Genomic DNA, 288,358 nt, shown 5'->3' with positions numbered 1-288,358 from the left:
TCTGGAGGCCACCAAATAATATCACTTCCAACTGTCTTACTCACCTCACTCCTAATAGTCAGATTCTGGTCCTCCAGTGTCCTGCAGCCTATAAAGGTGGGGCCTCAATAAAGAGCATGGCTTAGGAGAAATGGCACGATAGTGAGAAGGAAGAGACAAATTCTGGGACTAGCTCTGCCCCGACTATATCTATGGCCTCAGTTTCTCTGAACTCTCAAATGCAAGGGTTGGAACTCAAAAATCCAAGCATATGAGTCAGCCAGGGCACTAACTGTTAAAGCTACCTGACCACACGCTAGATGTGAAGCTTGGTAGCTTATTTGGTAAAACCAGGTTGGCTTACAAAGTCATGCTCCCAGGAAATAATTGTTCACCCAGAATAATGTCCCTAAGAGCCACCAAAAATAATTCTAAACGTCTGTAATTCTGCTCTTGAATCACAGTATCCTGCTTCTCCATTACCACCAATTAGATGTTTTATTGTAATTTTCACTCAACATTCATGAAGAAAAGAGGTACTGACCTGAATGCATGTGCTCCTTCAAAAAAGTACTCCCTGCCCCTTTGAAAACTTTGAAAACCCACACATGCCATGGGGTCATAGAATGGGATGTTCATGACTGCTGCCCCACACCTAGGAAAGAGGCAAGTTGGTGGAACAGCACATTCGAGATTCATTACTGTCAGTTCAGTTGAAATTCCATGTATCAGCACTCAGATTAGGTTGTTTACATATCAATTACCGTAAGAGGGGAAGGCAGGCATTCTTCAGGTGCCTGTACAGTTGATGCATGAGTAATAGAGAAGCCCACACCACATATGGTACACAAGATGAGCTTTTTATCTGGGCATCCTTGAGGACACCAAGGTGAGGCACAAATTATTCTTGGAGGTAGGGCAAGCACTAGTGAACACAGGGCTAATGGAACTCTTTGTGGGACAATCTCATGTTAGTTAAGCCCAGCAAAGAATCCAATCTCCGTTCTTCCCTCGTCATAAACTCAACGTGACCTGTAGGATTAAGGTAATGATTTGCTCCAAGAAACTCTGAAACTTTCACAGCTCTGTTCTGAGGGACTTGGAATTTTCCTTCTTTAGACTGGGATCTTGGTCTTTCCTCTAAGTTATGGCACCTATGTCTAATGAGTCTTTAGATTAGTTAGCTTTTAATAATACAAAGCTACCTTCTTACCTGACATAATCTTGGCTTACCAACATGGAAGTAGGTGTATTAGTAGCCCAAGGTTTATTCTCTGAACATAGTGAGATTTTTTTTTAATTTTTATTTACTTTTGAAAGAGAGACAGAGCACAAGTGGTAGAGGAACAGAGAGAGAGGTAGACACAAAATGTGAAGCAGGCTCCAGGCTCTGAGCTGTCAGCACAGAGCCCATTGGCCTCGAACCCACGAACTGCAAGCTCATGACCTAAACTGAAGTCAGATATGCAACTGACTGAGCCACCCAGGAACCCCTGAACTTAATGAGATTTTATTGGGCATTTAAGCCTGTAAACAGTTCTGACCTAGGTTTCATCCACATTTGGAGATTATCAGTCCTTTTTTAACAGATTCTGGTTATGTGCCCGGGTTTAAGAGGAAGCCATCTTATTGCTAGCTGTTGGCTCTCTAGCCTCTCTCTGAATGTCTTTCCATCTGCTCTGCATTCTGTCTAGTCCCTCTTGAACATTCATTCTTTCATTCAGTAAACAATCACTGAGCACTTACTAGGGGTCGTGCATTCTGCGTGGCACGGAAAAATTTCTGGTGGCCACGACTTCTGCTGCTGCTTCGTCCCTCACCTCAAACTTGACAGTTAGCAGTTCAACCTTTACCTCCTTTAGTATTTTTATTATGTTAATAATACATTCTCGGGGCGCCTGGGTGGCGCAGTCGGTTAAGCGTCCGACTTCAGCCAGGTCACGATCTCGCGGTCCGTGAGTTCAAGCCCCGCGTCAGGCTCTGGGCTGATGGCTCAGAGCCTGGAGCCTGCTTCCGATTCTGTGTCTCCCTCTCTCTCTGCCCCTCCCCCGTTCATGCTCTGTCTCTCTCTGTTCCGAAAATAAATAAACGTTGAAAAAAAAAAATTTATAATACATTCTCACTGCAAAATAGGAAATACAGATGGGAAGAAAAAATAAAGACAATTGGTGTTTGAAATCATTTGATCATGACTTGTTCTCTCCAGATAAACAGATATCATAATACCACATACAATATAAAAGGGCCAATACACTTTTGTGTGTTTAACGTTGTATTTGAAAATAATTATAAACTCACAGAAAGTTGCAGAAATTTACCCTTCACACAATTTCCTCCTATCAGCATCTTACGTAACTATGGTGTGCTATCAATACCAGGAAATTGCACTCATTTGTGCATGTGCGTGTGTGTGTGCGCGTGTGTGTAGTTCTATGCAGTTTTATCACATGCAGATTCATATAACCATCAGGGAACCACCTCATGCTGCTTTACAGTTGCATCACCCTTGTCTCTAATCCCTGGCTACCATGAACATTTTCTACATAGCCATAATTTTGCCCTTTTGAGACTATTACAGAAATGGAATCATGCAGTATATGACCTATTGAGACTGGCTTTTTAAACTTGGCATATGCCCTTGAGAGCCTCTATTTGTTGCATGTATCAATAGTTCATCCCTTTCCATTGTTGAGTAGTAGTCTATGTTATGGATATACCACAGTTTGTTTAACAATTTAAGGACGGTGGGTTGTTTCTGATTTAAGCTATTACAAATAAAGCTTCTATGAACATTTGTAGACATGTTTTTGTTTGGTCATAAGTTTTTATTCCTCTGGAATAAATGCCTGAGAGCAGTTGCTAGTTAGTACAATAAATGCATTTCTAGTTTGATAAGAAATTGCCAAACTATTTTCCAGAATGGCTGTATTAGAAATCCGGTTTCTCCACATCCTCACCAGCATTTGGTATTGGCACTATTTTTATTTTAGCTCATCCAAGCAAAGGCATTTCTAATAGCAATAGTATCTCAGAAAGCTTGGAGATGAACACAATGAAATTTAACTTTCTTACTCCTTTTTTTTTTTTTGAAAAAAAGACTAATAATCTTCACTTCGAATATGCAAAGTTTTATCCAGTAATGTTTATATCAGATTCTATATCATTAAATATTTCTTTAGCTTTTCTTACTTGAAAAAAAATAATAGAAGAGCTCAGTCTGGCATTGGCAATCAATTCACTCATGTGTCACATTGTAAAAACATTAATTGAAGATATTTTGACAAGGGTCCAGGGTTTATGGGTGAATACTAGAATATCAGGGAGCAGGATTGGGTTCTTCATCAGTAGGATATCCCTATGTCTCATTTTGCTTACGGCAGTCCTGATTTATGCTCGTTGTGCACTATATCATGTGGTTTAGCTTTTTTCCCTAGATTTTTCATTCCTTAAAGAGATATAATTAGCTGCATTCAAATAATCTGGGGTAGATCCAAGAGGCCCCCACACTTCATATTTCCAGCTTCTGTCAGGCCATATCTCACAGTATGTGAGATGCATGTTCAGTGAACAGAGTTCTCACTGAAACCCCTGGTTGTATCTCAAAGACCACTAGTGACACTCTGTCTCTCTTCTCCTGATCTTTTCCATGTGAAACGTAACTAACACCTCCCTTGAAGGATGTACACAGGGCACTGATTGATATAACAAAGGGAACTGAGACAAAAGTAACCAAGGACTTCTAACTCTTTCAGATCCTAGGGATGGCAGGAGAAGTTTTTCGAAGTCGTTGCCCTGCTTGCCACTTGCCAGTGGTGCTACGGCCAATGTCAGAGCCAGAGAGATGGTGGGATCAACAATGAGTAACATGAAACACAGGGACACACGACTGTAACTGTGTGTGAGAGAGTCTAGAAATTAAAGTTTTAACATGGTGGTTTTGTCATTTATTGTAAATCTGCAACTATTTATTTTGATAACATGTATTTATACTGCAATAAATCCTTTTGGCAGCAATGAACTCAATAGGAGTAAATTTAATAAAAAAAATAAGTACTAAAAGTCTGAGAAAGTTGTTCATGAACATGTTTTTCAGACAAAACGTTTGCTGACATTTATCATTCTTCACAGAGATCATAGTGATATCGCTGATGAGATGCCAGCCAAAACACTAAATCTGCTAAGGAAACAGTACCAATGCTTAATTGTTATATTTTTTTAAGTTTATTTATTTTGAGAGAGAGAGAGAGAAAGTGTGAGCAGGGGAGGGGCAGAGAGAGAGGGAGAGAGAGACAATCTCAAGCAGACTCTGCACCGTCAGCATGTCAGGCTTGAACTCACAAACCGCAAGATCATGACCTGAGCCCAAACCAAGAGTCAGACTCTTAACCAACTGAGCCACCCAGGCACCCTGGTTAATCGTTATTTTAAGAAGAATGTGCTGGAAGAAAAGTTTACTACTAAAGCTTCAGGAGATGCTTTTACACATCACTCTGTGAAGCATGACTTTTTGTTTAAATCAAATGACTGTTCTTCTAAACGTGTTTGGATATATTTTGTATTCCAAGTTTTCTTGTGTACATAGAGAAAGTAAAACAAGAGATGTTATGTGTTGTCCCCATGAACAGAATCATAGTTAGGTGCCACCAGTTTTATATTAGTGTCCTCACTTACATCAAATAAGACATCTTTTTTTTTTTTTCAACGTTTATTTACTTTTGGGACAGAGAGAGACAGAGCATGAACGGGGGAGGGGCAGAGAGAGAGGGAGACACAGAATCCGAAGCAGGCTCCAGGCTCTGAGCCATCAGCCCAGAGCCTGACGCGGAGCTCGAACTCACGGACCGCGAGATCGTGACCTGGCTGAAGTCGGACGCTTAACCGACTGCGCCACCCAGGCGCCCCAAGACATCTTTTTTTTAATGTTTAATTTAATTATTTTGAGAGAGAGTGAGAGAGAGCACACAAGCAGGGGAAGGGGCAGAGAGTGAGAAGAGAAAGAATTCCAAGCAGGCTCAGTGCTGTCAGCACAGAGCCCAACACGAGGCTTTATATCCCGAACCGTGAGATCATGACCTGAGCCAAAATCAAGAGTCGGATACTTAACCCACTGAGCTACTCAGGCGCCCCAAGAAATCTTTTAATTGTAATATTGGTTCAGTATTTTTCATCCAATTCATGGAATCAGAGTAAAGCTTTTAGATTTTAATTCTTCCACACCTGATATTACTGCGAATGCTATTGAAAATTCCATTTAAAAGTTTGAAACTAACTGAGAACAAACTGAGGGTTGATGGGGGGTGGGAGGGAGGGGAGGGGAGGTGATGGGCATTGAAGAGGGCATCTTTTGGGATGAGCACTGGGTGTTTCATGGAAACCAATTTGACGATAAATTTCATATATTTAAAAAAAATGATTACCGAAAAAAAAAAGTTTGAAACTAAAACTAAAATTATTTTTATGATGGTAATAACACAATGGACACTTGAACAACACAGGTATGGGGCACTGACACTCTCCACAGAGTGTTACTTAACTACTAACGGCCTACTGTTGAACAGAAGCTTTATTGATAACATAAATTCAATTAACATATATTGTGTATGTTATATGTATTATATACTGTGTTCTTTCAATAAAGTAAGCTAGAGAAAAGAAAGTGTTATTAAAAATATCATAAGGAAGGGGCGCCTGGGTGGCGCAGTCGGTTAGGCGTCCGACTTCAGCCAGGTCACGATCTCGCGGTCCGTGGGTTTGAGCCCCGCATCAGGCTCTGGGCTGATGGCTCAGAGCCTGGAGCCTGTTTCCGATTCTGCATCTCCCTCTCTCTCTGCCCCTCCCCCGTTCATGCTCTGTCTCTCTCTGTCCCAAAAATGAATAAACGTTGAAAAAAAAATTTTTTTTTAAATATCATAAGGAAGAGAAAATACATTCATAGTACTGTACTATAAAAAAAAATCTGTGTATAAATGGACCTGCACAGTTCAAGCCAATGTTCTCCAAGGGACAACTGTACAAGTTTTGGTGGGGCAGAACATCATGGTAAAAAACAGTGTTCTCCAGTAATCGAGCAGAAATGTACTATGAATTATGATAGTGTTTATATATCTTATAGCCATATTGAAACAAACTGATTCTATCAATTCTAACAAATTAGATTCTACCAATTGAAAAAGAAGCTACAATTAACAAAATGGACAAATATGATTACCTATTCATAACTTTGCTGAACTACCACAAAAAGCTGATGTTGAACACTCTAAATTATGTCAGCATGGTACTACATGCATTCTTTCTTTTCTGTCTGATATTTACAAGATTTCAGAAATGCTGAAGCCTCTGAAGAAATATTTTCTGTATCAACCTATATCCCCGTCAATGACATTGAACATTTTTATAAGCAATTTTCTAAATTTGGGTTGCATTTTATTAAAAATTAGTTGGAAATATTTAATCAGAGTATTTATTGAATGGAATGCCAAATATTTCAGCTTCTGAAGTGTAATGAAATCATATTTATTGAAAACCAAAGCTTATCAATGCAAAGATTTTGAAATGTATTGTTATATAAGCAAGAGAGAAAATGAACAATTTAGGAGAGTTTAAATGATTCTCTGATATGATTTCAAATTCTATCATTGTGGTTGGGAATATTTCATTTTGTACGAAGCATCTTTTCATAAAATTCCTGTTTTTATCAGGATAAATTTATATACTGTACCAGGATGGAAAGAAATTTGAGAACATCTATAGTTTTAGAACACCTAAACTTGGCAAAACATTCAAAAGAGTCATAAATAGAGAAAACTTTATTCAGTGGGCTTTGGTTTGTAAAATTATTTGTTGAAATAGTTACTTTAGAGACAAAAAGATGGTCCATATGAAAATATTTGAGTTGAAATATTCAACTGGATATTTCAGTTGAGAACAAATAAAAAATTAATTTGAAAAATATTTCATTTAGCAAAATTTACTCTGAGCTTAACAAGTGCCTCAGCATTGGTACAGTGAGTATTTTCTCAGACAAAAGTCAATTAAAGGTGTTAACAGTTTTAAAGTTTATTAATTTTAAGATGCAATCTTTAAGATGATTGTAATTATATGTAAAACTTTAAGACCATGTTGAACAAAATATATTCATCAGAAAAATACCAACGGCAGAATATTAGACAGAATATTATGAAACTGATTAAAGCACATTAACATATACCAAGAATATGTCATTTTTAGAGTTCAGATAATAGATATAAATAATTAAATTTTTTATGTATGATGATACCTTTCTTCTTTCATTCTGTAGAAATAATTTCATTTTTAAAAATCGTTTGTGAACAGACTTTATAGATCTGCCATTCTAATAAAATTAACATGTAGGTCAATACATACACACTTTTAAAAATATGTAATTATTTTTAGTACCCCTGTCATTCTTAAGTGTCTAGATTTGAAAAAACAAGACAAAGTGTCAAGATTTAAATGATGAATTATGTGATCACTCTTTCCATAAAGAGGCATTTTCAGACTGATAGTTATTGCAAAAAGTGGACTACAGATCATTTGGTGGCTCAGTTAGATCAGAGTTAGGTGATCCTAAGATGAGGTAATGGACGGACTACAAAACACTGACTACACCAACAATGGACAAAATGCCTCCAACGATGTCCACCAAGTGTTCAAGGGTTCCTCCGGCCTTGTGGAGAAAGAATGAAACTCAGTTTAAAAAGTGGCTCTGGCAGCCCCCAGAGAATGCTATATTTCTCACCATACACAGAGCATAAGGGGATCAGAGATGATCTTCAGTTCTATGAAGAGTTGAAGAAAAGGATCTCAAATAGTCCTTAAACCCATGAAGCCCAGGAGGGAAGGAGAGGCACAGCAGAAACTTCTTCCATGATACCCCTCATGCTTTACATGACAATCTCACTTCAATAGTCCAAACTGTTGCGTTCTAGTGGAGCCGCTGAAAGATTTATACCAGGCTGCACCCCACTGAGATAGTCTTGGCACATTGTGGGGCTAGTTTGTAATTTCACACAAACTTTCCAGGTTTAAAGAGCAGCAGGCATAGTAGAAAGAATATAAATGTTGAAGTTAGATACCATTTCACCAGCTGTGTTGTCTTGAGCATCGGAAGTCCTTATCTGTACAATGAGAACGATAATAATAATACCTTATATGTAAGAGAATAATTTGCAGCAGAGAGGAGGATTTGCTATTTAAAACACAACTATTCCTACTTCCATCCCAGGGAAGGAAACAATTTTCTCTTAGGAGTAGTTCAAGTTTTTGCCCAGCAAAGTATTTTGATGGGAGCCTCAAACTCTGTCCCTGAGCGTGGGCCATGGTTTGGAAAGATATCAGAGGAAAAAGGGGGAATTATAGAGAGGCTAAATTTCAGATACAAACAGCAATTTATGGGAACTATTTAATCTTAATTTCTCTTCTATGAGCTGCCGTGGTCCCCAGCCCCACCCCTCTCCTGCTATTACTCTAGGCACTTTAGCAAATGTGTGGTCCATGTGACTGCCTTGTAAGAGTTGTGTTTTGGGAGATTCTAGAACAGGACCACCTTTGTGGGTATGTCACCTGTACAGTTGCATCGCACTCCAAGCTTAGAAAGGCCCTAGGCTTGCTTTAATGCTCTCTTGTTGCCAACTTGAAATTTTAACTATTTTTGGCCAAGGGGCTCCAAATTATGTAGGTAGCCTGTTCTGTTCCAGAAAGAGGATCTATGTCTTTGTTGGGGCCTATGGGTCTGTGGGGCAGATAAAGGAAGAGCTCCAAAAGGCCAGAATGAGAATTCAGTAGGCACGCTAAATCAGAGCTAACAATGACCACAAGAATCTATCCCAATCTTGGTAACAGCATTGGATTTCCACGGACTATTAGGACATTCAATCCAATTTTATAAATTTCAAAAGTAGGCAAGTCCAATGTTTTCTATATTACATTAGCAACTATATATATATATATATATATATATATATATATATAGAGAGAGAGAGAGAGAGAGAGAGAGAGAGAGAGAATATTATATTAATATATGTTATGTTATATTAATATATTTTTATTATATATAATTATATAAATTAGCAATATATAGTATATATATTAGCAATATTTTATCCAACATGGCTGTTCTATGGTTATGCTCAATAAATGGCTGGTATTATGGTCATTTTAGGGTCACACTTATAGCAGTAATGAGAAAGTGTGAAAGTATGAATATAATGCCTGCATGTGTGCACACATGTGTTTGGGTGCCCCTCTAATACCAGGATTTCCAGGGCCAGACCTACAATGAAAAGAAAGTGTTATAGGAAAGTAGAAGGGTACAGGCAGTGAAAGTAATACTACTCTAAGTGTTTACAGAGAAATGTTTAAAAAAAATTTTTAATGTTTATTTTATTTCTGAGAGAGAGAGAGAGAGAGAGAGAGAGAGACAGAGAGAGAGAGAGAGTGTGTGAGCAGGGAAGGGGCAGAGAGAAAGGGAGATACAGAATCCAAAGCAGACTCCAGGCTCTGAGCTGTCAGCACAGAGCCCAATGTGGGGCTCGAACCCACAAACTATGAGATCATGACCTGAGCTGAAGTTGGATGCTTAACTGACTGAGCCATCCAGGCACCACTGGAGAAATGTTTTAACACAAATAGTAGAGCTATGGCCCAGCCTTACTGCAAACATCATGATTGGGGCATTTTTCCTCTGAGGACACTAGGGAACAGAAAGAACTCAGTTTATTCCAACATAGGAGAGGCTGAGTCTTTCCCTTGGATCTTTGGCTCTTATCAATATTCTTATCCTGAAACACCTTTGCTTTTCCATTTGAGGTTGAAGAAAGTCCTGCTAATAGACTCAGCTTTCTTTACTCCCTAATATCCTCTGGAAAGGAACAATTCAACGTCCAGGATGACTACATGGAAAGACATTAATGTCAAAGTTGTCCAATAAGGGAAAACCTTAAACTCTTGAAACAGGGACCTTTAACTTTGGGATATGATTCAATGATGTACACAGACAACATAGGACATTTGCTTGAGCATTAATCTATGTTATACAGTCCTGAATGCATGCCAGTGGATGCTCACTAGCCTTGTTCCAGTTCTTATCCAGAAGGAGAATGTAGAATATAACATGACCTTCAGTGCCCCACATCCTTGAGTGTCGGTGGGACCTGTAACTTGCTTCTAACCAACAGAATGTGTCAAAGGTGATGGGACATCACTCCCATGATGATATTACACAGTAAAGATGAAGAGCTTTTTTTTTTTTTTTCAGATGTAGTTAAGGTCTACAATCAGTTGGCTTTAAATTAATCAAAAGGCAGTGATCCTGGGTGGACCTGATTTAAGTTGGTGAGTCCTTTAAAAGAGGCTATAGTTCAGAGGTGTTGACTTTGAAGAAGCAAGCTGCTGTAGATTCTATGGTTGCAAGAAAATGAATCCTGCCCACAATGACAGAAGTTGGACGAGGACCCCAAGCCTCAGGTGAGATCATACCCCCAGATGGCACCTTAATTTCAGCTTTGTGGGACTGTGAGCAAAGAAGCCAGCTAAGCAGGACCCAGATTCCTGACTCATGGAATTGTGAGATCATAAATGTATGCCATTTTAAGTCACTATGTTTCTGGTAATCTGCAACACAACAATAGAAACTTAATAGAGAAGAGTACAAAATTAGGAGTGAGGGCCAAATAGGAAACCCAACCTACCAAGGAAATCATGAGCTAGATGATAATTAAAGCTAACTAGAAATGTTCAGCCACTAAGAAGCCCAGCATGGGACTGCCTGCTTGACAGGGAAACAGAAGTGAGAAAGGCAGGAATAGATTTCTTTTCAGATCTGAAATAAATACCACCACTCATCTGATTATCATCTGAAGTGCATCCATAATCATAGTTAGTTTGCTATTTAAGTCCGATTTCTTTTTGCAGAGTGAAGGGAAAACAGAAACATAATCTCAAGGTTATTGATTATGTTCAAAAGTGTTTATGTGCAGCAGTCAGCAACTCTGGCTCCTTTGCAATGTCTTTGAAAGACAATAGTATTTAGACCCTACTGCACTCCCATCCAACTCTCTAATCAGCTAGAAAATCTGAAGATACTCTTTCAGAGAGTTAAAGAGAGCAGTGTGGGAGTCCTGGGATCACTGAAAAGCACTACGTGGTCACTGATTTGCTAACATTCTGATGCTCAGCGGGAACTAGAATGAAGAGAAGGGGAGAGAATCGGGCTCCACTCATGTGTGGAAACCTGGAGAAACCTTTAGTCATGTTTAACATTGGAGCTCCCAGGCTAAAGGAAATATATGAATATATATGAAAGAGTTTACCTAAAGCAGGTTGCCTTCTTTATGCCTTAGTTCTTGAAAAGCTGTGAATCAATTTTGTCATCAGTTGAATCTCATTTTAAATGCATCAAGGAGCTCAGTATTTGGAGGAACTCTACAGTAAATCAAAGTAAAGTAAATTAGCTTTTTGTAGAGTATACTTAGGCAACACCAAGGCTTCTGTTGTATTGATATGAATTTTTATATATCAAGCCTTTTTACAGTGGAGAACTGGGTCACCAAACGCTACGCACAAATGTTTCGTTTTTGCGAAGCGCGGTGCCCACAGAGGCCTCTGCTAATGTGGAACGGTCCCAGATGGGCTTTGTTGGAAGACAGCAATATGAACACGGTTTGATCTAGAAAAGAGAAGGCTGGAAAAGAGAAGGCTGATGGGCCATTTAAAAGTCATGTGCACCAGGAGGGCCATGGATGCCAGAGGCCTCTAGGTGGGATACGAACAAACCTCTAAATGAGGATGTTAAGGAAAGAAAGCTCAGGTCTTAGGAGACCGTGTCTTACATTTTGCTGTCTGATTCCAAGGGTTCAAGTCCTGGAACCTCAGGGCACTTGCTGTGTCCCCCGGGGGTAGTAGCACTTCTGCCATCTCTTGCCTTTAAAATGGAAATTTTAAAAAATCCCAACTTCATAAGGCCACTGCTAGGATTAAATGCAAGAACGCAACAAAGTACAGGGTGCTTTTTAAGTTTTTAATCAGTGTTAGCTGCTTCTGTTTGGAGTGATAGAGGTTCCAATTATTAAAAACATTGAGTAAACCTGAAAAAAAAAAAAAAAAGATAGTGCTGAAGGAAATAAACACGTCATAGGAAAAAATGCTAGTTTCTCCAGCAGGAGAATGCCTCGGGCATTTTCAGTTCAATGACGATGTACTATTTCCAATCATTATCTCATTTAGAATTACAATGAAGAATGTTGGGAATAATTAACCCCATTCTATAGTCCCAGGAGCCTGTCATTGCAGGTAGGAAGGATTAGGTACCAGCTCTGTCAGTCTTGGCACATGAGCGTCTTTCCCCCAGTGATACGGATGTCATCCAGCCTCTTTTCTGGCAGGTTCAGTAAACTCCCCACCCGCTGCATAGTGGCAAGGATGATGTCTTGCATTTGCCTCATGCTTGATAACACTTTATAGTTACAGAATAGCAGCAGCTCTCGAAAACACCCAGCCCTTTGAAAAGCTTAGAGATGACAACAGCAACGAGTCAGGGTCCCTTTAGAGCCCAGTGTGGTAAACCCTCTCTCCGAAGGAGCTGCCAGCCTAGAAGCCCTTTCTCTCCTTTGTTAGGAATTCCAGTCACAAAAACCTACAATAAAATGCTGCAGGCGCATCAATAAAGGATATAATGAAATCAAATGAGTCTTGTTCCTTACATTTACATGCAAAGTATATCAAAGGAGCATCCAGTTCGTCCCTGAGACCAACACAATGGATTCTTTGTGTGGGAGGAGAGAAGATATATGAAGCTGAATTAGGAAGCAATTCCAATTAAAAGGGCTGTGTTTAAAGCTCCAAAGACAATGCAGCCTTTGCTAGACAGTTAGCTATTAGGAGTGTCTGGCTGCTGAGGTGGTTTTATGGTAATTGGACGAGGGCTGGGTGGAAGGGAGCACAGTAATACTACCACCGGGTCCCAGCTCCTGGTCACACTGCCTCCCTCCCAACCCACTCCTGTGGGACCCCAAGGATGATAATACCTGCCTACCCGGGGCCGTTAGGAGGATTAAGAGAAATAAGGCATATGAACCACTTTGGGCAGTGCCAGGCACTTGCTAAGCACTCCGCCAATGTTTGCTACTTTTGTGAGGATTTCCTCGGCAAGGCCCCGCAGGGAGCTGGCCCAGGCCAGAATCACCCAGAGGACTAGTGAATGGGACGCTGGAAGGGCTGGCCCTCGGAGGCCACGTGCTACGTGAAGGGAAAGTTGTCCCTTGGAACAAAGCCCTCTTGAAGTCAGTACTTTCTTTCCTAGAGATATGGAGTGCTTTGTGCCAATATTGGATACCTGGGACGCGTACCGTTTGAATTGGCGTCCCTGTTTCCGACACCTTTTGCATATTTTATAGCTTCAGGATCAGAGATTGGGTAGACGGCACCTCAAATTATTCCCCGCGGCAGGTTGTGTGCAATTTTTTTTCCAGATTCTTCATTAATCTTAAATGGGATCCACCTTTTTGAAAGTGAGCACACGGGCTGCCTTATGCCACCTGTTTGTAGCTGAAACACAAGAGCATATTGGTCTGTGTGGAAAATTACATTTTTTCTTGCAATTCTTTAGATTTTATTTTTGAAAAAAAAAAAGCCCAACATGTATCTTATTTTTTAAAACTATATAAAACCCCCAGAAATCCAGGGCCCCTGTCCTGGGCAGTGTCAATATCCCCTAGAGTGGGGGCAGGACTCCAAGATTAAGGTAAGGGTGGATGTGGGGGAAAAGGACACAGTTTCTCTCGGGCTGGGCTGGAGGGAGACAGGAAACAATGTCTTCCTTGAATCCAAAGGAAAAGTATACATTGTCAGACACCCTTTCCTGGGCTCACGGCTGCCCTCTCTCTCACATGGTCACAGCCTGATACAGCCTGAAAGGTCTAGGAGGTAGGTCTGAGCCCAGAGCCTGGTCAGCATAGCATTCCTGCCCCTGAGATGACAGGATGATGGCCAGCTGGCAAGGGAGGACTCGCGGAGGCTGAGCCGGCCCCTGGAATCCACTTTGAAGACAATCAGGTGATTCAGCATTTGGCTATCTCCCCCTTGCTGGTTCAAGTCTATAGGTACCAGAAATTCTCAGTTTTGTAAACTTAATGTCATTCTTCATCTACCGTGTTAACAGGGTAATAATTTCAACTGGGGACATGGGTCGGAGGAAGGCTGAAGCATAAACTGAACCCTGGTGAAACTGTGGAACACAAGAGAAATTCAAAATCAAAAGAAACCACTGAAGACTGTGACAGACACGAGGTGCCTGAGGACCCTCACGTGCACTGGGAATAAGGGAGAGAATAGCACAGTCCCCACTACAATTAGTCACTCTACGAAGCAGAGGATACGTACCTGGATGCTCATTTCAAATATGGGTTTTATTATCATGAAGACGTAAATGGGCCTAAATCACAGCATCTCTCACGTGAGAAAGCCCTGAGGAATAACAGCATGAAGCTGTCACTTGTGCAGTGACATTTTAAAACCAGTTAGGAGGAAGGAAGAGGAATAGGCAAGGGGAGCCTACAAAAGGGGCTTTATTGCCATTTGTAATCTTGGATTTCTTTAAGAAAAAGGACCTAACGCAAGTATGGCAACGTGCTAGATGTCTGTTATATTTAGGTGATGAGTCACAGGTATCTGCTGTGTTTCTCTCTGCCCTTGGCTGTATGTTGAAAAGTCTTTCAAAATATTTTTAGATAATCGTGTAGATTTTGAAGGAAAGGCAACAGGGTTTTTGGCAACCAACAAGGGAGGAGTCTTTGCGAAAAACAGCACAATAAAAAGCAAATAGAGTAGATGAGAAGTAGTTGCCAGCTTCCTTTGAGGTAGCTTTTCAGAAGGACTCTGGACCCAGCAGTTCGTGTAAAGGGAAAACCTTTCCCTTTGATGCGGCCAAATGTGTTTTAAGTTAAAGGAGCAGAAGCCCTGGGACTGTGGCCTGTAGGAAGGGAAGCCGCCCCTGAACTCACCAGTGGCAGCCCCTGGCTTCTCTTCCCGGCTGCAGCGAGGTAAGGAAATATCATTCGCAGTAAGCGAACAAATAGGCGGTCACACCAAACAATTGGTTTAGACAAAATGGTGATGAAATGGCAAGTAACTTGGAAAACCCTCTTTTCCGAAAACATCGGCGGGTATAACAAGAAAACATGGTCGGGATACAAATTCAGAATTGGATTGTTACGTTTCTTCACGAGCAAAGAAGAAAAACGACACATCAGGACAAAGCAGAAAAACCCAGACAGAGTGAACGAATGAATTCGGCGTTCCCCCTCACCACGACAGTGCCTCCCAGAGCCGGCTTATTCAGCAAATGTTGCCCAGGGCACCACACACGTCATCCTCTGGTGTCAGGCCAGACTCTAATCACTTTCCCTGCTCAGAAGAAGGCTGCTTCTGAGTACTGATTGTGGGGAACCTCAAGCTGGTTGAGACCTTCATTTCCTTGTGATGAAAATTTCAGGGAATAAGTGGCAGAAAAAGAATAACATCAACAACGAACCTTGTTCACAAAACAGCCCTCTGACCAGTACTTCTCTGATACAGCAAAAGAGACTTTTTTTTCCTCTAAATGTTTATTTATTTTGAGAGAGAGAGAGAGAGAGAGAGAGAGAGAATTCCAAGCAGGCTCAGCACTGTCACTGACACAGGGCTTGATCCCATGAACTGTGAGATCAAGACCTGAGCTGAAATCAGGAGTCGGATACTCAACTGACTGGGCCACCCTGACACCCCCAAAAGAGACCATCTGAAATTAGATTTTCTCCCCCAAATTGACCTGAGGAAGATACAGTTAAGGAAAACTTCCTCTGACGAGCCCTGCACACCCTGTCAGTTCTTAGCATCTTCTCCATAGTCGTGGCCCTGGTAGAGATTGTGAACCGGTGGAAAATAAAACTGTTGCTCTTTGAACCCACAATCATATATTAACCTAATTTTCAACACACCGTGACTCTGAGAAGGGAACACAAATTGTGGAAGCCAAACCTGATGTACGTGTTTTCAGACAATAGAGACTAAATGTGACTCATCTCTCCAAAATTATCAAAGAGACCCACAGGAAGTGTTTTTGTTATTTTTTTCTAAGTAATTTAAGAGCTTATTTAAAACAAACACGGAGGTTTCTTAGGATGCTTTGGGTTGCAAGTAACAGAAGTAACTTTAGTAAATGAATACACACAACAAGGATGTTTATGATACGGGGAGTCTCCCAGACCTGAAAGGCAAGAATATAGGAGACCTCAGGAGGGACTAACATCAGGGAATCTTCTCCTTTCCTGTCTCTGAGTAAGGCTCATTCTTCCTAGAAGAAGGCTTTCTTTGCTATTCAGTCCTCATGATAAATAAGAAATGGCCATCAATATCTTTCAAGTTCACACACTTTAAAATACCGGTCATCAGGGGTGCTTGGGTGGCTCCAGTGGTTAAGCATCCAACTTCAGCTTAGGTTATCATCTCTCACTTCATGAGTTTGAGCCCCGCGTCGGGCTCTGTGCTGACCACTCAGAGTTCCTCTCTCTCTCTCTCACTCTCTCTCTCGCTCTCTTTCTCTCTCTCTCGAAAATAAATAAAGATTTAAAATTTTTAAAGAAAACAGCCATCCAATTACTGGCTAGCCCCTTACTCTCCCTCTTACACACAATCAACTATTGTCTTGGGTTCTCTCACTCATTTCCAAATGCATAGTTTGGGGATGCACACTGGTACAGCTTAAATCAGGTGTCTGTGGCAGTCACACAGAGGCCAAGAGAGATGCCAGCAGTGTCCGGAGAAGAGGAATGTGGCAAACTACATTCACTACACAAATGGTAACGGAGCAGAATGCCTTCACGCAAAAATATTTATGGAATACTTCCTCTGTGCCTGACACTCTTCTAGGTTCTGGGGATATAAGAGTGAACAAAAAAAAGACTAAGCTCTTACTCTTGGAAAGCTTCAATTCCATTGTGGGGAGAACGGTAAGCAAATAATCAATAAAGAGCTAATGTATCAGATGGCTAATAAGTACAATAAATGGTTGTAATAGCGTTCTGGTAAATGTTAAATAACCAGCTTCCTGGAAGGTAATGGATTATTTCTGTAGTGTGACTACTTCCACCATGGTCAACTACCAATGTGATGTCACTGAACTTGTATTTGGAAAGAAACATGCAGTGGCATCCCATTGCAGAGTAGCGTCACCACACAGGTAGATAAAAGAGACACAACCTCTAGGGTATAGACAAGAGTAAAATGTAATAAAATAACCAGGAAGTGATGCGTTTTGAGGATTTATTACCTTTTTAAAATATAATCCATTTCATTGTAAGTTGAATAATTTTTAACGATGGCTTTGTTTAATACCTGGCTCACAAGATTCCCGAGAATTGAATAATGAGCTCTCACGAGCCAGTGAGAGCCAGATCTGAGTCACTACTGGTGGTGAAGAAAATAAAAGCAGGTGGAGGGTGGGTGTTCCAGTTATCCATTTCTGCGCGACAAACCACCTCAAGACTTAGTGGTTTGGAATAAGAACTATTCTACTGCATCTCGCAATTTTGGGGGCCAGACATTTCGGCAGGGCTCAGAAATTAGGGCAGTCCTTCTAATCAGTAACATCAACTGGCAACTGGTGTAGTCTTCAGGGTTCAGGATGGCTTTGTTCATGTGTCTGGTGTCCTGGTGGGGATGACTAGAAGGCTGGGCTCGGCTGGAACCGTGGACTGGAGGACCTGCAGAGGGCCACTTCAGCTTGGGTTCTCAAATAATAAAACCCAGGACAAACTGCTCAAAGAGGCAGGAAGTAGAAGCTTCCAATCCCTTAAGGCCTGGGCCTGGAAACTGTCCCGGCACCACATCTGCCTCTTCTATTGCTCAAAGCAACCACAGAAGCTGTCTTTAAGTGGACAGAGACCCGGTCTCTCAACAGGAGGAGCATCAAAGACTTTGTGGCCATCTTGAATCCACCACAGACAGAGAATGGTGGTGGTAAAGGAACTGTACTATTTAAAATATGATGGTTGGGGAAAAGCTTTTCCACTAACATAATTTTTTTCCCCTGAAAACTGAAGGCAGTGAGAAGTGGACCATGCGAAGAGATAAAATATGCTTGCAATTTTTGAGTCCAGCTTTTGGGAGCCAGTTCAGACTAAACCCTCAGACCCGACTCCGCTCTAAGGATGTCTGGATGGAAAAGTTTGAGAAACACCAGTTGGCCCAACTCCTTCATTCCCCAGGTGAAGGACACTGAAGCCCAGAGAACTCAAGCTCTTGCTCCCAGGCACCAAGCAAGGCCATGCTAGGTGATAGCACAGCACGACTTGAATGCAGCTCCTCTACCCAGATCTCCTATTTAGAGGTCCAGTGCTTTTCTACTAGGTTTTTATCCAAGGGGTACAGGTGTGCTGTTTCGAAGGGACACATGCACCCTAATGTTCATAGCAGCACTATCTGCAATAGCCAAAGTATGGAAAGAGTCCAAATGTCCATCGATGGATGAATAAAGAAGATGTGGTGTATACACACACACACACACACACACACACACACACACACACACATTGGAGTATTACTCGGCAATCAAAAAGAACAAAATCTTGCCATTTGCAACTACGTGGTTGGAACTAGAGGGTATTATGCTAAGCGAAATTAGTCAAAGACAAATATCATATGACTTCACTCATATGAGGACTTTAAGACACAGAACAGATGAACATAAGGGAAGGGAAGCAAAAATAATATAAAAACAGGGAGGGGACAAAACAGAAGAGACTCTTAAATATGGAGAACGAACAGAGTTACCAGCAGGGTAGTGGGAAGGGGGATAGGCTAAATGGGTAAAGGGCATTAAGGAATCTACCCCTGAAATCATTGTTGCACTGTAACTAACTAACTTGGATGTAAACTAAATAAATAAAAATTAAATTAAAAAAAAAACACAAAAGTCCAGTGCTTTTCAAAAATAATATAGGGGCGCCTGGGTGGCGCAGTCGGTTAAGCGTCCGACTTCAGCCAGGTCACGATCTCGCGGTCCGTGAGTTCGAGCCCCGCGTCAGGCTCTGGGCTGATGGCTCAGAGCCTGGAGCCTGTTTCCGATTCTGTGTCTCCCTCTCTCTCTGCCTCTCCCCCGTTCATGCTCTGTCTCTCTCTGTCCCAAAAATAAATAAACGTTGAAAAAAAAAATTAAAAATATATATATATATAAAAACAGGGAGGGGGACAAAACATAAAAGATTCTTAAATATAGAGAACAAACAGAGGATTGCTGGAGGGTCTATGGGAGGGGGGGATGGGCTAAATGGGTAAGGGGCATTAAGGAATCTACTCCTGAAATCATTGTTGCACCATATGCTAACTAACTTGGATGTAAATTAAACAATAAATAAACTTAAAAAAAAAAAAGAATAGAAGTATAGAGAGACCAACAAAGCTCAAATTATAAAAAAATAAATAATAAAAAAACAAAAGTCTAGTGCTTTTTAGAAAAAATAAATAAAGTAATAAATAAAAAAAAAATAGAAGTCCAGCACCTTTTTCTTATTATTACAAAACTCTTTCTAAAATCCGTGTTATCACATGATTTAGCATTTGATACTTTCTATCTTAAACGACACATGTTTTATATCATCAATTAGAATGTAAACTCCTCAAGGAGACTTACTTTCACAATTCTCTGGGGCCACTGTGTATCATCATGCAGTCTGTACTCTGAACGACTCAGACCGGCTTGGAGAGGGGTTGAATGGGACCCTGCACTTGAGCTGAGAGGTTGTGTGCTGTGGGGAGGGCTGCATTGTCCCAGAAGAACCGGCATCTTTTCTTCAGCGCCTGCAAAGAAGAGACAAGCAGTAGCCCTGTACTTCTCTTACAAAGTGCACGTTGCATAATATAGTGCTAGGTACACAGGAAAGGGTGGAGGGGTTGGAGGGAGGGGGTGGAAGGGCGGTGGGAATGATGTCCAGATTCTTCCAAAAGCATCCTTACGGGCATGCTTTGATTATCTATTGCTGTGTAACAAATGATCCCGAACCTAGTAGGATAAAACAGCCATTTCATTGTGTTCACAGATTCTGTAGGTCAGGAATTTGGATGGGCATAGGAAGGACGATGTCTCGTACCTCAGCTAAAAAAACATTTGGGGGCTGGAATTATCTAGAAACTTCCATACTCCCACGGCTGGTGCCCAGGCTAAAATGACTCAAAGGCTAGCCTCTGCTGGGACTGTCAACAAGAGCACACTCGTGTGGCCTCTCTGGGTAACTTATGTTTCCCACAGCATGACAGCAGCTCAGAGGGACGTCACCTCAGGAGGATGTCCAGAGAGCACGCCTTCTGAGAGAGCCACGTAGAAGTTGCATGGCTTTCTCGGACCAACCTCAGAAGATGCAAGGCGTCACCTCCACAACATGCTATTGGCTACGAGCAAGGCACTGTGGCCAGCTTAGATTTAAGGGCAGGGTAATGAGACTCTGCCTCTTGACAGTAACATTGCAGACGAGCACGTGGGATGAGAGAGGATGTGGCTATCTTTGGCGTATGCTGCCTGCCAAGGGACTCATCTCTTCGATAACCCAGTACCACAACAGAGATGAAGCAGTGAGCCTCTCGAATGTCCCCATGATGCTCTTGGTGAAGGGCCATCTGGGGCAGGGTGCAGGGGTACTGCTTTCTGAGCACCTGAGTCCCCATAAGCCCCCGTCTTTAAGGCTTGGTCAGGATGAGCTCAGCACAGGAGAGGCCGGCAGCTGCTCAAACGCACCAGCTGTTTCTCACCCTTGCACTTGGTGGTGTTGCCATCAGGAAATTCTACAGACGGGCCTGACAACTTGAGGGTTTGCCTCTTTTTCACCTTGTGGGCCACCAACTAACTGTCAAAGTTACCAGGTTCATGCCAGAGCCAGATGTTCTTAACAGATGTGCAAAGAAAGCGGTTCCCTTCTTACATCTTTTTAAGTTGTCTGATGCTATAAGATGCCTTTTTAGCCTAATTCAGGGTTGGACACCCCTGGCAAAGCAACTGTGGCCATTTCCTCTATTTTAGTACACATGAAATAACCAGCCGTGACCTCAAGACCTTTTCTTCTTAACTAATTGGGTGGCCTTCTGCAGCTGGACTATGTGGCAACCAAGGAAGTTTCAAATTAAAGATATACACACATATATAATATTATATATATACTTATATTTATATATAATTTCCTAAGTTCTGAAATGTATTCCTCCCATCCCAGCCCATGCCACTATCCCTCTCCATTAACGTAAGACTTACTAATTTGACACAAGTAAGAAAGCAAAGAGACATCACCATACATAATCGCAAGTACATTACAGTGACCTCATTCTATTTCTACCCCATCCACTCTACCTGGACCTCCTGCCCAGAGGATGGGGGAAAGCATAGTAGAGCTACAGAGTGTCACCAAATAGTAAATACCAAGTCTACTCTTTCCTCCCCACTCCCCGCCCTTTCTGCTGACCTGGAATTTCTCCAGCTGTGCTGTCTATGAAATGAGCTGTCACCACATCCGATCAGGAGAAGTGGGATGGAGCTTTGCACACTCGCAAAAGAAACCCTCCTGCTGAGCATTGGATTCCTTTCCTCTATCAGGAAAGCTAGACGCACACAAACAAACTACTCTTATTATTCAACTTCAACATAAAAGGTCACCGTTTCAAGCCTGCATTTAGCTCAGCCGCCCAATAACATCTGTTAAAACGAGGACGCGCTCTCACACATTCCCATTTCAACCCCCCGGCCACCAAGATGACTGTGTCTATCCAAGGTTGCAAAGAGGTGAGACTGAAATCAAGTATGTTTAGGAAAAGAAATACTTCTGAAAGGACATGGCGGTTGCAATCAAATATCTGAAAGGAATGAGACCTTCTCCACAGCTTGGAAAAGCTTGTGCAGCACACGGTGTCACGAGAGGTCTATGTGAAGAGCTGACGGAAGACACACAGCTCTCAGTGGCTCTGACTGGGCCTGTAGCAAGGAGAGTGTGCGTGGGCCTTAGGAGCTGGTTGGAAATAAAGCATGGGAGTAACTCGGTTTTGTGACTGACACAGAAACTGCTTTCCTTGGCAACAAGGCAACCCCTGAGTATCAATGCATCCCTCCCACCCCCTAGCCTAAAAAGATGCACAAGGCAGCAAGCCAAGGCTCTGGGCCCTTCTGACCTGGCAAGTTCTCCAGGGCTGGTGAATCCACTGAAGTTCCCATCCATTAAATCCATTAGGGACAAAGGGGCGCCTGGGTGGCGCAGTCGGTTAAGCGTCCGACTTCAGCCAGGTCACGATCTCGCGGTCCGTGGGTTCGAGCCCCGCGTCAGGCTCTGGGCTGATGTCTCAGAGCCTGGAGCCTGTTTCCGATTCTGTGTCTCCCTCTCTCTCTGCCCCTCCCCCGTTCATGCTCTGTCTCTCTCTGTCTCAAAAATAAATAAACGTTGAAAAAAAAATTTTTTTTTAAAAATCCATTAGGGACAGAGGCACAGAGCAGCCAAATCTGCTTGTATCTGTGACCATGTGTCATGGCTAATTTTACGTGTCAACTTGGTTAGATCATGGTACTCAGTCTAATACTGGTCTGGAGGTTGGCTGTGAAGAAATGTTTTAGATATGATTAACATGGAAATCAGCAAACTTTTTTTAAGTTTTTCAGGTCAATTCCAGTTCACATACAGTGTCATATCAGTTTCAGGTGCACGATATAGTGATTCGACACTTCCATACATCAGCCAGAGCTCATCATGACAAGTGCACTCCTTAATCCAGATCCCCTATTTAACCCATTCCCCCCACCCCCTCCCCTCTGGTAAGCATCAGAGATTGTTCTCTATAATTAAGACTCTGTTTCTCTCTCCTCTCTCTCTCTCTCTCTCTCTCTCTCACACACACACACACACACAAACATACACACACAATTTTCCCCTTTGCTTGTTTCTTTTCTTAAATTCCACGTATGAGTGAAATCATATGGCATTTGCCTTTCTCTGACTTATTTAGTAAATTAGCAAACTTTGAGTAAAGCAGACTACCCCCCCCCCCATAATATGGGTGGGCCTCATCCAATTTAGTTGAAATCCTGAAGAGAAAAGACTGAGGTCCCCCAAGGGCAATAATCCTCATATATTTAAAGTATATAATTTCATCAGGGTGCCATATGTACTGTATTCGTTGTCTATTGCTGCATAACAAGTTACCATAAACTTAGTGGCTCACGGCACACATTTAGCACCTCACAATTTCTGTGAGCCAAGAGTCCAGGCACACGGTTTAACAGGGGCCTCCGCTCAGGGTCTCACAAAGTTTCAGTCAACATGTCTTCTGGGCTGCATTCTCATCCAGTGCCCAATTGAAGAAGAAAACACCGTCAAGCTCATTGAAGTTGTTGGCAGAATTTACTACTTTGTGGACGTATGACTGAAGGCTCCAGGACACCCTCAGGTCCCAGAGCCACTCAGTTCTCAGAGGCCATCCTTATTTCCTTACCACCTGGGCTTCTCCAACATGACCACTTCATCAAGCATGCAAGGAAAGTCTCTAAATTCAGTCTGCTAAGAGGGAGTGGTAAATAAGGTAATTACAGGAGTGACAACCAATCACTTTCGGTAATATATTGGTTGGAAGCACGTCACAGTTCCTGCCCATACTCAAGCATCCCTGCCCATACACAAAGGAATGAACACAGGGAGGAGAGGTCATCGGGTCACCTCAGATTTCGTTTGCCGCATGTATACACCATCACTAAAATCAAGATTAAAAAATTTTTAATCACCGCCCCCCACCCCTGCCAAATTTCCCTGGGCTCCTTGGCAATCCATCTCTCCCTCTAAAGCAACCACTGACCTATTTTTCATCACTGTAGATTAGTTCTTTAGAATTTTATATAAATAAAGTCAGACAGAATATATTCTTTTTGTCTGGCTTCTTTCAGCATAATTATTTTGAGATGCAACCAGGTTGCTCTATGTATCAATTGTTCATTTATTTCCATTGCTGAGCAGCATTCCATTGTAGGGATGTGTCACAGTTTGTTATCTGCTCATCTGTTGGGGGACATTTGGGTTTGCTCCAGTTTTTGAATATTACAAATAAAGCTGCTATGAATATTCATGTGCCAGTTGTTGTGGGGACATAGGATTTCATTTCTCAAGTAAATGCCTAGGAGTGGAATGTCTGCCTCCTACAGTAGGTGAATGTTTAACTTTTAAAGAAGCTATCAAAGTGGTTGTATCATTTTACATTCCCACCAGTAGGGTATGGGAACTCTATGTCTTTACTAGGTTTGTATAATCAGTCTTTATAATTTTAACAAATCTAATAGTATGTCATTATGGTTTTAATTTGCATTTCCCTGATGACTAATGATGTTGAGCATTTTTCCACAAGTTTATTAGCCATTCTGGTATCTTCTTTTGTGAACTGTCTGTTCAATTCTTTTGCCAGTTTTTACTTTTTTTAAAGTTTATTTAGCTATTTTGAGAGAGAGAGAGAGAGAGAGAGAGAGAGAGAGAGAACATGCACAGGGAAGGGGCTGAGAGAGACAGAACCCCAAGCTGGCCCCATACTCCACACTGAACTGGTCGTGGGGCTCAACTCCACAACCCGAGATGGTAACCTCAGCTGAAATCAAGTCAGAAACCCAACCAAATGAGCCACTCAGGCACCCCCCTTTGTAATTTTTATTTATTTTTTAAAAATGTTTATTTTTGAGAGAGTGCGCAAGCAGGAGAGGGGCAGAAAGAGAGGGGGTAAGAGGATCCAAAGCTGGCCCTGCGCTGACAACAGAGATCCTGAGGTGGGGCTCGAACTCACTAGCCACGAGATCGTGACCTGAGCTGAGGTCAGACGTTTAACAGACTGAGCCACCCAGGTGCCCCCTTTTGCCATTTTTAAATTGGATTTTGTATTATTGAGCTATAATGATTCTTTGTGTATATTGAGTAGAAGTACTTTGTACATGTGTTACAATATCCAAGATGGCTCTTTACCATGTCATGTCTGCTAATACTGGACAATCCAAGATGGCTTCTTCACTCACATGTCTGGAACCCAAGCTGGGAAGGCTGAAATAGCTAGGACTGGACAGGCACCTCTCTCTTCATGCCCTCTCCACTATGGCTCCCTTAGGTTTCCTCACAGTATGGTGATTTCAGAGTGGCTGGACATTTGATGTTGTGGTTGTCACCTAGAGGGAATGTTCTAGGAGACCAAGGCATGAGCTACAAGGCTTCTTGTGATGTAGCCTTGAAAGTCCAAGAACACTTCTGCTGCTGCATTCTGTTGGTCAAAGTTCAAAGTTAAGAGGATTAGACATCACCTCTCAATAGGGTATGTAACAAAGAATTTGTGGCAATAGAATCTCCCACACGTGGTATAATTAGAGATCTCTACATTAGTGTAAGCTGACAGCTTATCCTCAATTGCTCAGGTAAACTCACTGAAATCATTAAATAACACCTAATAACAAAACTGGTAGTTTCCCAAATGTTTGTATATATTTTATCTTAGGATATCCTCAGAAGAATCTTTTGAGTTAGGCAGGTATCCATTATTCTCTCCATCTTAATGAAGTTGATGAAACCAGTGATATTGATGGCTTGGTCAAGAGAAAAAAAATCAAACCTAGAATCCAAGATCTTTGGCTTCTAGTGCAGTATTTTCTCCGCTATGCCACGCTGTTTCTGCATAGGTACACATATTCTCTAATTGAACAAGTCCCTTCTTTCCTAGGAATACAAGGTTTGTGGCGGCCTCTAGTTACTAATGAATTATTTATTAACATATTTTCAGGTAGGAGGAGCTATCTATTTAAATAATTAGGTACTATTCAGTTAACTCATTTAAGAACCAAATGTTCTCTACTTGTAAGGAATGAGAATGCGTGAGGTGATTTAAAATTGCACCTCTGCTCAATGGCATTATTATACAGGTGATTAAAATATAAAGAAGTCAAAGTTTTATTTACTGACACAAAAAGAAACAATAGTCCACTGTAAGTGGGAAAAGCAAGTTGCAGAGCAGTTAAGTATGTGAATACATACACACACACACACACACACACACACACACAAACACACAGTTACACATACACACACATACATTTGTTAGTATGTGCACAAAAATATCATCTGGGCGTTTATACAACTGCTAATAGTGTATCTAAGAGATTCTGGACTATTTGAGTTTGGGTATACATTATTCTTGAAATAACCATAAAAAATATTTTTAAAATACACAATCCTTTGAGAAATATAATTATCAGATTTGATGCATCTTCACAACTTTCCTACTGCTGAGTAGGTATACGTATAAACAAATGAACAAATAAACAAATAAAACTTTAGATGGTATTATATTAAGGCAGAAATTCTACATTTGTTGATTCATTCCCCAAACAGAAGTCACTGTAAAAGTATCTTTTCAGTATCCAGCATTGGGAAATGTGTTTTTATTGTATTGTATTGTATTGTATTTATTTAATTTTTAACGTTTATTTTTGAGGGACAGACACAGAGCATGCGTGGCGGAGGGGCAGAGAGAGGGGGAGACAGAATCCAAAGCAGGCTCCAGGCTTTGAGCTGTCGGCACAGAGCCCGATGCAGGGCTCAAACTCACAAACTGCGAGATCATGACCTGAGCCAAAGCTGGACGCTTAACTGACTGAGCCACCCAGGGATTCCTGGGAAATGTGTTTTTAAACAAAACAGTGCAAAAGTATTCTTTTTTAAAACTTTATTTTAGAGAGAGAGCACACACAAGTAGGGGAGAGGGGCAGAGAGGAGGAGAGAGAGAGGGAAAGAGAAACTTAGGCAGGCTCTATGCTCAGTGTAGAACCCCATATGAAGCCACAATGCTGGGATCACGATCCGAGCTGAAATCAAGAGTTGCTCACTTAACTGACTGAGCCATCCAGGTGCCCCAGAATATTCTTTGAGCTAAACATAATTGGCTTCCGGGAACTCACTGGTTTAGAACTCAAAAGAGAAGTAATTCTTTCCAAACCAACAAGTGATCGTTTTTTGCAGATCTCAAAAGGCAAGTAAACAATGAAGGAAAAAGTAAATCAACTCAGTTATATATACACCTGCACATATATTAAATCTCACCTACAAAGAAAGCATTAAATTATTTAGAAATTCTGGGGCGCCTGGGTGGATCAGTCGGTTAAGCATCCAACTCAGTTTTGGCTCAGGTCATGATCTCACAGTTTATGGGTTTGAGCCCCACATCGGGCTCTGTGCTGACAGCACAGAGCCTACCTGGAATTCCCTCTCTCCCTCTCTCTCTCTGTCTCTCAAAATAGGTAAACTTAAAATAAATAAAATAAAATACAATAAATTCTTTAGAAATTCCAAATCAAAATGTGGCTCCTCCTGAATTGGTCAGAGGAGGATGTAGGGGATTGGATTGGATTGGACGTGGGGGATTGGCAAAGTTATGAGAGTAAAATGGAGGTAAAACTTCTTTTTTGTGTGTCTTCAATTTGGGAACAGGGTAGAAGTCCAGAGCAAAAGGCCCGGGTCTACACAGAAATGCCATCTGTGGGACAGGTGGTCCAGATCAGAGCATTCTGGATCAAGCCAGAAGGGGTGTTATCCAAATTGGTTGGAACATGAATGGCCAGGGCTGAGAACTAGAATCATTGCGTGCAGATGCCAAACATGAACCTGGTAAGAAGGACAGAAGGCCAATGATAATGATGGCATCTGCCATGTTTTGAGTGCTGGCCATGCTGGACCCTTTTCATATTTTATCTCACTCAGAGTCCACAATCTCCCTGCAAATAAGATACCATACCTCTTCCGGATGACAACACAGCCTCAGAAGGGTTATATGGCACACCTAAAGCCACAATGCTAGTAAATGACACTCAAAATTCAAGCCCAAATCCTTCTCAACACAAAATCCATGAGTTTTCTGGCATGCCAACCTACAGAAACCTAAAGGATTCAACAGAAATAGTAAAGTCAGGCACCCTGAGACTCAAGAGAGGAGAGCCAACGTGCCAGATCAATCAGGTATACCTGTTCTGGACCTCCCCTATCAACAAGGCTATGCTGGGCATGTCCCTTTCATGTAATATTTGGTGCATGCTGCAAGGTGGGTGTGATGTCTTCACAGAGTCATGGGGCAGAGAATTAAAATAAACAGGATGAAGGGTGCCTGGGTGGCTCAGTTGGTTAAGTGTCTGGCTCTTGATTTCAGCTCAGACCTTGATCTCTACTTTAAAAGAAAAAAATGGGGGCGCCTGGGTGGCTTGGTCGGTTAAGCATCCGACTTCGGCTCAGGTCATGATCTCACGGTCCGTGAGTTCAAGCCCCGCATCGGGCTCTGTGCTGACCGCTCAGAGCCTGGAGCCTGTTTCAGATTCTGTGTCTCCCTCTCTCTCTGCCCCATCCCCACTCATGCTGTCTCTCTCTGTCTCAAAAATAAATAAACGTTAAAAAAAATTTTTTTTAGATAAAAGAAAATAAAAGAAAAAAATGAACTTGACGGTGTTTCAAAGGCAGCCAGACCAGCTCTGCCAAGCATCAGGTTTGATGAAAAGAGAGAGAAGCGGAAGAGAGTGCCAGAGTCAGTGACTGACAAAACAAGCATTCGTCACAGGCTCTGTCTGGATGCTTGTGGAAGTCCCTTTCCTAGGAGAGGATCACTCAGAAAGATGTGATGAGAACCCCTTGAACTTGACCAAGGAGGCAAACCAAGTGAGAAGTGCATTTCGAGAAGAAACTCAGTAGCCCATCAAGTACAAAAGAAAGGGTAAGCTTGAGGAGCACTGAGATTAAGCCTGGGGTTTGCCATGAGGACAACACAGATGATCTTTGACAGGACAGATCAGGGCCTCTGTGGGTATAAAACAAATTACAGTGACCCGAGGCCTGAGTGGAAAGTACTGAAAGAAATGTTTGACTTTGTCCAGAAGCATGGTGACAAGAGTATACGGTAAGCAAGTCGGAGGCAGGGGACTGGTTTTGAATTAGAGAAATTGCAAAGGGAGTTATAGATGAGGGAGAAGGTGGGAGGAGATTCAAAGATGTAAGACAGAGGAGTGTATTGATTAGTGGAGCGTGGTCCCAGAAGAGTGGGGTGGGTTGAGTTTCTGTACATGGAAAGAATCTTTCCTTAAAGGGGAGAGAGGAGAAAAGTAAGAATGATGACAAAGCAGACATTTGAAGGGGGTTGTAGGCATTTCTTAATGGTGGTTAATGGATTCAGGTTTGTTTGTTTTTTTAACTACGCTAATAGCATGAAGGATAGACAATGCAGCAAGAGAAAGGTACACAATAGTAGACATGAGTTCAAGTTTCTAGCTTTGCCCCCTACCAGCTCTGTGACCTTGAACAAAATTTCTGAGCTTTGCTTATCCTCAAATTGGGATGATTATCCAAGTCCTGCCTCCACGAGTGCACTGGAGCCAGTTGGCATCAACTATCCCAAGCCAATATATTTTTTAAATTTTTTTAATGTTTATTGATTTTTGTGAGAGAGAGAGAAAGAGAGAGAGAGAGGGAGAGAGGGAGCATGAGCAGCAGAGGGGCAGAGAAAGAGGGAGACACAGAATCTGAAGCAGGCTCCAGGCTCCAAGCTGTCAGCACAGACCTGATGCAGGCCTCGAACTCACGAACTGTGGGATCATGACCTGGGCCAAAGTCGGACGCTTAACCGACGGAGCCACCCAGGTGCCGCCCCCCCCCCCCCCCCCCCCGCCCAAGCCAATATTTATTTCTAATTATTTAGAAATTCAGAGTGGTTAAGTCATTGGTGGTTTAAAATTGGATGTGGTGGTGCTCAGGTCATGATCTCAGGGCTCTTGGGTTCGAGACCTGCATCGGGCTCTGTGCTGGCAGCTCAGAGCCTGGAACCTGCTTTGGATTCTGTGTCTCCATCTCTCTCTGCCCCTCCCCTGCTCATGTCCTTCCTCTCTCTCTCTCTCTCTCTCTCTCTCAAAAATAAATAAACACTAAAAAAAAAAAATTTAAATTGGATGTGGTGGGAGCTTTTACACCATGGAAACAGGCAAAATGTGACAAAGCAGGGCTTCCCTCTCCTTTCCCAAGGTTACCACCACACCACTGCCTGCTTCACTGACAAGATACTGTCAGGCTAAAATGAGAGACTGGTTGTGAAAACCCTTTGCAAATAACCAAGCCCTAAATAATGTTTTTATCATTAATATTAACAAGTGTAACTTGTTGCAACGTAAGTTTTCATACATACTAATTAGAGTTTTATTTTCTGACTCCCCCCTCCACCCACCTACCCTACCACCATTCCCAGCAGACTTTAGTATTTCCTTGTCTTGGCAAGTTTTACAGAGCAGAAAGCAAAGATCCTTGAAAGCAACTGCTCTTCCAGTTTCATTAAAGGACCGTACTTGCCAAAAGAGATCCTATTAAGTAGGGAGGAAAATGGAAACATCAAAAGGCTTCAAGGGGAGATTCAGAAGAAGACGTTCCCAATGGACCGGGAAGGGGAGAGGTCTGTGAATTCTATAGAAAGAAGGGCCCAGGCCTGGCTACCTCCCAGCCCCTTGGGAGGCACGAGTCCTTAGGAGATGGCTGTAGAGTGTAGGTTTTTGTAGAAAATCCACCCCCAGTGTGTGTGTGTGTGTGTGTGTGTGTGTGTGTGTGTGTGTGTGTTGTGTTTCTTAGACTCACCTAAATATCCAGCCACACAAGACCACAGTCAGCCACACGTGGTTTCAATATATAAGACGGGAAATCCTGCCAGCCGGGGGGCAGCGGTGTTCCTTTCCCCTGGGAGTAGTCCCTGCAGCCGTCCACATGGCCATCACAGCTCTTTCCCCCAGTTTCCCAGGGTTCCAGAGCAAGAGAATGGGACCACACGAGGGGCATGTGGGATCCTCCCTAGCTGGTGACCCCCGTACCCCATAGGAGACAATATCTCTTGTAATAACTCCATGGGCACAGCTGCCAGGGTCCCCTCCAGGGACTTGTCCAGTTTCAAGACTCTCTGCTCTCAATTAAGCCCAAAGCTATGGCTTCCTCTGAAGTATCCAGTTCTCCCAGTCTAGAGACCATTTACCACGAAGGGTCATTTTTGCCAAAGTTACTATACCCAGTAATAACACAGCTGACACAGTGTTTCTGTCAGGTTTCCAAGAGAAACAGAAAGTTAACAGAAAGTAAAATTCTTGAGTAGAAAGGGATACAATCTTTTAAAACCTTTTATCCACAGTGGGCCCGAGAAGGCAGGACCCCAGACACAGGGACTCCTGGCCTCATCAAAGATGCCCAGGTCCCAAGCATGGCTCAGAAGCAGAGACCCTGAACATAAAACATAAAGGGCATCCTGCTGGTGAACAAACAGAAGTCTTGTCTCCCAGTCCCTGCCTGTTCCACTGACTGCTAACTCAAACCTCACAAAAATTATAGTGAAAAAAAATCTCCTTACCCTCTCTATATACCTCAGGTTACAACTGCAGTAAGAATGTATTCATATCACCCTTGAGAGTGAGTCAGTTAACATTTGCAGGGCAGGCAAAAGATGAGAGATATATTAAGAGCAGAACAGGCGTGCACTGGGGGCTGCTCCGTCAGTAATCGCTAACCATTGTTTGCAAAGTATTATCTGTCCACTCCCGGTACATACAACCTCCGTGTTATAAGGGAATTGTAATCCCAAACTATCTTGTCACTGAAAACACTCCTTTTCAAGACACGGCATTATGCTGAATTGTCCTCTTAAAGGATTAATGAGACTCTCGTAATTTGAAATAACTGAAGGCAAGAGCCACTTTTAATATGTATTAGGTAAAGGATTTTCTTTCTTTTTAGAAAAAAATATTTCAATTATAGAAGTCACACATTAGTGTAGACTCAATACAAAGAAAAATTCTGGGGTGCTTGGGTGGCTCAGTCAGGTAAGCATCTGACTTCGGTCCAGGTCAGGATCTCACGGTTTGTGGGTTCGAGCCCCGTGTTGGGCTTTGTGCTGGTGCATATGCATGTTCTTTCTCTCAAAAATAAACATTAAAAAAAATAAGGAAAACTCAAACAATACATTTAAAGTAAAAGTCTCCCTGGCTCCCTACTCACTTAACTTCTCTCCTTGGAGGTGACCAGCGTATCAATTTGTGGTACACCCTTCTGTCCCCTTTACGCTACATTAATAATGCCTTCAAGTACTCCCTTTGGCTCTCGTAAAGTCATTATAGTGTACGTTATAGTCCATTCAGGCGACTATAACAAAGTACCATAGACTGGGGTGGCTTAAACCACAGAAATTTATTTCTCACAGTTCTGGAGGCTAGAAGTTCAAGATCAAGGTGCCAGCAAGGTCGAGTTCTGGTGAGGGCCCTCTTCCAGGTTATGTTCTCACATGACCTTCCATGGGGCGAGTATATACAGAGAGAGAGAGAGAGAGAGAGAGAGAGAGAGAGCATGAGAGAGAGGTCTCTTGTCACCTCCTTTTTCTATAAGGGCTCTAATCCCATCATGAGGGCCCCATCTCATAGCCTAATCTAACCCTAAATACCTCACCTTTTCCTAATACCATCCTTTTGCGGATTAGGATTTCAACATATGAATTTGGGGGGATGGGATACAAACATGCAGTCCAAAAGAGTGTGCATTCCATATTCCCTTAGAAACCAGCAGATACACAGAGAACCGTCTGGAAAGTTTATCATTCCCACTCCTACCATGTGAGGACACAAGGAGATGTTTGCAACCAGGAGAGGGCCCTCAGCTGACTGTGCTGGCACCCTGATCTTGGGCTTGCAGCCTCCAGAACTATAAGGAATAAATTTCTGCTGTTTATTAAAAAAAAAAAAAGGTATCGGGAAATGTTAATAGCTTCAAAATTAGCTACACACCAAGAACTTGATACTTTCCCCTTAACAGGAGGTGTCTACAGTCTAAGCAAGGAACACCACCCAGTAGCTTCACTCTATAAACATTCTTAGCATCCCTGAGCAGTTCCAGCAGCCCCCGGCCCCTCCTGTGACAAGTCTGGAGAGAGCTGGCATTTCCAAGTGGTGCAGTTCAAGCTCCAGAGCGTGCAGAACAATGTATTCAGCTGAGTAGCCACGGCCACACCACTCCTCCACCGCCTGCTCCCCGCCTGAAGTTTCCATTACCCACCAGGCTTTGATCTGGTAAACAAATCTGATTCCAATCACGTGGCAGAGGGTTGCCTTCTCTCACTCTCCTCTCTGTGCTTGGGAGAGTTCAACAATTAACAAATAGAAAGTGTTCTGTGACAGTTCATTATTTTGTACCTGATTTGGGGAGACTGAAAAATGGCCCTTTCAAACAATCTCTTTGGCCAATTTCCTTCCTTCCCTTCCCCCCAGAACCTAAATCCTGGGATTCCCCATAGGGGTTTTATAGAAACCAGACCATCTGGAATAGTCTGCTGACAGAAAGTCAGTAATTGATGCCAGCCGGAGAAAGCACAACTTCTGCAACGGCTTTAATTCCAGAAAAGTCTTGCCTCTCTTGCAGCGCTCACCATAGCCAGGCCTTGCCTCATACGGCTGTGTAGCCTCAGCACCTAAACCAAATCTCCAGAATTTGGTGCCCAATAGCTGTTTGTCAGACTGAATTAATTGCATTGAAGTCACTTGATCTCTCTGGATCTCACTCACCAATGGGAATAATCATACTTACTTCACAGTGTGGTTGTAAATATTGCTATTTGATCATATTGTTTGGCTCCCCACCACCCCCCCCCCAATCTGTTTGGTTTCCTGGTCCATAAAAGATAAATAGAGTATAGTTTTTTGAAGTGAAGTGTCAGAGAGGTTTTGACTTCACTAGATGGGTGCTATGGAGGGTTACGTCATCTCTTTGAGTTCCAGTTTCTTCATCTGTAGAATTCGGGAAATGATGTCTATATTAGAGGGTTATTGTGAATGCTACATGAGAAGACCTGGAAAGCTCAGGGTACAGGCATTGTACATAGTAAGCATTCCATAAATGCAATTATTATGTGCATAGTCTGTACATTCCAGGCATGTGACTAAAACTCAGTAAACGGTCGGTGAGCAAATAAACGAATGAGTGAACACAGCGGTATCAGTTACGAATATGCTTGGTTGCATGTGATAGACGCCCTACTACACGGCAACTAAACCCAATGGATGGCTCTTCCTCTCACGTAATAAGAAGTCTGGATGTAGGCAACCCAGGGCTGAAACAATTGTTCAAGGAAGTCACTGGGGACCCAGGCCCCTTCTTAGCATGCGGTTCTCATCCTCAGATTTGCAAGATGCTCTACATCTGTGTTCCATTCAGGAAGAGGGAGGGAAAGGCTTTAGTTGCCTCCTCGGTAAAATGGGAATGGGCTGGCTCTCTTTCCACTGAACAGTTCTGTGACTCAGCAGGCAACTCAGGGTCAAATAAGCACCACTCGTCTGAGATAATATGCCTTTTGTGGATAGATTGTGTGTCCCAGAAATCAGTCATGTGGGTCTCAGTTCCACTCACACCTATTGCTCAAAGTGATAATTCTGAAAATATTTGGCAACATGAAGAAACATTTACAAAAATGTTAAGTGAAGAATGGGAGGAGAATTACTAAATTCTACTCCTGAAACCAATATTACACTATATGTTAACGAACTAGAATTTAAATAAAAATTTGAAGGAAAAAAAGGCAGAAAGTGGAAGACTGTTAACAGTACATGCTGGCATAGGAAGTTTTCCCTAAGATATATATGTGAATAAAAGGAAGCCACAGGCAACACTTGCAGATGATCTCATTTAAAAAAAAAAATTTATAGGGGCGCCTGGGTGGCTCAGTCGGTTAAACGTCCGACTTCGGCTCAGGTCATGATCTCATGGTTCGTGGGTTCGAGCCCTGTGTCGGGCTCTGTGCTGACAGCTCAGAGCCTGGAGCCTGCTTCAGATTCTGTGTCTCCCTCTCTCTGACCCTCCCCTGTTCATGCTCTGTCTCTCTCTGTCTCAAAAATAAAATAAACGTCAAAAAATAAAAATAAAAAATAAAAAAAATAAAAAAATTTATAAAAAAATTGAGGTGCCTGGGTGGCTCAGTCGGTTAAGCATCCGACTTCGGCTCAGGTCATGATCTCATGGTTCATGGGTTCAAGCCCCGCATCGGTCTCTGGGTTGGCAGCTTGAGAGCCTGAAGCCAGCTTGGATTCCGTGTCTCCCTTTCTCTTTGTTCCCCCCCAACTCATGCTCTGTCTCCCTCGGTCTCTCAAAAGTAAATGAATGTTAAAAAATAAAATAAAATAAAAATTAAAAATAAAATAAATTTAAAACTTTATAATAAAACAAAAAACTGGTTGGAATGAGTTTTACTCCCCAAATCAGGTAAAAATCAGGAGACTTTTACTGTTAGCACCACTACACTTCTATTTTTTTTTTTTTTTTACTTCTAATAGCATGTATATGTTCATATATTAGTTATCCGATAAAATTAGTCTATGTTAGGGGCCCATGGGCGGCTCAGTCGGTTAAGCTTCTGATTTCAGCTCATGTCATGATCTCACACTCTGTGAGTTTGAGCCTCACATCGGGCTCTGTGCTGACAGCTCAGAGCCTGGAGCCTGCTTCAGATTCTGTATCTCCCTCTCTTTCTGTCCCTCTCCCACTCATACTCTGTCTCTCTCTCTCTCTAAAAAATAAATAAACATAAAATTTTTTTTAATCAGTCTACGTTAATTATTATACCTATGGTATAATGTAATCACATAAAATTATGTATGTACACAGTAAAACTCGGAAAGGACTCTAGACAAATGAAAACAGTAGATGTTTCAGGCTTGTAAAATTATAGAAAAATTCCTTATTTGTGTTAATATTATGCCGCATGTGTAATAAATATTATTTCCTCCCACAAGTTGTTCACATGAGGCACAGGTAGATTTTTATAACAATCCAAGGGGGGCATTTTTTAAAAGGTACCCATGGCTTTTGCTGATTAAGAGATTAGACCAGTGCAGAGCCTCAGTTGGGACCAGTTTGGCAGAGACTATCTGCAATGGTGAAACCAAATTATTTTAGCTGACCTTGGTGATGAAAGCTCTCTCTAGTTTTGCTTTTTGTTTGTTTGTTTTTTCTTTTACCTCCAGCACCAAGAACGAAAAAACAAAGGACAAGAACTAGAATGATCAGTACTTCTCTCTCCCTGAGATCCTGACCATATGCCGCTCAGGGTGTTCTATGCTTAAATAGCATAGCTAGGCCGATCATCACTTGACAGGTGAGGAGGCTGGCCTAGGGAGGGCAGGGCCCCCCAGACCAGTTACTTAGCACGGCCCTGCCACACTGCCACATGATTTCCAAATGGGTGGACATTACCTGGATCATTAACCTTGACTCCCATATAAACCCAGCCACACTCAAAGAAGCTCAAAGCAATTTTGGGGAAGATTCCAAGTTGGACGCAGAAATGTTGGTCAGGAGGTCCCTGGGGGAACACGAGGTCCCTGCTGGAACAATTAGCAACCACTTACTGACTCATTAAGTGCCAAACACTGGGCTATCCAGTTTATATGCATGATCATCCTCTCTGTGACCTTGCAAAGTAGATATTACACACACACACACACACACACACACTCTTCATTTTACAGAAAGTCTCAATGACTTATTGTTCAAGACCACATAGCCCATCAAATAAGAGAGCTGAAATTCAAAACCACCAACTTTGATGATTCCAAAATCTGTACTTTTAACCTGTGTTCAGTATTTTTCACATACATTTCCATTTGACAGTTTTGGTCCTTTGGAACAGAGAAATGCAGATTTGGGGAGCATTTCTTTCATGTTGGGAGAAAAAGACAAAAGTTCTCTCAACACTCTGAATGCTGCAAACAGATTCCATAGAAAAGTAACCAGGCTTAATTCTACCCAAATGTGCACAACATGGCCTTTAGGCAGTTGGGTGTGTTTTCCCCCCTCCCCCCAAGCAATTTATCACCCAAGCCACAGTAGCCTGTAATGTATGGCTTTAATATATTACCAAGGGAAAATGTTCTAATGATTTAGTGGGGTACACATCATTGGTATTATGAGGCAGCATTAATCAAAGTATGGAGTTGGCTTCTGAAAACCATTAGGTAAATCCCAAGCTCTATGCTTAATGTATTCACCTTGGACCACAGTCTGGAAGGAATGAAAAGATCTCATTGCTTTGCTTTCAAGTGCCCTCCCATTAGTAAAACTAATGTTTCCGTGTGTGTGTGTGTGTGTGTGTGTACATATTACTTAAAAATTTTAAAGTGCATTTTAAGATGAACAACTGTTAAAAGGTCTCTTTACCATGTGTCTCTCTGAAGGAAGAAAGGCCAGTCCCCTAGTTGTACCTTCTGAGGGGGAAGGCTTGCCCTGGATTTCTAGCTTAATGGCCAACCACAAGAACTAGAATATAAAACCAGAAATCATTCATTTTTTTGCACTTTTTTTCATTAAGGTAGAATTTACATATAGGAAAATTCATTTTTTTAGTGAACACTTCTGTGTGTTTTGACAAACACATACAAAATTGTGTAATAACCATTACTACAGTGAAGATATAGAACAGTACCATTAGCATCCAAAATTCCTTCACACCTTTTTTGTCTTTTTTTTAGATTAAAAAATTTTTTTAATTTTTAAAAAGTAAAATAATTCTGACTTTCAGGGACATTGAGATGAATAGATTGTTTTACTTCTTAGGAAAATGTACTAAAGTAATGTTATTATCCATATTTGAATAATGAAATTTTCAATCTTTAGCAATGGCCAGTAGTAATTGAGCCAAAAAAGTTTTTTCTCCTTATAGCAGGAGACTACATTCACTCTCACAGAGAGTATGTTAGGTGAAGGACTGGAGTCCTTTACATTGTTAATTTTGCTTGTGCTGAGAACTATTAGGAAATATGGGTTTTTTTTCTTTTTTTATGTTTATTTATTTACTCTTTTTATTTTTCATTTTTCCAACATAATACTTAATTTTAGTTTTTTCAATTTACATCCAAATTAGTTAGCATCTAGTGCAACAATGACTTCAGGAGTAGATTCCTTAATGCCCCTTACCCATTTAGCCCATCCCCCCTCCCACAACCCCTCCCATAACCCTCAATTTGTTCTCCATATTTATGAGTCTCTTATGCTTTGTCCCCCTCCCTGTTTTTATATTATTTTTGTTTCCCTTCCCTTATGTGCATCTGTTTTGTTTCTTAAAGTCCTCAAATGAGTGAAGTCATATGATCTTTGTCTTTCTCTGACTGACTAATTTCACTTAGCATAGTACCCTCCAGTTCCATCCATGTAGTTGCAAATGGCAAGATTTCATTCTTTTTGATTGCCGAGTAATACTCCATTGTGTGTGTGTGTGTGTGTGTGTGTGTGTGTGTGTGTGTGTGTATACATACCACATCTTCTTTATCCATTCATCCATCAATGGACATTTGGGCTCTTTCCATACTTTGGCTACCGTTGATAGTGCTGCTAGAAAACATTGGGGTGCATGTGCCCCTTCGAAACAGCATAACTGTATCCCTTGGATAAATGCCTAGTAGTGCAATTGCTGGGTCATAGGGTAGTTCTATTTTTAGTTTTTTGAGGAACCTCCATACTGTTTCCCACAGTGGTTGCACCAGCTTGCATTCCCACCAATAATGCAAAAGAGATCCTCTTTCTCTGCATCCTTGCCAACATCTGTTGTTGCCTGAGTTGTTAATGTTAGCCATTCTGACAGGTGTGAGGTGGTATCTCATTGTGGTTTTGATTTGTATTTCCCTGATGATGAGTGATGTGGAGCATTTTTTCATGTGTCGTTGGCCATCTGGATGTCTTCTTTGGAGTAGTGTCTATTCATATCTTTTGCCCATTTCTTCACTGGATTCATTGCTTTTTGGGTGTTGAGTTTGATAAGTTCTTTATAGATTTTGGATACTAACCCTTTATCTGATATGTCATGTGCAAATATCTTCTCCCATTCTGTTGGTTGCCTTTTAGTTTTGCTGATTGTTTCCTTCACTGTGCAGAAGGTTTTTATTTTGTTGAGGTCCCAGTAGTTCATTTTCACTTTTGTTTCCCTTGCCTCTGGAGACATCTTGAGTAAGAAGTTACTGTGGCCAAGATCAAAGAGGTTTTTGCCTGCTTTCTCCTCAAGGATTTTGATGGCTTCCTGTCTTACATTGAGGTCTTTCATCCACTTTGAGTTTATTTTTGTGTATGGTGTAAGAGAGTGGTCCAGGTTCATTCTTCTGCATGTCGCTGTCTAGTTTTCCCAGTACCACTTGCTGAAGAGACTGTCTTTATTCCATTAGATATTCTTTCCTGCTTGTCAAAGATTAGTTGGCCATACGTTTGTGGGTCCACTTCTGGGTTCTCTAGTCTGTTCCATTGATCTGAGTGTCTGTTCTTGTGCCAGTACCATACTGTCTTGATGATTACAGCTTTGTAGTATAGCTTGAAGTCTGGGATTGTGATGCCTCCTGCTTTGGTTTTCTTTTTCAAGATTGCTTTGGCTATTTGGGTCTTTTTCTTGTTCCATACAAATTTTAGGATTATTTATTCTAACTGTGAAGAATGCTGGTGTTATTTTGATAGGGATTGCATTGAATAGGTAGATTGCTCTGGGTAGTATTGACATTTTAACAATATTTGTTCTTCCTATCCAGGAGCATGGAATCTTTTTCCATTTTTTTTTTTTTTGTGTGTCTTCTTCAATTTCTTTCATAAGCTTTCTATAGTTTTCAGTGTATAGATTTTTCACCTCTTTGGTTAGATTTATTCCTAGGTATTTTATGGTTTTTTGTGCAACTGTAAATGGAATCGATTCCTTGATTTCTCTTTCTGTCGTTTCATTGTTGGTGTATAGGAATGCAACAGATTTCTGTGCATTGATTTTATATCCTGCAACTTTGCTGAATTCATGAATCAGTTCTAGCAGTTTTTTGGTGGAATCTTTTGGGTTTTCCATATAGAGTATCATGTCATCTGTGAAGAGTGAAAGTTTGACCTCCTCCTGGCCAATCTGGATGCTTTTTATTTCTTTGTGTTGTCTGATTGCAGAGGCTAAGAGTTCCAATACTATGTTGAATAACAGTGGTGACAGTGGACATCCCTGTCTTGTTCCTGACCTTAGGGGGAAAGCTCTCAGTTTTTCCCCATTGAGGATGATATTAGTGGTGGATCATTCATATATGGTTTTTATGATCTCGAGGTATGCTCCTTCTATCCCTACTTTCTTGAGCGTTTTTATCAAGAAGGGATGCTGTATTTTGTGAAATGCTTTCTCTGCATCTATGGAGAGGATCATATGGTTCTTGTCCTTTCTTTTATTGATGTGATGAATCACGTTAATTGTTTTGCAGATATTGAACCAGCCCTGCATCCCGGGTATAAATCCCACGTGGTCGTGGTGAATATTTTTTTTAAGGTATTGTTGGATCCAGTTGGGTAGTATCTTGTTGAGGATTTTTGCATCCATGTTCATCAGGGAAATTGGTCAATAGTTCTCCTTTTTAGTGGGGTCTCTGTCTGGTTTTGGAACCAAGGTAATTCTGGCTTCATAGAAAGAGTTTGGAAGTTTTCCTTCCATTTCTATTTTTTGGAACAGCCTCAAGAGAATAGGTGTTAACTCTTCCTTAAATGTTTGGTAGAATTTCCCTGGAAAGCCATCTGGCCCTGGACTCTTGTTTTTTGGGAGAAATCATTCACTTTTTTTTTTTTTTTAATTTTTTTTTCAACGTTTATTTATTTTGAGACAGAGAGAGACACAGCATGAACGGGGGAGGGGCAGAGAGAGAGGGAGACACAGAATTGGAAACAGGCTCCAGGCTCTGAGCCATCAGCCCAGAGCCCGACGCGGGGCTCGAACTCCCGGACCGCGAGATCCTGACCTGGCTGAAGTCGGACGCTTAACCGACTGCGCCACCCAGGGGCCCCAATCATTCACTTTTTAAAAATAGTTTGACATCACTTGTTAGAGGGATAGTTTATGAATACAAAGCTGCTGAAAAGCAAACTGTGATGAAGGAAGTTGCAGAATGGGGACCCATGGACACCAGATTGAGAACACGACTGAGGGCGCATGCTCTGTTTCTTCTCTGTGACACTGTCTCCTTGTTGACTATCCTGTTACACACACACACATACACACAGTCTGGTTTTTCTGGAATGGAGAGAGCAGCCTGGCAAGAGTTGTCAGTGCTGAAAAGAAAGAGAAGAGGCCCCAGTATAAAGACCAAACGCTGGCACTCATTGTCTAAATTTTCTTTTTTCAAACGTACCACCCGGCTCTGGTCCAATGTAAGAATGCATTTCTTTGCAACTTGAAATACGCTCTTACTAGCAAAAATTGACCAAGCAAAATACAAAAGATGTTTCCGAGAGCTGAGCTCCCACTTCTAGATTTGCTCAGGGAACTTCCCTATGCTAAGGAAGACAAGAAGCAGTATCTTCAGAGCTCAAAGGGCCAGTATTTCCCGGCTTCTTTCATGCTGCTGAGTGCCTACGTGTACTCAAGCAAGCCATCGCACCCTGTGCCCTGGGACAGATATGACGTGGCGAGTGGGTGGCCGAGCACGGGGAGTTGTTGATGATAAAGACAGTGGACAATATCCTTTCCAAGGAAATGCCTTTCAAAGGTGAAGAAAAAAGCAAGAAAAGAAGTCAAATGTGATGGTAGGCCTGGGCAGCATTTAAATCTGAGAGATAAAGGTCCCTGCGCTCTTGAAGCTAAGTGGATGAGCAGACATTAATCAGATAAAAACATAAATAAAATGTTAATTGTCAGATAGCCTGCAGCCTCTGTACTAATCACCATTTCCTTCAAAAGACTCCCTAGACTGCATTGGGAAATGACGCTTCTCCAGAGCTTTGCAGAGTTTTGTTAGTCTCTTTCCTCCTCCTGCACAAACACCCTTATCTTTATTTACAATTTATTTTACTAGTTTACATTCTTCAAGACCAGATGCTCCACCTGACCTGAGATAAGCTCTACTCACCAGGAGAGTGTCGCTATTACGGACCGATTGCCTTGTCGTGTGCGAAGGAAATCTACTTCATAAACAGATTAGTAGCTGGATAATTTAGAATTTAACACATCATTAAAAAAAAAACTACCAGTGATCTCAGAAAGTGTCGGTGCATGTTCACGTGAGACTTTATTAACATGGCATTGTGCCTACCATCAACAGCTCTACACGCCATGTCCCTTCTACTGTATAAAAACAGTCCTATTAATTTGACTTCTACACTCCTACCCACAGGTGAGGAAACATACCTGCATCCTGGACAAAGCAACATTTGACATACAGTCTGTGAAACTTGAAGAATCTGCATATTTCCCTTTCATTTTCATGTGCACTACATTCTCTAATGACATTTTCAGCTGCTCTAGAAATCATTTACGTGATGGTTTATTTACCCAAATGCACTTCAGGAGCAGACAATATCTATGTCAGACAGGGGAAGAGGCATGTCGAACATCTTCTTTTACAAAGCCATTTCCCAATTCTCTCTGGTTTGTTGATTGAGCAGAATTGACTTGTAGGTGGTAAATCAAAAAAAAAAAACACACACCTATATTCTTTACAAAAAAATCTTTTTTAATGTTTATTTACTTTTGAGAGAGTGAGAGAGAGTGCACGTGTGTGAGCGGGGGAGGGGCAGAGAGGGAGGGAGACAAGATCTGATCAGACTCTGCACTGACAGCAGAGAGTCTGATGCAGGGGCTCCAACTCACTGTGAGATCATGACCTGAGCTCAAGTTGGGCGCTTAACCAACTGAGCCACCAGGCGCCCCAGAGAAAAACGTATATTGTTGTTGGAAGCCCCATACGAGCCCACTGAGGCTACTAGTTTCTTGCCCCCCTGGATAAAATCTTAAGTGGGCCCATAGGCTTATCCACTCACTCTTTGATAATAACTAATATAATCACATTGTTACTTCATATATTCTCATGAATTCTTAGATGGTAGTAAAATCGTGAGGAATATAGGCAGGCCCCGCAGCTATCCACTCAGTCCTAGTTAAGAAAATTCCTCTGATCACTTACAATCACAAAGAAATCACAAAAAGGGAAATGCTCCGTCTTACCTTGAGAATTCTGAGCTGCACTGAAAGTCGAAACCTCTCCCCTCCCAGAGATCACAGCTCTGCAGTAGGAAGACCTATAGTGGGAAGATTCTTCTGTTTCTTTGTTTCTGTTTCTACCCTCCCCAGTTCACTAGCTTCCCCTGCTAGAAAGGTTGGAAGGTGGGGAGACTAAGAGGAAAGAAGCATAAAAGATCTTACTTGACTGACACCAGTCTCACCTGGTGCTCCTTAAATTGGGTGAAAGGTTAAAGCTGACCACCCTGCTTGTGATGTGTTTCTGGGTTCTTCAGAGCTTGCAGCGGCAACATTAGACTATAACTCTCTTAACGTATGACATGCATTTCCTGCTGGCTGGTTGTTTTATTTCTTCCCTCAGCCCCAGGGAATTTAGTGTCCAGCCCCCGCTGGAAGTCACGTCACCCCTCTAGGTAGCCCTCTTGGGGGGATGTAAAATGTTTTCAGCAGGGCTCTCTCCCACACTACCCACCTCTGATCCAAGGAAGAACACTCACAGATCCTTGCACCTTCCCCTCCCCCTCAGTGGCTTGTATAGGGAGCTCCCAACTTCGAGTATAGGACAGTTGCTCTCCCTCTCTCTCCTCTGCTGCCTCAGGGTAAATGCCATGACCTCTCACCTTGAGATTCCTAAGACAGCAGTTCTCTGGGCTCCCCCAAACTCCCAGGGCACAACAAGCTCTCCAACTGGTCTCCTTGAAGCTTTTTGCATTGGGTTGGACCCACGAAACTACCACCATCCCAAAACAATCCTAAGAAGTTCTCCTGAATAGCCGGCATCAGCCTTTTACAATAATGAGATAGGTGTTGGGCTCTAGGTGATCATTACCCTTTCTGCAGGTGCTCTGTTAGTCGGGTAGCACCTCACTTTAGAATGGAGGCATACTTACCGCCCGATATCTAGCCTTAGACTGGGAGAGTTCTTTTTATCTACTTGATACAGAAGGACTGATTCTCTCCACAGTTAGCAACTCAGCCCTCCTAGACGTTGTCAGTGTAGCTGCCATACCAAACCTGAGTCCCAGAATGCCTCATTACACTGCCTGCACCCTGTGTGTTGAGTGTTGGGAACCATGTAGACCAAAGGGAACCATGATAAAATCACAGCATAACCCAGTTTCTTCGGGAACAAGACTCACTTTCTTGGCCTTTCTCAAACAGACTTCAAAAGATACCCATGGATTGTCTTGAGGGGTTGACAAACCAACGTTCACACAGGCAGAGCCCTATCCACGGGGCTCACCCCTGAAACAGACACACAAAGAGGCTACCCTGCTCTCCTCTCTTAGGCTTCCTCCAGCCAGTTTAATGACTTTTATTTTGGTAGAACTGCTCTATACCAATTAAAAGTCCCAGCCAATGTCCTGGGCCAATTTTGGTCACTGCGCACCAGTCATTAGAGTCTAACTTTTATGGAAAGAAGACCTCTGAGGCCAGGTGAGCTTTAATTGCACCTCTTTTGTTAGTTCAGAGCTTCATGTTATGCCAAGAGAGCATTAGCCTCATACCTTGTTTATACTAGAGAAGAATGAATGGAACAGAATTGCTCCTTTCCCCCCATTGCTAAATAACCTTTTCTTAATAGGTCAAAGCCAACTTCTTATAAAACCTTAACAATGAAACATCACGCTTGAAAGAAAGTCTCAGGTTCTTGGCACTGAGCACTGCCAACGCTTCACGGTTGGATTTTCCCCTCTCAGCTAGCTGTTCCCCTTCCAGCAGGAATGCTTTCTGGTTTTTATAGCCAAACGGGATGAGAGGAGCAAAAGAGCAAGAGGCATTCACATAGTCGTGTTCCATTAAACTTCTCTTAACACGCGCTTACTTACAGAATACCGTTGTGTATACATTTCGGATTTCAGTCCTCTAACGCAGGCCTGCTCGCAAGAAAGAGCAGATTAAAGAACCGATGTCTCTACGGGGAAGAGAAATAACATGTCAATTGTGTTTATTTGTTGGGTTACATGATTTATGCTTTCTCATGTGAAGATGGAACAGAGGGAAGAGGACACGTGACATTGTTTAGATAATCCCCAAAGAAAGTTGGAGTTCCTCCTTCAGGAAAAGGGTTGCCTTTCCCTTAACATATAAATGGTACTGACAGCTCATGGGGAAGAGAAAGATTTCTTATGTTCTAAGAAATGAATTCAAGATGCACCTAATTTCGTCTCCAGAGCGAAGGATATTTAGCATTCTAAGGGAGAAAGAAAAAAAAAATGGGGGCGGGGAGAAATTCAGGAAGAATCCCATAAAAACAGGGAATTTAGGGACCCTTTTGTGAAGCTTTATGTTCATATAGATGTGAAAGGGATCAATGTAATTTGAGTTTAAAGTATATGTTGAAACGTCTTTAGTTGCCCCAAGCACATTTCAGCCTCGCTTTGCTTCTCTTCCTAATTAACCCTCTGTCCTATCTGGGTGATTAAGTCAAATAAAACAATAATGCTGTGTGAAAACTTTAGAAAACTCTGACATGGAAAAGTAAATATGGTGATAAAGTTTCTAAATAGATATTCTTTTTTACCTAGCTGTTCTTTTTTTTTTTTTTTTTTAATGCTTATTTATCTTTGAGAGAGAAAGAGAGAGAGAAAGGAACACAAAGTATCCCAAGCAGGCTCTGCACTGTCAATGCAGAGCCCTACACGGGGCTCAAACCCATGAACTGTGAGATCATGACCTGAGCCGAAACCAAGAGTTGGATGCTCAACCAACTGAGCCACCCAGGTGCCCTTCGTCTTCAATTGGGAAAACAGGTGGCCAAGAAGTGCCAATTCGAGCTCTGCTTGTGTAATCCATGATTTCACAAGGCTCCAAATTGGTGCATATGATTATTATGAAAAAGTACCAAAAACCTTTTGTGTATTAAAGGACTACGGTCTTGGGCTAGGTGTTACATTTATTTTTTCCTTAAAATCATCATCGCTGCTTTGCAGGAAGCTGCATTCTAAGAGAGAAGATCCAGATGTGAATGTGTAGCAAGAAAAGGAGAACCAACCCAAAACAAAACTATGCTTTACTGACTGTGCGTCAGAAGAGAAACATCACAACCTGTACATGCACTTCTCATCACTGATTAGTGTTACTGCAACAACGCATGCAGTGAAAGTGAAGATACAGCTATGTACCTCCCAGAAACCTATTGGGGGACAACTTACGCCATGTTAGCACTTAGAGGATGGGAACCACATCCTGTTGTCCCCATAGAAACCCTCCTGTGGATGGTCTCCCTGTTCTAAACCAAAGTCCTCGAAAGCAATCACAGAATGAGGCTATCAATTCATGGTGAAACACACGTCCCTTTTCTTATTGGAAGTTTAAAGTCCCTGAGCCTTGACGTGCATTCATCTCACAAGCAAGAGCTTTGTTTACAACACTTAATAGCAAAGGGGTCTTAGGTTAATGCCAAGAACCAGATTATTACCTCTTAAAAACTTATCCTCCCAAAGGAGAAAGACTCTTATTAGGAGGGGAAGATTTCAAAGTTGCTTTAGAACTGTACCTCTGGGTGTTATTTTTCAGGCATCATAAAGCATTTGGATTCAGCTGCTTTTTGATCCAAGTAAAACACTTCTAAAGATAAGTGAGGTTTGCTTCCTCAGTTAAAGATATCTTTAAGTGACAGATGCCGGATAATAAAAGGCCTTTTTCAGGAGCACATAAACTGGAACAAGGACAAACAAATTTCAAGACTGTTGAGAGATTGAGAAACCTAACAGGACACCTCACATTTAACACATTCTCAACGGACTTCAGACTTCCTGGCGGTTCCTGAACTATTTCCCATGAAGCAAGGCATCATATATCAGTGTCAAAACACACTCTGGCTGATACTTTCCATAGCACTAGGACAAGTCCTCAATAATGCAGGATACATGAGAACCAGCTTGCGGAAGAGGAGGCAAGTTTCACTTGTGTGAGTGATCTCACCGTTACCAGTTGTGCATATGCATTCATTCACTCGTTCATTCAAGAAGCATTTTCAGGTCTCTGTCCTGTGGTAATGGTTCCCAATCCTGGCTAACCATCACAATCACTTGGGCTCTTCCACCAGCTATCGATTCGGTAAGCGTGGCGGAGGCCTGTGCATGGTAGTTTTTAAGTGGTCCAAAGCCAGAATTAGAACGACTCTTTGAGTATTTTAGGATATCATTGGTGAGAGAGGGAGTGAGAGTGCAGTGGGAGATCATCTTTTTTCTCCAAATTCTCGCTAGGGCCAGTGGTGGAAAGATCGATGACAGAGGAAAGAGAAGGAAGGAGAAGGCTAAAAAAGGAATGTGTGGCTACCCTTCCCTCACCACTTTACTGAGGCTCCTATTCCAGCTTCCAGTAATGTTAAAGTATCTCGTAACAGACTAACTCTCTGGCCAGTGACAATTATAAAATCTGGCCAAAATACAAAAAGCAATCATTGGAAGGCACTGAAGAGTGATCACCAGCAGGCAGGAGCTGGAGAACATTCGTACCTTGAAAGAAAGAAAACACACTTGTTGAGATCCGTATTTACCTGGCCACTTCCCAGTGCCCATGACCATGGAGGATACACTCAAGCAAAAGGGGCAGTCTGGCTGGGCTTGAAAGTCAGAATCAGAGTTCAGGGCTCTCAGAAAGGCTGAAAATTGAGCAGCAAAGATTTCCATAAAGAAGGGAATAGATGTGGAGGAGATGTGAAGAGCCTCGACATTTGCATACAAATTCTCAAACCCTTAGCTGATCCTTGAAGTGCACATGTGCTGGGTGAAAATCTAAGAACACAGTGGAAAGCAACAGCTGGAAGCCTGAAGGAGCTGGGTTGAGATGTCAACAGTTGCCTGATCCTGGGAAGACAGTTTAGGATTCATGCACCTCCAACTTAGAGGCGCTTGGTAAACAATTTGAGCATTCCACTGAAAACCTCAAAGGGTCATAGCTTAAGAATAAAGACCGCATCCAAAGGTTAAGGGCTATGCTTATGAACGCTAACCCTATCAAGATTCAAAGAGATCCTTATGGACTCGTGCCTAAATTGCCCAAGACTTACTCAAAACTGAAGAGATCTCAGGTTCAACCCCTTTTTGATTTTTTGTTTGTTTGTTTTAGAACATGGGCTACTTCTACTTGTATCAGTCCTTGCAATGCTCACATTGCTAAGAAATAAACCTAATGGAAAATGATTTGAGACTCAGATCAGTCAATACAATTATGATTCTTAAATGTATGATATTCCTACAAAATACGATCTTGTCCTCCATGAGTAAATATTTGATGGCAGAGGATATATAGGTAGCCTTCTTTAGTAACCAGAAGTTAAGGAGAATTGGTACTTGCTTGCTTCATATACAAAAATCATGGGACCTGAGGACATATAGAATTATACTCATGTTTTTCTCAGTGTCCAAAACCAAATAAGTGATCTTAATTTGAGTTTTCCATGAGAATCCACTCTAATACATCAGGTAGATATTAATTGCTGTGTTCTCCTAATCTAAGTGGTTCACAGGATAGGATGACTTCAAATATCTCTTACTACAACAGGCAGAAAAGGGACATAAAATATCTAGAGAAAAGTTACAACTGGGCATAATTTTGACTTAAATAATTGGAAAATTGTAACTACATAATTGACACGATAACTACAAAATTTGAAACTAAATAATTTTGGTCATGAACTGTTCATAGGTAGACACTCCCTGTCTTCCAAAATAAAAAATACTCCCTTATATTCAAGACTCCAACTCAAAGACAACTGAGAGTATTTTCAGGATTACCCTTAGAAGAGCTTACCAAGACACGAGTTCAGAAGCATTCCCACAGGATGCTAAGGTAGAACTCTATACTTCGCATATCCCTAACTGTGACCCTTCCTCTCCGGTTGTTCAGGAAAGACAAGACTGCCTGATGGGGAGTGTTAATTGGGCAGAGGTTCACATCAGAAGTTTATTCCCTATCTGAACAAATCTGTTGATCTGGTAGCTACAATATACCCATCCTGTATGGGTATACAATATACCCATATGGGGGCAGCAGTGACTAACTGACCAAAGCTTCTACACTAGGCTGATTAATGCTGACTTCTACACAAACTCCACATTCCACCTGCCAAGCAATCCCGATACTTCTAGGCAATACTCAGGTTTTCTCTGTCAGCTAATTATGTCATACTGACTATGAAATCCTTCTATTACCCACTTTGCACACCTCAATTTAACACCATTCACATTTTAATCCCACCACTTACTACCCCTTCTAGATGAAAAGGAAACCATGACTTTTAATGGTACCTTCAGCACAAAGAATGCCTAGGTCCTATTAAAGCTAAACACATGCCTATTACCCAGAAATATACCCAAAAGAAATTAGTGCATCTGTCCACCAAAATAAATATACAATAATATTCAGAGCAGCTTTGTTCATAGCAAAGAGTAGCAACAACCCAGATGTCCATCAACAGTAGAATGAATAAATAGACTGAGGAATATTTATACAATGGAATGCCACATGGCAATAAAAAATTAAACTATTGATACATGCAAAAACATGTATGGATCTCACAGACATTATATTTCACACAAGAAGCCAATAAGAAATTAGTATATACTATATGATTCCACTTACATTCAAAAATAAGCAGAACTAACTGATGGTGATAAAAGTCAGAATGGTGGGGGGCATCTGGGTGGCTCAGCTGGTTAAGCGTCCGACTCTTGATTTCAGCGCAGGTCATGATCTCACGGTTCGTGAGTTCGAGGCCCTACGCTGAGAACACGGAGCCTGCTTGGGATTCTCTCCCTCTCTCTCTGCCCCTCCCCTGCTCACACTTGCTTGCTCTCTCAAAATAAATAAATAAACATTTTTTTTTTTTTTTAAGTCAGAATGGTGGTTACCTCTGGATGAGGAGGGGTGTGTTTTGACTGGGAAGGGGCAGGCAGAAAGGAACCTTCTGAGGTGCTAGGAAATGTTCTGTCTATGCAGAGGTATACATACACACATGAAAACTAAATGAGCTCTCACTACTAGTACTTTTCTGTATAAATTATATACTTTGGCAAAAAGTAAGAACTATACACACAGAATGGCCAGGTCAAATCCTAATCCTGATTTAGTACTATTTGTAGACGGCTCTTATCTTAAAAATGACAAAGGCATTTCCTGTGCAAGATATGCTGTCACCACTGAACATGCAGCTACCAAAGCTGCTCCCTTGCTTAATGTTCCATCCGCCCAAGTAGATGAACTAACTACTACAACTTGACTTTGCACTCTGGCAAAAGAAGAAATGGTAAACATTAAACATAGAGTAAATATGAATTTTGAATCACTCATAGCTTTGGAAGGTTATGGAAACAAGGTGTACTTATTTTTACTCCTTAAGGTACCTTGATCAAAAATGGTAAAGATATTAACGATTCATTACATCTATGCAATATTTAAAAAAATACATCGTTAGGGTAGACACAGCAACATATTATCCCAGAAACTAAGGAACACCCTTATTAATTCATGTGCTAAACGAGCAGCTTTTATTATCCCAACTATACTTTCCACTAAAGTTGGAAAGAAAATTGGCTCATTTTAGACAGGCTATAAGTGACTCATAACAATCAACCCAACCTTTTCTGCAAAGCAATATTGGCAATTACAAGGACATATTCTCCATAAAGATAGGTTCTGGCAATCTCCAAACAGCTGCTCAGGAGGACCACGACCCATCTATGGAGGCTAATTAAATTGCCCCATGATTGTTTGCATAATGAGAGAATCTAATGAAGTTCCACAGTAAATACCTAACAAAATACGTTCTTCAAAATTTCACCAGGAATTGGCAGAATCATGTCTTACCTATAACTAATATAACCCAGGTAAGCCTGAAAAGGCAAAACAAAATACAGAAACTCCTCAAGACCCTGTGAGCATTATCAATGGATTTTATACAACTACCCAGTTTTCAGGCAATAAATATATATCATCAATAGTCTGTACATTTTCAGGATGAATAAAACCCGTTCCTTGAAAAGCTACTGATATTACAGAAGGGAAATAATCCTAGACTTTGTGTTCTGAACACAGGGAATTCCTACTCTCCTTTCCAGTGGGTGAGGAACTCATTTCACTGTAACAGTAATACAGGAATTCTGCAGGATTTCTCTCCTAACACACAAACTTTACTCTCCATTCACCAATGATAGAAAGAACAAATGAGATACTGAAGCTAAAACTTGCCTCAATCTGGAATTGACTAGCTACTGACTATGGGATAAATCTGACCTACATACTGTTTTCATATGGTCCGTGAGCAAAAAATAAAAAATAAAATAAAAAAAATAAAAGTTTTTGCATGTTTTAAAAGTTTCTTTAAAAAAAAAAAAACAAAGAAGAGGGGCGCCTGGGTGGCTCAGTGGGTTAAGCATCTATCTGACTTCGGCTCGGGTCACGATCTCCCGGTTTGTGGGTTAGAGCCCCGTGTCAGGCTCTGTGCTGCCAGCTCAGAGCCTGGAGCCTGCTTCAGATTCTGTGTCTCCCTCTCTCTTTGCCCCTCCCCTCGCACTCTCTTTCTCTCTCTCTCAAAATAAATAAACATTAAAAAAAATTAAAAGCAAAGAAGAAAAAAGAACATGTGACAGCAACCACATGTGGCCTGCAAAGCCTATATGATGTTAACTAACCTGGCCCATTACTGAGAAAACTTGCTGACACCAGTTCTAAACTATCAAAAATTCTTAATCTGGCTTAGCCTAATGTTCTGTCACTAGTGTTAATGGCCACACAATCATCTCCCCGGGACAAGATGCCCTAAGCGATTGAGAACTCCACCCGTTACTGTCTTTTGTTGCAGGCAGACTTAGCTAAATATTGTCAGCAGCTTATCTGGAATATCATCGTATCCTCAACATGTACAAGCCACCTTTTTGAAAGAGACATCACCTAAATCTTTATATAACTTCTAGCACAGTGGCCAGGTCTGCTAGAAAAGACATCAGTGTGCATTAAATTGCAAAAATGGCCACAAATTCTTCCCACATGTATGCTCCTTTATCTGTGACTGTGCAGATCTTCCTAGGGAGAGAGAGAGACAGACAGAGAGACAGAGTCTATTTCTCTACTCTCTGAGTCTGGGCTTGGACATGTGACTTGCTTGGCCAACAGGGCATTAACACCATGATGTAAGCAGAGGCTTGCAAACTGCTTGCATATCAGAACTCACCCTCTCTTGCTGCTCTTAGGAACCCTCACACCAACACCGTGTGAACGAGCTCAGGCTAGCCTGCTATATGATGAGACACATGGCCCAGATACCTGCGTTGCCTTGCCAACGGCCAGCGACCACCGGGCATGAGAGTGAGGCCATCAACTACTAACAGAGTGTAAATGCATGTGTGCGACCTGACAGCATCAAAAGGAGCAGGGCCAATCTGTCCCCACTGAGCTCAACCAAATTGCTCATCCGCAGAGTTATGAATATATAAATGGTTGCTTTAAGCCACCTGGTTTTGGGGTGGTTTGTTTTGCAAACACAGTGATGCAGATGCAAAAATGCTTTAGAACACTACCAGAAGGAGGCGTTTTAGGCCCTATTGACAACAGTTGGAACAGTCCACTCAGGGGTTAATATGTCATAATGAAAATGAACTTCCAGGGGCGCCTGGGTGGCTCAGTCGTTTAAGCGTCCGACTTCAGCTCAGGTCATGATCTCACAGTCTGTGGGTTCGAACCCCGCATCAGGCTCTGTGCTGACAGCTCAGAGCCTGGAGCCTGTTTCAGATTCTGTGTCTCCCTCTCTCTCTCTCTCTGACTCTTCCCCGTTCATGTTCTGTCTCTCTCTGTCTCAAAAATAAATAAACATGAAAAAAAAATTAAAAAAAAGAAAGAAAGAAAATGAACTTCCAACTCAGACCAACGGACTTCCACTCCCATGAGTGACTGCAAGTTGAGGCTAACGGGAAAAACTTCCCAAGGCAGATGGCTTCAAGGCACAAACAGCTTACGTGAGACCTTCAGATCAAGGAGATGACTTTGGAAGTGCCAAGTCCACCCACGACAATGAAACAAAAACAGAACTTTTTTTTTTATGCCCAATTAAAGTGACTGACTTCCTTGTAAGATTGTTAATGTGTAACTATGGGCTACTGCTTTCCTTTTCTATATTCTCTATAACTCTGCTTTTCTTCATTTCCTTTACCTTGTTTCTGAGAATGATCAAACCACGGCCTCCTCTGCTAAACTGACCTCTTACTGAACCTGTTACCCACTTTGAACTCCAGAGGTCACTCAAATCATGGGAACACCTCTGCTTTAATGCTGGCAAACAACCCCACCAAGGATAAGATCTGAACATCATCTCTATACTTTAGAACATACAGCAAATATTTCCAGACCCAGACACTCAGGCTGGTTGCTCTATAGAATTACACACAGCCAATATTTTATCCAAAGAGCAAAATCAATCAGCTCTTCAAATAATCCTGGGTGTCTATGGCACTTTCAGGACCCATGCAACTGTTGGAGAAAATGACCAAAGGAAATAAAAATACACAGCAAGCTTACCGAGAAATTCCACACAACAACAGTAGAAATACCTCCTATATTACAACTTACATACTTACTCTTAAGGTAACACCTTGTGAAACATAGAAAGGAAAAATGCCCTTGTTCAGAAAAAGTATGCTACAAAGTGTCGACTGAAAGAGTTACCACTGTCATCATAATTCAGGGGAAAAGACATACACTTTCAACTCTATGTATAGATCATATCAATTATGTAGCCCCAGGCCTGCTCTTTATCTGTGACTTCTGTGTACACTGTTCTTGGGATTTCTCACTGGCTACTACGAAGTTTTAAATCCTGTTTAGTCCCGACCATCTGGGTCTTTTCAGAGGTCTCAAAGGAGTGACCTTCCAGAAGTTAGAGGAGTTTGAAGGGATTTTACCTTGGTTAGGGCTCCCTGAATTCGAGAGATGCATCAGGGACTTATCCTTCACAATGGCTGAAATTAAAAATGAGACCATACACATCACAGAGACCCAGGAAAAGAGCTTTGATTTGCTTGCTCCCTTGGCAATTAATGGACCATTACACAGTTTTACAATATTTATTGGCCTCACAAGGGGGGACATCTGCACTCTGGCCATATTTCCTATTGTTTCTAGGTAAACACTTCAGGACAAGAAAAAAAATGTCTTTAGAAAAGACAGACACATGCTGATTATTCTCAAAGGTTTGACAGTCTGAGACTTGGAATCTATTCTCCCGGCATGGGTGAGGTCACATGAAAAAAACTGGCCTTCTGAACTTTTCTACAACTATAATGATGGGATTTCTCACAATAATAATCCTGTTTGTCTTTCTCCAATGCATTTTCAAGATAGTCTTTAAGAGGGCAACCGAAGTGTGATGACTAGATGATGATTCTATATTAGAAGAATCTAGAAGGTTGTGTTCAACCTTCATACCCTAGGATGACAAATCCTTATATGGCTGCCCAGCCTGGTCCATAAGTATTGTTACCACACTGCATGCCCAATGCTCTTCATAGTTAATTTTTGTTAAACAGCACACATAGGAACATATGGTAGAAAGCAGTATTTCCGTGGGATTTCTCAGCAATATCACAGAAATACTAAGGATTCGGTTCCCACTATTGTTCAAGTTACTCATCTATTAGGAAATACCAGAACATCAGGGCAACTTTTTAAAAGATAAAAATGTTTCAACAGCAGAATTATTCTTGGATTAGGGATGGTAATCCACCATGAACTATTTCATTAATTTGATAGAAAAACATTTTGAGTTTTTCATAGAAAAGCCATAAAACTGACCTAAATACATGTTTAGCATTTAAAAAGCAAAATTAAAAGACCAGGACTAGGCAAGTGATAAGAAATACACTGAGCTAATCATCTTTTGAAAATCAAAACATTTATGTACGATTCTAATAGTGCGCACAAAAAGCAAATTTATTTTAGGATGTATACCAAGGGAACATTTTGAATGCCTGCTATCCTGGTGTTAAGGCACGTAAGCCCAGCAATATTCACAGCCTTGATCTTGACAGAGTCTGCCTCTTAGTAGCATGTCTCCTGAAACGTTCATTCTAGAAGTTGGAAATTATAAAGTGAAGTTTTTCAAAGCTTAGAACATCAAAAATGCCATTTAATTTACTTTACACACATAGGTTATTCCAAAAGGTTTGAGGTGGTGGGAGAGGAATATACAGAGTAACACTAGCCAGAAATAATCCCATTAAAAAAAAATACTGATGAGCAGACACGAAACTTGAACTTTTTTACTTGAAAAGTTCACGTAAACAAGGAATGGAATAAATAAAAGATTATACCTCTACCCTAAAGTTTAGAAAAGCCGAGTTTCCTACAGTTAGAGGGGGAAAACTACCAACACCTTTAAAAAATGCTTTTGCTAAAATTCAAAAACATCCTTCTCAAAAAGAAGCTGTAAAAACCAGAAACCGGGGGGTAATGTTTAAAATTAAGTAGTGTTCACCCTATCCAGAGATTTGTAGATGAATATCAAATATGAATTATGATCCAGAGAACAGCATTTTTCTTCTATTTGTTTAATGGGAACCATTACAAGCAGAACTGTCCAAAAGGTTATTCCAAAGAAAAATAGGTTCTAAAGTGAAACCTAAAAAGCATTTCGGTAACCAAATATCTGAGAGAAGCTTGAGGACCTGACATAAGAAACGTGTGCGGGGGTGCCCCGGTGGCTCAGTCGGTTGAGCATCCGACTTCGGCTCAGGTCATGATCTCGCAGTTCGTGAGTTCGAGCCCTGCATCAGGCTGGAGCCTGGAGCCTGCTTCAGATTCTGTGTCTCCCTCCCTCTCTCTCTCTGCCCCATCCCCACTCATGCTCTGTCTCTCTCTGTCTTAAAAATAAATAAAAAATTAAAAAAAAAAAAAACGTATGCAGAAGGCTGACCCATTTCCATGCGTTCTTGCAGCTTCTGTCTTCATTGAGAAGAAATCCTCCAACTCTTCCTAAATTCCCCAGGCAGTGGACCCTACTAGAAGATTAAGGAATTCTTTATTGCTCTTGAGTGGTTCTTAACCTTGAATATACATTTTAATCACCTGGGAAGGTCTTTTTTATTTTTGAATACCAATGCCCAGGCCCTATCCCAGATCAATGAGATCAGAATCCTTGAGAACACAACGCAGGCATTTTTAAAGCTCCCAGAGGCTCTAATGTGCAGCCAGGGCTGAGACCCACTAAGTAACCTACAAAAATGCTGAGGAAAGTCAAGGATGACCATGCTTACCATGTGTTTGACCTTCAGTTGTGAAAGAAAAAAAAATGTTCAGGGAGACGAGTTTTCTTTTTTGCTAATCCTAGGCAACCCCTCTCATTGAGCTTACCCTCTAGTGCAAGATGCTTAAATTCCTCCAGATAATGACACCTGCCATGACTGAGCTCTTATCTGGTGCCAGGCACTGTGCTGAGCACCACTCCCAACATTATCGATAATCCCCATTATCCTGCAACACAAGTATTAAGCCCATTTACCCGGGCAGCCATGAAGAAGGGGCTAAGGTGCCCCTATCATAGAGCATGAAGAAAGCAGAACTGGGACCTATGTATTTCAAAGTTACCCTTTTGCTTTCTTTTAATTTTATAGATTTGTGCTTTGAAAGGTAATCTAATCACATTTCACAGGTTTAAAAAGTAGAAAGGTTTATAAGGTATATAAGAAGTAAACCTCACTCATAATTTTTTCCTGTCACAACTGAAGTTCAAATACACAGAGGCTTCAGTCATCCTCAACTCCATCAATGAGCTTATCACCCAGCTACCCAATCCCTCTCCCTGGAGACAAACAGCAGTTTCTCATGTATTCTTCCAAGGATATTTAATGCATACATAAGCAAATATATGTATGTGAGTTTATGTGTGTGTACACACCATCTATTTGGATTCTTCCCCACCCCATTTTGAACGACACGGTTTTTTTTCATTTTAACAATATTTCTCAGAGACAAATTCCACATCGACACATAAACGTTTTACGATTCTTTTTTGTACTACATAGTATTCCATTGTATAGATTTGCCATCACTTTTTTAGTTAGGCTCTTATTGATAGGCATTAGATTGCTGCCAATTATTTTTGGTTATTAAAAAATTGGTATGAACAGCCTTGAGTAACATCATTTCATAATTAGAGATAATTATACCCACAGAATAAATTCTTAGATGTCAAGTCATGCTCTTTCCACTATTCCATGCTGCCTCAGGATTCTAAGAAATAACTCAGACTCACAATGATTCATATTTTAAATTACTTTATTTAAAAATTTTACCGAAGTACCCACATTATGCTTTTTACTTTAACAAAAAATTAGAAATCATTTTTCAGAATATGCTCAAAAACCAAAATAGTCGGAGACATGGTTTTACGCCAGAGAAAAATGACTTCAAAACCAGTGGCACAAGTATTATGCTGGTTCTCACTTCCCTTTCAGAAGGTATCTTCTCCTGAGGACTCCGTGTCCCCCTGGACGTTGCTAACGCTCAGAGACTGAGAGCAGTCCTCCGGCTTCACCGCGGGCAGCGTCACAGACATCTTGGCAGGTGACGTCTGTGAAGTGAAAAGTGGGACTGTTTTACCACCTGTAAAAAAGGAGAAACTCATTCAGCTAAATAAGCATGTCCTGAGCATTTATGTGTTTTAAACTTTCTTAAATAATACGGGGGGATCAAAACAAGGATTGCATATGAGGTCATTTCTTTTCTCAAGGAGCTCAGAACTTGTCCGAAATGAACCACACCTTCCTTCTTTCCGCTCCCACCCCTAGACAATTATAGACAACATTTTAAAAGTATGTTACAATCTCAACTTTTATGCCCTCCCCCGCAACATTCATATGGTGAAATTTTAATGCCTGACGTGACTACACTATAGTCATAGTATTAGGAGGTGGGGGCTTGGGAGGTACTTAGGTCATGAGGGTGCAGTCCTCACAAATGGGATTTATAAAAGAGAGCCTGTTAGCCCCTTCCACCATGAGAAGGCAATCACTATGAACCAGGAAGAGGCGACTTGATTTTGGACCCCTGGCCTCCAGAACCGTGAGAAATAAAATTTCTGTTGTTTATAAGCCACCTGGTTGGTAGTGTTTTGTTATGGCAGCCAGAGTGGACTAAGACAGTACCCAAATGCCAAAAGTTGTGGTACACATGACAGATGCCAGGCAAGACCAAGTAGGGTGAGAGCCTAGACCTACCCTCTTACTGACTGAGTAACCTTGGCAAAATGTTTCAGCACTCAGAATTTCAGTTCTCCTATGTTAATAGTACCGACCTTGCAGCGTGTAATGAGGATAGAATAGTCTCAGTAAAGAGCTTGACAACAGAGCTCGGCACTTAGTAAGTGCTCAAAAACTAAGAGTTACCAGCACCACTGGACGGTACTATTTAATACAGTACTATCACTACTATTACCATCAAGTAAACAGCGAAGCCGAATTCAAAAACACACTGGAACAGCCCTAAAATAAGGGTTTGCTATTAAAGTTACAAAAAGAACGTGATTTTTTTTTTAAAGCCATGACGTGAACCATCTGAAAACCATCTGAAGTCAAAGGTTTCCAAGGCACTTCACTCTTTTTCCTACTCCTAAAAAATGGACACTCAACTCATGTCATTAATGCTCATTTCTGAGGGTCTAAGAGTGCTGTGCTATTAGCTAACAGAACTGATAGAAGGAAAGCAACGTCAAAAGAAAAAATAATAAAGTGATCATTCAAATATCATTGACATTTGACTTTGGAAAGCATTTTTCCTTGTAAAATAGACTTTTCTTCATTATCTCTACATTTAGCCAAATACAGAAAAAAGCTTCCACCCCGTGGATTGAGACTAGTGGGAGGCAATATAGAAGCTAGCTGGTGGCAGAGGAGACCCAGTCGGGGATGAAGAATTCATTAGTATGTTAAAAAAAAAAAAATCCAGATTTGACTGTAAATGTCGTCTGCCTATACCCTAATTCACTTCTTTACGTTTAAAGCACACTGCCTAAGAATATGAAGAATGCCAACTTGGTATTATTTAAGACCACAAAGATCCTCGTTTCAAATTTTATGGTCTTACAATATATACCTAAGAATAATAAGTGTCTTAAAAACAAATTATCTTTAACAATCTTAGAGAAATCTGTGAGTCAAGAGTCGTAGTCATTTTTCTAAAGCTCCTTTATATTTTTCAAGTAGTTTTCACAGTAGTAAAGTGGATTCTCTGTTACATTTTTATAGGGACCACAGTAAAAGTAGACAGTTCTGGAGATTTCAATGATGACTCAATCACAGCTGTCCGAGAAAATTGGAATACTTGTAAAAGCCAAATTCCTTTCATTTTAGGAAGTCTTATAAAGGCTTTTAATATTATACCATTCCTTTTTGTTACTTGTGTCGAATTCATTTTTTTTTTTTAATAAAAGAAGGTAAGGAAATAAGATTTGGCATCATTATAGCAACATCATAAACTGTAATACCATAGTATAATCTTTTAAGAAGAAAACAATTTTGATGTCAACTTAAATAGAATAAATTTTTACATAAGAAAAGACTTTTTGAAATGTAGCTTTGTCGGGATATGATAAAAACTAAAATTAAGACACAATAAGAACCGCTTTTGAAAAAGATCAAAAGGGGCACCTGGGTGGCTCAACTGGTTGATCGTCTGACTCTTGGTTTTGGCTCAGGTCATGATCCCAAGGTCATGGAATTGAGCCCTGTGTCGGCCTCCACATTCAGTGTGCACAAAACCAAGAGAAGTATCTAAAATCAGAGCTTACTTCCTCAATAAAGTAAAAACTAACATAGAGCATAACTAAAGCCAAAAACAAAATTAATTTTCAGCCCAATGTTCAATGTTATCTTCCCCCAATTAGTCAGAAAAAATCCATTCCTTTAGTTGCTTGCATACCTGTCAAAAACCAAACTGATACCAGATATTCGTCTTTTCTCTGTTATCTGATGTCACAAAACTGCTTTATATGTACCTTTATTTTCTATTATGTGCAGTAAATTACTGATTAAATTGCTCAATGATGTAACAAGAGCTATAACTATTTTTTTTCAGATCTTGAAGAAATTTACAAGTCTCAGAGAACATATTAAATTTGCAGCCACTACAAAGTTATGCTATTTTTCGTAGTTAATGCCTCATATTTACACAGCAATTCAAAATTTTACAAAGATCTTGTTCCCATCATCTTCTCTCATCCTGACAGTAATTCTGAGAGACAGACAAGGCGACTGACGCCCAGAGACATTAAAGTGGGTTTTTTCAAACCATATTCTCACTAGCTAAACATCTCTACTAACCTATTGTATGTGTGGAGCTGAGATGGCGCTGAGATATTCACAGATGAAAAAGAAATAGTTGTCATCCTCAAGAAGCTCATAACCTAGGAGTGGTGACAGACATATATAGTGATACTTAGTTTAAATGAAGTCAAAGTAGCAGTTGAAGTAGGATTTAAAAGAAAAAGGAAAAGAGAACAAAATTAAGTCCATGTAAAGTTAGCATGTTAAAGGAACTCTGTTCTGCTGTCCAAGTATTGATGGGATTGGAGGAATGGTGAGAGAGGAAGGCTGTAAAGGAAGGTCAGGGTCAAGTTCTGTAAATGATGATGAGTCACAAAAGATTCTGAACAGAGAAGTAAGATGACCAGATGCAGTTTAGAAAAGAGAATTCCAACAGCTGCGTGGAAAATAAGGAGGGAGGAGAGAGATCTATGGAAATAGTCCATGTAAAAACTGACAATACTTGCCAGTGGAAAGAGGTATTTTGGAGAGAGACTCAGAACTAATAAAGAATTGAGTATGGCTCTGAAATTACAGGGTTAGTTGACTAAGGCAGGCAGTAAGAAGAACACAAACAAGCTTGAGGCTACGGTGGTATACAGAGGTGTGGAGATACTGGGATTAGTTATATACCTGACGAGTGTGGATGCCTATAAGATGTATGAATGGACTTTTCCAGCAGGCAACTGGAATCAAAGGTGCCAAAGACTGTAAGGCAGTTTTAGAGACAGAATTAGCAGTCATCTACATAGAAAAAATAACTAGAGTAATGAGAACAGTAATCACCTAGGAGAGAAAATAGAGAAGGGAAATGAAGACAAAACTATAAGGAAGGACAAAGAAAGGTGAAAGAAGAGAAAATAAAGAAAAACAAACGGGAATGTCAGAGAGATAAGTAGAAAGAGACCCAAGAATGAAGAGTCACACAAAGTAACAGATGGTTTTCAAAAAAAAAAGTCTACTATAATTCATCTAATTAATTCATAACTGGCAACGTTGAGGTAACTCATCGCTTTTTGTCCTGTATCAAGTATCTTCATTACCCAAAATATATAACTTTTAAAGGTGGTTAAAATAAATCCCATTGATGTAATATGCAATGGGAGGGGCAGGCAAGGAGAGGAGCAGTGATGACATTTCAAGCTTTCAAGTCCCTTTATGATAGGTCAAGTCTGGGGTCCAAATGAGATCTACTGTCCAGTCACTTGGGAACTGTCCCATCCAAATTGTCAGTGTGAGGCTTCTGGAATAGGGCAGAGCTGGGCTCATCCATCTATCCAGTCAACACCGACTATGTGCCAGGCACCATTCCAGATTCTGGAGATTCAGCAGTGAAGAAAACAAAAGCTCCGATCTCACTGCCACCACCTTCCAGCTGAGTGTAGGGCAAATGACAAACAAGTAAGGAAATAAACATAGAACATGTCAGGAGGTGATAAGTGCTATAAAGAAAAATAGGTGATGGCTAAGAGGGGTAGTGAGTGATAACAGACTCTGGGAAAGTTATGTAACTTCTGCAAACCCTAGTTTCCTCATCTTTTAAAGATAAGAGTACCTTTTTCAGGAGTGGGGGGTTTATGAGGATTAAATGAGATAATGCACACGCAGTGTTCTGTATAGTGCTGGCACATAGAAAGCACTCAAAATGGATTAGCTCTTACTTTTACATAACTGGAAACAACTATCCCAAGAGGTAATGGCCCTCAGGATGGACTGAAAAAGGCAATCTGCTTTAGAGGGGATTACAAATGTTTCAGTGAAATGCACTAAGAAAAAAACCCCATAGCTCCAGAAGGCCTCCAAATAGTTATGCTATTTCAACTCTAGTAATTGTGTGTTAGTCAATGAGTTGAGTCAATAAAATGCACCATTTTATCTAAAGTGTTTGTAAATGTGCATTTTGGAAAGACTTTTTGAAGTGTTCATTTACACAGGTTAAACAGTCATTTTGAACTTTAAAAGAGAACTTTTAGACGGGGAGCATTTTTAAAAATCACTTTGATGACTGTTACCAGGCAAAAGCAGTAACCTTCATATCCAGTTATGGTCCTCACAGAATTCAATTTTTTTTTAAAAGAAAAAAGACATCATATCTTAATAAATCATCATTAAATCAAACATAAATTTTCTACCTATATTAAATGTAGTTTGATGCTTTTAAAGTTTGACTTTAAAAATTTCCACAGCCATGTCGTTACTCTATGACGTAATTGTTTCAACAGCTGTTTTCAGAGTTTTTTTTTTAAAGAGACTACTCCTTGATTCCATGTACGTCATTTAACTTGGCATATATTTAAGCTGGGATACCATTGAGTCAGACGGTGTATTTGAAGCTTCCTTAAGACATATTTTAATATATCTTTTAGATGTTTGAAATTCAGTTATTTTTGCTTTAATAATATTTAAAATTCATAAAGAAATTTTGTTTGATATTGGAGTTCTAAGACTAAGGAACAGAAAAGTTAAAACTAATTTATTCTAAGTAATACAAGTAATAATACAGGATTTTTTAAAGTTATTTATTTATTTTGAGAGAGAGAGAGTGTGTGTGTGAGCACAAGTGGGGGAGGAACAGAGAGAGAGAGAGAGAGAGAATCCCAAATAGGCTCTGCACTGTTAGCGCAGATCCAGACGCAGGGTTCGAACTCATGAACCGTTGAGATCGTGACCTGAGCTGAAATCAAGAGTCAGACGCTCAACTGACTGAGCCACCCAGGCACCCCAATAATATACAATTTTTAATGCCCACTTAAGATTTTGCCTATGAAGTTGTGTTTCATGTGCAGAAGAAATTTTTGCCTATATGTTGTATGTATATTTCTAAAAATATGCCTAACGCTGTAAAAGCTTTTTGGGTTTAGATAATGCATTTCATCAGCAGGTTTCAGATTCTGACTCTAATCCTCAAACATTTGGCAATCCATTATTCTATCTGTGTCACTTGCAAACTGAGAGGAATCCAAACAAAGCATTCTCTCCTAACACATGAGACAAGCAGAGAAAGAAGGAAAAGTTTCTTTAACAGCTTTATAGAAGAAGAGTATAGCATCTCAAACTCTTCATTCAGATTAAGTAACACACAAGGCACAAGTGATATATACGAATCTGTGGCATTCTTCTGTGATATGATGAATAGATAGCTGAATGACTTTAAATTGTTTGGATTTGGGTTTTTCCACATGAAAACAAAGATTGGTTTCTTATAAACTACAAATTTAAAAGTAAAATTAAAAAGGAAACAAATGTAATCGTCTTTAATCCATGTACATAAAGGATCTTAAGCATGGATGAATGACCGGGATCTGCGAATGCCCTGAAAAATTATGAAGTTATTTTCACACAAGTACAGTTTGGGAGGGAAACAGATGGTCATAGCTTTCAGTGCTCTAAAGGGATCGGTGCCCCGCAAATATTTAAGAACCACCGACTTAAAGGATATTCCAGCCCCATGTGCAAGTGAATCACATTCTTTGAGCTGTTTTTCCAGCACTAGTGGTGAAATACAGGAATTCCTGTCCTGTTAATTGTGGATGCCTATTCTCTCTGAAGATAATTTGGTAATTTGCACTTACCAAACTGCACTGTAATTATTTAGGAGTCTGTCACTTGCTCTGAGTAATATACCCCTTAAGAGCATGGACTGGGACTTCTAGTCTTTGCTGTCTGACTAGGACAGTAGGTACACAGTAAGTATCTGTGGCCTTATCAACTCAATCGTTATTTGCTTGTGGGTCTGTTCCTGTTGAACATGTGCTTCAGCAGGACAGTGACTTTGTCTTATTTACCTCTGCATTCTACAAAGCTTTAGCATAATGGTAAGCAAACAGCGGGCCTTGCAATGATTGCTGAACCAAACTGATCGGCTTCCACCTCAGCAGTCTGTGGTTTCTCCGTAACAGCTTGCTTACATTCACAGCGACCAGATCCTGTCTTTAAAATCAGCCCTGAGTTCCAGCAATGCAGTTGCTTCCCAGCTGTCTGTGAAAATGTTACAGTATTTCAGCTGTATTTTATTGAGCTCTTGAAGCATTTTTCCTGTCCACCCTGGGCTCATCTACTCTCACTTTAATTCCTTGTTTAAGCAGCTGCTAAACTATCCTGCTGTATTCAATTCTCCTCACATACTTACCCCGGCTCTACAGATTTTGCAGCACCATAGCTTCAGTGCTTGAGAACAAATACTATGAGTCTATATGAAGAAGGTGCCTGGTCATTTGATGTGAAGTACAGTAGGTGATATTTTATTTACCTGTGCTTTCCAGAATTAGTCCCTGTTCAACACTTCTTGTCTTACTTTCATGTTTAAACGGGTGATTTAAAATGCTGCCCTCGTCTCATTCCAAAATCTGTTCTAGACATAGAAATCCTATTGCATGTTTTACGTTTACTATTGCTTCTGTTTTTAAAATGAATTGACAAATGCTTATTTTGAAATGTATAATTTAGGATACAGATAAAGCAGTTCCTATAGGAAGAATAAATGTATTGGCACCTGTAAAAACAACTCCAATTCTTTTTCCTCTAAAAAGCAATAGTTAATGTGAAAGGTTTGTTTCTTCTTATGCCAGGTTCCAGCTGCTTCACTTTGTTTAAAACTGACTTCAAAGTTTAAACACTGTCCTGTCCCAACAAATAACCTCCCCCAGATGGAATTATCTTGAGTACTATCCTTAGTGCTCTGAATACCACACCTGCAGCCTTTTAATTCAACATTTTATAAACTTTCCAAAGGGAAATGAAACATTTTTTTCTGTCCCCTAACTTATGCTTTTTGCAGGGTTGAGTTTAGCACAGGGAGTTCTATTACCGGGGGTGAGTTTACAGATATTTGAGAAGAATCTAAAAAGGTGTAATTAGTATCTCAACTGTGCTGATTATTATGAAAGAAAGCATAAGAAAATGGAAAATCTGAAGAGCTCCAAGTTCAACAACTTTTAATGTAAAAATCTTACCTGTAAATACGGATGCGAGGTACAGATTGGGCTCAATTTGTGTCTGATCCGTATCACCTGATGAAGCTACATTGAAATTTTTTTCATAAGAAAATCCATTAGGCCCAGAAATAACTATGATTCCTTCCTATTCACTAAAAAGAACACAAACTACATGCACTCCCACAGTTACTCTCATAAAACCAGGTAAATAGAAGCCTGATCTAATGGCCTTAATATAAAAAAGGAAGTTAAACAGTTGAATTTTAATCATTACCAATAAAAAAAAAAAAACCCACTTTACCTAATGATTATCTCTATGCATCAAAAACGAGGGAAAGGGGGAAACAAAGAATCATTAGAGAATTTGCAATTTGTATTAACTAAGAGAAACTCATGGACCATTTCTTCCAAGGTTAAAAGTTTTTGCAGATTCTCTTACTTAGGGATTTAATGGTTACAAAAAGAAGTTTAGACTCTCCCTTCACCTGGGCCAGTCTGGGGCATCCTGCCCAACACCATCTATGTGAAGCAGCCAGTAATGTTGTCAGAGAACACAGAAGAGCAATACACTGTTACACCAAAGCCGAATTTTAATATCAAAATGAATATCAAAATGAAGTAGGCTGGGGAAAAACTATGGCTAGGGAATTATGAAGTCAACTTAAATAACTGAAGAAAGAAAGCGGTAGCACATGTGGTTCTCTAGCCCACAAGGCACCCTGGGCACCAAGGGCTTGTGCCCTTGTTAATGGCATGCTGTGAACCTGTGCTCTGCAACACAGTCAATCAATAACCATCAATATTCGTTATTTCAAACAAATCTTTAGGGCAGAATGATTTGGAAAAAAATTGAAAGATGGTATAATCAGTATTTTCTGGTTTTCTCTAAAAATAAGCATCTCTCAAGTTTCCTTTACTTCACAAAAATTTCAGTGGATTTGGAAGAAGATATTTAAATGAACATTATTTTAAGCAATGCATCATTGATTAAAGCAAGCAATAGATTCTCACTGGTGACAAACATTCATGTTAGCTATTGTAATCATCCTGTTGGAAATCTAAAAATTAAGTATGTCAAAAAATTAAATGTAATACAGATGAATGAAGAAAAAAGGCTTACAAAGAATGGTTTTAGAAGAAAATATAGTTTGGGGCGCCTGGGTGGCGCAGTCGGTTAAGCGTCCGACTTCAGCCAGGTCACGATCTCGCGGTCCGTGAGTTCGAGCCCCACGTCAGGCTCTGGGCTGATGGCTCAGAGCCTGGAGCCTGTTTCCGATTCTGTGTCTCCCTCTCTCTCTGCCCCTCCCCTTTCATGCTCTGTCTCTCTCTGTCCCAAAAATGAATAAACGTTGAAAAAAAAAATTAAAAAAAAAAAAGAAAATATAGTTTTATGAAGGTAAGATTGTGGGCAAATACAAGTTATCTGTTATATTGACAATCTGCAAATAGACCAAAATTAAACATCCAACTCTGATATTGTTTTAAAATAATCTTTACATGTATGAAAAGTGCTTATTATGATGTTACTATATAAACACTGTCTATTTTCACTTCCTACTCTGCCTCTAAGTTTCTGAAAAAGAGCGAGAGGTTACTGCTTGGCCCCTTTACAGCTACCTTTCCGATTTTACACAGCACCTATAGTACAAAGGCGGCCACAATGGTACCAATCAGTCCCACCTCAGAGGCCCCTTCCGTTGAAGAACCACTTTGTGTGTGTGTGTGTGTGTGTGTGTGTGTGTGTGTGTGTGTGTGTGTTTGTGTGTGTAGCAAGTAAAATTAAGTGGCAGCCTGCTCTGAAGTGATTGCTTCAAGGCCCAGAATTTAAACTTCTCTATTGTGTTATAGTAAGAAAAAGCGACGTCATCCCCTTTTATACCAAACAGAGCTGGGTAGAAACTAAGAAAAGAAAAAGGAAATCTACTATAGGTCTAGCTAGGATTCCATTAAAAATTTTTTTTTTATGTGTCCATCATTATTATAGGAGGTGTTGTAAAAACCACAAGGAAGAGTAAGACAGTCTTAATCCTCTTTAACCATAAAGACAAAACTACAGAGTTGACAGTAGTGAGCAAATCTTCCAATTAATGCTCCTGTTCTACCTCAAGTATAAGGGATTTTAAAGACTAACAATTAATTGAGCTCTCTGCCTGTTAACATCATACCACTTCTAGCTGTTAATGTTTCCATTCTGTAACTCGAATTCTTCTTCTATTCTTGGTAACTTCTCTTTGCCTCTTCTTGTTCTAGTGCCTTCTTTTTTTATTCTCTTTAAGAAAGTGCTATATATTGTACCTGGCTGGCTTTGGAGAAAGGAGCTGTGAAACCTCTTCTAAACAGCGATTTTCAACAGGATTGGGGTAGGGAGAAGGGAAAATCTGAATTGCTTTTGGGGCTTTTTCTAACAAGGTCTCCCTTCCATTCTGATAGGTCCACCCTCCAAAGGAGGTGTTCTCCCTCAATGGGACTTGCCGCTGCAATGAAACACCTCGGAATTCTTAACAACCTAAATGTGAATTTTATACACTGCATAGTCTTTGCAATAAAAAGGAGCATATTTTCTAATATTCAGATTCTTTGCTTAACAAAAACATTTTCCTGAAACTTACAAAAACAACAGCTTATTTCTGCTTTATTAAAACAATGAATTTTAACTCAAAAAAGAATAACTGTTTCATTACTCCAAACCAAAGCATACTTAAGTCATTTCTTTATATCCAACAAAGCAGCGTTAGTAAAAACATACAAATGGAAATAATATGCTAAATCTGTTATTATTTTTAAGATGTGCCTTCAGTAAGTCATTTCATAGGCTGAAGTGATTTACTGCAATGCTGGGATTTTCATAAAAGAAAAGAAAAAATAAATGGTTTGCCTCCATTATTCTTCCTTATTTTCCCTAAGATGCCTAATTCAGTCCTTTATGTATAGTTGTTCAAGAAATAGCCAGCCGACCAATGTTTCTGAAACCTTTATATCATATGGATATACTACTCTGTGATCTTTTAGAAGTCATTTTCTGGAGAAAAAAAACGCCCATTTTATTCTATTCAGTCTACACTGTAGTATGAAAGATAAAAAAAAAAAAAAGTTGCAAGTAACTGACAAGCAGACATGATATTCGAGAGTCAGCTGTAAGCCAGTAGCTAAGAGCACAAACCTGGAAGCTAAACTGCCTGAATGCAAATCACCGTACCAATGGGGGCTAGCTGTGACCCCTGGGAGAAATACCACCACTTGGTGGGATATTACCATTTTGTGCTTCAATTTCTTCTTCTATCTCATGGGTTTCTTATGATCATTAACACAGATTATAGATGTAAATAACAGAGCAGTGCCGACATTTATTACTCAACAAATGGTAGTTTTATTACTTTGTGGCTTGTGATTATTTCGAAATAGTTTTGGACAGGCAGATTTTTGTTAAAGAAAAAGCAACTTTGCTGCTTATATATTACAGCAGTAGAGCTGCAAGGGATCCCCGAGATCGTCTTATCCTTGCTAAGATGGTAATCAAGATTCAGAAAGATTAACTGACAAATCAAGGTGACATATTGGTAAGAGGGACTGAGCCCAAAGCAAAACAGTTCTTTCATCACCTCCCAACTTTTTCATACTCTTCTACTAGGCTATGTCTTCAGATATTGAGACCTGTCAGAACAATCAGAAATTCTCTCTTCTACTTTTAAGAAAATTACCAAGGAAGGAAACATAGTATAATGTTTTAAGATTTAAGAGCACAGCCTTTGCTTTCAGAGTTGGACTGCATTTGATTCCCAGTTCTGTCATATATTAGCTATGTGTTCTAGGGCAAAATATGTCAAGTCTCCGAGCCTCAGGTTCCTCAGATACATAATGAGAATAGTATGATCTACCTAACCGGGTTGATGATGGCTCTTAGCAGAGTACCTCACATACAGGAAGTATACACAGGTGGTACCTACTATGTGTGGTTGATATTATAAATGTAAACAAAACTCTGCCCAAAGTGGGAGACAGTCTTGATTTCTATAATAATTTCTCCTAACAGTAAAAAAATAAAATAAAATAAAATAAAATAAAATAAAATAAAATAAAATAAAAAAGCCACTATCTCAGTATCAGAGTCATCTATTGTCATCTGTCCCTTTAACAAGTAGCTACCTTATAATTCACACTTGCTGGGTGAGGGGGTTCACTGAAAAGGTGAGTATTGTGCCTTGCAGGTGAGGATTCAAACACACTGTATACCCTGGCCAACGTGATTTAAAACTGCTTCCCAAACTTGTTGTCTCTTACACTTCCTCACCCTACTGCTCAAAAGTGAAGAAACATAACACTCATTGGTATTTAAGTCAAAGGCTGAGAAGGGAAATTTTCCAAATATTTGATCTACAAATTTCTATGGAACTTAGCAGTGGATAAAGCTAAATAAAAACTTGAGTCACAAATAACCTAAGCATATAATTTATCCTTTTTCCTTTACTGCAAAAGACAAATGTGTTAACCTTTATCTAAATGTTTAAAGATATCATGACATCAAAACAAGTGATCTGAAATGGAACCCAAGGCTGGGAAAGCAGGGACACTGCTGAAAAAGCTTTAAATGAGGACACACACTGGTTACTAGGCTATGGTAGCACTTGTATACTATGCTTCTCCCAAACACTCACCTTAGTTCAATACTTCAGCTTTTTATCTAAATGGGCACTCAAAATCTTGTAGCTACATGGTGCCCACTTGAAAGGAGGCCACATTGTTATATTTCTTTTCTTTCTTTTTATTACATGTTATTGTATTTCACAAGGTGGTATTTAAAAGGATAGCAACCTGGGCTTTACAATGTTTGTACTCTTGTATTTACAATTTTTTTTATTATTGGCTTGAAAGTTTATCTTTTGGTTTTTAATACTATCTTTAGTAAGAATCACCACTACAGTAATATTTAAATCTATACATTATTATTTTAGATTATGATTTTAAATAAATTCTCTATGGATTATTTAAGAAAACTGCATGGCACTATATGGCTGTTAAGGATATAAAGTTGAAGGCGTCAAATAATAAATTTTTTAGCCCACAAAGCAAGAGTTTTTAAATGGGTGCCATCCAGAATATGAAACAAAAGCTAATAAGGAGAAATCTAAAATGAATAATGTTTAGAATACCTGGATGTTGTATACCAATTTGAGTTCACTGGGGAAAAAAGGGACCATTATTAGAGTAGTTAAAAAAATATAAAAAGAAATTAACACCTTTTAAACAAATAATCTGGCCAGATTAAGTTACTCATTGGCCGCCTATCTAACATGTATACCATTCTCTCCAATAATAGCATTTTAGAAATCATATCTTGGCAGCGTACAAGCTTATAGTCAACTGCCAAGGAGGTGACTGGTAATTTAAAAAATAGATGACCTACCTACCTGAATGCAGACCAAGCTTTATTTGAATGACATACATTTAATTATTAAAGCTCACTAAAAACCATTTAAGTACTTGCATGTATTGCTGTGTGGTGTTATGACAGAGTTCCTACCTTTTAGGGGCAGGAATGTCTAGAGGAACATTCCAGCATTAAAATTTGGTTGAGAACTGAGAGTTAGAGTAGACAATTTTATCTACGGTGCACTTCCTGTTGGTTGAATAGCCTGTGACACAGCTACTAAAACAAATTCCTGTCAGATAATTCTTTATAAAAGCATGCCGTAATGGTTTGAAAACAAAAAGAATCTTAAAAATTACAATAGGCTTGCCTCGTGAAAGAAGCCATACATTCTGTGTGATTTCATTTATTTACAGTAGAAAAATAAGAGAACTAGTCACAGGACGGTGGTTATCCTCGAGGGGTGGAGGCTGTAACAAAGGCAACATGAGGGGGCTGTGGGGGGGGGGGGGTGCTGGCGATGTTCTGTTTCCCCGAGCTGGGTATGGATTACACAAGTGAGCTTCGTTTTGGGAAATTCTTTCAGCTGTACACTCATGATATGTGTATTTCTCTGTGTATATACTATACTTCTCTTGAAATTGAAAAAACAAAACAAAACCCAGTAGATTAGTTTCAGCAATTGAAAGGTGATTGCTTCACAGTTTTGAACTGTTTTCCAACAATTGGAACAGCCAAATAACTAATTTTACCAGCCGTTAACACCAAGTGAATAGTTGCTAACTCACAGGCCATACTGCTAATGACCAAGACAAATTCCTTTCTGTTTCTTTTCTTAAAACCTTGAAATACCAGGGAGCTGAAATTATTCAGAAGCGGAAGGTGAATTTTGTTGTTGTTGTTGCTGTAGTTGGACTCCACAGGACTTACTACTTACGGGATACTTGATGCTCTGTGACAATTAGCTACTCAATGTATTTGAAATCATAAACTAATATCATTTTACCTAATCTTGAAAGCATTTCTAAAACATTAATACCTTCTGTAAAAGTCATTTAATTCTTTTTTGGTGCAAAAGAGTTTTGCTGTTACACTTTATGAAGCAATGTGACATCAGAGCTACATTTAAACACAACTCTTGGGGCGCCTGGGTGGCTCAGTCAGTTAAGCGTCTGACTTCGGCTCAGGTCATGATCTCGCGGTCCGTGAGTTCAAGCCTCGCATCGGGCTCTGTGCTGACAGCTCAGAGCCTGGAGCCTGTTTCCGATTCTGTGTCTCCCTCTCTCTCTGTCCCTCCCCCGTTCATGCTCTGTCTCTCTCTGTCTCAAAAATAAATAAGTAACATTTATAAAAAAAATTTAAAAATAAAGAAATAAAAAAAACTCAACTCTTATTCAACAATAACTCGTACAACTTTAATGACACACAGCCACAGATTGTTACAAAAGGTCACTGTTGTCCCATTCTTGTAAGTGACATCTGATGGTTAACAAAACTGGAGGCAAAGTAACTCCCTAACAGTTGCTAAGTACTTTGAACCCAAGTGCTTCTACAGTTTGCATACAGAACATCTATTTTCTGAGATGGAGATCCTTCCTAAATATGAAAACTTCTCCAGGGGCGCCTGGGTGCCTCAGTCGGTTGAGCGGCCAACTTCGGCTCAGGTCATGATCTTGCGGTCTGTGAGTTCGAGCCCCGCGTAGGGCTCTGTGCTGACAGCTCAGAGCCTGGAGCCTGTTTCAGATTCTGCGTCTCCCTCTCTCTGACCCTCCCCCGTTCATGCTCTGTCTCTCTCTGTCTCAAAAATAAATAAACGTTAAAAAAATTAAAAAAAAAAAACTTCTCCATATTACAGCCTGTGACGATCACTAAAATGACACCGTATTATCTGTGTAGCTTTTAAAAAAAAATTTTTTTTTTCAACGTTTATTTATTTTTGGGGCAGAGAGAGAGACAGAGCATGAACGGGGGAGGGGCAGAGAGAGAGGGAGACACAGAATCAGAAACAGGCTCCAGGCTCTGAGCTGTCAGCACAGAGCCCGATGCGGGGCTCGAACTCCCGGACCGCGAGATCGTGACCTGGCTGAAGTCGGACGCTTAACCGACTGCGCCACCCAGGCGCCCCTCTCTGTAGCTTTTATAGTAGATTTTGCCATATCTAGCCATTCCTAACTAAATTTGGAAACAAAAATTAAATGTGACACGGTGACCAGTTTACTTCCCCAAGGCCAGGCCGGGTACCTTTTGAAAAAGAGTGAAAGAATGAAAAATGAGCTTTCAAATCCAGGAAGCCACTAGAAAATAAAAACACCACCATTCCAGATCCTAAAATTAGAGCTTTAAGGACTTTCTGTTGACTAGTAAGTTTTTGGGGGGAGGAAGTGGGGGGGGGGAGGGTGGACTCCTGCTCACTGTACACACGACACCGATGGGAATAAGGGCCAGTCCAAGTTCTACGTTACCATCACTCTGGGTAATAGCTCCAAGCTGCAAGGCACAGCTGTATAGGCCCTGCCAGCAAGGCCATCGCAGCCGTGCTTTGATAGCGTGGGGCCCTGAAGTGTCAGGATATAGAGAAGGCAGCAGTTGTTGGCTGTGAAAACAGTCTGATACAAACCAGATGGGAACTTACTAGATGGGCAACACAAAGGAAAACAATTGGCTCATTCAACAAAGTCAGGCCCCTGCCCCAGAGAATTCACAGAAGACAATAACAGTCACCCAGAGTTGATGCAAACAAGAAACAGCCATGTGGTTACAGTTTAAAGAATTGTTTTTCCTCAGACTAAACAAAGTTTTGATTTCTAATTCTTGTATTCATTAATTGTAGTTTGGTGAACGAGCCTTTCTGTCAAAGACAAATATTTCATTTATATAATATATACTTTTGTGACACCAAGAGAAATACATGGGGACATAGAAACTAATTTTGTGCTGTTTCCTACAAAGTGTTATGAACATAGGCTAAGCTCTTTCAAGAAAGAGGAAAACCTAGAGAGTGACTGCTCATGCTGATGCAGCGATTAGAAAATACCCAACGTAGTATTTCCATGACTTCCTAAGTCTGATTTGTTTTGATGTAGGCAGAATGACACAAAAGGCAATAATCACAAGGTTCTCAGAAGTACATTTCTACCTAAATAATTTTTTCTGACTTCATTACATGGGAAGTATTATGGCAATTATATTCACGGGGAAAAAGAGCCAGCATTCTCCCTAACCTGACTGTGTGAATCTCCTCACACTAAAAAGTGCCAGTTGACAAGTACAACCGAGAGTAACAATTAGATTTTAGGGCACCTTTTTGGCAATGACATTTCACTTAAAGACTTCTATGTGTTGCACAACAGAGTAATTTGTTCTGGTATTTGAAAACATAGTATATAGCATTCTAGCTTAAAATAATTCACGGCTGCATCCTCCCCCCTCCCCCCCCCCCCACTGGAAATCCCAGCACAACTTGGGCCTCTGCATTTACCACTAATCACAAAATACACCCAAGAAAGCCTTCTACCTGTAATCATCATTCTTTGGTGATGGATAGGAGCCTATCGAGGAAGCTGAAAATAACAGTATTTTCATGCACATGTTTGAACATATCTTATAATGAAGTAATCCTGTTCTGTTTTGTACATTTATAACAAAAAATAATGAGGTTTCACAGAATTGTGAAAATTAATGTTGCACCTGAGACACAGCTCACATTTCCAATTTACGTGGGCTGTATTTCCAGACTTTTCACTAACTCTTCCTGCCCTAAAAGCGAGGTCGAACACTTAGAGATAACTTTCCTGTTGCATGAGATCTTTCATCCCTGGCAAGGTAATTCTGAAGTAGACCAGAGAAACAGAAGTGGGGTAACAACTCGGGTGTGTGGAGGCTGATGCTGTCGCAAGCATTTCCAGCCATATGCATTTCCCCTTGCTCTCTGCTGCATACACATTCACACCTTTTTTTTTTTTTTAAGGTCTAAATTAGTGTGTGGCAATGTGCTGGATAACTGACCATTTTGACTAAATTTACTCATCAAATCCAAGAAATCGGTCTCTGCTTATATTACAACCTGAATTCCCCTGCAAAAAGCAGGAAAGGAAAAACTAAAAAGGGTTATTTATTGAAGTGTTACATAGAGGGAATTAAGAATAAATGTGTCAGTTCTGCTAAAACTTTATTAAAATTTTTCTCAGCACATGGAATCAACTCTCTCACATAATGATTAACAGAGGCAGTTTGTCTTGGGCTTATCAGTAAATGTATTTGTTAGACCCTGGGTTAACTTATGAAAAAAAAATAGGTTGTGACCATTTCTATTATTAGGCATACTGATAATTATTTTCACACTTCTTCAGAATCTGCCCATTTCTACCTTAATGGGATGATTATATATATAAAGATATCAGCATAATGAATTGGCATAAATTTTCTAAGAAAAAAACAAGTAATTACATTTAATAAGTTTTACTTCATAAATAGATCTTGATATGATTTCAGAGAGTAAGACAAGGGCCAAATCATGCAGGGTCTTTTAGGTCAAAGTGAGCAGTCTGGACTTTATTCTGATGCAAAAAGAAGTCTTTGGAGGTTTCTAAGCTGGGAGTCATGTGATCTGACTCATATTTTTAAAAGATCACTCTTGCTTTGAGTGGATAATAGACAAGAGGGGAGCAAAAATGTATACAGGAGAGAACAGTTGAGAAATTTCTCAAGATAATACTAAGGTTGAAAAATGTTATGCTTAAAAAATCAACTGCACACCTGCAGAAGGCAGCAAACTTAGCTTGATATCAAGTCACTGAAAAAAACTCTTGGTTTTATTGGAACACTGGAAACCACAGTATTGAGCAACAGTATTTAATAACGTCTGTAAACATTGAGATAATCTAAGAGAAGTGAGGTTAACCTCTCCGAACCTCTGCTTTCCCAACTGTATAATAAAAGTAACAACAATAATAAGAAAAACATCTGTACATATTCACAAGTTTGCTGTGAGAATGAGAGCTACGCTACATGAGACTTCTTTGTCATCTGTAAAGCACCTGACAAATGTTGGTTTCATTGTTGTGTGTTTGGGGAAGAAACAGATCTACCATACTTGGTGATGACTGGGTTCTGTCCCAGCAAAACTTTACACAAGATATACTGACGGGAGTATGGTCAAATTAGTAAGGAGCTTGGGAACAATATTATATAAGGAAGAGTAAAAGGAACATAACACACAGACTTTGGATTATGATTGCTGCCATCAAAAACTTGAAACACTGTCCCACTGAAAGACCTAACACCCAACAGGACAAAACTAGAACCAATAGTGAGAAGTTATGGAGAGGTGAATGTTAACACAGAAAGAATAATTAGTGCTTTCCAGCTGTAAAATGTATAGCAAACTAGCATGTTCCCTATACTGTGGGGTGATCATCTGTTTGGTCTAATTTCCCTTTTGCTGGCTCCCTCTCATTTCTCTCTTTAAATCTTGAAAGTGTCGGGATCTTAAACCTGGGATGCTTCTCTTCCCTTTCCGTACTCAGTCCTTAGGTCATCTCCTCCATACCCACAGCTTTAAATAGTGTCCACACAATCAACTCTCAGATTTACAACCCCAGTCCCAACCTCTTCCCTGAGCTCAAATAACAAACTGCCAACCCGATTCTTCACTTGGAGATTTATTAGGCTTCTCAAACTTCACATGCCCTATGCAGAATGACTGGTTTTCACCTCAGTCTTCCCAGTAAATGACACCATCATTCACCCGGTAACTTTTGGAAACTTAGGAGTAATTAATCCTTGCCTGTGCTATCTACTACACTACACATCTGATCCACTTTAATAAATAATTTTTGAAATGAACTCATTCTTCAGTAATTCTATCAGGTATACCATCAATATATAGAGCCGGAACGTGACCACTGTGACACCCCCACCGGGGCCCAAGCCACTACCATCTCTCATCTTGATTACCGCAAGTCTTCCGGTTGGTCTCCCTGTTCCCAGTACTGTCTTCCTATAGTGTGTTTTCCAGCTAGCTGCCAGGGTGATGTATTTAAAAATATAAATTAGAATTTGCCATTCTCCTGCTCAAACCTTCCACAGGAATCTCATCATACTCAGAATAAAATCCAAATTCCTTCCCAGAGACTTACAGGGCTCCATGTGATCTGCCTACATTTCGTTTCTCATTTCCCATCACTGCCCCCCTTGCACACACCCCTCCAGCCACGCTGGCCTTCTTGCTGGGTAAGAAACAGATCTACCATACTTAGTGATGACTGGGTTCTGTCCCAGCATAACTTTACGCAAGATATACTGACACATCAAGCTCATTCCCACCTCCAAACCTTCATTCTTCCTAATCCTTCTAGATGGAATACTCCTCCCCAGGGGTTTGCAAGATTTCCTCCTTCGGTTCATTCTCTGCAAATGCAACTCTTTCAAAAAAAACTTCTCCAACCAAATGTTTTAAAGCAGCAAACCACTCACCTTGTTCTCTTCATTATTCATGACCCTGCTTTATGACTTAATTGACACTAGAAGTGCAAACCGCTATCGACGTTATTTTTTAAATAAATAAAGCAATACCTTTAAAAAATGTTTTGTTTTTATTTGGAAATAATATAAAACTTGGAGCAAAATTGCAAGAATAGTATAAAGAAAGAAGCTCATATATCACTTACCCAGATTCACAACTGTTAACCTCTTCCCCTGTGTTTTAGGTTGGTGTGGTATTTATCCATGACTACATTCAGGTTATGCACTCTTGGGTAGAATACTACATGGAAATGTTGTGTCCTGCTCAGATATCCTACCTGGATAGCACACAGCGTTTATCTGCCCCCTATGGTAATATTAATTTTGACTGCCCAATCAATGTACTAGCTTTTGTTTTCCCTTTCAACTAATGAACCAATCTATGAGGAGATACTTTAAGACCACGCAAATATCCTTCTCCTCATTAAAACTTCCTTCTACATTTAGCATTCACGGAGGATTCTTGCCTGGTCTAATCTTTACTAGGGTGATTGCAAAACGCTGGCTTTCCAATATTAGTGCTCACTCCACATTTGTCTGTTGACACTTGGCATTCTTCTGTAAACGCTTTATTTTTTTTCACAGCATTTATTGTCATCTGAAATTTTTGTAAATTTATTTACTATTTGTAGGGATTTCAACTTTTATGTTTACAGTATCCCAAGGTGGTGAACAGTACCTGGCACATAACAACTACTCAAGAGTGAATAAATGAATGAATGAATGAATGAATGGAGAGAAAGAGAAAGAAAATTGTTTAAAAAAAAAAAAAAAAAAGGCCCCTGCACTAGATGGGACAATAGAGTCAACTAATACATTTGATCCAATACACATTTACTGAGAACCTACCATATAAAGTGCTGTGCTATAGAATGTAGGTGGAGCAGGGATGAATGAAATAAGGTGACTGTGTCTAGGAAATTTCCTTCCTAGAGAAGGAGACAGGCTGGAAGAAAATACTCCTACAGAATATGACACTAATGAGGGCTAGAAGTGAAATATATGCCAAACGGTATGGGCCCTTCAAGAACACAGAATGGATCATGAATGTCTATAGGGGATGGGGACGTTGTGTCAGAGGGCAGGGGAGGGGATAGTTCTAAGTAAAGACACAGAAAAAGGCATGGGGGTGGGGGTGGGGTGGGAGCTCAGAAAATACAGGGAATAGGGGGATGAGGGGCTCAGAAGGAATAGAGTGATGAGGTGTGTATGGCTACACACCACCTGAAGGATCATGAAGCCCATCCCTCATTCTGCAGATGAAAAATAAATGATCCTGCTTATTCTACACTCATTCCCTGTCCCATTTGCTTCTCCCTTTTCTCACCTGAGTGCCATCCCTAACCTCTTCCTTCCCCTCCTCCCCCTTCCCTCTCCACTATCTCCTTACCCCCCTTTTCCCTTCTTCTATTCCCTCCCTTTCTTTTCTTTTCTTCTCTCAGGATGACATCTTTCCCCCTCTCCCTCTGTCAAGAGTAGAATGAGGTGGGATCGAGGCTGCAGGTGGAAGTTACCTTTATAGAGGGAAAAAAGCATAGCTCTTTCTTCAACCCCAAAGTAAAAAATATGAAAAGACTAAAGTAGAGCTATAAGAATTTGGGGACAGAATAGCTATAAATCTTCACATTCGAAAGAATAGACCTCAGAAAAGCAAAAGCATGCATTAAAAGAGAATTGAGGGATAAACCTGGGATTAAGGATTTGAGGTGAAGGGCTGGAATAGGTGCTATCTGGGAGCGAAGGTCAATATGAAATTAGTAAAAGAATTCCTGGGGAATGGCAAAAGTCCCACTCAAGCCCCACGGTTTGCTAACAGGCTATAATTACACAAATAGCATCATCATCCTGCAGGATTTGGTGAGCAGAGAACAAAATCAGAGACCCTTGAAAGTAGGAGGAATGCAGAGTGGGGATTAGCATAGATCAAAGAGACATCAAGTCTTGCATGGTGATAAGACAGAACTGAAATGGGTCAACCATATAGGTCAGGCAAGATAGGAGGCCCCAGGAATAGCCAGTCAAGAGAAGTAAGACCAAGTAATTGGAGGTCCCACTACAGGTGGGAGAAAGAACACATGACCAAAGTGGTTCTGTTTAACTGAGGCACTAGCTACTTCACAGTATCTGCTCCGGTGTCCCATTATGCAAATTAGTCATGTTAGGGGAGGAAGGAAAAAAGAGGCATTAAGCTGTATAACGAATAAGACAATTATCCCTACACACTCCAAGGAGCACGCTGCTCATTATTCCAAATATATAGGCTCACCTTTGTTTACAGTTAGATGGGGAAAGGCTAGGGCCAAAGGCAAAAATTTGGGGGCATTTTACATAAATAAAATCTTATTCTATAGAACATCAATAATAATAGTGGTAAAAAGCAAAATTATTATGGATAAGAAACTTTATTAACTTTTCTACATAATAAAATAAATTATGTAAGTACAGGGGTGCCTGAGTGGCTCAGTCAGTTAAGCATCCGACTTTGGCTCAGGTCATGATCTCACGGTTCATGAGTTTGAGCCCTGCATCGGGCTCTGTGCTGACAGCTTGGAGCCTGGAGTTTGTTTCAGAGTATGTGTCTCCCTCTCTCTCTCTGTCCCTCCTCCACTCATGTTCTGTCTCTCTCAAAAACAAATAAAAGTTTTTTAAAAAGTAAAATTTAAAAAAATTATGTAAGTACAATAAAAAGGAAAAAAATGTTTACAAGAACAAAAAGGAAGGTTACTAGGGGTGACAATGAAATTATGTTGCCTTTTGCCATCAGAGGTGTATGGGGGGGGGTATTTCCTAAGAAATTTAGTCATTTTTAATACCTTCATGTGTACCTGATACTACCCCTAATCTTTTTTAATATATTTTTTTAGTTTATTTATTTATTTTGAGAGAGAGAGCACAAGCAGGGGAGGGGCAGAGAAAGAGGCCAAGAGAGAATCCTAAGCAGGCTCCACACAGTCAGCGCAGAGCCCCACATGGGGCTCAAACCCATGAACGGCGAGATCATGACCTGAGCTGAACTCAAGAGTTGGTTGCCCAACCGACTGAGCCACCACCCTGGCACCCTTGCCTCTAATCTTAATCTTTACTTTTAATCAGGATGCCACAGCTCATATATAATTGTTGAGCTCTTGAGTTATCAGTTTCTCTCTTGGATTTAAAGATGAGAGAATTGCTGACAGAATGAATTTCTAAAATACTCACTTGCCAATAGATAGGATTACAGATTGGAAATCCCCTTGGTTTTATAAGCTTCAGTATATTTAGTTGCCCAGCATGCAAGTCAATGGAAAGTTCTGTAAAATAACCCAAGATTTTATATATATCTTCAATATATTCACTGGAGAGTGAAAAATTGTGTTGAAAATCAGTTTATCTCCCTAACACTGTACAGACATGTCCCATCTATAACATTTTCTTGCAAACATCCTTAAAGCTCAGGACCAATTAGAGGTTCAATTCCTAGCTGTTAAATAAGAGCTGATTACAACATGAGTATTCCAAAAGGAGAAGTGTCCTAGAGACAATCCTGCTAATCACAGCTAATATTTTCATAGCTCTTAATACGTGTCAGGTCCTATTCTAAGTGCACTGCATGTCTCTACTATATCAACACACACACACACACATTAAGTATCTTACCCAAGGTCACCAGCTAAGGATTAGCGGAGCTAGGATTTGAACCCAAGGCAGTCTGACTACAGAGTACAAGCTTTATGTTGTAGTGCTTCTAATTCTATAGTAGAACAGAAGTCACAAGACTATCTGGAGTCATTAAGCAGTATTTCACAAAGGGTGGTCTTCCTCCTCCTGTATCAAAATCACCAGGGATCCCAGTTAACATTCTGATTCTCAGGCCACACCTCAGGCAAACAATCAAATTCTCAGGGAGAGGTGGGGATCTAGATTGAATTCAGAGTGCCAGAGATTCCTATGTCTGTGAAGGTTTGACAACCACTGTATTAGAGACTAACAAAGAAACAATCTAGTAGTAGTTCATCCTGTAAGTATAGTAAGTCTATATTACTTCTCTATTCTAATTCATTCTGAATTGAAATAACCAAGCTTCTTTTTTTATTTAGGGTAGAAGTGGGTTAGTAGAATAATGTTAGTTATTAGATATATATTAGATTAGATATAGAGATAGATTAGATAGATTAGATAGAATAGATAGATTAGAAATAATCTATCTATTTTTGTTTTATTTATATAAAACTAAATTTGCCAAAAAATTAAAAGATTATTATATTGATTAGAAGAATAGCATTTATAACACATTAACTTAGAACTGCAATTAGTTTTCTTTGGGGAATGGCAGTGTAGTATAATAGAAATATTCAGAAATATTTCAGTAATATTCAGAAATATTACTGATCTAAGAAGATCAGATGCTACCACTAATCGGAGTTATGATCTTTGGTTCTATTGAACTGGATGGTCCCTCTGCCTTCAAGACTTATGAATCTAGGGGCGCCTGGGTGGCTCAGTCAGTTGAGCGTCCAGCTTTGGCTCCGGTCATGATCTCACAGTCTGTGAGTTTGAGCCGGGCATCAAGCTCTCTTGCTGTTGGCACACAGCCTGCCTCAGATCCTCTGTTTCCCTCTCTCTCTGCCCCTCCTCCCCGTTTACACACTCTCTCTTCTCAAAAATAAGTAAGTAAACTTAAAAAAAAAAAAAAAGACAAATCTACCTCACTGATAACCTACATTTACCTGTACAATTATTACTTTGGAAAATTAAATTATTCTTTAGTGGCTGATGAATAAAAAGGGCACTAAGTTAATCTATTGCTTTAAATTATATTTTACATCAATTTGATTTCAATAAAAATCATAAAACCTTTAAAGTCAGGTTTCAGGAAGTCTGGCTAAGGACAATGAAAGGGTTGCAGAGGTTTCTGGAATGTTGGCGAGTCTTCAAAAACAATGCTGGTGTATGCTTTTGGTGAGATGTGTTTAATGTCAAAGACTTGAGAAAAATCTAAGCTCTCCATGTACAGTGTACAATTAATTCTACAACAGGAAAATTAAATAATTTCCAAACTTAAAACTCTTACATAGAAAAGGAAATTACTTTTAGTGCCAACAAGTGAAAATGTTATGGAAATCCTTGAGCAGTTTTCAGTGTCTTATTTAACAGATCTTCCAGATCAATCCTTTTATATATTTTGCTCATTCTGATGGAATATCCTTAGTTACGCACATTTATCTCCATGATTACATATATGTGTGTGCGAATAAAGAATTATATATATATATATATATATATATTCTTTTACAAAGGTGTAAATCCTTTCTTGTAGGAATAAACAGCTGAAATAATCATCTGTGTTAAAAATCCATTAATGTGCCAGAAGAGTGTCTTTTCTCCCATGGATTATGCCCCCCGTCCTCCAAACATCCTCATATAAAATGGAAGAAATGTATACACATAAAGACAGTCAGCAGTGGACCTAACACGTGTTTTTTTCATCACTGTAAGAAAAAAGTGACAATCTGACAGTACAATTACATAAAGGTATTTCTCTTTTCATATTTAATAGCATTCTAACAAATTATTGGAAATGCAGTGATTTCAAAAATTATTCCTCTTAACCACCCTTTTCTTCTCTTTATCCCTTGAGAGTAGTTGCTTTGTCTTTTTTTTTTAATTTTTTTTCAACGTTTATTTATTTTTGGGACAGAGAGAGACAGAGCATGAACGGGGGAGGGGCAGAGAGAGAGGGAGACACAGAATCAGAAACAGGCTCCAGGCTCTGAGCCATCAGCCCAGAGCCCGACGCGGGGCTCGAACTCCCGGACCGTGAGATCGTGACCTGGCTGAAGTCGGACGCTTAACCAACTGCGCCACCCAGGCGCCACAACAGTAGTTGCTTTGTCTTATTCCTCCCTCTAGGTCCGCACTGCCTTCTACAGTCCTAAACATGAAAAGCATGCTGGGAAAGGTTGACCAAAGAATGAATATACACTGGAATATTATTCAGCCATAAAGAGGAATGAAGTAATGATATGTGCTACACTATGAACGAACCCTGGAAACATGTTAAGTGAAAGAAGCCAGACACCAAAGTCACATATTGTATGATTCCGTTTATATAAAATGTACAGAGTGGGTAAATCCATAGAGACAGAAAGTATGTTAGTAGTTTCCAGGAACTGGGGGAGAGGAGAAAAGAAAAGGAATACTAACAGGTATGGGGTTTCTTTTTAGAACAAAGGAAAGGTTCCGGGATTAGATAATGGCCATGGTTCCATAACTTTAAAAAAAATACTAAAAACCACTAAATTGTACATTTTGGGGCACCTGGGTGGCTCAGTTGGTTGAGAGGCCAACTTCGGCTCAGGTCATGATCTCACAGTTTGTGAGTTCGAGCCCCGCGTCAGGCTCTGTGCTGACAGCTCAGAGCCTGGAGCCTGCTTCTGTGTCTCCCTCTCTCCCCCACTAATGCTCTGTCTCTTGCTCTCTCTCGAAAATAAATAAAAACATCAAAAAGATTTTTTTACTTGTATACTTTAAAAAGGATAATTTTAAAATAAGAATTATATCTCAATTTTTAAAAACAGAATGAATGAATGATGCCATACTATTCTCTTTTCCTCTAGAGTTCAAGAAGACTGCCCAATGACTAATATGTAATCTGATTTAACTCTTCCTACCCTTGGGCAAATTCTTGCCTGCCCCCAACCTGCTCAACTAATTTGTCCTTGAAGAATAAGAAAACATCAATACTACAAAAGAAATCATACAATGTTTTAGAAAGCAGGTAAAAATCTAAAAGCAGCCTTTAGATTATTCCACTATAGCTCACTATCTACATTAAAGGTGTTGGTAATTAGAAAACAATTGGGATGATATATTTTCTTTTCTCTCTTTTCTTCTTTCTACTTTTTACTAAATAACAGAATTAAATGTTTGTGGTCAGTAGCAAATGATATTTAAGTTTGATTCAATAAATACTTATTGATTACTGTGCATTAAACACATTGGGAAACATCATCTCTTAAATAACAAACAAGATAACCTATCTTAAACAAACCACAGAACTATCAGTTTCTCTGACCTTCTGAATAATCAGTCTAGGCAATGTAGAGATGATAAAGGCAGTTCCTTCCAGAAAGCTGTTAAGTCACATAATAAATATGTATTAAATGCTTACTCCACAAAATGGTATGAAACAAGGAAAAGAATATCAGCTTTGCACTCAGGTAGGTAAGGGCTAGAATTCTATATCTTCAGTTTCTAAAACTGTGCTATGGGAAAGTTAGTTATCCTTCACGAACTTTATCCTTTTTTTTTATAAAAGGGGAATGGAACTACCTGCATGTCATGGTATTTTGAGGAACAAATGAGATAAAAGAGAGTACCTAGCAGGCTGATAGCGGAAATTATCAGTAAAACTATGATCATGTTCAGGGCACAAAAAAGCTGGGGTTGGAGTTAAAGATAAATAAGTCATTTGCAATCGGAGGTTCATAAGGACTCAGAAAAATGGAGCTAGATGTTGAAAAAGAAAGACATGCAAAGTAGGGAAAGAAGAAAATTACACATAAAAGGAAGATAACATGCAAAAACATCAAGGCTTAGAAGTGTAGTGGGGCGGGGCACCTGGGTGGCTCCATAGTCAGCTAAGCGTCTGACTTCAGCTCAGGTCATGATCTCACAGTTTATGGGTTGGAGCCCTGTGTCAGTATCGGTGCTGACTCTCAGAGCTTGAAGGCTGCTTCGGATTCTGTGTCTCCCTCTCCCTCTGCCCTTCCCCTGCTCATTCTCTGTCTCTCAAAAATAAGTTAACTTTAACAAAAAGTTTAAAAAAAAAAAGTGTAGTGTGTGAGAGAACTCAGTATTTATTGAACTGGACTGGGTTAATGATACATTATATTGGATATTGGATGTGCCAGTAAAGTTTTGAGCTGACACTTCTTTCTTTTCTGAAATCTAAACATGTATTTTCAGATTAGCACATACTATCTTCTCTTCTGTTACTAGTTAGTTGCTATTAATTACAAAGCTTAAATGTCCCAGGCTTCTAGCTTGAATAAAATGTATTCTCAAATAAATACCTAGAAATCCAATGTATATTATATTGAAGATACAATGTATTATAAAAGTATAGCCAACTATCTCCTCCTGAAGTGTTAAATACAGAAAAAAAGATGTGAATAATTGTGTGTAAAATACTCAGTGTCACATTTAAACACCTTTTAACAACAAAACCTTTTATACATTCCCATATAACAAACTTTTAACAAAAGTTAACTAAGAAAATTCATAATAGAAAAGGGTCAGTAATATTTAAGTTAGCTTTACTGAAGCATAATTCATACCCAGTAAGATTTACTTTTTTTTTTTTTTTTTTTTTTTTTTTTGAGAAAGAGAGAGAGGAAAAGAAAGGTCACTAGAGAACAAGGGGTGGGGGGGAGAGAGAGAGAGAGAGAGAGAAAGAGAATATCCCACAAAGGACAGATAGAGAAGTGGGGCTCACCGGGGGCTCGTGTTTTACCCCAAAAGGGGCTCATGCTCACCCGATGAGGGCATGAGCTCACCCGATGTGGGACTCAAACTCACGAACTGTGAAATCAATGACTGAGCCACCCAGGTGCCCAAGATTCACTCTTGACAAACACATGGTTATATAACCACCACCACAATCCAGATCTAGAACATCTATTTCACCTCCAAAGTTCCTCCTGCCATTTGTAGTCAAACCCTGCTCTCACTCCTAGAAGCCACTGATCTGTTCTCCTAATATAGATACTTTTGTTTTTTCCCAAATGTCATATAGCTGTAATTGTCACGTAAATACGGTATGAAGGCTTTTGAATTTGGCTTCTTTTATTTTATATAAAGCAATGAGACTCATCCATGCTTTTATGTATATCAGCATTTCATTCCTTTTTGTTGCTGAGTTCCACTGTATGGATGTACCATACATTGCTTATCCATTGACTTGTTGGAGGACATCTAGGTTCACTTCTTGGTAATCATAAATGAAACTGGTAAAAATTGAGTACAGGTTTTATGTGAATATAAGTTTTCAGTTCTCTTGAGTAAATACCTAGTATATGGACTGCTGGGTTGTATAGTAAATTTATATTTAATTTTAGAAGAAACTGCCAAACTGTTTCTCCAAGGTGGCTGTAGCATTTTGCACTCCACCAGCAATGTACAAAAATAAGAATTGCTCGGCCTTCTCATCAATGTGTGATGTTACCAGTTTCTTTGATTTCAGCCGACCTAATGGGTAGTTAGTGGTATCTACGTTTTAATTTGCACCTCCCATTAGTAACTAATGATGTTTAACATCTTTCTGTGTGTTCATTTGTCATCCATATAACTTTTTTTAGTGAAGTGTCTATTCAAATCTCTAAACTCATTCTTACTACTGAGTTTTATGTTTTTAAAACATATTTTGGATTCAAGTTCTTTATCAAAAAGTGGATTTGCAAATATTTTCTCCTAATCTGTAGTTTATCCTATTTCATTCTCTTAACAGTGTCTTTTGAAAAAGTTTTTATTTTCATTAAATCCAATCAATCAATATATGCTTCTAGGAACTATGACTTTTCTATAACATCTTAAAAATCTTTGCCCAACCACAGGTCACAAAGATTTTCTCCTATTTTGCTTTTAGAAGTTTTAGTGCTTTTGGCTTTACGTTTAGATTTAGGATCCATTTTGAGCTAATGTTTGTATATGTTTGTGAGATATGGGTCATGGTTCATTTTTTTGCACATAGGTGACCACTTGACCCAACACAATTTGTTGAGATTATCCTTTCTTCATTCAATTCTTTGCTATTTGTGAAAAATCAATTGATTATAAATGTATGGACTATTTTTGGATTCTATTCCACTGATCTGTCTACCTGTTAATCTTTATGCCAATACTACACTATGTGTAGTAAAGTTCATGCAGTGCAATATAATAGAAAGACTTTGAAACAAGCCAAATGGTTAACAAAGGAGAAGTGGTTAAATAAATAAATAAATAAATAAATAAATAAATAAATAAAAGTACAAAAAAAAAAAAGAAAATGTTTTAAAGCCATAGTGTAAATCCTCCAACCTCTTCTTTTTAAAAGTTATTTTGGCTATTCCAGGCCTTCTGCATTTCCTTATGAGCTTATCAGTATCTACCAAAACCTTATTAGAATTTTGACTGAGATTGCACTGAATCTATGGATCAATTTGGGGAGAACTGACTTCTTAATTTTGAGTCTTATCCATTTATAGGTCTTTGATTTCTCTCATCAGATGTTTTTGTAGTTTTTAGCACACAATCATGAAAATATTTCATTAGATTTATACCTAAATATTTCACATTTATGTTGCTATGATAAATTATAGTTTTTAATTACAATTTCCAATTTTTCATTGCTAGTTCAAAGAAATATCACTGATTTTTGTACATTGATATTGTAGCCCCTGTGAACTTGATAAACATGTTGGTTCCAGTAGGATTTTTGTAGGCCTTGTGGCACTTTATATAATCATGCATGACCAAATAGAAGTAAGTTTATTTCTTCCTTCCTAATCTGTATGCCTTTTTTCATTTTTCTTGCATCACTGCATTGGCTAGAACAGCCAGTATGATTTTGAAAAGGAGTAATGAGAGCAGACCTCATTGCTTGTTTCCAGTTTTACTAGGAAAGCATTTAGTCTTTCACCATCATGTGTGATGTTGACTATAGGTTTCTTGTAATGTCTTTCCTTTATCATGTTGAGAAAGATTCCTCTGATTCTTGGTTGAATACTGTAATCATAAAAAGATGTTGAATACTGTCAAAAGCTTTTCTAGATCTATTGAGAAAATCACATTTTTTTTTTTTTTTTTAGTCTATTCATATAGTGAATTACATTGCTTTTTGAATGGTGAACCAACCTTTCTTTCCTGGGATAAACCCACCTGGTCCACTTACTGTCTTTCTATATATTGTGGGATTCAATTTGCTAATATTTTATAGAGAAATTTTTTGTCTATGTTCATGAGAGATATTGGTCTATAAATTTCTTTTCCAGAAATGTCTTTGTCTGGTTTTGGTATCAGGGTATTGGTAAAAAGAGTTCTTTTCTATTTTCTGGGAGAGTTTGAGTAGAACTGGCATTATTTGTCTCTTAAATATCTGGTAGAATTCTCCAGTGAAACCGTCTGAGCCTCAGGTTCTCTTTATTGGAGGATTTTAAGCTAAAAATTCACTTTTTCTTTAACAAATATAAGATTACTTAGTTTATTATCAGTTTCTCCTCAAGTTAGATAAAATTTTTCCATTTTACCAATGTTGCCAAATTTATGAGCATAAAGATACTAATATTACTTTATAATCTCTTTAATTTCCATAGGATCTGTACTGATTTCCTCTCTCTAACTTCTAATACTAATGATTCATGTGTTTTCTCCTTTTTCCCTCATCATTCTGGCTAAGGTTTATTGATTTACCAGTCATTTCAAAGAACCAGCTTTTGGTTTCACTGGGTTTCTATTATGTTTAGGTTTTCAATTTCATTCTGTTCTTTTCCTTCCTTCTGTTTATTAGAAGTTTAATTGCCCTTCTTTTTCAGGTTTCCTCCATTAGAGGTTTAGAGCACTGATTTTAAACCTTTCTCTTCTATTATCATGTAAGCCTTTATGCCATAAAATTCCCTCTAATCACTGCTTCAGCAGCATCCCATGAATTTTGGTACGTGGTGTTTCCATTTTTATTCGATTAAAAATATTTCTTTTTTTTCTTTTAATTTTTTGAGAGACAGACACAGAGAACAAGTGGTGGGGGGTGGGGGGGAGAGTGAGGGAGACATAGAATCTGAAGCAGGCTCCAGGCTCTGAGTTGTCAGCACAGAACCTGATGTGGGGCTCAAACCCACGAACTGTAAGATCATGACCTGAGCTGTAGCTGGATGCTCTACTGACTGAGCCACCCAGGTGCCCCAAGTTCAAAATAGTTCTAATTCCCTTTGTAATTTCCTTTTTGACCCAAGGTTTATTAAAATGTGTGCAATTTAATTTCCAAATATTTAGTAATGTTCCTGGAATCTTTGTTATTCATTTTCATTTTCATTCCACTGAGGTCAGAGAATATATTTTGTATGATTTTAACTGTTTTAAATTTACTGAGGTTTGTTTCATGATACAGAATATTGTCAATCTTGGTTAATGTTTCAAGTTTACTTAGGAAGTAAAATCAGCTTTTTAAAAAAAATTTAAGTTTATCTACTTATTTTGATAGAGAGAGAAAATATCAGTGAAGGAAGGGTAGAAAGAGAGAGAATCCTAAGCAGGCTCCGCACTGTCAGCATGGAGCCTGATGCAGGGCTTGAACCCATGAACTGTGAGATTCTGACCTGAGCTGAAGTTGAGCACTTCACTGAGCCACCCGGGTGCCCCCAAATCAGCTGTTTATCAACTAGGTCCAATTGGTCAATATTGTTGCTTAGATCTTCTACATTCTTATTTATTTTATTTTTATTTTTTTATCAATTTTTTTTTAATTTAAATTTTGGTTAGTTAACATACAGTGAAATATTGGTTTCAGGAGTAGAATTCAGTGATTTATCATTTACATACAACACCCAGTGCTCTTCACAACAGATGCCCTCTTTAATGCCCATCACCCGTCTAGGCCACCCCCCCCCCCCATCAACCCTCAGTCTGTTCTCTATTGTTAAGAGTCTTTTGTGGTGTGTTTCCCTCTCTTCTTCCCCGCACCCTTCCCATATGTTCATCTGTTTTGTTTCTTAAATTCTACATATGAGTAAAATCATATGGTATTTGTTTTTCTTTGATTGATTTATCTCACTTAAATGCTACATTCTAGCTCCATCCACGTTGTTGCAATTGGCAAGATTTCATTCTTTTTGATAGCTGAATAATATATATATACCACATCTTCTTTATCCATTCATCAGTTGATGGACATTTGGGCTCTCTCCATATTTTGGCTATTGTTGATAATCCTGCTATAAACATTGGGATGCATGTACTCCTTTGCATCTGTATTTTTTGTATCTTCACAAAATAAAATGCTTTTGCACAGTGAAGGAAACCGTCAACAAAAACAAAAAGGTGACCTACTAAATGGGAGAAGATATTTGCAAATGATATATCCAATAAGGGGTAATATCCAAAATAAAGAAAGAACTTATATACCTCAACAATAAAAACCAATCTGATTTAAAAATAGGCAGAGGATTTAAATAAACATTTTTCTAAAAAAGACAAGTGGCCAACAGAAACATGTAAAGATGCTCAACATCCCTAATCATCAGGGAAATGCAGATCAAAGCCACAATGAGATATTACCTCACACCTGTCAGAATGACTAAAATAAAAAAGGACAAGAAATAACAAGTGTTGGCAAGGATGTAGAGAAAAAGGTACACTGTTGGTGGGAATGTATATTGGTACAGCCACTGTGGAAAATATGAGGTCCTCAAAAAATTAAAAATAGAAATATCATGTGATCCAACAATTCCACTACTGGATACTTATCCAAATAAAACAAAAATACAAATTCAAAAAGATATTTGCACCTCTATGTTTATTGCAGCTTATTTATAACAGCCAAGACACAGAAGCAATGTAAGTCCCCATTGACAAATGGATAAGAAAGATTTCCCTCTCTCTCTCTCTCTCTCTCTCTCTCTCTCTCTCTCTCTCTCACACACACACACACACACACACACACACACACAGGAATATTACATAGCAATAAAAAAAGGGTAAGATTGTGCTATCTGAAACAACAAGGATGGACCCAGAGGGTATTATGCTAAGTGAAGGAAGTCAGACTGAGAAAGACAAATATGTATGATTTCACTCTTATGTGTAATCTAAAAAAATAAAACAAGTGAATAAGCAGAATCAGACCTACAAATATAGAGAATAAACTGATGGTTGCTAGAAGGAAGGGTCGGGGGGGAGATGGGCAAAACAGTTAATAGGGGGGAGTGGGAGAATCAGGCTTCCAGTTATGGAATGAATAAGTCATGGGAATAAAACGCACAGCATAAGGAATATAGTCGGTGATGTTGTAATAGTGTCTGTCATGTGATGACAGATGGTAGCTACCCTTGTGGTGAGCACAGCATAATGTATAAACTTGTCAAATCACTATATTGTACCCAGAAAACTAGTGTAACATTGTGTGTCAACTATACTCAAATTTAAAAAAAAGATACTGATAGAATGTAAAAAATAAAAAAATAAAGTGAACTATTTTAATACATTACTTAATAGAATTTAACTGTTCTTGGGTTTATAACAAACAAGCAGATTTAAAACTAGTCTCTTATTTATATGGAAGAAAGTCAACTTGCCCAGAAAAAGAAGCAGTAAAAGTTAACTTGCATAGTAAAAAGGAAAAAAAATTAAAGACTCACTGAAATCACTTAAATTGTTATGTTCACTATAAACCCATTAATCAGGACTTAGAATCAGAAAATGGTATCCTGTGGTCAAAAATACAACCAATGAATTCAATACCAAATGAAAGAATTTCACTCTTAGATTCCAAAGATAACCATCTGTCAGATCAATTCAATTTCTTTTTATATTAAAAGCTGAAAGTTATAATCAAGGGGGGGGGGCGGAAACAAGGATTTTACAGACTTGTCAGAAGCATAGTGCTGGAACTCATGTCCTACCAAATCTTCAGTCAATTTGTAATGATCACTGAAACAGCTGCTACTGCTAGTGAAGCTACTTGATTCTTTATATACACATATTAAACTAGTACACATTTCAAAGTGAAATATAGGATACTTCTCCCCAAAACAGTCATAATTTGGGGTTCAAGTATTCTTAGAAGCATTTAGCTGCCAGAAAAGATGTGGTTTTGATTCCCTTGTGATAAGGTGAATTTCCTTCATTATCTTCAAGGCCTGTATGAAAGATAGGATTGAATTCCTTCAAGGTCACCCAAAGTCCTGAGAGCCCTAGAGGATTATTTTGGCATTGTGACTCTCCTATTCTCTGAAACATTTGGCAATGTCTTAGAGTTTCATCAGAGAAAAAATAAAACCCACAAAATTTATGGGAAAAAAAAAGTCATAACTGACTATATTTGCCAAGGCAATCACATTCATTAAAAAAGTATTCAATATGGAGATCTGTATCAGTTATAGAGTGAAACTCTTGGCTTCTATTTTCAAATGTTCTATTTATAGCTCACTGGGTATTTATTTGTCTCAGTCAAAGCTGATATAGGTCTGATCCTCTAACTTCTGTATTACATATAAAATTAAATGAAAAGAAATTATATATATTAAATCTAACCATTCTAAACTCTTCTAAATAAAACTTGCTTTAACCAGCTAACACCTCGGTTTCTTTTATTCATACAATTTTTATTGACTTATTAAATGTTAATTAGACACTATTTAACAACATTGTACTTCATGACATTTTGTTGTAAGCCAACAAGAATTTATTGCCATCTTGTGGTCATTCATGTATGTGAAACTGAATGTCATTTTCCTGAAGAGAGACGCTTACTTTAAAATCTTACCAAATTTTCCCATCACCTGAGAAAAATGATCATTTTATCACATACAATATCTCCCAAGGAGACAAAATTTACTAATAATTTTAAGACATTACAATTTTTTTAAACCTAACTTAAATATATAGTCTTTGACCGTGAATGGTAACAGTACTCAGTAGAAGGACATCAAGTCAGTCCTGCCATTATCTTAGAAACATTCATTTGTTCCTATCTATATACTGTTTTGATTAATTTTTAAATACTATAAGAAGAGTTTTATAGCCAAGTTTCCATGGGATTCTAAAATACAATATTCACATTACTGTACCACGGTCAGGTTAAAAAGGTGGTCAGGAAGGCAAAGTTCTGAGAGGTGGGAGCAAGAGAGGAACAAAAAACGAAAGTAAAAATCTAAACCTCATAGAGCATAATTTTAATAAATATCTTGAGTATGTCCTTGTTTTGGGTCTTTCCTGTAACACTAAATGTATAGTTACATTTGCAATTATACTGGCATTCAGTAAATGAGATTTAAAAAAAACACAATCATAAAAGCAAAGAAAAATGTTCTACTGCTTAAAACATTCCTAATACTTCTTCCTGGATTGTGGAAATAAAGTTTTAAAACAGAAAAATCTTAATTTCTACTGCCAAATTCCAGAGTTTAGGTTATATTAAATTTAAGTGACTAAGAAGCAAGAAGGTAAATAAAGCAGAAAGCCAACAGTCTTTCAGAAACATAAAGGAACATCAAAATGCTATGATGCTGACTATAGAATTGAAGTTCAACCACACAACTGGTCATTTACATAATGTGCATTCAGTGTGAGAATCCTTTGTTTTTTTTAAGTTGTGTTTATTGGTCAGCATCACCCACAACACTGAATAGCCTTTACAAAGAAGCACCTTTACAGCCACAGCCCCCGCCTTTTTCACATAATTTAAAATAGACTAATCTGACACAGATACAGACCTATAAACAGATAAAAAGACAATCAACTGCATAAGAACCAAAAGATAAGATTAAAGGAAAAACACTACCTAAGAGTTTTTTTGTTTTTTTTTTTTTTTTGTTTTTTTTAATTTTTTTTTCAACATTTATTTATTTTTGGGACAGAGAGAGACAGAGCATGAACGGGGGAGGGGCAGAGAGAGAGGGAGACACAGAATCGGAAACAGGCTCCAGGCTCTGAGCCATCAGCCCAGAGCCTGACGCGGGGCTCGAACTCACGGACCGCGAGATCGTGACCTGGCTGAAGTCGGACGCTTAACCGACTGCGCCACCCAGGCGCCCCAAAGAGTTTTTAAATTCATTAGAAATGGAGTTTATTGGTACAAAGAACAAATATACAGTCAAATATGATACGAGATTCTTTATCCCAATGGACTAAGAAAAAACAGAAAACGTACAGACAAGAATGTGATGTAGACAAAAATAAAGAATTTTCATCATATACTTGTTCAATATCAGGGCAAGCATCAAACTATTATATTACAAGAAGATGAATCTTACCTTGTTGCTGTGAAAGTGAAATATCAGATTTACTTCTTACACGTATTAAACGACTTTGTGCAGGCTTGTGTTCAACTTGTTTCGCATCTTGGTCATGCTTTTGTTGGTACTAAAGAATTTAAGACGTGAAGTCATAACATTGTTTTTTAAGTTACTTTAAAAAGTTTTGAGCAATTAAACTATTTAGTTGTTTCTTACATAAAATTTGAATATCATACATGTCCTCTAATTGCTAAATGGGTGATAGAGTACATATTACTAGAGAAAAGACATTGGAAATAAAATCTTTCAAAAGATTTGGATAATATATACAGATTTCAAATATTCAAATCACTTCATAATTCAAAGCTCCTTATAAATCAAACTATTCTAGATATATACACATGATGGATTTAGACAGGATAAAAACTTAATGTGGTTGTTAAGCTCTCCCATATAACCATTTTTACATAAAATGAAAATCTGCATAATGCACTGCAATTTTCAAAGAGCTTTTCTATATAGTAACATCACTTAATTCTCACAAGCATGAGTACTCTTATCCTACTTTGACATTCAAGAAATGTGCACTCCACCACAAGCCCCATCATCTCTCTTCCTAGTACCTATAACCTAACCAAATTTGAAATTTACAATAGTCACAAATTCTTTCACAACCACACATCACAAACTGTGAAAGCCATTTTATTTCTTCCTTTTACTATTTTATGGTCCTAATTATGAATGAGTGCCTGAAACCAGCTATCAGATATACTTTGACAGGACTTTAAAAAGATACCTCTTGATTCTTATCAGCCACGAGTTGACCCACAAGCTGAACCCAGGCAATTGGAAACTCCTTACTCTGGTCCTGTTCTTGGAATATGCGTCCCACCTACTATTTCCATACTGGCAGTCATTAAAGGACATAGCCTTGAGAGGGGAAGGTGTTATGACACCGTCTGGACTGAATACCTGACTGAACCCAATTAAGGCTTCTATATAAACTTTTAAGATTCTGGTGGCTGGGTGCAGAGATCTACCGGTCTCACAAGTGCCCGAGACAGGTCTGGTAAGTAAGTCCCCTTGCTTATTTAAACCTGCCATCTGCCAATCTGGAGTGGTATGTGTCTTTATTCGGTCTCTCCTTGCTCTCCATGAATAGGGGCCAGTTTTAAACTTCACCCAGCAAACTCCTGAGGTTGCAACCAACAATACCAATCCCATGCAATGCTATGCAATATCATGAAATACATAGTGAATAAACTAATCTACAGTGAGAAATCCATTGCCATTACACAGATACAAAACTGTTTTTAATAACGTGAACATTTCTTTACATGCTGGAGAGTAATTAACCTATTTTTTCAGTACAGAAGATTACATGGGCCATTGGCCTAACTCACCATGAAATTGCTTATGTAACAGCTTTTGCAAAATTTAATATAATAAATTTTTCTTGAGTACCTGCTATATGCAAATTAATGAGCTAGATATTTCATGATGACACAAAGTATCAATAATAGCTACCTAACCAGCATTATATATATGTATATGTGTATATACATATATATATATGCTATTCTTAATCTCTAAATAAAGATGAGGAAACTAAGGGTTAGAAAAAGGCTATGTATTCAAGGTCATAGCTAGGGTCCAGATGAGCTAAGAGTTGTATCCAGGCTTGAATTAACAAATAAAGGAAGCATGGATTGAAACTGACTCCAAAGTCTAATCTCTTGGCAGTGCATCATGCTAAGCCAATATTATTACCATTCTCATTTTAAGTAAAGTACAAGGATTATTACCTGATGATTATCTTCAACTGCTCCTGATAACTGAACATCATTTTCTTGCACTGTCAAAAGTGTTGTGGGAAGAGCAAGGTTAGAATTTGGCTGCAACTCCAATTCTCCCAAACTCATTGGTCCATGACTAGCACATGAATCTTCATAAACACCACCTGTTGTCAAATATATAAACAAAAAGTTAAAATAAATTGTTTAATTTGATTTCTGCTCAGGTCATGATCTCACAGTTCATGAGTGCAAGCCCCACATTGGGCTCTGTACTGACAGTGTAGAGCCTACCTGGGACTCTCTGTCTCCCTCTCTCTCTGCCCCTCCCCCCATCACACGTGCATGCACATACTCTGTGTCTCTCAAAAATAAATAAGTAAACAAAAAATAAATATAAATATGTACTAAATAATGAAAATCTCGCAAGAAAATCTAGGAGACTATAGGTATAAATTTGTGTTAGAAGAGACCATAAAAACACAGAAAGTATAAAAGATAAAAATAACTAGGGACACCTGGGTGGCTCAATCAGTTGAGTGTCTGACTCCTGATTTCAGCTCAGGTCAAGGCCTCATGGCTGTGGAATCGAGCCCCACAATCAGGGTCTGCACTGAGCGTGAAGCCTGCTTGGGATTCTCTCTCTGCCTCTCTCTATGCCCCTCCCCTGCTCATGGTTTCTCTCTCTCTCAAAATAAATAAACATCTTAACATATAGAAATAACTACATAAAATTTTTTTAGCTATATGGCAAAGAAAGACCATAAATAATGTCAGTACAAATTTAGAAAAAGATATTTGCAATACAGATGTTAAAAAACATCAAAAATATAGAAATAGCTCTTACAAAGTTATAAGAAAAATTTAGAACCTAATAGATGGGGAAAGAATTTAAGTAGGCAATTCACAGAGAACAAATCCAAATGGCCAACAAACATGAAAAGAAGCCCACAGGCAGCCAGAGACTTGTAATTTCCACAGGACTTACTGTGTAAAAACAAATGCAGGCAAGTGGGCATTCTATCTTAACTTGTAAAATAACAGTGTACACATACATCGTATGTATCCATCATGAATGTTAAACATGTGAGTGTGTCTATGGATAAAAAGAGGAAGATTACATATGAGAATCTTAACAAGAGTTAGCTGGGGTAAGGCATATGGGACAGGAGAAAACATGAGGATGAGAGGTGGATGGAAACTAATGTATGACATAATCACATTTTGTTTTATGTAAAATTATACATGGTTAATGTATGGGTACAAAGAAAAAGTAATTAAAAAGACACAAGGTAAACTTTGATAAAAGACCTAAATGTAAAAACTCAGAAGGTATATAATCAAACATCTCTTCCAAAGCATTCAAAGTGGATAATAGCTTTCAACTCCTGTAACACCCTATCATTTAACATATATTCACTGGCTATGTCGTAGGTGTTACACACTCTGCTAGACAACAGGAATGAGACAGTGAACCCTCAAGTAAGATTACAGATCAGTGTGACAAAAGCAACTTTAGGCAGGCTACAGAGAGCACATACGACAGGTATCTAACCCAGTGATAAAGGGTCACCATGACAGCCATCATAACAATGCTGAATTTGCTCAACAACACGATGGTGTCACTTCTACAAAGTATGCTCATGGAGTATGAGTGTTTCATCTGTATAAAGTAACTTAACCCCTTGTAACTATCATGTCACTCACATCAAATTTATCATAAGTTGGGGCACCTGGGTGGCTCAGTCAGCTGAGCGTCCGACTTCGGCTCAGGTCATGATGGCGCAGTCTGTGAGTTCGAGCCCCGTGTCAGGCTCTGTGCTGACAGCTCAGAGCCTGGAGCCTGCTTTGGATTCTGTGTCTCCCTCTCTCTCTGCCCCTCCCCCGCTCATGCCCTGTCTCTCTCTCTCTCTCTCTCTCTCTCTCTCTCTGTCAAAAATAAACATTAAAAAAATTTATCATAACTTGAAATCCCTAATTTTACTCTACTAGAATCTTACTGCTAAGCAAAGGCAACCTCAGACTTAGAAACTTCAACTTTCAGAGAAGACTAAGTCCACCCAAAATTGCCAGTGCCCAGCAGCAGCTTTGGGTTTGTCATATCTAATAGGTTTTTCCATTTGTAGGGAATGGATGCCTAAAGGCATCTGAAATTAATTCTAATGCTTAAAACCCCACTCATCCTTATGTCCTCATAATTCTATCCTTTCTCCATATTCCTTTCTCTTAGTGAATGGAAATTCGCAGCTACCCAACCATTCTAGCCAGAAACGTGGAAATGTCTTAGATCCTTTCTTTTGCACTTCTCATATTCAAACTAAATCTTGTTCATTCCCCTCCTTAACTGTCTCTCAAATCTCCCTTTTTACATTTCCTCACTGTTAAGTAGTGTTTCACCAGCTTTACTGCAACAGCTGTCCAGTCAGCCTCCTTGCCTCCAGTCTTAATACTCTCCTCTATTCATCACACTGGACCTGAGATGATCTTGCTAAATAAAAGGCAAAGATGATCATATCAGTCATCTACTTATAATCCTTATGGATCTGTGAATATCAAAAAACATTCAGAAGTGATAGAAATTCAAGACTAAATTTTCCATGGGAATAAATATAAAGTAAGATTGGCATTTGGTGCACAAATGGATCCATATCATTTTAGAGTGAATCCAAAAACTACTTCATGTATTATCTAAGATTTTTTAGGATCTGCTTTCTGCTCACTACTCCAATCTCACTGCTTCCTAAACTCTAGCTCATTAATAAAGTACTTATATTTCCTTAAGTCTTGCTATTTTTTTATTTTTTATTTTTATTTTTATTTTTTCCTCTTGTCTCATTGCATATTCTGCCTGGAAGTTCCCTCCTCATTTACTACATGGCAAACATCTATTCATCTTTGAGAATCCATTTCAAGTAAGCCTCCTCTGATGTTTGAAGTCTTTTTGTGATTGCCCTCTCCAGGTACAAGTGACCTATATCCCATCCTACATGAACTTCTTCAAGGTAACTATGATAATTTATTGCATGTTTGTGCCCTCTCATCTATTACTTCTACCAGAGGAAAAAAATCATTATGGACAGGGCCTTACTAGGTTTTATATTCCTAGCTTCTAGAATGTGCATAGAGCATAGCAAGCACTCAAAACCTATTTTCTGAATGAATAAGTAAATGAACAAACTGGAATATGCTTATTATACTCCACCATTAAGATCTGATTTCCTATCAGGTCTTGTGGGAAAATGTCTCTGAGACCTCTCCTGTGGGTAGAGTCCTCCCCTGCACTCCACAGCTGTTTGTGTTGTTGTACTAACCACACAGTATTACTGTATAACCTTTCTTGTATTTCTCTTACACTAGTTTGTAAACTTCCTTGAGAGCAGATATCCATCATTTCTGTATCTCAAGTGTCTAACACTGTACCAAGTGTCTACCATTGTACATAATATAGTGCCAGATACATAGTAGGTATTCAATACAAGCTTTCTGAGTAAATGAGAGCTACAATTAGTAGTGTATCTCAGAGTCCTCACAAGTTGTTTAAAAATATCAGTTTACATTTTACGGGTTTTTTTAATTTTTTTAACGTTTATTTCTGAGAGACAGAGAGAGACACAGCATGAACAGGGTAAGGGCAGAGAGAATGGGAGACACAGAATCCAAAGCAGGCTCCAGGCCCTGAGCTGTCAGCACAGAGCCCTTCGTGGGAATCGAACCCACAGACCGTGAGATCATGACCCGAGCTGAAGTTGGATGCTTAACTGACTGAGCCACCCAGGTGCCCCTAGGCGCTTTAAGACACTTCATCAAAGCTAATTTTGCATCTTTTGTTACTCAACCCAAACTGAGAACCTCAGGATTAGGAAGAGTGGTAGGGGGATAGAGGTTGCAAATAGGACAATTTCTGAAAAAGGTGCAGAGGTAGGGAGAGCAAAGTAAGAATAGATGAGCCTCTGTAGGTAAAGTTATTTAAAAAATCAGTATAGGGCATCTGGGTGGCTCATTAGGTTAAGCATTCAACTTCGGCTCTGGTCATGATCTCATGGCTCATGGGTTTGAGCCTCACATCAGGCTCTGTGCTGACAGCTCAGAGCCTGGAGCCTGCTTTGGATTCTGTGTCTCCCTCTCTTTCTGCCCCTTCCCCACTCACATTCTGTCTCTCTCTCTCTCCTTCAAAAATAATTAAACACTAAAAAAAAAAAAAAAAACAATATAAAAGGCATGAGATTAGCCGCCAACAGAAATAATGACACATGGTATTCATTCTTCTCTAGTAACCATTATGTAGCAAAATACTTGAAACAAGAGGAACAAGTTAGTTCTCAACGGGGCATAGTCCTTTTAGGCAACTGTGGATAGTTTGTTTCTATGAAGTACATGTAAGAAGGTATATTTACATACTCCAAGAATTATTAAAGAAAACAACACTTACGAATTAGTCACTGTGGTGACTACTTTATATGTGTTGTCATTTACTACCCCTAATAACCTTAAGGGGTGGATACTATTTGTGGTAACCAGCCTCCAAGATGGCCCCCTGAATCCTGTCTCCTGGTATTCATAAGTTTCTGTCCTCCCCTACTATATTATTCCAGGATTGGTCTGTGTTATTGATAGGATGTGGTAGAAATGATGGCATGTCACTTCTGAGATTAGGTTATAAAAGACACTGTGGGTTACATTTTGATTGCTTACTTTCTCTCAGATCATCTGCTTTGGGAGAAGCCAGCTGCAATGTCATAGGCAGCTCTATACAAAGGTTCATGTAGTGAGGAAATGAGGCCTCTTGCCAGCAGCCATGTGAATGAGCCTGAAAAAAAGATACTCCAACCCTTGTGGAAGCCTCAGCCCCAGAAAACAGCTTGACTGCAACCTCACAGGAGATTCTGAGAATTACCCAGCTAAAACACTCCCAGATTCATGACTTTCAGAAATACGTGAGATAATAAATGCTTGCTGTCTTCTGCTGCTAAGTTTGGGGGTGATTTGTTATATAGCAATAGATAACTAATATACTAATATTATCCTCACTTGATAGATGAAGAAACTTGGGCTTGGAGATATTAAGTTACTTGTCCCAAAATACACAAAGTTGGAATTCAAACTGATATCTGAAACTCCAAAAGCCCAAATTCTTAGCCACACTCTGCCATATTGCCTCAATTATATGCTCAATCTTAAAGTTAAGCCACATTACTTACTATTTTTTCCTATTAAGCAAATATCTACAGTGTACCTACTATTATAAATATACTTTACTATACGTAATATGCTAGGTGCTACCAGATGTATTAGGAGGGACATATCCAATAGGATATATCCTCATGTATTTTATTCTATAATAATTTAACAAGTACCTAGTTGTTCTCAAGTACCTAACAGCTCTCAAGAGATCTGTGAGAGCCACCTAGTGTCAATTCTGTTTAACTGCAATCTGCACAGTTAGCTGGATACAAATATAGCAAGCAAAGGGGGAAAGAAAAATAGAGGCAAACTCTTTTTCAGAAAAAGAAACAGACTCCTACTTATAGAGAACAAAGTGATGGTTACCAGAGGGGAGGTGGGTGGGTAATAGGTGAAACAGGTGATGGTGATTAAGGAGTGCACTTGTGATGAGCACTAGGTGTTGTATGGAAGTATTGAATCACTATATTATACACCTGAAACTAATATTACATTGTATGTTAAGTAACTGGAATTTAAATTAAAACTTTAAAAAGTCACATTTTATGCCATTAAAAAATTTTTTACTGTTTATTTTCGAGAGAGAGAGACCGAGAGCATGAGTAGGGGAGGGGCTGAGAGAAAGGGAGACACAGAATCTGAAGCAGGCTCCAGGCTCTGAGCTGTCAGCACAGAGCCTGACGTGGAGCTTGAACTCATGAACCATGAGATCATGACCTGAGACAAAATCAGATGCTTAACCAAGTAAGTCACCCAGGTGCTCCTATGCCATTTTAGATCCTACTAATTTAAGAGAATGTAAAACATTTAATGCTCTCACTATGTGCACAAAATGAGAAATAACTCCAATCTTACTTCACATTTATTCTCCTGGAAAACTTAGTCTTGAATATCTCTCAATTCTGAATGACAGAAGGTGTTCACTCAATATAAAATGGAGATTTTAAATACCTATAAAAATGTTTTTCTGACTTCATGCATTTCCTTTTCTGATTTACAGAGAAATCTGCATACCTCTAGAAGTCCTTTTCACTTAAGAGAATGCAGCAGTGGGCATGGAAGAACCAGTAAATGAGAATATATTTGATCTTCATTAATCTGATGATTGCATATTTGCAAATTCATCTACCCAATAAAATTTATTTGGAACCCCAAAATCAATAGTCACAGTGCTTTTGTGGTCACTCACAGATATGTGTAGACCAGTAAAAAACTTTTGCATCACCCAATATACACTTCACCTGCTGAGGTTGAACAAGGTGATGCTCTGCTTTATTTCAGCTCTTATACTGTAAACAAGTTGGTTTTTTTGTTTGTTTTTTTGGTTTTTTATTTTTGCTGTCTGTGTATGCTCTGTTCAGATTTTTGTGCGTTTTTTTTGTTGGTGATTTGTGGTTTTAAGTGGCCCCCAGTCATACTGCTAAAGTGCTATCTGATACCCTAAGTGCACAAAAGCTGTGATGAGCATTAGAAAATGCATGGATTGGATAAGCTTTGTTCAGGCATGAGCTACAGTGTTGTGGACCCTGAGCTCAATGTTAATGCATCAACAATATATATTATAATAAGTTCATTTAAACAGAAACACAAAAACACAGATGTGGTCATTTGACAAAGATGTTATGATCAGAGGCTTGCAGGAACCTAGCCCTGTATTCTCCCCTAGGAGCAATGGGTCAGTATTTACTAATTCAGTGTTGCTGGTGAACACATAACTAATCACTGAATATGCTAGTGTTCGGTATGCTCTGTTCTATTTTTATTTCCAAAATATTATAGCAGAAAGTTTAGCTAATGAGGTTCTAAAATAGTCATGAGTGCACTGAGCAATGTGTCAGAAATTCATGCAACGTAAAGAGTGAATTTCTACAGTATTATCTAATTTAACCTGTCCTAAACAAGGCATGTTCTGTCACAGTTTTGATGTTCTAATTATATTTGTCTAATATGTAGTATAATAAATATATGACTATTAAAATTTTTTAAGTGAATGCATACTACCAAAATTACCTCATGCACCACCCTCAAATACTAACACTGACACCTGAATCACATTTGGGAAAATATTGGTATATATTCCACAAAAAGTCATTACTAAATTTTTTAATAATGGCACATTTCATAATTTTTAATAAAAAAAATTTGCCCGCACTTAAAATAATTATTTTCTTAATTCAGATTAAGATCGCTACTGTAATTATAATACAAAACAACATAACATTCAGTATGAGAACAATACAAAAAAAGTGTGATGGGATTCAAGTGAATATTCTAATAAATGATACATCAAGAAGCAGTATTTTGATGTATACCTGTAACTGTGTCAAACTGCTGAGATAATGGGTTAGGAGCACATTTTTGATCCAATGACTCTGCATTAGTGGCAGGTGGTTGCACAGGGATGGAATGTCCCAGTAGGATGTTCTCTGCTGCTGCTGTCAGCCTGGGCCTTTGTCCTTCACTAAGTTCACCTGCACTGTATTCCAAGTCCTGTAAAAGGTAGAAACAATGGTTTCAAACCCTGTGTTAAAATCAAGTCAAGGGGCACCTTGGTGGCTCAATCAGCTGAGGGTCCCACTCTTGATTTCGGCTCAGGTCACAATCTCATGGTTTGTGGGATCGAGCTCTCCATTAGTCTCTGCACTGATAGTGCAGAGCCCGCTTGGGATTCTACCTCTCTCTGCCCCTCCCCTGTTTGCACGTGTGCATGCACACACACACTCTCTCTCTCTCTCTCTCTCAAAATAAAAAAATAATAAACTTAAAAAAATTAATAAAATCAAGTCAAAACAACAAATCTTTGTCAAGTACAATGGTCCACGCCACTTGACTGCTTTGAAGGTATTTTAGAAAGTGCTTATTATGCCACATACACACTATGGAAAAACAGGTGTAAAATTCATTTAATCAGGCATTTAGCAATAGGCTTTGTTGCCAAAATCTTGTTTTTTTGAAGTTAAATAACCATTACCTGCTTTTCAAACTCCGAATTAGGTAGCAAAACACTAAGAAAAAAATTATTATTTATACTAAGTATTGGCACACATTGCACACATTACACATTGTTCATAGAGCTTAAAATTAAAAATGATAGAAAATTTACCTCTCATTCTTTATGAATGAAAATTGTCTGAACTTGTCAGGGTAAAATTTATAGTTAAACAAGTATGATGATGAGAATATACCTTAAATGATAGAAACATTACCCCTATCCAAACAATTATATTTTTTATAAGTACACAAGTTGAAGAAGACTACTTTAACCATATTTAATAAAGTTTTTTTCCCTGGGAAAGTATACAAGTACAAACACATCTCTTTATCAAATATATGAAGTAAATTTAAATACTTAAAAGAATTGGGGCACCTGAGTGTCTCAGTTGTTTAAGTATATGACTTTGGCTCAAGTCTTGATCTCGTGGTTTGTGGGTTCAAGACCTGCATCAGGCTCTGTGCTGACAGCTCAGAGCCTGGAGCCTGCTTCAGATTCTGTGTCTCCCTCTCTCTCTGCCCCTCCCCTGTTCATGCTCTCTCTCTGTCCCAAAAATAAATAAACGTTGAAAAAAAAAATTTTTTAAAAAATAAATAAATAAAGTGCTATCACACTGAGATATTAAACACTTTCTAAATATTTTTTATCAGTTATCAACTTTGATTAATCATTAATCCCTCTTCTCCCCACATGACTATAACCTTACTAAAAGTAGGGGTCCTATCTCCTTCACATATTTACTATATGTGTCTGGCATCTAGTAAATATTCGGTAAATGGGTGAAGAAAGAGAGAAAGAATGAATGATCCTCACAAATCATTTAAAAGGGCTTCAGCTTTTTTCAACTAGGGAACAAGAGGGTTAGAACGGATAGTCTGAATTCCTTTCAACTGTAAGATTGTAGAGCTCTGACTTCAGGTCAAAGTTACAAAAGCTTTTTTTTTTTTCTGTATTAGGATCAAACCAAGAGGAAAAAAAAAAATCACTAAGGTTAATAAGTACCTCTGAAGGGTAGACTGCTTGCTGCGAAACTAATGACTCCTGGGTCATTTTGGCAAGAAGAGAAAGAATTCCATCTGTAGGAGTCTTTTTATGGGGCATCCTAATCACTTGTCCTTCGCTGGGAGGATCGTCTTCCTGAATGAAATATAAAGACAATGAATACAGCAAAGAAATTCTATCAAGCAATTGTATTTTTCTTGATTTATGATTAATAAAACGTAGTAGTAGTTATCATGAAAATGGCCTATTAGCACATTATGGAAAGAAGGCAGACTCTATTTTCATTTAGTTCTCATTTCCATTTGACTATACTAACAACCCTCTAGTTTGCCTCAAACAGAAACACCACCATAAAGTCATTTGATTACAATTAAACTGGAGATTGATTATAATAAGCATGAAAATTGGACCCCCTGTCCCAAGTGATTGAGTTTAAATGATTCACAGATGTTTTATATAGGACCATCAAGTTTCTGGCTCACAGTTTCCTGCTTCCTATTTATGCAGCACCTGAAGCAACACCACAGTGTGGTAATGGGGGCGAATCACCATCTTAACACTACAACCTGGACCACAGGCGAAAATAAAAACCTGCAGAAATATGCTAAGGCGCCTGTAGACCTTCGAGTGTCCCTTCCAAAAGGGCTGATCTGGTACTTGGCTAGGGAGCAGGTACTGCAGCCCTCCCTGGAGTACCCAGACTAGGCTTCCTGGTGCTTCAAATATGACCCACCCCAAAGATGAAGGGCAGTGTGGGCCTCAGAGTCAGAGAAACTGGATTCCTCTGTAAATACAACTATTAACAAGAGTTTTAATTCCATCAATAGTATTTTTTACTTATTTTACTATTAATGAAACAAAGTTTATTAACTCTAGATTGCCATAAGTCTTTATCCCCCAGCTGTATATAAATAAATGCCTCTTGGTGACATGACTTCAAGTTATTCTTGGTTTTTCAAGATGGTACTTCTGCATTTGACTTCATTATGGATTTGTAGACATTTAATTTAGGCTTAGCAAAAATATCAAATTAGAGTTCAGTTTCAAATGTAGAAAAAGAAAAGGTGTTTTCATTTAGCCCTGGTTTGGTTTAACCATTTACTTTAAACAAACTTAAACATGCTCTGGCACCATGATAAAGTTCTAAGAATGGATAAAAATGCCATAATGACATAGTAAGTAAGCCAAATATCAGTTTAATGCTTCTCTGAAAATAAAGACATCTCATTTATGCCTTCCCCACATATTATTTCATAAAAGTGATTTCCACTCTCTTCATAATGGGCTTAATTACTTGCAATAAATAATTACTGTTAAAGAAGTAACTGTTCCATTAAAATCTTACAAAAACTCTCCTTAATGCGTTATTTTACCCCCTGTACAGGGTAAATTGTTTTCAACAAATTTTATCACTTGGGTACATTAATTTCCAGATTAAGCATCTTTATACTGTAGAGATATTAAGTATTAAATATCTTTAATAGTAGGAAGATGCTACCAAGCCCACAAAGCTGTCTGTTGGACTTGAGCAATGCCCCACCACACACACCTAGCCCCTTGTAACTTCAGCTTTAGGATTTAGAAAGCCTCTTATTAGAACTTAAAATTTACAATTATCATCTTAAAATGAAAAGGTCTCATTATATTATTTATATAATATATAATAATACATAATTATAAATACATAATAAATATTAAATATTATTTATATAATTTATATTATAAATATAAATAATAAATTGTTTGTATAATAAATATATTTTATTTATTTAATATTTTAAATATTTTAAATAATAATTATAAATATTTAATATTTATTTGATATATTTGTTTATATACTTATGTTATATATAATATGTATTATATATTTATAAATATATAATTGCACATATACATAATTATATATAGTATTTTATAGTATTATATATAATAATATATATAATGTTTATAATATAAGAATAAATATTAAATACTTATTTGTTTATATTTATTTATTATATAAATAACAGAGAGAGAGAGAGAGCTGTGGATCTGTCACTAAATAGCTATGTGACATGGACAAGCCATTTAACCTCAACTTCATCTGTGAAGTGAGTAGTCGCATATAACAAAGGATGCACATGAGAACACTGGGAACTTTTTCAAAATATACCGCTCTAGGCTTCTAACTGCCCACAAACACGCACACCGTACAACCCACATGACCTACCGAATCCACATATCAAAGGATGGTACCAGCAGGCATACTTTTTAAAAAGTTCCCCTGGTGATTTAATACACATTCTACCTTACATCACTTCAAGTGGTTGCTTTAAAGGAACTTCTAGCATTATGATTATAAAGGGATAGAAGGACTTTTCAAAAATATACCAATCTCTTTGTTTTCATTATGGTCATGTATAATGACACAAATGGAAAGACAACAATGCCACCAGACTTTACTTCCAGATTTACCCAACCCCTTGAAACTACTAAAAAGTAGATGAAGTGTATGAAAAATTGCATTTCAAGACATGGGACATCAGGTGGCAAAAGACAGTGATTCCTGAGAGATGGAAAACAAATCAGGAGAAACGTGCGGCTGCTCCAGATTACTGTCTGTGAAAGTTTCCAGCCTGCAGCACAGGCGGGAGAACCCTGGCAGAGCTCAGTGGCTCCTGAGCTGAGAAGACAGGACTGAAACTCCAAGGAAGCCGAGACAGCAGGGGGTTCATAAGACAGGCTACCAGAAAAGTGAAAGCTGCACAGGGAGAGAACTCTGGAGATCTGCAGAGGGTGCCCTTGGAGCACTAAATACTGATCAGCACATGCATGCAGGGTAACCACATGAGGCTGGATGAACAAACACATGAGAAACGATTGGCTCTAATAGTGCCCAGGGCGTGTACACAGGCTGGAATAACAGCTGTTCCCACCAGGCGGGCTGGGAAACTACATTTAAGGCACTGGTTGGAGTGCATAGAAGGGTCTTGCCTCCAAAGTGGGGAGTGAGTACTGCTCTGGTCTTGCCCAATGAATCTTCAAAACAAGACTCAAAAGGGTAAAAACTGTCTTTAGGTAACTTAACTATATGTTTGAGCAAAGTCCAAAACTCTTTGCAAATTCCTGTAAAATGTAATTCCTATAAAACATGGATGCGAAAAAGTCAACACAAAATTTTAGCAGATCAGAGGCACCTGGGTGGCTCAGTTGGTTAACCGTCTGACTTCAGCTCAGGTCATGATCTCACTGTTGGTGGGTCTGAGCCCCGCGTTGGGCTCTGTGCTGACAGCTGAGAGCCTGGAGGCTGCTTCCTGTTCTTTATCTCCCTCTCGCTCTCTGCCCCTCCCCCACTCGCACTCTGTCTGTCTTTTGAAAATAAATAAATGTTAAAAAAAAATTAGCAGATCAAATTAAACAGCTTTTCTTAAAAAGTTTACCATACACCTATCACATTATCCATCCATTCCACTCCTAGGTATTTGCCCAAGAGAAATGAAAGCATATGTCCATACAAAACTTATACACAGATGTTTATAGTTGCTTTATTTGTGATAGTCAAAACTGGAATAAATCCAAATGTCCAGTGACAGGTAAACGGAAAAGTTGTGGTACAACCATCCAACATATTACTACTCAGCAATAAAAAGGAATGAACAATAGTTCACCCCAATAGGGGTGACTGGGTGGTTCAATCAGCTAAGCATCCGACTCATGATTTTGGCTCAGGTCACGATCTCACAGTGGTGAGACTGAGCCCTGTGCCGGGTTCTGTGCTGAGCATGGAGCCTGCTTAAGATTCCCTCTCCCTCTTCCCTCTCTCACCTCACACTCTCTCAAAAAAGAAAAGAAAAAAGAAAAAAGAAAAGGGAATGAACTATGATACACACTATAATACAGATGAATCTCAAAATAATGATACTGAGTTAAAGCAACCAGGAAAAAAAGATATCCATTTCTGTTGTTTTGGAAAATGCAAACTAATCTACAGTTACAGAAAGCAGACCAACAGTTGTGGTAGATGTGGTGGATGAGAGGACTCATAGGAGATGAGGAGGAGGGATTACAAAAGGGCATGAGGACACTTTGGGGAATGATGGATGAGGATATAGTCATTATCTTGATTGCAGTAATGGCTTTACAGATGTATACATATGTCCAAAATCATCAAACTTTAAAAAAAAAAAGAGCAACAATATCAGCAATGCTTAGCAAAGGCTATAGATAAACATAGATGAGAGTTGAGTACAACTACCTGTCCTTGCTTAGATTGCTGAAAATATATATAAAAAGTAAAGATTTCTATTCCATCATAGTATTTCAAAAGAAAGTTCCTATTATCATTTCTGTATGATATTTATGTATGTGATAATTGATATTACATATAATATGAACGGATATTACACATATTGTAATAATTATAATAATATATTTTTCAATGCCTATTTTTTGTTCCATAGTGCTGTGTAATAGCTAGGAAGTGATGGTACCACCCACTGTGTCCTATTTCAGTTTCTTTTTCTTATGCCAATGAATTGAATTATTTTTAGCGCAAAGAATTATAATCCTGGTTAGGGGAAAATAACAAATATATTATAAGAAAGCTGGTTTAAACAGATAATATCCTGTTTGAAATATTGTAAAGGCAATATATCCATATGACAATTTGTACTGAGCTAGATTTTCATCATATAATTACATTACCTGTGTATTTTTGAACTACTGGAGCCACAGAGATTAATAGTTTTCTTTTCATTCTCACAATTATGATAATTAAATGTGCAAATATGATAATGAAATGTGCAAGAAATCTTAAATTCCTTTGTGGATATTCTGTTAAATTTTATACTTATAACTCAAATATTTGAGAAAAACCCTAATCAATGGCAACAAGTGTATCAAAATACTCTTTGTGTCAGAATTCAATGGGGGGGGCGGCGATAATTTCTTACCATTTCAAGGGCATCATGCAGAGTACTGGATAAGCTATCGTTTAGGTTTGTCAGACACAGTCGTCCATCTCCTAAAACTAGAAATTACAACATAAAAATTCAGAAAACAGAAGAAACATAAATTCAGTAAATAATCCAACCATAAAGCCATTACATTTAAACTTATACAATAAAAATACTGCTCTTAAATAATAATTCACAAGCTACTCAATCTCACCAGTTTTTTTTTAAGTATATTTTATAACAAAGATGAGATTTTTGTTTTACCTACCAACTGGTCATAACTTGAGACGCTTGAAATTGAGAGGCACTCCTAAATACTATTGATGTAATTAAAATGGATTAAAATTAAAAACTGATTAACCTTTCAGGGCCCCTGGGTGACTCAGTCGGTTAAGTGCACAACTCTTAATTTTGGCTCAGTTCATGATCTCATAGTTCGTGGGTTCAAGCCTTGCATCAGGCTCTGTGCTGGCAGCATGGAGCCTGCTTGGTATTTTTTCTCTCTTCGTCTCTCTCTCTCTCTCTCTGTCCCTTCACTGCTCACTCTCTCACCATCTCAAAATAAACAAACATTAAAAACAAACAAAAAACTGAGTAACCTTTCTAAAGAGCAAGTTGGCAATATATCAGTATTTTTTTTTTAATGTATCAGTATTTTTTTTTTTTTTTTTTAATTTTTTTTTTTCAACGTTTATTTATTTTTGGGACAGAGAGAGACAGAGCATGAACGGGGGAGGGGCAGAGAGAGAGGGAGACACAGAATCGGAAACAGGCTCCAGGCTCCGAGCCATCAGCCCAGAGCCTGACGCGGGGCTCGAACTCACGGACCGCGAGATCGTGACCTGGCTGAAGTCGGACGCTTAACCGACTGCGCCACCCAGGCGCCCCAACGTATCAGTATTTTAAAGGTGCATACTCTGCTTTAGCAATTCCACTTCTAGGTTTGTATTCTTTTTTTTTATTATTATTTATTTAAAAGTTTTTATTGTAATATTTGATTGATACAGGGCTCAATCCCATGAACCGTGAAATCATGACCCGAGCTGAAATCAAGAGTCAGATGCTTGGGGCACCTGGGTGGCTAAGTGAGTTAAGCAGCTGACTCTTGGTTTCAGCTCAGGTCATGAGCTTGTGGTTTGAGCTTCAGGTCGAGGCCCACATCAGGCTCCGTGTTGACAGTGTGGAGCCTGCTTGGGATTCTCTTTCTCTTTCTCTCTCTCTCTCTCTCTCTCTCTCTCTCTCTCTCTCCCTGCCCCTCCCCTGCTCATGCTCTCTGTTTCTCTCTCTCAAAATAAACTTAAAAAAAAAAAAAAAAAAAAAAAAAAAGAGCTGGATGCTTAACCAACTGAGCCAGCCAGGCACCTCTAGGCATGTATTCTTTTTAAAAAAAATTTATTTACTTATTTATTTTTTAACATTTATTTATTATTGAAAGACAGAGAGACACAGAGAGTGAGCAGGGGAGGGGTAGAGAGAGGGGGAGACACAGAATCTGAAGTAGGCTCCAGGCTCTGAGCTGTCAGCACAGAACCCGACATGGGGCTCGAACTCACAAACTGCGAGATCATGACCTGAGCCAAAGTCGGTCGCTCAACCAACTGAGCCACCCAGGTGCCCCTAAAAAAAATTTTTTTAAATGTTTATTTATTTCTGAGAGAGAGAGGGAGACAGCACACAAGCAGGGGAGGTGAAGAGAGATTGGGAGGCACAGAATCCAAAGCAGGCTCCAGGCTCTGAGCTGTCAGCACAGAGCCCAACACGGGGCTTGAACTCAGGAACTATGAGATCATGACCTGAGCCAGTCCATCACTTAACCAACTGAGCCACCTAACGTGTCCCTCTAGGCATGTATTCTATGGAAATTATCAAATAGGTGTACAAAGTATACTAAGTGTATACACATATGTGTATGTGTGTAAGAAGGGTCATCAGAGAGTTCTGTATAATATGGAAACATTGAAAACAATCTACATGCCGACCACCATGGCATTGTTTTAACAGACTACACACAACTAAAAAACTGAGGTATAGCTACATGTGTTGATATAGAAAGATGTCCACGATATATTATTAGGTTTAAAAAAAATGCAGGTTTAAAAACAATTTATATAGTATGATTCTATTTTTAAAGCTAAAAATACACATACACATGTATTTAGGTATCTACATATGCAACAGAAAAGAAAAAGACTGGAAGGGTATATTTCAAACTATTAAGAGTGGTATTATTTCTGGAAGGTGAGATTTATGACCAAGATTTTACTTTCTGAAGTTAAGGCACAGAAGAGTTAACTTGCAGAGTCCACATTCTTTCTATTATACCATGTTTAATCTTGAAAATTAAGAAAAAAGACTTGACACAGAAAACTATTACTTGGGAATTATCATAATCTAACCAGTGAAATCAATTGATACAAGTTAACTTACTCTTAGGAGCCATTTTTTGACCACAGTTAAGTAAAATCTCTCCTTCAGAGAGGGGTCTATCTAAAGTCTCAGTTTCAGTGACAGTAATACTCAAGCTGCTCTCAGTTGTTGATGAATCAGAAGCTGGCATCTGTATGAGGGAAGGGACATTGGTGGCAGCAGAAAGTGGCATAAAAGGAACTGGAGGTTCTGGAGGTGCAGGCTGAGCAGGGAAATCCACACTCTCAGGTTCTTCATCCTTGGCCACAGACATTACACTAAGAAGAAAAAGACATATTGTGAACTTATTAGGTCACTGAAAGCCTATATTAATTTTTATATAAACAACAGATTCAAAGAGCTCCTTTAGCAAAGTATTTCTATAATCTGCACTACTGTAATTACCAAGATTTATTTTTCCAAAATTGTTTTCATGCTTTAATCATAGGCCATCTTGAAAGTTGTACCATCTCTACAACAAATTTACAAGGTGATATAAAAGTTAACTGGTCATTGTAAATGAAGATTCATTCACTCTGGGGAGAAATCATTTTCTATTTTACTAACAATATTATAACAATATATACCTTTAATCTGTTTCATAAAAAGATCTTTTAAAATGATAATTGAAGGTATAAATAAATTTGGTGAATTTTTTAAAAACTTGAAGTTTATGAAACTTCTACTAAAGTAGCTTATGGTTTATAAAACTTCATTTATCATTTCTGATGTTTTTAATGGGTCACATATGTCAACTTAAGATGAAATGCAGTTACTGAAAGTAAATATGTTATCATTTACATAGCTCTTGGGTGAAGTTCTTCTTGAAGAGAGTTAGGATTCTCTTCTTCCAGGGGCAGGTCTCCATCACTCCATGGCTTAGGACACCCTGGGCCTGAGATCTTCAATTTCTCAATGGAAATCTCTGACAAAGTTGGGGTAAGAGCTGCTGCAGGAGGAGGTGTAGTAGCAGGAGTAACTGTTGGAGTATTAACAAGTGTGATGGCAGACATATCATTTCCTAAAGATTTTTTGTTTAAAGAGAAAGGAAAAGATAAAAGTCAATAAACACTCCATAGGAAGGCAAGACACGTTGTTTCAGGAATCTCTTAATATTTTGGCATACAAATAATGGTAATAATAATTAATAATAATAATAATGGCTAATAATGGGGAAATTCCCAGGTTTATTTAGTAAAGGATAAGAAAACAATCTTGAAAAGATATCACTTTTAATACTACCATGAACTTAAAAGCAGTATAAGTGTGCATTAGATAATATACTCTTTTTTTTAATAGTTTTTTGTTTTTGTTTTTTTTAAGTAATTTCTTTGCCCAACATGGGGCTCAAACTCACGACCCTGAGATCAAGAGTTGCATGCTCTACTGACTGAGCCAGCCAGGCACCACTAGGAAATTAAGAAACCAATTTCTTTGTCTCTTTACAAGAAAAAATGATTTACTAAAACCTAGTAAACAGTAGGTATGTACATATTAATCCATAAAACATAAAATAAACCATGAAATCTTATTTAGTAGTTATTAGATTAAAACTAAGTTATAGAAATAAGGTTTCTACCTTTTTCAGCAAATATTTCTTTCACAGGAATAGCTAAATCATGATCTGAATCATAGGGAGAAGAATCTGGAGTTTTTACCAACACACTCTCCTTAGGAGGTGATGAAGGTGAATGAGGAGGAGTTGGTTGTGGGGTAGGCACTGGGGTACACACTCTTGCCTAAAATAAAACAAGACAAATGGTGCTTATAATCACCCATATAAAGGTAATGTAAAACAATGAAATAAGCTCATTTAGAGATTAACAGAATTTAAATGGAGGGGAAGAAATGGAGCCCTAACTTCCCCTGGCTCTTGAACTTCTTCTAGCTGCTAATTTTCAAGACTAGCCTGCAGAAAGCCTCAGGCCATTAAAATAGCTCTGACTCTGAAGTAGGCCCCAAAGAAATCAGAAGCTCGCTCTTCTAATATTGATAGGAAGACACAGCTGAATATACAGCTGAAGATCAAATGCAAACACAAGCTGGGTAGGCCATGTAACAGAAAGGAAGCATTTTAACTGACAAGATATCAAGAGCAGCTTTTTAGCACAAAAGATCACAGACTGTAAAAAGCAATGGAAGGATAAAAAAAAAGTAGGGGAGTTGAAATGAAGACAATATGGAGATAGAAATACTAGGGAAGAAAAATGTAAACACTTTAAAATTGATTTGTTAAATGTGTAATCATTCAAATGGGTCAGAATTCAAAAAGGTACACAAGAAAGATAATGAGTATTAAATCTCCTTTCCTAGCCATGTCCCGTCCACCTAGTTCCCTTCCCCTGAGTCATCAAACAATCTTGACTTAACTCATGTCTACAGATTATCGACAGAACAATTTCCTAAAAGTGGGACTGCTGTTTAAAGGGTTAACTGCATTTTTAATTTGAATACATACTGCCAAATTTCCCTCTACAGGGTTATGTTATTGTACACTAATCACAAGAAGATATGAGAATTCCCATTTCCCCAAAGTTTTCTACACAATGGCATTATCAAACTTTTAGAGTTTTACCAATCTAATCAGTAAAAATGAGGTTTCAGTGATTTTTTTCTTATTACCAATGATGTTGTATATGTACACCTTTTTATATGTATATGGGCCATTTGTATTTCTTTTCTGTGTGTGAACTATCTAGACATGTCTTTTACCTATTTTTTTTAATACACGGTCTTTTTCTCCTCGTTCTAAAACATCCTTATATAGGAGGGTAATTAGCCTTTATTCTGTACTCTGAGTTGAAAATTGATATACAATTTAGAAACCACGAAGTGTATTAAAAATTCTACAGCACTGCTTAATAATTAGCATATTCTCAACTCTTATTTTTAAATGAAAGAAATACACTGTTTTTTTTTTCTTCTTGGCTGCATAAAACTACAGCAACAAATGCACTGTTTTCAAATATAATGCCACTTGACCATCATCATGAGAGGATCTGAAGGTATTCTACTAGTATTAGTAATGGATAATGATGATAAACAGTTATTGAGTGCCAAATTCTAGACACAAGATTAAGCTATTTTCATTCATCATCTCACTATATCTTCCACAAAATCTTGGCTAAAAAGATAATAGTATGATAAAGATATAAGTCTCTCCAAATAAAACCAATCAAAACTGGATCGATTCCCATAAAAATACCAACAAAATCTTTTAAAAGCTAAATTTTAATGTATATTTGGAAGATCAAAAGGCCAAGAAAAGCCATGACAATTCTGAAGATAATGAACAATATGGCAGTGGTGGAAGGGAGCCTGCCCTCCTAGATAGTAAAAAGATTTCTGATAAAGTCTTGGTCATTTGAACTCTATGCATTTTCTCTATTATACTTGAGACTAAAGTAACAGAGCTGAGCGTTCAAATTCAGATCTTCCCAGCACCAAAGTCCATGCTCTTAACAACTGTATATACTGCCTATTTATACTGATTTTTCTACATTTTCTCATTCAATCACCCTCATGAGGGTATATGCAGCATACGGGCAGAAAGCAAACCAGTGTAATTAGTACAGAGAAAACCATAACCCCAACAACATCTGCACTGCTTGCATTACCAATGAACTAAGAAAGCGCAAACCCAAAGTATGTACCTAATCTCGTGCATAATCATATCACATCAATTACATTATACCATCTCCATAAAATTCAAATATGTAACTTTATGCTGTTTTTTTCAAGTTTATTTAAAAAGAGAGAGAGCATGTGCATGTGTGTGTGCAGGGGAGAGGCAGAGAGAGAGGGAAAGAAAGAGAATCCCAAGCAGGCTTTGCACTGTCAGTACAGAGCCCGACTCAAGGCTTGAACTCCCAAACCACAGATCGTGACCTGAGCCAAAATCAAGAGTCAGACACTTAATTGACTGAGCCACCCAGGTGCCCCTGTAACTTCATGTTTATACCTCAAATGACTTAGTTTAAATGTTTCACCTATATAAAATGATGCCCTCATGATCTATGAAATCAGAAGTGACTACAAAGTTTTAAACAGCTGATAGTAGTATAGAGTCCATATATATATAACATGTATAATTCCATGTTGCTATAATAGATTAGAAACTAACACAGTATGGCTGATGAAACAAACAACAACAAAAGAACATAAACTATATTTTATTTTAAAGATTAAAAATATCAGTTTATATAATAACCAAAAGCAACATGTGACCATTGGCTATAACTTGAATCAAAAAAAAAAATCCTATAAAGGTTATTTTGGAACAATAGGGAGATTTGAATATGGACTCTAAATTACATAGTATTAACATATCAATGTTAAATTTCTTCAGGAGTATGATGATGGCATTTTGATTATTTAAGAAAGCATCTTCTTTTTGAGATATTGCTGATGATCAGAAGTAAAGTGTCATGATACCTGCAACTTTCAAATGATTTTTAAAGAGTATGTAACATATAAAGATAGATAAAACATGTCAAAAAGTTATCAATCGGGAGCTCTTGGGTGGCTCAGTCGGTTAAGCGTCCAACCCTTGATTTCAGCTCAGGTCATGATCTCATGGTTTGTGCGTTTGAGCCCCACATCTGTGCTGTCAGTACAGAGCCTGCTTGGGATTCTCTTTCTCTACCCCTCCTCGGCTTGCTCTCTTTCTCTCAAAATAAAAAAAAGTTATCAATTGGTAACTACTAGGTAGAAAGTATACAGATTTTCATTGTATCATACTTTCAACTTTTCTATAGATTTAAAAGTTTTTAAAATAAAATGCTGGGGGAAATATTACTGTAATACCATAGCAACAACAAAAAACCAATCTCCACCACAAACTATAATCTTATTACAACACCTAATAACACCATAGCAACAACAAAAAATCAATCTCCACCACAAACTATAATCTTATTACAACACCTAATTTACAATTTGTCCACGGTATTTTTTTTAATGTTTATTTATTTACTTATTTTTGAGAGACAGAGCGTGAGCGAGCAAGCAGGGGAAGGGGAGAGAAAGAGGGAGACAGAGAATCCCAAGCAGGCTTTGTGCTGTCAATGCAGAGCCCAACAGAGGGCTCGAAGTCACGAACCATGAGATCACAATCTGAGCTGAAATCAAGAGTCAAGATCCTCAACTGACTGAGCCACACGGGCACTCCCATCTTACTGGTTTTTAAGAGACATATCAAAAATTCCCCAGGACTCCAAGTCACGAAAGGAAAGTCACTCCTACCGGCAAGTATGTGTTGCTTGTTGAAACATCTCCAGAAACACTTGGGGCAGCAGGCCCTTGCATTTTTGCTTCTCTATCACCCAGCATGACAGCAATGGTCTCAGCAAGAGCTTCGTTCACAAAATGGCTAATCATGTCTGAATTCACAGGAACCCCAGCATCAACAAAAAGCTGGAGGGCACCATTGCTTGTTCCTTCCACTAAAAAAAAAAAGAAAGAAAGAAAGAATTTCAAAATAAGCATGTAAGAAACATACCTGCAATCCAAATCTTAATTCTTAAAATTTTAGAGATGCACACTGGATGTTATATATAAGTGATGAATTCTACTTCTGAAACCAATATTATACTGTATGTTAACTAAAATTTAAATTAAAAAAATTTAGAGATGCAAACATCTGTGTTTAAGGGGGTAGGAGGAAGAATAAAAATGAAAATACAAAATTATTTATTACAAAAGAGAATGAGATGACAACTTACATAACGAACATCCTTTCTAAACAAATCAAAAGAGTGAGGAAAACACCCAGGTGAAAACTTTACTCACATGGCCTCTTCCCTACCACTTCAGAATTTAGTGATGGAAAGGATTTGCAGTCACTTAAATGTTCTCATCTGCAAACAACTCACATTTATTTCCAAGAGTAGGATAACAGGAAACCCTATGACAGATCTTGGCCAAAACACAAAGACACAATGACTTTGGGGGATTTTAGAGAAACAGTAGCTGCTTTATAAATATGAAAACAAACCTTCCTTCTTTATAGTTTCAGATACATCAGTTACCAGCACTACAGACTAAACCTACTCAAACTTGTATAGTGGTTTACATGCTTGATATCAGAAGCTATATAGGTAGGTATATTAATATTCCAAATAGGTAATACTTTTCATTTGTAAAAATGTTCATAAAATGCAGTAAAAAACTTCCTTAACAGACTTTACTAGATTTAAAGTGGGTATATTTCTAAAGCTCTGTGTATGGCACAAAAACAGACACATAGAAAAATGGAATAGAATAGAAACCCCAGAACTAGACCCACAAACGTATGGCCAACTCATCTTTGACAAAGCAGGAAAGAACATCCAATGGAAAAAAGACAGCCTCTTCAACAAATGGTGCTGGGAGAACTCGACAGCAACATGCAGAAGGTTGAAACTAGACCACTTTCTCACACCATTCACAAAAATAAACTCAAAATGGATAAAGGACCTGAATGTGAGACAGGAAACCATCAAAACCTTAGAGGAGAAAGCAGGAAAAGACCTCTCTGACCTCAGCCATAGCAATCTCTTACTCGACACATCCCCAAAGGCAAGGGAATTAAAAGCAAAAGTGAATTACTGGGACCTTATGAAGATAAAAAGCTTCTGTACAGCAAAGGAAACAACCAACAAAACTAAAAGGCAACCAACGGAATGGGAAAAGATATTTGCAAATGACATATCGGACAAAGGGCTAGTATCCAAAATCTATAAAGAGCTCACCAAACTCCACACCCGAAAAACAAATAACCCAGTGAAGAAATGGGCAGAAAACATGAATAGACACTTCTCTAAAGAAGACATCCGGATGGCCAACAGGCACATGAAAAGATGTTCAGCGTCGCTCCTTATCAGGGAAATACAAATCAAAACCACACTCAGGTATCACCTCACGCCAGTCAGAGTGGCCAAAATGAACAAATCAGGAGACTATAGATGCTGGAGAGGATGTGGAGAAACGGGAACCCTCTTGCACTGTTGGTGGGAATGCAAATTGGTGCAGCCGCTCTGGAAAGCAGTGTGGAGGTTCCTCAGAAAATTAAAAATAGACCTACTCTATGACCCAGCAATAGCACTGCTAGGAATTTATCCAAGGGATACAGGAGTACTGATGCATAGGGGCACTTGTACCCCAATGTTCATAGCAGCACTCTCAACAATAGCCAAATTATGGAAACAGCCTAAATGTCCATCAACTGATGAATGAATAAAGAAATTGTGGTTTATATACACAATGGAATACTACGTGGCAACGAGAAAAAATGAAATATGGCCTTTTGTAGCAACGTGGATGGAACTGGAGAGTGTGATGCTAAGTGAAATAAGCCATACAGAGAAAGACAGATACCATATGGTTTCACTCTTATGTGGATCCTGAGAAACTTAACAGGAACCCATGGGGGAGGGGGAGGAAAAAAGAAAAAAAAAAAAAAAAAAAGAGGTTAGAGTGGGAGAGAGCCAAAGCATAAGAGACTGTTAAAAACTGAGAACAAACTGAGGGTTGATGAGGGGTGGGAGGGAGGAGAGGGTGGGTGATGGGCATTGAGGAGGGCACCTTTTGGGATGAGCACTGGGTGTTGTATGGAAACCAATTTGACAATAAATTTCATATAATAAAAAAAATAAATAAATAAAGCTCTGTGTAGAGAACATGTAAACAATGATCTATACAATTTGATGGAGATGTCATCTCTCCAAAGAGAACTTCTTAATTAGTACAACTAAGGCAGCAATATCCAGAATTCCCTAAAAAGTGAGTACAGGTGTTTTAGGATCATTTGTTGAGGGATAAGTAACAGCAATTTACTCTATAGTTACCATATTAAAGATTATCAAATTTCAAATTTATATTTGGCAGTATATGTAGATATATCTTTTCAGTTCTCATAATTTATTGTTTTAGCATGACCAGAAATCAGAACATCTCTGTTATAAAAGCCAAAAGCCCTACCCAGACGTAGGCAAAACAAAAACAAACACACATGCTTTTAAATAGAAGACAGTAGGATCTAAAAATCCAGTTTGGAAATTTTAAGATTTTCATCCAGGAAAACAAATTTCCTGGATAACTTTGTTGGTCATTTTTTTCTTCCTTCCAAAAAGTGATGAAAGAAAACCTGGGTGGTAGCAGTGGAGGAAGCATTCAAATTATACTAAACAGGAAGAATTAGCCAAATGCAACAATCAGTTGTGTGGAGTGAAGTTAGAAAATTCTGTATTAATGTAAACAGAAACAAAGAAAGAGCAGGTCGGGTTAGAAAAATGAGATACATTTGGGATACGTCAAGTTTGAGATGCCAGTGGAGCATCAAGTAGAATATTCATCAACAAACCAAACCGCAAGCTCACAGCCTAGATGTGTGGCTTAGGAGTCATCAACTGACCAAGGGTAACAAATGGCAAAAAGAGACTAAAAAAAAAAAAAAAAAACACACACAGAAAAGAAAGAAGACACAGCACAGAAACTTAGGGAAAATTTTTATTCAAGTAACAGGAAGAAAAAGATGAGGAATAAAGTCCTAGAGAAATTAAAAAGGTGGGAGGAACAAGAACAGAATAGATTCTAAGAAACCAAACCGAGGAGGACATTTTATGAATTAGAGGTGGTCGAGAGTGCTCATGCTAGAGCCACGTAGGAAGATAAGAATTTGGAAAAAAGGTTATTCTTAACAATCAAATTCTGTGAGAGAGGAGTTTCATTAGGGGAAGGGCAGAAAGCTCTGTAAGGACTAAAGACAAAGTGGCAGTGAGAAAGTAAAAGCTGTAAATATGGACTCAAGTCTAGGATTTAGGCAGTTAAAAGATAGTCTAGTCTATGGAGGAAGAAAAGTGGGTAATTCTGGATGGGAGAGAAGAGGGAAAAAAAGAGGTAATAATACATAGGAATGTTTAAAAAAGAAGAACAACAAAGTTGGAGAATTTACACAATCCAATTTCAAGACTTATTTTTAAATTACAATGGGCACCTGTTGGGATGAGCACTGGGTGTTGTATGGAAACAAATTTGACAAGAAATTTCATATTAATAAAAAATAATAAACTACAATAATGTGTGTTATTGACATAAAAATAGACTTGCATATCAAGGGACAAAATAGAAAGCCTAGAAACAGATTCATACATATTTAGCCAACAGATTTTCAGCAAAGTGTCAAGGCAATTCATCAGGGAAAGGATAATCTTTTCAACAAATAATGCTAGTAACATTAGACTTCCATATGCTGGAAAAAAAAAATCTTTGTATATGGTATAAAGTAGGGATCAAAATTAACTCAAAATGTACCATAGAACTAAATGTATAGTCTAAAGCCATACATCTTCTGGAAGAAAAGATAGGAGAGAAAAGCTTACTGATCTTGAGAAAGATTCATAAGTAATACACCAAAAAAACCACAAACTATAAAAGGAAAGTTGATAAATTAAAATTCATCAAAATTAACCTTTTGGTTTTCAAAAGATAATGTTGAGAAAACAAAAAGGCAAGATAAACTAGGAGAACGTATTTGCAAAATATATCCAACAAAGGACTTGTATCCAGAACAAATAAAGAACTTCTACAACTCACTAACAGGAAGAACACAAAACTCAATTTAAAAATGGGCAAAAGATTTAAAAAGACATTTCACCCAAGTGAGTATAGACATGGCAAATAAGCACATGAAACAATGTACATCATCAGTCATTAGGGAAATGCGCATAAAAATCACAATGAGCTATCTCTACATACTTACAGAATGTCCATAATTAAAAACACTAACGAGACCCAGTGGTGGTGAGGATGTGGAGTGAGTGGAGCGCTGAAACACTGCTGGTTGGGAATGCAAACTAAAACACCCTCTCTAAAGACATTTAGTAGTTTCTTACAAAGTTAAACATCTATTTGCCATATGACCAAGGGAAATTAAAAGATGTATCTAAAAAATATGCTTGGAAATATCCACATCAGAGCTTTATTTATAATAGTCCCAAACTAAAAGACTACACATTTCCATCAACTGGTAAATTGATTAACAAATTATGTTACAGCCATATAATGTAGTATTACTACATACACAAAATGTGATTGTCAAGCATGATGCTAAATAAGGGCAGACACAAAAGACAACCTACTGTATGTTAACATACATATAAAAATCTAGAAAAGGCAAAAATACAGTAATAGAAGGCAGATCAGTGATTGTTAGGGCCCAGCAGGCATGGAAAGGAGTTAGGAATGGACTATAAAGTGGCAACGAGGGAACTTTTTGGAATGATGTGTTTTTCTACATCATGATTATGTGGCTAATGTACAGTAGTGTTCTTTTATCAACACTCATCAAACTGTACACTCAGAATTGGTGAATTTTATGGCGAGTAAACTATACCTCAAAAAAGCTGATAGAAAACAAGGCAGAAGATCAGGGGAAGAGGGGGAGGAGGAAAAGGAAGAAGAAGGAAGGGAAGAAGACAGAAGAAAAGGAAGAGGAAGGAGAATACGAAGAAGAGAATGATACAGGTTCCATAAAGAAAGAGGCTTGTTTATCCATTTAGTGAATACCTAAAGTCTTATTAGGTGTCAGTCAGAGGCTAGGCACTAAAGGAGAAACATCGGTAATCCTGAGTAATAATAGTCTAGTAAGTGAGGCAGATATGTACACCAATCATAATCCAATCTGATAATTCCATAACAAAGATATATACAAAGTGCTATGGGAAATAACTGAGAGATTTGGGGTGGGAGGGATGGAGGGGTGGAACAATAATAATAATAATAATAATCTGAATGCTGCAGTATGAAATAAGGGGATGAGAGAACCTCCACTACAGAGAACAGGGAAGGGATTATTAGAAGGAAGAGCTTATCTTTTGTCAGCTGAAGACTACTTGACCTCTAAGATACATAAATCCACGACTTGAAGGTTTTATCCTTTAATAACAAAAAAATTTAAAAGATTCCATTTCACTTACCTATGTCAGAAGTCAAGGGTTCACTTGCCTCACTGACTGAAGCACTGACATTAGCTATGGACTGTTGTTGGATTGGAAAGAGCCCAGAGATAATTCTTGACATTATTTCTTGTTCTACCCTGGGGGATAAAAGTTGAGGATTCCTAAATTTGATTGAAATGTATGAAGTGTTAGAAATACCACCCTTAAAAATAAACTTTACCCATGGACACTAACATTTACATATGAAAGTAGTGATTCTGAAAGTTGAATCTGGAGAGAAGAAATAAATCAAATATGTCTCCTAGCAAAATAAACCACATGAAACAGAATCTCCGCGTGGGAGATACTCGCTTTAAATTTGATTTAATGAACTTTCAGATTACTCTAATGAAAAGTTTAACAGACCTCCTAAAGTCATAACAAAGTTTAGGTCAAGAATTATCTGACATATCCTGTACCTAAAATGTTGGGTTCCCTACTTGGAAAGCACCCATATAAAACCACACAAGATAAGAATTAGAAAAGAAGTCCAGCTGCCCCCTCTTCAAAGAAATAAATATATAGACTGTGATACAGGTCATTTTCCTCTTTAAAAGTTAAGATAATTTATTTCTAAGATCACTTTTAGGAAGTAGAGAAAGAAGAGGAGGAAAAAGAAGGGGAACACAAGGATACTGCTTCTGTACATTTCTTTAGAGCAGCCAAGAGGCTGATATAAACTATTATTAAAGAAGTAATAGATATTCATTGTAGATAAATTAGAATATATGTAAAAGTTAAAAAAATAGATAAGGCTCACACATAATCGCAGATTCAGGGACAAACACAACTAACAATTTGGCATATTATTTTTCAAATTTTTTCCTATGCACATTTATTTTTGAGGGAAGTCTTGTAATTATTAATATCTTTCAACATCACTAAATATTCTTGATTAATATCTTTCAATTTCATTAAATATTCTTCTAAATTTAATCTTGATAACTATTACTATTCAGGTGTTCATTCCATAACTTCTTTAAGGTTTCTCACAGGTAAAAACAGGATAAAAATAGAGTTCCTAAGTTTACAGAAGTAACAAGCAGAATAATGCCTTGTTTATAGTAAACACTGTATGTGCTAAGTAGTGTATGGTCTAGTAGCAGAACCATAATTATATCCTTAGGATAAATTTCTGGCAGTGAATCACTGGATTAAAGAATATGTACAGAGGCACTTGGCTCATTTGGTGCAGCATGTAACTCTTAATCTTGGGGCTGTAAATTGGAGCCCACACTGAGTATAAAGATTATACTTTTTAAAAAATCTTAAAAAAGAAAAAAGAATATGTACATTTTTAAGGCTTTTGTTACTTAACAATAGCCTCTTTTGCCATAATAGAAAGCCAAAACATAAATATTCAAGAAAAGAAACAATACCTTCAACAACTAGTTAAAACCCTCACGCCACATCAAAGAGTTTACAGTAACTGTAGCAAAGGAAAGTTTAATAAACAAAAGAAAACAAGGAAGATTTCCAGCCAAAACTTAATACTTTATATTTCCTACTACAATTCTGTTCACACCAACACTACTGTAAACTCACCACTGAATTAAGCTATTTTCCAATGTTTCTTTTCTCTGAATTACTTTATCCAGAATATCAGTAGTGGGCTGAACAGTAGAAACAACTGGCGGAAAAGGAGGACCATTATATTTTGTAGAAACAACTTTAACACTTCTGTTAAACTCCAGAATTGGTTCAGAGTATTCTGGAATTTCATCGGGTTTTTCCTCTTCCTGGTAATAATAATAATAAAAATAAAACCTATAATATTTCTGTATCTGTTTAACATTTACCGGTGACAAGTACAGACAGGGAACTTAGGTCAGTGAATTAACCAACACTTCTACATTAATCAACCGCATTTCTAATTAGGTGGTATCATATTATTTATGATATATACACATTTGTCATACAGATCAAATTGAAGACCCTTAATTATACAATTATTTTAAAACCGAATGTTCATTTTAAGCAGTCATAAAACAAATTAGATAACATGGTTATTTCTGCATAAAACACTTCAAAATTTCCCTCTAGAAATTTATTAATTTATTATCATAATAAAACTGATGTTTCCAAATATAACTGCTTCTTCTTTCTGAAACTAAAATCTACATTTACATATGTAGGTAGGTTATCTTACACATTATTTGTACCATCACATCATGATCAAAGGACTCACTTCTGAAATTTTTAAAATTTTCATTATGAAAATATCATATATGCTTAAAAGTACACAAAATAGTGCTTGTACACTGTATCTGTTATGTATAAATTACACATATCCCATTTATCTGTTCCCCAGCTTTAACAATTATCAACTCAGCTGAATTGTGTGATCTATACTCTCCATCTTCTTTACCCTTCACATAAAATTTTGAAATAAATCATAGATATCATTTTACCTGTAAATAATTTAATATGAGTATCAAAAAAATTAGGACTCTTTAAAAATTCTAACTAGGGGCGCCTAGATGGCTCAGTCGGTTAAGCATCCAACTTAGGCTCAGGTCACGATCTCACAGCTTATGGATTCTATCCCCATGTCGATATTAAAAAAAAAATTTTTTTAAGAATTTTAAGAGATCTGCAATGTATTAAAGTTTTTTGTTCCCTGGTATGTCTTCTCATGTGAACACCACATGAGTGTTTCAAAGACAAGAATCTTATTTATCTTTATATGTCTAAGGCCTAGCAAAGACATTTGACAACTATTTTTTTCAATGTACAAGTGAAAGGAATAGTTTTAGAAATAGCAAATGGTTTGGAGTTCAAAGACAAGTGTTCCTACCTCGGCTTTGCCACTTAGTAGTTGTGGGCTTCATTTCCTGATGGGAAGATATTTATTGAGTTACAATCTTTATTTAGTTATTTTATTTGTTTATTTTTTAATGTTTATTTATTTTTGAGAAAGAAAGCACGAGTGGGGGAGCGGCAGAGAGAGGGAAACACAGAATCCAAAGCAGCTCCAGGCTCTGAGCTGTCAGCACAGAGCCCAAGGTGGGGCTCCAACCCAACTTTGATCAGCTGTCCAAAGATAAGGTTGGGAAACTAACACAGATCGTCCAGCAGAAGACGTGTAGATACAAGCTCTTCACGCTAGAATTCTAGCATTGGCTTAACCAACTGAGCCACCCAGATGCCCCATGATCTCTTAATATTCTAAAACAGGGTTTGATTTAATGATGAACAAAACTGGTCTTAGTTCTGAAAGTTCTGAAAGAAATATGAACAAATGTCTTTAAATTCTATTGACATATTATTATTCAAGCAGGTTCTATGATCTTTTCCCATCCATCATAGCTTTCACTTCCTCCTATTTTTCCCTTTCTCCTATTTTACCATTTCTATCATTTCTATAACTCTTCCTGTTATACGGGCTCTTCTCTTGGATTTTAGACCCCTCACAACTTTTTCCCTCAATATGAACTAACTGGTGACCTTGCCAATAATCCAGAAATCAAACAGATAAATGTAACAGAATAAAGAAAGGACAGATTGGAGGGAGGGAAGCCAAAGGAAATGGAATGGAGGAAGAAAACAGGAAGGAGGAGAGATGAGATATAGATGGGAAATAGCTGATAATCATTAAGTTTCCTTGAGGCAGCTAGGTGATATAGACGAAGAGAACACTGTACTATACAATAATAACCATAATTTTAAAGTAATATATATTTATCTAAAAAGTAAAGGGAAGTTTCTCAAAGCACTGTAACATAATATTGATGGTCAAAATATACTCAAACCATAAGGAACACGGCAAGGATGTGTCCTCTCACCAGTCCTTTTCAACATTGTACTAAGTCCTTGCTAACACAAATAGACAATAAAAGGAAATGAAAGGTATTGGAAAGGAAGAAATAAAACGATTTTTGTTTGCAAAGGAAATGATTGTCTATGCAGACATTCTATTGTCTACGTAGACATGTCTATATAGATTAATCTATTTAGAACTAGAAGAAAAAAACAACTCCTGGAACTAATTATTGATTATAACAAGTTTGCAGGATACAAGGTCAACATAAAAATATCAACCATTGTCCTATATGCCAACAATGAACAAGTGGAATCTGAAATTAAAAACAAATGCCATTTACATAAGCATCCAAAAAAAAAAAAAAAGAAATACTTTAGAATAAATCTAACAAAACATGTACAAGCACTATTTGAGGGAAAGTACAAAATTCTAATGAAGGAAATCAAAGAAGAACTAAATCAATAAAGAGATATTATACTATGTTCTTAGATAGGAAGACTCAATATTGTCAGGATGTCAGTTATTCCCAACTTGGATCTATATATTCAAAGCAATGCCAATAAAAATCTCAACGAGTTATTATGTGGTTATCAACTGACTCCAAAATTTATATGGAGAGGCAATAGAACTAGAATAGCCAACACAATATTGAAGGAGAAGAATAAAGTTGGAGGACTGACACTATTCAACTTTAAGATTTACTATAAATCAATAGTAATCAGGAGAGTGTGGTATTGATGAAAGAACAGTCAAAGAGAAGAATGGAACAGAATAGAGAGCCCAAAAATAGAACCACATAAGTATAGCCAACCGATCTTTGACAAAGGAGCAAAGGCAATACAATGGAGCAAGGATAGTCTTTTCAACGAATAATACTGAACAACTGGACACCTACAGGGAAAAAAAAATGAATATAGACACAGACTTTATACCTTCCACAAAAATTAACTCAAAATGGATCCTAGACTAATTGTAAAACACAAAACTATAAAAGTCCTAGAAGAGAACATAGGAGAAATATGAGATAACTGCGGGTATAGCAATGACTTTTTAGATATGCCACCAAAGGGATGATCCATGAAAGAAAAAAATCAGCTGGACTTCATTCAAATTAAAAACTTCTGCTCTGTGAAAGACAACATCAAGAGAATAAGAAGACAAACTGCAAACTAGGAGAAAATATTTGCCAAAGGACAAATCTGATAAAGAACTCTTATTCAAAATATACAAAGAACTCTTAAAACTCAACAATAAGAAAACAACCCAATTTTGAAAATAGCACTCATCAAAGAAGATATGCAGATGGCAAATAAGCATATGAAAAGGTGCTCCACATCATACGTCATCAGATAATACAAATTAAAACCACAATGAAATACCACTACATAAAATCTGGCCAAAATCCAGAATACTGACAGCATCAAATGCTGACAAGGATGTGCAGGTGCTGGTGGGAAATGGTACAGGTGCTGGTACAGGAAAATGGTACAGCTACTTTGGCAAACAGTTTAGTGGCTTCTTATAAATCTGAACATACTTTTACCATACAATCCAGCAATCATCCTCCCTAATATTTACTCAAAGGAGTTGAAAACTTATGTCCACACAAAAATCTGCACACAGATGTTTATAGCAGCTTTATGCATAACTGCCAAAACTTAGAAGCAACCAAGATGTCCTTTAGTAGGTGAATAGGTAAATAAATGTAATATATACAAACAATGGAATATTATTCAAAACTAAAAAGAAATAAGCTACTAAGTCATGAAAACATGGAGGAAGCTTACATGCATATTACCAAGTAAAAGAGGACAATCTAAAAAGGCTACACACCATATGATTCTAAGTATATGACATTCTGGAAAAGGCAAAACTATGGAGACAATAAAAAGATCAGTGGTTGTCAAGGATTGGACATGAGTCAGGAAGGAAGGAACAGGTAGAACACAAAGGATTTTAGGGTAGTGAAAATACTCTGTATGATACTATAATGACGGATACATTTGTTCAAGCCCATGAATATACATACATCATCAAGAGTAAACTCTAGGGTAAACTATGGACTTTGAGTGATTAAGATGTGTCAATGTAGGTTCATCAATTTTAACAAATGTTTCACTCTAGTGGGGGATGTTAATAGCAGGGGAGTCTATGCATGTGTGGGGGTAGAAGGTATATGGAAATCTCTGTACTTCCCTCTTATTTTTGCAGTTTTAGTGAACCTAAAACTGCCCTAAAAAATAATAATAATAAAGCCTTTAAAGAAAAGATAATCATGTAAAAGAATGCTGGTAGAAAAATAATTTCTCATGGTTTCTAAGCTTTGTTACCTGTATGATATCAATTACTTCATCAAAGTTCGTTCCTGGAAACTTCACCTCTTCTTCATCTACCTTCATAAATTCTGAATTCTAAGAAAACATTTTTGAAAAGATTTTGTTGTGCTTAATATCTTTTTGAATTCATGTATAATTTATCATATTTCTACCCACAACATAAACTTGTCATTTCATGGTCCTATTTTTAAATTTTAATATCCTGTTTAGAATTGATTTCATTAAGTAAATGAAATTCAAGATAGTCCTCAAGCCATCAAGTTTCATCTCAATAGCTATCAAAAATTAAATATAAGTTTCTGTCAATGACTCCACCAACAATGCAATTTAAATGCAACTTAAATGCAATTTAAGTCAATTGATAAAGTTGATAGGATTGTAATTTCTCTCCTAGAGTTAAACAAAGTGTTTATATGTTAGATATATAAGTACACATATATACACATTCACAAAAAGACAGATACAGAATCAAATAAATTAGAAAGATAGTTATTTTACAAATTTAGCTTCTAGGCTTCACTTGATATAATCCAGTCCCCAAAACCATATTAGCTCCTTCCTGAGAGCAGAATGATAAACAGTCCAAAAACTTATTTGTAATCATATGTTTTAATAAACATCTGGTGAAAAAAATCACTGATGAAAAAATTCAATTAGGCATAATTGCCATTTAGGGTCAGTTCTACTTTACTATTTCGGATCATGAAAAATTGTTGGTGTTCTCGCTCTCCTTAAAATTGTATCCTTGATGACATCTGCTTACAATAGATGAAAGCTGGGGGAAATTACAGTATTATTTCACTGTATAGTAAAGTTAGAGCTTCATTATTCAATAGCAAATAAATACTAGGGAGAAATGCCAATTTTTGCATCGTATCAATACTATATTGAAAAAGCAACATCCCAAATCATGAACTCCAAACGTGACTATGAATTCACATTCAGGAACCTATAATTTAATTCCTTGTTTAAATCAAGTTTCTTCTCCAAAGAGATAGAAATCCTCTATTCATATATGAGAGTCTTACAACTTAAGTTACACATAAAAAGTTACACTAAGGATTAACACTTTCACAGTGTTTATAAACACAAGGATCTTAAAACCAACTTCCTTTTTCAAGTTCATCAGCAATTCCAGATTAATTTTGAATCCTTTCCTTAAAACTGAAATTATTATAATAGATTATAATTATAATGGGAGACTTTTCATGGAATAATATTAAACTCCACAGTCAGATATTACTCAAAACTATAAGATAAATTTCTGAATACCTGTATCCAGGTTTTCACAGGAGGACGTGCTTCTTTGGGACTAGTCAGAGATGAGTCGACATCAGCACTACCATTTGAAATGCTATCAATATCCACATTGGGTAACACCTGAAACGGAACATAACATCCAGTTTATCATTTTGACTCAAATATTTGTCAATCTATACATTAATAACATATACTTTTTATTGTGAAGTCAATGCATGACAAATTTTTTGAGTTATGAAAGCATATTTTACAAAATTTAGAAAATAAAGGGGAACACACAAAATCCTATTATCTTTATTTTTTTAATGTTTATTTTTGAGAGAGAGAGAGAGCAAGCAGGAAAGGGGCAGAGAGAGAGGGAAACAGAGAATCCCAAGCAGGCTCCATGCTGTCAGTGCAGAGCTTGACATGGGGCTTGGACTCATGAACTGTAAGATTACGACCTGAGCTGAAATCAAGAGTCAGATGTTTAACCGACTGAGCCACCCAGGCACCTTCAAAATCCTAACATCTTAAATTATTTTCACTCTTCCTTTTATCTTTTTACTATGTACTCATGTATGGCTAAAATCTAACATAGTTTCATTTCTTTTTTTTTTTTAATGTTTGTTTATTTTTGAGAGAGAGGGAAAGAGCACAAGCAGGGGAGGGGCAGAGAGAGAGGGGGACAGAGGATCTGAAGCCGGCTCTGTGCTGACAGCAGAGAGCCCAATGCAGAGCTCAAATTCATGAACTGTGAAATAATGACCTGAGCCAAAAGTTGGACACTTAACCAACTGAGCCATCCAGGTGTCCCCAAAATAATTTCATTTCTGATTTCTCATTGTAATTAAAGTCATAAGCATCTTTCTTGATTCCGTAGAATCTTCATAATTATATATTTTTTAAGTTCATTTATTTATTTTTGAGAAAGAGACTGCAAGCACAAGTTGGGGTGGGACTGAGAGAGAGGGAGAGAGACAAACCCAAACAGGCTCTGCACTGTTAGTGCAGAGCCCATTGTGGGGCTCAAAACCACAAACTGTGAGATGATGACCCGAGCTAAAATCAAGAGTTGGACACTTAACTGACTGAGCCACCCAGCTCATAATTATATTTTAAATAACTGTGTATTTCAACAAATATACATGCCTTAATTATTTAACCACTTTTCTGTTGGCAAACATTTAAGATATTACTAGTATTTCCACTATTATACATATCACCATAAAAAACTTCTTCATACATACAGGGTTTTTTTACCCCTAAACTTTGAGTTATTTCATTATGCTAGATAGACAGAGACTAGATTAAATTCTGGAGTCACTGACCATAAATATTTAAAAGTCTTGGTAATTAATGCCAAAATGCAACCCAAACAAGTTCTATTTACTGTCATCAAAAACAGGGGTGCCTGGGTGGCTCAGTTGGTTAAGCATCCGAGTTGGCTCAGGTCTTGGCTCAAGTCATGATCCCATGGTTCGTGAGTTTGAGCCCCACCTGGGGCTCTCTGCTGACAGCTTGAAGCCTGGAGCCTGCTTCAGATTCTGTGTCTCCCTCTCTCTCTGTGTCTCCCCTACACACATTCTGTGTCTCTTTCTCTCAAAAATAAACATTAAAAAATTAATGTCATCAAAAACATAATTATGTTTGACCACTTTGTCCAAATTAAATAATATAATTGTTTAAGTAGTAAGTTTTTAAATGGAAGTATATCATTGTTATTTTAATTTGCATTATCTTGGTGACCAGAAAGATTGAAATTACTCATTTTCTTGGTTATAAACTGTATTTCCTTTTCTGTATTTATGTTCTTTGAATATTTCCAGATTTGCAACTGCTTTCTTATTAATTTATGCAAGTTTTCAGATTTAAAAATTGATCCTTTCTAGCATATTCCTTTCATCTATTCTCACTGTAGTTTTCCTTTTTGTATTGGAATTTTTTACATTAACTTCAGTTTTAGATTTTATAGATTCAAATCTATTCTTTTATCATATGTAGGTTTTCTTTTCTCATATCCAGACTTAACTTTAGCCTTGATAAAAATTCCATGCAATTATCTTCTAATTTTGTTGTTTTTATGTTTTACAGTTATACTTTCACCTATTGCCTATTTAGAATTCATGTGCCATACAGTAAGAGGTTAGAGTCTTAAACTGATCTATTTTCCACATTGTTAACTAATTATAAAATATAATATTCCGCTTATAAGAATCCTATTGCCCACTGATACATGAAGTATCTACCACATACTAGACTCTTTTTTAATTTTTTTTTATTTTTTTAAGTTTATTTATTTATTTATTTATTTGACGCAGGGCTAGATCCCACGAACTATGAGATCATGACCTGAGCCAAGATCAAGAGTTGGACACATATATGCTAACAAACTTGGATGTAAATTTAAAAAATAAATTAAATAAAAATTAAAAAAAAAAAGAGGACACATAACTGACTGAGCCACCCAGAGCCTCTTTTTTAAATAACCAAAGCTATTATCTGAAATACTTCGTTATACAGGTTCAAATATCAAAATGATCCTTAAATCTTAAGTCATTAAATAGTATCAAGTCATTACATAATCATTAAGTAATATCAAATAAAATAATATATCAAATCATTAAATAATATCAAACATCAAAATGACCCTTAAGTTCAAACTAAAAAAAACAGACAAAAAAATAAAACTCATGCTTTGTGATGGGGCTTTTTTAAATTACAATTTGACTTAAATTATATATTAGGAAGAATGGAAACTTGGATAATTAATCTTAACATATAAGTTCCCTTTCTATTCATTCAAATCTTGTATATATTTAAAGTCATACTCATTCTTTTAAAATTAATTATAATACACTCTTGAACTGTTCCCTTTGGAATATCATCATGTCACCTGGATATGAATCACTAGTTTAGAACAAGTAGCTTAAATCATGTAGAACAAGGATCGAGACATCATGTTAATATTATAGTTTTAAAGAACAAAAGGCCCATGATGAAAGCAAATTTTTCACGAAGCAATGTAACAGATTTTAAGTGCTAAATTTTCTTCCCTTAAAATTGTCTATTCGTGCACCCTGGCATACCTGTACGGTAAGCTGAGGAGGATCCTTTTTTTCTGACTTCATTTCTATAACTGCAATGTTAGGTTTCTTTACTCCAGTTTCCGTTTTTCGAGATGATGGAGGAATAGAAGTAGTCACTGTTACAGGGTGTGGCTTGTTTACAATTACTCCAGTGGGTGGCATGGAATCACTATTACTTTGGGTTTGTCCTAAAGAGTTTGGGGAAGAGATGCGTCGACCATTTCAGAAATAAAGGGTAAAATCAAATACATAACCTGGATGTTTATGGCTGAATTCTCATCTAAAAACCGAGTGCTAACTGCAGTCATCTCTCCTTCTATTATCATCACCGTCAACATGCTCACCATGGCTTCCCTTCAGCAGTGACTCACACTTACCAGGCACCCATATGTGCCAGACACTTCACATACACTATCTGGCCCTCAAAATAAGCCTAGGAGGTGTTCATGTTATCCACATTTCACAGTTGAAGAAATAGGTTTAGAAACAACAGAATTGGTCAAAGGTCATGCCTGTTTATAAGTGACAGAGCTACGAGTAATATGTAGTGCATTACATCGGATTACTTTTATTCTCAAATCTTCATAGAGCAACCATGGACAGAAATAAAACCAACAATAAAATACTAGTGATTGACTACCAATAAATAGCACATATACCCACTATTTGGTAGTTATCACAGCTGTCAGAAACTTAGCTTTCACTTCAAAAGTTCCACTTATTTCCTACATTTCAAAGTAAAGAGGGACAATACAGTACATTCTTTAGAAGCGTAGACTCTTTATAAAGCCAGACTGACTGGGTTTGAATCCCAGCTCCACTCAAGTTATGTGGCCTTTGACAAAGTACTTAATTTCTCTGTGCCTTGGTTCCTTCATCTATAAAACTGGTATATTACCATGGGTTTTACAGGGTAGATTAAATAAATTGGTATATATAAAGTGCTTACGTCTATAGCTGGCACACAGCAAGGATTAGCTACTACATTAACAGAAGGCATGTTTGAACAGACACAGCTACCAAGGTGACATGTCACTAACCCATAATATCATAAATGAAAAATTACCTCTTATGTTGGAAAATGTCCATATTTAAATCATTCAACAAAATTAAGAAAGAATAGCAAGGACACCAAAAGAAAAAAAACTGCTAACTATATTTTAAGAGCTAGTGTGGGAGCAAAAGGGATTTGTTAAATTTTTACAGTCATGAGTCTGAGAGACCTCAGATAGGTAAATAACCAACTATTGGCCTAGGAGACACAACCACACAATTTTTACTTACCACAGCCTAGTTCAAAAGTACATAAAACTTACTTTAAAGTACATCACCTAACACATGACACTGAACTACTTAGAATGTTTGAATTCTTTAATTATTATGAATATCTAGAACATATCTAAACATTTTATTGCTTTGTTTCATCTATAGCAATGTACTATAAAATAGCAAAGGAATGTTTCCTGTGAATGAAACTTTGGTGAGAGCCCATTATTTCAGAGACTGCTATTATACAAAATAAGACACATTCTGAGGCCCTACCCACAGATACAACACATAGATGAAAAGGTAAGGGACTATCACGTCATTTTGAAAGTTCTGCCACTGTTGATAAGAATTTAAAATTTACCCTGTGTATTTTGTTGGGACTTACCTAAAAGAATAGCCATAGGAATTAGGTGACCTTCCAGTGTACCTGAAAGAGTAGGCATTTCTCTGCTTGGGCTGAACAAGTAATGCTGATCACCAGGAGGCAGCATCATAGGAATGGAGTGTTGCGATTTAGAATCCATTTTCACAGGTTTCATTGCATAAAAGTCAGTTTGTGTTCTTATTGACTTTACTTTAGTGCCTATAATAATTATCAATGGCAGATACTTTAAAATATTGTTTGAACATCTACTATCCAGCCAGCTAGAAATATAGATCTTTACAGAAAGATCTCCTTCTATATAATAAAGTTACAAGGCTCCCAAATAGAAGTAACATATAAACCAGGGGTTGGCAAAACCTTTTTCTTAAATGGCCAGACAGTAAACATTTTAGTCTCATGAGCCATGCAGTCTCAGCTACATGTCAATTCTGCCACTACAGCATGAAAGCAGTCATAGGCAATGCACAAATAAATGTGTAGCTATTTCCAATACTATTTATAAGAACAGGCAGCTGGGAGTGACTGGGTGGCTCAGTTGGTTAAGCATCTGACTCTGGCTCACATCATGATCTCATGGTTCATGAGTTTTGAGTCCGTGTTGGGCTCTGTGCTGACAGCCTAGAGCCTGGAGCCTGCTTCAGATTCTGTGTCTCTCTCTCTGCCCTTCCCCAGCTCGTGCTCTGTCTCTCTCTCTCAAAAATAAATAAACTTAAAAAAAACAAAACAAAAAAAAGAACAGGCAGCTGACTCGCAGGCCACGGTTTCTGAACCAATGAATATATGTAATAACTTCTTCAACTATTATGACAAGACAGATTCAATAACTAGGAAAAAAATGTTGAGTAAAAGATTCAGAATATTCAGACTGTATTATTTATTTAACCCATTACATATTTTCCCTTATGGGTACAAAAAAGTTAATGATCATATTTGGAATTGGATTTTTTTTCATCCTCTCATTACATCTTTACTCATGACATAATTCTGAATAACCAGCCTTTAACCTTTGAAATTATGTACAGATAATCAAATTATATACCTATTAAAATCTTATAGGAGTCAATATCATTATACACCTTTTCTAGTCCTATGTATGAAAATCTATAGACATTAAATCCTGAGTTCTTTTTTTAAGTTTTTTGTTTTTTGTTTTTTGGGGTTTTTTTTAGTAATTCCTACACTCATCCTGAGGCTTGAACTCACGACCCTGAAATCATGAGTCCCATGCTGTTCCAACTGAGCCAGCCAGGCACCCCTAAATCCTGAATTCTTAAAAAATTAGAAATTTGTCTGATTTCTACAGAACCTGAGGAAAGTGAAGAAAAGTAAAAGTATAAAGGAAAATAAACTATTTTCTAAATAAACTCCTGACATTACTACCTTTTTTCTTTTAATATGGGAGTAATTTTATGAATCTGGACTGTTAAACATAGATTTATGATCCTAGGAAGAAACATTTTAGTACCACATCTATATTTTTTTCATTCTGTTGTCTAGTATTCATTTATTCAATTAAATGAGTATTTTTCTTGAATGTTCATTTAAAATTTTTTCAGCATTTTATATGTTAGGCATTGCCCCAGACACAGGAAATAGAGTAATGAATAAACCAAACGTACTCACTGAGTTTACAGTCTAGTAAGGAAAACAATCGATAAGCAAATAAAAATATAAAATCAGACATTTTCCTAAAGAAGGCATACAGGTGGCCAATAAACACATGAAAAGATGCTAATATCATCAGGGAAATGCAAATCAAAACTAGAACAAGATTATCACCTTACACCTGTGAGATGGCTAAAATAAAAACACAAGAAGTAACAAGTAAATGTGGAGAAAAAGGACCCCTCACGCACTGTTGGTGGGAATGTAAACTGGTACAGCCACTGTGGAAAACAGTATGCAGTTTTCTCAGAAATTTAAAAAATAGAAATACCATATGATCCAATAATTCCACTACTGTATATTTATCCAAAGAAAACAAAAACACTAATTCAAAAAGACAAATGCACTCCTGTATTTACTGCACCATTATTTACAATAGCCAAGATACAGAAGCAACTCAAGTGTCCATTGATAAACAAGTGGGTAAAAAAGATGTGGGGTGTGGGGTGTGTGTGTGTATACATATATATATATATATATATATATATATATATATATATATATATAGTGGGATATTATGCAGCCATAAAAAAAGGATGAGTTTGTGCTATTTGAGAAAACATGGATGGACCTAGAGGGTATTGTTTTAAGTGAAATATCTCAGAATGAGAAAGACAAATACCATATGATTTCACTCATAAGCAGAATCTAAAAACAAACACATAAACAAAAAGCAGAATCAGACACATAATAACACAGAGAATACACTGATAGTTTCCAGAGAGGAGGTGGATAGAGGGTTGGACAAAATGAGTGAAGGGGAACGGGAAATACAGTCTTCCAGTAATGGAACAAATAACTCAGGGGAATAAAAGGCAGAACATAAGGAATATAGTCAATGGTACTATAACTGAGATGTAACAGGACAGATGGTAGCTACACTTGTGAACATAGCATAATGTATACACTTGTCAAATCACCATGTTATACACCTAAAACTAACGTAACATTGTGTGTTAGCTACACTCGGAGGAGAAGAAGGAGACAAAGAAGAAGAAGAAGAAGAAGAAGAAGAAGAGCAGCAGCAGCATATAAAAAGCAAAAGGAAAAAGGGGCTCCTGGGTGGCTCAGTCGGTTGAACATCCGACTTCATCTCAGGTCATGATCACGTGGTTCGTGAGTTCGAGCCCCGTGTCAGGCTCTGTGCTGACAGCTCGGAGCCTGGAGCCTGCTTCAGATTCTGTGTCTCCCTCTCTCTCTGCCCCTCCCCCACTTGCACTCTGTCTCTTTCTGTTTCTCAAAAATAACTAAACGTTTAAAAAAATGTAAAGAGGGGCGCCTGGGTGGCGCAGTCGGTTGAGCGTCCGACTTCAGCTAGGTCACGATCTCGCGGTCCGTGAGTTCGAGCCCCACATCGGGCTCTGGGCTGATGGCTCAGAGCCTGGAGCCTGTTTCCGATTCTGTGTCTCCCTCTCTCTCTGCCCCTCCCCGTTCATGCTCTGTCTCTCTCTGTCCCAAAAATAAATAAAAAAAACGTTGAAAAAAAAATTTTTTTTTTAAAATAAATAAAAAAATGTAAAGAAAAGATTTAAAAAAAATAAAAAGAAAAAAATATATATAACATCAGATTGTGAAAAGTGCAATTATGAAGAACAATAAGTCAGGGCAAGGGTACATAGAGGTACGGGAGATCGATTTTGGATAGGATGGTCAGGGTAGACCTCTCTGAAGAGCTAACATCTCAGAGGGGAGATCCAAAGAACTGCAGGAGTAAGCCATGCACATTTCTGAGGGATAAGCCGTCCAGGTAGAGAAAATAACAGACAGCAAGACCCACAGATAAGCATGTTTCTACAGGTTCAGTCACTTCTACCATTAAAAGGGTAACTTAATAAAATTATTTTTGGAATTTTAAGTATTTTAAGACTTCAAGTTATTTTTTGCAATGGCTTTCAAAAGCCCAAATATAAGTTAATAGCAAAGTCCCAATAAAGAAGAGGAAATAGGGTAAATATCATCCATAAGCTATATGCTTTATTAAATAACACCAGTAGGATTTCTAGATAAACTGACACCCTATATATGATCACCTAATCTTTAGAAATGAAAGGAACAGAAAACTAAAGCAAAGCCACAGCTCCAACTTCCAGAAAGGGTAAGAAACAAAACTGAGCTGGTATCCACTAGTTATCATACTGCATATTGTTGAAGTGGCTTACTGGCTGCTAAAGTACAAGCTGAGGCACTTCAAAATGTAACCAAAGTCAGGGCGCCTGGGTGGCGCAGTCGGTTAAGCGTCCGACTTCAGCCAGGTCACGATCTCGCGGTCCGTGAGTTCGAGCCCCACGTCAGGCTCTGGGCTGATGGCTCAGAGCCTGGAGCCTGTTTCCGATCCTGTGTCTCCCTCTCTCTCTGCCCCTCCCCCGTTCATGCTCTGTCTCTCTCTGTCCCAAAAAAAATAAATAAACGTTGAAAAAAAATAATAAAAAAAAAAATGTAACCAAAGTCAACAGACTCAACGTTTAATGAAGAGTTATGTTTAAATACACTAGTGAAATGGCAGATGTGAGTCAAAACACACGGTAGTAAGTGAATTTTTTTTAAGTTTATTTATTGTGAGACAGAAAGAGAGTGAGTGTATGAAAAGAGGCGGCAAAAGAGAGAAAGAGAGAGAGAGAGAGAGAGAATCCCAAGCAGTCTCCGCTCCGTCAGTGCAGCACAGAGCCCAACATAGGGTGTGATCCCACAAACCACGAGATCATGACCTCAGTGGAAATCAAGAGTCAGATACTTAACTGACTGAGCCATCGAGGCACCTTTGAAGTAATTTTTGGTGGTATACAAAAGTACTAAAACCTTTTTTTTCACCTTTACTACCTAAAGTTCTTTGAGAATAAAGAAAACTGCAAAAATGCCGATAAGCACTTTTATGATAATAGACAGCTGCTATTCTTCTTTCAGAAAGAACGGGATAGAACAATGTCTTCAAGGAAACGTCTACTTTCCCTAGATTATAATTTAAATTGTTCAAGACATCATCTCATAAATGCAAATTTTATCATGCTTTATATGAAGCTACCACTTAATCCTGTCTTGTCCCACTTACTCTTATCTTGTGACTTGAATCTGATCTACATTTTTTCCCACTTATTTGTATTTTATGCCTTGAACCGGTCTATTTCTTCTTACTCTCTTAGAAGGAATTGTTTTCCATCCCTAAGCATTATATAATTTGAACTGTATTTAGGAATGATAAAAAAAGAAAAAACTAACTTTACGTATTAAACTGATAAAATAAAAAATGAAGTTTACCACAAAAAAATGAGGTTCCTTACCTTTAACTTGTTCTATTACTTTTGGTCTCTGGGGTTTGGACTTAGGAGATGGAGAATTAAATCGGAGATACGGTCCTTTTTTAAGAGTGCTGCGATGGCCCTGATAAATTGGTTTTCCATAAATTTGTAACATATAATCCTCATCTTGTATCACTGTGGTTGCTTTTAAAAATCCCTAAGTACACAAAGTTATTCGACTCACCAAAAAAAATGGTTATCAAACACATCTCATTTTTCTAAAGCTTTCTTTTGTCACTTTCGTGTTATAATAAGAATGACCAGGTCAGAAAAGTCCTCTACTTTAAATGGCTCTTAAATTCTGGGTATAGTTTTCACACTACAGCTTTAACATTTCAGGGTTTTCAAAGGCATAAAAATTAAGTATAAAAACCATCCATTCAAAACTCATAAAGGTTCTTATACTACTAAGCATATTTTCAGCACCAAAAAGGTTTAAATACATTTTATATAAGTATAAATATATACATTCAATCGCAATAAGATAACATAAATCATGTCTTTAAGTGATTTTCTACATTCCTAATCCTGTCTTCAATCATAATCTAAATGCCACAATAAGGTAGCATTTACTTAAGTTAGATCTACTAAGTGCTAAGCATTGAATTAGATGCCTTATTAATGTGCCCAACAATCCATGTTTGGCATGAAGAAAGTTACAGCCTAATTACAGCAGCCAAAAACGTTCCCTCCGTAGCACTGAATATCATACCTCACAACCACTAGGCACTAGACATATTTGTTAAACTGAAAAATAAACAAAAAATATGTATATTCATATAAATACATACAAAGATGAAACCTAATTTTTAGTACCACAAACTAGAGAATCTAACGTTTGGACCAGATGATCTCTAGATATGCCTGCTATAACTAAAATACTATGATTCTAAGTGTGAGATCTAAGAAGGAGGAAACTATGTATTTTGTGCACTGCTTTTCCACATTATGAATATCCAAAATCTAAATATCAATAGTTTAAAGATAGTTTACATTTATATAGTCTTTCATATTTTTAGTTGCATTTTAATATTTGCTTTATTATTTATAGCTTAAAGGAAATGATCAATTATAATGCAATATTCATGTCACAAAATCAGAGTAGGATCTTACTTCTTTTCTCTCTTTCTGTAAGTTTGAAGCAGGAATGTTCCTCATGAGTGGATTTCTAAAATGCTCCTCTTTTTGTTTCTGAGAATGTTTTCTTTGAATTATAGAATTGTTTGCCGTTTTGTCTTGTATGTTAGTTTTAACATCTTTACTCATATTCTGAACTTTCTTGGTCCTTTGATTCTTCTGATCAAATCTCTTTTGTTCATAATCTTTTCTTGACAGTTCATCCTTAACATAACCAAAATTCAAATTACTTAAAATCTATCCAAGAAGTGGTTTCACATCTAAAGTATTAGAATTTATTTTCTATTATAAAAATACAATTTAGCAGATTTAAATGCTTTATAAATTAATTATATTGCCTTATATATGAATAAAAACTCTCTGGAAGAATAAGGAAAACCAAAAAGACTGGTGCCTTATGGAGTGGGGGGATGAGAAATAGATGAGGTACAAGAGTAGGAAGGCAGCTTTACATTACAAATCTTACATTTTTTGATGTTTGAACCATAGGACTATAGTGAATGTTCAAAGAGTTAAATTTAAAAAAATAAACTTCAAAAAAGTAAACAACTTCGTAATACAACTCTGAAATAAGTATTTATAAACTAAAATCACTTGAAGATTTGAACATACTTTGTAATGAATTCACAGTATTAGTGTAACATATATTGCTAGCTGTCTACACAGCTAAAACTAATCTCCTAATCTTCTATTAGTTCAATTTTTTTTTGTGCATCATATAGATAATATCATTTCTTCATAACATTAGAGATATACATTCTTAAACAACAAACTTTATAAATACATTTTAGCATTTATTGCTGTGGAAACCGAACTGACACTTCATCTTGCTACCATTGTGAGTAAGCATATACACACATCTTACAGTCAGAAAAAAACACTTTGCACCCCAAGATGAAAATAACAGGATTACCTTGTCTACTTATGCCCCCTCAAATATTTAAAATTTTAAAAATTTCCTTTAAATTACTTAGCCTCTAATGAAAACAGCTCTGCTTGATTTTTGCAGTGCTAATATCTGAAAATACACTGTGAGCTTTGGGAGGTGAGAAAGTAGGGCCTTTTTCATCTGGAAGTGACTTCTGTAAACTTAGAAACCTAAGAAATCTTGTGTAGTATTTTCCCTTTAAGTTTCCCTTTGGAGTTTTTACTTTGTCAAGTCAATGCTTCTACATCTGCGGTCTTGAAATGTTTTTGTAAGTATACTTTTTTATTTCTAAATGCTTTTGCTAAATTTTCTTTCAAATTGCTCATATTTTCGTGATTGTCCAACAATTTTCCAGATAAGAGCTATATAATTTACGAGAAAAAGCACTTGCTAATAAGTAAAATGAGACTCATTACTAAGTAAAGAGTAACAATGAAATTAAAAATTATAAGCAGACATATATAAGGAATATTTTGAGAGTAAGTATGATACTTGGAAATTATCTGAGAATTCACCTAATTCTGTTTTTTCCAAAACCTACCTGAATTTCTGCAGAAATAGTCTTAATCCACTCATCTACTGTCTTTCTGATGCGGATCTTCTCTAACATCTCTCTATAAAAGAGAAAAAATAATGGTCTTAAATTAGCATTTAATATTCTAAGAATAGAGCCGAGATCAGATCTCTTATCTAGTTTTGAATCTACTGTGTAGCCCAATAGGCTTCATTTGAAAAAAAAAAGCAACGTTATTAGTTTTCACCAAATGTTTGAAGGATGCTTGAATAGGTCCCAAAAGATATATACCAAAGAAAGAAAAAAAAAGGGAAAATTTCACATCTGTAAAAAGTAATAGCAATAGGTAGATATCTAAATACCAACTTTATAATGAGTCCACATCATCAAAGGAAATAAAGAACCTTTTCAAAACACTGAAACACATTAAGCAAAATGAAATGCATAAAAAAAAACTTAAGAAAGCCTAACAACTGGCAATTTCACAAATAATCTTGGGATGCCAACACCCTGTCTTACCTGTTAGTAGATAGAGCATTGATAAATGAATACATGGCAGCTCCATCCTTTGCACGAATAATAGCTTCCAGGTTTTCTTCAAGGACTTTTTTATTGTTTTGTACTCCTCTCAAAATCTTCTCAGCATCTTTCAAGACAGATCTGTTATTGGTTGTTTGAAGCTTAATGGAATTCTGTGGAAGATCAGCAAGTCTTGACATAATCAGAGACTCTTTTGGCTTAAAGGAAAAAGGCAAACATGTTACCATATAAAGTTCATACTAATTATTTTAACGCAAGCAAGAGCTCTTGCTATAGTTGGGGCCATACACTATGCCAATACAGTCTAAGGACTCCATGTGTCAAACTCAAGAGCTATAAAACAAGTACTTGGCATAAGTAACTACACTTATGGTTAGCATTTCATAATGTCTATTTGTTGAGCCACTATATTGTACTCCTGAAACTAATATTGAATGTCAACTATACTGTAATTAAAAATTAAAATTAAAAAATAAAATTGGTAATTAAGGTTTCTTTCTATTTGGAAGTATTAATGTGAATGTTAAGTGAAATAGGGCTGGTTAAGTCTATAGAAGTGCTGGGCAGTCCAGTGGCCAATAAAAGTTTTATCTGGGAAAGAAAGCAAAAACAAAGTAAGAGAAGTTGGCACTAGGTAAGCATGGCAGACACTTTGGACCAGAAAAACAAAGGTCATTCACAGTTCTCTTTCTCCCTTTTGCCCTCTCCCACAGAAGCTGGAAAGCTAGCAGTGGCCATGTAGCATTCCTGGCAAAGAGCTATAAGTAGACATCACTTAGGGCTTCTGGAAAAGTTTTGTAAAGAGAAAAGACTGGGCTGGCCAATCTTTTTCAGTGCCTTGTCTTCATCCTTCTGCTTGCTTTCTGTCCTGATAACTTTTATATTTCTTCATAATTTTTACCTTTCTATTCCTCATCAATTTTAATATCTTGTTCCCACTTTACCTGGACTATGCCATTTGTTTCTTTCCTCTTTTGGCCAGGATCATGAAGAAAATCATCAGAACTCTGCACAGTCAATTTAGCTGCTCCTAGTTCTTCACAGGAAGGAAATCTTTGAGAGGAGAGAGTGTCAATGCTATGAAAGATTTAAAAATAGAGTTTCCTAAATTGTCATAAATTCAGCAAACATTTGAAGACATAAATCTTTGATGCATTCTTAGTTATACAGTTCCATTAAATGGTAAATGGTGTTCCATTAAATAGTAAAATGAAATTAATCAGTCAAGTGATTAAACACATGAAACACAGAAAATCACAAGACACAAAATTACTCAGACCAGACTGGTTTAGTAGGAAAAGAGCAGCGGGGTAGAGTACGAACCTCTAAAAGACCACTCCTCCATAAAAGCAAAGAGAACACAGACAAAAATGGTCAAAATCAGCTTTTTCAGAACTCTGGAAATTAAACAAAGGCTTGCAACAACTCAAGGAACATTTCATCAAGAAAACGGCTGACTTTCCTTAACTCTGTGGTAGCCTTGAAAATCAGCTTTATCACCCCTCTAGCTGTGAAAAACAACAGCCAAACCACCACTCAAAAGGGCAGAACAGGTTTGGAGCTCCTCAAAAAGTGCCATTCACAGGATTTCTCTTTATTTTCCCAGACTCAGAGCTAGTTCAGTGAGAAGCCCTAATGCCAGGTCAATTTTTGAAAATAGTAGCAACTGTTTAACATCTTAGTTGCCCGAGGTGGCTATAGCAGTTGAGGTAAACAAGGAATGCCAATAGACTAAAACTCGGGGGTATAGGATATCTATGGTGGAGCTTTGAAAAGCCCTAACTGGGGATCCAGAAGGCCATGTGCATATATAGGCCTCCATGAATGCCCAAGCACGCTCTGAGAAAAACCTAATCTCTTATGTCAGGCTGACCTTGAGACTCTGTGCCAGAGCACTGAAGGTGTGCCCCAATACCACATGTATGCATTCACACATGTTGTGTATTCATGGGTGTATGCACGTGTGCATACACATACACGCACACACACACAGAGCCTCTTGATACTCAGAGGGAGACTTACAGGTTCAAGGTAGTTAAGGAAGTCTCTTTCTAATCATTAGTAGACTTAGCTCACCAAATAGAGAACCACCACACATGACAAAGACCACAAGCTTTACAGAACTCGTCACTAAACAAACTGCAATAAAAACAGCAACAACAATTGCTAGGGGATGGAAGAATCTGATTTTCAGAGTTGCCACACTGTATTATTTGAAATGTCCAATTTTCAACAAAAAGTTATGACACACAAAGAAACAAAAAAGGATAGCTCGTACACAGGAAAAAACATAGTTAACAGAAACTGTCCTTGAGAAATCCCAAATATTGGACTTCCTAGACAAGGACTATATATTAGCTATTACTAAAGGAAAATTATATTCAAAAAATTAAAGGGAAGTATAAGAATGAAATCTTACCAAATAAAGAATATCAATAAAGAGATAGAAACTATTTTAAACAAAGAAATAAAAACCTAAACAGAAATTCTGGAGTTGAAAAATACAATAACTAAAATGTAAAATTCACTAGAGGGACCAAACAGCATATTTGTTTGGCAGAAAAAGCATTTTTTTGGCAGAAAAAGAATTAGTGAACCTGAAGATAGGCAGAGATTATCCAATCTAAGAAACAGAGGGGGAAGAAAAAGAATGAAGAAAAATTAAGAGCCTCAGATATCTATGAGATACTATCAAGCATACCAACAAACAACATAGTCCTAAGAGAAGAGAAAGGTTATGTGTACTATTTAACTCTATAAAGAAATAATGACCAAAAAAAACCCATATTTAATAAATATTAATCCATTCATCCAAGAAGCTCAAGAAACTTCACATAGGATAAACTCAAAGAGATCCACACCAAGATACATCAGAGTCAAACTGTCACATGCCTAAGACAGAGGGAGAATCTTGAAAGCAGAAAGAGAAAAATAACTCATCATATACAGAGGTTCTTCAATAAGATTAACAGCTGACTTTGTATCAGAAACCACTGTAGTCCAGAAGGCAGAGTTGACATATTCAAAGCGCTGAAAGAAAAAGAATGTCAAGCAAAAATTCTATATCCAGCAAAACTACCCTTCAATAGTAAAGGAGAAATAAACACTTGGATCAATGGAATAGAATGGAGAGCCTAGAAATAAGCCCATACTTTTATACAGTCAATTAATCTATGATAAAAGAGGTAAGAATATACAAATGGGGGAGAAGACACTTTCTATAATAAACAGTGCTGGAAAAACTGGACAGCTGCATGCAAAAAAAAGAAAAAAGAAACTGCACCACTTTCTTATACCATGCACAAAAATAAACTCAAAATGGATTAAAGACCTAAACATGAGACCTAACACCATAAAACTCCTAAAAGAAAACATTGGCAGTAATATGGTTGATGTTGGCCTTAGCAACATTTTTCTAGGTATGTCTCCTTAGGCAAGGGAAACAAAAGCAAAAATAAACTATTGGGGCTACACTAAAATAAAAAACTTCTGCACAGTGAAGGAAACCATCAACTAAATGAAAAGGCAACCTACTGAATAGGAGAAGATATTTGCAAATGATATATCTTATAAGTGGCTAATATCCAAAATATGTAAATAATCTATATAACTCAACACCAAAAAAACAATCTGACTAAAAAAATAAGCAGAAGACCTGAACAGACACTTTTCCAAGGAACACATACAGATAGCCAACAAACACATGAAAAGATGCTCAACATTGCTAATCATCATGAAAATGGAAACCAAAATGAGATTATTACCTTACACCAGTCAAAATGGTGAGTATCAAAAAGACAAGAAATAAAAAGTATTGGCAAGGACATGGAGAAAAAGAAACCCTTGTACACTGTTAGTGGAAATGTAAATTGGTACAATCACTGTGGAAAACAATATGAAGGTTCCTTAAAAAATTAAAAGTAGAAATACCATATAGTCCAGTAATTCCACTACTGGTATTTACCAAAAGGAAAAACAACAATAACAACTCTAATTCAAAAAGATATATGTACCCCTATGTTTACTACAGTGCATAATACCCAAGATATGGAAGCAACCTAAGTATCCATCGACAGATGAGTGCATAAAGAAAATGGAATATTAGAATATTGCTCAGCCATAAAAAAGAATGAGATCTTGCCATTTGCAACAACGTGGGTGGACCTAGAAGGTATTCTTTTAAATGAAGTAAGTCAGAAAAGACAAATACCATATGATTTCATTTGTATGTGGAATCTAAAAAACAAAACAAATAAACAAAGAAGAAACAAACCCATCAATACAGGGAACACACTGGTGGTTGCCAGATGGGAGGGAGCCAGGGGAATGGGCAAAAAGGTGTAAAAGGGAGGGAAATGTACAGGCTTTCAATTATGGAATTACTAAGTCAGGGAGATGAAAGGTACAGCTTGGGGAATATTATAATATTACAATAGTATTGTAGTAGCACTGTATGACAGACCATAGTTACCCTTGTGGTTAGCACAGCATAACATATAGAGCTGCTGAATCACTGTGCTGTATACCAAAAATTAATGTAATATTGTATGTCAACTGTACTGAAAAAAAGTAAAGGATAAATTAAGACATTCCTAGGTAAACAAAACAGAGAATTCATCACTAGCAGATTTCCCTTTAGTATTTAGGACATACTAAATACTAGTATTTAGGACATACTAAATACTAAATACTAGTATTTAGGACATACTAAATACTAAATACTAGTATTTAGGACATACTAAATACTAGGGGTCAAATAAAAGGACACTAGAAACTAAGTCAAATACATATGAAGAAATAAAGAGTACTGGTAAAAGTTAACTATATAGGTAAATGTAAAAACAATATAAAATGAATTTTTGTTCCTAACTTTTTTTCTATCTTATTTCAACAACTGTATAAAGCAATAATTATCAAGCTTTATAGATGGGTTTATAATGTATAAAGATGTACTATGTATTACAATAGCAGCAGAATAAAAAGAGGAAGGGAAGGAGTTATACTGGAACAAAGTTTTTGAATCCTATTGAAATTAAATTGGGGGTACTAATCCAAACTAGATTGTTTTAAATTAAGATGCTAATTGTAATCCCTGAGGCAATCACTCAGAAAACAACTCAAAATGTATAGTGAAAGAAACAAGAGAATAACATTAGTATCTATTTTATATAAAGGAGGCAACAGAGAGAAATAGTAGAATAAAATAAAAAGACCTAGGACATATAGAAAACACATAGCAACAAGGCAGACATAAATCTTTTATCAGTAATTACATCAAAAGCAAATGGCCTCAAACTGTACACTGTCTTCACATGAAAATACTAAAAATGTGGCTGTTTATTACTATATTTTCCATGATACTCAAGATAAATAAAATTATCATGACCTAGATTTACTTGACTTTTTAAAAACTATTATGTAAAATTTCAGACAGACACAAAAGTACAAAGAATAGTATGATGAGCTCCATATACCCCTATCTACATTAACCATTCGCTCATGGCTATCCTCATTTCATCCATACTCCCAATCCAGTTTCCTCTACCCCACAATGGATTATTTTTGAAGCAAATCTCAAATATCATTTCATCAGAAATAAATAATCTGCATTCATTAGAAATTAATCTGGGGGTAGGGGCACCTGGGTGGCTCGGTTGGTTAAGTGTCTGACTTCGGCTCAAGTCATGATCTCACAGTTCGTGAGTTCGAGCCTCCCGTCGGGCTCTGTGCTGACAGCTCGGAGCCTGGAGCCTGCTTCGGATTCTGTGACTCCCTCTCTCTGCCCCTCCCCTGCTCACACTCTGTCTCTGTCTCTCAAAAATAAACGAACATTTAAAAAAAAAAAACATTAAAAAAAAAAAAAAGAAATCTGGGGGCGCCTGGATGGCTCAGTCGGTTAAGTGTCCTACTTTGGCTCAGGTCATGATCTCACAGTTCATGAGTTTAAGCCCAGTCAGGCTCTATGCTGACAGCTGAGCCTGCTTCAGATTCTGTGTCTCCCTCTTTCTCTGTACTTCCCCTGCTTGTGTGTGCTTGCTCTCTCTCTCTCTCTCTCTCTCTCTCTCTCTCTCTCTCTCTCCTTGTGTCAAAAATAAATAAATAAACATTAAAAAAATAATCTGCATTTTGAGAAAATTAGATACATTCATTTTATACCTATAGTATAGAAAAGGGCTAGATATGATAGCAGCAGAAAATCGTAAATCTAAGATTACTTTTAAAAGCAATGCTATACAACGGGGCACCTGGGTGGCTCAGTCAGTTAGGCGTCCAGCTTCGGCCCAGGTCATGATCTCCAGGTTCGTGGGTTCGAGCCCTGTGTCGGGCTCCGTACTGACAGCTCAGAGCCTGGAGCCTGCTTAGGATTCTGTGTCTCCCTCTCTCTCTCTCTCTGCCCCTCCCCGACTTGTGCTTGCTCACTCTCTCTTTCTCTCTCTCTCTCTCAAAAATAAATAAACATTAAAAAAAATTAAAAGCAATGCTATACATTTTTCAAAATTCCTAAAGACATTTTAGAAATAAACAAAGTTCTTTTCAATATAGTTTTTATTCTAATGTCTTGTTTACCTGTCTCTGCTCTCAGGATTCCATTCTGTTTTTGACCTATTTAGTAAGGTTTTATCTGAAGATTCACTTTTTCTTGTCGAAGAATCATGGTTATTCAAAATCTGTTCCAATAGTCTTACATTTCCTACAATAAGAGAAATACAGTATTATATTTAAAGTACCAATTCATTTTTTTTATATAAGAGCTCACATATGTTTGTAGGCTTTAAATACACTCATCAAGTCAAACCAAATATTTATAACTCATGAAAACTACACTGTTTAAAATTCAGGCCTGAATTTATTTCTATCACAGAAAAAAGGAATTTGAATGAGACATATCATCATCACAAAGCCCAGTAAATTGTAAGATTTTTATCAAGAGTTAAAGGGAGATTTGACTGCTTTAAAAAAAAATTTTTAATGTTTATTTATTTTTGGGAGACAGAGACAGAGCATGAATAGGGTAGGGGCAGAGAGAGGAGGACACAGAATCCGAAGCAGGCTCCACGCTCTGATCTGTCAACACTGAGCCTGACGTGGGGCTCGAACTCACTAGCCGTGAGATCATGACCTGAGCCAAAGTCGGACACTTAATGGACAGAGCCACCCAGACACCCCTTTGACTGTTTCTTTACAGCAACTGTTAGTTGAATCTCTCCGTTAGTCTCATCTTTAATGAGACTACATAACAACTTTTATCTTTCGGTAAAGCTGGTTTAGCAAAGATCTTAGTATCTTTAAAACTCTTTAAATGCATCCAAGACAAGGCTTGAATGCATTTAAGTGATTCCCAGAATAAAAGCTTATATTTAACATTTTCACTTACTTTTACTAGAAGGGCTTTATTTTAAGGGTCTGTAACAAATTATTATTTCAGGTCACTTATAAAAGTTCATGTCTGGGGTGACTGATGGCTCAGTCAGCTAAGCGTCCAACTCGATTTTGGCTCAGGTCATGATGTCATGGTTCCTGAGATGGAGCCTGGCATCAGGCCCCATGCTGTCACCAGAGCCTGCGTAGGTTTCTCTCATTCCCTCTCTCTCTGCCCCACCCCCCCACCACTCATGCTGTCTCTCTGTCTCTCAAAATAAATAACCTTTAAAAAAATAAAATAAAATAAATAAAAGTTCTTGTTTGCTATTAAATAGTTAGTACCTTAACACTTTTTCCAACTGAACACAGTAATAAATGTAAATTTCTCTGAGTTTCACTACTGAAATTCACACCTAACAATATAAGAAAACATGCTCTAATGATCAGCCTTACCTTTAGTAAAGTATTATTTTTATTAATAATAAAACTTATTCATTAAAAGCTTAAGTAATAACCTGTTGAAAATAATCAGAATAATTATAAACGTGTATCTCCAACTCCTTCTACAAAGAATCTAAAGAAGCTTGATTTGCCCAGTAAGTATCATTTAAAGAGAAATACTGAAAATAGAATTCCTACTATCATTACTACTTGGTGCATAAGAGAATTATAAAATCAGGGGTGTGGAAATCTGTTTCTAATTTGAGGTAGGTCTAGATAAAGTAGTGGATGCTAGTCATGATTGTTTTATTACCTGAATGACCTACTGTCTCCATATTTTCTTTTTCTTCCATGGGATTTCCCCTCTTTGAGATCTTATCATCCTTTGAAACCGGTATAGGAGCAAACCTTCGAGGTGCTGGTGTCTCCAATGGAGATTTCTGTTTATCAAAACCCATATCTTCAACCTCTCTAGAAGGTGCTTTAAAAGAAAATAAAGGAAATAAATTCAATTTATTTTAAAAAGAACAACAATTTTGTAGAGTGTTACTCTTCCCCATACTTTAAAAATAAAGCAAATTATATAGGATATACAAATTACAAGTAAATAGAAATAACTCCATCCTCACTAGAAATCAAAAGAAATAAAGGCTATAAACATTTTACACTTACAGCTAATAAACAAACAAAAATAAAAAACAATACGACAACATGCAGTACTATTTAAGCTGTAGTGAAAATGGCATAGCCAGACACTGCTCCTGGCATGAAAACTAATAAAACCATCTGGCACTAAGTATAGGAAGTCTTGAAGTTTTTATACACTTTGATCTAGTAATCTTACTCTTGGGAATTTATCCTGAGGACACAACCTAAAAGAATGACATTACATATATGATGACTTCATCACAGTATTATTTATAAGGAAAAAACTCTAAAATCTGCCTGAATGTCCAATAACTATTAAGTAAATTGTGTTTACAATAAACTATCCTTTCATCATTAAAAATTAATATTATGAAGATGATTATGTAAAACATGGGATATACTTTTGATATGCTAGTAAAAAGCAGTACAAAATTATATTTATGCTACAACTGCAGTACATAAAAATAATGTACGCCCAAGAAAAAGTATTGAAAAATAAAAAGTTTGGGCACCTGGGTGGCTCAGTCAGTTCAGCATATAATACCTCTTAATTTCTGCTCAGGTCATGATCCCAGAGTTGTGGGACCAAGCTCTGAGTCAGTTCCCGCTGAGTGTGCAGCCTACTTAAGATTGTCTCTCTCTCCCTTTGTCCCTTTCCCCTACTCATGCTCTTTCTCTCTAAAAAAAAAAATAAAATAATAATAATAATAATAATAATAATAATAATAATAATAAGTAAAGACTCCTGGGTAGCTCTGTTGGTTAAACATCTGACTTTGGCTGGGATCATGATCTCCCAATCCGGTCTGTGAGTTAGAGCCCCGCATCGGGCTCTGTGCTGACAGCTCAGCGTCTGGAGCCTGTTTTGGATTCTGTCTCCCTCTTCCTCTGCCCTTCCCCCACTCATACTCGCTCGCTCTCTCTCTCTCTCAAAAATAAACATTTAAAAAAATTGAAAAAAATAAGTATATAAAATAAGTTAAAAATGTTAAAAAATAAAAATAGAAAGTTTAAGTTTACATTTACCCATTTTTTTAAATTTTCTTTTACTGTCACTAAAATATACAAAGAAAGACAACCAATAAAACATGCATTTTTCCTTTAAAACTCAAGTCTAGGGGCGCCTGGGTGGTTCAGTCGGTTAAGCGTCTGACTTCGGCTCAGGTCACGATCTCACAGTTCATGAGTTCGAGCCCCGCGTCGGGCTCTGTGCTGACAGCTCAGAGCCTGGAGCCTGCTTCACATTCTGTGTCTCCCTCTCTCTCTGCCCCTTCCCTGCTCATGCTGTGTCTCTGTCTCAAAAAAAAAATAAAATAAAATAAACATTAAAAAAAATAATAAAACTCAAGTCTAAAAAAACAAAATTATGAGCAAGTAATTCTCCAGAACGGAGAATGAAATGTCCACTTCTTTTGAAAGCATGTAGCTGGTTCATACTGAAACCTGAGTTCTGGCCAAATAGACAAACTCACCCTCAAGTCAGGTGACCAGAAGCAGGCAAGTCATAACCTTTCTGTGCTTCATCTTCCTCACTTCACAACTTAAAAATTGATTCATACTACTTTCACAACAGTTTTTTAAGGACCACTCATTTGTGGAAAAATATAGAGCAGCTTACAAGTCTAAGGAGTCTTTAATGCGCCTATAATACAACAAAGGTCTAACGTATCAAATGTTGAGGATATTGTACTACATGGATCTGTGTATCATAAAAGGGATAGCCCTTGATTTCCATTAATTCATTATTCAAATATCAATAATTTAGAAACATATTTATTCACTTATTTTAAATTCCAGAGCTTTAATACTAATTGGTTATGCATTCCTTTGTTGTTACTATAAACAAAGATTTTTTAAATTCTATTACTAACTGTGAAAATAACTAGAAATAGCTTATTATTGCAGTAAGGTGGTTTGTCTCCTGAAAGAATCAATAAAAAGAGTAAATATGCAGTTAGGGAATTGGAAAATTGATTACAAGCATTTGTGATACTAGACAAATGAATTTTTCTCAACTTGTTAGTGCTTCTGACAATTTATGAAGGTTATTAATTAAAACCATACAGTAGGACATGACCCCTAATTTGACTGAATAAGTTCTCAAATGACAAAAAAATTAACTCACAAGAACTAATTTTGTAGAATGAAGACTTAATCTTCCACCACCTAGTAAACAAGTTTTTGGCTGCCATACTATAAAGAAAATTCATAGCTAACATGTTTTATTCACAGAGAACTACATATTTTTACCTTGTCTGGAAGCAAATGTGTTATGTGAAGACAGATTACTGCTACCAAGATCAGAATAGTCTGGTTGTACAGAATACTTTTCCATCACTCTGGAAGGAGGCATACTAACAGGCTGAAAACTACCGGTCTTGAGCGCAGCACTAATGAAATGAGTCTAGGAGACATAAAATTATTGGATCAATTTCAAATACCATTTAAAAGAGCTAGATGACAGACTACATTAAAACTTACTAGAGGACTTGAAAAAATGTATTAGATTTAATAAGCAATAAAAATACATATATTACATGCAGTTACGCACTGCAGCAGTGCTGTCACTGGGTTAAGCCTGGCTCTGTGGTGTGACCTTGTTCATTTTATTTAATCATTCTAAACCTCAGTTTCCTCCTTTCTACTTCTGAGATGGCTCAGGAGCCACTGAGGCATGCTAGGAGATGACCAAAAGGAAGGAGCCCTAGACCTCTACTTCAACCAGAGAATTTCAAACCAAAATATCTCATCTTTTATATCCTGCATGATTTTGTTTGAAGGATTAAAAAACATTGCTAGTAGGCACTCAAATTAGCAGCAGCAACAATAACGTATGCATTTAAACATAAACAGGAATTACAAGGACAGCAGTTTTCAGTACTATTTATTAAAATACCTGGAATGTGTATGTATCTTATCTAATAAAACTAATTTCAAAAGAGGGTCTCATACCAGGTAAAGGAAAACCTAACAAGACTTACAGTTTTACAGAATTCTTAAAAATGTGTAGACATCTCTCTACGTAAAACATATGGGACAGACTCAACAAATTTCATTTCATGAAGCATTTATCGAATTACTAATATACCTAGTATGTCACTAAAACTTCAACTTTCTCTGTAATTAGAAGCTTTATAAATAAGATGTCTGAATTAGAAAAGATCCCATTCTTCCAAATTAAATGCAGAAGCAATTTATTATTTATGGAAGACTACATAAATGGCAGACAGGCATATAACGAAGACAAGTAGGACCCTTTCCTTAAGAAATCAATGTGCTTTTCAAATCTGTCATCTCATTTTACCCTGAACAAAAAAATAAATAAAGTTTTTTCTGAGTAAAGAAATCAAGGCTCAGAGAAGTACAGTTATTTGCAGACTGAAGACCAGTCTTCTAATAGACCCACTCCTAGCTTCTCATGAGACACCATGCTGCACACACAATTTTAGTTGTGCATGTAGTACTTACTAAAAGCTTACTTTGTATGGCCATAACCACTCCACTGAAAATACAATCTTCAACTACATGGAAAGCTCAAGCCAAGTTCTATTAAGAAGTTTTGAAAATTATAGCAGATTAGTGTTTACTCTGTGTTAACATACTGAGTTATAAAAAACTTATTTTTCTGTATTCTTCTGAATGTGATATTTTAATTTTTTTAAGTCTTAAACTTACACATTAATTAGACAAAAATAAAAGTAAATTAAAACCAATGCATTTATAGTGTAGGTCATTCATTCATTTAAAGAAAATGTGTGTGTATATATATAGCCCCTGAGTGCGGGGTACTATCCCAGGACTTAGAAATTCAAAAATGAATAAGAACCTGTACTATCAGCTCCTTGTGAGGGTAACTCTTCTTTTTATAATATCCCTGTGCCTCATATTCAAAAGGCAATTAACTATGTTCATTCTTTTAATTAATTAAATGCAGAAGCAATGTGTATACCAGCTGGTTACTCATCTCATCAGAATCATTACAGAACTTCCTATTCCCAGGTCCCATCTCAGAACTGCTGTCTCAATCCCTGAGAGGTACAAGCATGTGTATTTTTATAAAGCATTTCAAGTGATTCTGATGCACATTCTCAGGCTAACAACCACTGATGTAAACAAGTCATGGCAATGTAATATTAGCATTGTAAAAATGGTATGAACAGAAATACCACAAAAGAAGGAAAAGCCAACTCTAAGGAAGTGTCTTACAGAACTAATGATACTTGAACTTGAATGTGCAGAGAAGTCTCCACATGGAGAGGAAGAGTGATAATAAGCAAATCATTATTTAAGAACTAAAGCTGCAACAATCTAATGAGCTATTATTGCAATTATCAACAAATATCAGTTTAGGGACGCAAGTGATAAAAAACCATGAGATGTGTGCTGGCTTTATTATAGATACCTGAATATCTATTTGTTGCTGTTGTAATTTTTCAAGATGCCTAATGTGCTGTTCCATAAAAACATTCATTTGCTTTTCATGATCATGACAATGTAATTTCTCGTGTTTATTCTGAATACTTGTTTGTTGCTCTGTAACACGCTGTAACTGTTTATCAGTCTCCTGTAACTTATTGAGTAATTCTGTAACAGAATTGACTTTTGCTTCCAAATCACTCTGTACCTAAAATAATAAAATATCAAAGGATATAAAAAATACGATCAGTTACTAGAAATGTTGTTTAAAGTGATTTCTAATAAAAATGATCAAACCGGATTTTTACTCTCTAAATCTCTGATGATTTTATACCTTTATTTTTAGAATCACAGAAATAAAAGGCAAAAGATAGCTATTCTGAAGTAGATCTTTTCTCTCATTAAGAAAATAACACATTTGCAACAAAAGAATTTTTATAATTCCAGAAATGAAATAAATAGTAATTAAAAAGAAGCAAATAACACAACAAATTAGCTTTAGAAACTTCACTCATCTCAGACTGAATTAGGTCAGCAGTCTGGAATTCCTAGTCTTAGATCAGCCACCTATTAGCCCAGGGACCTGTGTCACTCTGTTTCTCAGTTTTCCCATTTGCAAACTGAGGCGGGTGGCACAGACAATCTCCGGGTGCCTTTCCAAAATAAGGATGAGCAGTTGTCCCAGGTTGCCCAGGACTTGGGGGCTCCCTGGATGAGCCTGGATCAGTGTTAAATCCAGGCAGTCCTTGGTCCTTTAGCATTATCACAGCATGGCGGGGGGGGGGGGGGGTGGGGGGGGGTGGGGAAGGTAAGTCTCAATGCCTGAGAGGTAATATACAACTACCAACAGGAAAATTCTTTCAAAGTGAGAGCAACTAGAACAACCTTAGTCCATAGTTGGATACAATCACTTGTAGAATCAGTTCCTAAGTTCCTAATAAATAATTTTACATTTCACAAAGATGTTGTGAGTATCTGGGGTAAAATATATACTTTTATCAGCGGAGCTGCTGTTGCAATGGCAGCCGCAGTTGCTGCGGCCACGGTTGTGGCTGAATCAATTCCACTGGGTGACGTTCTAGTCTCCTGAGTAACAGCGTCCTTTTCTGTGCCTGCATCTTCTAAAAGCTGTACCTTTACTTCTTTAAAAACAGGCATGTTTTGAGTTCTGTAAATAAAAAATGTATAAAAATATATTCAGCAAGCTACATGGAACCATTTCAAGAAGCACCTAGAGTGGTAATCTGCTGAAGGTGGGTTTTCTAGATTTTTTAAAACATTAAATCACTTGGTTTTCCCTATAAGGATCTTACCAGTCATTTGGTTCATGAAATCTATGAAAGGTCAAGTCACTGACTAAACACTAAAGAAATAAAATAATTCCTTGAAGGCTATGATATTTCAGATAATAAGGCTTACATATATGAAAAAGACATGAGCACAATTACCAAGATACATAATCAAGAAGTGTGAATTCAAATCATGTAGAAAAAGTTCTAAGAATTCAAGTACTATGTGTTACTTCCAAAGAAAGACAACCTAAGATAAATTTTTAAAACTGCTAAAAACTGTTTTTAATTCTATCTCATTTAGGTTTAATAGATGTCACACAATTTGTTAAAACGGGGCACAAAACACAGTTTTAAGCAGCCTGGATTAAAAATGAGAGCAAATAGATACATATTTATAATGAAAGATTTAACTAAATACCAACAAAACAAAACAAAACAAAACAAAACTGGTTGATTGTGTTCTATATTTGGCCTGAAAAAAAGAGACAGACAGACAGACAGACAGACAGAGACAGAAAGGAACCACGGATGGGGCACCTAGGTGGCTCAGTCTGTTAAGCGACCGATTTTGGCTAGGGTTATGATCTCACGGTTCATGAGTTCAAGCCCCGTGTTGGGCTCTGTGCTGACAGCTCAGAGCCTGGAACCTATTTCAGATTCTGTGTCTCTGCCCCTCCCCCGCTCAAACTCTGTCTCTCTCTCCCTCAAAAATAAACAAACATTTAAAAAATAAATAAATAAATAAAAAAGGAACCACTGACAAAACCAGAGTCCCTAGTGAAGTCCAAATAAGATCAGAAGGAATGCACTCCATCTCTAGCTGCTGGACTTTCCAGCTGATCTCTAAGAAGACCCAGAGCAGCTCGTAAACTTACTCGCTTTGATATTTCCTCATTTTGACTAAGAGCATCTGTCTCAAAATTTTGACATTATCTTCCACTTCTCTATCTTCCACTTCCCTTCTCACACCCCATGGAGTCATCAAGTTTTGTCAATTATTTCATCACAATTGCAGGAATGATGTCACAGAACTACAGAGGCAGGGGGAACCCAAAAGGCCACCGATCCTAACTTCCTAATTTTATAGATGAAACGGAGGTTCACAGAGGTAACAGGATTTACTTGATCAAGGTCACAGAACAGTAAGGTAGGGTTGGTAAGATCCTAGAGATCTTCCCACAACATCTCACTCTCTCAGAATAGTACTTCTCCCTTCGTGCTTCTCCTTCTCTGGTAAAAAAACAAAACAAAACAAAAACAAAAAAAAACCCAACTTCATCACCTCTGGCCAACTATTTCATTCTTGCAGATTTTACTCATTTAAAAAGTTCCCAAATACATTTCTCCACCATTCAACAATCTAAAATTATTCCTTAGAGACAAATGGGTAGGCTAATTTCTTCTGTTTGACCTTCCACACATACTATCCTCTGGCCATGCCCTCGCCTCCTATCACTTCACAGACAACTCTCAGGAGTCACACTGCTCCTCACTGGCTACACCACACCCTTCCCACAGCTGACTCCATGCTCTCAACCTTCCTCCATTCAACTGTCTTTAAGATCCAACACAAGCCTTCCCCTTTTCAAATTTTTTTTTTTCAACGTTTATTTATTTTTGGGACAGAGAGAGACAGAACATGAACGGGGGAGGGTCAGAGAGAGAGGGAGACACAGAATCGGAAACAGGCTCCAGGCTCTGAGCCATCAGCCCAGAGCCTGACGTGGGGCTCGAACTCACGGACCGCGAGATCGTGACCTGGCTGAAGTCGGACGCTTAACCGACTGCGCCACCCAGGCGCCCCAAGCCTTCCCCTTTTCAAAACCTTGTCCTTAAACACTTCCAATTGATCTGTCCCTTCCTAGCTCCTTTTGCTTTTACTGCCCACACTACACAATTGAGGCTTGATAAGCAGCCATCCCATGGTTTAAATGTCTATGCAGAACAGTTTCATAATCTATTAAATGCAATACTGCTTCCTATCACAGTTCTAATCACTCATTCCTCCACATACGTACATATTCTCTCCCCAACTAAGCTCTAAGCAACCTGGGGCGGAGGTGGCAGCAGAGAATGCGGCATTTCTTAAATGCCAGACAGCAAGTAAGAAAGAACTAAGCATATAGCAGGCTCTCAATATAAATCGGATTAAGTGGCGTTGAAAAAAATATAACTCAGATATTCCTGCCTTTTACTATTCTTGTCTTAAGTCTGAATGTGTTTACCCTTTAAGATCGTTCATTCTACATGATTACATTAAATTAATCAACAAGAGGGGCGCCTGGGTGGCTTAGTCGGTTAAGCGGCTGACTTCCACTCAGGTCATGATCTCACAGTTCATGAGTTAAAGCCCCACGTCAGGCTCTGTGCTGACAGCTCAGAGCCCGGAGCCTGCTTTGCATTCTGTGTGTGTGTCTCTCTCTGACCCTCCCCCCCGCTCACACTCTGTCTCTGTCTCAAAAGTAAATAAACATTAAAATAAATAAAGTGAAAGTAAATTTAACCAACAAGAGAAATAACAAGGTAAAACTAGACATCAACTTCTTTATAGGCTTTTAAGTTTTATTTTTTCTAATTATCAAATTAAGTCCTCAACGTAACAAATGTAAATAGCTATGAAGTGTAAAAAACCGGGAAAGAAGAAATTTTTTCTTCAATTTTTTTCTTTTTTAGAATTTTTTGAAAGTTTATTTATTTATTTTGAGAGAGATAATCCAAAGCAGGCTCTGCACCAAGTGCAGAGCCAACATGGGGCTCAATATCATGACTCTGAGATCATGACCTGAGCCAAAATCAAGAGTCAGATGCTTAACCCATTGAGCCATTCAGGCGCCCCAGAGTCCTTTCTCAGTGAACACTACTACTGACCATGCATTTATACAAACCAAAAATCTGGGATTCATCCTTAGCTCCTTCTTCACTCTCACATCTAATTGTCAATTCCATCTCTAAGTCATCTTCCAAATCCGTCTACTCTTCTCCAAACCAGCATGCCTTCACTCTACCATCCTCCAATGTATTGAGGACCAACTGAATCTCTCTCAAAGAGATCCCTACAAAATTTGTAGCCAGTTGGTTTCCTGGACTGAATAGTTCAGTCCTCTTCTAATCCATCTATTTTTTTTTTTTTTTTTTAGGAGGAGGAGGGCAGAGAGAGAGAGAGAGAGAGAGAATCCTAAGCGGGCTCTGTGCTGTCAGTGCAATGCAGAGCCCAATGCAGGCTTGAACCCACAAACCACGAGATCATGACCTAAGCTGAACCCAAGAGTCAGATGCTTAACTGACTGAGCTACCCAGGCACCCCCTGGTCCATCTTTTGATAACTGCTATCTGAATGAGCCTTTTAAGAATTATATATCATAATTTAACATTTTAAGATGATTTGTCACTTCTCTTCTTTAAAGTTTATAACCTAGCCCCTTGCTTCCTCTCCAGCTACACAGTAAGGGCATTCTACCCTGTTCTAGATGCTCTGGCCATACTCTTCATTCCTGGCTCCAGTCTATTACTTTTTACTAGTACAGCTTTAGAGCATATCATATCAAATGGGGCAAATTTTCCAACATTCAAGTTCTTTCCCCCCATATTAGCTATTCTCAACTATGTGTATTCCATATGTATGTAATTATTATGTACATATATCCTCAACTCTATGTCCTTCCAGGTAAATTTTAGGATCACTTTGCCAAATTCCACCTACTATTCTCTAAAAACAATAAATTCAAGGGGCGCCTGGGTGGCTCAATTGGTTAAGCATCCAACTTCGGCTCAGGTCATGATGTCACGGTTGGTGAGTTCAAGCCCCACATACAAACTCTCTGTTGTCAGCACAGATCCTGCTTTGGGTCCTCTGTCCCCCTCTCTCTCTGCCCCTCTCCCATGTGCTCTCTCTCAAAAACAGATAAACATTTTTAAAAACCACAATAAATTCAAGCGACATTGACTACAGCAAAATCTATCTTTTGAGACATAGTTAGATTGTCTTTTAACCCAACAGGGGTCATTTTTGTATTTCTGATTCAGTTATTATTCTATACATTGCAGTCAGCTTCTCAAAGCCTTTCCCAGTTTGTTTTTGCTTTCGAATTCTGTTCATTCATTCTGAATGGGAAGAGACCTACTAAGAAGTGTAGTGTTCAATTACTGTTCACTGTCTATTTGTTAATGAACAACTTCTCCCTCCCTGATCTGAGAGTTCTGAGACACTTCAGTTCGAAGAGTTCTAACTTGAAGACAAGTTGATAAGGTCCCTACTATGGTTGCAAGCAACCTCTTCTTCTGGGGGGTCAGCTGGAAGCAGTGGTAATCACTGTCTGTCCAAATGAGTCAGATGTAATCTGTGATTTTTGGTTCAACTATAGACTTTGAAAGAACGTACCACAACTCATGCCCTTACTTTCACTTTTTCTTATATATTTATAAACTCCAGGATATAATTTACCATCCAAGTTCCTTTCCTAACCACCATACCACATATTGGGAATTGTTTGGTGAACAAAGGTAAAAAGGAAAAACATGATGAGGACAAACAACCAGCTATTAAACTCTGGCTGGCTCAGATCACCCCCTTGTGTTTTAGAGATAGTATTTACTTTTGTTAGTCCAATGCTTCCCAGTGCATAATATGTATGCCATGGACAACTGTAGGTGAAAAATAATAAACTTTTAAACAGTTTTTATTTAATAGTTATAGTTTATTTATTTAAATTCTATTATTGAAAACACCATACTGATTTTCCATTTACTGAATATAAAATTTTCTTTTTTAATAAAATGAGAATTCAAAATGAAGTAAACATTTTTCTTATTTTCTAAGGGGCCTTCCAGACTGTACCATTTCAGGAGTAGGATACATTTAGCCTAAGGATATGTATCTCATCCCATCTCCACTAATGATAATAATAATAAAAATTGCCTCCAGGGGCGCCTGGGTGGCGCAGTCGGTTAAGCGTCCGACTTCAGCCAGGTCACGATCTCGCGGTCCGTGAGTTCGAGCCCCGCATCGGGCTCTGGGCTGATGGCTCAGAGCCTGGAGCCTGTTTCCGATTCTGTGTCTCCCTCTCTCTCTGACCCTCCCCCGTTCATGCTCTGTCTCTTTGTGTCCCAAAAATAAATAAAATAAACGTTAAAAAAAAAAAAAAAAAAAAAAAAATTGCCTCCAGAGTAGTGAAGACATATGCTTATCATGGTGCTGTTGTCAGGGTTGGTTTTGTATTTCATTGGTATTTAAGATAAACTTGGGAGGGAACATTTAGATGGAGTAGTAGCCGTGGTCTCCCTTCACTCCATCCAGATGCTAACCTTGTCCCTTTCTTAAATCTTGACAAGGAAAAGTCTAAACGTCCCTGGATAGTAAATAGTAAGTATTACGTATTCGGAACTACTTGACCATTGCTACAAGTAGTATAGTGAAGTGATTAAGAGAGCAAATTCTAGAGGAAGACTGCCTGGGTCTGAATCCTAGCCCAGTGAATACTTCCTAAATGACCTGCGGAAAAATCAATCTCTGTGTGCCTCATCTATATGCATCTCTGTGTGCACATCCATGATGTGCCATCGTGTTTCCTCATCTATAACATGGGGATTCTGTAAAATTGAGATGTGATGGAATATACTTCATTGGATTTTGTGAGTATTGAGTTAATGCTTAGAACAGTACTTCTTCTATACTAAAAATTGTTATAGCTGTTGAGTATTTTATGTGTCCAGCACCATAAAAAATGCTTTATACGTATTTCACACATTGAAAAATGAAACTAATCTTTGAGAACCATATAAAAACATAAGAAATGGCCCACTTAATTTTTGTAAATGAAACTTACTTTTGCTTTAAAACTGCTCTCAGAGCATCCTTCTGTCCCATGGTGTACCGAGAAATAAAGATGTCATTTGCTGCGAAATTGAGACACAAAATATACTTCAGATTCCTAAAAATTTGTTAAATTTTAATAAAGCTACCAAAAAAAAAACAGCTTTTTAAGAATGCTTAGGAATTCAGCAATAAAATTTCTTAATTTTAAAAAATGTGAGTAGTAGCCGTGATCTACTAAATGACTACTAAATGACTGATTAATAATAGTCATAACCCGGGGCACCTGGGTGGCTAAGTCAGTTAAGCATCTGACTTCAGCTCAGGTCATGATCTCGTGGTTCATGGGTTCATCGGGCTCTGTGCTGACAGCTCGGAGCCTGGAGACTGCTTTGGATTCAGTGTCTCCCTCTCTCTCTGCTCCTCCCCTGCTCACACTCTGTGTCTCTCTCTCAAAGATAAATAAACATTGGGGCGCCTGGGTGGCGCAGTCGGTTAAGCGTCCGACTTCAGCCAGGTCACGGTCTCGTGGTCCGTGAGTTCGAGCCCCGCATCAGGCTCTGGGCTGATGGCTCAGAGCCTGGAGCCTGTTTCCGATTCTGTGTCTCCCTCTTTCTCTGCCCCTCCCCCGTTCATGCTCTGTCTCTCTCTGTCCCAAAAATAAAATAAATAAACGTTGAAAAAAAAAAAATTAAAAAATAAATAAATAAATAAACATTAAAAAATATTTTTTTCAAATAGTCATAACCCTAGACCCTAGGGGAAAAAATATAATAAAAACACGTGAGGCCAAATTAGAGCCATTTGCTCAAATTCAAAAGAGAAAACCGTGGATAAAAATAAAACTACATAAAAATGTCACTACATTGATTTCTTCAAAGCATATTTTTAATTTTTTAATCTATTATCTTACCAGACTATTCAAAACTTAAATTCAGAATTTATAAATTTTTTTAAGTACTTAATCCCAAATTTATGCAATAGGTTAGTAATAAAAACATTACCATTACCACTGCAAACCTTTTTCTGGATTTTAAAGATTCCATTACTAGCCTAATTTGGAAGGAAAAACTAATTAAAATGAAATAATCAAAATAATAAGAAAAAAATGGGGGTGCCTGTCTCAGTCGGTTAAGCGGCTGACTTCGGCTCAGGTCATGATCTCGCGGTCCGTGAGTTCGAGCCCCGCGTCGGGCTCTGTGCTGACAGCTCAGAGCCTGGAGCCTGTTTCAGATTCTGTGTCTCCCTCTTTCTGACCCTCCCCTGTTCATGCTTTGTCTCTCTCTGTCTCAAAAATAAATAAACATTAAAAAAAAATTTTAAAAATAATAAGAAGAAAAAAATGTAAGTTTATTTAATAAGTATCTTTTTAAAAAATCAATGAACATCTTAAAAGCTAAAAACCTAAAATCTTATCTTTATAAAGAAACTCCTGACACATACAACACAGATGAGCCATGAAGACCTGCCACCTGAAATAAGTTAATCATAAAACTAGAGCGGGGGGGGGGGGGGGGGGGGGGGGGGCGCCTGGGTGGCTCAGTCAGTTGAGCGACCGACTTGGGCTCAGGTCATGATCTTGCAGCTCACGAGTTCAAGCCCCGCGTCAGGCTCTGTGCTGACAGCTCGGAGCCTGAAGCGTGCTTCGGATACTGTGTCTCCCCCTCTCTGCCCCTAACCCACTCGCATTCTGTCTCTGTCTCTCTCAAAAATAAATAAACATTAAAAAAAAAAAAAAAAAACTAGAGCAGGGGGAAATGGAGAGTTAGTGTTTAGTGAGTACAGTTTCAACCGGGGAAGATGAAAAAGTTCTGGAAATGGATGGTGGTGATACCTTCATAATGTGAATGTATCTAATGCCACAGAACTGTACACTTAAACAAAAGAGAGAGAAAGAGCTAGATTCTGTTACATGTATTTTACAAGGGGGAAAAAAAAGGAAAAGCAAATCTATCCTTTTACCTTTTTGTCTGTTGCTCTCTTCCAGTTTATCCACAGGCAACCCCTGCACTGCAACGTCTTTAGGAAAATCCTTTGGGATGTGAAAGGAAGAAATGAAAGGCTAAGATATCTTTATGATTTATTACTCATCGAGTAGCATTTACTAGCTATGTGACTATGTTCTAGGAGGGCAGGATCGTGTGCTTTTATAGACTTAATTCCCAGAACCACTGCAATGCTTAGGTACCTTGAAGGTACTCGAGGATCAGTTGAGTGAGCAAGTAAATGAACAAGCAAGCAACTCTGGCCCTGAAATTCATACTCAAATATCCATTTGCCACTTCTAGCAGAGAGAGTCATTTAACAATTCAGTTGCTACAGTTTAATGTGAAAATCTGATTCACTGTGAGTCAAAAGGAGTACATAAGGATGGCCAACACATAAAACAACATCACAAATTAATCACAGCATTCTTTATCACTGAGCTCAAATATGGTCTCAGAAGGCTTCTCTACTGGCAACTAGCTTTCTGTTCACATGTGTAACCCTAGTCTTCATCTTTAAGATTCTATTCAGTGCTAAGACACCATGACTTTTTGAGTACTAGGTTCATTCAACATTGCTCTTCACCTTCCTTAGACACATCTCTTTTTTTTTTTTCCTGCTAAAGCAGAAAAGGGTAAAGAGAAAATCATGAAAAGAAAGTGATCCCCTGACAACAGGTATTAACTTCCTAAAAAATAGTTAATGAGGGACACCTGGGTGGCTCAGTCAGTTGAGCATTCCACTTCAGCTACTATCATGATCTCACATCTCATGGTTCGTGAGTTGGAGCCCGACATCAGGCTCACTGCTGTCAGTGTAGAGCCCGCTTTGAATCCTCTGTCCCCACCTCTCTCTCTGCCCCTCCCCTGCTCATGCTCTCTCTCTCTAAAATAAATAAAACATTAAAAAAAATAGTCAACGAGGTTAACAACACAATAGAATACAGTATCTGGGGAATTAATATAAAGGCCTCCTACAAATGAGTAAGAAGCATAGCATATAAATATTTAATTCACAAAAGAGGAAGGCAATATACATGAAAAAAATTTCTCCTTCAGTAATAATAAAACAATGCCTTCTTAAGCTATCAAAATGGCAACTTTTTTTTTGTCTACTTTTAATGCCCTGTATTGGTAAAGCTGGGGAAAAATAATACCACTAATTCTGCTCACGATCTTACTGAATAATGTATATTGATACAGTCTTTCTAGAGGCAATTTAGAAACATTTCAAGAAGTGTGCATATCCTTTGATTTAATAATTTTACATCCAGAAATTAATCCTAATGAAATGACCTGAAATATACGCCAGAATGTAAATCACATGGTTGTTTATATTATCAAAAATTGGGGGAAAAAATTTAATGTCAAATGACAGGAACATGAACAAATAAATGATGGTACACATACACTGAAATTCTATGAACCCATTAAAGTTTCTAGGAAAAAAAAATCAATGGCATGGAAAAATATCCTTAATACTACCTAATAATAAAACAGTATGGTCCTATTTCATAAAACATGAAGGCAACAGTTGTTGACTTCAGCTACAGAATTTCTCTTTCCTTTTTCTCTTTGTATTTTCTACAATGAATTTTCAAGTTTTTGTTTTCTTTTTACTCATGTGCAAGGACTGGCCCAAACAGGAATAGGGATATCTCACTTCCTGGTAGTGTAGAGAAATACATATGAATAAAAGAAGATAATGAATAAGCTTATAAATATGAGCATATCAGGCACAAACTCCTTTAGTTTCCTCATTAAAATAGAATGATCAAGTCAATCCACACTGTAATCTTAGCACTCATTTATGAAACAAAAATGTGATACAAAGACAAACTACAGTTTGCATTCAAGAAAAAATGATAATGAACTGGATTTGCTTTGCAGGCGTATTTTACCTTAAGCAATCTACACAAAACAAGCTTTGAGTCCATATTAAATCTAATGGAATCCTAATCATCCTCCAAAGATCATCGATTTATTTTCAATTATATAATAATAGCATATCCATGCATCTGGGAAATTATTTAGGTAATGGAATTCAAAGACCATTAATCATTAAAAAAGGTCTGCTCAAAAAAGAACCAAAGAATACCAACCCAAAGGCTAGGCATTGACTCAGGGACCAGGGGCAGCACACAATTATACGTTTTTATTGTGAGTGTTTTACAAAGTTGATAAGTAAACAGCTTTAATTTCATTCTTACCAGGAATGAATTTCAATTTTCAAAATATTATATTGTGAAACTCTCTTCTTTAAAGACTTGTTTAATGGACAATTTATAGTCAACATTATGATTAGTGATCAAAATCTAATTAGATTGCATGAACAAAATATATTTATCATCAAATATTTTCAGGATTATAAAGGTAAAGATGAGAATTTCATGTTATTATTTTTTAAAGACCCCTCAAAAAAACCACACAGAAAACCTCACAATAGCTTGAATGATATATAATCACACCTCACTTTTTAAAAATGATGTTCCTACTGTTTCTTTACCTTTACCTAACAGTAAGTTAAGTCTCTAGTCTAGAATATGTTTTCCTTAGCTCAGAGCAGAGCTTTTTTTCAGTTACAGTATTTCTCTCAGTGTTCAACATCTTAATAGCTAGTATTTTTTATTCTACGGAAGATTTTTTGTTTAATGCCTCAATGCTATTCAAGTTGCAACTGTAGTATGTAAAACATTTCTTCGTAAGTGAAACTTAAGCAAAAACAAGGCCTGTTGCTCATCAAACATAATTTAAGAATACATTACTTAACAATACTGAAAAGTTTAACATGAATGGAATTACAAATTCTTTTGCTTACGCTTTCTGACACAGTAGAATTTTCTAGTGGAGGCTGCAGATAATTTCTAGCAGAAGTCAAGTCTGATGAACCTAACAAAACAATCAATTTGAGTGATTTTAAAATCAGAAACTTTTCCTTTAAAAACTGTACAAGTATGATTCAAGAACTGTCAACTCCATATTAATGCAAAATCTATACTGGAAGGCACTTTTCATGCAAAAAAACTTAAGATGTAATTAACATATATTCTGATGAAAGTTTTACAGTTGATATTTAGGAAAATAAGGGTCAGTACTGACAATCAAGTGGGATAAATATGTTTTAAAATATATCATTACACTGCTGGATTTGGACAAAGCATGGGTAGAATCATTAGCCAGGAATAAAATATGTACATGATATAAAAGCAAGACTTTATTATGTCATACCCTCCCTCCCAAAAAATTAGCATTATATAAGCATTTTTTTTTGTTTTTGCACATATATTTATTAATTTGATCTTTACAATTATCAGTGAAATGGGCAAAGCATATGTCTTCTTCGTTTTCACTGAACTCCAGACAGGTTAAGTGAATTGAAATACAGAAGCCATCAAGAGGCAGAAGTTAACGCTTTTCTACATGCCAAATTGAATAACACTATCCAAACAGAAGGTAGAGCATTTGGTAAAAACCCCTATTGATGAACAGTAAGCACATACTAGTTAAGTGTGTCCACCACAGATGTGAACAAGAACGATGTGCAAAAACCACACAAAGAAAAAACACAATGGGAAATGTTTCATTCATTCCACCTATTCGATATTATATAGATCAGACTGACTATGCTAGCCATTTCCCCATGGAAAGGGGTCAGCTTTCAAACATCTATACAAACTAGATGTATCTTATGTTTGAGAATTTAAATATATAAAATCCTCTAAATTCTGAAACGAAAAAACGAAATGAAAATAAAGACTAAAGATTTACAAAAGTGAGAACTATTCGGAGTCACATACCACATAACGTTCCCTTCAAGCTAGCCTCGGTTCTAACAGGAAGACGTTTATTTGCAGACAACGCTGGAGGAACACAGGGCAACTCATCTTTGAGCAAAACCGAATAATCTCCCTGATTTGGAGAAACTACCTCACGAAGTCTCCTCGCTGGTATTTTAACCCTTTTTTTCTTTTCCAGGCTAAACTCAGAGCCTTTCATATTTTGCAACAAAACTAGTCCCACAGCTCTGAATAGAATTTCTTCTAAGTCCGTAAAACTTCAAAACAAAATTTTCACCGCTTTGGGGACTTTGGGGAGAAGGAACGAAGGAGGAGTATGATAAACAAAATGTGAATTTCAAGTGATTTTAAAACATCCAGTCATCAACCTGTAAATAAATCAATGTCTAAATAGACTATACAAAAAGCTAGAAATTTCAATTTGGTATTTAATCCAGGATTAGAGACTACTAGAACACCATATTTACCCATTAATCCCACTCAGTCCACTAATGCATACGCCAGGGAATCTGAGAGTAGGGATGATAAGAGAAAGGCCGCGTGAGCAACAATAACCATAACGACACTCCCCAAACCTAGAACTGGCAGTGCAAAACCAAACAGATAGTGTTAAGATTCGTTGGTGGGACTCAAGCAAAACTGAAATGCTTTAAAATCACCCATATAAGAAGCTTAATAGCTGTCTTCCGCCAGAGTTTCACACACTCCTCCAGATGCAACCATCGGACACCTAAATTCACCCCTCCCAGTCAGCCGAACGCTCGGCGACCGCGCAGTCACAAGTATAATCCGACAACTGCTTCAGCTGCCCGCGAGTCAACGTCCACTTCCCTTTAAGCCGGCCCCCCTGAGACTCAACACGCATGCGCGCCAAGATAATCATCCAAAACAACCAACGAAAAAGCCGAAAGCTCTCAGGTGTTCGTCCATCCCTCTCCGGGTGGAAACAAACTCCCAGTGTAAAAGGCTTAAGAACGTGTGAATTTGGTCGTTTTTGTTTTGTTTCTTGTTTCTTTTAAGACACTACACTGCCCCCACGAGATTTAAACGTTGAATAAAACTCGAAATTCCCATCGAAGGCCCGCACAGATCCAGACCTAGTTGGAAATACCACTCCTGTTGCTTAGGGACTGTTTACAGTGTAGCTCCTGGAGACCGTTAGGGACGCGGGATTAAGTAAGTAAGTTTTACAAAAACTTTCGACTGATTCGGGTTATTGTTGGCCTGGAAGTCAGGAAAAGAGAGCACTGACAAAGCATACAACTACAAAACTTAATCACCAAAGGATTTTAGAATTCACTGGGGATAGCGGCTTTCCCTCTAGAGTTCCTGCGTTATAACGAATCCGCGTCGAAAAGTCTAAGGGCTATTTGACATCGCCTCTCCCACGTGTTCTCTTCCATCCAGCGGCTGCGGCGCCCGCCCTGACCCAGACCCTCCGCCCCTAGACTGGACTGGCAGCGCAGCCCCCCAGCCTCGCACTGGTGTCGGATGCGAGAGCCTGTGCTTAAGTATGGTCTCTTTTCTCTGCCCTTAGAATCCCGGGTTCCCAGGCGGGGGGCGGGAGACTACGCTCCGGAAAGGTGGAAGGGGTCTCTGGAGGAGGCCTCCGCGTGTACTTGGGACTGTGGGGAGGTGGGGGCGGGTTGCGGAGACTGCGTCCCCAGAGCAGGTTTGGGACCTTCCCGGGGACCTTCTCGTGCTACCGGGGTGAGGGTCGGAATTTGAGGCCCTGAGCCTCCTCCAGCCCGGGTTTGGGGAGTCAGTGTCTTGTTTTGGAACAGTGAGTTAGATTGTAAAGCATCCACGCAGTGACCTTGAGCTGACAGGCAAGAGACCCTCTTTTTAACTGAAAAATCTTCTCTACAGACAGAATACCATGGACAAACACCCCTTATCTGATTTGCTAATTTTTGAGAACGCACTATTTAGACGTTTCCTTTTACGCATTCCTAAAGGTTTTTAAAGCGGTTAATCAAAGCAAGAAGTGTAATCTGTAAAAGCTATATAGCAGAGTTTCTTTATTTTTACATCTCCGCTGTCAACTTTCATAGAAAAATCCCTAGGATTAAAGGGGACCTTAAGGGCTCAGCTTTGGAGAACCTTTTAATTATTCTTAATAAGTTTCTGTAATTATTTCAGTTACATTTCTCTCTTCATAAATGGGCTCTAAGGTACCTGTTTGTCCACAATTTGTTTTAATGTAGGTGAATTAAAAGATTGACAGTGTCAGAGACTTTGAAGATGACTTAATTCCCTTATTTTCTAGGTGAAGCTTAAATATTAAAAAGTGACCTTTCCCCTGCAGTCTACAAGGTGTGACCATAGGCGTAGAAACTTATTAAAATGACTTGGATAAATGATTTGATTTGGATCTTACAAACCTTTTTGTATCAGACCTGAAACCCAAGTAGTCTTGCCCCCATCTAGTCTAACTCATGGGCTTATGTTTCAGGCCTGGAAGCCATGCTTTAAACCCAAAAGCAATAATCTTTCAAAAGTAATTTTTGCTCTGCTTAATAATAAGTTGAGTTAGAGTTGCCAGTTAATCGGACATAACTTCCTAAACCTGCTCAGATGTGGCAGAGTCCTATTTTATACTCATCAGACAAGTTAGTTCAATTCAGTTTAGACATCTGACCTATCAAAGACACCGATAGCCCTGAAACAAAAAACATGGCTCACAAGATTGTTTTCTTTCATTTCTTTTGTTTTGTTAACATCTTTACTTGCTTCTGGTTTCCCACTCTCCTAGCTCCATACATACCTACGTAAGTAGATACACCTTTTTTGCTGGTTTGTTTGTAAGTAAGTTTCAGACATGATGACCTTTAACCCTAATTTCTTCACCATATATCTCCTTAAGAACAGTCTATTACAGGGGTGCCTGGGTGGCTCAGTGGGTTACGCCTCTGACTTCCAACTCCCCCTCAGGTCCTGATCTCACAGTTTGTGGGTTCAAGTACCCCCTTGGGCTCTCTGGGCTCTGCTGTCAGCACACAGCCGGCTGGCTTTGGATCCCCTGTCTCCCCCTCTCTCTGCCCCTCCCTCCAGTTACAGTCTGTCTGTCTCTCTCTGTCTCAAAAATAAGAAAAAAAGAACAATCTGTTACATAGCCACAATAAGATTATCACACCTAATAAGGTAACATATTCAGATTTCTCCAATTATCCCAAAAATGTCTTTATTTTTAACTCAAATATTTTTTTTGATTCAAGGTCCGAAGTTCACACATTGCTTAGTTGTCATGACTCTTTAGTCACTTCATCTACAGCAGCCTTCTATTACTTTTCTTTATGGCTTTAACTTTTTGAAAAGACTAGTCTAGGTGTCTTACAAATTGTCCCACATTGTGGATTTTCCTAATTACTCCCTCATGATCAGAATCAGATCAAACATTTTTGGCAAGAATACCACACAGTTGATATGTGTCTTTACTGGTTATGGTGGTGACTGCCAGATCTTTGCCATATAAAAGGACCATTTTTCTTTGATGAAAAGTAACTTGTGGAGATACTTTGAGACCATGGATATATCCTGTTCTCCAACTGTCACCCAGTAGTTTTATCATCCATTCTTGATCCTCACTTGAATTACAAGATTACCAATTACCAGTACCAGTCATGCAGAGACCAGGATCAGGTATTGTGACAATGGCTGAGGACAAGGACATCAGTAGAATAACTTACTGCAAACTAAGTTTGAACAGAAGTAGAAATTTGGCTCCAGAACTGGTACAAATCTGCATAGGGTTCCAAAAAAGAAAGTTCATCTCCCCTGTTAAATCGTGGTTAGTTGGGGGCTTTTTTGTTTGTTTTTTTATATTCAAAATTTTCTGGGAATTGTTTGTCTTGTGTTTACCTAAACATACTACCTGGGAAGATAAGGATCTTAAGTATTTTTAATACATCTCATAATACATCTGCCAAGGAATTACAACCTCAGAATAGATTGAGGAAACTAATTTCACTTATTGAAAATAATTTAGCCGTCAGAAGCTTACAATTCATCAAACAGAGCTTGAAGGGGCCTCAGCAGTCATACTGTAATCCCCTCATTTTTCAGGTAAGAAATCAGGCTTCATTGGAGACATTCAAGCAAAGGTTGGACAACTAATTTTCCAGAACAAAAAGGAAACTCATGCATCAGAAAAGGTTTGAATTGATGACTGATAAAATCTCTTTATTCTTAAGTTCCCTGGTTTTATTATATATTTTGACACAAAAATAACAGTATTGTGATCATTCCCAAGACCTAAGCCAGAGATTCTAGAACTCATCCCTTCCTTCTCTCTCTAGGTGTCAGAGATATAACCATAAGGTAACCTCTGATTGAATATTTGCCTCTACAATAACTAACATTTGCTGTAATAGCTGAAAATTAGGACTAAATCAAAGGACAACCCCATTATTTCTACCTGTTTTCATCATCAGGTGGTGTGTGTGGCTGTTGGACTTTGTTAATTAGCATGATTTAGGATTAAATAACTGGAAAACAGAATGCTTCAAGACATAGAAGACACCAGACTAGCAAGTAAATGTGAAAATCATTCACTCCGTCATCTCCAATATTTTCTAGGAGCAAATGCCTGTAATTAAGTATATCCGTGACTACAGACAGAGAAGAGCTTTGGAGATTTAGGCAGACTTGAGAAAACCAACTGTTAGCTCTTGAGTTCAGTTGTAGATCTGGGAATTGAGTAGTGGAACTATTTTTCTTTTCCAAATTCTCAAGAAATAGATTACTCATAATATGACAAACTTTATTTCAAGAGGAGATATATACTGTTAATGACTGTATATTAAAAATAATACCAAGAAAATAATTTTTAAATAAAATTCATACCAAGAACATTTGGAGCATTCCTCATCTATGCATTGGTAAAGACTTCCCAATAACAACCATCATTTGTCACCATGAGTTGTGTATATACTAAGGGGCAAGTGGGGTAGAATCAGCACAGTGTTACCAGTCTGAAACTTAACATTTAAATATTTCAGACCTGCCTCTCTTAACTCTAGTTAAAAAGTGATTATATATGAATTTTAACCTGAAGAAATAAAAGGATAGGAGTAGGAAAAAGAACTGGATTTTGACATCACAATCTGCAAACATGCAAATTTCTAAGGTTTTTATAAGTAAGGAAATCATCTGTTTTTGTTTTCTGTGTGTAGAAACATCAATGTCTTGTACAGTGAGTTTACTGTACAATTCAACAATTCAAAAGGCTCAGTCTTATTGATGTCCTTTTGTCATTTCAGCTAGAGGCCTGTTGGTAAACCAAGCTCCATAATGCATATTTTATTGCTCTTGTATTTTTTAAAGTTCTCGTAAAACAGCGGTTTCATTTAACACCTATTTTCACAAAAGTTATTTTACCAGTTCTTGGATCGTTTCAAGCTGTTTTCTGAGTGAGAAGCCAAAAGAAATTTAGTTCTGGACATTTGCTAACACTACACTGCACACTGCATCTCGCTCTTTGGCAAGGATTAGACAGCTGAGCAACCTTTTTTTTTTATATTAAACTTTTTATTTTGAGATTATTGTAGATTCACATGCAATTATAGGGGAAAATGCAGAGTTCCCTTGTGCCCTTTACCCACTTTTCCACAATAGTAACGTGTTACAAAATATCACATACAATATCACACCCCGGATATTGATGATACAGTCAAGATACAGAACATTTCCATTACAGAAGTCTCTTCATCTTTTTATAGCAATACTTAATTCCCTCCTACCGCTGTCCCCGCCTTAACCCCTGGCAACCACTAATATATTCTCTATTTCTGTAAGTTTGTCATTTCATGAATGTTATATATATATAACATTGATCCTCACTTGAATTACAAGATTACCAATTACCAGTACCAGTCATGCAGAGACCAGGGTTATCAAACAGCATATAACATTTTGGGATTGGCTTTTTTCACTCAGCATCATTCTTTGGAGATTCCTCCAATTTGTGTGCATCAATAACTCATTCCTTTTTTGAAATCTTGCCAATTGGAACGACATGGATGGACCTAGAGTGAATTTTGCTAACTGAAGTAAGTCAGAGAAAGTCAAATACTGTATGATTTCACTTATGTGGATTTAAGAAACCAGATAAACATAGGGGAAGGGGGGAAAAAAAAATAGGGAAATCTTAATAGACTCCTAACTATAGAGAACAAACTGAAGGTTGCTGGAGGGGTGTTGGGTGGGAGGATGGGCCAAGTGGGGGTTGGGCATTAAGGAGTACAGCTGTTGTGATGAGCACTGGGTGTTACATGTAAGTGATGAATCACTAAATTCTACTGAAAACAGTATTATAGCCTATATTTACTAGAATTTAAGTCTGAAGAAAAAACTCATTCCTTTTTATTGCTGAGTTATTCCATGGCATTGGTGTACCAATTTAACCGTTCACTTACTGAAGAACATCTGGATGGTTTCCAGTTTTTGACTGTTACAAATAAAGTTTCCATAGCTATTCATGTAAAGGTTTTTGTGTGAACGTAAGTTTTCATTTCTCTGTGATAAATGCCAAAGAATACAATTGCTGGGTAATTTGGTAGTTGCATGTTTAATTTTCTAAAATACTGCCAAACTGTTCACTGCAGTGACATTACAGTTTTACATTACCACTAAGTGAGTGATCCAGTTTTTCCACGTACTCCCCAGTATTTGGTGTTGTCACTATAAATTTTAATAATTTATGTTTTATTAAGTTCCTGATCCATCTTGAGTTAATTTTTATATAACTCACACATAAGTGAGAGATTTCGAGGCTAAATTTTTTCCTATGGATATATAATTGCTCTAGCACCATTTGTTGAAAAGGCTATCCTTCACTTAATTGCTTTTGCACCTTTACTAAAAATTAGTTGGGCATATTTATGTAACCCTAATTCTGGGTTCTCTGTTCTGTTTCACTGAACTATGTCTACCTCTCCACTCATAGCACACTATACTGATTACCGTAACTCTATAAGTCTTAGAATCAAGTAGACCTCCTCCCATTTTACTCGTTTTTTTAATTTGTTTTACTATTTTAATCCCTTTGGTAATATAAATTTTAAAATAAATTTGTCTATATTTACAGGAAATTTCACTGGGACCTGATAGGAATTACATTAAGCCTGTATATTAATTCTGGGTAAATGGACATCCTTACTATGTTGAATCTTCCAATCCATGAATACAGTATGTCCCTCCATTTATTTAGGTCTTCAATTCTTTTTCATCAGCATTTTATATTTTCCAGCATACAAGTGCTATACATGCTTTGTTAGATTTACCCCTAAATTTTTTAAGGGTTTTTTTTTTTTTTTTTATGTTTATTTATTTATTTTAGACAGAGAAGAGCACATGAGCATGAGCGGGGGAGGGGCAGATGGAGAGGAAGCAGAGGATCCAAAGCAGGTGCTGCACTAACAGCAGTGAACTGGTTGCAGGGCTTGGAACTCATAAACAGTGAGATCATGACTTGAGCCATAGTCGGACGCTTAACAGACTGAGGCACCCAGGCACCCCACTGCTAAATTTTTCTTGAGTGACTGTTAACGGTATTATACTTTTCATTGTTGGCATATTCATTGCAAGTATATAGAGATAGTTTTAAGAGTTTCTTTATAGATCCCTTGGGATTTTCTATGTGCACAATTATCTCATCTGCAAAGAGAAACAATTTATTTTCTTCCTTTACCATCTGTATGTTTTATTTTATTTTCTCGCTTTACTGCACTGGGTAGAACTTCCAGCAGTATATTAAGAGTAGTAAGAGCAGATCTCATGCCTTGCTCACAATCTTAGGGGAGAATATTTAGCCTTTTACTGTTACTTATAGTTGTTTGTAGATACTCATTATGAAGTTGAAGAAGTTCTCTTTTCTTATTTTTCAAAGTTTTTTTTAATCATGAATGGGTGTTGAATTTGTCAAATGGTATTTCTGCATCAATTGATATGATCTAATGATTTTTCTCTAAATCCTGAAGCAGCCTTGTATGTCTAGAGTAAACCCACTTATTCAAGGTGAATAATTCTTTCATATATTGCTGAATTACATTTGTTATTATTTTGTCACATACTTTTATGTCTATTTGATGAGGATATTTTACTGTAATTTTACGTACGGTCTTTGGTTCTGATATCAGGATAATACAAGTTCATAAATAAGTTGTTAGATTTCTTTTTTTTTTTTTTTTTTTTTTTAATTTACATCCAAATTAGTTAGCATATAGTGCAACAATGATTTCAGGAGTAGATTCCCCCTTAGTGCCCCTTACCCATTTAGCCATCCCCCCCTCCAACTCCTCCAGTAACGCTCAGTTTGTTCTCCCTATTTATGAGTCTCTTCTGTTTTGTCCCCCTCCCTGTTTTTATATTTTTTGTTTCCCTTCCCTTATGTCCATCTGTTTTATCTCTTAAAGTCCTCATATGAGTGAAGTCATATGATTTTTGTCTTTCTTTGACTAATTTCACTTAGCATAATACCCTCAGTTCCATCCATGTAGTTGCAGATGGCGTGATTTCATTCTTTCTGATTGCCGAGTAATACTCCATTGTATATATATACCACATCTTCTTTATCTGTTCATCCATCGATGGACATTTGGCTTTTTCCATACTTCGGCTGTTGTTGATAGTGCTGCTATAAGCATGGGGGTGCATGTGTCCCTTCAAAACAGCACACCTGTATCCCTTGGATAAATGCCTAGTAGTGCAATTGCTGGGTCGTAGGGTAGTTCTATTTTTAGTTTTTGAGGGACCTCCATGCCGTTTTCCAGAGTGGCTGCACCAGCTTGCATTCCCAAGGTTGTTAGATTTCTATATATGGAGTTGTTTGTAGTGCTATTACCCTTTTGATGTCTGCATGGCCTATGGTAATATATCCAGTTTCATTCCTTATAATGATAATGCGATTTTTTATTAGCCTTGCTAGAGGTTTGTTATAATATTTGTTCAGAGAACCAGCTCGTTGTTTCTTTGATTATTATCTGTTGCACTTGTTTTCATTAATTTCTGCTCTTCATTATTTTGCTTTTCTTTTTCTAGGTGCTTGAAGTGAAAGTTTAGATTATTGATATGAGACCTTTACTATTCTCTAGTGAATGCCTTTAGGTGCCAGTTTTCCTCGTGGCTGATTTAGCTGTGCCCCACAAATTTTGATATGTTTTGTTTTCAGTTTCATTCAGTTCAGTAATTTTTTAAAAATTTCTCTGAGACTTCTCTTTTGACCCATGTATTGTTTAGAAGTAGTTTATTTTCCAGGTGCACCTGGTGGCTCAGTCATTTGAGCATCCGACTCTTGATTTCAGCTCAGGTCGTGATCTCACAATTCGTGAGATAGAGCCCCGCATTCGGCTCTGTGCTGACAGCATGGAGCCTGCTTGGGATTCTCTCCCCGCCCCGCCCTGCTCAAAAATAAATAAACTTTTAAAAGAAGTATTTTTTTCAAATGTTTGGAGATTTTCTTTTTGTTACTAATTTCTAGTTTGATTCTTTTGTGGTCAGAGAACACATTCTGTGTGATTTCAATTCTTTTAAAATTTGTTGAGGCTGCTTTTGTGGTCCAGGAAGTTTTCTGTGGTTTCAGAAATGTGGTCCTGGTCTGTGTTTCATGGCTCTTGATAAAAATATGTATCCTGTGGTGTTGGGTAAAATGTTCTATAAATGTTGACTGATTCCTGTTGGTTGATGGTGTTGTTTTTCTATATCCTTGTAAAATTTCTGTCCAGTTCTATTAATTGTTGAGAGAGGGATTTTGAAGTCCCCAACTAGATCTGTTTCCTTTCAGTTCTATTAGTTTTCACTCTGTACATTGTGCAACTCTCTTGTTTGGTGCAAACTGCTATGTTTTCTTGGTAGATTAATCCTGAACGTCCCTTTCTGTCTTGTAATTTCCTTTGCTCTGACACCTACTTTGTCTGATATTAACATATGGACTATTTTCTTTTGATTGTTTGCTTGACAGATCTTTTTTCATCCTTTTTATTTTCAATCATTATATTTGAAGTAAGTTTCTGATAGATAACATATAGTTAGTCATGTTTTTTAATCCATTCTACCAATCTCTTTTAATTGACTATTGCTTATATTTAATGTAATTGTTTATTAGGGCTTAAAGTTGCTATTTTAATTTTTGTTTTCTGTTTTTCTTGCCTTTCTGTGGATAACTTGAGTATATTTTGGAATTTCATTTTGATTTATCTATAGTATTTTTGAGTGTGTCTCCCTATGTATCTTTTTTAGTGATTGCTCTAGGTACTACATGATATATACATAGCTTATCACAGTCTAATGTGTCAACACCTGTTTCAGTAAAGTGTAGAAACTTTACCTCCTTTTACCTTCACCATTTATAATATACATTTAGAACCACATTAGACAGTCTTATAATTTTTGCTTCAAATGTGAAAAACACAATTTAGGAAACTCAAGAAGAGAAGGAAAATGTATTGTACTTACTTACATTTGTTATTACAAATTATTACAGTACTGTTATTACTGTTTTTTCCCTTCTTCTTGATGTTCCACGTCTCCTATTACCATTTCCTTTCTGTTTAGAACTTTAATCCTTCTTTTAGGGTAGGTCAGCTGGCAACAAATTTTAGTTTCTTTCATTTGAGAATGTCTTGATTTCCCCTTCAGTCCTGAGGTATATTTTTGCTAGATACAGATTTCTAGATTGACTGATGTCATCCTGATTGTTTTCCCCTGCAGGTGAAATGTCACTTTTTCACTTGCTGCTTTCAAAAATTTTTATCTTTAGTTTTTTGAAGTTTGGCTGTGACATCCTGAGGTAGACTTCTTTGCGTTTATGCTCTTTGCATTCATTCGCTTCTTGAATCTATCTGTTCAGTTTATTTTGGTTGTTTTATTTTTCACCTCTTGAAATTTTCATTGGGTTCTTCTAATGTCTTGTTTGTTTCAAGCATATTCATAATTGCTCATTGATGTGTTTTTTATAATAGTTTTAAAATCTTTGTCAGATAATTCTAAATCTGTCATCTCAGGGTTGGATACATATTAACTGTCTTTTTTCATTCAGTTTGAGATTTTCTTAGTTCTTGGTATGATGAGTGAATTTTTATTGTAACCTGGACATTTTACATATTGTATTATGAGGCTCCAGATCTTGTTTAAACTTTCTCTTCTAGCTGGCTCCTTTTGACACTACTCCCATTAGCGGAAGTGGGGGCAGGTACTGCTAGGTGTAGAGTAGAAGTCCAGGTTTCTCACTCTGTCACTTAAGGTGTGTGGGGGTTGGTGTGCTCCTCATTACTGCCAGGGCAACTGTAGGAGTTAGGGCTCTCTAGTAGGCCTCCATTGGTATCACTCTGGCTTAGAGGGACTAGCATGTCTCATTACTGCTCCCACTGTCTCCACTGACACCAGAGGAAAGAATGTGGACTAATTACCATATGACAGTAAAGCTAGTCTTGAATCTCAAAGAGGCCTCCTTTGTTACCACCTGGAGAGGAGGGAGAGGGTACCTCATTACTGCCAATTGAGGTAGATATCCCCACACCTCATGTGGTTTCCACTGACACCTGTTGGGGGTGAAGGGCCCACAATGCCCAGGAAGGAAAGAAGTCCTTGCTTCCTAATCTCCCTTCTCTGAAGTGTAGGGGTTGGAATGCCTTATTACAGCCTAGGAAGGGTGGAAGTCTAGGCTCCCAGCTTTGGCTTAAGTTGATTGGAGGTGGGGGAGAGGGGGGCTGGTTGGGGATGCAGGCCACAATTTTTTTTGTTTGCCTGGAGTATAGCTATTATCGTTTAAAAGTTTTCTGTCTTGGGGCGCCTTAAGAATCCAACTTCAGCTTGGGTCATGATGATCTCATAGTTTGTGGGTTCGAGCCCTGCATCAGGCCCTGTGCTGACAGCTCAGAGCCTGGAGCCTGCTTCAGATTCTGTGTCTCCCTCGCTGTCTCCCTCTCCCCCACCATGCTTTCTGTCTCTCAAAAATAAATAAACGTTCAAAAAAAATGTTTTTTTTAAGTTTTCTGTCTTATAGGCTTCCCCTTTCCTGGCCCTTTGGCTAGAGAGGACCAGCTTTGGGGGCATGGAGGGCTTTGTTCCCATTGGCATCTGCTGACTGCTGGCTTCTTCAGCTCTAACTCTTTGCAAAAAAGAGAATTCACCACTATTTTGTTTCTCAGTTCCCAAGGGCCCTGGCCAATACACTTTCTTCTCTCCACCTTTTAGTCTCAGGTTTGTCTTATATTTAATGCCCAGGGCTTTTAGTTGTATTTAGTGAGAGGAATTGGGAAAAGCACATCTCTCACTCCCATCTTCCCAGAAGCACTAGTCCTAAACTGCATTGTATGACATACTTATAGAATCCTCTGTCTCTTTGGTTAGTGGTTTTTTATAACAGCACAGTAACACCTAAAAAATTGTGACCTGCAGTAACTGTTGGTATTTTTGAGGTAGTTTATGTGGTAAAAACATATACAGTTGACCCTGAAAAACAACACGGGTGTGAACTACACAGGTCCACTTTTATGCAGATTTTTTACGGTACTGTACTATAAATGTCTTTTCCTTATGATTTTATTAACATTTTCTTTAGATTACTTTATTGTAAGAATACAGTACACATAATACATATGACATACAAAACATGTCTTAAGTGGCTATGCTATCAGTAAGGCTTCCAATCAACAGTAGCCAATCAGTAGTTAAGTTTTGGGAGAGTCAGAAGTTACATGCGGATTTTTGACTGTGTGTCGGGTTGGTGCCCCTAACACACACATTGCTGAAGGGTCAACTGTATGTTGTTTACAAAGTGAAATAAAATAGGAATAAAGAGCATTCTTGTTAACGTTTTCAGTGTTTATGGAACGCTAGTTGCCTCATGTTGGGCTAACCTAAAACCTCTACTGCATTATTTGTAAGGGATATAGAGGAGGTTTAATAGCAAAGATGGTCTATATCATGTTACTGCTAAGCCAAAGATTCTCTTAAGTATAGACAATTATACTTTTTATGAATCATTACTTCAAAGAAAACTATAGGCTAGAACATCTGGAGTAGACAGGTGCCTGGTTGGCTCAGTCAGTTAAGCGTCCAACTTCGGCTTAGGTCATGATCTCATGGTTCGTGGGTTTGAGCCCCGCACTGGGCTGTGTGCTGACAGCTCAGAGCCTGGAGCCTGCTTCGGATTCTCTGTCTCCTTCTCTCTCTGCCCTTCCCACTCATGCTCTGTCAGTCTCTGTCTCTCAAAAATAAATGTTAAAAAAATTATTTAAAAAAAAAGAAGAGCAGGGGCACCTGGCTGGCTCAGTCGGTTACGTTTCCGACCTCAGCTCAGGTCATGATCCCCTGTTGCTTGAGTTCGATCCCCACGTTGGCCTCTGTGCTGATAGATCAGAGCCTGGAGCCTGTTTCAGATTCTGTGTCTCCCTTGTTCTCTGCTCCTCTCCCACTCACACTCTGTCTTTCTCAAAAATAAACAATATAAATATCTTAAAAACCAGATAGAAAAGAATGAGTACTTTCCCTTGCATATGAAAAAAATGTCAGTAATATGAACTTAAGGATAAGGAAAAAAGAGGAGTAAAGAATAAATGCAAAAGAGGAGCAAGTGTATACGTGGTTGGAAATGCTGCAATGGAATTACTACTGATTGTATTAATTAATCAAAATGAAAAATTTTTTTCATGATAGTAATGTACACTTTGTCCTGTGCTGAAATTTCCTAGTTTTATCTCCATATAAGCTTCATGAAAATTTCCTGCTTTTCACAGCAACTTTAGATATTAATTGGCAAGTCTATAAGAGTGATACACACTTTCGGTTTATCATGTTTGCATTCAGTATCAGAAAACTCAAAGCTAAATATAATGCCTACAAGTTCTGTTAGTTTACAGTATACATGGTTAGTATTTGCTTATTCTTCCCTTTTCATGCTGTTTAATTTCTACTTTTAAAAAGCTTTATTTTATATAAATCTTTCATATGAGATGTTCATCTATTGTAGAACTAGCCAGAACAGAACAAGTAAGTAATGGGATACGTTGTTATATCTGGATTAACTGAGCCTGAGCTCTCCATTTAACAATGTGAAAATCCTAGTAATTCAGAAAGGCTTTTTTGACTTATCTTCACTTCTCTGTTGCCCCCAAGTTAGAGCACAAGTGTCATAGGTTCAAAAGTTTCTAATAAGTCTCTGTGATTACACTTTTTGAATTGCAGAATGTACAACTCCTGTACTTCCGTTAAAGTCTTTTAGAAAACTGAGTATCTTTCATTATAGTTGTTGATTTATAAATGGATGGTGCTTATGAACAATTAATAGAAGCTTTGTATTTATGTAGCGATAACAGAAGGATCGTTGTTATGTTAGGTCAGAGTTACATTAGGAACCAGTGGAATAGTTATGTACTTGAAGAAGACATCAGAGATCTCTTGGTTTCCCTTAAAACTACTAGGAATGAGGCTGTGGCAAGTGACTTTGCAAGGTAGCAAAGCAAGCTGTCTTAAAACGAGATTTAGATAAACGGGGCCCACGGCCAGCATTAAAAAAATCTAATTCTAAACTATAGCGTTCCTTGTTGCCATTAATGACCTGGGAGGATGGATATAATTACATACCCCATTAGAAATTTATAAAATAAAGAAAATAATTTCAGGTAAACTTCATTTCTTTTAATAACCTGTATTTGTTTTAATACCTAACTCTTCAGTGAGCCAAAAAATATTTGTTCACAGACTAACTTTTCCTTAATTTTTAAATTAGGTGACTAATAAACATATCAAAAGAATATGGCTGCACAAATACCAGAATCTGATCAGATAAAACAGGTAAGGTATTACAATTAATGAAAAAGAATTTTGCAAAAAATTTAAGGCACTTCTGGGTGCAACCATGTCAGTCAGTGATCTCACAAAATAACTTCAAATTTCATTTCCAAAAATTGATTTTAAATCATATGAAACATTTTTTTTTTCAGATAATTTGACAGATAATGCAAAAAAAAATATTTAACTAGAAAATTTGACTATGTTTTATAGATCATACTCTACAGGTCATACTATACCCACCTGAGTGAAGGAAAGAATTTATTTCAAGTATAACAGGGTATTTTGCCCAAATACAAAACATCAGTAATTAAAGTTTCAAAACATCTTTGTTTTAAAAAACCAAATATTAAAGAATGCTCTGATTTGTTCGTAGTTTAAAGAATTTCTTGGAACCTACAATAAACTTACAGAAACCTGCTTTTTGGACTGCGTTAAAGACTTCACAACAAGAGAAGTAAAACCTGAAGAGGTATGAAAAGCACTGCCCACTAAAAACTCTGAAAGCTTGTCATAAACAATAGAAATGAGATCCCCCTCACCATTTCGCTTGTTCCTAGTTATTACAGGAATGTGGTTTTATGTTCCATTGCTCAGAGGAACTGAAGCAGTCGAGACCCATGGCCTTGAGTTTAATGATCCCAAATTTAATATGACAGTCCTACCGTACCATGGCAGATTTTGGTTCTTTTAGATAAGATGCCTGGGGCTTGCTAAATTATTGTTCCATGGCAAAGATTCTTACTAATTAGCTTTCAGTCAAGATGGCCTGGCTAGAGAAACTTGACCCTGAGAATTCAGGTTAATTTTGGAAAAAGCAGAGCTTAAATTTGGTGGCTCATATTGCATAGGTGGACTCTGAAAACTTAATCCTCTCAGAAGTCGTAACTTTTAATACCCTCATCAAAACATTTATATATTGGCTGAAAGTGGTATTCATTCATGCCAAGAACATATAACTAGCAATCAGTAAGTCCTTGTTAAGTAAATGACAAAGTTTGAAAAATGCTAAGTATAATATTCTTGTTAAAAAGAAGTGTTGAAATTTAAGAATATTGGGAATGGAGCTTCTCATTAAAAAGGAACAAACTACTGGGCCTATGTTTTAACAATCAGAATAAGATATGCAAAAGGCAGGGACATTACCATTGTTTTTAGTGCTTACAAACTAGTAGGCATTCAGTATATATTAATTTTTGTAAATGGATGAAACTATTAACGATTGAAAGCTATGATCACTCACTACTCAATACCACTTAGTTCTCATATATTCAAAGAAAAGAAAAGCACCCACTGGTTGTTTATGTAAAAATACATGCATTGTTTAAAACCATTAATATTTCTGTGTTGCCTCTTGGATCTTCTCTTTTTATTTCTAGACCACCTGTTCAGAACATTGCTTACAGAAATATTTAAAAATGACACAAAGAATATCCATGAGATTTCAGGAATATCATATTCAGCAGAATGAAGCCCTGGCAGCCAAAGCAGGACTCCTTGGCCAACCACGATAGAGGAGTCCTGATGGCTGGACTTTAGATGAAACATTGCCAGCAGCTGTTGTGATGGAAATGAGGATTCATCTGATGGAATCCCCTGAAAGCAGTAGCCACCATGTTAAACTGTCATGACTGTCTGGCAAGTGGGAAACAACTAGAGAAACAAAATTGCTATTTACCATGAATAATCAAAATAGAAGGTCTTATTGTTCAATCAAAATAATAAGATGCAACATTTGTTGAGGCCTTAAGATTCAGCAGCTTGGTAACTTCATTAGATAAATAAACCATTGTTTCTTCAATTGTGACTGTTAATTTTAAAAGCAAAATAATGTGTTCAATCATGTATGAGATAGAAAAAATTTTTTATTACTAAAAGTAAAATAAATGGAAATATCACTGAGCAGTTGTTTATACTATATATAGTACCATAGTATTCTGACTGGACTGTGGATACGTTGAAATGTTTTTCAATCACGATCATCCTCCAAGTATTCCTGTTCATTCATGTCTGTCTCAAATTGCTGGTAAATACATAAAATAGTTACTTGCTAATAATTTCAATGCACAATCCTTTTCTTGCCTCCCTTCTTGCATCAGGTTGGGTATTACACATTCTTATCCTAGCCATATTTTCGTATATCTTCAGGAAACATCCCATCTGAGATTACCTTGGGAATGTTTAAGAGTTGACTATTATGCTCTAGTGAAGACTGTGTTTTCTGTTTTGTCCAAAAGCTGAGAGTCTAACAATATACAGTGTATTCTCAGCTATGTCATGTGATCAATGCAATAAAAAGTGAACCGAAGTTATAGTAGTGTCTTAGAGCTAAAGGAATCCTAAAACAAATCCAAACATCTGCAGGAAAATTCTAGTTGATGCATAAGTATACCAAGCAGTTTGGAAAATGTACATAGACTAATACCTACTAAGAAATGGACTTATGAATGGATTTCATTTGATACCAATCTAAACTTGCGCTTAAGAGAGTACTAATTATAATTAGCCTATATGTTTACATTATCAAAGTGGTTTCTGTTTTGTCATATTATTTGAAGCCAGAAGTATTCTGCTTTGATAAACTAAGGTTTTCTGTATTACATCTAATTTTGAAGCTATTACATCATATAACTAACAATACCATTTATTTTACAGGCTTCTGTTGACATTGCAGTCACTAATTGTCGTGTCTTTGAAAGTACAAAAACAAAATATTAATGCTATCTTTAATGTTGAAACATCTAGGAGACTCAGCAAAATAAACAATTCATTATAGTTAAAGAACATGAAAGAATATGCTTGTTTCCCTCATAAGGCAAGAAAGCAACCAAAAATTCAGAGATTTTACTCATTTAAAACCCTGGGCCATCCACACACAAACTGCTATTTTTATGTAATCAAGCCTAACATGGTTAATTTAGCAAAGACAATTAAGTACGTGCTCACCTGGCAAATAAGGGGAATTTTGTGCAACAGCATCTCAAATACCTTAGGAGGGAGTGTGTGTTTGAAAACCTTCAGAAGTTCCTCTGGTTGTCCACACACTAAAAGGGCATTGCTGAGATGTTCAACCCCCAATCGATGGTCTCCTAAAACAGATTGATAAGGTTTAAAGCAAAATTTTAACGTTCTTCAAAATATACCTTCCACAAATTACCAAGAAAACACCAAGTAGTAAAATGAAAAAAGCATATCAAACTACAGACTATATAAACAAGCCTGCTTGGGATTCTCTTTCCCTTTCTTTCTTTCCCCTTCTCCCACTCTTTTCTGATTCTCCCTGGTTCATGCTCTCTCAAAATAAACAAAAAGAGTAAAGACTATAAATGGGACAAATGCTGAGCTGTTAGATTCACTGTGATCAGAGGGGCCTGGGTGGCTCAGTCGCTTAAGCATTGACTTTGATTCAGGTCATGATCTCACAGTTTGTGGGTTTGAGCCCTGCGTCAGGCTCTATGCTGACAGTTCAGAGACGAGTCTGCTTCGGATTTTGTGTCTCCTCTCTCCCTCCCCTGCTCACGCTCTGTCTCTCTCAAAAAAAATAAACATTTAAAAATTTTTGATTCACTGTGATCAAGCTGCAAGATGAATAGTCTTATGATCCAAATTACTATTAAAAAGTGCACTCTTGGGAGCGTCTGGGTGGCTCAGTTAAGCGGCTGACTTTGGCCAAAGTCATGATCTTATGGTTCGCGAGTTGGAGCCCTGTGTCAGGCCCTGTGCTGACAGTGCACAGCCACGTTGGATTCTCTGTCCCCCTCTCTGCCTCTGCCCCGTTCACACTCACTCTCAAAAATAATGTTTAAAAAAAAGCACATTCTTACTTTGCATGTTCTGCAATGTGGGTTTGCGAGAAAGGGGTGTTGAGTATTTTTTAAATGTTGTGGTCTGCTGTTACTGATAGAAGATAGGTTATCTGTAACTCTACATGTGTGACTGATGAAATATAAATGAAACACCTGATGTTCTGGCTAAATAAGAATTCAAAAACAAATCCTATTACCAATGAGTTTAAAACAGGGTTTAGGGTAACATGAATTACATATATAGGGGAAGAAAAGAGATTTATGAACTTTGACTTCTAAGTAGTTTTAAAATGAGTTTTAGGATGACTGGCTGTAAAGTAAGAATGAAAAGTTGTGTAATGTGGAAGTTAATCGTAGAATTTTTTGTTAATGTTTGAGAGAGAGTGGGGGAGGGGGAGGGAGAGAGAGAATCCTAAGCAGGCTCTGAGTAGCGCCAAGCCTGATGCGGGGCTCAAACTCATGAATCGTGGGATCATGACCTGAGCTAAAATCAAGAGTCGGATGCTTAACCAACTAAGCCACCCAGGCACCCCAATCATAGAATTTGTTTGAGTGAAAACATGGAAACACTTAGTCTCACTACTTCATTCTAAGAAACTGAGGCAAAGATCAGTGAAATGATTTAAAGTTTCAGAACTATTTAATGCCATAATTAGTAATAGAACCTAATTTTCTGAACCTTGAGAACACAGTGTGCTTGCCTCTCAGGTGTTTCATCATTTTCCATTTGTTGGTTGAAATACTTGGTCATCTGAAGATAAAAGTGCATGACAGAAAACAATGTTCCCAGATTTGTATGAAGTTTAAACTGAAAAACCATCGGAAGAACATGACCTAACTCAGACTCACAAAGCAAACCTTGCCTATATTCCATAAGTTTTAAGAGTTAAAGGTCTTGTGTCTAGACACCTAATTTTACATTTTCAACCTAAGAAACTTTCATTGCTGGGTTTTAAGTAACTTTGTAGGCATTTAAAGAAGGTAGTTCTTAGATGGAATACTGCACTAGTATTTCACTGAAAGGTTTATTTTTAAATTAATAAAATCACAGCTTTATAGACATGACACATTAAGTCAAAATACTTTGATCGTATTGAACCTTTTAAAGAAAAAGATATAATAGTGCCTCCTCTCAAATTGATAGAGCTAATGTGACACAAAATCCATGTGGTCAACTAAGTCAACCAACCAATAAATTCAATCAAATGAGCTAATCAGAAATTTCAATCAAAATTATTGGCTCTGTGGTCCTATGTGGACACAACCATGATGAGGACTATACTACCTGACAGCGAAGGAACGAAAATTGGGGGTGGTGGCAGAAGAAAGTGGAGAAAATGGAAAAGATTACAGAAAACTAGGTGAAAAATCATATTAGAATGCTGGTCCTCAGTGTATTATAATAACCTAGGGACGTTTTAAAAATATTGATGCCTGAGTCCCACCCCAGAAATTTTTATTTAATTGGTTTGGGGTTTGGTGGGATTTTAAGTAAGCAAAAGATGAGAACTCCATTAGAAGTAAAATAGGGACATACATAACCCTTAAATAACTAACCAATTTAAGGATTTAACAGAAATATGTTATCCTTAAGAGGTAAAACTTTTAAAACATAAGTTTGCAATTTTTGTTTTAATCATCTCAATATTTGTAACATATTCACCTCTATGACATGAAGACTCTTAAACAAAGTGAATAAAGATGTGTCATAAAGTAACTTTTTAATTTATAATTCCTACTTTTCTCTCCATATTTACACTATCCCAATTCAAAAAATGTTAAAACCCAAAGATTCTATTTTAATTTCCCCCTATGTCCAAGCAGTATCCACATCTAAGAATCCATATTTTGTGAGGCCCCTAGTTTATATATTTGGGGGGGGGCCTTTTCTTTTAAAAGATTTTATTTTTTTAAGTAATCTCTACCCCCAATGTGGGGTCCAAACTCATGACCCGGAGATCAAGAGTCACATGCTCTACTGAATGAGCGAGCTAGGCACCCCTGGGGGCCCTTTTAAGACAAAGAATATAAAATTTTATTTTTTTTAACGTTTATTTGTTTTTGAGACAGAGAGAGACAGAGCATGAACGGTCAGAGAGGGTCAGAGAGAGAGGGAGACACGGAATCTGAAACAGGCTCCAGGCTCTGAGCCGTCAGCACAGAGCCCGACGCGGGGCTTGAACTCACGGACTACGAGATCATGACTTGAGCCGAAGTCGGACACTTAACCGACTGAGCCACCCAGGCGCCCCAAGACAAAGAATATAAAAAAGAAAAAAAGGAAATAAAAAGATGATAAAATTATGAATACAAAATTGGTAGGACTCCTCCCAGAATATTCAAAAAGCCCTGTGCAAACGAAGGTCCTTAAAACTTATGCTTTACTTCCTTGTATAAAACCATTCCTGTTTAGGGGCAGCTGGGTGGCTCAGTCAGTTAAGTGTCTGACTTTGGCTCAGATAATGATGATCTCACGGTTCGTGGGTTCAAGCCCCACATCAGGCTCCGTGTTGACAGTGTGGAGCCTGCTTGGGATTCTCTCTCTGTCCCTCACCTGCTCACACTTTCTCTCTCTCAAAAATCAATGAATAAAAAAAATTACTTCTGTTTATATCATTTAAGTCAGTTCTAACTATTAATTTTGTCATTAATATTTAAGATATTTTTAGCCCACTTATAAAACTTCCTAAAAGACTAATATTGAATATTAAAATTTCAAATTATAATGATTAATATGCAATAACTCTGAATATTTTTTTCATTTCTCAAAACCTTTATCATGGTTTTAAGCCACTGAATTAAAGTAAAAATCATGAGTATTGCTACCTGTTGTCCAGGATCCTGACTTTGTTTTCATAAATTCTGGAGGATGCTACCTCTTAAATGCAGGTAAAAAACAAAATTTTTTCAAAAAAGACAATCAAAAGAGCCAAAATAGGTACAGGCACTATGATGAGAGGAAATTTGCAAAACTTGAAAGAAAGACACATAAATGGGTATAATGCTCATTTATCCAGCAACATCATTCATCCCTTACATAAGAAGCCTAAAAGCGAATTACTTTCCTTCCCAGGGTTTAGCACCAGAACAAAGACATGATTACTATACACAATATTTATAAAATACTTACATCATCTACCATCATTTTACCTGACAATATTGTGAAGTCTTCTTAAATCTATGTGGAAATAGGTTGGGATAAATTATAATTCAAAATACAGTTCATGGCCATTAAGTCCAAGGTAGCCCCTACATACATCACTATATTAAACATACAAAAATGGTCATTTACAATGATTTATCATCAACAATAAGTAATTATTAGGGCACCTGGGTGCCTCAGTTGGGCATCTGACTTCAGCTCAGGTCACGATCTCATGGTCCGTGGGTCTGAGCCCCGCATCAGGCTCTGTGACGACAGCTCAGAGCCTGGGGCCCGCTTTGGATTCTGTGTCTCCCTCTCTCCCTGCCCCTCCGCACTCAAGCTCTGTCTCTCTCCATCTCTCAAAAATGAATGAACGTTTAAAAAAATTTTTTTTAAATAATTATTGGGGTGCCTGGATGGCTTAGTTGGTTAAGCATCCAACTCTTGATTTTGGCTCAGGTCATGATCTTGGGATTTGTGAGATCAAGCCCCCAAGTCCGGCTCTGTGCTGACAGCACAGAGTCGGCTTGGGATTCTCTGTCTCCCTCTCTTTCTGTCCCTCCCTCACTCTTTCAAATAAATGAACTTAAAAAAAATAGTAATTATTTTATTAAGAATACTCTTCAAAATGCAGGAAAACTTTTATAAAACAGTTCAAACTTTTTAAAATTTTAATTCATACAACATTTAGTAATTTGGAAAGTTCATTTACTTAGAATTGTACCTGATGATAAATGATGTGTTAACTGTATTTGGCTTTGCTTCTCCATCTGCCCATTTCCTAGACTGCACCATCAACCTGAATGCTCAGTATAATATGGTAGGGATGAACAGTGGAATCAAGCAAAAATGCTGGGGCAGTTTCTCTTTAACTAAAAAGCAGCTTAGTTAACACAGCTAGCTAGTTAAGTTTTTTGACATACAAATACTAATCAAATATTTTTTGAACCTATATTATCAAAAGTAACCGCTTACAAAAAAAATGTCTACATTCTCACCTCTGGATAACCAAAGTTCTCCCATTTGTACCTCTTGCAGAAAAAGTTCTTGCAATTTTTCATTCTTTGCTGGATCCCATAACTAAAAGATTCACGAAATATTTAGCCATGAGTAATGAATGTAAGGTATAGGGTTACTGATCAAAATTATTTAATTTTTATTTAAAAAAAAAAACTATCTTGCACCCAGTCTCTAAATCCAAAGTATGATAAACATAGTTGTTCTTTTTAATATTTAAAACAACTCAAAATGGAGTTAACAATTTTAGGTGATTAAAAAAATACATGGCATATTGAAATTAAGTTGAGATGCTTGTAATAACTTTCATCTATATTTGACCTAGCTTCTACGTACACATAGCGGAAGTCCTAGTGTAATTAACTACAGCAAACATAGCTTCCCATGTGCCAATTTGTTTTCTTGCCTAGGGTATTAACAGTGCTTGTAGATTTGGCAATGGGCACGACGAGCGGTTGGCGGGGCAGTGGGTGGTGGTGTTCAGAGGCACGCTATGCTTTGCGTCAGCCTGGTTCATGAAGGTAACCAGCATCGCAGGATGGCGTCATCACTGGTACCAAGCCCAGGGCTGGTCTTTAAAGGTAGGTACAGTGGACAATCCTTGACCCAAAGTATCAACTCTACTGCCAGTCACTTCAGCTCCAGTCTGGTCTATCTGGAGACTTTTTATGTTTTATGTTTGCTGTCCCCAAGAATTCTCTTTTTAGAGCGGGATGAGCTTTGTCATAACCCCAAATGGTTCTTCTTTCCTTCCTTTTCTTTCGTAAGCAATTAAAAACTACGCCCGCATGTAAGCCGGGGGCGGGCAGGCAGGCGGAAGGGCGCTCCGAAATGCCCGCTCAAGCACCAGACTGGGACCCTGACGCCGAGCCAGAATCTGCACGGCGGGGAGGTTACGCACTATAACGCCACCTCGGCGTCGCTAAGCACTTCACCTGGGCGCCCCGTCCCTCAGCCTTCTGGTGCTGGGCTCTTCTTTCTGCAAACACAACCGGGCACGTGCCACTCGGGAGCCATCCCGACGCCCGCGTGCGCCCCGCGAAGCCCTCACCCCGTGGGCCGGCTAGCCGCCCGCCCGGCCGCGCCACCGCCGCAGCCGTCGCACTCACTGTCCCGCAGGCGGCGCCTGAACGCGGGGTCTCCACGCCGCTTCCGGTCGAAGTACACACAGTAGCCGAGGAAGGCGACGGCGCCACCGGCAGCCAGAGCCGCCAGGAGGCAGAGGACGGTGCGGACGTAGGGCATCCGGCCGCCGGCGTCCAGGAGCCGAGCGTTGGGCGCGGGCCAGCGAGGGCGGGGAGCCGGCCGCCAGGGGGCGTCGGCGCGGCACCCATCCCGGCCTCGGGGCTTCCTGGGCGTCCGGCCGCAGGCTTGCGGAGCGGCGCGTCGACGCCTCGCGCCGCGGCGGGCCGAGCGAGGGGGAAACCGGGGGCTCGAGAGGACGAGCGTGCGAGGTCTCACGGCCGCCGAGTAGCCGAGCTCTGTTGGAACCAGGTCTGTCGCACTCCAAATTCGGAACCCCTTACCCAAACGCGCTCCCGTCCCTGTGCCGACGACACCCACTCAGGCACATCACAGTGTGTCAGGAATCTGGGTAGCTGGAACTGGATCCTCCGTCAGGCCCCTGTTGCCTCACATGAGAATTGAAGTTGATTCACTTCGGTCAACTCCTAGCGCGCAGCGCTGCCCGCTGAGCACCTGAACACTGCTAGCCCGTGCCCCCAACCTGGTCTGCCTTGTCCCCGAAAAAGAACTCGGCCATCCCACGTCCCCGACCACCTTAGCTCAATAGTGGGAGGAAAGAAGACTTCGGGAGCAATAATATTAGCCTGGGGGTTGGGGGGGTGGGGAGGGAGGGAGTGAATTTTCTGGGCTGGGCACGACAAAGGTCCCAAAGCAAAATCGGCTCTGAGAGACCCATGGTACTTAACTAGCCTAGATGTATTTCCTTCTAATATTTGTTTTATTCAAACACAGCAGAAAAACAAATGGAGGTAAGACTAACCCCAAATACAGAGCTTTGATTTTTCTACTAAGCCAAAAGGAAGGCATAAGGACCTAAAGAACCAAAGGACCTAAAGAAGTAAATTATGTATCCTTGTTAGGTTATTGAACTGCTGTTTACAGCTTACATTATTAGTGTATGTTCATCACTGCATGACTGCCCTCGCAGCCCAGAAGCAGCCCAGGCCCTCACAATTTAAGACTTAGCAGGTGTAAGTCACATATAATTATTTTGTTGGGTATGGTATGTTCCTTCCTCTGTCTTCTATTTGGGAACTTAGGCTAATGTCAAAATCTGATAGTAATCAAACAGAAGAGAGGACAACATCAGCATCCAGTGTTACTGGTGAACTGGGAAGGGTTTTTGGTTCAGAATCTTGGAGATGGGTTTAGCTCAGCTCCAAATGATCTTTTTCCAGACTGGCTGCTCTCAATCTTCACCAAAATCAAGATAATAATATCTATCATCTCAGAAGTTTCCTCGGGCTCCGGCTCCCTTTTTAATCTCTTCTTCTGCCCTTTGTTTCCCGCTTCCCCCGCCATCTCCTGTTTTCTGTCATTATGGATTAGTTTGCATTATCTAGATCATTATATAAATGGAATCATACAATATATAATACTCTATTGTCTGCCTTCTTTCACTCAGCATAATTATTTTGAGATGCATCTATGTTGTTTTGCCAATACTTCATTTTTATTGATAACTAGTATTCCGTTTTATGGATATACTATAATTTGTTTAACCATTCATAACCAGTCAGCTATTGATGAACATTTGGATTGTTTCCAGTGTTTGGATATTACTGCTATAAATATTTGTATATAAGTCTTTATATGAACACGTATTTCCTGTTCTCTTAAGTAGATACCTACAGGTGAAATGGCTAGATCATACGGTAGGACTATGTTTAATTTTTAAAGAAACTGCCAAACATTTTTCCAAAGTGGTTGTACCATTTTGCATTCCCACCAACAGCGTATGAGACTTTCAGTTACTTCGTATCGTCACCCACATTTGGTTGGCCAGCCTTATTAATTTTACCATTCTAGAGTGCTACCACACCAGAGTGTGGCACCACACCAGACTGCCCCATTTGTTATAACTGATAAACCTACATTTACACATCATTGTCAGCCACAGTTTATAGTTTACACTAGGGTACACGCTTGATGTACCAATGTGTGTTTTGACAAATGTATAGTAATATGTATCCATCATCATGGTAACATGCAGAATAGTTTCACTGCCCTAAAAATCCTCGGTGCTCCACCTATCCATCCTTCCACCCCACTCCCCAGCCGGTGGCAACCACTGATCTTTTTACTGTATCGGCACTTTTACCTTTTCCAGGATATCATATACTTGGAATCATACAATGTGCAGCCTTTTCAGATTGACTTCTTTCACTTAGTGATATGCATTGACACTTCCTTCGTGTCTTTTCATGGCTTGATAGCTGACTTCTGTTAGTGCTAAATGATTCCCACTGTTTGGATATACCAAGGTTTTTCGTTCACCCGCTGAAGGGCATCTTGATTGCTTCCAAGTTTTGGCAATTATGAATCAAGCTGTTGTCAACAACTGTGTGCAGATTTTTCAATTCCTTAGTTTTCACCTTCAGTAAATATACTAAGGAGCATGATTGCCAGATTATATGGTAACAGGTGTACTTTTATAAGGAATTAGAGGCAGCTAGACTGTCTTCCCAAGGGGCTGTTCCATTTTTGCATTCCCACCAGCAACAAATGAAAAGTTTCTGTTGTTTCACATTCTTGCCAGCATTTGCTATTGTCGGTGTTTTGGACTTTTGTATACTAATAGTGTAGATATATCTAATTGTTTTAATTTGCATTTCCCTGTTAACATATGATGTGGAGCATCTTTTCATGTGGTTATTAGCCATCTGTACTTTTTTGTTTGTTTGTTTTGGCCATCTGTACGTCTTTGGTGAAGTGTCTGTTAAGGTCTTTGGCCCATTTTAAAATCCAGTTGTTTTCCTTATTGTTGAATTGGAAGAGGTTTTTTTTTCTTTATTTTGGATAATAGTCTGCTTTGATCTGAATGGTTGTGGACCCCTGAAATTCATGTTGTTAAAATTCTAGTCTCTAATGATGGTATTAGGAGGTGGGGGTTGGGAGAGGTGATTATATCATGAGATGGAACCCTCATGATTGAGATTAGTGCCCTCATAAAAGCAGCTCCACAGAGCAACCTAGCCTCCTTCACCCCCAAAAGGCCCCCCCAACCATGCTGGCACCTTTACTGGACTTCCCAACCTCCAGATCTGTGAGATATAAATGTTTATAAGCCACCAAATTTATGGCATTTTTGTTATAGCAGCTTGAATGTACTAAAACAGTCCTTTGTCAGATACATCTTTTATAAATATTTTCTAGTTTGTGAGTTATCTCATTTTCTGTATGAACACCGTTTACATGTGCTTTTATTGGCCATTCGTATATCTTCTTTGATGAAGTGTATGTTCAAATCTTTAGTCTGTTTCTTTTAACTGCATTTTTAAACTTTATTTATTTATTTTGAGAGAGAAAGTGCACAAGCAGGGGAGGGGCAGAGAGAGAGAGAGAGAGAGAGAATCCCAAGCAGGCTTCACGCTGCCAGTGCTGAACCAGACATGGGCCTCAAACTCCTAAACCATGAGATCATGACCTGAGCCAAAATCAAAGTCACATGCTTAACTGACTGAGCCACCCAGGCACCCCTTGCATTGTTTTTGTTTTTTAATTTTTTAATGTTTAAATTTATTTTATTTTTGAGAGAAAGACAGAGTACAAATGGGAGGGGCAGAGAGGGAGACACAAAATCTGAAGCAGGCTCCAGGCTCTGAATTGTCAGCACAGAACCCGATGTGGGGCTTGAACTCACTAACCACAAGATCATGACCTGAGTCAAAGTTGGACGCTCAACTCACTGGGCCACCTAGGTGCCCCTGCATTGTTTTTTTAATTGTTGAGTTTGAGAGTTTTTTATCTATAAAAGGACTATACAAGTCCTTGTATAGATCTTTTTATCTATAAAGGACTATACAAGTCCTTTATCTGATATATGCTTTGGAAATATTTTCTCCCAGGCTATTTCTTGTCTTTATTCCTTTAACAGTCTCTTTTAAAGAGCCGTAGTTTTTCATTTTGATGAAGTACATTTATCAGTTTGTTCCATTTATGGATTACGCTTTTGATATTGTATCTAAGAAATCTTTTGTCAAACCCAACTAGGCATAAGGTGACAAAGATCTTCTCCTATTTTCTTTTAAACGTTTACAGTTTGGGGCACCTAGGTGGCTCAGTCAGTTGAGTATCCGTCTCATAAATTCAGCTCAGGTCATGGATCCCCAGTGTCATGGGATCCAGCCCTGCATCAGGCTCCACACTGGAGCATGGAGCCTTCTTAAGATTCTCTCTCCCTCTCTCTCAAAAAAAAACCCAAAAATTTATAGTTTTAGGTTTTGTGATCATTTGGAATTATTGTATATGGTGTGAGGTACGGTTCCAAGTTATTTTTTGTTGTTGTTGTGTATATGGTCTTCCAGTTGTTTCAGCACCATTTTCTTTAGAAGACTATCCTTTTTTTTTCATTATATTGTCCTCGTGCCTTTATCAAAAACCAGTTGTCCATATATATGGGGACTTATTTCTGAACTCTATTCTGTTTCATTGTTCTATTTGTTCAAAATGCTGTTCTTAATGCTGTTTGGTTCATAATAATTCTTGAAACCAGGTACTGTTAAGCCTCCAACTTAATATTAAGAGTTGTTTTGGCTATTTTGGGTCCTTTGCATTTCCATACACATTTTATAATTAGTTTGTCAATTTCTACCAAAAGAAAAAAAAAAAAAAACCCTGGGATTTTGATTGTGATTGTATTAAATTTGAGAAGCAAAGAAAATCTTAACATTAAGTTTTATGATTATGAGCAAGGTGCCTCTCCTTATTTACTTAGACTTTCTTTGTTTGGCCTTAGCAATATTTTGTAGTTTTCAGTGTTAGAGGTCTTTCCCATCCTTTGTCAGATTTATCCCAACATATTTCATATTTTTGATGCAATTGTAAGTGGAATTTTAAAAATTCTAATTTCTCTTTATTGCTAGTACATAAAAATATGATTGATTTTTGTATATTGATCTTGAATACTGCAATCTTGCTAAACTCACCAGTTTAGATGTCTATGATCTTTTTTGTTTGTTTGTTTTTTCTTTTGCCTGAATGCTCTGGCTAGAAACTTTAATACAGTGTTGAATAGAAATAGTGAAGAGTGGACATCCCTGTTTTGTTCCTAATCTTAGAGAAAAGAATTCAGTCTTTCCTCATTAAGTATGTTATTAACTGTAGGTTTTTCCTTCATTGGGTTGAGGAAATTCTCTTCTGTTTGCTGAGTTTTTTTCAGGAATACATGTTGGATTTTGTCAGATGTTTTTTCTGTATCTTACGGTTTTTTGTTTCAGTTTAATATGATGAATTATGTTGATTTTTGAATATTAAACCAACCCTGCATTCTTGGGATAAACTCCACTTGACCCATATTGTGTTTCCTTTTAATAAGTTGTTGGATTTTACTTGCTAAAATTTTTAGAATTTTTGCATAGGTATTCATGAATGGTACTGGCCTTTAGTTTTCTTTTCTTGCAATGTCTTTGTCTGGTTTTGGTGTCAAAGTCATACTGGCCTCATTGTGTGGGTTAGAAGATTCCCTCTTCAATTTTTGGAGGAGTTTGAGTAAATTAGTATTATGTCTTTCTTAAACATTTGGTAGTATTATGTCCTTCCTTAAACTTAAAAGTGAAGATAGCTGGACCTAGAGTTTTCTTTGTGGGAAGGTTTTTTTGTTTATTTGTTTTGAGAGAGAGAGGGCAGGCGCAAGTGAGCAAGGGGCAGAGAGACAGAGAGAGAGAAAGAGAGAATCCCACGAGGGACAGAGAGAGAAGGAGAAAGAGAGAAGCAGGGTTCACCTGGGGCTCATGTTTTACACGAAGTGAGGCTTGAGCTCACTCAGTGTGAGACTGGAACTCATGACCTGTGAGATCATAACCTGAGCTCATGTCAGATACTTAACGACTGAGCCACCCAGGCACCCTGTGGGAAGGTTTTTAACTTCAATTCCATTTCTTTCATAAATACAGGATCTAAGTTGTTGAATTCATTTGGCATAAAGATGTTTGTGATAATTCCCTTTTTATTCCTTTAATAGGTATAGGTACAATAGGTAGTGATGTCATCCCTCTCATTCCTGATATTGGTAATTTGTGTCTTTTCTGTTTCCTAATCAGTCTGGCTAGAGGTTTGTCAATTTTATTGATCATCTCAAAGAGCTAGATAGTTGTCTTTTGAAATCTGTTACTGTCAAATTGTATCTATTCTAAAATTCTGCTCCACTAGAGCAGTACATATACTGAAAGCACTTTATTGATATTTGTTGAACCAATTAATGGAAAAAAAAAAAAAAAGAACCACTGATTTCTGCATGTAAAGTCATATTAATACTACCACATTCTTTTAGATACCAGGCATTCCCTTGTCTCTTACTTATGTCAGTACCTTAGTACGGATGAGATATAACTGAGCAGTATCTCAAGGCTAGGTTAAATGCTTTGAGGATATATATGACCCAAGAGAAGGCTAAAGGGAAATGAAGCTAGCAGCTAGCATCGAGGAGGGAGGGAATCCTGAGATAATAAAGAAAATACATGGAAGCTGAAGACAGTGAATCAGAGAAAGTGTGATAAAACTGCAAGTCAGGAATCGTGGGATATTAAACTAGCAACTTAGGATGAAAGAATATACATTCTAACAAGAAATGATAGTCACATAACATGTAATCCAAGAATGATTACCCAAAGTCATTACAGTAAAAGTTTCAACTTAATAGCATCATTTTCAAAAAGGTATTGAGAACTGCTCAGATGTTAGAGGAAAAGGGGTACATAAATTGGCTTAGGTAAATTATGAAAAATAGGGTTTCTGTTTATACTCCCCATTTAATATATTGGACTGGAGGGTACCTGGGTGGCTTAATTGGTTAAGTGTCCAACTCTTGATCAACTCATGGTCATGGTCTCATGGTTCATGAATTTGATTCCCGCATTCAGCTCTGTGCTGACCGTGTGGAACCTGCTTGGGATTCTCTCTCTCTCTTCCCCTCCCTCTGCTCCCCCCCCCCTCCACTCACGTGTGTGCATAGGCACGTACGCATGCTCTGTCAAAATAAATATATAAACTAAAAAAAAAAAAGAACTCTGGTTAAAGGAACCAGGAAAAGGTCATGACACACATACCTAGATGGGAAAAAGAAATCTCTCATTGCTTTCACCAACCTAAAAACAAACAAACAAAACAACACTGACCTGTCTAGTCTCTGTACTACCTAACCACAGTGACCTTGGGTTTACATGTTCCCTATATATTTGTTTTAGACATTGCTGGGGTGTTTTTGTCCAAACTGCACACACTTAAAATGCACTTTTATTAATTTTCACATATGTATGTATATGTGTGTGTGTGTGTGTGCATATATACACACACACACACACACACACACACCCATGAAACCATCACGACAACCAAATTAGTGAACACATCCATAACCCCCAAAAGTTTACTTGGGCCTCTTTGTAATCCCTTACTCCTACCCTATCCACTACACATTCCTTACCAGTTTCCCAGGAAACCACTGATTTGCTTTCTATCACTATAGATTATAATGTATTTTCTCAAATTTTATATAAATGGAATTATAAAGTATGTGTACTCTTTTGTCTGGCTTAAATTTCACTCAGCATAATTATATTGAGATTATCTGTTTTGTTGCCTATACATCAGTTTGTTCCTTTTTATTGCTGGGCTGTATTCCACTTTATGGATATGCAACAATTTATCCATTCATCAATTGATGGACATTTGGGTTGTTTCAAGTCTTTGCACCTACTATGTGTGCACATGCTTTCATTTCTCTTAGCTGAGTATCAACAGGTGGAATGACTGGGTCATAAGTTTAACTTTTTAAGAAATTGCCAAAATTTTTCCAAAGTACCTGTACCATTTTGTGTTCTCACCAGTAGGGTGTGAGAATTCTAGTTCCTCCACATTGTCTCCAACTCTTTCATGGAAGACAATTTGGCAATATCTGTTGAGATTAAAGCTGCACAAATACTTTGCTCCAGTGATTCCACTCAAGGAATTTATCCTATAGGTATTCTCACACATGTGTGAAAGGACATATATATAAGGCTGTTAGCTACAGCATTGTATTAAAAATTAGAACAGAGCAAAATGTCCATCATTATGGGTCCAGATAATAAATTGTGGTATGTTGGTATCTGTGTGTTGCTGTAAAAATAATCAGGAAAGCATAGTTGTTTTTGGAAGGATAACTGATAACACCAGTTGCCTCTGGGAAGGGAAAAGTAAGGCCCAAGGTAGGAGATTGTCACATAGTCTGGTGTCCTATTTTGAACCATCTGGATGTATTACCTACTCAAACAATAGATTTAAAACTTTTTAAATGCCTCTGAAACTAAAGCAGTTATTAAAAACAATTTTAGAATCTAAACCTTTCCACTTTAGAGATAAGAAATCTGACACTTGGCAGTGGTCAAGTGATTTGCCATGTTCAAATAGTTAGCTCAGTTATAAATGAGTACTGATAAGTCCTATTAAGGAGAATCCCACACCCCATAAGTTCTCATTGTAGTCATTTAAAACGATGATGTCTTTGTTAAAAATGCAACCATGATACCCAGGGAGCAGAAGCTTAAGACACTAACGTAATGGAACAAATACCGACTGGGGAACCAGAAATGGGTGGGGGTCCTAATTCTGCTATTTATTATTCCCTGGTTTCTTTGTAGTATTTCAATTAATTAGGCATAATTATTTATGTTTTATTAACATTTATTTATTTTTTGAGAGACAGAGCGTGAGCGGGGAGGGGCAGAGAGAGGGAGTCACAGACTCCAAAGCAGGCTCCAGGCTCTGAGCTGTCAGCACAGAGCCCGACACGGGCTCAAACTCACAAATCGCAAGATCATGACCTGAGCCGAAGTCGGATGCTTAACTGACTGAGCCACCCAGGCGCTCTGAGTTAGCCATAATTTTTTTTATCCATTCTTCTGTTAATGGACATTTAAGATGTTTGGTCAACACAAACCATTCTGCAAAGAATAGTCTAACATAAATCTCTTGGAGCATACACCGTAGATTTTCTCTAGGATATATGGAACTGTTTGGTCAAGGGGGTGTTCCCCTCATCTTTACAAATCCAAAATAGATGTATTAATTTACACCTGCACACACTACATGGGAGTTCCTATTTCTTTAAATACTTTCTAATGCTTGAGGTTGCAAGACATTGAAAAATCTGTGTGACATCATTAATCACTAAGGAGATGCAAATTAAAAAAAAAAAAGACACAATGAAATACCACTATGCACCTATTAGATGGCAAAACAAAAAACCCCAAATGAATATATCTAATGCTGACAAGGATGTAGTGCAACTGAATTCTTGTGTATCACTGCTGGGAATGCAGAATTGTAGAGTGCACATACAATCCAGCAACCTTACTTCTAGGTGTTTCCCCAAGGGAATTGAAAACCTATGTCCACGCAAAAGCCTGTATGTGTATACTACTAGTGGCTTTATTCATAATTATGAAGTGCCTTAGAAAGTTTTAAATTTCAATGGATTTAGATTTAGTTTCGGTTTTTGAGAGCAGGTTTGGATCGGGATCCAAGAGAATTTCTGAGAGCAATTACCACTTGGTGGGAAAACTGCCCCGTCAAAGGAAAACCACCAGTAAAGCCTGAGTGTGTTCACAACTGTTTTGTCAAAGCTTAGCTATTATAAGGGCAGTCTTGGAGATAATGGCTACATCAAGGAAATGGTTTAATTCTCAGTATCCCTTATGGACTGCCGAGGCACATTCATCCTTTGAAACCAAGAGAAACTTCAGAGTTTGCTATCCTCCATAAAAAGGTTCGGGGACCGAGAAAGGTTCTCTGGAGGATAAATATGTCTTGGGATATAGTGGAAAAGAAATTACTTGCAGGATTTGCAGATAAAATATAGGATGCCCAGTTAAATTTCAATTTCAGGTAAGTAACAACTTTTACATAGGGCATACTTACACTAAAAAATTATCTGTTGTTGGTCTGAAATTCAAACTTAGCTGTGTGTCCTGTGTTTTTATTTGCTAAATCTGGCAACCTAAACTGGTGAGACTCTTGAACCACATGGTCTTATTTAATGTAACTTAGCGTTGAGAAGAAATCTAATTACTTGTGTGGAATAATCATTTACGTGGAAGTTTTAAGCTTGTCGCAGTAGAACTTTTCAAAATGAATTCTGATGATTACAAAATGAAGATAATTTCATAATTTTGTTAACTTCAAATTCTAAAATTATAAACACTGCCCTTCTTACTCTGTTTTAAAAGATATTTAAAAAGATATAATGGGTCTAATATGAATATATAAAAAGGTTGTTTGTGCTTAACAAGAAAAAACGTCATTTGGTTTTGTAACAAAATGTAAAGACCTACAAAAAAAAAAAATGTCTCCTGTGTGAAAACACCAAGCATATGTTAGAAATTCTGCATTAGTACAGACTCCATTGTAAGAGTCCTTCAACCTTCACTAATGATGAATGCCATCACATACCGTTGTCTTCCTGTAATGGGATAAAAATCTGTGTGTAACCATGTGGAGTAATGGAAGAGGGAAGAAGACACAAGAAGGAAAAAAATTCATCAGTTTAAGAATATTTTGAGTTGAGGATTAGATGGTTTAACACGTCTACCCTGTTCAAATGATATTTTCACATTATTCCCTTGTGAAAAGAACCACAAAGACAACTTATAGATGTCTGACTTGTACATAAGAATCACTGGTAGAAAACAGAAACAATAGCAATTCAAAAGTAATTTTTTTCAACTTAAGTAAACATAGTTTTTGACCATCTTACCGTGTACTGGATGCTGGATCAGGCATTTTGTGGGATACGAGTATGACTAGGTACTTAAGGAACTAAACATCTGGTAGGGTAGAAAGACGCATGCATAAGTAAACACAATACAAGGCAAGTTGTCAACTAAAATAATAGGTTGAAAATGCAATGAGAGCATAAAAGGCAGTGATATTCTGGTGGTGGTAAGTCAGCAAAAACGTCATTGAAAAGTGGCTCTTGAGATGGCTCTGGACAAGTAGGGACAGAGTGGTGGGGAGAACAGAGGAGCAGGAAGAGGCAGAGCTGGGCAGGTGCATTGTTTGGGTTTAAAGCAGCAAAACTGCTTTGAATACATGATGTGGGAGGAGTTATTTATAAAATGAATGTCTCTGCGTGACCTGGCTCCTGCCTCTCTCGACTCAAGTGTTTTTGCCCTGGCTCATTACCCCCTTGCCCCATGCACGTGGAGCGCTTTACTCTCCCAACCTGCATCCCTAGCCAATTCATTATCCTCACTGAGGGTCAGTTTTACTGTTGCTTTCTCTGCAAAGCTTTCTCTGACCACCTTTACCTTCAAACTAGTTGGGCTCCTATATCGTATATCATGGCACCCCATACCTTAATATGTTTGTCACACGTATAGTTAAGAAATAAACATCTATCTCATTAGATTATACATTGCCTAAAGACAAGGACATTTTTCTGTCTTGTTCACTGTTTTAACTTCTGGGCCTTAGCACAGTCCCTGGCACACAGAAGATACCTGACAAATTGTTGATGAATGAATTATGGTAATACGTTTTATGTGTGGTTGAATATAGCTTCAAATGCTTTCACAGTGTTGACAGTTCTGTTAAATTACAGGGGTTATAAGAAAGTTATATTTTAGAATTTGTAAGAAAGATATATAAGCAAATTAATAGCTTAACCCATATGGATTTCTATAACTTAAAGCAATTTCATAGAAGACAGAGTGTGTGTGTGTGTGTGTGTATGCTATATACCAAAGTTCAAACATGTTTTTTTAGTGAAGGGCAGGAAAACTAGAAATACAACAAACAATAAAGGCACACAACGGAATACTGAAATAAACCTCGATAATCTTCAAATAACTTTAGAGACAGCACCTTCTATTTTAAAGAGTATCTTTATACTTTTTTAGTCACATGCAAGTGCTATCCTAAATTTAGCTAAATTCAAAATATGCCTCATATTTGAATTTAATAGTCAATATTCATTTACTTTCAGAATCCTCTCCAGCTTCAAAATAGAAGGATTTTAATAGTGCCCGTATACCCACTGAATGAATATATAATTGTGCTCTCTGCAGCAAAGTCCCAATACTTCATTACTAGATTTATATTGATTAGAAGGGATGGCATTCAAGCTGGTAACCGGTTATCTCATTTACTGAATCGTTAGTGAAGGAAATCATTAAAATATCCCACGTATGAATCTACGGTTGCCTCCAAGTTCCAACTAGATTTGAATGACACACTTTTTTCATTTTTATAATTAAGTACTAGAAACATTTTATTGTAAAGACTGATGAATATATCGAATATGCTTTGTTTTATAAAGTCTGATTTTCCAACTGTAAGATACTGGCACTTGGGGAAAAAACAATCACTTAAATGAAAACTAAAAATATAAAGCCTATGTTTAAAACATGGCCTTTATTAATACTGCCCACTGAGCTCCATTTTTATTTTACATTGAAATACTTCTGCTTTGCAAAGAAAAGACAGGAAAGTGCATTTTACAAGAGTACTTTTTTTCTTTTTAATTCTCTGCGAAAATGGAAGGAATCTGAATCACAAGTTCACAATGTGGTAAAATGAAATTAAGAAACAATGATTTCAGTAATGCTATGCCATCACTAGTGTTTGGCTCTGACTTTGTTCTTGTAAATCAGATCCTGATATACAGTCTAGAGCATCTAGGTTATTACTCTACAGCATATTAAACACAGAAAAGGAGGTTTAAAAAAAACCCCTTTCAATGTACAAACATGAATTTAAAAACTGATTTTAAAAAATCACCTTTTTACATAATGTATATGGCAAAAATGCTTTAAATACATGATTTTGGAAGAATTATTTACAAAATGTATCAGTCTGTGTAACAATTCACAGACAAAGCATACATAGTTGCTTTACTTAGTTGTTGCATCTCAACTTTGGGAGATAAGAAATTTATTCGGCAGTATAGCAAACATAAAAACTATGACAAAGTATTGTAAGGGCAACCAAAAATTTGATCCTCGAAACAGTTTAAATACTAGGACTGCCAAAGTTTCTAAACGAGGACATACTTTAATGATGCAGATGCCCATTTAGAGTCCGTGCTGTCTGAAGGACGGAGACGCGCTCCCTTCAGCGCGGGCAGAGCTGCTGGATGCAACCTCCTGTGAAAGGGACAGCTGAGAGCTATTGTCATCCAAAGAGTGAATTAACCTAGAATTTTCTTTTTTTCCATTTTATTAATATTTTAAAAAATACATAAAAATACAACATCCAATGTCTGAATAAATATATTTAACAAGTTGCAAGATAATACCTTATTTTACACAAAATTTTCAGCTTTAGAAATCTTGTTAAATAACTTCATTGTTGTTATATATTTCATTTTTGTCTTTTTGTAACAAAATAAAAACTCTGAAATTACATAGAAAAAAGACAAAATATTTTTGTCAAGGGATAAGATAGTCCACTGAAAACTTATTCACAATTCCACTGTAAACATTAATAAACATTAAAATATTTGCATAATTGTGTGCTCAAAAATCCTATAAAAAGTGGAAGACTTATTACAACTGTAGTTTTCAGTCAACTACACTTCCTTTCACAATTTATTTTGTCCCATTTACACCTTTAAACCTGGGCACACTGCTGAACATATACTTTGGCAGTTCTAAATAGCAAGTGCTTCCACAAAAATAAAAAAACAACAGCAACAATAATTAAAAAAAAAAAAACACAACATAAACCCCCTACTCACCAAGTGTTCAAATACATCTTAGTGAAAGTGCAGCAGTCACTATTCAGCTGGATAATATTTTGATGTTTATCATGTGCACTTGCTTGTCTATGATTTCTATAACATTTGAAAGCTTTATTATACAAATTCAAATTTGCTAAGTGCCCTTTTTCTATCTTCACAAAAAATGAAAAATTAGGAAAAATTATGACAAATATGGCAGGCTGCCTAACCTTCAGTTATTAATCAGCTTATTGTTTGCAACAGAAAAAAAAAGAAAAGAGAGGGAATAGATACAATCCAGCCTGGAAAAGTATACAGGATATACTTAGCAATGTCAAACCAGTTGAGTGCTTTCTGTGGTTGTATTTCAGGGTTTTGGGATTTATGTCCATGGCAGCAAACTGCTGGGAAGGCAGAGAAAGCGTTCATCACCTGCATTCTACAGCAAGCACATTTTGTGGGGGAGATGATGATGATGGGCTCATTCCAGTGTCTGACGAAGCAGATGACATGGAGGCTCCTGCATGAGACACTGCGGAAGCCAAACAACTACATTAGACCCAAAACGATCAAAGATACCTAGCCACTGGCAAATTAGAAATATATTTACCATTCATTTCAATCAGTCCCCTTAAATGGTGCTAAAGGATTAACATCTCACAGAATTTCCTGTAACCAGCTAACCACTGGCTTCCTATCCTTATCCTGCCCGACAGACCTAATGGACACGACATTCCCACAGGCGACAGTAGTTATCTAGGTCAGGTATCAGAATCATAAGGATCGGGATGGAAGTGTAGTTGTGTGATTAGAAAAAAGTCCTCATGTGACTTTAACATAACGCTCTAGGAGGAAATAACACAGGTTAAGGATCACCACTCTGTGCATTTGGTACTTTGCCATTTTTTTTATGTATTTTATCTTCTCTTTCTTGGCAACCCTTTCCTATCTCCTGCCAATCTTTGCCTAATTGTTCCTAAATTAAAAATTTTTGTTTAAGTAGATCTCTCTCAGTGTATACATGTACTATCACTGTGACATGTAACTTGTTATTATAAGTTCTAATATGCAGAAGTCACTCAATGTCTCACTTTTTTTTTTTTTTTTAATTTTTTTAACCTTTATTTATTTTTGAGACAGAGAGAGACAGAGCATGAACGGGGGAGGGTCAGAGAGAGGGAGACACAGAATCTGAAACAGGCTCCAGGCTCTGGGCTGTCAGCACAGAGCCCGACGCGGGGCTCGAACCCACAGACCGCGAGATCACGACCTGAGCTGAAGTCAGACGCTTAAGCGACTGAGCCACCCAGGCGCCCCTCAATGTCTCACTTTAATAACTCACTTCACACTAAAAAAAACTAAGAAAACAAAAAAGGGAAGACTGTAATGAAAGAATCTTTTTTTAGTTGTGTGAAACTCCTATCACCTTTAGGAAATTTAAAGCAGGTCAGGGTGCTCTGAAGAAATTTCAATTTGTTAATTTGCTTTTCTTTTTGTGTTTAGAAGTTCTGTAAAGACTGCCTGCTATTTACAGTCTTCAAAGAAAAGGACAAACATGGAAAGCCTGATCTCCTTCCATTAGCTCCGTCTTATTTCTAGGAGTAAAGATTGCTGGACTTGGACTGGATTCAAGACCACATATAATACAACTCATCTTCTCAGAAATACATCCCCGGAGTCTCTGCATTGGCAGAAAACTCTCAATATGGGCAAGCCTGTCAGGTAATTTACCTTTTTGTAAGAGACCACCTTCCCAAAGCCCTCCCCTCGTGTACATCCTACTTCTGGAATAGTTGGCTCTCTAAGCCTGCTCTGCAGTGGTCATTCTATAGCTTTCACTCATCACCTTGGTATTTGCCTCACTGTTTTCCTAGGTAGGATTCCTTGTTTGCTGGATCTCATGTTGTCTTCTTAGCTTTCTAGTTTCTAGTTTGGCTTCTAGTTTCTAGTGCTACCATTGAGAAATCTGACACGAGAAACCTGATGCTGTTTTGAGACCCTTTTTTTTAGATATTTTATTTTAATTTCATTTATTTTAGAGAGCACACGTACGAACACAGGGGAGGGGCAGAAGGAGAGAGAGAGAGCCAGAGGGAGAGACCATCTTAAGGAGGCTCCATGCTCAGCACAGAGCCCAACTTGGGACTCGATCCCACCATGTCATGATCATGACCTGAGCGGAAATTAAGAGTGGGTCACTCAACCAACTGAGCCACCCAGGCGCCCCTAGATATGCCTTTATATGATAAAATTTTAGGATCTTCTTGTTACACATAGGATTCTGAAATTTCACAATGTGCTTTGGTGTGATTTTTCTCCCCCATTCTTTAGAGAGATTACAGTGAATTCTTTCAATCTCCTAATTCATATCCTTTATTTCTGGAAATTTTTCTTATAATAGTTCTTTGATGACAGTGTCCTATGTTTATTCAGTGCCTTTTCTAGAAATTCTGTGATTCAGAAGGTGTATCTCTTGGCCAGATCCTATACTTCTCTTAGTTCTTTTCCCCTATTGTCTTTTTGACCATCTACTGGAATTTCTTTAGCTTTGCTCTCTCTTCTATTACATTTTTTAAATTCCTATCATATTTTTAATTTTTGAGAGATCCTTCTTGGTCCCTGAATTGTATTACTAGTATCATATTTTCGTTTCAAGACTGCAATACCTTTCCTGCGTCTGTGTCTAGCTATAGTTTGATGTTCTGGATAGGACATTGTCTGTTTTTTCCAAGGTCCTTTTTTTACTCTCATTTTCTACTTTGGTTTCTACATTTATGTAGAAGCCTTCCTATCTGCTCTTGTGGCTTCCATATTTAAAAGGAGGATATCAAAAAGCCAACTGGAAGCTGTGCACAAGTATGCAGAGCTTTTCAGTGATGGGCAGTATATATGTACTGATTGGCAAGGATCTTGCTTTTTGGTTCAGGAACCTCCAAATGTTGGTATCTGTGTTAGTCATTCCTCTTGGGTTGAGCAGCTTCTCCAGAGGAATCCTTCAGTCTCCTCCCAAGAGTGAGCATAAGCTTAGTTGTCAGCTTTCAGGAAGCCAAAAGGATAAGAGTTACAGTTGGAAAAGGGATAGGAATCTCATCATTCAGTATTGTATACTTCTGCTCAAGCTCCTTATTTCTGGTTTTGCACTTAACCCTCACCTTCAGCTAAGACTGGTGTACTTGAAGTCTACAAGCCTATTCATTCCCCTCTCCCTCCAATAAGTTAATTTCTTATTTTTCTGCTAAAGCTGCAGAAAAGGGTAGTTTGTTTCACAGCATGGGACGAAAGAATCCAATTTCTCCTTCCATTTTCAACCAATCATTTTTAATCTCACATATATCCCTGCTTTCTGGGGTGATATGATATAGACTGGCTTGCTTCTTGTTTTGTCCTAATGCAAAAGGATAAACAAGCTTAGGTTTTTGCATTCTGCTAGGACAGTTACAGCTGTCTGTCTGCTTCTCAGCTTGTAAGAGTTAAGCTGTTGATATGCCTTGTCTACTGTGGTCTGCTGCCCCCTTATCTTGTTCTTGTGGGTACAGGGCTTTTCTTTACTCGTATTTTATAGTAGGGCTTGGGGATAGATCTGATATGAATATACCAATGTTCAGCTATAATTCTGTGCAGTTTTAAGGTATAGGCCAGGCATTACTCTCTCTCCAAGATTAATCCAAACTAATCTCTCCTTCCACCAAGCAGTATCACTCTTGGGGCCCTCCTCACACACTCTCCCACTAGAAGTTAAGACCTTTTGAGATCAAGGTCCGTATTTCATTCATCTCTGTACTTACCACCTGGAAGAGGGCCTAGCACATAGTGTGTATGCATTAATTTTGTTGAGCTGAACTGTTTCAATGAATGTTGTTGAGCTGCTTAGGAAATAATTTATGATCCCAACAAAATAGTCTCTTTGAAGATAAGCTCATATGTCCATTAATTTTGGTGAGCCTCATAATAACAGATATAGTGCCTGTTAATAGGTAGCCAATAAATGTATGTTGAGCAAAGACTGAATTTCAGAGGGAGTAACTCTTCTTGAGAACCCATCACATTTAGTAAAATCACACATTTTGTAAAACAGTTCATAGTCCTTTTCAAGAATCTCATCCTGATTAATTCAGTTGTTGACTCACTCATTTCAACAATAGCACAAAGACAGCATAAGGAATCTAAAAACAACAATGTGTACTATATATATTCAAAGACTAACCTAAATCTTCAAAAATGATAGTATATATTTGAAAAATAGAAGGAAGAAAAATTACAATCAAATTACCTTCTCTGTCTTTCTTTTTTAATCTTTTTCTCCTCCTGTCTATGGTTGCCACTTCGGATTTCAAAGACATGTAATATTTTCTTATTTCTTGTAATTTTTCTTGGAGAAAAGAGATTCTCTCTGTACTGTTCATATTATCTAATTCATCTAAAAGGGAAAAAAAGTTAATTTGGTTTAAAAATATTACTTAAAAGAATATGGCAGTTCTATCAAAAATCCAACTTATAAATCCTCAAAAGTTTTAATTTATGAAAACTTTTACATATTAATAGCTAAATAAGGCTCTATAAACAAGTATGACACTAATTACATTCATAAGATTTCTGTATATAACTCAAATTTCTTGTACTAAATATATATTACTTAATGATGTATTACTTAAATGATCAGCAAATAACAAGAAAACATCAACACACAGCAACTGTGATCTATAATTATATTTATCTAAATTGTTTCTTTGTATAGATGATTTTTTCGTTTATTAGTTATTTACAATTACCAATACTAGAAAGGGTATTTCAGTTTCAATGATATATACAAATCACCATCTTATTTTGTAACTGGAGATCTTTCAGGTTAGTATTTATCAGGTTAGTATCATGAAAAGATAACAGATTTATATTTAAGTGGTAATTACTGATAAGGTAACATTTGGAAACCTACATAAATGAATTTGGTAATCATTCTTTCTCATTTTGACATTTTAAGGTAAGTACCACTTTACAATATACATTCAGGTTTTCTAAAGCTTCTTACTGAGTTGAAAGCTCCATTTATATGTTCTAGGGGATGAATTTGGATGTTTATCCCTGTGTTTATCTTTTTCTCCATCTTTAATGTGAGGGGAAATCCTTGCAGGAGATCGTGCAAGCTTCTGTGGCTTAGACACACTAAGATGCTTTACTGGTGTACATTTACTTGAATTGTCCAGGACAGGAAGATCTTCACTATCACTGCTTTGTCCTATAATAAGAAAAAATTGATTCAGAGATTATAAATGATAAAAATCTCAAATATCAAAATGCAGCAGACCCAGCAATTGCCATTTTTGTAATATCCTACAGAAATAAGTGTACAAATGCACAAATTTCTTTTTTTAATGTGTATTTATTTTTGAGAAAAATAAAGAGCGTGAGCGGGGGAGGGGCAGAGAGAGAGGGAGACACAGAAACCGAAGCAGGCTCCAGGCTCTGAGCTGTCAGCACAGAGCCCAACGCAGGGCCTGAACCCACGAACCGTGAGATCATGACCTGAGCCGAAGTCTGGTGCTTAACCGACTGAGCCACCCAGGTGCCCCACAAATGCACAAATTTCTTTTTAAAAAAAATTTTTTTTTTCAACGTTTATTTATTTTTGGGACAGAGAGAGATGGAGCATGAACGGGGGAGGGGCAGAGAGAGAGGGAGACAGAGAATCGGAAACAGGCTCCAGGCTCTGAGCCATCAGCCCAGAGCCCGACGCGGGGCTCGAACTCACGGACCGCGAGATTGTGACCTGGCTGAAGTCGGACGCTTAACCGACTGCGCCACCCAGGTGCCCCCACAAATTTCTTAATAGCAAAGAAATAGACATCTAAATGCCCACCAGTGGAAAATGGTTAAAAATTATACACGGTTGATCACTGAACAACGTCGGGGTTAGAGGCACCGACCCCCATGCAGTCAAAAATCTACAATTACTTTTGACTCCTCCAAAACCTATTTACTAATAATAGCATGCTGTTGGCCAGAAGCCTTACTGATAACAAAGTTGAGTAACACACACTGGTATGTTATATACAACATTATATACTGTACTCTTATAACAAATTAATCTACAGAAAAAAATGTTAGAAAATCACAAGGAAAATACATTTACAGTACTGTAAAAAATCTGTTTATAAGTGGACCTGCACAGTTTAAACTTGTGTTGTTCAAGGGTCAAATATACTACTGAATACTTTGCTAAAGTGGTTAAAAAGAATTAGCTAAAGTTTCTAAGAACAAAAATGGCAAAATATCCAATATATATTATTAAATGAAAACTCAAAGTTATGAAACAATATGTGTAGTATTGCCCCATTTATGTTTAAAACCAAAAACAACCCAAACTGCATAATTGAAGGACAGAAACACCTGATGTATACACATCCTTTAACATATATATGTTTGCATACATATGAATTGCATAATTGTTTGCAATTCTATCCCTCCTCACCAAATTTGTACTTAGAGATGCTTTTGCTCTTCACTCCATCATAAATTAGAATTGTTTCCTTCCCCCCCCCCCATCTTCTATATCCTACTTCCACCCTACTCTCTCTCAAAAGCCAACCTTGCCTTCTGACAAGGCAAGGTTGAGGGTTACCCACTCAATTTCCCAGCCTCTCCTCTATCTGTATCTGTCTTTATTGACTTTTTTTGGGGGGGGGGGGTCAAAAAGAGAGTGTTTCTGAAGACTACTCTCTTCAGCTGTACTCTTAAAACCATCCACTCCCAGCTCCCCTGGAATATCTCAACATCAATTATCCATCTTCTTTTAGCTTCAACTTCTTTTCCCAGAGTCTGCCAACATACTTATGTCTTTCCCACTCTTAGAGGAGGTAAAAAGAAAACTTCCCCTTTTAGCTGGCACCTCCTTCCTTCTCTTTTAAAGTAAAATTTCTTGAAAGAAACTTTGTTATCCTGATTTCCACATCTTCTAATCACATTCCTGTGCTCTTGTTAGGGTCCCAACATTTACAACTCAACAAATCCAATCAATGTATTTAATCTTATTGCATATCCAATAGCATTTGAAACTTTTTTATTCAAACCCACCGGTGTTTACTGATTTGCATTTGTCTCAGATCAGTGCCCATACAGATATCTCACATAATTCTGTTGGTCCTTTTTCTCTTTTTACATCTCTTCCACAGGAATCGCATCTTCTTACAATCCTTTACACAACCATCTTCTAAAAACAGACTCTTCGAAGCTCCACACCCCTATTTCCCTAATACTGGGTATCTCTAACCCAACATTCCCTGAATTACTTACTCTTCCAACAGCCTGCTGCTACTCCTCTATCCTATGTGTCCATTAGCCAGTCCCTCATATGTAACTAATAATGACTGAGTCCTAATGATTTCACTTCCCATCTCTTTAGTTCATTTCTTCTTGCCAAAGATTAAGCCAGATATTCTTTCCCAAAAGTAAAACTGATGATCTCCTTTCTTCCTTTTTAATCCTTTTTACTTTTTATTTTGAGACAATCTTCAAACTTAGAAAAAAGCTGTAAGAACAGTTACCAAAAAATGTTTTTCTGACCCATTTGAAGGTTAAGTTGCCCTGCCACACTTGAGTATTTGGTGTTTATTTCTTATAAACAAGAACATTCTCCTTGTGTTATCTGCAAACTGGCCCCCAACTTAGCAGTTTATATGTCATATTTCTGAGTGTTGGAATCTGGGAGCAGCTTGGTTGAGTGATCTGGTTCAGGTAATTCTTGTGATGTGGCAGTCAAGCTTTTAGCTGAGGCTGTGGTCTCTGTAGACGTGACTAGAGCTGAAGGCTATGCTTCCAAGACGGTTCACTCGCGTGGCTACTACTGGCAGGAGGCCTCAGTTCCTTGCTGGCTGTTGGCAGGATAAGCTCAGTTCCTCACCATGTGGACCTCTCTATACCTGCTGTGCCGTCATGACTTGGCAGCCAACTTTCCCCAGAGCAAGTGATCCAAGGGAGAGCAAGGAGGAATCTGGAGTGCCTTTCATGACCTGTTCTCTGAAGTCCTACTCTATCACTTCATTTGTTACAAGTGAGTCACTAAATTCAGCCCACATGCAAGGGAAGGGAATCAGGCTTTGCCTCTTGAAGAGGGGACTATCAGTAAATTTGTAGATCTGTTTTTAAAACCACCACACTCTTATAGAACCACAATACAACCATCAAAATCATGAAATGAACACAAATCTATTATCATCATCCAATCTTCCTATCCCATACAAGTTTCTCTACTTGACCTGGTAATGTCTTTTGTAACAATAGGATCCAGGTGAGAATCATATGCTGCATTTAATTGTCATGTCTCGGGGCGCCTGGGTGGCGCAGTCGGTTAAGCGTCCGACTTCAGCCAGGTCACCATCTCGCGGTCCGTGAGTTCAAGCCCCGCGTAGGGCTCTGGGCTGATGGCTCAGAGCCTGGAGCCTGTTTCCGATTCTGTGTCTCCCTCTCTCTCTGCCCCTCCCCTGTTCATGCTCTGTCTCTCTCTGTCCCAAAAATAAATAAACGTTGAAAAAAAAAAATAATAAAATAAATAAATAAATAATTGTCATGTCTCCTAAGTCTCCTTTCATCTGGAACAGTTCCTCTTTGACTTTCATGACCTTGACAATTTCTCAAATTGCAGACCAGTTATTTTACAGAATACCCTTCAGTTTGAATTTGTTGATGGTTCCTCATGATTACATTCAGGTTATGCATCTTTGACAGGAACGTCACAGAAGTGCAGCTGTGTTCTTCTTGTATCCTGCCAGGTAGTACATGATTTCCTCTTGTCCCATTACTGGTGGGGTTCACTTTATGTGACAAACGTGGTATCTGCCAGGCACAATGATGTTATTCAGTTGCCCTTGGTAATTCCTACTGCCTCTCTCTTCTCATTTCCCATCGCTCTTTCTTTCTACATCTGTATTGTCCAGCCACAGGTGGCTATGGTTCAGAAATTTTCCTTTGAAATGGCTTTGATCTTGTATAAAATTATATGCTCCTTCTGTGGAATATGTATCTACTGTAACCTGGAATTTTCCTTTCAGACTTGTATGAAGGCTTATTTTAGAGATAAAACTTTGTCAAAATCAACCATGTTTATTTCTATTATATTCTATGACTTAGTTTTTATTCTTTATGGTACAAAAATCTTTCTCATGTAATCTGTTGATTCATACTGACTTGTTAAATTCTTCGTTTATTTCCACATGAATTTCATTATCCCCCATTTTAAAAATACTATGATACTATTTAGAAATCAGCTTTTCTAGATTAAAGTAAACCATTCCATTCAGAAATGTAAACTTAATCTGTTTTTACCACTAGAACAAATACTACTTTTCTATTATTCAAGATCCTCAAATACATTCCTCAATATTAAACTGCTTTACATAAGAAATACAAATGAAGTAAACATAAAAAAATAATCACAGCTATTCCAGCTCCAAATAAAATTGATCAGCCCCTTCAGATCAAAAACTAATGGGCAAATTGCTATTTTCAGAACATAATAAACCAAATTTATTTTTAAATTGACACAAATGATCAAGCCAACAAAATGCCGAAAATATTAACTAAATTTATGCTGTCTAAAGCCAGCATTGGAAAGCACCAACCTGTTCCATTCTTTTCACTTTTGGCTACAGCACTTGTTCGCTTTGGGGTACGCTTTTGCTTTTTTGCCAATAATCCACTATTTCCATCATTTGGCCTTTTCTGACCTGAAATAAGGGAGAAGAGACGACTTGAAAAATACATACATTTTGGATACCATTAGTTTATTATAAAAGACATGGAAATTATTTACAGGATGAGAGATTTCAGTGGAATGGGCAGCTTCACATGATACCATTTCAATAATTTATTTCGGTCTGCATATTTTCTGAGAATGTCACCCTCTCTAAGAAATAATCCTCGTCATCTAGACCTACTCTAGTGCCTCCATATTCTGAGAGAACTTTACCTCCAACTTTAACGCTAAATGCTTGTTATCTCTCCACCTTTCCCTTTAGAGCCCAGTCCAACAGCTACTACTGTTGCTTGCAATACTTTTTCTTGAGAGTTTTGCAGAAGCATAATGCCTCCATTAGTTGCAGTTCTGGCTGTACTCCTTTCAACTAAAACTCAGTCAAAGGGGGAAGAAACGTTCTAAATGCCTGTCACGCCATAACTCTGGCCGCTGCAGTTGGTCTTCTGTGCTTGAGCCACCACCACCGCCACAGGAGCAGCTGTATTATTCACCTGTCTACTCCACATGAATTTCTCAATGTACATTTTTTTTTAAAGGCATGGGAAGGGAAAGTGGGGACGTGACGTACAAAGGAAAGAAAGAATAGGAGGGAGGGAGGGTGGGAACTTTACAGATCAAGAATGCCTAAAACTCTTAACTTACTAATTTTCGGGCTGAACGTAAAGGCTGATGTTCTCCCTAGAAAGTTCTTACCCTTCTCTCTGTTCTCTCTTTCTTGAACAATTATACTACAGGTACCAGAGGCAACACCGGCTTCAAACCCATTTGCAGATTCCCTCTCACAGAGACCTTCTTGAGATTCTTCAGCAATGCTATCAACTTCAATGGTTATGTCACTCTCACTTTTTATACTTCGAGACTCATCTTGACTGAGAGTAAGTGGTGAAGCTACTGAAAAGTGATGCTGTACAACAGGAGGTAGGGCAGGTGGAATAGAAACAAGAGAGTTAGACTCAGAGTTTTCAACTACTACATCTTCAATACTGGTCTTATCCTTCTCATCCAAATCATCCAAGTCTACTTCATGGCAAACCAAGGTCTCAGGCCCAATCAGAGGCATTGCATCCTCTTCTTCTTTTAGTGGAGTATTTACAGTTTCTTCAGCTGGACTGTCAAATTTTTCACTAGTCAATTCTTGACTGCGTTGGTTGGACTCTGCGATTAATGATGGCATTTCTTCATTTTCTACTTCAAAATGTTGTTCAAAATTTAAGTTTTTCATTCCCTCAGATGCAATACAGTCACTGGTCTTTTCTTGAGATACGCTGTTTGTCATTTCCATTCCATTCTCGATTCTTGTTTTTTTCTCTGGTGATGACTGTCCCAGTAATTTCCGTTTCAACTTTTTTTCTTTTGCACACTGGTCAATTTCATCTTCAGCAGTAGAGGAAAAATTTTTACTGTCTAGTGAAGAAAATTCTAGACTCTGAGCTTCTATATGAGATTCACTTCCTGTTTCATCCTGGCTAAATGATGAAATCTTTATAATTTCTAAAGAAAGATCTTTTGTCTTGCTTCGTCTTCCCTTTCCTTTAGGAGATTTTTCAGCCTCTTTCTTAACTTCTTCTCCTTGTTCCACTTTATTTCCAAAAATCTGTACTATTTGTTCATTCTCTCCAACTTCTAACTTCAGTGTTTCTAAAGGCTGCATTTGTGTCCTTTCGTTTTCTTTTAATATATGTGCAGCAATCTTTGGATTCTCTTCATCTAGTTTATCGTCATTCAAGTGTTCATTTTTTTCTAGTTCTTTAATATCAGGAGAAAGTTCTTCATTCATCAAATTCTTTTCTAAAAGGTCTTCTGTTTCACTATCAGATGAGCAAGAGTCTGCAAGAGGAAATATTACTGTATTACAAAGGTTTCTGTCTTAATTACCAATGTAATTTTAGAATAAAAATTCTACCACTCTAAATCATACACCACTGAATACTTCCCTCTAGAAATTCCTGATAAATCATACATTTGGGCCAAAAAATGGGAGGGGGTGGTAAGTTGCAAAATTAACTCCATGTAAAAACACATTACACTGAAAATATTACTATCTCAAGTCTATAAATAAAGAGCTAGTTTGGGCTATGAAAAAAATCTCAGAAATTGGGCTATGAAAAATCCTCAGAAAAAGCAAAGGACTAGTACTGAGATAGTAAGTTAATATATTAAGTGGTTTGATCTGAGGTCTAATAGATATTGATTAATAAACGTAATGGGCATTCTGTGTCTCTAGAAAGGAATATGACATTCTATTTTTAAAAATTCTGAAAAGAAGAGATGCACAAAATGAGCAGTTTGAATTCCCAAAGGTTTAAATATTCTTTTGATTTAAAGACATAAAAGTATAGGCAAGCTACCTTCTTGCAAAAGAACTCATTCTCTTTAAGTTAGAGAATTTTTTAAAATAATAAAGTAGGGCTGTGAGAATGTACAGGAACTGTAAAATATAAAAATTCTGCCCACATGGTACTCCTATTGTAAAGAAGTCCAAAAAGGCAAACTCAAATAGACAAGCTTCATTTGGTGGACATCTTGCATTTGTGTGTTATGATAAGCTTCCAGTAGATGGCAGTGATGAGGAAGGAGCAAGCCCTTTTCTAATTTACACACAAACACCACATGGACGAAAGGCAGTCCTAGTTCAGAATAGCTTTTTTCTTGAAGGGAGGAAAAAGTTTTGATGAGACAAGGATTTAACATTTTAAATTTCATGGGAAAACATACAAAGGTAGAAAGGTGAGAAAAAAGTTAAAAGCAAAATAAAGTATGTTCACCTATACTCATCACAAAACATGCCTATACCACGTTAGTTTGTGTGCTTTGAACACCTTGGTGTCAGCTTTGTTGAAATATCCTGCGTGAACAGCACTGAATTGTAGGAGACACTGGTGCATGCTCTGAAGGACAGTGCAGCACACAGTAGGATGCATGACTTGTCAACCCATCTTCTTTCAAAATAGAATACTCCTACAATACTGACGACAAAAGTATTCCAATTAAAGTAAGACATCACTCAGTCGTAAGTAAACATGAGAGACTAAAATATTTATCTCAGGGGCGCCTGGGTGGCTCGGTCGGTTAAGCATCCGACTTCGGCTCAGGTCATGATCTCACGGTCCGAGGGTTCGAGCCCTGCGTCAGGCTCTGTGCTGACAGCTCAGAGCCTGGAGCCTGTTTCAGATTCTGTGTCTCCCTCTCTCTCTGACCCTCCCCCGTTCATGCTCTGTCTCTCTCTGTCTCAAAAATAAATAAACGTTAAAAAAAAAAAATTTTTTTTAATAAAATATTTATCTCAAATCAAGTTTTGTAGTTTAAATTATATGAGATTAAAAACTTAGATGACTTTCTATGAATCTCTCACACAAGTAAAGTTTTATTGTATTATTGATTTTTTAAAAAATCAACGATCCTCAAAATTAGCACCTTCCATTCCATTTGACAGAGGTGAGCTGTCTGGCATACTGCTGCGAGCACTTCTGGTACCTGATTTTCCTTCACTGTTTGGAGTCTTAGACAAACCATATGGCATGTTTGATGAAAGGGTAGATTTTAAAGGAGGTCGTCCTCGTTTTGACTTCTGCCTCTCCTCATCCCTCTTTTCATCCTTTTCACTGTCTTCTTTATTCTGGGTAACAGCAACAAAACGTATGAGAAGGGCCGATGCCTTAGAAAAAAATGAACATTCTACCGACATTCTACTTCTCCAAGGAAAACCATAACTCAAAAAAGGTTATATATTTTATATGTCAACTCTTAGTTCGTGCTTATAGAAAAACCAAAAACAAGTGGTTTTCTAACATAGTTATAATTATATGAATAAGATAGTCTATGGTTTGTAACACCGCAGTCCCACGGTGAAGGCCAGAGTCCATGCATTAGAGAACTGAACAACTACTCAGCACCCCTCCTTGTTCATTACTATTCCCTGAGGACAAGAAAGAGACCTGCCATCAAACAGACAAAACCTTAGGTGAATTTCTACAGCACAGGCTGAAAATTGAGGGTAAGGATGTTGAGTACAACTAGCCAGCAGGTATGTGTTTTAGCTTTATCTAGTACTAGCTTTCAAGACAGTTGTCTGCAAAAAAAATCCTAAAATCTGACAACCCTGAGTCTGCATCCCACAAGAGTGGTGAGTTCCATCCTCTCTTGATGAGGAATGTGTCCTCTTTTTTGTCACCATCAATCCTGTTTTACCCTTTTACTATAGAGCCCCTATAGACATTTGAGTTTGAAGCCTGTCTCCTAGGGAGTCCCTGGTTTTTATCTTTCCTTAAACAATATGGTAATGTGTTTACAGTTTTTACTTTTTAGCTTCTGGGTTACCAGAGAGAAAAATCACAATTACCTTAAAGAAATCAAGACGATTATTACAATGAGAAAACAAGATTTATAAAACACAGTATAATATAAAAATAATACCTATACTTATCATAAAGGATATGACTTTATACACATACTTTTGCTTTTTTCTTCTGTTTTTTCTTTGGTCCACCTTTGTCCAAAGGCCAGATTATCCTGTCAGCCTTCACCCATTCATCATACCTTAAAACAGAGAAAAAAATAAACTTCACAGTAATACCTTATTTGAAATGTATGCACCAAATGAAACAGCAGTGAGAAAACTAAAGAGTTCAGTTCTACTGTTGGCAGAAACATGAAGAGCACAGGGGCTGGTGTATTGGTAACAAGTACCAGCCTGTATGAGGTGCGTTGTAAACCTGCCACCACCAGGACAAGGCAAGAAAATTTCTTAGGGTAAATGAGCAAGAAAAACCTATGCAGATTCAAGACTGTTTAAACGGCTTTTATTTTCTGTACTGAGCTTTTGTTTCCCACAGATCTGAGCTTAACAGAATAAGTTGATGTTACACTGGCATTCATTCTATTGACCAAATAATGAATGCAGAGATAAGTGAGGTGAATTCACATTTGTAACATGATCAGTTCCAGGTTTATTTATGAAGTCCTTTTCAGCTCTCTTTTCCTCCCAGAACTCTATAGCTGCTAGTATTTTTTTTTTTTCTTTTGATGTTTATTTTTGAGAGAGGGAGAGACAGAGTGTGAACAGGGGAGGGGCAGAGAGAGAGGGACACACAGAATCTGAAGCAGGCTCCAGGCTCTGAGCTGTCAGCACAGAGCCCGATGTGGGGCTCGAACTCATGAACCGTGAGATCATGACCTGAGCCAAAGTTGGATGCTTAACCGACTGAGCCACCCAGGCGTCCCACATAGCTGCTAATATTTTTTTTTTTTTTAACGTTTATTCATTTCTCAGAGACAGAGACAGAGCATGAGCGGTGAAGGGACAGAGAGAGAGGGAGACACAGAATCTGAAGCAGGCTCCAGGCTCTGAGCTGTCAGCACAGAGCCCGATGCGGGGCTTGAACTCACGAACTGCGAGATCATGACCTGAGCCGAAGTCGGATGCTCAACCAACTGAGCCACCCAGGCGCCCCTATAGTTGCTAATATTTCTAATAAAATTTTATTCTGAACTGTTACCTCTAAGACTCTGAAAAATTTTAGAGATCTTTCATTTTTTTATTAAAATTTTTTCTAAAATGTTTGTTTTTGAGAGAGACAGAGCACAAGCAGGGGAGGGGCAGAAAGAGAGGGAGATATAGAATCCAAAGCAGGCTCCAGGCTCTGAGCTGTCAGCACAGAGCCCAATGTAGGGCTCAAACTCACGAGCTGTGAGATCACGACCTGAGCCAAAGCAGACGCTTAACCCACTGAACCACCCAGATGCCCCAAGATCTTTCATTTCCTTTAAGTTTTTATTCTGCTTAGCTCAAATTGAAAACTCCTCATTTCCCTTATACCTTCTTCCAAAATATTGACATCACTTTTAAATTTCAACACAGTCCACATTACTAATCAGGGCAAATAAGAAACTAAACTTTCTACAACTAAATGCCAGTTCTTACACTATGTAAATATATAGGTATTTATAGAGCTTAATCAAAATCTAAAATGTGAACACTCAGGCAAAAAACAATACAGGCAGTCCTTACTTTGAACTGCACCATGTTAATGGAAACCATACCCTCACTTTGTAACCTAGTTACCACGGAGCCGTGCGAAGGAAGGACACAGTTCCAATATCCACATATCGGTTGACATAAGACCGTGACTTACCTACACTATGGTTTGGAAAAACGATTTCCTCCTGGACTAACCCAATATATTCATTTTACCCGGCTTTATTCTTACCGTATTTCATAATAATCACTCACTTGGACATTTACTGAGGGCCTACTAGCATGCCGGGCACTGTCTGAGAATACAGTGTACACTGTGGAGAGTAGTAAGAAGAAGACCCTTGCTGTCATGCAGCTTGCAGTCTGGTGTAAAAGGCAGACATACAGTAAAATCGAGGACAGTCTACTAAATGCAATAAGAGGGTTATTTATGTATCTGGTCCAAGGCACAAAGGAGTAGCTGCCCAGTTTCAAACTTTTACGGGACCTATCACACAACTAAGAAGCACAGGTCTGATTTAGAGTACACCTTTGATTTAGAGGCCACATGGCCTGGTCACCACAGTATGTCATGCGGGTACTCCAGTATTAATACTGCCAACCAAGGGTGGTCCCAGAATCTCTCAACTACAGACCAGCACTCCCCTCACAATTGCACATGCTACCCTGTTTTAGAAACCCAACTGGATTCTCTAGGAGCTACAGTGGCTCTGTTTCCATCAGCAGACCGCAATTATACTAGCTTTTAGGAGTACAGAAGGACAATGAAAAACCACGAACCGTATCAGTAACCAGTTAGGTAATTAGTTGGGAAGATAACCAGTGAGGAAGAACGTGAGCATATAATAAAATGACTGTTGGGGCACCGGGGTGGCTTAGTTGGTTAAGCATCTGACTTTGGCTTAGGTCACGATCTTGTGGTTTGTGAGTTCGAGCCCCGCGTCAGGCTCTGTGTTGACAGCTCAGAGCCTGGAGCCTGCTTCGGATTCTGTGTCTCCCTGTCTCTCTGCCCCTCCCCTGCTCAGTCTCACTCTGTTTCTCAAAAATGAATAAATTTTTAAAAATAAGTAAAATGACTTGAGAAAAGTCATATAGTAAAATATTAAAAAGATGAGAGTGAAGGATAGGAAGGGGACTTTCTAGAAAGATGAGCAGACCCACACAGAGTAAGAGTGGATGGCTGGAACTGAATGGAAGCAGAGAAAAATCAAAGGCTATAATGTGCTACAACTGCAAAGACAGTGACTCAGAGCTGACAAGATAGTACCCCTCTCCCCGAATTCAATATGTGCATACAAAACAACAGATCTCTAAGATCACTAAAGAGTTTGCACAGAACTGGTGAATCATGTTGTATAACTGAAACTAATAGGACAATGTATGTCAACTATAAATGTTGAATAATAAGCATGTTTTAAAAATTAAAGTTTGGGGCGCCTGGGTGGCACAGTCGGTTGAGCATCCGACTTCAGCCAGGTCACGATCTCGCGGTCCGTGAGTTCGAGCCCCGCGTCGGGCTCTGGGCTGATGGCTCAGAGCCTGGAGCCTGTTTCCGATTCTGTGTCTCCCTCTCTCTCTGCCCCTCCCCCCTTCATGCTCTGTCTCTCTCTGTCCCAAAAATAAATAAACGTTGAAAAAAAAAATTAAAAAATTAAAGTTTGTGGGGCACCTGGGTGGCTCAGTAAAGCATCCGACTCTTGGTTTTGGAGGTCATGATCTCTCAGTTCATTATGTCAAGCCTCGCATCGGGCTCCAGGCTACCAGTGCAGAGCCTGCTTGGGATTCTGTCTCTATCTCCCTTTCCCTCTGCCTCCCCCTGCTCGTGCTCATATGCTCTCTCGCTCTTTCTCTTCTCAAAGTATATAAACAAACTTAAACAAGTTTCTTTCTAGTGTTGGCACAAGTGTGAAGAACATAGGGACCAGTCTGAGAAATTTTAAAGTTTTATATGCTATTCATTAAACCCATACTTTTTTTTTTTTCTTAAAGTTATTAGAGAGAGAGAGAGAGAGAGTATGCATGTTGGAAACAGACAAAGAGGGGGAGAGAGAATCCCAAGCAGGCTCCATGCCCAGCGCAGAGCCTGATGTGGGGCTTGATCCCATGATCATGAGATCATGACCTGAGCCTAAATCAAGATTCGGACGCTTAACTGACTGAGCCACCCAGGCACACCTAAACCCATATTCTTAAAATGATGCAAAATGAAAGAAACCTAACTCTCCCTCACTAAAGAAAACAGTCAACATTTATTGAGTACTTACTGTATGCCAGGCACTGTTCTAAGCACTTTGTATGTTAATACAGGTGTTAAGCACTATTTCTCACAACATTTTATAAAGCAGGTGCTTTATCTTACCCGATTTAGAGGTGAGGGAATTGACACATAACAGCACATTTCTAGTATGTAAGGAAACCTTGAAGCACTCTGGCTCCAAGCAAATACAGGGCAAGCAGAGATATTAAACGCATAAGGCTTTCCAAAGGGGAAAGAGAAGAGTAGAGGAACTGGCCTGGTACTATCAGCTACAGAGCTGATCTGGACTCAAAGCTACATGCAGTTGTTCTCCTGCTGAACATCAACAGTTTCACAGAACATCAACATCAGATAAGTCTATCCCATGACCATGACAGATCAAGACAAAAACAAGACCACTTCATAATAGTATCTAAACACAGGATAAAAAGGAATATTATCCAACCCACAAAAATGACCAACATCCTTTTATCTTGAGTGACTAACTGCTGCTTCTTTATCAATTACAACACTAACCTTGGTCTAGTCTTCTCTTCTTCTAGATAAGATTTATTAAGAAAACCAATCACACAATTATCACCACTTCTTGACCACATCCAATCTACAGCAAAACCCACTTCCTTAAACCCTCCCTAAAATCATCTAACAAGCTCAAATCTGAGTCCTAACATTTTTAAATTAATCAACTTAGAATTATAATACTTGATACAAGCTTGATTTATATTTTTAAATTTTATTTATTTATTTTAACATTTATTCATTTTTGAGAGAGAGAAAGAGACAGAGTCTGAGTGGAGGAGGGGCAGAGAGAGAGGGAGACACGGAATCCGAAGCAGGCTCCAGGCTCTGAGTTGTTAACACACAGCTCGACACAGAACTCCAACCCATGAACTGTGAGATCATGACCTAAGCCGAAGTCAAGACACTTAACTGACTGAGCCACCCCGGTGCCCCGATATGAGCATGATTTTGAATAAATGTAATAGACAAACCACCTGCACCATTGGGAGCTGCAGGCCTGCCTCCCTGCCCATGGTCTGCAGGATGTTTCCATAAAATCCTGAGCTACTGCTGTTTCCAGAGGCGGTGCCTTGGACTTTCATGAATTCATCTAACACTCTCTTGATGAATGCCCCATGGTATCCCTTACTGTGTTCTCCCTCACTGCAAATGAGCAATAAATCCAACCTGTTCAACTACACATAGAATCTTGGTGACCCTTGCCTGAAGTACTGACACAGCTAGTAAAGCACTGGAGATGTTAAAAGTCTTGGAAAATTCAGATAAAAGGTACGCTTTGTAACCATTTGTTTTATATATACCATTTTCTTTGGTTCTTCACAACATTAATCTTTTTGAACCATGGAAATAAATTTCAATAGTAAGAAAATACGTTTTCTGCTTACCTGACATTCCATCCATAGTAATGTACCAAGTATAAAACTTCTCCATCATCAATTTCAGTGCTTTTAATACTAGCTTCATAGATTTTCTGCGTTTTTCCTCGACCATATTTTACTTTCACTTTGGTTCCTGTTAGGCAGGGTTCCATGTCTTCCTCATCTTCCTCCCCATCAGAGTCACATTTGCTTTCAGTTTCTTCCCTGCAGCAAGTTATAACATTGATAATGCTACTAATAATTTAATGGAGAACTAATATATGCTACAAGAATTCAACATGTAGAATAGTTAAAACCTAAGTATTACCTTAATAGCATGTCAGTGGAGGAGGAGAAGAAGGAGGAGAAGGAGAAGATTTTTACGGACTACCTACTAAGGAATTTATTTATTACGTAACGGTGCACTGTACCACAAGTAAATCCATATTTCTTAAAGGCCAATCAATAATCACAGTTGATGATGTAGTCAAATTAATCAGTTTTGATAAAGTAAGAGCCATGTGCTTTGAAAAACTCTTTAGGATTCAAATTCAAGTGCCACCTTATTATGTGAAAATTATCTAAACATAGTTTCTAACTTCCTGCAACTAAATTGTCTTGAATCTACTTTACTACCACTCTGCTCAATTTAGAATGGTCTTTAGCATAACTGTTTTATTTTAGTGGGCAGAATAATGAACAAGGGCTATCTACCTCAGTAACCATATCTTTTAAACTAGTTTATATTTTAAAGGTTTTCCTACCGTAACAAAGAAACAACAGATATTTGAATATTAGGTCACTTGTTGAAACTGTGGGATAGCACCAGGAGAACAAAGCTTTGTGTATCTCATACTGATTTCTGTTGTGTTTTTACTCCTCTCCCACCAGCTTTTGTTTAAAATAATCAGGTATAAAAGAGATTGACATAGGGAGGTCTGACAATATTTCAGTATTTTTTATAAACAAAACATTTTGTATTAACCCTCCAAGGATTTAGAAGAGATCTACACCAAAGATCATCCTAATGTCATGAGTGGTAAATGTTTCTTTCAGAGGAGGCATTATGCTCTAATAAACGTGGGGCATTTATCTGGGGAGCACTAGGGGAACCGACATGAAGAAGCTTTGACAACCTCATTTGCCCTGGGAAATGTTTTATCTCGAAGGACACATTCAATATTATAGTCTGATAAGGTAATTTCAAAATATTAAGAAACTACTTAAAACAGAAATGTCTACAGATAAAAAAATCTCCCGTTTCCATGATTCCTGTTATAGAATGAGAATACGAACTATGTTTGTCTATATATTCAATCTTTATTTAATAGAAGGGCATATTTTTTTTCATATTCAAGTCTGAAATTTTCTCTGAAACAATTACTTATTCTATTTACATAGCAACTATAAAGGCTTTTAAAACCACATATTACATATATATATAGATATATATATACATACATCTATACATATACATATATACACATATATACATATATATACATGTATTACATGTTTTATGTATTAAATACATATTACACATATTTTGATGCTTATTTTTAATAAAACTTCAAACTATAATTAGCCCTGATTTAAGTGGTTCACTTTTGCTTAAATTTATTGTCCAAATATTTGAAATTCTGCACTCACATCATTATATTCAACTCCAATTTTCTCCTCCCAGTTTTCCTAATCCTATTTCGATACAGAACTTTCTTTATTCACTCATCTAATTCACATGTAATTGTGATAGATCTTGTACCTATTTGGACTGAATCATAAAATCACCTCTCCCACTCACCAATCATTCCTATTTTTACAAGTATTTTCTCAATGGTTAATTTTTAGATGGGTGTCAGCCACTAGTTGGATGCAGCAGGCTACTTTTTCCCAATTTTACTTAAACTTCTAGAAAATTTGTCATCATATAATGTAGTAATCAAAAAGTAACTATGGAGAAGAGCTCATGTTACAAGAACGTGTGTTATGCTGTTGTTGCTGAATTAAGATTCATTTTTTAGTAGCATATAAAAATTAGTAAATCCATTTGACAACACAGAAATGGCCAACTAAACACAGTCGGACATTAATTTGCTCTAGCTGGACTGCCTAATCTTTGGTAATGTTTAAGTCAGTTCAGTCCATACATGTATAATACATGGAAAAAAAATACCAACACTCAACAGCAAACAGAATGGACATTAAAAAACTGAAATTTATTGGTGTGATGTGGGGCAAGAATGTATTTTCCAAACTAGCATCAGGGGTGCATGCCACTTATTCTAATACAATAACTTGAAAAGAAAAATGTCTTAGATAAAGCTAACACACAGAAACATCTGCTAGTACTGTGCACCCATGTGTTTGTTAGCTTTCCCACATTGTACCTTTTTTAAAATGGAATTTTTGCTGTCGCTGTTTCCTCTTGTCCACTTCCTCCATTTTTCTCCAGCTCCCTTCCCTGCTGTCAACTGCAGGACCTTTCTTTTGACTGGGTGGCGCAGCCTTCTGTGAGGCCACTGTTTAGGGCACAAGTGCTATTAAAATGGTGCGACCAGTATATTCTCCAATTCCGAAAGGCGATACACATCATCTTCACAATGTGTCTCACCTTCACTAGACAAGAGGAACGGAAGTCCCAATAAGAAAACATTCCCTCAAACCTGAATCTCTAAGCAGGATCAGAGCGCTGCTGTACCCCAGACAGGTGCTTCTGGAGAACAAATATAAGATAATGTACCTCTCTTGGCTTTTTTCTTCCTCTTCATCTGAGTCTTTATCAGAATCCTCCTGCTTTTTAATTTTCTTCTCCTTTTGCTTTGGTGTATTTTTTCTCCCCAGCAGTAACTCGTTTTCTTTTCTCTCCACGGTTTCATAGTCCTCAACTACATCTTTATTCTCTGTATCATTGTCTTTCAATTTGTCTTCTGTCTTGTCTTCTTCAATTTCCTTTTTAATAGAATTTGCATCTCGAGCTATTCTCCTTCGTCCCTAGAAGGGGTAAAAGCTTTAAAATAGCTATCGCTACAAATGGGGGAAAAGGCAGAAAATGTTTCTTTTTCGTAAAGCTTCACAGCAATGACTAGTCTTCTCTCAGGCTTGAGACATAACAATGACAGCCCATCAATTCCTGGGCACTTTTCCTTTCAACCCATATAAATTACTTAATTATGTCCATGTCTATTATGATCCTTGGCTACATACTACATTAGAAGTAAAAATCTCTTCCTTTGTTCACATTATTTTATCTCACTTTTGTATTTCTTAACTACAATAAAATTTTAATTGAATCAGAGTTGACATGTTATGTTAATTTCAGGTGTATAACACAGTCAATTGACAATTATATACATTATGCAGTGCTCACCATGGTTAAGTATAATCACGATTGGTCACCAGACAGTTATCCCAATAGTATTGAATATATCCCTTATGCTGTACTTTTCATTCCTGTGACTTATAACTCCAAGTTTGCACCTCTGAATCCCCTATACTTACTTAGCCCATCCGCCCACTCCCTCCCTCTGGCAAACACTAGTTTATTCTCTGTATTCATCAGTCTGTTTCTTTTTTCGCTTATTCTTTTTTCTTTTTGAGATTCTACTTGTAAGTGAAATCATATGGGATTTGTCTTTGTCAGACTTATTTCACTTGGCATGTTTTATCCCACTTGCAATATTTCTTGGCTACAATGAATGTTCTAAAATAATTAAACATCAATGATACAGGGTAATAATAGTACTTTTAAAAGATTAACCAGCAAAAAAAAAAAAAAAAAAAATTATGGACTCTTAAAGCTCTGTGGTCTCTAATTCCACCATTTTTAAGATAAAATTTACATTATCACTCTATTTCTGCGTGACTACATTTTAAAAGGATTGAATTACATCAATGGCCAACAAGTGAGCGATTTCTTTGAATGAGTATCTAGAGAGCTCACTAGGCCAGCAGGAACTTGTCTTCCCCCAGAAGCTTTCATCCAGCCTCTTGCATGCTCGACTGACCATGAAACTGGTGAGCCATTTTATTCTGTCCTAAGTTCTCCTTCAAGTCCACTTCTACACACTGGCAGAGTTCCCCTCTACTTGGAATAAAGTGAGGACAGAAAAAGGGCCAACAACTCAGCACTAGAAAACATTATAATTATATCTCAGTATAATACGTTTTCCCTAGTTCCTAACTATGTGTTATTTAAACTTCAAAGTTAGAAAATAAGTTTATTTTTTTTTTACCACAAAGAACTAAAGGGTAGGTTCCATGAAGACAAGGACTCTCTTATTCACTTCTATATCCTATGCACATAGCAGGTGTTCTTTATTTTTTTAAGTAAATTTTTATTTAGTTTTATCTTTTATTTTTATAAAGTTTAGCAGGGGAGGGGCAGCAAGAGAAGGCAGGCTGTGCACTGCCAGCACAGAGCCCAGCACAGGGTCGAACTCAGGAAATTGTGAGATTGTGACCTGAGCTGAAACCAAGAATCAAACGCCTAACCATCTGAGCTACCCAGGCGCCCCAGCATATGTTCTTTAAATACTTGTAGGTAAATGAATGAAAAGAACTGTTCTCTATCAAACTTCAGGCCTGTATACCTGTGTTTCAGAAATCCCATTTTAATTTTTAATTTTGATTAATTTATTTAAATAGTTTTTAAATAATTTTTTTAAGTTTATTTATTTTGAGAGAGAGAACAGAAGCAGAGGAGGAGCAGAGAGAGAGGAAGAGACAGAATCCCAAGAGGCTCAGGGCTGCCAGTGCAGAGCCTGACATGGGGCTTAAACTCACGAGTCATGAGATCATGACCTGAGCTGAAATCAAGAGTCAGATGCTTAAGTGACTGAGCCACCCAGGCCCCCATTTATTTAGAGAGAGACAGAAAGCACACACGTAGCAGGGGGAAGAGCAGAGAGAGAGAATCCCATGCAGGCTCTGTGCTGTCAACACAGAGCCCAATGAGAGGCTTGACCCCACCAGTCATGAGATCATGACCTGAGCCAAAATCAAGACTCAGACACTTAACCGATTGGGTCACCCAGGTGCCCCTATTTATTTATTTAAGTAATCTCTGCCCTCAGTGTGGGGCTTGAACACAGGACCCTGAGATCAAGAGTCACATGCCCTTCCCAGTGAGCCAGCCAGCTGCCCCAGAAATCCCATTTTTAGAAGTTTGCCGCTCATTCATTCAGACAAACGAGGAATTTTTATAAGCATATTTATTACAGCATTTTGTAATCATAAAAAATTGGAGAAAATCTTAAGGAAGGTAAATTTATGGAATATCCATAATATGCAGCACTCTACAGGTATTTTACGTAAGATGAGAAACATCTTTATGTAACATCTTTTTATGTTAAGTTTTAAATAAAACTTAAAAAAAAAGATGAGGAACATCTTTATGTAATGACAAGAAAGTATGTCCAAAATACATATAATGGGAGTTATTATTCAGTCTTAAAAGGAAGGAAATTGTGACACATACACAGATTCAACCTGCAAGACATTATACTGAGTGAAATAAGCCAGGCACAAAAGGACAAATACCGTATGATTCCACTTATATGAAGTACCCAGAATAGTCAAATCAGAGACAGAAAGTAGAATGGCTGTTGCCACAAGCTGGGGGAGAGAGGAATGGGAAGTTACTGTTTAATGATGAGTTTCAGTTTTGCAAGATGAAAAAAGTATTGGAGATGGACGGTGGTGATGACTGCACGACATGTGAATGTATTTAATGCCACTGAACCATACACTTAGAAGTGGCTAAGATGATAAATTATATGTGTACTTACCACAGTTTTTTACAATTAAAAAAAATGAAAAAGAAATGAAACAAACCAATTTGAATGTTTCATGAAATTCACTAGAAGATTCCATTTACTGGATGATGGTCAAAATAGTTGTTTATTTTTTTAACGTTAGTTTATTTTTGAGAAAGAGAAAGAAAGTGTGAGTACGGAAGGGGCAGAGAGAGGGAGACAGAGGATCCAAAGCAGGCTCTTGGTGACAGCAGACCCCGACGCAAGGCTCGAACTCATGAACCATGAGATCATGACCTGAGCTGAAGTCGGACACTTAACCAAATGAGCCACCAGGCGCCCCAAAATGGACAGTTTTAAAAAATGGTTTCTGAGCAACTAAAAGAGGTAAGAGGTGATTTCATCTCCTCTTTCATTAAATAGGATTTCACTGAAAAATAAGACATAATAGTAACTGAACTTCTTTGATAATGTGATAATTTTTTCTCCTAAAATTTAATAAATCCTATGTAGACATCATTTAGCAATGATCAAAATAATGGATGACAACTTCTGCAAAGGACTTAAATAATAATGAAGAGCAGAGTTAGAAGATAAAAGCAGTGTGCACATGACTAGAAAATAAGATGAAGCATAATAAACTGCCACAAGAATTTTATGTGCAGTGTGCTGTGAGGTAACAGAGAATGAAAAGAACCCATCCAGTTGGAGGCACAGGAATTATAAGGAAGAGATTCATTCATTCAACAACTATGTAGTAAGTTCTTAATGTAGATGAAGTACTATTCTAGATGCCTGGGATCTGTCAATGAACAGAAAAACACTAATCTCTGCCCTCATGGAGTGTGAATCCAGTGCAGAGTGGGGTAAAAGAAACAAATATAATAAAGAGAATATGAGTAAGTAAATTACAAGTAAAAGGAGCAACATTAGAGGGACTGCAAATGCCAAACAGACAAGGCAGATTACAATTTTAGATAAGGTGACCAGGATAGGCTTCAGTGAAGTGACTTTTTAAAAATCAAAAAAAAAAATTTTTTTCTAGAAAGCGAGTGAGAAGGACAGGGAGAGAGAGAATCCCAAACGGACTCCATGCTCAGCGCAGAGCCCACTGTGGGACTCGATCCCACAACCCTGGGATCAAAACCCTGGCCAAAATCAAGAGTCAGACACTCAACCAACTGAGCCACTCAGCCACCCCCAGCAAGGTGACTTTTTAGCTAGACTTAAAGGAGGTGAATATTTGAGACTGACCCCAGATGAGAATGACTTAAACAGACATAAATAGAAAACAACAGGAGAAATGGTTTTTCAGGAAGAGTAACAGGCATATTTAGAAAAAAACAGGCAGGGGCGCCTGGGTGGTTCAGTCAGTTAGGCGTCTGACTCTGGCTCAGGTCATGATCTCACATTCCGTGAGTTCAAGCCCCGAGTCGGGCTCTGTGCTGACAGCTGAGAGCCTGGAGCCTGCTTCAGATTCCATGTCTCCCTCTCTCTCTCTCTGCTCCTCCACTGCTCACACTCTCTGTCTCTCTCAAAATAAAGATTAAAAACAATACAAAAAAAAATTTTTTAAGGAAAAAAACAGCCAGGCTAGTCTGCCTAAAGTACAACTCAATACTAGAAAACAAACTAGGTTCACTGAAGTATTTTTGTGTATTATCTTAAAATGTCCATAATGAAAAATTTTAAGTAATGTTTAAAATAAACCAGATAAAACTAATTATTAACTACTTACCCTTGGAGATTTTAATTCTATTTCTTCTCTTTCACTTTCACTGTTTGAATCAATATTCTCCTCAGGTTCACTCTTCACTTCTACTAAAGGCATTTCTTGATCTACTTTTAGAGCCTCTTCCATTGATTCTTCTAACTCTTTTTTTTCCTCTTTTACTTTTGGTTCATGGTGGTGAACAGTTCTGAACTGAATATTTGCAGAACGGCAGTATTCCTCAAAACCATAGAGATACCTAAACAAACAATATTTCATTTTAGGAAATCTTAGTCTTTACATTAACTTGAATACTATATTATTAAACATTTTATTTTTAAAAAGTAAAACTTAACACTTTTTTTTAAAGTACTTTTTTTATGGTACTGACTTCTTGGTTTTATACAGGATTATAAACAGGAATATTGATCATACAATTTCTTCCTAAAAAATCTATGCTTGTGATAACTGAACATAGCTATCATAGTTTTGATATGAAAGTTGTTTACCACAGAAGATATAGCTCTAGAACACCTATCATCATTTCAGACTGTTAACACTACCTGCATCCCTAACTCTGAAAAGGAAATTTAGGACAACATGAAAAATGGAGTAAAGCAGACTTGGTGCAATGAAATAATGTTCAATCCCAATCATCTATTAACCTGAACTTTTTATACACTTTCTCTAACTTTAATGTTCTCTGATTGATGTGTTCTTGTTTAACTGTTAACAAATTAAATGGAAAATATTCCCTGTAATATGTATTCTTTGATGAATAAACTATACTACTTACTTTCTATAAGCAGTTTTTACATTGTAGGAAGCAGCTGAATTCAAAATAGGAATGCCAAGGTCCATATAAATTTGCTTCCATACAGCACCACTATCAATCTGGAAAATTAAGTTTTTATTTGTTAACATTTACAAAGGGAAATAATCTTTACACTAACATTCTATGTTCATTAAGAAAATGTGTTTATTACCTAAGTGCAGAACAATACATTAGATGATTTAACTTTTTCATTACGTCCTTACTTACATTGTCACATCCACCTTGATGATAAACCAGTCTAAAGAGTTTGAAGAGATTGAGATCTTTATAGCCCAAAACAGGTGGTTTGTTGATTGGAGTACCTTTTTAATATCAGAAAGTAGAAATAAAATTTTTATTCAAATGGAAAATACTGTTACAAAGCTATCAATACAAAGCTTTCCAATTTCTCATTTCCCAAGTTTTATTAATCAGAAGCATCTATTTAAAGAACCTTTAATTATGTAAGACAACATAAAATATTCTCTATATTCTTTATAAAGTATTGTGATGCTCTTTAGATTCACTTCTATGACTAATAAGATCACCCCTCTCACAACTAATATAATCACCTGTCAGTGGACTGGGTACAAGTAAAACCTACAACTACAAGGTACAGCTAACAATGATGTTGGCTCAAGAGGCCTCTGTAAGAATATACACAATTTTACAGGTGTAATTTAGAGCATGGATCCATTTTCCCTGCTTTAACACAAATATTAAAACTGCTGGCAGTAATCTGAAGGATGATTTCTGAAAGCCACAGAGTATCTAGGACAAATTTGTCTCAGGATTTTCTAGGACTAATATAATGTCAAAAAGTAGAATTTATAAAGGCTGTATTTCTTTTAACTCTATTCGAAATCCTATTCTATTTACATAGGACTTGATCTCCTAATTTGTTTCTTTTTTTTGAGATCAAGGATGAGGCTAGTTTATTACTGCAAACAGCATTAGTAATTAATGGATATGTAAATTAATATTATGACTGTTCACCTTCCATTAGTGAGATATTATTATGGTATTTTTTGGTTTTATAAGTCCCAAGTAGGCTAAATATAATTATATCCAAACTATTTTCCTATACATTTCTGCTCAAAATAGATAATGGTTGTTTTTATTTCAAATGCTTAATTATTTTCAACTGTAACTGATTCTTAGGCTTTACTTGAAATCCAAATCCACGATTCTAACAAAAATAATGCATAAACCTAGAATGTAAAACTGTAAAAGAAATGACTAAAAGAAATGACTGCTTTTTTTTTTTTTTTTTTAAGGAGGCTCCACAGTAGGTGTTCAACACAAGGCTTGAACTCACGACCCTGAGAACAAGACCTGAGCTAACAGTCAGACACTTCACTGACTGAGCCACCCAGATGCCCCAGAAATTACTGCTTTTAAATAATGAGCATGAAATACCTCTGTCTTCCATAAACTTATAAAGCTGTTGGAGGAAGTTGTCCCTCTCTTCAGGATCAAGTTCTTCCTCAGGCTGTAAAGGTAAAATATATAAATATATAGAATAATGAATAGAGCAAGATATATCGTCTTCTTTTTTTGTTTGTTTTATGAACCCAGTGTAAGAGGAACTTTGACGGAGCTGGAAAATATGAATTTCCTCCAAACTTTACAATGCCAGATTTTAAGTCATATTTTCATAGAGCTGATCTCATACAAATGTCAAGATACACCATCTCTACCTTTTACCTATCTATCACTCCAACCCTACCCCTGAATATAAGGACTAAGATGAGCCATGACGAAAGGTTAGGAATTGGTTAAGAGTGTTTTCACCTCATTTGTTTTGTTTTTTTAAAAAAATCCACCAAAATACCATGTGGCCCACACAAATGTATTGACAGATGAGCACAATAATTGCAAACATATTTATTATTTTAAAATAACCCACATACAAACATTAAAATTTTGTTATTGTTGAATGACTATAAACCAGAGGTTGCAAAGTCACATGGCAAAGGTTTTTTGTTTGGATAGCACAACAGTTTAAAGAAACGCACATACAACTACATTTAAATGATATTTTGTCCCAGGCCCCACAATCCCTTCTTGTATCACATAAGTCTGCATTTTCCATTTGCCCTCTTGCATGGCCTTTTAAATAAGACTTTGCAACCCTTGAAAATAAGAAAATGAAAATTACTTCTTAGGAAAGGAAACCACAAATTAGTTCCTGGGAATGGGAAAACAATGGAAATATTCATGTAATAAAACCTACTTCTACAAATACCAATTTAAATTTTATTTTCTTACTAATGATATAAACCTATACAATGCTGAACTTGGCTCTAGTCAAATAGATTTTGATAAAATATCCCCTTTCCTGATAGACTACTTCTAAATAATATGTGGGAAAATTCTGATTTAAAATTTAGAAATACTATGGAAAAACAAACAAAACACTAATATCTTTAGCCCAAATTAAATTATTATAATTTAATTTCAGAGTACTGTTTTTCTATGTTCTAAAAGAAAAATTTAGATTTTTGTCATTCAAAGCATATGTCTTTGCATATTCAAAGCAAAAGCAACTATCAGCCAGTAAGTATTGAGCATTCACAGTCTACAGGTTCCTTAAAATGATGTATTAAGAATTTTAATCACTAATAATATAGCAGCCAGAATCAATACACATGTAGTTGATTAAAATATATAATTTTAAAAAACCATGAGGCAATCAAGGGGAAGAGAATAAAATCTTTTAGTACATTGATTCAGAATGAGCACAGGAGTACTTTCAGTTTGAACAAATATAAAGAAACGTTAAGTCAAAGTTGTAAGCCTCACCAACGAGCAACATATAGAATTAATCAGTACAGAATTAATAGGGGTCATTACTAAATGTTCAGATCAAAAGATGGCAGTTTTTTCCCCATGTGAATTTTAAAAGTCTTGCTTTTGCAAGGTTATTAGAACAACTCCCAATGAGTTAACTCAAGAAAGAAAGTAATTCAGCAGCCCAAGAATCATTGCAGTATTATTTTTAAGGACTTTGGTATAGGGGAAAAAAGTAACACCTTATGCCAGACTGCCTCTATGCTTTGCCTGTCCTTCATAATTGCAATATTCTCTCCTCAAACCAACACCTCATTTCCAGTATTTATGATCTGGCAGAATTCAAATAAGACCATTGTATCCAGTATATGTAAAAAGTATTTTTTCAAAAGGCACTGATTTGAAATCAAAATTTCTTCCAAAAACAAGTAAACAAAATGAGCCCATCAACTGCAAATTAGGTATTAAGGTTGTAGTAAACATTTCATAAATTATTACTAAGAATATAGTTTTAAGTATATAGATAAAATTTGGTGTTTTAAATACATTTGACTTAAAAGTTAGCAAGGGTGCCTGGGTGGCTCGGTCAGCAAAGCCTCCGACTCTTGATTTTGGCTCAGGTCATGATCTCAAGGTTTTGTGAGGTTGAGCCCTGAATCACGGAGCCAGCTTGAGAGTCTGTCCCTTTTATCTGCCCCTCCTCCACTCATGCCAGTTCTCTCTCTCTCTCGCTCTCTCTCTCTCAACACCCCCAAAATAAATAAACATTAAAAAAAAAGTTAGTGGATGCCCAAGAGTGTATTAAGTACCGTGAGAAATTATGGCCATAAAATTCTAAGGTCAGGTGCAGTTATCAGATGTGAAAAGAAGACATAAATGAATAAAAAATTCTGCTTATAAATAAATAACTGCTTGAGAGGAAATTTACTTTCCACAAGAAAAGGGTAAAGTTATAAACACAGGTTTTAAATTTACCTGATGGTCTTTGCAAAAATTAAAATTGCTTCATCTCTCATAACAAGTGGTTCTTCACAATCTTTTTTTCAAATAGCTGTGTTGTCGGTCACCTTGGACTATAAATTGCATATGCTAGAAAATGCCTCCAGCTAGAAGAATCTGCCTCTATGGCTTTTGTATGGGGTCTCATGGTATGCTCTCTCTGTTCAAGGTATTTATTTAAGTAATCTTTGTGCCCAACGTGGGGCTTGAACTCGTGACCCTGAGATCAAGAGCTGCATGTTCTACTCACTGAGTCAGCCAGGTGCTCCTGGCACCTGGTATTTTCATACCTATAGCATCTCTCTCCTGGTCAATAACCAGAAGGTATTGCATTCTTTAAGGGTTTTAAAGTGGGAGGGAGAAGGTTGTAATAATGAGAGGGGAAGTCCACTAGACTGCTGATAAGCCATTCTTCCCTTCAGTCAAGCATGTGAAGGGGAATTATGCACCCAGTAAAATGTCAGAATGGAGAACAGGGTTAAGGATATAGAAGAGGCACGATATAAGATCATAATTTCAAGAAATTTACAATTTTAGTTAGCATCAGTATATACTACCTAGTGTTACAAAAGGTAGTTGTGCATCTACCTACATATACTAGTAAATTATGAATTTTCTGACTTTAGAAACTTTCTCTTCACATTCAATTCAGACACTTACTGATGGCTAACATGCAGGAGTCTGGGAGGGATATACAAAATATGCTGTGATTAAAATCTTTCTACTTTCTACTCTGACCCTCTGAGTCTAACAGAGGGTACAGCAATGTAAAACGAGCCAATGTGATATAATGGTAAAAATACTGCAAAATACATAAAAGAATACAAGAAGGATGAGTGGTTGGTTCAGCTGGGGATGGTGTGATGGTGGTTCTATTAGGGAAAGCCTCAAAATGTGAACAGCAAATAGCATAAACAGCAAGCAGCATAAACATGAAGCTGGCAAAGGCAGGCTATGATTAAGAAAGAACTTTTTAATGATATGCTGGAGAATTGGAACATGAACCTGAGAGAGGTGAAAAGGAATTATATCAGATTTGTGTTCCTGCCAAGGGGCGCCTGAGTGGCTCAACAGTTAAGCAGCCGACTCTTGATTTCTGCTTGGGTCTCAGTCTGGCAGTTCATGAGATCGAGCCCTGCACCAGGCTTCACAATGGGCATGGAAGTCTACTTGGGATTCTCTCTCTCTCTCTCTCTCTTTCTCTCTTTCTCTCTCTCTCTCTCTCTCTCTCTTTCAAATTAAATAAACAATAACTTAAATCAAATCAAATCAAAATAAAAGTTCTCTGTCAAGAATGAGTTTGATGGATTGGAAGGGAAAGGGAAGCTCTTTGATGATGGAAAGAAGACCCTCTACTCCAAAAGGAGAAAGAGAGAGATATAAAGGCTGAGACTCTTCTTAGTTGAAGGCTCAGTTATTCATGTCTGTAATCCTCCATGTCCCCCCACGTTGTAAGTGCTAGATAAATTCTGAGGTTAGAGACATACCTATTTTACTCACAATCTTATCACCAGGGACTGGCATTTAGCTTAAGTACTCTGTTATTATGTGAATGAAAACAATGTCTCTGAAAATGAACTAAGGAGATTTTCTTCAATTATTTCACACACTAGCTGAGTTTCAGAGCTAGCATTATTGATAATATAAATGCAACAGGAGTCAGATAAAATAAAAAATAACAGCCGCTGAGGATGTTAAGTCACAGGTCGCTGTGGCACAATCACTTATTAGCATTTACTTCATTCTGTCCCTATATACATTAATCAGAAAATGATTATTCATTCAGAAATGGCATGGATTCTAGTTAAAGATACACTTTCTTTTTAAAAATCTTTATTTATTTTATTTTTTTTTTCAACGTTTATTTATTTTTTTGGGACAGAGAGAGACAGAGCATGAACGGGGGAGGGGCAGAGAGAGAGGGAGACACAAAATCGGAAACAGGCTCCAGGCTCTGAGCCATCAGCCCAGAGCCTGACGCGGGGCTTGAACTCACGGACCGCGAGATGGTGACCTGGCTGAAGTCGGACGCTTAACCGACTGCGCCACCCAGGCGCCCCTCTTTTTAAAAATCTTTAAAATAAGATAATACCTTGTTTTTGCTGAGCTATTAACTGGGCTAAGCAACTCTCCAAAACACAAAAGTATACAGAAAGTGTCCAGATTGTCACAATATGTAGTAAAAGATGATGCATGTTACACAGATCCCCTCAAACCCATGAAACTTATACACAATTCTAAAGAGTAGGTCTGGAAAGTTTTTATCACATAAGAGATTTGAGCCACAAAAGCTGACATTTTGAGAGTGCATAAGGGTGTGACTAAATTTGATTTTTGTAGTTTCCCTGTACTGCCCTGTACGTGAAGTACACATCTTTTGTTGATGGGTATTCCATTGCTCACGAACCCCTACAGGCATCCTTAATAAACTATTAATGACTATACGACACAGTCTTCCTTTCTTAAAAAAAAAATATTATATTCCAGTACACCATGCTTATTTTTCCATGCCAAAATATACTGTTTTTGTGAATTAATGTTATTTTGGACAACAGCAGCTTCATACACCTACATGCTGTTGCCACAACCCCTCACCGTCCTCTTCACGGGCACTCACTCCCCCCCTCCCCCGCCCCCCAGGCACTCCACCACTAGTCTTCTCAACCCTTCAGTTCTTACCACCCCTTGATCTTCCATCCCCCACCCCACCTACTCCAAAACAAAGAGGCTGAACTCAGGAGTATTCCACAGCAGGCAGATTCTGCTGGAGAAAAGGAGGTATTAAGACGGGGCCCTGAAAGCTCTACTCTGGGGAACTAAGTACTACAAGAAGCACACCAGAAGTGGCAACTCTGAAGCCACCTCTGGCTGGAGGACTGACGTGAAAGAATCAGTGATACCAGCAGCTGCTTAGGCTTTTACCGTATAAAGTTTTAAGTGTGAAATATATTGAATAGCCTCATTTGTTTTTAAAACAGTGCAGTAAATGCTAGAACAACTTATTAGTGGGGTTAATGTATAAAACATTTATAGGTCATACTCAACCTTAACTCAGGCAGCGCTTCTATTTGTTCCCACACAGACCTCTGTTGGATTCTTTAAATCTCAGCTATTGCTTATCATTTTCTGAGTTTTTTAAACTTTCCCTTTTATTTTCCCTATTGTATTTAATACTGATAAAGGGAATGGGCAACGCAAAGGTGATACTCAATGTAATGCACCTGGCAACTCAACAAGCAGCTTCTGAGCAAATTCCAAGTGTGTGTATATGGGCAGGTGGGGTGTTAAAAAAAAAAAAAAAAAGTTACATATTGCTGGAGAATAGTGGCAGGGAGAATAGAAAAGTGGGCATGGGTCAAATCTGGAAGGGCCAAACTTATAAAAGGCTATGATAAAAGACCTAATCCTCATCCTGTTGGTGCTGAGGCCATTAAAGGGTTTCTAGAAGGAACCATTTATGTGTTAGAAAGATGCCTTTGAAGAATGGGTTGGAGGGGAAAAGACATATCAGAAGACACCTGAAATAAGTGGGACAAGATACAAAATAGAAGGAATATTAGTCAAGAACCTTTATTGCAAGTGACAGAAAACTATCCTAAACTAGCTTAAGCCAAAAAGAATTAATTTATAAGCTCACAAAATTATATCAGGAAATGAGACTGCCTACAGAGTGCACTGCCTAAAAAAAAAAAGAAAGCTATTATGAAGGGAAGGTAAATTACCTTCCAAAATGAACTTTCTAGAATCTTAAAACAAATCTTCCAACACTTTATTTCAAATAGCAATATGTTAGGCTAATTGCAAGGCCCACACTAATTCATTTATTCAGAAACTATTTAATGGAGGTTTACTATAAGCCAAGCTCTGTGCTAGTTGGTGGATATTCATATTAGTGGGAAAAGGAAAAAACTACAACGAAGAAACCTGACATCCTGTTTTCATAGACCTTACAATGTAGAGGAGAGAAAAATTTTCTTACAAGTCTGTGAAAATTTCTGTAATCTCTCTATACCTCAAGTTCCTCTCTCATAAAAAAAAAATACTGTTGTGAGAATTAAATAAACGATCATACTTTAAAAACCACTAAGTCTCCAACACTAAGCTGAGAACTTTATTTGGGGTGGTCATCTTTACCTGTTTGTATCTCCTACAAAAGCTAAATATTTTTTTTAATTTTTTTAATGTTTATTCATTTTTGAGAGAGAGAGACAGAGCGTGAGCAGGGGAGGGGCAGAGAGAGGGAGACAGAATCAGAAGCAGGCTCCAGGCTCCAAGCTGTCAGCACAGAACCCAACACGGGGCTTGAACCCACAAACCACGAGATCATGACTGAGCCAAAGTCAGACGCTTAACCGACTGAGCCGCCCAGGCGTCCCCAAAAGCTAAATATTTTAACTGTGGTATAACGAAAGGTACCTCTTCACTGATGATATATGTTTGCTCTGGCACAATAGAGTCAGAACACCTCAGTGAAATATAACAAATGAAAACCTAAATTTTAAAAAACATCTGTAAACTGAAAACTTAAATAAAAAAAGAAAAAGTAAGCCCCCCACAACATTAAGTTGTTAGGTAACTCTGGTGATCAATAGATCAAAATGGGTATCAGTAAAGCCTAGCTCCAAGTAGAATTCTGAAGAACTGTCCAGAAAGTTATCATATGTAAAAACTATCAGTTGACAATATAGATTTTAGAGGAAAGAAACAGAAAGCACACAATTGTAATAGGCATAGGTCATTTAGGATAAGGGCTAAATGCCATGACAAGGCCATATTAAAATATAATAATTAAATCTCGAGTAAATATGAAGGTAAGTAATGTCCAGTATATGACTTTTAGATAGAGGTGACATTATTCAATATGTCTGAAGTACTGTATTTCAATATAAAAGAATAAATACTGCAACCACTTCTGTGTCCTAAAATCAATTTATTCCAGGAGGAATCCCATTCAGATTTCTCATTTTAAAAAATCTACTAGGGAGCCTGGGTGGCTCAGTCAGTTGAGGATCTGACTTCGGCTCAGGACATGATCTTGCAGTTTGTAAGTTCGAGCCCCACATCGGGCTCTGTGCTGACAGCTCGGAGCCTGAAGCTTGCTTCGGATTCTGTGTCTCCCTCTCTCTCTGCCCCTCCCCTGCTCATGCTCTGTCTCTCTCTGTCTCAAAAATAAATTTAAAAACATTAAAAAAAAAAATCTACTTAGAGTCAGTGCAGAGAACAGACTGGAGAAGGCCAGCAAGGACATGGGAAAGTTACTATTGCATTAGTGTAGGTAAAGGAGAATAGTGGCAGAGAGTAGAAACTGAGGGAAGCAGAAAACCTGAAAGCCATCAAGTAGGCAGAAGAAAGAGGATTTGGTGTCTCATTGGTTAGAGAGGCAAGAATGGGAGGATTAAGGTGACTGCCATGTATCTGGTGTGGGTAACTGGTAGATGTGCTTCTATTCAAATAAACTAGAGACAACCACGGAAAGGACTGCTTTGTGGGCAAAAATGAAAACAGTTCTTGTACATAATGAGTTTGAGAAATAAGAAATCCTCATTGGCAGTTTAATATGAATGTCTAGGGCTAAGAAGAGACATCTTTGATGTACATATAGATTTGGAATCATTACATCACTTAGGAAGTAAACTAGAAAAAAATGTAATGTCATGGATGTCAGGTGATTGAAGAAGGTAGGCATGTCAAAAATGCTGAAAACTGCTAAGGAGTCAAATGAGATCATGACAAAAATTTGTTGGATTTAGTACAGAAAATTTGTTGAAGGTCACTGGTGACCTTAAGTTGTTTTAGCTGTGGTGGGGGGGTACACACTACAGTGAATTAAGAATGAACAGGAGGTCAGGAAATAGAATAATGTATATAACTGAGCAATCTGGTCCATAAGGGTGAGGAAAGAGGGCAGTATCTGGAGGGGCTGCTAGAAGGTTGGGAGAGAGAGAAGCATGTTTTTAAAAACTGGAGAGAAGGAAACAGAACAGAATAGGCTAGAGATCCTGGAAAGAAAAGAGACAGTTCATAGACTAAGATAAGGATAAAGGGAATGAGATCCAGAGCATTAATTGAGGTCCTCATCATAGAAAAAGGAAATGTAACATATTATCACTTGTACTTAAGGGAAGGAGGGCAGGCAGGTGAGGTATAGTGCATGCTCTCCATCAGAAGCTCCTAGTTTTTTTTTGAAGTTGGAGTGGAGTAAGCCAGGGCCAGAGGACACAGGGATTTGATTATAGAAACTGGGAACTGACCAATTGTGTTGAAGGCCCAGCAGATGCTGGTAGTCATAAAATTTAGAGTGTACACTTAAACAGAATATTTCAAGGATCGCAAAGAGGTTATGACATATTCATTATGTGGTAACATATTGTTTTAGAAGTTCAGAAAGCAATGTGACAACAGCCTGCCTAAGACAAATTATTAGAAGATTCTTGAATTACATCAGACTTGACTGAGACTAGTAGTAATTTTCCCCCCTCCTTGAAAAGGTACACACTTTCTACTTTTAATCATCCAACAATGGTTTGGATACTGTCACATCTAAGGCTTTAAATTCACTCAACCCTCTCTCATGCTACCACAACTATGAAATACTTTGATATGAGAAGGGATTTTTTTTTGTAAATACATACAAATTTAGCTATAATTATGTCTACAAATGTGCAATCCTCATTAATCTGATTAGGTGAACCAGATTTGGTTAGTCTTATGCTAATTTTGTGAGGAAAGATTTTACCAAACACATCAGGACATTTTTGTTTGCTTGATCAATTAGCTATATTTTAAGACTTTTGCAAATAAGTTATTAAATCTGAATGCAGGCTAAAGTCTCAATTATTGATTGGAAGTTGACTTTATAGGACCTGCTTAGAAACACTTGATTGAGTTATTAGATATACCTAAAACACTAACATTACCTTGAAATTTTTCTTTAAATTTTATTGACTTACCATAATTTTCCCGAGTTACCAAGCATTTACTCAAAATGATCTTGAAAGATCACTAACAAATGCCTTTACAAAAAGACATAAATACAAACACCACTAGATTTACATATAAGAAAAGAATTCCAGTTTCCATGAATAAAAAAAACCACAAGCACTTATGATTTTTGCAATAGTGGAATGTAATTAGGTATGAGTGGCATTAGATCTGACAGTAATTCCTAGAAAATTCAAAAATCGGAGAAATGCATGTCAGTACTTCTAAACAAACAAAAAAAGAGTATCTCATAAAAATGCACTAAACTCTTATTTTCATCACTAAATATGAAATTAGAAGAGATTTTTGAAAGGGCCCAACACATAAGGCTACTTATAGCAAACCAAAAGAATAAAACAGCTGCAACTAGTCAAATTCCCTTTTAATAAAAATGTCTTCACCTATTTATTTTATCCTTAGACAACTCTCCTCCATTCATCCAAAGTAAATTTAAGGAAGGAGTAAATGAATAATTGACATCATTACTTATGTTTACATGGACTTTTCAATGAATTTCAAAGCTTAAAAGGAAATCAGGAGTATCTTTTCTAATATAAAATTTTCCTAATAAAAGACATTTAAGTAATACCCACAAAAATATTCTCCAGGGCTTTTTTTGAATGTAATTACCAACAGGTTAAAATTCAGTCATCAAATATAGATAGGACCTACTTCCTGTTAGACTCGCAAGTCTTTTCCACCCAATAACAGTACAAAACATATTTCTTGCACTCCAATCCTGAATCACCAATGCTCAGGAATTCAAAATAATATTAAATAAAAAAGATGCTCTTCCACATGGTAAAGCCATGAATCTCAAATCTCCTTATTTAGACTATTTTAGGGTACTCAAAGCATCAAATATAAAAGACAATGTCCACTGCCCATTAACACTGCAGAAGTATCTAACACTTGTATGATTCTACTGCATAAAATTTACAAACATCAAATTGTAGGCTAAAGTACTGTTACAGTGATTTACAGTCTGTTATAAAAGATCTTTGTGATCATTATAAAGCAACATTAAATTTTCATGACAAGTATACCATTATTATGTTTCAGGAAGAATATGATCTATAGTATAATACAACAGCTTAGCCTCACCTATGTAGTAAAGGCCTGTAATGACTAAGCCAGGTAGGCCCTGCCTTATCAGACTTTAATTCATTTTATACCATACCCACTTTTTCCCCCTTTGTTTTATGTAGATTAAACTGCTTCTCAGTTTATCAGTACATTAAATTTTTTAAAATTACTGTTCAAGACAAATTAGAATGATTCAGCAACTAAATGTTAAGTCCAAGAGCAAGAAATGCAGCTGATTTTTTTTTTCTAAAGCAACCAAAATCTCACTCAAGAAATGTACCTCCATGGCCAGAAAAAAAAAAAAAGAGGAATTAGTTCCTGTCAAGCAATTCAATAAAGTATATGCTATGAAACTGACCATCTGGAAAATAATTTAAATTAACGGTCAGACAACTCAGTGCCTTAATACTGTAATTTTGCTTTTATTTTTCAGTAGATAAAAAGCATTCTTTTTCACTTAATTTTAACAGGTTCATAATTTAAATAACACATTTTAAGAAAATACTATCCCTTCCTTACAAAGGTCCTTACATCTTTAAATTTCTTTACTTATTACCTGCAAACAATAGGTAACAGAGCTTGCCTCTGCTCTTCATTCTTTTTTTACTAACATTTATGCACAGCTTGAATAAAACGTTATGATTTTTATGAAATTAATAGCTGTAATAAGAGCACTATTTACTAATTACTATTTTATAGCCATCTTTTCCAACCTTACTACAGAGCTCTTTTTACTCTCTTTGTTTAAAATTTCAGGGTTTTCTTTTGGGGGGTGGGGAGTAAAGCAAATGCATTCTAAAAGGGACACCAATTAAAAGTATTAGCAAAAATAGGCCAATCTTCTTTCAATATTTGGCAATATCCAGATCCTAACTAATGCTAATTTTTTTTAAAAAGCAAAACCAGACTGCAACAGTTCACACCCTGAAAATGTGGCCTATTTACCCTGAAAACACATAATCTATAAATAAATACAGATAAAATACAAAACTCACATTTAATATTTAGACTTTAAATCCTGAATTTTGCTAAACTGTCTCATTATCATTTTCATTTCAAAATCCAATGTTTCAGAAAAATAGCCTTCATCCTCTGATATTCTAAAAATAGACTCCTACTGTCTCTTTTACAAGAAACAATTACGCTTGGTTATGAGTCCTACCATTATTAGCCACATCATCAACACCTAAAATTCTTATTTAACCCCGTTTTTGGCAATCCATATGGTAACTAAATATATTTTAGAAAAAAAATCTTACCTATATGCTGCATTTTCTTTCAAATGCAAAATGGTTAGATTCCCCTTCTACTTAATCAGTACAGTGTCTGAACATTTTTCAGTCTGACTTGCAAATATTTGCTTTCCCTCTTAGGGCATAGCATCCGCAGGGTTATACAGCACTACTTACATTCTCTTCCACATAAAAATCAGACATTACATGAAAGGAAAAGAAAGACAGCCCATTTCAAAGCATCTGGCAAACCTCCATTGGCAACCTGCCAAGCCTCTGCTAAACCTTCCTGTCTTTCCGAGCATGCTCACTTAAAACCAACAGCACGTTACTATGGCAACTCTGTAGGCAGCCTGTAAGTATGAACCGCCATTCTGATTTCAGACTGCAAAAAACCAAATACTGCAGGGGAAGTAAAAGGAAAGAAATATCGCATGCCCTTCATCACATATAAGTATACTCATTTTATTTAACAAATTCACATCTGTATATGTAAAACAGAAACAAGCATTCCACATTTTCCAAGCAAATATTTTTCAGGCTCAAATAGGTCTTCTTTTTGGTAAACTCATTCTCTTTGTCTGCCCCTAGGTCTCTTTACCTCATAACAACCAAAAATATACTGGACAGTTAGTTTATCCCACTGCTGTATAAACAGATAACAACATTCATATAAGCAATTATGTGGTAGTCCATAAATGATTTCCTAAAATTACATATATATATATATATACACACACACATATATTTATATGTGTGTGTGTGTGTATACACACACACACACACACACACACATATATATCCTAAATGACACGGTAATATCACACATAAAAATTAACACTTATAAAAACAATCTCTTTTCTCTGATTTATCGAACTGCCAAATGAAATATTCTCTCAGGTTGGATAAGATTTTTTAATCACCTATATCCTTCAGATACTATGAAATGTCTCAAAGAGGTGAAGTTACCAAGTTAAGACAGACCAGATCTGAGTTCAAATTCCTGTTCTCCACATTTGAGCTGTGCAACCTTGGGAAAGTTACTTAACCTTCATGACCTTCACTTTCCTCACCTCTAAAGTAAGATAACACCAGTTATACCACATGGTAACATTTTAAATGAGTTGACACATGTAATGTTACATTTCTTTCTCTATGGTTATTTAAAAAGTTTGTACTTGTTGATTATTTAACCTGAAAAGTTCTTTGTAACCTCATATCTGCAAAAAAAAATTATTTCTCATTTACCCACTATGTTGGAATCCAAAAAACTCCCCATCCCCAAATCAATTTGGGCTAGAAAAAGACAGAAATAAATAAAGAGCATCTAAACGAGGGAAAATATACAAAGGTAGTAATTTTACTACTACTTTACTAAACACTTTAACCAACTAAGCCACAGCGCCACCCAGTAGTTTTTCTTTAGAGTATTAAAATGTTTTTACATTACAAACATAAAATTTCACCTACCACCTCTTCTTCTTCTTTTTTGGTTTCCTTTTCCTTCTCTTCATCATGTTCTTCAGCTGGACCATCTTCATCATCACTACTGGATGATTCAAGGATTTCACTTATATCCATTTTCCAATTATCAGGAACAATTCTGGTTTTTAAGAAGATGCTTGCTTTCTGAAGCCCTAAATGTAAACAGTTATTATGGACTTAGCAACACAGAATAATAGAAAACATTCGGAGTCAGAAGATCTAGATTCAAATTCAGCTGTCACTTATAAAATGATATGATTAACTTGAACATACCTAAGTCATAATGTTTTATTAATGTTTATTATTACTCTAGGGAATACTGTTAAAAATATTAATGGTAAAACATGAAAAGTTAAACTTAATATTAAAAGTTAAACTAAAAACTACAAATAAAATATTTTATCCAGATATTTAAAAAATAGCCATCAAATAAGAGTAGATACTAACTCTAAGCAATTAAAATGGCACCAGAGAATATTCAGCCTTGGTTTAGCCACTATTTGCCATTTAGAGCCACATCATGAAATAATGGATTGATTCATTCTTATTTTACCTGGTTTAGCAGAGAGCTCAGATTCAGGTAGATTGAGAATATCTATTTCCTTGATATCCTTTCTTGCTATAGAATAACTAATTATATGGAAGAATAAAGGGGAGAGAAACCATTATTAAATAAAAATTATGACAAATAATGTTAACACATAGAAGAATAGAAGCCTCAAAATCAAAATTATTTTGCCTATAAAATATTTTTAAAAGAACATGCATATCCTGGGGCACCCAGGGGGCTCAGTCAGTTAAGTGTCCAACTTTGGCTCAGGTCATGATGTCTCAGTCCATGAGTTTGAGCCCCAGACCGGGATCTGTGCTGACAGCTCAGAGCCTGGAGCCTGCTTCAGATTCTGCATCTTCCTCCTCTCTCTGCCCCTCCCCTGCTCGCACTCTCTCTCAAAAATAAAGGTTAAGGAGTGCCTGGGTGGCTCAGTCAGTTAAGCGTCTGACTTCAGCTCAGGTCATGATCTCACAGTTTGTGAGTTCGAGCCCCGTGTCAGGCTCTGTGCTGACAGCTTGGAGCCTGGAGCCTGCTTCAGATTCTGTCTCACCCTCTCTCTGCCCCTTCCCTGCTCATGCTCTGTGTCTGTCTCTCAATAGTAAATAAATGTTAAAAAAAAAAAATTTATAATTAAAAAAAAGTTAAAAAAAAGACCATGCACCACACATATCCTAATCCTTAATAAAAGGCAAGACATAATATAGGCAAAGCTAGTATCCTTTTTTTTAATGTTTATTTATTTATTTAGAGAAAGAAACAGCGAGAGAGAAATCCCAAGCAGGCTCCTTGCTGTCAGCACAGAGTGGGGCTTGAACTCCCCAACCATGGGATCATGACCTGAACTCAAACCAACGGTTGGACACTTAACTGACTGAGCCACTCAGACAACCCCAAAATTAGTACCTTAATTCTAAAGATTGACATACTCAAAATACACTAATTTGAAAGCTTCACATTTGTAATATTTCAATCTATGCAACACACACACACACACACACACACACACACACACACACACACACACACACACACGGTATGGGATACTTTGTATCAGCATATTTGCCTTATTGAAGATACAATGTCTATTTTGATCTTTACTATTTCTCTTTTTAAGTTTATTTTATTTTATTTATTTATTTTTTTTAAAACGCTTTTTTTTTTAATTTTTTTTTTTTTAATGTTTTTATTTTTGAGACAGAGAGAGACAGAGCATGAATGGGGAGGGGCAGAGAGAGAGGGAGACACAGAATCGGAAGCAGGCTCCAGGCTCTGAGCCATCAGCACAGAGCCCGACGCGGGGCTCGAACTCACACACCATGAGATCGTGATCTGAGCTGAAGTCGGACGCTTAACCGACTAAGCCACCCAGGCGCCCCAAGTTTATTTTATTTTTGAGAGAGAGCATGAGCAAGAGCAGGGAAGGGGCAGAGAGGAGACAGAGGATCTGAAGCAAGCTCTGCACTGATAGCAGAGAGCTCGATGCAGGGTTCTAATTCATGAAATGTGAGATCATGACCTGAGCCAAAGTCAGACGCTTAATGAACTGAGCCATTCAGGCACCCCTGATCTTTGCTATTTCTTAAATTTACTGTTTAGTTTAGTTAAATAAGTAAATAAATAAATAAATAAAAGAATATTAAAATATTTTTATCATTGTAAGATATATTAAATTTTCCACAGTACTTCTCTCTGTATATACACGCACTTTTTTTTTTTTTTTTACATCCTTTGTGGGAAACAAAACAAAGCTGAGGTTAAAGAAAGTTTCTAAAAATCTGACTTAATCAGGAAAAAAGTCAAAATAATTATTTTAGTAATATTCCATGAAAAGTAAGTTTCATAGTTCATAATATGAAATAGGACACATAATAAAAGTACCAAGCTTTTACAATTAAAGAGAAAACCAATACCATGCTTTATAAAAAAAACTTTTTAAATATTATTACACATTGTTTAGTTTTTACATAACTAAATTAAAATTAGTTATTTTAAATTAAAATTAGGAAAAAATAAACTACGTTACAAAAAGTCAAAGCATAATATGTAATGACAGTTCATGAAATGATCAGACTTTTCAAAATAAAGTGTGGACTATGGAAGGATCTATCACTGTGATCTCATTTTTTTTTCTCCTACCATAATACTATTAAGTGACTCACAATTTAGAATCGATAAATGATCGAACTAAACACTGGTCTTTTTTCACTGTGATGTCATCATTACAGCTGGGAGATATTACCTGAAATATAAAATAAAGAACAGGATTGGTGCCTAATTTCCCTTGCTCAAAAAAATATACATTTTTAAAAAGAGTAGTTCTGGATCCCCCTCACTTCTCAAATGAATTATATTTTGTTAAGAAAGAGTTTAATTATTAATAATTTCCATTATAAATGAATTACTTAAAAAAGAAGGTTGCCTTGTGATTTTTCTTTAGCATACTGGTTTTCTGGATATTTAATTTATTCAGTTATTAGATTATACAATAAATAGTTAATACAATATAAATATGACCACCACTTTAAAAAATTTGATTTCTTCTAAGCTACGTAATCATTTCTTGTCCAAAAAGTCAAACATATGATCTGTGATGAAAATGTGGCATAGTATAATTTTTAAAAATATCCTTGAATCAAGATCTATTTTGAAATCTGCTATTTGTTTAAAATAAATATCTATCTAAGTTCCCTTTCTTACCAGGGCATTACAATTTTTAGTAATGAAAGCAAATCAAAGAAAATCTAAGAACTTTTTAATTTCTTAACTTTTAAAAGTAACAAATGTCTGAACATTAGTAAATAGCTAATCTCTATACATTCTTTATGGCACTTAATATTTTTTAAAAATAAAGTCTACCAATGAATTGCTGAAATTTACCTGCTCATTATCACCCCTAACACTACCCCCCCCCCCCCCCCCCCCGCTACAATCTAGCACCACCCACAGGACTTTATGCAATGATGGAAATGTTCTGTTATCTGCACTGCTAAGCACTTAAAATGTGGTAGTGCAACTGAGAGACTGAATTTTTAATTCTATTTAATTTTAATTAAATTACATGTAAATGTAAACAGTCACGTAGGACTCATGGCTATCATATTAAACAGTCTATATTCAGATAATTAAAAATTCTTGGCTGTTGTATCAGCTGCCTTAACATCCGATGGCAGTAAATGTCTGTGTGTTTGTTAGACGCTGGTAATTATTAGACAAATAGTAGAGTTGTGTCTGCCCTTAAGGAGCTAATGGCACAATGGAGAGGTAAACACAAAACAACACCATGGAGGATAAGTACAGAGATGAAAACACCTAGGAGGAAGACTTAACCCAATCTGGGGAAGGAAGAGGTATGGCAGCAAAGGCTTAAGATTAAGTCTTAAAGGATGAGTAGGCACAGCCCAGGGCTTAATTACCTCACCTGTGAACCACTATAATGGCCTCCAAATTGATTCCTGTCATCTCCAGTGTTTCCAACAATCCATTCAACACACTACTGCCTCATTAACATTCCTAAACATGCAGCTCAGTAATGTTACTCTTCTGCAAAATTCTATGCAGAATTATGGCCACATTCCTGGGGTGAACTTTTAAAGACTCTTCTGCCCTAGATCCAAATTATCTTCCCAGTCTTATTTCCTATTTTTCCCCTATTGTTGTTTAACATTTAGCCAAAATGGATTTCCAGAGCAAATAGTTCCATGAGCAAACCCTTTGCTTTTCTGCTTTTACTGTTTTCCTCTAAGTCCTCTAGAGAAGCTCTGCTTAACTAACTTTAAATCTGTCAAGGCTCAGTTCAAAAGCACCAGCTTCATGAAGACTTTCTGGATTTCCTTCAATAAATGTAAATTTTCAGGACAAGAAGTCCTAATGTTGAACATATACTATTGTATATAAAGTTACTTGAATTATTCTCTGCATTAAAATTACAATATTAATAAAATGTGAGATTAGTGTCTTACTCATCTTTTATTTTCTACATTCCCTGGCAAATAAGTCTGTTGAGTAAATGAAGGGATTAAAAAAATCTCTTAAAAAAAATCTCTTGGCAAATTATGACCTGAATATTCTGAATCCAAACCCATTTACTTGTTTGCCTGTACAACTGAAAGACTCAAAGGATTTTCAGACTTTTTCTAGGTAAACTTACTATATATAGCAACTGAGTAATGTACTTACATGCACACAGAAACATTAAAAATTGGCCTCGGTTCACTAAAGGATTCTAATCTAATTCGGGACACATTTTGTGCCAGCACTGTTGTTAGAGATATATGTCATATCAAAACTCAGAAAAGGGGAATAGTTATGTTAGAGTAGTTAAGGGAGACTGAAGAAAACGTAGGCCTTGAGCTGAACATTAAGACACTTAAAAGGAGAGGAGTACAAAAAGGAGAAAATGGAGATAGGTATTACCAAGTATTATTGATTCCTCTCATGAAATAATTCTCTTGCCCATCCCTTCTTCTCATTCCTTCCCTGAGTAAGCAAAGATTAGATTTCCCTACCAACCCATCTAAGACTTACTATTTGCAAAACCTAGGTGTACCCACCCTTCCTTTCCCCAATACTCCCTTTCCTACTCCAGTGTCTGCGCCAAGTTTGAAAAATGACTATATAAACTTTAATTGCTATGTAATCTCTTAGATGTATACAACAAGGTCCTCGAGAGCAATGAGTTACAAGGTTCATAGTTTTCTCTCTTCTAAGCAACTTAGAGGTGGAACTCCCTGCACATCCTCAGTAAATACTAATTGATTTAAGGCAAAAGGGTAAAGGTTTGGAAGAGAAGTGTTTTACACAGGGAGCAGTTAAGAGAGAACCTGAGTATGAAGCTTACACTGAAAATGGGAAACTAAGAGCTAGGATAGCCTCAGAAATCCATCTAAAGAATCCAGAATTGATCCATTAGGCAGTCTGTGAAAGTTTTTTGGGGTTTTTGAGAATGGGACTACCATGATTAAATCAGTGTTTAAAAACTACTCTATAGAAGTTGCTTCTGGAAAATTTGTCTAAATTTAGCAAAAAACCCAAGAATCAAGTTAAAGGAACTTGGAGGAAATTACTATAAATCAAGTGTAAAATGGTAGCAGGAATAGGATAAAAAGAGACCACTGCACACATTTTCAAGGAAGAACTGAAAGATCCCAATAAATGACTGATTATAGAAAATGAAAGGAAATAACAAAGGAAAACAGTGAAGTATGTGAGACCTAAGTAGGATTGCTCAATGTTGCAATAAAGTCCAAATTAAATTTGGGTAATACTTTAAAAATATTTTAAATGCTTTCTAAAGATCCATGTTAAACAAAATTTTAAATGGTTGATTAATTCTGCAAAGAAATCTTACTTACCAAAGCAGGATACCCATCAGTCTTCTCAGATGTTGATATCACACTTACAACTTTTCCTAACAATTCGTCATTGAGACGTCGCTTATCATCATCTTCCTCTTCACTACTTTCTTCTTCCTTTTCATCTTCGTTACTAAAAGTCAGAATAACTCTATCATGATCTTAACATAAACCACTGTTGAGACAGAGTGGTGTGAATTTAACATGTACAATTCAATTTCTAATCTGGATTACTCCAGAGTAAAAGTAGCCTCTTACTGAAATTGAAGAGACGGATACTTCCCTAGTCCCAAAGTAGTCCTGAGCTGTCCATGGTGACTCTGAGTCCATGCCACTAGATGAATGAGGATTTGGACTTAGCTCTTATGCCAACCACCAGCTGGGACAGAAAAGCCTAATTATGTCACCATGAAGTACTTACTGTGCCAAATACATTTTTTAAAAAGATTATCCTTCTACCTTTTATATATGCCAGATGTAACTCTATTTCCTAACAGGTTATGAAAGGATCTCATCAAAAAACATGTGAAGGTTTATTTAAATTAGCTTATCTACACAATTAAACAAGCAAACAAACCCATGGTGAGGAACAGTCTACAAAACGGGCCTGTACTCTTCAAAAATATCAACGTCAGGAAAAGACCAAAAAAAAACAAAAACAAAAAACAAAAAAACTGAAGAACTTTTCCAGATTAAAGGAGATTTAAGAACTATATAAACTAGGATGCCCAGGGGTGCCTGGGTGGCATAGTCAGTTGAGCGTCCGATTCTCGGTTTCAGCTTGGGTCTTAATCTCACATTTCATGAGTTCAAACCCCATGTTGGGCTCTAAGCTGACAGCATGGAGCCTGCTTGGATTTCTCTCTCCCTCTCTGCCCCTCCCGCTTGTGCTGTCTCTGCCTCTCTCTAAATAAGTAAATAAACTTAAAAAAAAAATTATAAAAAAACAAAACTAGGGCGCCCCAGTGGCTCAGTCAGTTAAGTATCTGACTTCGGCTCAGGTCAGACCTCATGGTTCCTGAGTTCAAGTCCCGCATCAAGTAAGCTGAGCCCTACTTGGGGTAAGCCCTTGCTTCTCTCTCCCTCTGCCACTCGTGGTATTCTTTCTCTGCCCCTCGCTCTCTTGCACCCTCTCTGTCCAAAAAAAAAAAAAAAAAGAACCATATAAACAAAATGTAATGCATGATCTTGGGTTGGACCCTGGATTCAGTGGATGCCTATAAAGGCTATTATTGGGACAAGTGGCAAAATTTAAAATACGGACTACACATTATTAGATAATAGCATTTTATTAATGTTGAATTATCTGAATTTGATAATCATACTTTGGCTATATAAGAGAATTTCCTTATTCTTAAAGTATTTAAAGGTAGGTCTGATGCTTATAATATACTTTCAGAAGGTTCAACCAATTAAAATTATCATTAGGGCTCCTGGGTGGCTCAGTCAGTCGAGTGTTGGACTCTTGGATTTGGCTCAGGTCATGATCTAATGGTCCGTGGGTTCGAGCCCCGAGTCAGACTCTGCACTGACAGTGTGGAGCCTGCTTAGGATTCTCTCTCTCCCTCTCTCTCTGCCTCTCCCATACTTGCGTGTGCATGCTCTCTCTCAAAAAATAAACGTTAAAAAATAGTAATAATAAAAAATAATCATTAAGTTAAAAAATAGCTACATATCCACAGAGGGAACGATAAAGCAAATGTGCCAAAAATTTTAACAATTACTGAATCTAGATGATGAGTATATGAAAGTTTATTGCACAATTTTTAAGTTTGGAATGTTTTTGAAATAAAAAGGTTAAAAAATACATATACTCACTTAAAATAGAAAAGCACATCGTATCAATTAAGAAATTTGGCAAAGTAACTCAAGACAAAAATACCTCTTTTTGAAAAAGGAGTTATGATAATTCTCAGAGTAATGGGAATAATTAAGAACAAGGTCTGCTCAAGGTAAAATGTCTAACATAATGATACAAGATACTATGGAAAAGTTACCTGAACAATTTTAGCCATCTTAAAAGACTCATTTGTTTAATGTTGTAATAACTGTAATATTACCGTATATGAAACACTCACACAGGAAGAGATGACCTCCTTCCTCTGTTCGTCTTCTTTGCAATTACAGGAGTTCCAAAATGCTCTGGATTTGTTAAGGGAAGCTGGTCAAGTGTCTAGATAAGAAACAACAGACAAATTAAATCACATCTTGCCTTGATGTTAGAAGTTATTCAACTCAAAAAGTCCATCCATGTCACCCTACCTCACTCTCGGCAAAATGTCTCTCTCCTTTTAGGCAAAGTGAAGTGCGTCTCAGTGTTCTCTCATCACCATCATCAAACACTACAAGAAGCAAGAGATATCAGAGAATTTATGCACACTAAGTAAACATGTCACTACAGAGAACGATATTGCTGCTATTTAGTTAAGGCTTAATATTTGTAAGAACCATTATTTGTTTTTGTTTTTTTTTCAAAAGCTTTTAAAATGTACACAGTACATTTCTCATTCTGTAGATACTGAACACAGGTTACATGGCTGCTCCCAACTGCCTAAGTGTCTCCATTCACTTAGCAACCTAATCAAAGCACCAGTGATTAAATTACCTTTAATCCTGGAAAAATGAGCAAAAAAAAAAAAACAAAAAAAAAACGTGGTTTACAAAAAAAGAAGTATTACGGGTTTTGTTCAGAACAGTTATCAATGAAGTATCTCTAACTTCCAGAAACTGTTTGACTTCTAGGAATGCTTCTTGGATTATTGTACTACCTCTACTTATTTGCATGATAACTTCCTTTAGTAGAAGTCTATTGGGTACCAAATTCTAAAGTCATAAGATTCAACATTTTTCTTTTGCTAGAGAAGGATTAAGAAATTTAGAATTAAAGGTTGAAACAAGGAAACATCAGAAAGATGAAATTTTCTTAAATTTCAAAAGTCAGTTATAATTGCACAGAAGCTTTCTCAGAAGTTTTTACTTTTTCTACATTAAAAAAAAATTTTATAGGCTTAATTTTCCAGAAACATACTCTTATTTTAACATCTAACAGTTACCAAGTGTATTAAAAAGAAAATGCTCTCAGAAGACACCTGATTGCCCATCATTATGAAGAAATAAAATATAAAAAGGTGGAATCCTTACCTCAGATACTTATAATGCAAACACGTATCAATATATGTTTGTGTATTGTATGAAAATAACATATACACAGGAAGGCATATACACAGAAATAGTTATTTTAAGATGTAATCCCAACTTCCATAATTCTAGATGCTTTTTCATTCTAACAGAATAAATTAATGTTAATAAAGGAAACTCTACATTACTTTGCTTTAATAATATTTAATCATTAACTTATTTTTTTCATGCTAAGAACTCATGTAAGAGCACTCAACTTCTTCAGTATTTATCTACCTCAGTCAGTTCTTTCTCCAAAAGTAAAGACATCTAGTTTAAATTCTCTTACATGCAGGAGACAATGCAGAGAAAATGAAAAGTTCCTGAAGCACATATTCAGAGAACCATGTTTGCACAAAAGGAGCCGTGTTGTACAGTCAATAACGCAGAAATTAATGACCGCTGCAAACACAACGACAGGATAAAACACAATATCCTCCAACAATTACATTACTAATCTACACTTGATTAACAGTGCTCTAAACATTTGTAACAAAATTATGATTCATATGGTGTCATCAAATCTAATAAATACACCACTGTTCTTTTAAAACTTCAAGATCATGAAATTATTATACCAAACTTAAAATAATCCTTCATGTTTGTATTAATATCCTTAAGTATATTAAAGAATAAAAGCTTAAAAGTTCCAATTTTCCTTAAAGACTACAATATATAAGATGGTAACAATGGACACACACATACACACCCATGTGCACACACATTTAAGTGGAGGTGTGAGGAAGGAACATGAGAATATCAGAACAATCCATAATATCAAATTTATGCAAAATGTTTTCCACAGTGTTTCATCATTAATCAATGGCAGCCTCAAATCAAAATGTTCTGATGAGAAATTTCAACAATTTAAAATCTTTAATTCTTCTTTTTTTAAAATAATCACTTTAAGGGGTGCCTGGTTGGCTCAGTTAAGTGTCCAACTCTCGATTTTGGCGCAGGGCTTGATCTCACAGTTCGCAAGTTAGAGCCCCATGTCGGGCTATGCGCTGACGGTGTGGAGCCTGGTTGGGATTTTCTCTCTCTTCCTCTCTCTGTCCCTCCCACATGCTCTCGCACGTGCTCTCTCTCTCTCAAAATAAATAAATAAACTAACTTAAAATAATCTCTGAAATAATCAGATTTTTGAAGGAAAAAATACTCTTAACTTCAACATACTTTATCATGGATAGAAATAATGTAAGAACCAAAAAAACTTCTCAAAAGAGAACTGTGGCACCAACAACAATTTTATGATTTTATATAAGAATGCTTCCAACTTTGAGTGAACGAAGAGAAACAGTTTACTTTTTTTTTTAATTCACGGACTATACAAAGGTATGTATTTGAGTACTTTATACAAGTCTGAAAAGCTACATAACTTCTCCAGATTTTCTGAAAGACAAATAGAAACCCCAACAACACAGTGAACCTATTAATCAAGACATCCCCGATTATCAAAATCATGAAGAAGTTCCATCTAGAACAAGTTTCCTCTATAACTTCCATGTTAGAAGTATCATCTAAAAGAACACCAAACACTCTTCAGGCACTGAAGAGTGACTCTGGCATTTTAATAAGAGTGAAATAATTAATTGGTATATATAAACTGGTGTATATAGTATATTTAGCTTTTTTTTAAGTTCAAGATGTCTATTACAGTATGCCAAGAGGAAAAAGTCTGACTATAAGGATTTAGTAATTCTATGAAATGTTTTCTACTTGACAAAAATGGTATTTAAATAGACTATTGAGTGCAAAACATACAAAAGCAGTATCTCTGTTATTATGTTAAATACAGATACAAAAACTTAATTTGAAAATGACAAAGCTAAGTCTCTCTCAATAATTGATCAGGCTAGACAAAACAATGCTAATGCAAACAAATATATGAAGCCTAACTCTACACTTGAGAATTAAAAGAAACAAAAGCAACAGGGATCTATCTAACTACTAAATACAAAAAGATCTACCCATGAAAATAGCACTGTTAGATGCTGGAGGATAGTAAGAGAACAATAGTAAATTAACTTTATCTCTCCAAAGATGTAATTGGCTATCACCTATTAAGCTTCTACCATGTCCTAATTCTCACAGCAGCCTCTGCCAGGTAGGAATCGCTATCCTCTTTTATAAAGAAATTGAGAATCAGAAGGCTAATCAATGAGCTACAGTTTTGTTAAGGGGGAATCAAAATGCATAATAAGTAGGTATGGGGCAGAGGCATAAAATGAACACAGGAGAGAAGTCAAGAATTCTGACTTTGCAAAAAGAAAATATTGTTGTATCTGTGTATACCAGTTAAAATTAATAAAATATTTATATATACATTTATATATTAATTAAAATATTTCACATAGTGGATAAAAACTTTAAAATTACATACTCTAGGTAAAACCAATAGTTTTGTTACATAAACTCATTTGTGATACAGAAATCCCTCTGCAGCCAAGGTCCAGAACTTCAGAAATCAAGAAACTTAATAAATGTATAATGATATTGACAAAATATCATGGGAATGCTAAGTCTTTTGGAAGGCCATTTAAACAACAGGTTAAAGCACATCACAGGAAGGCATAGATTTCTTTGTTGCTTAGTACTTTCTAAATGATCTTCTAGTCCTGGTTTTGAAAACATTTGTGGTTGACTCTGATTATAAAAACACTTGTCATAAGAGGTTCTAACTAAATTAAAAAGCCTTGGGGCACCTGGGTAGCTCAGTTGGTTAAGCATCTGACTCTAGATTTTGGCTCAGGTCATGATCTCACAGTTGGTGAGTTCACGTCCCCAGTTGAGCTCTGCACTGACAGCACGGAGCCTGCGTGGGATTCTGTCTCTCCCTGTCTCTCTGCCCTGCTTACGTGTGCTCTCTCTCAAAATAAATAAACATTAAAAAAAAAAAAAAAAAAGCCTTAGTAAGCCTACAGCACATTCTACAAAAGTCAGTCCATTCACCAGTTTAAGCTAAACCTCCTCTACTCCATGAACCATAACTTCCATGAGATCTGATACAACTGATGTACAAAACAGTAACCAGAAAGCATGAAAAAATCTTGAGTCTTAAAAAGCATTTGTCACAAAGATATATAAATAATCAAATAAATTTTAGTGTAAAATTTTATATATTGTAAGTATGAATATACATTTTATATGTAAATTACTAAAATTAATAACAATTCTGTCCTTTACATTTTCCTTATTTTTCAAGTACAATGTGTTATTTTTATATTCCAAAAAAAGCAAAAGAGGAGCAGTTTTAGAATATTTTATGGACAGCTGTATTTACCAGGAGTTAATGGCAACATTCAAGTGGAGACACAAATTCCAATCCTAATTAATACCTTTGAACCACACTAGAAAGGTAACCATACACTTCTATACATTACAGATTCCTTATCTTTAATGCAAAGATAAGAACTGCCAATTGAATAAACTATGCTAGGGAAGCACTGTTTTATGTTACGAAGAGGAAATATTTCCAAGGCTCAAAAAACAAACAAAAAATCCATAAACTCAGGCCACTTATTATTCAACATTAAAGAGGAAGGTAATATTTGATTTTTAAAAATTAGCTCATATTAGATCTATAGTCTCTTTCATAATTGGTTATTCAGCTATCATAGGAAAAGTACCTATATTACGTAAGTTAATATCAGACTCATTAGGTAGCTTTTGATCACCAATGATCATAACTCTTACTTGATCTAAACCAGTAGTGTGGTATCCTCTTTTCTTTTGTTTTTAATAGTCAAATTTTGAGATCTCTTAAAATAAAAAAGTGATATGGAGATCATTAATACTTTGTATAACTTTCTGATTCTACCTATATAACACTTCACTAGGAATTAGAAACCAAGAAGAATTTCAGAAAAGAGGAATTAAACCCAACAGGTAGTAGTCACTCAATTAATTGAAAAATATAGAAGGCTCATGACCTGTGAGAGAGGACACATTTTATTTTGCCATCTTTTAGGCTCATTATACTCTAATCATTCTTTATGTGGGCTACATGCTTCAATATCTAAATATTCTTTATAACAGAGAGTGCTATATTGAACATACTTAAGTGAACAGTGCCTGTTAACATCTTAGATTTTTTAGGTCACTTGTCATCATTACAAAGATGCAAAAAACTTAAATATTTTGAATTTTTCTCCCGAATAAGTCTCCATTTTTTCTAAGTATGGACTACTTTACTAATGTGTAATACCTGCATTAAATTCACCCAATGTAATTATAAAAAGAAAGATTCTTGGATTGCCATCCCCAGACCTACTAAATTGAAGAGATTTGGAGTCCTCCAATCCTCATTTTTTAAACAAACACCAAGTGATTCTTATGTACACTAATGCTTGATACACGAATTACATGCAATTAAGATGCTAAGCTCTTTCAGAAAAAGAATTATACAGTTTCTTCTGTAATTACTCATCACAGAAAATCACCACAGAGAATGCTCAGTAGCAACTAGCTTTTAGAAATGCTAAAATGCCATTCATGTAAAGGATAAAGATCTGCTATTCTGGAGTGCAGAAGTCCCAAATGTGAAAACATGAGAAGTATCGCTTCTGCAGAATCACAAGCATTATATCAGTAAAACTTCACAAGTACTGTGAATGCAGCCTTGATATTAAATATCAAATAGGATGCAATATTAGTATTTGAATACAAATCACATAATCTTGCGTAACTCTGCACATATCAGTGCCTGTAATTTTTTACTTTCGAGAGAGAGAGAGAGAGCATGAGCAGGGCAGGGACAGAGGGAGAAGGAGGATCCCAAGCAGGCTTCACGCTGTCAGTGCACAGCTGGACGCAGGGCTCGAATTCACGTACTGGGAGATCATGACCCGAGCCAAAACCAAGAGTTGGAGGCGTGACCGACTGAGCCACCCAGGCGCCTCTCAATGCCTGTAATTGTTATCACTGCTTTAATATAATAAAATTGTACTTACTTAATCTCTAAAAGTTAACATTAAAATTAGTTTTTAAATCTCTAACAACTAGGGGCGCCTGGGTGCCTCAGTCAGTTAAGCGGCTGACTTCGGCTCAGGTCATGATCGCGCAGTCCGTGAGTTTGAGCCCCGCGTCGGGCTCTGTGCTGACAGCTTGGAGCCTGGAGCCTGTTTCAGATTCTGTGTCTCCCTCTCTCTGACCCTCCCCCGTTCATGCTCTGTCTCTCTCTGTCTCAAAAATAAATAAATGTTAAAAAAAAAAAATTTTTTTTTTAAATAAAAATAAAAAAATAAATCTCTAACAACTATCAACAGCCACAACCAAGCTTCCTAAAAATACGTAGTTCATAGTAACAGCACCATTGTGAACTGACACTGCTTTCTAAGAGGCCCAAGAAGAATAAAAATGGTTAGAAAATAGTAGTTACATACAACAAACTGCTACTACTAATAGAACCCACAGAGTAAGACACAAGAAGTACAATTTTTAAACAAAGCACATTCTTCACAGCTTTGAGCATCACCTGAAGATGAATGATTTTTACCTAAAGCCACAAATCAAGTAAACTAAAAGTAAACCTACAGGATCATTTCCTTTCCTTCTTTAAGGAAACCACAACACCATAATTACACCACTTATACCAAGATATAAATGTAAAAACCAAACAATGCTATAGATGTTCAGTATAAAATAAAGGATGGATGTTATCCACAGGATTGTGTAGTTTGAACGTACTGAGAGGAGATTAGGAAATCTTAATCATTACTATTCTTATCAACATAATAACAGCAACTATATAAATAGTACATTTAAGTTTTAGTTTACATGCATTAAGACACTTGTTGCTACTCCCTAAAGTTTTTTAAAGCAAGCGTAAGCTTATGCATGGAATGTTAAGTAGGCATTCTCATTAGCAGCACATATACCTTTCCTTTTTTTATAATGAACATTCAAAAAATTTTTTTATATTTATTTTTGAGAGAAAGACAGAGCAAAGTGGGGGAGAGGCAGAGAGAAGGAGACACAGAATCCGAAGCAGGCTCTAGGCTCTGAGCTGTCAGCACAGAGCCCAAAGCAGGGCCGAATCCGCAAACCGTGAGATCATGACCTGAGCAGAAGTTGGACGCTTAACCAACTGAGCCATCCAGGCACCCCTCTTTTTTTTTTTTTTTTTAATGTTTATTTATTTTTGAGAGAGAGAAAGTGTGTGTGTGAGCAGGTGAGGGTCAGAGAGAGAGGGGCACAGAGGATCTGAAACAGGCTTTGTGCTGACAGGCCCTGCATCTGTGCTGACATACAGGCCCATAGTAGCACCTATATCTTTTCTGAAATGTGTTATTGAGACTTGACTAAATCAAAAATCAAAAATTAAGCTATGATCATCTAGACTTGAATCTACTCTAGCCAGAATTTTTTTAGTCTTTAAATTTTGTGGTAACATCTGTATTATCCTTATGTAAAACAAGCGACAATACATTAAAAGATTGCAGCTGTGCAACCTTAATTGTAATTACAGGAAAAATAAAAATGTCTGATTACTTACAATACTAACTTGTACTGACTTTCTAATGGAAGAAAAATAAGCATATAACTTAACTTTCTTGAAAAGAAATATCTAGGTAACCTAAAAAAGAAGTACATTCTTTTTGTTGTTGTTTTAAGTTTGTTTTGAAAGCGAGAGAGAGAGAGAGAGGGAGAGGGAGAATCCCAAGCACGCTCTGTGCTTTCAGAGCAGAACCTAACATGGGGCTCGAATTCAACAAACTATGAGATCATGACCTGAGCCAAAGTCAAGAGTCGGACTCTTAACCAACCGAGCCACCCTGGCACCCCAGGTACCTTCTTGGATCAAATAGCCACAAGTGACCAAAGAGATATTATTTTTGTTACCAGCAGCCATCATTAAAATTTCAGCCAACTATATCAAGTAAATTGACACTAAAGAATACCTATTTCTGCCAACATAATGATTCAGTGTATTTACAAAATAAAAATATATGCAACTCCAAATTAAATCCTATGTATTAAATTAACTACTTACCCACAGTATACCAACTAGCATCTGTCAACTTGCTGATAATAGCTTCCTGAAAGGATCCATCAGATGTCCTTGTTTCAACAATAGCTCCAACCTAAAACACAAAATTGAAATTTCATTATCAAATTTAAACAGACCAAATCACTCCCATGAACTATATGACCTGGGTTAAAATAAATATATTTATGGTAATTCCACCTTATATACATTGACTTAGATCTTTACCATTTATAGCACTCATGTATTTATCATGCAATCTGAACCCCAAATGCTATGGCATAAGATAGTTATTATTATTATCCTTATTTTACACATTGAATATTGTGGCTTGGATGAGAGGATGAGAACACAGTCATCTTAAGTATTACTTCAGAGCTTTTGTACTATATCACATTGCCTTCAAGGGAATTGTGTAATATAAGAATCAGAAAACCATAAGATAGCAAAAGTAGCTTCAGTTTTCTTTCACAGAAATATTGAATACTGGATTCACCATTCATATTTAAGGGACCTTTTAGATAAAGGTTCACCTGAGGAGAGAGGGATGGACCAGTTGACCTTCTTTCAGCTTCCAGACCTTTGTCTATCAGATATTAACCGAAGCGGTACTCTGACATAACAAAGATTTATTACATAAACTTAGAAATGTTTGGCCAGAACATGGATGGAAAACACAATATAGGTACTCACTAAGCTAAGTTATGAAGTCAACATACTTGGTAACTTAGAACAACAGAAGATTCAAAGTTATAATGCTAGTATATTATTTAGCAGGCTAAATATCTCTGACGACAATGTAAAAAAAAAGAGGTATTCAATCTAAGAATTAAAAACAAAAGGTGGCTGAAAACTCATGTTTATATATACACTAAAATTACTGTCCGTAAGATGATTTACCTTTCTAAAGTAAGGATATAGCCAATGTAACATCATAACATACTAACTCTACAACATTTCATTTGTATTTTTGTTTTCTGATTAACATACTTATAAATTTTAAAACTGTCTACAAATAGAAAATTTAATAATTTACTGTATGTATTTGTGATTCATCGTTTCAGATTTTAAACTGCAGAATATACGTACTCTTAAAGGACCCTTTACTTGATCGTCCTGCACCAATTGTGTAGTATTATCCTGTTTCAGGAGTACCTGGAAGACATTTTGTACAATAATTTGCATGTTAACTTTTAAAACAACATGTTTATGATGTCTTTAATCTATGCTTTCTTACCATCCTGTGGTTACTTCTGTTTTAATACTTATTACATTGTCTAATATTTACGTTTATTGTCTCTCTAATTGTGAGCTCCTTGAGGGCTACAATCCTCCTTCATCACTATAACCCCAGCAGTTAGCAAATGTCAATGCGTATTACAGGCATTTCATAAATGTTTGCTGAATTAATGAACTATACAAGATTTATAATTTGAAGTGATTGCTATAAAAGTTTAAAACTGCCTTCATTGTTCTTTATCAACAAGTTATAAAAAGTTCTGTCACCAAGTATTAAAAAAACAGTATCAAATATTATTGCCCACATACAAGGTAAACAAAACCAGAACCCTGTTGGTCCTTTATAAAGTAAACTGAAATAATAATCATGATATGTATTTCACATACAAGTAAGTATTCTTTTTTACTACAGATTCTCCCAAATATATACAGGGCAATCGTTCAAATAGATCAAGTACCCAAATATGAAAATTGAAATTCTATACAATGTATGTATAAGAGCTCCCCAATCACTGTATTGACTTTAAGTAAGTATATCTAGAGCCACAATACTAACAGAAAGTTTAAGTTCTCAAAGAAGTCCAAGTAAATATTTAGTAGTCAAATCCCATATAGCTGACATAGTAAAAATGCCAAATGAAACAAAGAAATAAATGTCAAATGATATCTTAACAATACTTGAAGAAATATTCCACCAGATCAAAATTGAAACACAAATCTCATAATAATCACAGATAAATCTATTTCTCTACCACACAAGTCATACTCTTCTAATTCACTGGTTCTCAAACGTCAACATGCAGCAGAAACACTTGAAGGGCTTATTAAAACACAATCAATGGACCCTACTGCCAGACTTTCTGACTCAGTAGGTCTGGGGTCAGGGCCTGAGAATCTGCATTTCAAACAAGTTCCCAGATGAAGCAGATACTGCTAGTCCAGGGCCACACTTTGAAAATACCTGCTCCAGTTCATTTACCCATTCAACTATTTTGAGTGTCTACTATGTATCAAGCACTAGTCTAGGTGTTGGGGATAGAACAAGTCAAACATTTCCTCCTTTTATGGTGCTTCACTCTTGCAGGAAAAGATCAGGTATGTAAGTGAAAAGCAAACTGCAAAACCGAAAGTACAGCATGATCTAATAACAACAACAACAACAACAACAACAACATTGTTACAGTAGGCTCTGCACAATATCTGACAGACCATATAAATCTCTCTGTAGTAGTATCAAAGAGGACTTTCATGAACTTTCTTACATAGCTCTGTAATGTTAAAGATGTTTATAGTAAGTGTGGATTACTTTCGTAATTTAAGTACGATTACTAAAAACATTTATGTGGGAAAACTACTGGAATGAAACACGAAAATGTTAAGTTTCTGAGAGGTAAGCGATGGGTATTAATCTTTTGGTACTTTTCTGTATTTCCAAATATTATACAGAAATAATGCAATAACTTTTTTCTGGTCATAAAAGGACCTTAAAAATAAAATTCTTAAATCATTTTTAACATGGTCTTTAAAACAATTCCACTATATTATTTTTCCTAATCACTTGAAATCATCTCTACCTGAACATTATGAAAGGGGAGAAGAGAGATCACAGCCTAAGTAAGCATGCCACAACAGCAGAGAGCCAAATAAAAGGAAGTCTCACGAACGTGGTATTTTCAGAGAAGCATTTTGGAATAACTTCTCATTTCGAGTTCTTTATTTCTCGATTCTTAATGTGCTTTTCCTATAGATTTGTATATAACAGTGCTTTCACATAATAATGATTCAGGAAGTCATGATTCAGTAAAATGTTGATTTGCAGTCTCCCCCTCCCCAACTCTCCTCAATCCAGGTTGCATGAAGAAAAAAAAAATTACCTTAACTTTTACCAGCCTTTTCACAGTCTTAATTTTTGCCTCACAGAAGGCACCTCGGTACTTGGCACTGACATCAGTTCCCACTGTCAGGTAGGCAGGCTCATCCGCCGCCTGATGAAAGAACACAAAATGTGAATGTCACTAGTATTTTCCCCTACACTCCAACCTTAAGCCACATTAAAAGGTTCTACACTTAAAGTGCTAAGAATATTAACAGTACTGTTTATTACTAGCATTAATAATTTGGAAAATACCCCTTAAGCAAGCACTTGCATTCCCCTACTGCATAAACTATATCCCGACAACAGAAAACATTTAAGTTCTTAGTAACTGAGAAGTATCAGCAAGGAAATATGATAATGTTTTTTCTTCCAGATATAAGATGTTTCAACAATTCTATAATTTAAGAAATGAACACATTAAGAAACAAACAAACAAACAAACAAAAAAACAAAAAAACAGGGGCACCTGGCTGGCTCAGTTGGTAGAGCATGCGACTCCTGATCTCGGGGTTGTGAGTTCAAGCCCCATGGTGGGTGTAGAGCTTACTTAACAATAATAAAATTAAATTAAAAATACAAGATAAAAAGACCTCCAAAACCAGAAAAGGTATACTCATAGTAAGTGTCTCATAAAACTAAGTTATTCACTTATGGCCTCCTGGAAATTGTGTTTTAAAATTAGAAGAAATATCACTGTTAAGATTAATAATAACAAGACGTGGTTAAATGTTTAATAATATAGCTACATTAAGGCAATTATCTCTTTGGACACAGTATATCTGCATAGATAAGAAATGAAGCCAATCCTTTTGATAAGGAGAGCATTATCTGGGGGAATCATTAGCTAAAAGCTACATATTAAAAAATCTAAGTCTAAATTCAGCTGATGAATGCAGAGATATGAACTGATGGCTCAAAACTTGGAGCTGTACCTAATTTATCACACTAATCTTCTTGGTGTAGAAAAAAATAAGCTTTACTAAAAAATATCTACTTTTTAGCAAATGGTCATGATCAGAATGATACATTGAAAGATGTGGCAAATTTCATGCTACCATTCATCTCAATCTTGATGGTAAGAGAATGATAGCTACTCTTTGTCATTTTACCTTTTTTTAAAAGTTAAGTGTTTTCATATAGGCTCAATTCAATGGAGCTAACACTGCTAAATGCAAAGGTAACAGTGTACACTTTAGAAATGATACTTTTAAGTAGAAAATGATGTTTCCTTTTCCAGTACGTTTTTCCAAGTAACAGTAAAGAAAGTAACATGTCATTTCCAGAAGATAGGAAAACAAGAAAGTTTAGGGGAATGCTGTATTTCAGAGCTTAATACACTGAGACAGTAAATGAGTAAGGAATCAAATACCTTTTAAAGTCAGTGCATTTACATATAATGCAAATTGAAGAGGAACACTCTGGCAAATAAATATCTGATCTGAAACATTCAATGCCACTGCACTACACAAAGCTATACCTTCCTTGCCCTTCAAACATCACATACAATGTTTGCACTACTAGCTGTCTTCAGAAAAGTATCTTTTCGGGTTGTAGTATGTTTTAAAATATTTACTACAACAATTGAACTGAAACAAAACATTATTAGCTTTAGTCCATCTTCAAATATTTTAGCTACAAAATTTCAGAGAAGAGCCGATATCTCCCTTGCACAATCCACATATTCCTTCCTTAGAAAATCATGCTGGCATTGAGGAAGAAAAAAAATTTTCAAAAAATCCCCCAAAGAACCAAACAGTACAAAAGCTTTACTTCTGCAAAGGCTGCTGCCAACACAGGAAGTGTTTAAAAATACTAGCCCAATGGACAACAATGGAAAGGCTGCACCAGCCTTTCCAAAGTGCTAACTGCTTCAGAGACGGGCCGGACTGACTGCATTAGACACAATGATCATTTCTCACTCTTTCAACACGTCCTCATTTTCAGAAAGCGCTGCTTAGTAGAGGAATCAATTTCAAGTAGCGAAAAAAAAAAAAAAAAATGACATTCCACAGCAGCAGCCTCACGACAAGCAGTGTCCAGGGCACGAGGTTCAGAGCAGCGTTGACTCCACTTACCTTCATTTTCACTGGCGATCTGTGGGGTTCCAGCTCAGCGAGCTATCTTCTCCGTCGCTAGAACCATGGGGAGGGGAAAGACAGGCATAGAATCAGTCAACAGAGGGGAGCGACCCAAGGAAAGAAAGTAAACAAACGCCAGCGGGGAGGGGAAGAACCCTAACCAGCGAAGGGAGCCGATCCCCCGGAGGGCAGCCAGGACGCAGGAGCTGAGGAAACGGCGAGAACCCCTCGGGCGCCAAAGGGCAACCCGTTCCTCCCCGGAGTTCGCCAGCGGCCCACCGCGCCCCCGCCTCGCTCGCCACTTTGACCCGGAATGCTCAACTCGGAGCCCCAGGTCGGAGCGCTCTGGAAAAGAGCAGGGCGCCGTTTGGGCTTCTCCAGGTTCCCCCCAGGCGCGGTAGCCGAGCTTTCGCGCGGCCGCCCCCCTGATACCCCGACTTCGGCCCGCGCCCCGCCTCCGCCGCTCGGCCCCCTCGGCCCGCCCCGGGCCCGCGGTGGCGGCAGCGGAGTGTCACGGCGCCATTGCTCTCCTTCCTCCGCTCTGCACCATGTCAGAAAGGAGAAGCGCTTCTTCACCGATGGGGCAGGGGCCGCGGCCTTCAGCCCGGAGGCGCGAGAGTGAGGGGAGACCGGCGCGAGGGAGGGGGCTGGGGGGGGGGCGGAGAGGAGGAGGGAGGTGGCCCGGAGAGGGTGTGGGAGGGGAGGGGAGCCGCACAGCGGCAGCCGCCGCCTCCTCCCCGCGCCCGCCTCAACTTTTTGTACAGCCCAGAGTGGTACCTGCCCCTGGCCCCTCGGGTCCAGCCACAGACTGCACAGGAGAGGACGCGCTGCGGAGTTGGGGGCCGGCTCCCCCAAGCAGCCCGCTTCTCATCGCACGGAAGCAAACTTAGCGGCGCGGCCAGCCCCACAGCCATTTTCCCAGGGAAGCAGCCGAGGAGGAGGCTGCGGCGGCGGTTCCTGCAGTTGCTGCCGCGGCTCCACGACCTGCCCCTTCCCCTGCGCTCGCCGCACCGCTTGCCCAGCACCCCCTCCCCACCTGCAAAGCTTCCAACTGCACCGGGACCCCGGGCTGCTAGCAGCACGAGCTGCTACTGCCGCTTCGTCCACTCAGTATCCCCCACTTCCCTTCTCCTCACCTACTAACTGCGGGTGAAGTGCGCGCTGTCAGCTTCCGAGTCCTCCGCCCCACTGACCCCCGTGGGCCCCCGTCCGGGCAGCACCACTCCCGGCCGCGGCGGCAGGTCCTGCGCCCGGTTCCCCACTCGCCCGATTTACTGCCACAATCCACCAAATAACAAGCTGTTGAGCAGACTCGCTTCTACACGAACTCCTATTGGCTGCTCATGACGCCGAAGAGCTTTGGATTGGAGTTCGCTACCTGCCGTCCTCATTGGATGTAGCTAAGAAACTTCACGGATTGGTGCGAAAAACAGCAGGTAGGACATCTTCCACTTATGATTGGCTGTCTCCGAAGGCTAACGTTACTGGAGAATTGGGTATTGAGTAAGCAGGTTCTGAAAAATGATTGGTTGAGACGACTCCGGATGTGCATGACTGAGCACTGATTGGTAAATTGAAGGGTCAGGAAGAGCAGTTCGGCACGAGGATTGGCGGCGAAGTGTCCCATGGAAACCGAACCCGGAGCTGCGGCCAGCATTTGCACGGGGGCGGGGCAGGGTCTTTCCAAGGCGCCTGCGCTAAACCGGCTTCTCGGCGCCATTTTGTCTGAGCGGCGGTGGTCGCAGCTCTATCGCATTTTACGTTTCTGGCGAGACGATAGCCGATTGTGTATCCTGTAGATTCTTTTTAGTGCAGCACCTATCCACAGTTCACTCCAGGACAGCACCTAGTGAAGGTCGGAGGAGTCGCGAACCTGTCAAAAGGTCGGTTGGAAGCTGTGGCTGTCCGAGTGACTAGGGGATGGCGCAGCTTTAGCGGCACCGGCACCGGAAGTGGACGGGCCGCGCGGCGGCCATGGCAAAGTAAGTTCTCCCTGCGGCGGGGTGGAGAGCAGGGGGCGGGATGAAAGGGGGCGAGGCCTCCTCTCCCGCCGCGCGAGAGAAAGGGGCGGAGGGGACGTGCACGTCTCTTTCTCCCGACTGATCCTTGGCACCCCTCTCGAGAGATTTTCTGGATTCTCCTCTCCGATCAGTTCTTCCTCCCTTTGGAAGTGCGTTTCGCGAACTTGTCATATTCTCTACCCAAGTGCCAGCTCTGTGGGCGCCTCATTAATTAACACGGGGAAGGCAAGGTGCTTAGACCCAGCTGAGTCGGGAGAGAGGTTTCCGCGTGCGCGATTAAGCTTTGAAGAAGCTGCAGAAAGCAGCGGTTGTGGAATCCATCAGCTGGCCCAGACCCTGCTACTCTAACCTCAGGCGGCTCTGCCGCTTAGCACAAAGCCTGTGCTACTTTTTTTAAAAGGAAACAGTAGTGGTTTTGTAGGGACTGAAAACACTTTAAATAAGACCTCTCCGATAGGACTTTGTTCAGGGCAGCCATTGATTTTGTTCTGTTAGCAGAATCTTTGTGTTCTGTTAAAACACATTTGAAATGGTGGAAATGGAGTATTAATTGGCAAGTTCTAAAGAATGAAATAAGGAAATGTGAAATACCGTCGATAATCCACACTACGTTTATTCAAAATTAATACCTAACTAGATTTTTGCAGTGATCACTGCAGTGATTTTTCTCAAAATTACTTACTAAGAAAATGGAGTGTAGCTGTTTTTGAGTGACCTAGTCATGCTGGTCTAGATAGCTGTTTAAACTTATTTTCGTTAGGGGCGCCTGGGTGGCCCAGTCGGTTAAGCCTCCGAGTTTTGATTTCCGCTCGGGTCCTGATCTCACAGTTCCTGAGTTCCAGCCCCACTTGGGCTTTGCGTTGACAGGAGGGAGCCTGCTTGGGATTCTCTCTCACTCTCTCTCTCTCCCTCTCTCTCTGTTCCTCCTCTACTTGTGCTCTCTCTCTCTCTCTCTCTCCAAATAAATAAAAACAAACTTTAAAAAAAATTAAACTTAAGTCTTGTAGTACTTTTGTTACTGCTGCATCGGTGGGGATCCAGCCTAGAAAATGGCTGTATGATTTAATCATTTATTGTGGATTTTTTTTGGCAGGTGGTCTGAAGAAAACCGAAATCTCTCAGTGACATATCCTAAAGTATTACTGAGGTAAGTTTTAATTTCTGTGAATAATCTTTAGAATGGGTAGACTGGAAAAATTTTACAGACCAGTGTTGTCTGCCAATAAAGCCATAAATCCAAAAAGGAACAATGGTGGTTGAAAGAAGTTTGGTTTGACCAGAGGTTTAAATGAATCTGTAGGGGCGCCTGGGTGGCTCAGTCGGTTAAGCGCCCCACCTCAGCTCTAGTCATGATCTGAGGGTCCGTGAGTTTGAGCCCCGCGTTGGGCTCTGTGCCGACAGCTCAGAGCCTGGAGCCTGCTTTGGATTCTGTGTCTCCTCCTCTCTCTCTGCCCCTCCCTTGCTCGTGCTCTGTCTCTCTCTGTCTCAAAAATAAATTAAAAAAAAAAAAAAACATTAAACAAAAATAAATGAATCTGTATAATTAGCTTCCTGATGTGATACTGTAGAATGAAATCTCAAAATTAGTACATGTTTATGAATTTACCCATTCGTGTAGTTCCCATTTCTGGATTTTTTTGAGTACTTAATATTTTTGTCATAGAATAATATGAACATTTTCATGTTTTTTTCTTCCTACTTAAAAATTTGGCACATAGAAAAAATATGTTAGTAGAAGTTTAGAAGTGATTATTTTTTTTTTCCTTAAGAAAATTATAAAATGATATAATACTGCTGAACTTCTCAGGGAGTAATCATCTATAATTCTACTCCAACTTATACTATCTGACCCAAATAATGCATGTCAGTGGGCATTTGGAAATTACTAAAAAGCCTAAAGAAGAAAAGACCAGTCTCTTGTATTTCTTCCACCAAAATGCAATTGTAGTTTATGTTGTAATTCTGTGTGACACAGAGGGGTCTTTATTTTTCATCAGTGTTGTTTTATTTATTTTTTTTTTTTCAGCGTTTATTTATTTTTGGGACAGAGAGAGACAGAGCATGAACGGGGGAGGGGCAGAGAGAGAGGGAGACACAGAATCGGAAACAGGCTCCAGGCTCTGAGCCATCAGCCCAGAGCCCGATGCGGGGCTCGAACTCACAGACCGCGAGATCGTGACCTGGCTGAAGTCGGACGCTTAACCGACTGCGCCACCCAGGCGCCCCTCATCAGTGTTGTTTTATAAAGTAAAGGTCATTTTAATCATGGTTATCTTGTCACTCATTTTTTTCTTTATAGGAAAAACTAGGAACATGGGAAATATTTTGCCCATAAAGCACTTTTCATAGTTGCATAGTCTTCTGTAGGTTAGATATAATTTATATAATTGGATGATATTTTAATTTTTCTATAACAGCAGTGATAGAATTGGTATCTTGGTGCATGTTTTAGGAAAGATTTTGTCTGAGAACAGACGTCTGTGGCTAAAATTTTTAGGCATCTAGATCTTTCTTTACATTCCTGGTTATTTGGAATAAATCCCTAGAAATGGGAATAAGCTAAAAGGATTGTGCATTTAAGGCTTTGTACAGCTGCCCATCAGAAAGCTTTGCTTTTACTGTACTTACATTTTTTGTTCTTTTTCCGTTTATTTTTTCCCTCAGTTTTTGTTTTGCTGTGGATTTTTTTCTAGCTTTATTTTTTAAATTTTCTCTCGGGTCTTTTATTCAAGTAGAATTATAATTTTTAAAATAAGTTTAAGAACTTTTATGGGACCTTACAAGTGATTTTTTTGAAACTAATTTATTTTTCACTCTCAAATAGGTAGGTGTTTGTATAGTGGAACATTTTGCTGCACAGAAGTGACATTTAGAGGATACTAAAAACTACTGTTTTTTATGGTATAGTTTATTTTATGTTTCCTCGAAGCCTTCCTTAAAGTTTTCCATCTTTATGGGCATTTTCTGTGTGCTTTTTTACCCTCGCAGGAACCTTTATATGTCTCTCATCACTTTTGCTGTGCAGTTCTTAGGCTCTTCCCTAGTTTGAGACTCCATTCCCAGAGGGCAGCAACTGAGGTTTTAGTCGCTGTTATGTTTCCCTGCTTGATACATGATAGGTGTTCTGTCAGTCTTTTTTATGAACCTGTATGTGCTTTTGTAAAGTATATGAAATAAACCAGCTTAATGTTTTCTTTGACAGTAATACTCTTCTAAGAACTTGTAATGTGCCACAGATGCTGTATTAGCCTTCAAAATTGTTTTAATGATCCAAATACTTGTTTTAATATTGAATTGATTTGTAATTGCTAATACAACATAGATTTAGAGAGCCCAGTAAGAATCTTAAGGGCATTATGATCTCTTGGAGGTGACTGTAGATGAATATTAACTGAAAAGTCACTAGACCATCTCATAGGTATTAATGAGAAAAATTAATTATGATTGATTTGTTTTTTTGTAACCATTGAGTCCAAACTATTAGAATAATGTTCCCTACAAAAACAAAATCACAAAAATTTTTAATGGTGTTTCTGTGATAAAAAGCTATTTTGAAAGCAGAATGTTTTATTTATTTGGTCAAGGCTTCAAACGAGGCTTTATAATTAGCTTCTTGAGGTAGTATTTTACACTGAAATCCCCAAATTAGAACATTCCTATGGATTTGTTTACCCATTTACGTGGTTCCCTTTTCTGGATTTTTAATGATGGAACACTCTGAACATATTCATGATTTTTTTGAGCCCATGTTAAAATAGGTGACAGAGATCTCATCAGTGAAAATGTTTAGAAGTGAAATTTTTGCTTCATTGTTTTTTAAGATTATTAAATAGACTATGTTCTGAGGATTGGCATACTCAAAACTAAAGGAAGTCTTTGTTTTTTAGAATAAACCTCATTTTGTGGGAAAATGAAGGAAGATGTTCCAGTTTTAAAAGACCTGGATCTACTGTTGAAAATTCTGTTTCTGGTATGTAGTTTTACTTGTCTTTTATTTAGTAATTAAGATCAGCAGTTAGTATGTTATATACATATGTTACATATGTGTGTATCTTGAAAAATGATAGAATTTGTTTCACTGTACACCTTCTATAAATGTCTATGTTGAGAAGTAGAACAGATTGATTGCTGTGTTGAACATACCTGCTTTGCTAATGGTTTTGTTGTTTTTTGGAAAGTTACATAATTTGCTTTTTTGTAACAAAGCTATCTTTGCAATCCCTGTGTGGTCTTTTGCCCTATTGGTAGTCACTGCTGATTTTATGGCCGTGTGGAGGCATAGATTACTGGGTGTTTTCACCCATAATTTAGACTAGAGTGAAGGCATATTTTAGGATTTGGGTACACGCTGATCTAGGGATCTGCTTATGTTCCTACATGGCAAGGATCTATGCTAAAGGAGCTTACTATTAATAAAAGAAAGAATATAATTAAACATGTGGAAAGTTCATGGAGTTATTGCAAAAGATTCAATCAGTGCAGGAAAGTTTTTAAAGATTTAAATCATGGCTTACAAGATAATTTATCAAAGTTCAGTATACGGTTGAGATTTAATTGTTTTTTAAAATACAAATTGTTGGGGTGCCTGGGTGGCTCAGTTGGTTAAGTGTCCGACTTCAGCCCAGGTCATGATCTCACGGTTTGGGAGTTTGAGCCCCGCATCGGGCTCTGTGCTGACGACTCGGAGTCTGGAGCCTGCTTCGGATTCTGTGTGCCCCTCTCTCTCTGCCCCTCCCCTGCTCATGCCCTGTCTCTCTCTGTCTCAAAAATAATAAAAATATTTAAAAAAAAAAAAAATACAAATTGTTTTATAATGCAGAATGAAAAGAAATTTGTTTAGTGATCATTGAGGGCTTTTCAGGGTTAGTGAGAGATCATTTGTAAAATTAGAAGAAAGGAAGATCTCGGACTTTCTTAGTGGGTGGAAAATGGTGATTAAGAATGTAATTATATGAAGAAAGTTATGTTTGGGGAAGTGAATAAACCATTTCGGAGAGGATGAATGACTAAAGATTACATTGGAAAAATTGCATGAGGTCAGCTTGTCAACATTTCTAGAATTAGCTTTACATCGATTATGTGGGGTGCTTGTCCTCTATACTGGTTTGGGAACCTTGTGAGGGCTTTGAAAGCTGGGACGTGAGCAGAAAATAAAGATTATTTTGTTTTAGTCTCACATTTTAACAAATCACAATGCAACTAAACAAACCCATCTCTTTTAATCCCACTCTGATAACATTGGTTTGCTTTTTTATTTTTTAAGTTTGTTTAATTTGAGAGAGAGCGTGAAAAGGCAAGTGGGGGAGGGGCAGAGAGAGGAGATGGTGAGAATCCCAAGCAGGCTCTACACCAGCAGCACAGAGCCTGATGGCAGAGCTCAAACTCAGAAACTTTGAGGTCATGACCTGAGCCAAAGTCAGACACTTAACCAACTGAGCCATCCAGGTGCCCCTAACATTAGATTTTTTAAATGTCCTTGTCCTTATGCATATTTTTCTTCATTATTAATTTTTACTTTTTTTTTGTTCCTTTAACGTTGTAATAAGCATTCAGTGTGACCACACAGTACCCATTATAATTTTGATGTGTGAAAACAGTCCATCAAACTGTTTTATCTTCAGCTTCATTTTTGTATTTCTTGACCATTTAGGTTTCAGGTTTTTCAGTATTCTGCATTTATCATCTATGTGCATACAATATTTTCAGTCTTTTGGACTGTTGTTTCAGGATTGATTGTCACCCTCTCTGTGACATTAGCTACCTGAATTGGGTAGTATATAATTATAATCATTTTTGCTAATTTGATAAGTGCAAAATATGTTGAGCTCTCCTTTTCCTTGTAATATTTTTGTTGTTAACTGGTGAATTAGGACCTTTTTCTGCAATTTCAACTGATTCTTGGTACTAGACAAGTTCTCTCTTTAAGATCTCTGTCCATTTATGTGTGAGTCTTGATGTTTTATTTCTTTGAGTTTTTTATATAATATTTTGTAGTAATTGGCTGCAGATATTTTTCCTTATAGATTTCTTTTTTAATTTTAGTTATTTTTGTTGAGGGTTTTTGAATAGGCACAGAGGGATATGATGTACACAAAATGTACTATTGGAAAGTCACTTGGAAACAGTGTCCAGTGTGACTGAAGAAATGACACAGGAATTGGAGGTAGGGAGACAAGATATTTTTGCAATACATCTGCATGCATGAAACTAGAGTCAGATGGAGAGAGGGGAAGGAATAAGTGAGCAAGAAATTTGAGGGGAAAAAAGAGTTGACAGTATTTGATCTCTACTTGATTGTAGCAGTAAAGAAGAAAACAAAACACTCAAAATTTTGAAGAACAGGGAATAGTTCATACCATTAACAAGTTTTGTAGGTCAGAAAAAGACACTGATGTGTAAGGAAAATGAAATCCGTTTTAAACATGCTAGTTAGAGCTTGAAATGTCTGGTAAGCATTTATTCTTCTTTTATCAAAGTGCCTCTGAAGCCCTAATTGGGACAAGGCATATGCTGGACCTTACATTGTTTTTTATATTTTGATTTCTAATTCCATTTTTCTATTAGATTTTAGTGGTTTTATTAAGTCTTTGTCTCTTTTTTTTTTTTTTAAGTTTGTTTTTGTTTTGAAAGAGAGCATCAGCTTGAGTGGGAGAGAGGTAGAGAGATGGGGAAAGAATCCTAAGCAGGCTCCTTGTTATCAGCATGGAGCCTGATGTGGGCCTCAAACTCACGAACTGTGGGATAATGACCTGAGCCAAAATCAAGAGCCAGACACTTACCCCACTGAGCCACCCAGGCGCCCATATCAAGGCTTTCTTATTTCTGATTTTTGAAGTACAACTTGGCTGGCTCAGAAGAGCATTCAACTCTTGATCTTGGGGTGCTGAGTTTGAGCCCCATGTTGGATATAGAGATTACTTACATAAGTAAGTGAACTTTAAAAAAAAGTACAACTTGAAATGAAAAATTAAAGTGAATTAATAAGTAAAATAAGTGCAGGGAAACCAAATGATTTGCATACTAAAGGAGAAGTTCTTCGTTATTGAAAAAAAATAGTTTTAAGGTAGCATCTTACAAAAATACATGTATGCTTTTAATTTTTTTTTTAATGTTTATTCATTTATTTTGAGAGAGAGAACCAGGGAGAGGGAAAGAGAATCCCAAGCAGGCTCCACGCTGTCAGCACAGAGCCTGACTTGGGGCTCGATCTCAAACTGTGAGATCATGACCTGAGCCGAAATCAAGAGTCAGTTGTTTACCCAACTGAGCCATCCCAGTGTCCATTAAATTGTTCAAATATATGGGGTGAAATATTTTTCCCTCCTCTTTCCCAGTGGACTAAATTTTGTGTGTTTTCTTTTAACTTTAACAAAATACAGAGAAGTAACAGATGTGTGTGGAACATGAATGTTTAGCCAAGATTCTTTAAATATCTAAAATCTAAGTAAAGATGTTAATTGTCTTGTTTTCGGAAACCACTTTTATTTCAACAGATGAAATTAAAGTGCTCAGTGTAAGGAAGGGCTTTAACAATGAGAAATGTCAAAACATGTAATAGGCTAATTTTTGAGTGTTCTTCAAGAGAAAGAGCTTACTTTTATCAGTTAATCTCCCTTGGTGTCTCTGCCCTTTTTTTCTTAGGGTTTTAAAAAATGTTTTCTGCTACTTACCAAGGAAAAAGTTATTATTTTGTCTTAGAAAAAACAGGCTTTTTAAATAATAGTTCTGTATCAATCACAGTACTCAATTTTTTCCCTCTTTGTTTCTGATTAACCTTTTTAATCAGTTTTTATAAAACTTAATCCATTTGGGATAATATATGAGGTTATGAAATTGAGCCACTTCATTATATATATCAGGACTCTCCTTAGGGTGCCTGGGTGGCTTAGTTAGTCAAGCATCAGACTCTTGATTTTGACTCCCGTCATGATCTCACGATTCGTGTTGGGCTTCACGCCAAGAGCAGGGAGCCTGCTTGGGGTTCTCTCTCTGTCCTCCCCCACCCCTGCTTAATAAAAATAAACTTAAAAAAAAAAAAAGCTGTCTTTGATCTCATTTAAATAATTAGGTATTTAAAACTCTTCCCATCATATTGCTAGCTTTGAGTTACAAGACATAATCTGTTTACAAATTGAGGAAAAAATAATACATTTAGAAACATTTGTGCATAAGTTTTCAGCATTTTTAATTTGTAACAAATACGTGGTTTTGTGTATGTTTTCATTGCTTTTTATTAATCCCTTAACTTTGGTACCTTTTATTTTTCATTTTTCTTTTTTTTTTTTTAATTTTTTTTTTTTTTTTAACGTTTATTTATTTTTGAGACAGAGAGAGACAGAGTATGAACAGGGGAGGGGCAGAGAGAGAGGGAGACACAGAATCTGAAACAGGCTCCAGGCTCTGAGCTGTCAGCACAGAGCCCGACGCGGGGCTCGAACTCACGGACCGTGAGATCATGACCTGAGCCGAAGTCGGGACGCTCAACCGACCAAGCCACCCAGGCGCCCCCCTTTTATTTTTCAAAATAAGTGATTGGAGCTACCTGCATGGGATTTAGGCCTTCACCATGTCCCCATTAGAACCATAGCTTTTAAAAGTAGTTTAGGGAGGGGTGCCTGGGTGGCTCAATTGGTTAAGCATCTGACTTCAGCTCGGGTCATGATCTTGTGGTTCGTGAGTTTGAGCCCCGCGTTGGGCTCTGTGCTAACAGTTCAGAGCCTGGAGCCTGCTTCGGATTCTGTCTCTCCCTCCCTCTCTCTCTCTCTCTCTCACTGCCCCTCCCCCACTCATGCTCTGTCTCTCAAAAATGAATAAATATTTAAAAAAAAAATTTAAAAAGTAGTTTAGGGATACCAAAGAAGATACTTGCAGCATTAGAATGTGTAGCTGTGGCCAGGCTTTTTGTGAGATGGGTGGTTTAGAGCACATTTCTTAATTTCTCTGCCTCATCTGTAAAATGGGGAGGATATGAGTAGAACTGCCCTGACAGTTTAGTATTAAATGAGTTAGTACATGTAAAGTGCTAGAATAATGCCAAGTGTTTAGGAAACATTCAGATATTAGGTGGTGTTAGTGTGTATAATGCTGTTACGTAGGGTCTGTCATTCTAGCAGGTTTTAAAACAATACATTATATTTCCACATACAAATAAAGCATGTAGACTCTTTGCCTCCCATTCTAGACCTTACTGAATGTCATATCAGTCTGTCTCTAAACTAATTTGCTGCAGTCACACTAAATCTGTCACGGCTCCCCTATACAAACTCTGTGTTTTCCGTGTTGTTTTTATTCATACTTTCCCCACAATCTAGAATGTTCCCCAGTCAACACTAATTTTTTTTTTTTTTTTAGAGAGCAGCACATGTGGGAGAGAGAATCCCAAGCAAGCCCCACGCTCAGCATGGAGCCCGACCCAGGGCTCAATCCCACAACCCTAGGATCATAACCTGAGCCCATAATCAAGAGTCAGATGCTCAACTAATTGAGCCACCCATGCACTCTGCAAATGCTACTTTTTGAGTGAAATTTTCCATGATCCCTCTTTAGGTAATTTGTCCCTATGAATTTCATATATTTTCTCTTAACATGATTCCTGTCACTTTCTATATTACATTTTAGTTTCTTATTCACTCACATGTTCTTCACTAAGTTAGGACAATACCTTATCCATCTTTGTAAGTTGAGAACCTGTCATAAGTGTTGGCACTTAGGAGGCACTCATTTGTGGAGTGGAAGTTTGTAAAATATATAGCAAGCTTAGAAGTGATATTTAATGAATGAATGCATGCCAGTAAAAATGTGCTTTGTCAGTGTTTGTATACTAGGAGCCTCTTGCCTGATCAGTTACTTAAAATGAGATCGCTTGAGGTTTTAGGAATTGAGTCTGATTCAATGTAGGGAGCAGAGCACTATGGGGATTATCCACAGGTGAAGAATTTTCATTGGAATGTTTTCATGCCATTTTTAAAAGTATATCTAATTAACCACCAGAGGGACTGGGGGTGGTGTTGCTGTTGTTGTTGTTGTTTTCATGGATGTAACCACCCACCAAACTTCCTTATCACCAATGGTCCAAATTTATTAAAAGTTTGGCCAGGACTAAGGGTACATCTGCTGCCAATAATATAATATACAAACCACCTGGCTCAGTCGGTAATCTCACTTTACAAATACATGTTTTCTTATCACCATTATGCCTCTAGGCATGAAAGTAGAAGTAGTCGGAGAATAGAAGCTGGCGAGATGTTTCTGAGGACACTGATCTTTGGTTACTATAATGTTGATAGGGTCTGGCCTCTAGCTTTAGAAGAAATGGGACTGGTGGAAATGAGTTAAGATAATCAGGCTCATATTAGGCATTCATGAAGCTAAAGTGGCAATTATGTTACTCTTAGCTCAAAAATTCTCAGAATTTCTACAGTAGTTCAGTTGGATGTTGGATTGAAGACGCATCTTAATATAGGAACACTGGATTTGAAAACCGTATGTTCTCTGTTCTAATCATAAGCATGTTCTCATTGGCTGTGACCTGGGATACATTACTCTGCTTGAGTGTCTGCTGTTAGAGATAAAGGGCACGGGCCTAGATACTTACAGCTCTTAATGTACTTCAATCCAGCACCATATTTTTCAAATAAGAATTCCTGAGCACACTTCTAATATCTGTGTCTGAAAGGTTAACTGATTGATATTTAACAACCCCTGAGAATCTGAATCATTGAGGCATTGACTCAATAATTTTAGCACTTAACGAAGTTGCTGCTATTCCTATCTCATAGGATCAAATTCTGACAGAAGCTTTAATGTCCTACCTACCTCACTGTTGTAGTTAATAGGCATTCTCATTATTTTCATTGTTTGGCAAAACAGATATTTGAAATAATAGCTAAGGAAGATCACTAATTAATGTCATTATAGTGAAGTTTCTGTTTTGTGTATGTATGTGTACTGCCCACACACAAAACAAAGTACAGCATACTCCAATATTTTCTCCTGTATGTTTTTTTTAAGTCTGTTAGGACTGACAAAATTGATTTCCTGACTTACTGTGGATCTCAGCCTGCTTTTTGGGTGGGAAGAATGGACTAGATAATAATCCCTTAACATCCCGTGTTAAACATTCACTAGGCACTTCGATACAATGTTGTACTCCTAATTGTGATAGCTTAAAAGTTAAGATACAAATTGTTACCTGGAAATGCTTCTAGTTTCAACAGCAGCGGGATTGGGGTAGGGTGGGGAGCAGCTGAAAGACATCGTGTCATGGGGTATGGGAGCAAGGGGGAGTTTTCGCTTTCTTTTCATTGGTTTATAATATGTTTGGTAGTGTGTTTTTGAGTCTGCTGATATTAATGGCCCACTTAGGGACTTATATTTATTTGTATTTAGGGATACCTTGAATCCTCTGGAAACATAAACAAAAATCTCTTCCCCAAGTTGATTCCTTCAAACTAAAGCTGTTTTTTTGTTTTTGTTTTTATTTTTTGCTTTTAGTATTTATGTTTGTTCAGTTTATGTGCAGTCATAAAACTGCCTGCAGTGTTTGTATAATTTTGGTGACTTAGATCGTGGTACACAAGACAGGGAGGGGATTTTTATATGAGAGAACATAACAAAAATAAAAGCCATCTTCCCATTTCTTGTTCGTTTATGTACTATGTGATACTGTCCTTAAGACCTTTAAATTACTGAGGGAACCTTGGTAACCAAGGTAAATTTTGTCTGTTTTCCTCTCAAATGTGAAGTTCTGCATTTTATTACACAGTCACGAAAAACTAGTCTGTTACCAGTAAGTACGTAAACCACAGAACTTGCTCCTTCCTATATGCTGCCAAGTACTTCCTGTTTTGTCAGATTTCCATTTAGGGAAAAGAATGGATTTAAAGTAGCCGCGCCTGAGTTTTGTTTAAAGCGTCTCTCCTGAATTTCATTTTGGAAGCTGTCCAAGTATCTAGATGGGGGGTGGGGGTGGCACATCATGTCTACAATGAAGTCATATGTCAGAAAGCTTCATTTGGCTTCATATCCTGAAACAGGGCTGCCAGGAAGGAAAAGAAACTTTTTGTTGTCAGAAATAATTAGTGCATGACTTGCCAACATTGTGGCTTGCCTTTAGGCTTTCCATGTCAAATGTGTGTCAGGTACTGAATGAATCATTATATTGCCTGTGAGGGAAGAATCTGCGTTCATTTCTAGTAGACTTTTTCCTCTAGAAACACGTGAAAACTTCCATTCAGCCACACATTTAATCCTTTTTCCATAGGGACAGGTTAAAGGTCAAGTGGTGATTCAAATAGAAATTGGCTACATTGTGAATATTGAATATCTTTAAGGGAAGAGTTAACAATTCTTTTGCAACTAAAATGGTAAATAGAACATTTAGCTATACATTACAAACTATCTTTTTTTATCTTATGAAATGAACTTTTAATTAGGTGTTAATAGAATGTGTTAGTGGAACATATTTTCAATGTAAACCTGAATCCCTTCCTATTGATGGTAAGGGAATCTTGTATTAAGGTTCTTTTGCAGTGGTGGGACCAAGTTCTATGAAATTTCTCTGACCAAATTAACCTGACCTGCCTTAAGTCAGAGCTGTTTCTCTTCGTTGATCCGTCAGTAAAATATGAAAGATGCTGTTTAATCATTGAGCACTTATGCTCTGTGTCCACCCTCATATTGGAAATGTTCAGAAAACTGATGCTGAATCGTAAGATATTCAATACCATCTACTATAAGGTTTCTACCAGAAACTTCCCTTTTCATCATCTAGATACATATTCCTATTTCTGATACTTGTATTTCTTTAAAAATCCAGTGAAAGAAAAGTTTCATCAGTAACTGTCAGTCCTTATAGCTTCATCCTCCATTTTGCTCTGTAACAGAAATCTCCTCTCTTGAAACCCTTTAACTGTTTTGGTTAGTTCTTCTTTTACTAACCTGTGTCTAAATCAGTGATTCTCAAATTTTAGTGTATTCATAAGCATCACACCAGATACTTGTTTAAAATACAAATCCTGGGCCTCACTTCAGACCTCGTGAATTCAAATCTATGGAGAATTCTTAGGCATGTGTTCTTTGAACCAGATGGAGAAACTGTTATCTACTCCATGCATTCCCACTGTCATCTAGATTATGTTCCTCATAATCTTATATTGGTTAGCCTTTTTACTTTGTTTCGGTTAGTTGCATCTCAGAAGTTTTTTTCTGGTAACTGTTGCCATCTGTAGTTCTCCTAAATTCACCGATTGGAGAGTTTATCTACCAGATCTCCAGGAAACTGCCCCAGATTCTCTTTCTTGTTTGTCAGAATTTATCTTCTTCCCCCTTCCCAAAGCACACATTTGTAGTTCAGTGGATGCATACAGTATATGTTACTCATACTAAAACATGCATACATATTCTGATACAATTATCCCTGCTTTTCAAAAGTCTGTATCATACCACATCTCTTTTAACAAAAGACCTACGTTAGTACTCATTTTTGCTACCAAAAGCCAGAAAAGACTAATACAGTTTATTTTTCAGGGGCGCCTGCATGGCTCAGTCACTTAAGCGGGTCATGATCTCATGTTTCAGGGATTCAAGCCCCACGTTGGGCTCTGTGCTGACAGTTCAGAGCCTGGATCCTGCCTCAGGTTCTGTCTGCCTCTCTCTCTGCCCTTCCCCTACTCAGGCTCTGTCTCTCTCTAAAAAATAAACATTAAAAATTTTTTAAAAAGAAAGGTTATTTTCAGGGTTTGGGAATGCTCAAAAATTTTTCAATGTAAATTGTAATTTCTTCACTTTATGCCATTTTGGCTTATGAAAGGTTTTGTAGGAACCCTCTACTTGATACTTTTATATATGGCAGGGGAAACTTGTACCTTGCTAATGATTTTTAAATGTGTTTTTCTTACCAGGAAAGGAATTATATTTTATTTTTAAACATTTTATATATAATCTTTCCTGGCAGTCTGATACACTTCAGGCCTCCAAATGATTGCTTGTTGCCGTCTAGTTGCTGCTCACCCAGACCAGTCTATCTACTAAAGGTGATGAGTTATCCTCTTTATACCTACAATTCTTGTATACCATTTCCCTTTCTCTAAATTATCAGTATTTTCTTAGTGCTGTTTTAAGAATAATTCTCTCTTCATACATTGGTCTTAAAGCCTTGTTGGGTTTTCGTGGTTAAAAGTTTTTAATAGTTCCCTTTCCCATATCAGTTGTATAGTTGAACTCCTTTATTTTTAAATGAATTTTCCTAAAATGCTATTTTGTTTCCACATAGTAAAAATTAAAAGTTCAAATCATAAACTTCAAACACAAACTCAAGCTGTATAAGGACCCTTTACTCTTCAACAGCCTTTATGCATTAACTACAGTACACCAGCGTTTACTTTTTAAGAGTTGGTGTTTAGGAGTAGAGATACATATAAGTAAGGTAGTTCCCTCTTAAAGGGGTGGGATAGTTTAAGAAGGAATATTAATTAGGAGGGTTTTTTGTAGTATGAATTGTCTGTTTAAACCTTTTGTCCATTTTTAAAAACTGGGTGGTTTTCTTAATTGTTGAATTTTTAGAGTTCTTTATACATTCTGAATACACATCCACTGTCAGATGTGTGATTTGTAAATATTTTCCCCTTAAGAGTTTGTCTTTGTTTATTCATTCTCTTGGTGTTTTTAGGAGAGCAGCTTTTAATTTTGGTGAAATTGAGTTTGTCAGTTTTCATTTATACATCATTTGGTATGGTATCTAACTAAGAATTTTTTTTTAAACCAGTCTCAGAGATCTTCTGTTTTCTTCTTAGAAAGTTTTAGTTGAGGTACATTTTGGTATATGGTCACCTTGACTTACGCATTTGGTACAAGGTATGACTTGTTTTCTGGTGTTTTTGCATATAGATGTCCAGTTATTCCAGCACCACGTGTGGAAAAGCGCTGTCCTTCTCCACTGACTTCCCTTTTCCCTTTTGTCAATTGACCATATTTGTCAGTCTCTTTTAAGACTCCATTCTATTCCATTAATAATGTTTACTACATGAACTTTATATTATAGTAAATCTTCAGATCAGGTGGTGTTGGCCTTCTCTTCTTATTCAAAATTGCTTTGGCTATTCTAATTCCTTTTCCTATATAAATTTTACAAACCACTTGATTTCCTGCCACCCCCCAAAAAAGGCCTCTTGCAAATTTGATTGGGTTTTACATTGAATCTATAAATCGGGTTAGGGAGAATTGACAGTGCTGAGCCTTCTGATCAGTTTATGTAGTTCATTGTCAATGTCACCATTTTATAATTTTCAACATAAAATCTTACACAAATTGAAGTTTATACCTAAGTAAGTATTCCTGGTTTTGATGCCATTGTAAATGGTACATAATCCTTATTTTATAGATGAGGAAATTAAGTAAGTTGCCCGAGGTGACACAGTTACTAAGTGACAAAAGCCAGTTTGAAACCTACGTTGGCTTATCAGCTGCTGTCCTGGTTTTAATTACAATGTTAGTTTTTTACTCTGAAGCTCTTGTGATTAGTGGTAGCTGAGAGGAAGCTCTTATTTCTTTTCTCAAGAAAAATCCTGTCATTATAGTGCTTCTATATAAAAAAAAAAAAAAAAAAATCCCAGGGAGTTTATATGTTTTCTGGGTTTGGGTTTTCCAGATCTTTCCAAATCATAAGCCATGCTCATCTTAGTTTTAGAAACCCCTGATGGATACAGTTTTGATCCAGTGTTTTTAAATAGTATGCATATCCTGCAGTTAACTATTATGAATTATTTCAATATTTTAAATATGTACCTGTAGATCAGATTAAATGAGACCAAAGAAGTGAAGGCATTTGATTCTTAGTAGATGTTCAAT

General features: G+C 37.6%; 4 protein-coding genes across 22 annotated transcripts; 1 reads left to right on the top strand and 3 right to left on the bottom strand.

Annotated features, from left to right (window-relative positions):
* Nucleotides 1-57,300: 57,300 nt before the first annotated feature.
* Nucleotides 57,301-170,394, bottom strand: KIAA0586 (KIAA0586 ortholog). Of its 15 annotated transcripts, none has more exons than XM_045451103.1 (31): nucleotides 169,322-170,393; nucleotides 168,343-168,413; nucleotides 165,502-165,571; nucleotides 163,553-163,622; nucleotides 157,432-157,606; nucleotides 156,425-156,646; nucleotides 154,273-154,426; nucleotides 151,688-151,855; nucleotides 150,139-150,262; nucleotides 144,516-144,648; nucleotides 143,551-143,768; nucleotides 143,059-143,131; nucleotides 141,566-141,793; nucleotides 140,435-140,609; nucleotides 135,495-135,692; nucleotides 133,841-134,028; nucleotides 130,785-130,892; nucleotides 129,507-129,587; nucleotides 124,959-125,152; nucleotides 123,393-123,511; nucleotides 117,682-117,881; nucleotides 114,017-114,176; nucleotides 113,239-113,458; nucleotides 112,459-112,715; nucleotides 110,029-110,105; nucleotides 105,098-105,232; nucleotides 103,416-103,593; nucleotides 95,935-95,984; nucleotides 94,148-94,256; nucleotides 65,294-65,359; nucleotides 57,301-57,645 (listed from the first exon to the last, which is right to left on the bottom strand). In XM_045451103.1, the coding sequence occupies exons 1-31, from the start codon at nucleotides 169,518-169,520 to the stop codon at nucleotides 57,494-57,496; spliced, it is 4,572 nt and encodes a 1,523-aa protein (XP_045307059.1). In that variant the 5' UTR covers nucleotides 169,521-170,393; the 3' UTR covers nucleotides 57,301-57,493. The 15 variants fall into 15 exon arrangements, with proteins under 15 accessions (XP_045307059.1, XP_045307053.1, XP_045307055.1 ...); XM_045451097.1 differs by having other exon boundaries at nucleotides 95,935-96,089; nucleotides 169,322-170,390; XM_045451099.1 differs by having other exon boundaries at nucleotides 95,935-96,089; nucleotides 144,516-144,624; nucleotides 169,322-170,390.
* A 242-nt stretch (nucleotides 170,395-170,636) lies between these two features.
* On the top strand, nucleotides 170,637-186,419 carry TIMM9 (translocase of inner mitochondrial membrane 9). 3 transcript variants are annotated; one of them, XM_045451114.1, is made up of 6 exons: nucleotides 170,637-170,832; nucleotides 173,387-173,475; nucleotides 176,409-176,462; nucleotides 184,050-184,114; nucleotides 184,488-184,583; nucleotides 185,491-186,419. In XM_045451114.1, the coding sequence occupies exons 4-6, from the start codon at nucleotides 184,076-184,078 to the stop codon at nucleotides 185,623-185,625; spliced, it is 270 nt and encodes an 89-aa protein (XP_045307070.1). In that variant the 5' UTR covers nucleotides 170,637-170,832; nucleotides 173,387-173,475; nucleotides 176,409-176,462; nucleotides 184,050-184,075; the 3' UTR covers nucleotides 185,626-186,419. The 3 variants fall into 3 exon arrangements, with proteins under 3 accessions (XP_045307070.1, XP_045307069.1, XP_045307068.1); XM_045451112.1 differs by lacking the exon at nucleotides 176,409-176,462 and having other exon boundaries at nucleotides 170,646-170,832; XM_045451113.1 differs by lacking the exons at nucleotides 173,387-173,475; nucleotides 176,409-176,462.
* Nucleotides 185,959-193,493, bottom strand: TOMM20L (translocase of outer mitochondrial membrane 20 like). The gene is made up of 5 exons (XM_045451115.1): nucleotides 193,189-193,493; nucleotides 193,015-193,058; nucleotides 192,061-192,142; nucleotides 187,058-187,200; nucleotides 185,959-186,134 (listed from the first exon to the last, which is right to left on the bottom strand). The coding sequence occupies exons 1-5, from the start codon at nucleotides 193,322-193,324 to the stop codon at nucleotides 186,081-186,083; spliced, it is 459 nt and encodes a 152-aa protein (XP_045307071.1). The 5' UTR covers nucleotides 193,325-193,493; the 3' UTR covers nucleotides 185,959-186,080.
* A 12,202-nt stretch (nucleotides 193,494-205,695) lies between these two features.
* ARID4A (AT-rich interaction domain 4A) lies at nucleotides 205,696-271,859 on the bottom strand. Of its 3 annotated transcripts, none has more exons than XM_045451093.1 (24): nucleotides 271,628-271,859; nucleotides 270,489-270,545; nucleotides 268,412-268,522; nucleotides 266,388-266,453; nucleotides 265,305-265,395; nucleotides 257,396-257,475; nucleotides 257,212-257,306; nucleotides 255,134-255,266; nucleotides 251,942-252,021; nucleotides 249,783-249,859; nucleotides 249,215-249,381; nucleotides 236,073-236,145; nucleotides 234,882-234,976; nucleotides 234,636-234,733; nucleotides 233,867-234,098; nucleotides 229,116-229,366; nucleotides 226,403-226,600; nucleotides 221,217-221,301; nucleotides 220,180-220,381; nucleotides 217,459-218,592; nucleotides 216,632-216,736; nucleotides 212,047-212,253; nucleotides 211,291-211,437; nucleotides 205,696-207,552 (listed from the first exon to the last, which is right to left on the bottom strand). In XM_045451093.1, exons 2-24 carry the CDS (start codon nucleotides 270,492-270,494, stop codon nucleotides 207,449-207,451), a joined length of 3,837 nt encoding a protein of 1,278 aa, XP_045307049.1. In that variant the 5' UTR covers nucleotides 270,495-270,545; nucleotides 271,628-271,859; the 3' UTR covers nucleotides 205,696-207,448. The 3 variants fall into 3 exon arrangements, with proteins under 3 accessions (XP_045307049.1, XP_045307051.1, XP_045307050.1); XM_045451095.1 differs by having other exon boundaries at nucleotides 220,240-220,381; XM_045451094.1 differs by lacking the exon at nucleotides 271,628-271,859 and adding an exon at nucleotides 270,653-271,094.
* Between the last annotated feature and the right edge of the window lie 16,499 nt (nucleotides 271,860-288,358).

The sequence above is a fragment of the Leopardus geoffroyi genome, chromosome B3 (assembly GCF_018350155.1).
Source record: "Leopardus geoffroyi isolate Oge1 chromosome B3, O.geoffroyi_Oge1_pat1.0, whole genome shotgun sequence".
Classification (NCBI taxonomy): Eukaryota; Metazoa; Chordata; class Mammalia; order Carnivora; family Felidae; genus Leopardus; species Leopardus geoffroyi.
The sequence above is the reverse complement of the archived record's forward strand: the minus strand, read 5'-3'. Positions and strand labels throughout refer to the sequence as shown.

Excerpts from the sequence above, each read along its gene's own strand:
- KIAA0586 (XM_045451098.1), bottom strand. The coding sequence starts at position 169,520 with ATGAAAGGCTCTGAGTTTAGCCTGGAAAAGAAAAAAAGGGTTAAAATA. Across the intron at positions 113,459-114,016 it reads AGAAATATTTGCTGAAAAAG|GAAATGATATGTCTGCCATC; the intron begins GTAGAAACCTTA and ends AAAAATCTTTAG. Across the intron at positions 80,453-94,147 it reads TTCACTTTCACAGCAACAAG|AACTTTCCATTGACTTGCAT; the intron begins GTAAGATTCATC and ends GTTATTTTACAG.
- TIMM9 (XM_045451113.1), top strand. The coding sequence starts at position 184,076 with ATGGCTGCACAAATACCAGAATCTGATCAGATAAAACAG. Across the intron at positions 184,115-184,487 it reads AATCTGATCAGATAAAACAG|TTTAAAGAATTTCTTGGAAC; the intron begins GTAAGGTATTAC and ends ATTTGTTCGTAG. Across the intron at positions 184,584-185,490 it reads GAGAAGTAAAACCTGAAGAG|ACCACCTGTTCAGAACATTG; the intron begins GTATGAAAAGCA and ends TTTTATTTCTAG.
- TOMM20L (XM_045451115.1), bottom strand. The coding sequence starts at position 193,324 with ATGCCCTACGTCCGCACCGTCCTCTGCCTCCTGGCGGCTCTGGCTGCC. Across the intron at positions 187,201-192,060 it reads AGAACTTTGGTTATCCAGAG|GAGACCATCGATTGGGGGTT; the intron begins GTGAGAATGTAG and ends AATCTGTTTTAG. Across the intron at positions 186,135-187,057 it reads AAATTCCCCTTATTTGCCAG|CAATTTGAGACAGACATGAA; the intron begins GTGAGCACGTAC and ends TGTATTTACCAG.
- ARID4A (XM_045451093.1), bottom strand. Across the intron at positions 257,307-257,395 it reads GACATTTTGCCGAGAGTGAG|ACACTTGACCAGCTTCCCTT; the intron begins GTAGGGTGACAT and ends TTTCTTATCTAG. Across the intron at positions 211,438-212,046 it reads TAAATGGAGCTTTCAACTCA|ATGAATTAGATAATATGAAC; the intron begins GTAAGAAGCTTT and ends TTTCCCTTTTAG.